Source organism: Camelus dromedarius, chromosome X (genome assembly GCF_036321535.1).
Source record: "Camelus dromedarius isolate mCamDro1 chromosome X, mCamDro1.pat, whole genome shotgun sequence".
NCBI lineage: Eukaryota > Metazoa > Chordata > Mammalia > Artiodactyla > Camelidae > Camelus > Camelus dromedarius.
This window is the reverse complement of record NC_087472.1, coordinates 18,192,392-18,479,726: the sequence shown is the minus strand read 5'-3', so window position 1 is coordinate 18,479,726 and position 287,335 is coordinate 18,192,392. Positions and strand designations below refer to the sequence as shown.

At 43.5% G+C, this 287,335-nt stretch overlaps 6 protein-coding genes and 2 long non-coding RNA genes across 27 annotated transcripts; 4 read left to right on the top strand and 4 right to left on the bottom strand.

The window, feature by feature from the left end:
• Positions 1 to 7,413: 7,413 nt before the first annotated feature.
• LOC116150756 (uncharacterized) lies at positions 7,414 to 8,618 on the bottom strand. Its single transcript, XR_004134499.2, has 3 exons — positions 8,512 to 8,618; positions 8,116 to 8,196; positions 7,414 to 7,641 (listed from the first exon to the last, which is right to left on the bottom strand). It is a non-coding gene; the product is annotated as an uncharacterized LOC116150756 (long non-coding RNA).
• An 838-nt stretch (positions 8,619 to 9,456) lies between these two features.
• On the top strand, positions 9,457 to 68,974 carry BCORL1 (BCL6 corepressor like 1). Of its 9 annotated transcripts, none has more exons than XM_064482728.1 (15): positions 9,467 to 9,588; positions 10,874 to 10,953; positions 27,950 to 28,079; positions 32,723 to 32,813; positions 33,091 to 36,363; positions 40,934 to 41,099; positions 42,178 to 42,258; positions 44,209 to 44,598; positions 48,001 to 48,224; positions 52,303 to 52,524; positions 54,635 to 54,801; positions 55,645 to 55,790; positions 62,513 to 62,590; positions 63,636 to 63,789; positions 66,987 to 68,974. In XM_064482728.1, the coding sequence occupies exons 3-15, from the start codon at positions 27,994 to 27,996 to the stop codon at positions 67,267 to 67,269; spliced, it is 5,361 nt and encodes a 1,786-aa protein (XP_064338798.1). In that variant the 5' UTR covers positions 9,467 to 9,588; positions 10,874 to 10,953; positions 27,950 to 27,993; the 3' UTR covers positions 67,270 to 68,974. The 9 variants fall into 9 exon arrangements, 8 of the variants coding, with proteins under 8 accessions (XP_031301366.1, XP_064338798.1, XP_031301364.1 ...); XM_031445504.2 differs by lacking the exon at positions 9,467 to 9,588 and adding an exon at positions 10,161 to 10,312; XM_064482729.1 differs by lacking the exon at positions 9,467 to 9,588 and adding an exon at positions 10,161 to 10,312 and having other exon boundaries at positions 10,874 to 10,985.
• Positions 68,975 to 72,823: 3,849 nt separating this feature from the next.
• ELF4 (E74 like ETS transcription factor 4) lies at positions 72,824 to 119,034 on the bottom strand. Of its 3 annotated transcripts, none has more exons than XM_064482727.1 (9): positions 118,990 to 119,034; positions 86,552 to 86,832; positions 82,890 to 83,061; positions 82,380 to 82,472; positions 80,689 to 80,880; positions 79,767 to 79,850; positions 79,497 to 79,689; positions 78,448 to 78,825; positions 72,824 to 77,572 (listed from the first exon to the last, which is right to left on the bottom strand). In XM_064482727.1, the coding sequence occupies exons 2-9, from the start codon at positions 86,621 to 86,623 to the stop codon at positions 76,768 to 76,770; spliced, it is 1,989 nt and encodes a 662-aa protein (XP_064338797.1). In that variant the 5' UTR covers positions 86,624 to 86,832; positions 118,990 to 119,034; the 3' UTR covers positions 72,824 to 76,767. The 3 variants fall into 3 exon arrangements, with proteins under 3 accessions (XP_064338797.1, XP_031302436.1, XP_031302437.1); XM_031446576.2 differs by lacking the exon at positions 118,990 to 119,034 and adding an exon at positions 111,459 to 111,634; XM_031446577.2 differs by lacking the exon at positions 118,990 to 119,034 and adding an exon at positions 111,165 to 111,318.
• Positions 114,892 to 127,700, top strand: LOC105098817 (uncharacterized). Of its 3 annotated transcripts, none has more exons than XR_010379331.1 (5): positions 114,892 to 119,171; positions 119,520 to 119,608; positions 120,835 to 121,037; positions 121,424 to 121,589; positions 123,970 to 126,155. It is a non-coding gene; the product is annotated as an uncharacterized LOC105098817 (long non-coding RNA). The 3 variants fall into 3 exon arrangements; XR_010379332.1 differs by lacking the exon at positions 114,892 to 119,171 and adding an exon at positions 127,403 to 127,700 and having other exon boundaries at positions 119,218 to 119,608; positions 123,970 to 124,238; XR_010379330.1 differs by lacking the exon at positions 114,892 to 119,171 and having other exon boundaries at positions 119,221 to 119,608.
• On the bottom strand, positions 125,407 to 153,501 carry AIFM1 (apoptosis inducing factor mitochondria associated 1). 2 transcript variants are annotated; one of them, XM_031446579.2, is made up of 16 exons: positions 153,210 to 153,501; positions 145,340 to 145,470; positions 142,481 to 142,580; positions 141,407 to 141,531; positions 141,149 to 141,279; positions 139,818 to 139,908; positions 135,626 to 135,710; positions 134,914 to 134,990; positions 133,889 to 133,997; positions 133,028 to 133,135; positions 132,598 to 132,686; positions 131,997 to 132,137; positions 130,261 to 130,403; positions 127,700 to 127,824; positions 126,000 to 126,196; positions 125,407 to 125,665 (listed from the first exon to the last, which is right to left on the bottom strand). In XM_031446579.2, exons 1-16 carry the CDS (start codon positions 153,313 to 153,315, stop codon positions 125,594 to 125,596), a joined length of 1,830 nt encoding a protein of 609 aa, XP_031302439.1. In that variant the 5' UTR covers positions 153,316 to 153,501; the 3' UTR covers positions 125,407 to 125,593. The 2 variants fall into 2 exon arrangements, with proteins under 2 accessions (XP_031302439.1, XP_010989866.1); XM_010991564.3 differs by lacking the exon at positions 145,340 to 145,470 and adding an exon at positions 146,669 to 146,811 and having other exon boundaries at positions 153,210 to 153,500.
• Positions 153,502 to 157,306: 3,805 nt separating this feature from the next.
• On the top strand, positions 157,307 to 167,313 carry RAB33A (RAB33A, member RAS oncogene family). Of its 2 annotated transcripts, none has more exons than XM_010991568.3 (2): positions 157,307 to 158,211; positions 166,719 to 167,313. In XM_010991568.3, exons 1-2 carry the CDS (start codon positions 157,954 to 157,956, stop codon positions 167,172 to 167,174), a joined length of 714 nt encoding a protein of 237 aa, XP_010989870.1. In that variant the 5' UTR covers positions 157,307 to 157,953; the 3' UTR covers positions 167,175 to 167,313. The 2 variants fall into 2 exon arrangements, with proteins under 2 accessions (XP_010989870.1, XP_064338795.1); XM_064482725.1 differs by having other exon boundaries at positions 157,500 to 158,223.
• Positions 167,314 to 177,668: 10,355 nt separating this feature from the next.
• ZNF280C (zinc finger protein 280C) lies at positions 177,669 to 223,997 on the bottom strand. Of its 4 annotated transcripts, none has more exons than XM_010991562.3 (20): positions 223,852 to 223,997; positions 215,923 to 215,968; positions 215,755 to 215,801; positions 211,716 to 211,862; positions 209,219 to 209,284; positions 208,982 to 209,118; positions 204,103 to 204,217; positions 201,058 to 201,228; positions 200,809 to 200,918; positions 198,852 to 199,072; positions 195,012 to 195,169; positions 194,220 to 194,320; positions 193,295 to 193,441; positions 189,494 to 189,625; positions 185,759 to 186,069; positions 185,160 to 185,300; positions 183,153 to 183,215; positions 179,657 to 179,775; positions 179,478 to 179,514; positions 177,669 to 179,351 (listed from the first exon to the last, which is right to left on the bottom strand). In XM_010991562.3, the coding sequence occupies exons 3-20, from the start codon at positions 215,783 to 215,785 to the stop codon at positions 179,336 to 179,338; spliced, it is 2,223 nt and encodes a 740-aa protein (XP_010989864.1). In that variant the 5' UTR covers positions 215,786 to 215,801; positions 215,923 to 215,968; positions 223,852 to 223,997; the 3' UTR covers positions 177,669 to 179,335. The 4 variants fall into 4 exon arrangements, with proteins under 4 accessions (XP_010989864.1, XP_031302125.1, XP_010989865.1 ...); XM_031446265.2 differs by lacking the exon at positions 223,852 to 223,997 and adding an exon at positions 223,737 to 223,784; XM_010991563.3 differs by lacking the exon at positions 223,852 to 223,997 and adding an exon at positions 222,554 to 223,728.
• Positions 223,998 to 255,426: 31,429 nt separating this feature from the next.
• SLC25A14 (solute carrier family 25 member 14) lies at positions 255,427 to 283,027 on the top strand. 3 transcript variants are annotated; one of them, XM_031446364.2, is made up of 11 exons: positions 255,736 to 255,790; positions 255,921 to 256,170; positions 261,838 to 261,931; positions 263,203 to 263,350; positions 265,578 to 265,672; positions 267,099 to 267,184; positions 269,960 to 270,055; positions 274,677 to 274,801; positions 275,583 to 275,718; positions 281,549 to 281,629; positions 282,571 to 283,027. In XM_031446364.2, exons 2-11 carry the CDS (start codon positions 256,096 to 256,098, stop codon positions 282,610 to 282,612), a joined length of 978 nt encoding a protein of 325 aa, XP_031302224.1. In that variant the 5' UTR covers positions 255,736 to 255,790; positions 255,921 to 256,095; the 3' UTR covers positions 282,613 to 283,027. The 3 variants fall into 3 exon arrangements, with proteins under 3 accessions (XP_031302225.1, XP_010989862.2, XP_031302224.1); XM_010991560.3 differs by lacking the exon at positions 255,921 to 256,170 and having other exon boundaries at positions 255,429 to 255,790; XM_031446365.2 differs by lacking the exons at positions 255,921 to 256,170; positions 281,549 to 281,629; positions 282,571 to 283,027 and adding an exon at positions 278,362 to 281,537 and having other exon boundaries at positions 255,427 to 255,790.
• The last annotated feature ends 4,308 nt before the right edge of the window (positions 283,028 to 287,335 follow it).

Sequence of the window (287,335 nt, the reverse complement as noted above, 5' to 3'; positions counted from 1 at the left end):
AAAAAAGAAAAGAAAAAGAAAAAGAAAAAGGTCGCACAAAGACAAACCAGGGGGCAAGTTTGTTACCTGGGGGGCAGGAGGGATTCTTCGCCCTGCCTTAGTCTTGCTTGACTCGCAGATGGAGATCACAATCAGAAGACTGTCTCTGAATATGAGAGATGATGACAGGACACACGGTCAAATAAAGGAATAAGGATGGAGGTGTTTTGTAAACCAGTAAGTTCTATACAGATGTGAGAGATTACTATTATTATTAGAATGCATTACAAATTTTCATTTTGCTCCATTGGATCTGGTATATTCGATACTCTCCTTAATAGAGGAACATGACACAGCCAGGTTAGCCTTGAGGCTTTTGAGGCCCTGAGTGAAACAGGGTGTGTATGTGTGAGAGAGAGTCAGAGAGGGAGGGAAATGGCAGGGAGTCATTGGATGGAACCCCTTCCTTCAACATTTGCCCCTGGAAAAATGGGGTTATACTGAACAAAGCTCGATTTGAAGGGAAAAGACCTCACAAATCATATAGCCAGAGAGATCTAGGAGTCAAGTCTTATTTGTCTCTGTACCCTCAACACCCAGAAGCTCCTTCTGAACTCAAGCACCCAATGTCTATCCGCTGAATGACTGATGGAAGGAAGTGAGCGACGGGGGCTCCAACCCCTCTGTCTCCTCCACTGCCCTGGTCCTGTTTGTGTGCAGATGAGTCTCAGCTCCTTTCAGCTGCAGGAATCACGTCCTAGCAGCCCAGTCCCCCAAGTGCTGGTGTGTCCCTGCAAGTCTGTGACAGTCACCGTACTCTTGATGTCTCTGCCACAACAAGGGGCCTGGGGTTCAGAGGCCTTGCGCACAGCCAAAGCCACTTGCACCACACATGTCATTGCTCTTTGATGCTTCACAAGACCCTCCCGGCTCTTGCAAAGCCTCAGGACCATTCTGAACATCAATCAGAGAACAAATGGGGTCATGGATGGAGAAGCACTTTGTGACCTGCAAAGCCCCATACAAATGTAAGGGATTATTGCATTGTATCGCAAAAAGAGCATTCCGATTCTCCGAGGGTTGCGGTTATTTGGATTTTGGCAAACAGGAGTTTACAGCATTATAAAATGTGTATGTGTGTGTGTGTGTGTGTCAGGGAGGTTGTCTGCACACGTGCATGTTCAGTGATAAGGCCGGAGATAGGAACCTACCTGACCAAATAGCACAAAGAGTCATTTAGACTATGCAGAGCCATATTGGTAAGTTAACAAGAATTCCCTGGCCCTCTATCTTTTTCAATATGCTTCTATATAGGTGCTCTCATCAGATTCTCCCCACAACACTATGCCACTGTTAAGTCCCTCTGACTTGAGTTCAGTAAAATAAAGCACACAGTGAACTCAGAGGAATCTAGTTTTGAGACTTGCAGGCTCAGAGAACTTTGCCTGGGAGGAATTTTCAGGCAGAAAAAAACATGGTCTGTGTAGGTTCTGGCAGGGCACTCCAGACCCATGCCAACTTCCCTCCATTCTCTGTCCCCATAGAGCAATTCTACAATGCCTCCATAACGACCTCCAGACCAAGAAGAAGGCTCTCTTTCAGTCAGTCATTCAATCAGCAAACATGTTTTGAGTGCTTTCCCATCAGTGCCAGGCCTTCTGCTTGGCCCTGGGGCTACAAAAATGAAGAAGCCTTCTTTGCTCACCATTCACCTCTCAGCAATCAAGCGACATATTTTGTAGCATCTTTTCCCCTTCAAGGCTTTCCTTGATGTCCATTTCATTCTGCTGAGGGAAGGCAGGACTAACGGTTTTGAATCCAGCCTGGTTGTTCAGTCTCTGATTGGGCAACAAGGGGCCCCTGTGGAGAAGGCAGTGCTTAGAACATCAAATGGGGCTCTCAGACACAGGACGCAGGTATCACAAACCTCCAGAGGAGATGCAAGCCTGATTCATTCTTCCTTCCTTCCTTCCTTCCTTCCTCCCTCCCTCCCTCTCTCTCTCCCTTCCTTCCTTCCCTTTTCCTTCCTTCCTTCCTCCCTTCCTTCCTTTCTTCCTCTCTCTCTCTCTTTCTTTTTCTCCACACCCTTGAAAAGTCAGGAGAAAAATCATGTGATCAGCATTGTGTTGGAATAGCATTCTCACCTCGGGTTCTGTCAAAGCAGATGCTTTTGGCCTGGAAGGGCTCTCTGGTAAGTCCAGCTTAAGCTGTGACCTTTTTGGGGAGCAGTTAAAGGATTGTTTTATTGGTCCCCAGGACACGGCCATGTGCTTCCTTGGTGGGGAAACTCTAGTTAGTTAACCAGAACATTCAAGCAGAATGACTTCTTGAATTTTGGAATTTTCCAATTTACTGAAGACTAACCTCCAACTCCTTCCTTGTTTAGCTCCTTGGTATGGAAAACCTTTTGTATATGCATGAGCCCACTTTCTAGATTGTCAGTACAGTTTACTGAGCAACTCAGTGGAACCTCTTTGTTGACTGGGTGTCTTACAGGGACTTGCAATCAGTGGATCCCAAAGAGGGGTCCCCGAATCCATAAAAGCTTGTGAGAGGATCTATGAATTATGTTAGTATTTCATGAAGTCTACTGAAGTGTAGCAGTATGAGGCTGCAGAGGTCAACTACAAGGTCACATGTTTTTGGCTTTGGATGGAATTAAATGATCTCAGTGTGGCTGTCTTGGGCTGATCAGAAGTTCTGGCCCAGTTTTATACATATTTGATCCATTATTAAATGGCAAATTATTACTTGAAAATATGTCCTGATATATCCTGTTTAAGTAGATAAATATTTTGAATACAGAGAGTTAAGAACACCGACTCTGGCATCAGACTGCCTGGATTCATATCCTGACTTCAAAACTTCTTAGTTGGGAATGGATAAACAAATTATGGTACATCCATGGAATGGAATATTATTCGGCCATAAAAAGTAATGAAAATACATGCTACAATGCAGAGGAACCTCAAAAACATGATGCTAAGTGAGAGAATCCAGAAACAAAAAAGCCACATATTATATGATTTCACTTAAATGAAGTATTCTGAATAGGTAAATCCATAGAAACAGAAAGCAGATAGGAGGTTTCCAGAGGCTAGGGGGAGGGTGAAAGGGGAGCAACTGCTTAACAGGTACGGAGTTTCATTTTGGGCTGATGAGAATGTTTTGGAACTAGGTAGAGGTGGTGGTTGCACAACGTTGGGAATGTACTAAACGCCAGTGAATTGTACACTTTAAAATTGTCAACTTATGTTATGTGAATTTGACCATAAGTTAAAAAAACTTATGGAGGGGAGGGTATAGCTCAGTGGTAGAGTGTGTGCTTAGCATGCACGAGGTCTTGGGTTCAATCCCCAGTACCTCCATTAAAAACAAACAAACAAACAGACAGACAAACAAACCTAATTACCTCCTCCCTTAAAAGAAAAAAAACATACCCCAAACAAAAAAAATCTTACTAGCTGGGTAACTTTGGGCAAATCACTGACCCTGAATGCACTCTAATTTCTTCATCTGTAAAAGGGGAAAATAATACTATTTACCTTATGACGTTGTTAGGAGTATTAAATGAGTAACTATTTGTAAAACCCTTAGAACAGTGTCTGGCCCACAGTAAGTGTCATACAACTGTGTGTTAAAAATGGGGTCCCTGAGGGGAAAGAAATAATAAAGCCCTTGGTAGTGAAAAGTTTGGGGACCCCTGGTGAAGATGGAAATAGAAAAAGTGCTTAACGTCTTTCAAAGTGTCGTGCAAGAATCCTGTGGTTCCGATTGATTTCCTGGTAGCGATTGTTGGAAGTTCAGAGTATGAGGCACCACCCCAGACCTATTCATTAAGACCCTGGGTGGGAGGGTGCCTTGGAATCTGAACTTTGACAAGCTTCTCCTCCACCCTACCCCCAAGTGATTCTTGTGTAGATTAAATTTGAGAAATTTTAGCGTGAGCATTTAAACTGAGTATGTACTGAAGGCAGAACATGGCTTCCTGGATTTTTAAAAAATCTAAATATCAGGTCTCAACTTGTTTTTTTAATCATCTTGTGACTTTCTTCCCAAAATGGACAATTCTTCCTCTGGAGCCCCTTGAAGCTTAATGAGCAAGAACAGACACACAAGAATACATATAAACACAGGCCCGAAATAAGCATGGTATCTTTACCAAGTTATCTATAGCAGCCAAACCATGTGCTTTAGTCTGTTCATGTCAGAAGTGCTATGCTGGGCTGTGTGGAGGACACAGTAAAACATGGCCCTTGCCCTCTGGATACTTACAAATTCTAAGAGAAAAGATGGCTACTGAAAAGGCTGGGGCGTCCTGGGAGTGGTTGATTTGAGAAGTGTGGTGTGGGGGACAGGGGTTGGGAGACCATAGGGTGGGTGGGACCGGAAGAGGCCCATGTCCTCCACTGAACATCTACTGTCAAACAATCTCAGAGTATTCATGGTGTGCTTTCTCCTGAAACGCTACCAGGTATGGTGGCAGATGCACCTTCTATAACAAGGTGCCCGCCCTCAGATGGGGAGGTAGAACTAAGGCACAGAGCACAGAAAGGGACTAAGTGCTAAGCAGTACTTACCTATGGGGCCAAGAGTTCAGAGGCAAAAACATTCAGAGAAAGCTTTGTGGAGGTGGGGCTTGAAGGATTCAGCACCTCCATTCTGTGCGAGCATCCCTAAGCCTGCACAGAATCACCACCACAGCCAGAGGACTGCACCGCCCCAGGAACTGGAATTTGGTGAGTATGCACTGAATGTGGGCCACTGGACTGAGTGCTATTCTCAATCTTCTTTACCTTCTTTAGAGGAAGAGGTAATAGTTTGGCTGGCTGAAAGATCTTGCAAAATTTTATTCCATTCTCCTCTTCAAAAATACACCTCTCTTTTCCTTTATGTTCAGGTTGTGGCTTTTATTCCCAGGCTTGAATTAAGCATGTGCTCCCAAGTTCTGAACTCTTTAAAAATGCCTCATGTTAAAAAAAATCTACTATGGGGTGTCCACTAGGGGCCAGGCACTGTTCTGAGTGCTTAACATACAAGAACTCATTTGATCCTGGAAACATTTTCAGGAGGTATTTATTAGGCTCCATTTTATAAATGAGGAAACTGAAGTTCAGAGAGAAGTCAAGTGTCCAAGTAATATCGCTAGGAAGGGGCAGAGCCAGGATTCAAACCACGTCTGTCTAACTTCAGAAACTGTGTGTGAAACTAGTAAATGGGAAGACAAAGACTAAAAGGGATCAAGATTGAAAGCTGAGTCTTTAATAACTGGCAAGAAGGGAAGCTAGTTCTGGTTCTCAGTTTCCCCACTATAAAATAAGGAGGTTGGATTAGATCATCCATTCATTCATTCACTTAACAAACATTTGTAGAGGGCCTCTGCTGTGCCAGGGTGGGGGATGTTCGGAGGAGTGGAAGGAGGCTGTGATACACAGATGAGAAATACTGGGTTCCTTCATCCAAGGAAGGGAAAATTTGGTTGGAGAGATAGATAGGCAGAGCGTAGAAGAGCTAAATAAAGGGGCAAGCTCAGTACTGTGGTGGTACTGCTAAGGAGGGAGTAGGGGTCAGGGATGATGGCAGGAAAGAGCGGCTTGAGTAATGGTTGAGTGGGATTTTAATAAGCTGAGAAGGACATAGAAAAAGTAGAGGGAACAGTCAAGAAAGTGCTCATCTTGTCCAGGGAATGGCAAGAGGGCGGATTTGTGAGAACAGAGGCTTTGTGAGGGACATGGAAGGAAAGGTGGCTGGTACCAGATCACGGAGGGCCCTGAAAGCTACATGAAGGCTTGTGGACTTGATTGCGTTGGCAGTGGGCATCCACAGCCAGTTTTACAGGAGGGCAGATGATTTCTTAGAGTTCCTTCCACCTCTCACACTGTGTGTTTGATTAAGAACCTTGTTAAGTGCCGAGAAGTCTTAGGGAAGGGGGGAGGCTTGACTTGGAGAGGCCTCTGGGGTGATTTTAGCCCCCTTCCTCATTTCCACCCCCCTTTGGCTATAAAATCCAGAAAGGTTGTTGGTTGTTTACAGAGTTAAGTTTAACCAGACATACTGTCTCCCCATCTAGACCTGGGGCTCTGAGAGGGCAGAGACCAGGCCTTCCTCAGCTGCAGAGAGCCGCTGGAATGCATCTCCAAGAAGCAACCTGCTGCAATAGGGTTTGTGCATTTGAGATTTACGCGAGTAGGGGCAATGAATTTTCCCCTGTGGCCCCTCCCAGAGCATAAAGCGAAACACTTGTGAGCACATAGTGTCTGTAACTCGTGGTCAACCTTACTGATCTAGTACCAGCCCCACTCTTTTCCTACGTTTGCAAAGCTCTTTTCGTACCCTGATCTCCCCTGGTCTGCTTTCATCTGGGGTGATTTAGAATGAGCCCTCTGGCAGTCCTGAGGCCCTGAGCTCCAAACCTGACTTCACCTTCAACTAGCTGGGGTGCAGGGGATGAAGGGACAACCCAAAGCTGCTTCATTCCGACACTCTAAAGATGTAAACCACTGGGATTTCGTTGTTGTCATAGGGCTCGGCTGTTTTACTGGAGAGACAAGGCCTGTGATTGCAGAACAAAGCAAAGAATTGAAGCAATTACCCTGCGAATTTAGCCAGGGGTTGGTATGGGGCCTAAATTACCCTGCCCCTCCCCATACCCTGTTTTGTCTGCTAAACTTCAGGAGGGCAGGGCCTAGGCCAGTGTCACCCCTAGGTCTCTGTGCTACATCTAGGGAGGCTGGTGATGCCGATGCTGATAATAATAACTTGCATAAGTCTAGTAGTTTACAGTGCACAAAATTCTTTCTCATCCACTATCTCATTTGATGCTCAGGGGTGTCCCTCTGAGGGAGGTAGGATAGATACATTGATTTCCATAGTTTAGAGCTGGAGGAAGACCCAAAACACAGTACCTGGCCTCAGGCTGGCACTACTTAAATGTTAGGGCTTGTCTGAGGTCCCACTGCTAGCTATGGACACAACAAGACTAGGATTCTGGTTCTTAGAACTCTCCAAATAATCCGCTTTCCGTTATACCAAGATGCCTCTCTGAGTCCAGCTGTTATTGATGGGAGAAACAATTAGAAAAAAATCTGCCTGAAAAAGGAATTTTTTGGCATGAAATGGAGGCACTATACCATATTAAAAAGAGCTCTGGATGTGGAGACAGGACTACTGGAGTTGAGACCCAGCTCAGGAACTGAAGCCACGTGACCTTGAGCAAGTCACTCACAGCCACTCATGGACTCAGTTTCTTCAATTACAAAATCAAGAGTTGTAGTGAGAAACAAATGAAATAACACAAGTGAAAGGACTTTGTAAACTCTGATGTTGTACAAAGGTAAGGTATTATTATGATGATGCTGTGGTTCTAGCCTCAAATAAAATTATCATTAATATCTACATTCTTTACAAGGTTTCCCACAGCTCTCCTCACCCTGCTCCTTGGTTTCCCATCATCTCCTGTAGGGCAGGAAGTGTGGCCCCCAACAGGAAAGGGCTCAGAAAAGCTAGAGCTTCAGCCAGGAAATAACCATCTTGCCCCAACCTTCATTTCGTCAGATAAATGATGCAGCCAAATGGTGAGACACAGACGAGTGGGAACGGAGGTGTCCAGAATCCGTTTCAGCCTCAAACCAAGGAGCAAAGTAGCCCTAAGGCCCCGAAAGCCTTAAGAGACATGGAGATTTAGTAATTACCAGATTAATTAAAATCAGCGAAGACAGCCAACTTAAATCAATGCAGAATTGGTAGGGCCTGCATCATCAGACCCAATAGAGGCAATTTCCCCCTTTAATAATGCATTTTGAATTCATACGTTGATTAGCTTAAAGAAATCATTTCCAAATTTTCACTTTCCCTTGGCGTAACTTCAGCCAAACACTTTTTAAGATGTGTGTGAGGGGTGCGTGGCAGGGTGGGAGTGGTCAAGGAAAACAGCTAGTGAAGAGGTTCCCAAAGCAAAGTAAAATGGCAAGCCGTATGTCCACACTGCTGGCAATAGATTTTGAGGTTGGTGAGGACAAGCAAGAGGGGTCATAGAACACCAGGCCTCAGACAACAGCAAAGCCATTGCAGCCTGAGTGGCTTGCTCTCCTCCACAATACTCACACACATTCTTCAAACCAGGTGAGGGAGACATACCTGGTAAGTCTCAACTGCCATCTCTAAAGTCCTTCCAAAGGAGAGAAGACACCCCATAGCTTCTAGATGGAACCTCTGGGCCTAGGACAAAGGAGGGGGGCGGGGAGGAGGAGGAGGAAGACATTAATCCTGCAGGGCTTCCTTCTAGTCCAAATCACCCTCTGGCTTCCTTAGTATTAATAAATATTAATAAATAATATCAATATATCTGCACATAAAGATTTTTTTCCCAAATTCCTGCTATTCATTTCACATTCCGTTTACAAAGCCCTGCACCCTCCAGGAACTGCTGGGCACCTCCCCTAATACCCTCTAGGTTGAGGCGATGTTTCTGAAGTCCCCACCACAGATTCAGGGTTGGAGCTGCTAAGAAACACCCTAAGACTGAAAGCAAACCTGCCGGCAGCTTCAGCTCCACCGCAAGCTGCTCTCCTCCTCAGAGTTAATGTAAAGTCATCCGAGTTCCACTGTGGACCCAGGCTTCTCAGCCCTTCAGTCCCGGGGATAGCCTGGGATGTAAACACATACAAGGATTTATTCCTTTGGCCAGGCGAGGAGTCGTTAGGGTAAAGGGTAAGGGTCGAGGGGTTCAGTTTGGTGGCTGCGGAACCCAGGGAAAGCAGGCAGAAGCTGAGTCCTCTTCAAGCCAGGTTTTTGGCCCGAGTCGTGCAGGCTTCCCCCTTTACAGACCTTTCGTCCCTCTCCTTCCTCCCTCCGCCTCTCGCTCATGCCCCCCCCAACTCCTGCCAGATGCCTCCGCGCCCAGGCCGGGGGCTGCCCTTTGAGGTCTGCCCAAGGGGTCTACAGACCGGGAGGTTGCCACGAAGGGTTGGCCCCCAGGGTGGGCCCCCCAGAGACGCGAAGCGAGGCAGCGAGCCCCGGCATTTTCCCTTCCCCAGCACCTGTCCCACTTCGGCGCCGGGGCTGGGGCTGCGCCCGCGGTTAGCCTGGGTGCCTGAGCGCTGGAGCCACGCACCGAGGTCGCCTGGGTTAGGGAAGTGGGGGGCCGGGGGAGGGGCGGGGCGTCTGGCGGGGGCGCCCCCCCCGGCATGCAAGACCCTACCCCCCCACCCCGCCATACACTGAGGCTAAACGGAGAGAGAGAGTCACACATAAAGCTCAAGCGAAAACGCTCGCTCTCCGACCCCGAGCGGCGTTGCTCGCCCCCCCTCCTTCCTGGAGCCAGGGACTGGCCGGGGAAGGTGGCTCCGTTCTTCCCCCGTGGCCAGTGCGGGGTCTGCGGCTGCCCGGCGAGGTTCCGGCTTCCCCGGGGCTGGCAGGGGGAGCCCCGAGAACTGCAGGCCCGCCCCCCCTTCCTCCTCCTCCTTCCCCTCCTCCCCCACGTGTCCTCCCGGAGCCCAGCGGCCTGATCCCAGCACCCCCCGCCACCTCCCTCCTCCTCCCGCTTCGCCCGCTTCCCCGGCAGCGTGGAGAAGAGCAAAGTTGCGACAGCGGCCGAGGGGCTCTGCCCAGGTGAAGGGGGCGCCGTGGGTGGGGGGGAGACGGCGCGGCCCTGCGGCGGGGGCGGAGGGAAGATAAAGAAACTTGCTTTCGGCGGCCCCCACCCCATGCGGGTTCGGATTTTGCGTGGACCGAGCCCTCGTGGCGAGACGCGGCAACGCCGCCGGGACCGAGACCGGCACCGGGACCCGGACCCGGACCGCGCGCCTGGGTCGGCTCGGCGGGCGCAGGCAGCGGGCCAGGCCGGCACCCAAGCAAGGGCGGGGTGGGTGGCCGTACACCGGACCGAACCGGGGACTCCGGTGGCCTGCACGCGGGCCGAACCCGGACCGGGCCGAGTTGGGTGGCGAAGTAGGACGTGGATTCGGGGGCGGGGCGCGGCGGGAGGTGGAAACGAGGCCCGGCCGGACTGGCCTGGGCGTGGGGGCGGGGGGCGAGTTCGGGGCACTTGCTGGGCTCGGGACCGAGCGGTAGGGCGGGGCGGCGCTAGGGGTTGGGCCGGACCCGCGGGGAGAGGGCGAGGGGAGGGGGAACCGGGGGTGGAGTAGGGGCGTGGAGTTGCGAGCGGGGTCTGGCCTCGGCCGGGGGCGAAGGTAGATCCGCGGGGCCGCCAGCGGAGGGAGGGAGGCCCGCGGCAGCGCGGCGGCGGCGAAGGCCAGCTTCCGCGGAGTTTGTGCCCGGGCTTCCCGGGCTCCAGCCGCCTCAACGCGCACAAATGGGGCTAGGGGATTGACTGGTAAGCAACTACGAGCGTTAGACGGTGTTCGGCGGCGATTCCGGGAAAAGCAAGGAGAGACACCGTCTGCAATTATGCCGCCCCCCCCACCTCTTTAGCATCTGGATTCTGCTCTCAAGGGGCCGCGGACCCTCCCCGTCACAACCCTTTCACCCTCCAGCACTCCCACTGCCTCCCCCCCTCTTCCTCAGCCATCTGACTCTCCTAGGGGTGTGTGTTTGGGGGTGGACGACGACGGGGGGATGTATACTTTTCCTCTCGCGGCAGCAGCCTAGTTCATATCTTATTCCTACATGTAGCGTCGCTTCGAGTCGCATGGACATTGGGATTTAGATAATCTACCCCCCAACTAACCCCCTTCCCAAGCGATTTGATGGCTTTTAAGGAAAGCGATGAATCCCTGGATTTCCACGCCAGGGATGAGGTTTGAGGATTGGGCTTCACCCCTCAGCTCACTTCCACCACCAACCCCTCTTTCCTAGTGAGCCATTTCCACGGGGATCCGAACTTGATGGGGGGGGGGGGACGGGAGTATTAATGTGCTTCTCTGTCTCTACACAGGGTCGGTGTGGCCGAGGACGGCTAGTCTCAGAGGGAAAGTAGCCACCAGTCCAACCCGGGTCGCCCCCACTATTACTTCGGTGAGGGGGGCAACGCTAAGAAGGGGATACTGGTGGGTAAGGGCCCAGTATAAGGGAGGGGGCTGGGTAGTCGCCCCCGAGGGACTCCGTTTCTTGGCAGGGAGGTAGACGACGCGAGCCCCGGCTTCAGGGGAGGGGTTCCGGGGAGGGAGATGGGGGTGGCGACGAAGGGGGGGCGGGAAGAAGGGGGGAGTCACGCCCTGCCAGCAAGGGGAGCCTCCCTCAGGCCCCTGGGAGAAGGGGACTGAATGCGTCTGCTCTGTGCTGCCAGGCAGAGGAGATCTGGGGTCTCCGGATTTGCACACTGGATCCAGCACCGGTGGCCTGAGAAAGTCAGGTCGGGGCATAAGGTGGAAAGCGTTAGAAGAAAGAGAGAAACCCCTGGCCGTGGTGCACTGATCTTTTCCCTTCCTCAACCTCTCCCTTCGTGGGGCGTACGGCGCGGGGGGGGGGGCGTAGGGCTCTTGCAACCCCTCGGATTGAGCGCCTCCGCCTCTCCTGGGAGTCTAGCTTTTTGCCCGGCTTGCTGCAGCCACCGCTGCCTCCCTCTCCGGAATCCTCTCGGTCCTCGCAGCGATCCCCTCCTCCTCCCCTCCCCTCCCAGTGTCACCGGGGCTGCTTGGCTCTGCCCCCTTCGCCGCCGCTTGCTCCCTGCTTTCGTCCCTCCCTCTCTTGCTCGCTCCCTCCCTTCGCCTCCTCCTCCCCATTCCTCCCCCCCGGTAGGCGGCATTCTGGGAGTTGTAGTCCCTCGGAACCGGGGCTGGCGCCGCCCGCGGACCCGACCGGACTCCACTTCCCGTCGAGCCCTGCGACCGGCACCCACTCCACCAGGCTTCGCTCGCACACACAGACACACACACACCGCTCTCCCCCTCACTCTTTCGCTCGCCGCGGCTGCTGCCAGTGTGTGGCTCTGTCTCTCCTCCGCTTTGCTGAGCCCTCCCTTCTTCCTCTCAGTTCCTAGAGTCCGACCGCCGCCGCCGCGGAGAGAGAGGAGAAGGAGGTCGGTGGCGATAAGGGGCGGAGGGGGCATCAGATCGGGGCAGTATTAGGCTCGTGGTGGCTCAGAGGGGGTAAGAGGGAGTCCGGGTGGCGGCCTGAGCCTCCCCGCGGAGCCGACTCGGGAACAGGTGCGTCTTTTTTTCCTCTCCCCCAACCCCTCCACCCCTTTTGACTCCCCGGCTTTCTCGTATCCCCCACCCGCTTCTTTCTGTCTCAAGCCTTTCCCCAACCCTGTCTCTTCTTCGCCCCGCGGCCGCTTGGCTTGCCCCCCGGGGGCGCCGTCCTCTTCGTGTCCCCGGACATAGCGCTCCCTGGAGCTCGCTCTGTCCTCGCCCCTCCCTTCGGGACAGCTCCCCTCCACTTCCCACCTTCGTACCCCATCCCTGCCCTACCCTACCCCCTCCTCACCCCTTCTTCCTTAGCCAGGTGAGACTTGTTCGCCACCATCCGAGAGTCTTCTTCCCGGCTGGGCGGGGGTCTCCATGGAAACGGGGGTCGGGTTGATCCTGGGGGGGAAACCATTGGAATTACCCCACTCCTCGGAAAGGGAGGTGGAGGCTGCGGTCTTGCTAACTACCTGGCCCCAACCCCCAGATCTAAGGATCCGACGATCCGAAGGGAGGCTGGCCAGCAGGGCAGGGCGAGAAAGGGCTTGTTTTTTTGGTGGGGGGTGCTGTCCGTGATGAAGTCTTGAAGAGACCAGGAGAAAATACCCTCCAACCTCAGAGGGGAGGTGTGACGGGTGCTTTTCAGAGCTGCTTTCTCCCTGGTGTTAGGGTGCGGGAACCGTAGGGTAAGGGGTACCCCTAGGTGGCGGCGGGGCCTGGGTTCGGGAGTGGGAGTGCTGTGATGGGGGCAGGGGCAATTATCCGAGTCCCTGGAAAAAAGGCGGGGGATGACTTAGGAGCGCCCTGGCTCCGCTGCCCTGGCTTTAGGGGCGGGGGCCGTTCGGCCAGGCGCGGCGGGGAAGGGGCTTAAATTGAAGGAGGATGAGATCGGGGGCAATTCATACTAGCCCCGGCAAGCCATGGGGGAGATCCAGCGTGCAAGCTCTCCACCCGCTTCGCGCCAGGCCTGGAGGCAAGGGGTCTGAGAGCGAAGCCGAAGGCTGCAAGGAGGGAGGCTCCGGTTACGGGGCCGGGTTTCGGGATCAGGGGCAATCCCCCCAGCCCTTGAGAAGGAAGGAGAGGGATGGCTGCGAACCCCAGGGCTCCCCCACCCCAGGTCTTAAGGGGCATGAGGAACGGACAGCAGGCCCTGCGGAGCTGGATTCGAACGGATCGCGGCTGGGGAGTGGGGGGGCCTTAGTGGTGGGCTTCGGGGGGAGCAGTCCGGCGGCGGGGCGGGCGGGCGGGGCGTGGGGCTCTGGCGGGCGGCGGGGCGGGGCCGGGGCGGCGCTGCTGCCGCCGCCGCCGCCGCTGCCGCCGCCGCTGCTGCTCCTGCTGGGGCCGCCGCAGCCGTTGCCGCTGCCGCCGCCGCCGCTTCTGGGCGGGGAACGGAGGCCAAAGAGAGTCCCGTGCCGGGGCAGAGGGCGCCGGCTGCGCGCGGTGGGGAGGGGGCCGTCCTGGGGGCGGGGGCAGGCGGGGGGTGGAGCCCCCGACGGGGGGCGGTACGAGCCGGGACGACGACGACGAGGAGCCCCGGGGGCCGGGTGCATGGAGGACGAGGTGCTGGGAGGAGGAAGCGGGGGGGGGTGGGTCCCGCGACGGGCCTCGTGGGCTTGGCTCCTCGAGGTTCTGCTTCGGGACAGAGCCCTGCGGGGGTGCCCAGAGGCCCGGGAAAGGACCAGGAGGTGAACTGGACGGTGGAGGGGGCCCTCCTCGCTGGGGTCCCACTGAGAGGAAGGCTGGGCCAGAGGGACGTCCGGGGCAAGGCTGGGAGGAGCCGGCCGCACCTCAGCTGGGGATTTCGCGTTAGGGAGGTGCGGGAGATTGTCGTAGGGAACGACGTGGTCGAGGGGAAAGGCGGGAGGGGAGCACACTGCAGACCCAGGAGGCCAGTGGGGTTACCCTTCTATTCCCCCTCCCCCTCCCCCCAGTGGAAGCACTGTTTTTGTTTTATTGTTTTGAAATTTCTAATGTTGGCTGTACGATGTGGTGATACTTAATCTTTATGTCTCCTAGAGTAGACAGTAAGGACAGGCGTCCCTAGGTGAGGACGCCTCTAGCCCAGGGTTTAGGGGCTCTTTATGCGTGTGTGGGAAGGGGCCCACTAACTTCTGCGACAGCTGAATACTCTCAAGGCAGTTTGGAGGCGGTCCCCGTGGCACAGAGGTGGAGTACAATTGCAAAAATTTTTGGTGAGACTTCTGGGGGTGCAACTTTGCATTACCCCCATTAGCCCATGGTTCTTTCAACTTAGAAGGCTATTTCTCAAAGTCACGCTGCTGAAACGTTTTGGGGGGAAATGGATGGGGGATGCACTTGGGGTTGGGAGTGGATTAAGTTGATAATAGAATTCCAAGGTTGGAAGAGACTTTAAAGGTCATCTAGTTCTCTGTTTACCTGTCCTGTCCTCAAATTTTGGGAGAGAGGGAATTTATTTTGGGAGAGGTGGTAGGCAGCACTATGGAGCAGAGTTTAGGGGTAGTTAAATTGGATGGTGATGTCACCATGTAGTACTGAAGAGGACAGCATGTAGGAAAGAAATCTGGAGGATTCCACTGGGGATTAAATGGGTTAACCTAATCACAAGAATCATCCAGAGGCTCCAAATAGAAGTAAAATGTGGGGGGAGGAGCCTGTAAAATTTTGATGGAGAAGCAAAGTTAGTAGGAAAGATTGGGGGAGCCAGGAAGAGCAGGAGGCTTGGTGGCACAAGTTAAGAGAATCTAAAGGCTGATAGAGTTGAGGAGGGGCATGGCCATCTTGACTAAGCTATGTGAATATGGCTAGGCAGACTCATCCTTTGATATGGCATCTGAGGCAACTGCCCTTGGGGTGTATGTAGGGGACAAGAGACACAGGCCATGGGGCACGGAGCCTTACTCAAATTGACATTAAGAGGGCTGACCCTGTTTCTAGCTTTGCAGCAAAGGTAGGTAGGTTTTCTGGCTCTGAGAAGTCACTGCTAGAGAAAGAGGAGGGTACTTCTGATGTCTAGGTTGAGGAGGACCAGTTCTTTAAGCCACAAGGAAGAGATGCAAGTTGTTGGGATAGGGCAGAGGAAAGCTAAGTCCCTGGTAAGCTCTGCTGTTGAAGTCTGGATTGGACAGAATGGAGGGGAGTTCCAGAAGAAATGGTGGCTGTACCAAGGGCACTTGTAGTTCTGGCTATTTTGATTCACCAAGAGAGGACAGGAAAGGGAGGAGGGTCTCTTTCTTTCTCAGTGTAGACTTTCTTGGGAAGCTAAAGGGTTTCTTCAGAGGTCTCTTTGCTTTATTTGTGCTACAGTTCACTACATAGGAAAAAAAAGTTTAATATAGGTGGCAGAGTATCTCAGCATGATAAATCTGGATTATGAGGTTTAGGGAGGGGCTTCTTTTGGGGGAACAGAATTATGGGAGAAAAGGACTTGAATACTAGAAAGAAAGAAGGCAAAAAGAGAAGCCAGAAGAGGGTTGGTTGGGCAGTGAAGAGGGAAGAAAGATGATAATCACTGGTCCCATTTTAGGGCCAACTAAGGGAAAAGTGGAACCTTGAAATCTCCAGGATAATGTTTTCCAAAATAAAATTTGAAGAACCTTTAAGGCTCTTTACGCTTTCATGCTAGAATCAGTAAGTTTTGGGCAAGAGAAAAGGACGATCTTGGGTAAAAATAGGGTTGGGGAGCAACTGATATGTAGGAAGAAATAGAAATATATTTACCCATAAAGAAATAGGGAGTTTAGAGATAGTGTACAGCCTGAAAAATGCAGAATAGAGAAAGAAGCTAGGATAACGAGCCAAAGGAGGGGAAAGTGTTTACTCAGGTGTCATCTGGAGCTGGTGTGGAGAAGGTGAAAACTTGCCTTTGATAGCCGCTGCTCCAAGAAGGCCCAGGAAGTAGAGGTTAGCTGGGATCCAGGGCTTGCAAGTCTAAGCATTAATTAGAAAATCTAGACTAAAGTAAGGATACTGAATAGGGGAAGGAATTCACCCTCCTAAATAGAATGGCCTTGAAAGAAGGAGCAAGTGGGAACACACCAGTTTTTCCAGTCTGCAAGTGGGAGGAATCCTAGATATAGGGAGGTGAATGATGGAAATTCCAGAATGAATCAGGATAAAGAATAGTGACCTGAGAGCCTTGGGCCAGAATTGGTGGGTTGGGTGGGGGCATGGAGGAGAGGCGCAAATAAGGGGTTGGACATCTGGAGTGGCTCACTGATTCTAGGCTGAGCTAAGTTTGAGATGGAATAGAAGGGCCACAGAGGATAGGGAGCTGTTTTCCAGGGTCAACTGGCATCTGAGATTGAGAGAGGAGGGGTTCGTGGTTGAGTTGGGTGGGAAAGTGAACACTAGAGTGGAACAGAGAAAGTGCTGGGGAAAGTGGAGATTATTGAGATGAAGTAGACGGGAAAAGGGAGAAGCCACTAATGATTCCATGAAGGGGGAAGAAAGGCCCTAGACCTTGAGTTTTCAGAAAGAAAGAAAATTCCTTAATGCTGGAGTTCCAGTTGGGTGTGAGTCTGCTTGCCGGGAGGTTTAGTATTAGAACCGCCAAAGAGGGAGGTAATAAGTAATCTACCTTTTGACCACTAGGATGCTAGTACAGTATTTTATATAATCTCACATACAAGGCTTTATTAATGCCAGTTCTTGAATGGTCATCCTTAAAATAATGTAGAAACTGTTCTCTAAATCATACCCATTCCCACTGTTCATAACTTAAAAGCACTCTTCTATGATGAAAACTTTCTTTGGTGAACTGAAGTTGAATTCTGGTCAAGAGTAAAATTTAACTCTGTTTTCTATCTCGATAATTCAAATATGCTGTTCTGGTTCCCTCTTTTTTTTTTTTTTAAAGCAGAAACCACTCTTTCCCCATAAAACATTAAAAAGTGGATCATTGCTTAAAAAGTGGCTGCAGGCTGCATGTCAAGGTCATATTCTCCCTGGTCAATGAATTGTGATGAATTTGAAGAGAGATGATTTATTGTTTGTAAAATGGAATCATTTTCAGCTTTATTCGTGAGAGTCTGCGAGGCAGAATACGTCTTCATTTGGTTTTAAGAAGACCTTAAGCTAAGTATCTGTGAAGAATCGAGAGTAGTGAGGGGCAGGCAAAGCTTTGTGTTTTGGGCTTCTTTGACTGTCTGCTAAGAAACAAAATTTGGTTACCTCATTGCTAAGGTATGCCTAGAAATCTTAGTGTTAGTGCCATTTAAGGGTACAGTTGAGTTTTGTTATAATGCTAGTGTCCAGGGACAAGGAGGTTTTCATTTTTCCAAGTTCTATAGAGACATGCACCACATGTGGCTCTGAGCCTGGGAATGAGTGGATGCACTCTATACCTGGATCCACGCACTGATTGGATACCTTACTGTAACGAGGCTTTACGTTGATTGTATCATGCACAGGCTAATGTGGTCCAGTGGTTCTCAAACTTTAGCCTGCTCAGAATTACCTGGAGGCCTTTGAAGGCATACAGCCTTAGGCTACTCAGTCTTCGTTCTTCCACTTCCTAGTGGCAGGAAGTGAGTCACTTAACTTTCTTGAGCCTCAGTTTTTTCATCTCTAAAATGGAGATGATGATCCTCATCTCACAAGGCTGTAAGGATTACACAATATGATGTATATATAGCACCAGGGCCATAGCAGGTGCCCAATACATGGCATCTATTATTATATTACAATCTAGTTTTTCTTATTCAGTTGTATCCTATGACATTACCTTTTTATATTATGCTATGGAAACATGGTAGCTGAAAGCTATCGATATCTCCTGAGTGCTTCCCTTGTATCTTGATTCTCTGCTTTTTCGCCATATTCCTGTTGTATTAGTACATATTTAGCATTTACGATGTGGTAGGAAGAAGTAGCTTGGCTCATCACTGCATTATAGCGCCCACCTTTGAGGTAGAAGTGGCAGCTTCTTTTTAACAGCTGTGCTCAGTATTTCAGAGCAGGAACTGAAGGGTGTATATCCAGTTGAAACTTCAGGGGACATTTTGGTCCATGCTTTAAAAATGACCCAAACCTAGTTTACTAGGGTGACATTTTAAAAAGCTATTGCTTTCTGAAAAGGGCTGCTGTGTTTAATTATGACTGGTTGGGCTTCCCAGCTGTCTCTGACATCTGGAAGTTCTACAAGAGCTGGTAGATAGAGCCCGGGTCTGGTATGGCCCTATGATAAGGGTGTATTCATCAGCAATTGGATAGGAGAGAATAACATCGCAAGTAGCTCAGGTATCCCGAAACCAAACTTGTGGGCAGAGGAAAACGATGGACTGTAAAATATAGTCCCTCTCTGCAGCCAAAGTGGACTTTGATGCCAACAATAAGCTATGCCAATATAGGGAGAGTGTGACAGCAGGCCAATTTAAAACAGTAGATCAGTTAACAAATTAATAATTTTTGTTTGACTTTGGAAATGCATTATTATTCTCTACCTGTCCCCCTCCCCAGCAGATTTACCTTCCTATTTATATTCTGCTTAAGCAAATATTAAAATGAGTTGTTCCCCGAGCACACATCTACTGTAAGTGGCAGAAGGCAGTCCATAAGTTGGCTAGGTTTAAAAATGAGCTGTGGCTAAGCCACACTCAGATAATTGGAAGTTGACTTTATTGTTTTGTCCCAGCCCAGTTTTATTTTATTTCTGCGATTGTCTTTATCGTGGAAGTAAGGAAAAGAAAAAAGACAAAGTTTATAAGAGAGCATGAGAAATAAAAGGAATCCATAGACCCAATGCTTTTTACATAGGGTTCTTGGTTTCTGTTTGCCATAGAGGGGATTTCAGTGTTTCCCTGTAGTTTAGCAAGTATTTATTGAGTACATATTGTGTGCCTTGTTTCATGCTAGACACTCTTCGGAGGGGCTACTAAAAGAAGTAGAAATATACTTTCTTCCTTGAGAAACCTATAGACTGGTAGCAGGTGGAGCCAATATTGAGAGTTTTAAATTCTGTGAGTTAATTGTGTGTGTGTGTGTGTGTGTGTGTGTGTGTACCTTTGAATGAGTAATATATATAAAAAGAGTTGAGCCCATAGTCTGGAGTGAGAGAATAGAAAAAATAGGCTGGTATGGCCTCTCCAAATATTTGTGTAAGAGGTCCAGGACACTTTTTTTTAAAGGCCACATTTTGATGAGAGGGAATCCCCTTTAGGTGAAAAATTCCATATCATGAATGAAGTATACTTGAAATGGAGACACCTAAGGACCACTGTCACAGTTTATGGCAAGGAGGACACAGAAGCCTCATAAAAGGGATTCAAGTCTCAGATTACAATGATTCACCTTTGGAGTGTGAAAGACACAAAATAATCACATGGTCCTGCTGAAGACCAAATTGAAGAAAGCCAACTTTTTTTTTTTGGTCTAGTAGAAATGAGAAGTGCTCAAAAGATGACCCTCTTAGGGTGACATTTTGAGAGGGCTTTGCATTTTGAAAAGGACTGATTAATTTTATGATGAGTACTTAGGTTTTCTAGATATCTGTGACATGTAGAAGTTGTACAAAATCTTGTTTCTAGAGCCTAGGTCTGCTATAGAGCCATAATAAGGTGTTTTCCTTAAATGGAGTAAGTAATTTCCTTGCAGCAGGAAATGGAAGTGAGTACTTTTTGAATAATAGGAAAAAGTATCTTGGCAGTGGGGGCAAAAGTGAAAATGATCTGGTGGCAAGAAAATGTACATGAGAGATTAAAACTTGTTTTTGTCTACTTCATTGCTGGAATCAATTACCTTTGGTCCGTTTGAGTGATTTTGGGTTATTCTCAATTTTTACAGATGGCATAGTAGCTGGACATAGTGAGGTGTGTGAGATGGTTGAGAAGTAGGGGCTGAAAATGCCCTCCAAGTTCGTCCCCCTCCCCAGTTTAGGCTGTGAGCACTAGAATATAGTCATCCGGCAGTATCCGCGGGGTGTTGGTTCCAGGAAGCCTGTGGATATCAAAATGGATACCCAAATCCACCGATGCTCAAGTCCCTGATATAAAATGGCAGAGTAGAAAGAATACAGATGGCCTTCCGCATCCGCGTGCAAGTTTCATATCCCTGGATTCAGCCAACCGCGGATGTGAAACCCAGGGTTATGGAGGGCTGACTGTATATCACTCTTCAAGGGTGTTGCTGCTGTGTGATTAGATGATTCTGAATGGGTTTTGGCAGTTTTAAAACATCAAAATGACTGAATGGTTGGGATTCAGTGGTGAGGAGATTGAAAAGGGTGTGTGGTTTGGATGGAGGGGTTTGGATGGTAATGCTCACCACAAAAGCTCCAGAGAGATCACAAGCCTTGGTCACTCTTTTGAGATGAATGTCTAGCCTCCCAAGGTGACTGCTTTGGAGGTAACAGCGACGTTCATTTGAATGAGTAAGCTCTCATTGCATTTAGCAGATAGTTAACATTCCTTTGTACCCAAGTCTCATAAATGTTTATAGGCAAGGTTTTCAAACATGGAGGTACCCAAGGAGTCTGTGAAGGTGGCTATGTTAGAGCTGTGTGCAGGCAACTCCTTAGCCTTTTCAGTAAATACAGGAATGAATGTATCTGGAAACAGGATGCAATGTCCCTTATAAGACTGATCCCTGGGGGTAGAACTAGTGGAAATATTTGGATAGAAAAAAAAATAAACCCTCAAGGGAGCTAGGAAGTGCTAGACTAGATTTAGTCAGGCAAAAGGTAGGGATGAACAGTGCAAAGGGACTCTTCTTCCTTTCGGTTGCCCAGCAGATTATTTCCATTTGCTTGTGTGTGTGTGTGTGTGAGTGATGTGGCGGTACAGGAACCTGTTTTGCATGAAAGGAAGCAAAGTAGAGTGTCTGGGGCATGTATGTGGGACTCTTGAGTTTCAAGGAATGGTATTTGGTTAATGATAGGGAAAGATGAGGAGATATAGATACTGGGGGGAAAGCCTGAGGAGAATATTAGAATATCGTTATATGGGAAATCATTAAATTAGAACAATTTAAGTTGGAAGAACTCTCTCATTAGGGGATAAGCTTTGTGATATGTGATTAAGTAGGGAAAATAAGAATGCTAGTTCTACACGTGGAAGAAGGCAGAGGGCCAAGGAGGGTAAGATCTGTGGTTGGGGTTCCATATCTAAAGCCAGATAATGTTATCCTTGTTGGGTATGTGTAAACGTTCCTTTTGAAAACAATGACTTTGAGACATTTTCACATCTCTCTAAAGGTACTCTGGTGACTGGGTGGAAGTCATGGCCTTTTCACTTTCCCAAGGATCTCAATGCCAATGGTCTCTTGGATCTCCTTGAGGGTGTCTTAGATGCTGCTTTTTGCAAAGTGGGGTAATGAGGTGGCCTCTCCTTTGCTTCTGTGAAATCTGAATGCAAATACCTCTGTCTTATAGGAGCTTTCCTCAGAGTTCTGGATTTCTATTGGAGCAGTAGGTCCCAAAGTTGGTTTTCTTTACTTATTAGTCATCACTGACCCAACCCTCCTTCTTTCACTGTCTACTGGCCACGCCTATCCTCTTGAGGACATATTCAGGGCCAGGCTTCAAGATGAATATTTTCCGGCTCTTTCATTTTTTTAAAGTCATAATTGCTTCCAGGTCACAAGGCAGTGTGAACCAAAAGAGGCCTGGAGGAGGAGTACCAGATTTAGTTTATTAACTGTGGCCTTCTTAATCTTGAGTTTCTAATTTACTGTCTTGATGGTAGAGTCCAACTGGGAGTAAATGGCCAGCTTCATGCTGTTGCGTAGGGGCCCTAGTTGTGTCCCATGCGTTGCCAGCGCCAATTGCTCTGCACGTAAGGGGTCTTCGGTCACAAATGGAGCTACATGATTCTGGGGAACTTGTCCACTGGACTAACAAACACCCTCTCTGGTCTATTTCAAGGGTAAAAACTAAAAAAGTTTAACAATGCCTACCTTTGTTTAAAAGAATTGTCAGATAGATGCTCAGTTACCTCTTGTCATGTCCTTCTCCTCCTCACACGCACAACGACCGTGCTTTGGCTTGTAGTTGTTGTGAAATCTGCTTGTTTTGGCATCCTCCCTTCAAAACAAAACCAAAAAAGTCTACCTAATCTGTACAGTCTCCTTTGAGATTTTAGTGCTGGCCACCCCCTATTACCAGCTCCTCCTGGCCCTAACTTGGGCTATACTTGGATGTTCTTCCCTTTTTGAGAATGTATTTTCTCTAAACTTTTCTAAAATGTCTGTCTTCAGTGCTTCCTCACAGTGTTTCAGTTTGGCCCATGATGGTGAAATATTTCAGGTTCCCCTATTTCATTTTTTCTTTTTGCTTGTTATATGCTATGGGCGTCTCTTATGCCTTTCACACCTGCGCTTGTCTTCTAGTGTTTTTTAATTTCCTTTTGGGTTTTTTTGGGGGAAAGATTTCTACTAAATTATGGTTTTTCTTCAACTACCTGCTCGCTCTCAGCTTAGCTGCTATTTTCACCATTTTAAGGTTATTGCTCTCCTATTAGCCCATTTTCCTTTTGGTTTCCCCTGTTTTATAGTGTGCTGATGATGCCTGGCTGCCACTGTCTGCTGCCTGCTGGTTGGATTCATCTCTTCGGATCTTGATCAGTCCTCCTACTTACATGTACATGTGCCTCCTAAATCGAGAAGTTTTATTTATTTATTTTTCAGCCATGCTGATCACTTTGGGGTGGTGGAGCATGTCTTCTCCTTTGTTCTCACCATGAGTTGGATGTGTTTTTTGAGTTTTCCCCCACAAAGTGGAAACAGCTCCCAGTGGCCCTACTGCCTTCCAGACCAGCATTTGATTCTGGGGCCATGCAGCTGTTCATTTCTTAACAATTACATGGTTGTGACATCTGGGAAAATCCTCTGAGATATTATTTCCTATCCTTGGGCCTGTGCTTCCTGGGTCACTTGGGATTACCAGGTTTCTTCCAAGTTCCTTGCAGGAACTTTGCCTTTTGCCTTTGATGTGATGGTTCCTCTCAGACAAGGGAATGATAGAGATTGAGACTTGCACACCACACCTGACTGTGGGCGCTACGAGTGAAAGCAAGCTGGTGCCCAAATGTGAACACCAGCAGCTCCTACCAAGTGTGGCGTGTCTGTAAGATTTTCCCTTTCTGCTCACCTCTCCTGAGTAGTAGTGTACAGTTGAGTGGTTATTGGTTTGATAGGACATAATAAATAACAAAACAAAACCCTAGGCCTACTGGATCAGAATCCCCAGGGCTGGGACCTATGAATCTGTATTTTGAACCAGTGCCTCAGTGATTCTGACTTGGAAATTATCGGTGTGTGTTGTCCACCTTGACTCCTCCCATCCTATGTGGGCATTGACGCCATTGGTGCCTCTTCAGAAGTTCTCTTTGCTTACTCTCGGGCTCAAGAGAACTGGTCTTGCCTTCTTGTGGAGACACTTGGCTAGGTTCTCTCCTGACTGTGCTTTCTACCCCTCCCCTCCTCTGCAAAGGCTACTGTTAATTAGCAGAGGGCTTCAAGTAGGAAGGGGTATTGCTCTGACAAAATCCTAAAGAATAGTGGGAGGCCAGGATTTAAGCAGGTGCTCTATCTTCAGGGTCTTGTGAAAATGGGGGTGCCTAGCATCAAGTTTGCTCTCTGGATAGTCAGAAAATGTATATTGTGTGGTAGTTGTTTTGGTTTTTACTTGGTTTTCTTTTTGTTGTTGTTATTTGGGGATTGTGCCCAGGGGTGGGTGTAAAAACTCCCTTACCTAGGTAATTTTACATGTTGTTCTGTTTCCAAATGCCAGGATTCCCTCTTCTGGTTTCTGTCCCAGACCCTATAAACTACTAATCCCCTCTAACAGAACAAAAATAAACCAAAGAGTGAAAAAGCCATGGTGACTGACTTATGTCTGCTGCCTACAAATATTCAGATAGCTACTAAAACTTGTGTTAAAATTCATGTTAAAATTTTGTCCTACAGCAAGAGCAGCCCCTTCCATTGCCTGAGTCTTCTAATGCTTCATAGAGAGAGAGAAAAAAAGTACCTGGTATATCAGCCAACAGGTTGAGCTGTTGTTTCCTAAGCTGGGACATTCTGAGACATTCTAAGAAACAGTCAAAACTTGATTAACCAGGATGTTTAGGGAGTGGGATCCTACTGAACTGATGTGAAGCAGTCAATCCATTTGTCTTACCCCTTGTTGAAATCTTTCTGAAATTATGTGTGAACCCACATAACTGTTTTAGGAATGTTAAAGATACTTTTCAGGAAAATCATGAGTCTCATACAGATACAAAAAACGAACACTTGTGATTTTATTTTACTCATTAATCAACAAGGGAACCAGACAGATGTTATAGCCGGCTCAAAGAAAAAGTCCAAAAGCACAAATTTATATGGAGTAAAGGAATTGAATTGCAAATGGAGGCAAAACTGGTTTTTCCACAGTGGGGAGGGAAGTCAATCCAAACTCCATGGGACAAGACAGAGTTTGCATATCCATCAGTTACCTGCAATTTACAGAGGTGCAAAATAGCTCAAAGACAATGAACTGGGCTAGAATCAGGCAGCTCGGAAGGGCATGCTATAGATAATGCATAGCTTTCTTGTTGAAGTACAACATTCTTTTTATAGTAAGTAAGGATGGTAGATACTTCTGGGGGGGTATTTTCCTTCTTGTAATTTCTCAAGAGTGACTGCCTCAATTCCCATCCAGGATTGACTTCATGTAACACTCACGCACTGAGTACTTAGTGTATGTAAGACATTGCAGAGGAACCAGAGGCTGAAGAGACAATGTTTCTTACCTTAAGTAGCTGATTGTCTAGTGGGAGAGACGGACATGCCACGCCCCCAACTAACCACATTGCAGGGGGACTAAGATTCTGTGCTGTGGCCGAGATAGGGATGAAATGTTTAAAGAGTACCAGAGAGGGAGGAGTTAACTGATCTGGGGCTGGGGCTGCGGAGATGACACGATAACATTTAAGCTAGAGTTTGAGGGGGACAGAGAGAGGAGGAGGGGGCACAGGAGAAGCCATTTCAGGATGAGGAACCAGCCTGAAACTGAATAGTCTGTTCAGGGAAGGGTCAGGAGTCGGGGTGACAAGGGCACAGGGAGATCACAGGATGTGGCCACAGAGGAGACTAGAGGGGAGCTTTGAGGCCAGGTCGTGGAAGGCCCTGAATGCTGTGCTAAGAAATGCGGGCTTGATTCTGAAGACAGAAGAAAGCTGTTGAAATCTTTGAAGGAGAGGGGTGGTGATGTGATCGAACTGGTGCTTTAGAAGATGAATTGATTGTAGAACCAAGAGATTTGGAGGCAGAGGGACCAGTTAAGAGGCTATTGTAATATTCTAGTGAGAGATGATAAGGGTCTGCATCAGGGTCATGGCGAGAGGGGTAGAAGGAGAGGATGGAGATGGCATTATTAAGGCTTATCTCCTGATTGAATGGGGATGGGGGTGGGGGGAAAAGGAGTTGAACTCTGAAATTTCCAGGCTAGGGAATAGTGGTGCTATTAACTAAGATAGGAAACATGCTGGGTGTGGGGAGTAAGGAGCAGGTTTCTGGTAACAGATTGAGTTTGAGGGGCTTGGTAGACATCCAGTTAACAGCAAATTGCTGGCAGCTGGAAATTCTGGTCTGAGTCTAAGGAGGGAGGTCAGGGCCAGAGATACAGATTTGGGAGTCATCAGTGCTCCCAGAGATACAGATTTGGGAGTCATCAGGAGCAAGGTGAAACTTTGTGAGCTCTTGAGCTGAGAGAAAAGGAGGAGCAGGGCACACACACACACACACACACACACACACACACACACACACACACGGAGAGGGGCCGGGGTGGGGGACAGCCAGACTGAGCTGCAGAGATAGCAAGAGACTGAGAAGGAGAGATAGAGGGAGACAGAAGGACAGGAGAGGGAGACTGAAGGCTGAGGACTAAGAGTGGACGGGAAGGGGAGGCCTGAGGAGGGAGAAAGAGGAGGAGAGAATGGAGCCTGAGGGAAAATAAGGAAAGTGAGATAAAGGAGGGAAAGGACTGGGGCAGGAGAGGTGGGAAAGGGGAGAAAGCTGGAGCGGGGGCCTGATGTAGGGGGAGATAAGGAGAAGAGAAGCAGAGGGGAGGAGAGGGAGAACAGTAGGGGGAAGGAGAGTGCTGAGGAGGAACAGAGGGAAATGGAAAAGAGATTGAAAGAGGAGAGGGAAGGCCAGAGGCTGAGAAATGAGTCGGGTAGGAAGAGAAAGAGGGAGGGAAGGGGAAGGGATGGAAGAGGGTGACAGAGGTGAGGAGACTGAGCAAGATGAGGGCCAGGTTTCTGGGGTGGGTGGCGGGAGGGGAGGGTCCAAATAGGCCAGTGGGTGCTGGGCCCAGAAAGCCAGGAGAGGGGCAGGCACAGAGGAAGGGGCGAAGGCAGCGGGATCATGTGTGACAGACAGGAGTAGGGTGAGAACAAGAGGAGAATGGGGGGATGCGGCCCTGCTCTGCTCTCATTGACTGTCGCTTGTCCCTTCCCTCTGCGCCGGCCACGTTGGCCTCCTGTCTCTTTTCTGATCTTAGCAGGCACCCCGTGCCTTGGAACCTTTGCCAGTTTGTTCCCTCTGCCTGGAGTGCTCTTCCCCCAGACATCCACATGGCTCACCCCTTCGCTTCCTTCAGGCTGTTTAAATGTCTCCCTCTCAGCAAGGCCTACCCCGACCACCCATTTTCTGACTGTAGCCCATTCTGCTCCCTGCCCCGGCCCCGCCGTGCCCCTTAGCCTGTGTTATACCGACTTCTAACATCCTATAACATACAGTCATTTAACGTGTTTATTGTCCGTCTCACCCCACTAGAATATAAACTCCATGAAGGCAGGGATTTCTGGTCTTTTTAAATTGTTGAATCTCCAGTTCTTAGGACAGTGCTGGCACATAGTAGGTGCTCAATAAATATTTGTTGAATGAATAAATGATACTGTGTTGAATGTGGACAATCTCTGAAAATTGTATAAAGGATAAGTAGAACAGATCCCTGACATGTCTGTATTTTACTGTGATTTACTTCTTTGGAAAGTGGAGAATAGCATAAAATTCTGATCACTGTAGGGTTTTGTTCATCTGAGCTTTGATGAATAAGCCTTTTAGCTGATAAGTTAACTGGAATTTAAGTATCTCAAGACGAGCTCGTTGGATAAACCACCTTTTCTTGATGCCTGATTTTCTCTGTAAGGTGAATTGGCTGTACAGTGGTTGTCAACAGCGAGAGCTCAACATTGGCCAGTGAAGAGGGTGGTAGGTCATGGGGATGACAGGCTGATAGGGACAGGGACAGAAATGTGTGATTCTTGATGAACATTGTTTTTTTGTTCGTTTGCTTGTTTGTGGTCAGAGTACAAGGAGTATTGTGTCTAATTTGAAGGGAGCTTTAAGCCAGGTTGGATACATACATTGTATCTATATAACTCCTAACTTGAAAGGAGAATAGATTATTTTTGAAGGGCTCATAAAGAAAGCATGTCCTTCCTCTAGAGAGCTTATATTGGGTACGTCACTCAAATACTTCAGTACTTGTGGATTAGAGACTTGACGAGAAAAAGATCCTCAGTAGTCTTTCAATGCACTGTGCATATATGGGAATGACCCTCTAATTGTAGTTGGTTGGGCTAAATGTGTGTAGAAAAATATACTGTCATCTCACTTGTCTGAAATAGATTGAATTTCCTCGAGCACTCATACATATCTGTCTTTAAGATAATTTGAAAATCACTCTAGGTGATTAACAGCGTCCCTGTCTCCATCCTGAAGCCTATGGATTCCTGGAAAGCTGGTGCTCCCTTACCTTCATTTGGGCCTTCATTTTCCATAGCAGGCTGGCTCGTGAGAGAGACTGCTTTCACAATTTGGTGCTAGAATTACCTTGATATATTTAAATGTGTCCGGGTAAAGGTGGTTAAAGCAGCTGTCCGTGTTACAAGTTTTGATTTTTGGGGGTTCTTTTTCCCCAGGGGGAGTGGCCACAGCAGGTCCTATCTGGTGCTGAGTGGCTGTCATGATCTCTACAGCACCGCTCTACAGCGGCGTGCACAACTGGACCAGTTCTGACCGGATTCGCATGTGTGGCATCAACGAGGAGAGGTGAGGAGGCTGGGAAGGTGGCTGTCGCCGGCTTCCAGTGAGCGGTAGCTGCTCACCAGTAGGGTAGCTGCAGCAGGGCCTGAGGAGGGAGCCTGGGGAGGAGGCTGTTGGTTGTTTCTAATTTTGCTGAGATGGGCTGGGGCTGGGGCGTGTGAGTAGCTGGTTTGGCCATACTGTCCCTGTTTAGATGAAGGTGAAGAGGCCAACAGATGACCTTTGGCCAACTAGTATTTGTCTACTCATTAAGAACTGTCAGACTGTGGAGTAGAGGGAAGCTCAGGCGATTGCAATTTTTATTTGCTGCATCCATGTTCTGTGCTCAAGGATACGTGTAAGATATTTTTGGTCCTTGATCTAAGCCTGGAAGAAAGGCGGTTTTATCATTCAGCTTTATACTGGGAGCTGTTAGTGGGGATTCTGGGGATCAGCACTTTCCTGCCTCACGAGGCTAACGATGATTCGCAGTGAGATCCTTATGAAGTATCAAAGGAAGGTCAAACTGCTTAATGTTGTTTTCAAACAAAATTGAGAGTTGGTGATGCCTGCCCGATCTATGTGTGTTTTCAGTTTTCTGTTCACCAGAATATGGGGTTGACCAAGCTATACCATTTCCTGTTCATGCCTTGTATGAAGAGCACTCAAAATGGCCTTCAGATTCTACCTTTGACTTTCATAGCCCTTGGCCAAAGAGCTGTATGTGATGGTTGCCATGCCTCTCCCAGTTTTAGAGAAGGCATGACTCCCCGCTGCTTGCTGGTATTTAGCTGTTGTTTCAATATTTCGTCTGTTGAAATCTAGATACATCAGATCAATCATGTAGAATGCAGAATGATATGGCTTTTCCTGGGATTCAAGATCTGGCATTTCGTAGGGGTACATCTTGGAAGTGTATGCATGGCTGTGTGTGCATGTGGAGGAGTGTTGGCAATTGTGAAAGGAAAAGGAATGGATGTCTGTGTGTATCTACTTTCTTCTTCTGTTCTTAACTGGAAAAGTATGTACTTGTCTGAGGTTCGGGTGAGGAGAATAGACCTTTTAATTTTTTTTTAAGAAGCCATTAGTGCCTGATAGTTTAATGTTCTCTGTACTGAGGAACAAGTTAGAGATGGACTTAGAAGGAATTTGATCTTAGAATATAAAAGTCAAGACAAAATACTTCTCAGGTCTTCACAAGAAAGATATTTTCTTTTGCATATGAGGTATGTCCTTAAAAGATAACTGAGATGATGTGGAGGAAGGCAGGGGGGGTGGTATTGATTATGTGAGTATTCATCGGCAACTAGTTACAAGTAGTTGAGACTTTGAGGTGGAGATCTGGACAGGAGCCTTCAAATAAATCAATGGACAAGTTACCTTGGTTTACTGTCCATCCTAAATCCCTGCTGAAAAAGGAGCAGGAGGTGGGCCTGAACCTGATTTTTCCCTCTTTCTGGACCTTTCTTGGGATGTTAGATTACCAAATATGCCTGATAGTTAAAATGACCTTTTAAGTTTTGTCACCTCTGATCTTCTACCCTTTATTGTCACCTTCCCACTACAGTCTAGGTCATACTATAGCTGATTTCCAAAATGTGATGTCACCTTATTTAAAAACCATCTTTCTCAGCCGTTTACAACTTGCAGAACTTAGTCATTTGGGTGTAAAGCTGCATCTGGGGATTAACTCAAAGTTGTGTTTGAGAAACCTGCCCAGCTTCATCAGATGGAGTTGAGGACTGTAGAAATAGGGGACAGGGGCTTTCTGCTGGCCCCAGGTGGCTGACTCTAGTCACTTGCTTGCTTCCTTTCTCATACGCATTCATTCCTTCATTCAACAAACACTTATTAAACCTAATGAGAGTGAACCAGTAGTCATGGGGCATCGGTGGTAAGTGCTGTAGAGTGGCATGTACAGGTCCCATGGGAGTCTAGAGGCAAGAATGAGAAACTTCCTGGGGGTGTAAGGGAAGGCTTCTCAGTGGCGGCAACATTTGAGCTGCAGCTTGGGGGATGAGTAGGAGTTTCAGGTGACGGCTGGAATTTCTCTCACGGTGTGTTTGGGGAAGACCCTGGTGGGGATAAAGGCGGTCTTGGGTTGCTGTGGGGCTTGAGGCACAGAGAGTCTACAGGGGCTGCAATCTAAGAAGCGAGATGTATGCCATGTAGTTAGGGCCCAACAGGAACTGAAAAAGGTCTGGTTTGACAGTGGTGCTAGCCCTTAATAATTAGGAAAACAGCCCTGAAAGGTTATGGCTGTTTCTGGTTTAAGTTCAACAAAGCCTTGAGCATAACAGTCCAGGGTCATGTCTGTTGGGAAGAAACAGCGGGATTGATTTTCAGTCCTGACTGAAGCCTGCTTTGACCCCTGCTCCCTTCTCCCCGCCACCGCACCCTCCTCATCTTGCAGGGTTGACCCAGGTCTCCCCATGCACCCCTCCCCTGCGAGCTCTTCCTGTCCCGGGCTCTTCTCTCAATGGAGTAATTTAATGTTTGCTTGGCTTTACACAGCCCTCTCCTCAGAGGGTTGGAAACGTGGCTGCAGGACATCTTCCCAGAGCCCAGGGGCTGGCACTTGGGCGTGGGTGTGGCTGGAGTAGCCAGGACTGCCGCTGCCACCACCAGAGCCACTGGGCCCGCTGGCTCTGCCACTCTCTGGTGGCTGCCTTCACAGGCAGGGCTTCTGCTTTCAGGGTGGTTTTATGCGGGATGGGAGCTGAGCACAGGGCCAAGTATGCAGCTGGCTCCCCTTTGTATGATCAGGAGGGGGAAAATGGAAATAGCATCTCCCCTCTACTGTCCCTCATGAAGGGCGCCCTGCTGCTCCTTTTCCCTCCCCACCATCCTCCCCCCAAAACCACCCCTGGCCAGTCTAATTGGAACACGCTTCTCCCCTGGCCCAAAGCAGGGTATTGTGCTTGCTTTTCTGGTCTCTCAGGAGTTGATGTCAAAGTGTGTTTTCCCTTTCCCTCAGGCTCCCCCTTCCTCCCCTTCCTTGAGACCCACCCCAACCCCCGACTGCATCTTCAGCCCTCACCTCTCTTTACCAACATTTCTCTTTGTGGCCAACAGTCATTGCCAGCAGTGGAACCCTCCCAATTCTGCCAGCCTAGCTGCCTTTTGAAGGGAACAAGCCTTTCCCCCTGGTTGGCCCCTCCTGATGACCTGAAAAGATGGGGAGAGGCCCTTGGTGACCCCCTTGTCTTTTTTGCTTCTCTTGCCCTAGGGACAATTTTGGGGTCTAGCAATGGTGCCCTGTTCCAGTGGGAGGGAAGGGGTAGCAGGGCCTTCTCCTTCCTCTTGGGGGTTGGCTGCGGGCACCCTGACTGCCCCTGCTTAGGGTGGCTTCTGAGGTGGGTGCTGGCTTCTTCCCCGGCTATCACGGAGCTCAGGGCAAGGCTCTGAAGAAGAGGAGGTGAGGCCCATGGCAGTCTACCTCCCCAGTGGCGCACAGAGCATTCCTATGCCTTGCTCCCTAGGAGCCGCTGCGCATCGCTTTTGCCAGAGCTTTATTCTTACGCTTAAACCTTCCACTCGGCCACTCACACCAGGGCTCCATTCCCACCCGTGTCTTCCCTAAGACAGCAGTGGTACAGTCTTGCTGTGCTCAAAATACCAAACTCCCAGTGGGTATTTGTCCTCTCTCCAACTTTACCCTCCCAGTCTGACTTTTTTTTTTCAGTCAAGATATACCATTTTCTGATTCTTACCCAAATTTTGGAGAGGACTTTTTGAGTGTTGGGGATACAGTTGAGTTTTCCTCCTTTGGGACCCAGATTTCTGGCCTTAAGCCTTTCCCGCTGCAATACACCAACTTGAATTTGGGGTTTATGTCCTTGAATGCTTCCCTTTGGGTTGGGAGAAAATTCAGTGGTACTGGGAGGCCAAGGGGAGGGTGGCGAGCTGGCAGGGGTTAGGATGCAACCCAGAGTAGAAAAGTAGGAAGGAGGGTGCTGGCTGGAGCTTGCTGGTCCTCTAGAAAAGGGGAAGAGGTACCCTAGAGGGAAAGAAGTTGTGCCCTTGCAATGCCCCTGAGCACCCTGACCTGGTGGCCTTGAATCAGTATCGTTACACGTGGTAATAGACGTGTGTCTGCTCTAGGCAGGCCTGTCAGATAAACAGGTAATGATTCCAATTTAGAACAGGAAACACAATGGGGGGGTTATTTGTTTTAGAAAAGGGTTACACTTATGGTATCTGCAGCCAGCTTCCCTTATAGACTTAAAATAAGACTGCATTCATGAGAAAAGCTGTTTGTATGCCTTTTGAGATCATCTGTGATTTACCTCTCCCCCTTTGGCAATATCCAGTACCTCCTGGGCACTCACCTTGACAGATAAACTCTAGGGGGCAAGGAAGGGTTCTGGGGTGTCCTCCACACTCCCTTGTGAGAGCCCTAGAAAACAGGGCACATGGCCCAGAGAGGGGAGTCTGGTCAGATTGGGCTCCTTTGCAGGAACTTGAAAAACTGGGCACCAAGGCTTCAGTTTGCAACCTGGACCCCTCTCCCCAACCCCAGTTCCTTGTGGTTTTCCCCAAGCCACCAAGTGAAGTGAGGCAGGAAGGTTTTATGAGAACACAGGTAGGCAGGGGGTGTTCTGGGGAAGGTGGCGGTGGCCTGAAGACTAGGCCTCATGTCCCTTTTCTGATTGTGTCTCCCATGCTAGAAGAGCACCTCTTTCTGATGAGGAGTCCACGACAGGTGACTGCCAGCACTTTGGATCTCAGGAGTTTTGTGTCAGCAGCAGTTTTTCCAAGGTAAGGGGCCACGCGGAGCCACGTGCCACCTGCCAAAGGGTGGAGCTCAACTGCCTGGGCCCAGCCTGCCATCCCAAGAAGGGGGCCAGTAAGGCACAGGGTATTTCCGAGGAGTTGCTGTATATGAGACAGAAATTGGCCAGCTGCTCTTTGCTTCTGCTGAGACCCGGTTGGTCGAGTTGCAAAGAGGACCAGCAATCGCCCCTCCTGGGCCCCAGGCCACTTGCACCATCTACAGAGAGCTAGCTAAGACGGGCACGCTGCTCTATCGTTGCAGGTGGAGCTCACGGCAGTTGGAAGTGGCAGCAATGCCCGGGGGGCAGACCCAGATGGCAGTGCAACAGAAAAACTTGGGCACAAGTCAGAAGACAAGCCTGACGATGCCCAGCCCAAAATGGACTATGCTGGGCATGTGGCAGAGGCGGGGGGCCCCTTGGTCCCACTGAGCAGCCCTGGAGACGGGCTCAAGCTTCCAGCTTCCGACGGCCCCGAGGCCGGCAACGGCACGGCCGACTGCTCCTGGACTCCCCTCAGCACCCAAATGAGCAAACAGGTGGACTGCTCGCCAGCCGGGGCGAAGGCTTTGGACTCTCGGCACAGCGTTGGGGAGAAGAATACTTTCATTTTGGCAACTCTGGGAACTGGCGTCCCCGTGGAGGGCACCCTGCCTCTGGTCACCACTAACTTCAGTCCACTGCCAGCTCCCATCTGCCCCCCGGCTCCCAGTTCGGCCTCCGTTCCCCCGTCTGTTCCGGATCCATTCCAGGTTCCCCTCTCTGTCCCCACCCCAGTGCCCCATTCCGGGCTTGTTCCTGTCCAGGTTGCCACTTCAGTTCCGGCTCCTTCCCCTCCCTTAGCACCAGTCCCGGCCCTGGCTCCAGCACCACCATCAGTGCCCACACTCCTCTCCGACTCAAACCCCCTTTCGGTTTCAGCTTCGGTCTTGGTGCCCGTGCCAGCTTCTGCTCCCCCATCAGGCCCTGTGCCCCTTTCGGCTCCGGCCCCTACCCCCCTCTCAGTCCCAGTTTCAGCTCCTCCCTTGGCTCTGATCCAGGCTCCTGTGCCCCCTTCCGCTCCGACGCTGGTCCTCGCACCTGTCCCCACTCCAGTCCTGGCTCCCATGCCGGCGTCCACGCCCCCAGCAGCTCCTGCCCCTCCGTCAGTGCCGATGCCCACCCCGACCCCATCCTCTGGCCCGCCTTCTACTCCCACCCTCATCCCTGCCTTTGCTCCTACACCGGTGCCTGCACCCACCCCAGCCCCAATCTTTACTCCAGCCCCCACACCCATGCCGGCTGCCACACCAACTGCCATTCCCACCTCTGCACCCATCCCGGCCTCCTTTAGTTTGAGTCGAGTGTGTTTTCCTGCAGCTCAGGCACCAGCTATGCAAAAAGTCCCCCTGTCCTTTCAGCCAGGGACAGTACTGACCCCGAGCCAGCCGCTGGTATACATCCCGCCTCCGAGCTGTGGGCAGCCACTCAGCGTGGCCACACTGCCAACAACCCTGGGGGTCTCCTCCACTCTTACACTCCCTGTCCTGCCATCCTACCTGCAGGACAGGTGTCTCTCTGGCGTGCTGGCCTCCCCAGAGCTACGGTCTTACCCATATGCATTTTCTGTGGCCCGACCTCTGACTTCAGATTCCAAGCTGGTCTCTCTGGAGGTGAACAGGCTCCCCTGCGCTTCCCCATCAGGCAGCACCAGCACCCAGCCTGCTCCCGATGGGGTCCCCGGGCCTTTGGCAGATACTTCCCTCTCCACTGCTTCTGCCAAGGTGCTTCCACCTCCACAGCCTCTGCTGCCAGCCCCCAGCGTGAGCTCAGCCCCACAGCACCCTGCCAAGATGCCAGGTGGCACCGAGCAGCAAACTGAAGGGACTTCCGTCACCTTCTCACCCCTCAAGTCACCTCCACAGCTGGAGCGAGAGATGGCCTCTCCGCCTGAGTGCAGTGAGATGCCCCTCGACCTCTCGTCCAAGTCCAACCGCCAGAAACTCCCGTTGCCGAACCAACGCAAGACACCTCCCATGCCCGTGTTGACCCCAGTGCACACCAGCAGCAAGGCCCTCCTCTCCACAGTCCTGTCTAGGTCTCAGCGCACTACCCAGGCTGCCGGCAGCAATGTCACTTCATGCCTGGGCTCTACTTCCTCACCCTTCGTCATCTTTCCTGAGATCGTGAGGAATGGGGACCCGAGCACTTGGGTGAAGAACTCCACTGCGCTGATCAGCACTATTCCTGGCACCTACGTGGGAGTGGCTAACCCAGTGCCTGCGTCCCTCCTACTGAACAAAGACCCCAACCTGGGCCTCAACCGAGACCCCCGCCACCTCCCCAAGCAGGAGCCCATCTCCATCATCGATCAAGGAGAGCCCAAGAGCACTGGTGCCCCCTGTGGCAAGAAGGGTACCCAGGCTGGGACTGAGGGACAGCCAAGCACAGTCAAACGTTACACCCCAGCCCGCATCGCCCCTGGGCTACCAGGCTGTCAAACCAAGGAGCTCTCTCTGTGGAAGCCCACGGGGCCAGCAAATATTTACCCACGTTGTTCAGTCAACGGGAAACCCACCAGCACCCAGGTCCTGCCTGTTGGCTGGTCACCCTACCACCAGGCATCTCTGCTTTCCATCGGCATTTCCAGTGCCGGGCAGCTGACCCCCAGCCAGGGGGTGCCCATCAGGCCCACCAGCATCGTCTCTGAGTTTTCTGGTGTGCCGTCTCTTGGACCCAGTGAGGCTGTGCATGGACTTCCAGAGGGACAGCCACGGCCCGGGGGCCCCTTTGCTCCAGAGCAGGACACTGGCACAAAGAACAAAACTTGCCGGATTGCTGCCAAGCCTTACGAAGAACAAGTCAATCCTGTCCTCCTGACGCTCAGCCCTCAGACGGGGACCCTGGCGCTGTCTGTTCAGCCTAGCAGTGGGGACCTGAGAGTGAATCAGGGGCCTGAGGAATCAGAGAGCCACCTCTGCCCCGACAGCACCCCTAAGCTGGAAGGCCCCCAGGGGGCTTGTGGCCTGAAGCTGGCAGGAGACACGAAGCCTAAGAACCAAGTGCTGGCTACCTACATGTCCCACGAGCTGGTCCTGGCCACCCCCCAGAACCTGCACAAGATGCCCGAGCTGCCTTTGCTACCTCATGACAGCCGCCCTAAGGAACTCATCTTGGACGTGGTCCAGAGTGGCAAGAGGGCCTCCAGCACAGAGCTTTCGCAGCTTGGAAGCCAGGTGGACCTGGGGCGGGTGAAAATGGAGAAGGTGGATGGTGATGTGGTCTTCAATTTAGCCACCTGCTTCCGGGCCGATGGCCTCCCAGCAGCTCCCCAGAGGAGCCAAGCCGAAGTGCGGAGTAAGGCCGGGCAGGCTCGAGTGAAACAGGAAAGCATAGGCATCTTTGCTTGCAAGAACAAGTGGCAGCCAGACGCAGCAGTGACCGATGGGGTGACCGAATGTCTACCGCCCAAGAAAATGAAGTGTGGGAAAGAGAAGGACGGTGAGGAGCAGCAGCCACAAGCCAAGGTCATGGTCCGGAGTTCCCATGGACCCAAGGTGAGTGCTGGGCTGAGGTTGAGGGCAGGGCTGAGACACCGGTGGTCTGCTTTGTCCTGCACGGATCAGCCTTGGTCCACTTTGTCCTGTAGGCATTAACCTTGTGCAGTGTTCTTGAGTAGAGTAGCTTTGTGAACTGAACTGATTGGCTTGTGTAAAGTGAATCCTGACCCTTACTAAGTCACATTCTCCATATATGGTGTTTTAGCGTACGGAGGGGTAGTCTCGTGTGGGAAATGATTTGTTCCCTGAGGCTAGGGAAGCCATTGTCCCAGATGAGGTTGCAAAGCAAAGAAGGTATGGGGAGGGAAATCAATGCATGACAGGCCCTTTCCTGGGGAGCTATTCTTCCTTTTCCTTTTCTAAGACGACTGCTGCCCTTGAGAACTTAGGGCCCAGGGAGGGAAGGGGCCTTTGACAGGGTTATTTTCTGCACCATCCAGGTAGCCTGCTCAGGATTTGCTTGGAGTTTTGTGAAGCTAGAGTAGTTCAGCTTCTGGGCTGACCCACCAGTTTCCTCTTCCCCTAATGCTTGGGGCGGCAGCTTTGGGTTTCGGGCCATTGGGAATGTGGTATGCAAGGCAGACAGGCATCTGAGTCTGGGTTCTTAATAGGCTAAGGATGGTGGCAGGGTTCTAGGCAAAAAAGTGGACCAAGAGGACTTGACTTGAATTCAGTGTTCCTCCAAAGAGGATCTGAAGGCCACTGGTGATCCAAGGAGATTCTTGAAGCAGTTGAGGATACGGCTTATTCAGAATTTGGAGCAATTTGAGGTTATGTTAACAAGCCTTCAAATTAGATGTTGAGATACACTAATGAATAGACTTCTAGCCAGGGCACCATGAATTTGTTTGTGGCAGAAGCTCTCAGTCTTTTTTGGACCATAGAACACTTTGAGAGGCTGATGAGAGCTGTGGACCCTGTCCCCAGAAACATGGTCTCAGAATTTTGCCAATAATTTCACAGGGTCATGGACCCAACCCCCTCTCCAAAGCCCACCCATGGATTCCAGGTTAAGAACACCAGGGATAGAGTTTAGGTGGGTTTTTCTCCGTGATCCCATGACCACCTCAGTATGGTAAGAGACATGCCAAGTAGCTACGTAGGTCATGACATAGAAGAGCACATATCTAGCATTTGCTCAGGTAACCAAGATCTGCCCTTGGTGGTAACAATAATAATAATTCATGTCCTTAGAGTTGTTACCATTTGTTGAACAACCAAGTGCTTCCAGATACATTATAACTTAATCCTTAAAATAACCTCATGAGGTAAACACCTCACCCAATGTACAGATAAGAAAATTAAGAAAACAGACTGAGTAGGTGAGTTACACAAATTCACACAGCTACTAAATGGCAAAAGTGGAACTCAAACTCTGGCCTCATTGGCTCTAAAGTTCACGTTCATCTTCAGCTATGCTATACCGTCTTCCACTCTCCTTCTGTCTAGCTGTTTCACTGACCATTTAACAAGTGTTTGTTGAGCGGCTGCTACACGTGGGTCCTTCCCAGGCAGTGGGAATACATTGCCAACAGGGCAGTACAGCGCTTTGGTGAGCAGGATGCTCTCTGGAGCCAGGCACACTGCCTGAGTTTGAATCTTGGTTCTACTTCTCCCTAGCTCTGTGATATCAGTCAAGCTACTTCATCTCTCTGGCCCTCAGTTTTCTCATCTATGCAATGAGACAGTAATAGTACCTATTCATAGAGTGGTGTAAAGAGTAAATGACATGATGTTGTGAAATGTCCAGAATAGGCGGACTGATAGAGACAGAAAGTAGATTAGTGGTTGCCTAAGGCTGGAGGGAATGAGGAATTGGAGAGTGATGGCTTAATGGGTACAGGCTTTCCATTTGGGGTGATGAAAAATTTCCGGAACTAGATAGTGATGGTGATGCTTGCACGTTTCTGTGACTGTACTAAAACAATTGAATTATAAACATAAATAAGTAAATTGTGTGATATAGCTCACTAAATTATATGTCTAAAAAGCTGTTGTTTAAAAATGATTAAATGAGGTGATATACATAAATGCTTAGAGCAGCGCCTGGCACGTAGTGAGTGCTCAGGGAGTGCTAGCGGCTGCCGATATTATTGCTAGTATTCCTCGCCAGGTAGACGTGGTCCCTGCCCTCATGGAGCTTATGTCTTCAGGTGACTCGATGACAGGCAGGCACTGCCCCTTCCTTTATTAGATGAGCAGTTCACCAGGCCCACTGACAGAGGCAGAGGGCAGAGAATAAAGTTACAGGATCAGGGGCCTTGAAGCAGCCATTGGTGACTGCCTGTAATGAGTTAGTAAATGTCCATTTTTTGGGACAGCAACTGACTTAGATCTTTCTTTTCTTATGTTCCATTTTCCTAAGAAAGAAACTGTTGCTAAACAAATTAAAATAAGGGGTTAATTCAAAACAGCCCCTTTCAAGGTATGGCCAAGGATCAAAATAGTCTCAGTAGTGTATGCAGAAGTAGAAATATAATGTTATGTACATGAAACATATGTTATAAACCAATGTCACTCAATAAAAAATTAAATAAAAACATTTTTAAAAAAAAGAATCAGAATAGTCTCCTGTCTCCTCCTATACCACCTGCCCCAAGGCCTCGTGGAATCCTGAAGGGCCTTCTGAATCATCAGCAAAGAAAGTTCTGCTTCATCTGGTGCTGGGTGTATTTTATTCTCTTTTCATCCTTTGGAAAATTCTTTGGAAAACTCTTCAAAACGCTGTTAACCAGGACGTTCATCTTGCATGGTCTCCTCATCATCCCAACTTTTTGCCTAAGTCTGAGTCGCTATATATTTCAACTCTCAGTGTTGCCCTTGCAGAACATACAGACAGAAATCCTTTCTAGATGTTCTGTTTTACTTGTTTTTATCTACCTTAGGAAGTAAAAGTTAATGATCTGTACTTGAAAGAGCCAGCTAAAAATGATATTCAGAAATAAATAGGACATGTTCAAATTGATGTGCATTGAACTTTATTCCCCCTGACTTGAAGTAGTTGTTCTCTGGCCATACCTGAAGGTCACACTTTAAGCAGCCATTCCGCATCTTCCTCTTTCCTCCCCATTTCTTTTTTTCTCCTAACACTTTGGTTTGTAGGAACTGGAAATAAGTAAAGGGAGAAACTGAACTTGAATTTTCAGCTCGGCCCTCTGCTGAATAAGAAGCAGGAAGAGTTCCTGGGATCGCAGGAGTGCTTGGAATTTGATGGGGAATGGTGACTCCAGGAGACACACTCTCCCAGCCCCCGCCAGAAAATGTTCCATCTGTAAGATGTCTGCCATCCCCTTGGCCGGAGCTAGACAGTGATAACCTTCTAGAAGGTGGTATGCGGATCTGCTTAGGAGGAAAACAGCTCTTCCTTTCTTCCTTGGGCATGCTGCCATTGTTAAAACGTTTTGCTTATTCTCTACTCCCTGGATACTACAATACTGGAAACTCCTACCTTGCCCTATTTCTTGTTGGGTGGCATGGAGAGACCTCAAAGCTTGTGAGACTATGTGACCGTTAGGCTGAGAGCATCCCTGCGGTGTGTAAGCACAACCATGGTGCCTGACGGAAGGTGGGAGTGGTGCTGAGCAAAACCATGGAGGACACCAGTAGAGAAGGAGAGGAGTGAGAGCTGAGGCTGAGGGGCCCAGGCTGGGCGCCGGGAACCCTGGGTCTTAGTCCCAGCTCAGCCGCTTTCTCACTGCAAGCACAGACCAGCTAACTGTTTGCCTGGCCTCTGGTGGCCCCTGAGTGAGTGGACGCCTTGGGCTGTGTGTTGCCCTGGACAAGTCATTTAAAACTCTTAATTTGGAGGCTCAGTTTCCTTGTCTGTTCAATGAGGATGATATTAGCTTTTTCTCTCAGGTTTGTTGGGAAGAACAAATCCAATAGTAGAGAGGAGAACATTTGGAAAAGGTGAAAGGGCTGCAGAACGTAAAGGGGCGTTATTAAAAACGCCTGGGCCATACTCGCTTCGGCAGCACATATACTAAAAACGCCTGGGCCTTCCCAGGGTCTTTCATATGTACGGGGGGATTAGAATTGCTCCCATGGCAGAATTTTCTTCTTGCCTTAGTTGAATCTTTTTTGTAGTCTTAATTTACACATGAAAATAGATAATTTTTCTGGAGTTGGCCCGTATGAGAATTATTTTCAGTTGCTGGTGTCAATACCATTCACAGTGAAGTCATTTGAACAATGTAGTCACCCAACTTGCAGAAGAGGCATTTTTGTTTTCTAGCCATCTCTCTGTTGCTGTTCGGATATAGAGAATATGGGGCCTGACTTTGCACCTTTTCAAATGACTTTGGGTGTTTATTCGGCTAGTGAATGCAGACTCTGTAGACCTGTTTAAAATGATGAGGTGTGGATGTCTATGGGGATTAGCTAGGGCACTGAATTCAGTCCAAAAAGCCTCTGTAGCCCACTGTGGAAGGCAGTGGGTGGCCCCTTTCCCCAGCCCCCACCTGGGCAGTTTGTGTCCGTGTGTCAGAATCAGGGCACAGGGCTCAACATTAAGAGAGCTTTCTTAAGGATCGAAACTGATCTCATACCTGTCTCTACCTCTCCACAGTGCCGGAAGCCGCCTAGCGACCCCCAGGAACCCCCCAAGAAAAGCCCCAGAGGGGCTTCAGATTCAGGAAAAGAGCACAATGGAGTCAGGGTAAAGCACAAGCACCGGAAGCCAACAAAGCCAGAGTCCCAGTCTCCAGGAAAACGAGCTGATGGCCACGAGGAAGGTAGGCCCCTGGGGTCCTGGCTTTCACTGGGCTGCAGGAGGATCCCTATGGTGGGTCATGGGGAGGAGCTCTGAAACTGACCAGAAAAGGGAGACCTCCTTACTATGGGAGGAAGATAAAATTGACACCTCTGAAATCAGAGCGAAGGAGAAGGGAGACAGGCGTAGGGGCTTATGCTGCTCACCTTGGTTGCTAGAATAAGGCACACTCTGAAGGCTGAAGGAGGAGGTTTTCAGACAGGCAAGAGTCAGTCCTGCAGCAGAATAGCCAGCCTATTACCCTGCAGTGGGTGTAGGCTCAGAGAAGCACCGTATTTAATGAGGATTGAGACCAAAACAGAACAGGGGTTATTTACACTGTTTTCTCTACCTTTGGTATACTTGAAAACTCCCATTATAAAAGTTAAAAGTTAATAGCTAACTAGCTAAAAGGGTTTAGAGAAATCCTCAAGCCTCATTATTTAGGGACACACAGGATGTTTGGGGTGGGGAGCTGTGTACGTAACCCCTGTGCTTTGCGACTAATTGTTCCTTGGTGCCCTCTTCAGAGAGAAGCCTGGATATCCCTGCCCAGAGGAGTCTGTGTTCATGGCCTTGCCTGTCTGACGTGACCTGCCTCTTTCTAGTCTGTTCTTGAATACAGCAGTTTTCCTCTGTCTGCCGCTCCCTGCTCCCATCTTCCTGCCTCGTTCAATCCTCTAAGCTTTGGGAGGCTGCCCTTCTCTGGGACCTGCTGCAGCTCGGTCATAACTTTGTGGAGGTGCAGCAGCCTCACAGTTGTGCAGGCATCCGGACCTTCTACTTTGTGGCGTGCTGGCGAATCGATGCCATGCACAGCCTTTCTGGTGTCAGCAAAAATGACCCAACTCCCAGTTTTCAAAAACCACCGAGAAAAGCTCCTTCTCTAACAGAGATACGTAGGTGATGGCAGCATATGGGGGCTGATGACTGTAATGCAGGGAGAACACAAACCTTCCCTTGAGTTTTCCATTTGAGCCTCTTGAGGAGGGGCTCTCCCGTCCTGAGTCTCTGATCGTGATGTTTCTGCCCTTCTGCCCTGAAACCACACACCACTCCAGGTTCCTTGGAGAAGAAAGCAAAGAGCAGTTTCCGTGACTTCATACCCGTGGTCCTGAGCACCCGGACGCGCAGTCAGTCTGGTGAGTGAGTCTGAGGCTGAGGCGCATCTTGGCACTTCTGCGCAAAGAGGTAGAAATCTGGCTGAGCGACTTTGCCATTGGCCCAGGTGGAGATTTGATTCACTGTGCCAAGACACTGAGCTCCTTGCAGGGACGAGAGAGCCCAGGGTAGGAGCCAGGTCATTGCCCATGATTTTAGGACAATTTGCTTAGCTTTTCAGAACAGAAATTTATCTCTTATTGGCAGCCAGTGGTGGAAAGAGGGAAAGGCCTGCACCACTCAGGAAAACCAGTTCTACTTTGGAATCTCATGATTATCAGGGCCAGTCTCAGGCACAGACATTTAACATTTAGGCCTCCGTCCTCTTGCCCTGTGTGACAGGCATTGTCAAAACTGGAAGTGGTCATTGAGTCGTCAGAGCGAGCAGAATCACATTTGGTTCCCTGAATTTGTATTGGTCAACCCCCAGCGTCTAAAAAAGGATCACTCTTTCCAGCCACGACTTGTCTGCTAGCCTCTGTGTTAGTACTTAGCACTAGAAATGGTTGCCCCAGTTCACCCAGATTTCCATGCAAAGTGGATGGAATGGGGAAGCAGGAGGGCACAGTGTAAACTCAGTTATCTGACATTCTATTAACGGGCATCTCAGCCCATGGAGAGAGCAGTGGTAATTGGGGCTCGAAATGACGGCCTGGAGGCATCAAAAAATCCTGAAGTGTCCTCTGAATCATCAAAGAGCGATTACATTATAGTCATTCCCATTTTAGTGTTAAGCACATTGTAGTGTATTTGATTCTCTGGAAATTGGTGATCCCTGTGTGAGCTCTATGGTGATTCTGTGTTAACCAGAATATTAAATTAACCAGAACACTTTGTCCCCTGCCTGGTCTGTATAATGGAAGGTTTGCTAGATGTTGACTGTCTTTAAGTGGTCTGACTGACTTGAAGCTTTGGTCAAGGGCCACTCTGTTTGCCTCCAACCATTTCTGTCTTCTGCTGACCTCGCTTGGATTTGGGGATTGTCAAGTTCATAGCCGGGCCTTGAGAGAAAGATGGTGGTGTCTCAGCCACTTTTGAGGAAGAAGTCAGATCCCCTGTGGTGCTACACCAGCCCAATTTAGGTTTGCACTTTTGTTAGCAGAGCTGAAGGAAGGAGTGCGGAGGAGAATGGCCTCTTGGCCAGGTGGCAGAGGAGGAAAGGAAAGGTCCCACTGTCCTGGGGTGTTGGGGAGAGGAGGGGGAAGTGCCTGCCCAGCGGTGAGGAACAGCTGCAGCGGGTGGGGGTGGTGCCAGGGAGAAAGCTCCACCCTTGGACTCTCGCCCGCTCAGTGGGAGGTGGGGTCAATGTAAGGGAAGAGGGCCTGGCCGAGGAGCATTTGGGCGGGACTAAGCCAGGCTGTCTTGCAGGAAAGGGGCTCCTCCTTGCTTCACTTTTCCTGACACTCTTTGGTGACAACTCTGCTTGCCCAGGGTGGCTCTCTCCTCAAGATTGGGGGTCATGTAGTGGGCCGGGGTGGGGGCGCCATGTCAGTCTGCCCTCCTTTACCCTCTGCTAAACCCTGTGGCCCTTTCTGCTCCTCACACAATGCTTGGCATCTTGTGAGCACTAAGTAAGAGTTTGTGGAATGAATGAAAGTGGCACGGCAGTGCGGGTGAGGAAGGGTGTGTGGTTTGGATACATGATGGTTGTGTAATATATTGGGCTCTGTAAAGCACTTATGGGTGAATTATCTCATATGAGCCTCAAAACAGTCCTGTGAGGTTGGTCCGTAAGGCAGAGAATAGTATTCTCGCTTTATAGATGAGGAAACTGAAGTGAAGGAACTTTCCCAGAGCATACAGCCAATAACTGGCAGAGCCTGGACTTGAACCCAGACCTTCAAACTCCTAATCCAGGGCACTTGCTTCGACACCGTACTCTTTGTCCTTTGAAGAGGTACCTGACCGTCCTCTGTACATCCCGTCCACAGGAAGCATCTGTAGCTCCTTTGCTGGTATGGCAGACAGTGACATGGGAAGCCAGGAAGTCTTCCCCACAGAGGAGGAAGAGGAGGTGACCCCGACCCCAGCTAAGCGTCGAAAGGTGAGAAAGACCCAACGGGATACCCAGTATCGCAGCCACCATGCCCAGGACAAGACTCTGCTGAGCCAGGGCCGCAGGCACCTGTGGCGCGCCCGAGAGATGCCCTGGAGGACAGAGGCTGCCCGGCAAATGTGGGACACCAACGAGGAGGAAGAGGAAGATGAGGAGGAGGGCCTGGTCAAGAGGAAGAAACGGAGACGGCAGAAGAGCCGAAAATACCAGACTGGGGAGTATCTGACCGAGCAGGAAGAAGAGCAGCGGCGGAAAGGGAGAGCAGGTAAGGCCGGCCAGGGGCTGCTGCCCCAAGGAGCTGCTGTCACTCGTCCCCAGACCACAGTGACTCTGGCTTCTGGGGACCCTCGGGCACCTTGGGTGTTCCCACTTCTGCCTTCTCTACATCAGCCAAAGGCCTCTGCACCCAGAGAAACATGGTGCTATGAGCTCCAGCTGCCAGAGGGGGTCACTCAACTCCAGTCCCAAGGTTTTGGCTTGGGGTTGAGATTGAATGAGTTCGGACTGACCTCTCGGTGAGGGGAGGACATGAAGGTCCGAGCCCTCCAATTTCTTATGAAAGTCTGAACCTGTGGGCAAGGCCATAGTGCTGTCCTTGGCATGGGACAACTCGATACCAGGGAGTTCTCTGGTTGGCTTGAGGGAATTGGGTCTTTTGGGAGGTCAGGTTTTTGCTCCTGGAATCCGGAGTTCAAGAAGAAAGAGGGCCTTGGCTGCCTTTCCTGGGATGCCTCCAGCCCGTAAACTCAAAAGAAGTACAATGGTTTCCTCAACCCAACAGAAGAACTTCAAGTAGAAGCGGGCACAACTTGGCTTTCTTGGTTAAAGCCACAGAGGTTGTTAAGAGGCAGAGTGAAGCTTTAAGGGGACCTGAGGTGGCGTCATTTTGTTGGACTTGAGTTGGAAAAGCAAGCAGCCCAAGAAGAAAACCAGGCTTGCTTTGGCCACGTAAGATGCTCTAAGATGTAATCCTGGAGGCACAGCCCATCACCGAGGCTAATGTCAATATGTTCTGCTAAGCGCTCTTTAGGCCCATTCCTATAGTGGGTTTCTCGATGAGCAAGAAGCACATCTTTGGGTTAGTGAGAACACCCCTGTCTCTCACTCTCTCCGACCTTCGCCCTTGAAGCAACAATTGATTGTCTCCTATAATGTATTCATCCTGAGCTGCCAGTAAATATCTGTAGTCTCCTTATTAATGAAAACTGAATAACCACATACTGAGTGGATAGTAAATTCTGGGTTTGCTATAATGCAAAGAAGGCTAAACCTCATTTCCGGCTCTGGTTTAGTAGGGATATATACGATACCTAGCTCTACACTTAAGAGAGTAATGGAACTAATTTTCATCAACTGTGGGAGAGAGTGGGGATAGTTTTCCCTTTTTACTGCCAGAGCCATAATGGATCTGTCATGAATGAGGTGTCAAGCAGTTGGCCTCAGCACTTGTATTTGGATAAAGAGGAGCTTTTGTGTCACGCAGTCTTCTCTAATGAGGACTGGTTTCCTAGAAGCTTGGACGCTTCTTACAAAACTTATCAGCTTTTGGAACCAGAAGGACCTTTGAGGTTACCTGGTCCAGTTTTCCACCCAATGTAGAGATCTCCACGGCACTCTTGACAGGTAGCCTCGACTTCAACACCTCCAGGAACATGGAGACCACAACTCAGCAAGGCATCCTGTTTGATGTGAGGGCGGCTCCAGTTGTTAGGAGGTCATTCCCCTTCTATGGGTGTGTCTAAGGGTTTTGAGTTGAGGCTATTGGCTTTGGTTTGTGGTCCGGTTACCTTCCTCCATATCTGATGGTGACATCTTCATGAAGGAATTGCCTGACAAACATCTCTCTTCTCAGAAAGCTTTGATCCCTCCTATTACCACCCTCTTTCAGGTTGACATCAGAGAGTTAGTTAGGCAGAGACCATACCAGGCAGGTCACCTTACTCCTGTCTGAATCTCATGAACTTTTCTTTTGTCCTGGGGCTTGGGTCTCTCCCTTCTTGATCTGTGGAGGGGATAGGAAGAGCCACTTCCACTCACACCTACTACCTCCATTCCCTGTTCCTTTCTGTGCTGCTACGAGGCCCTGCTCCACCACAGTTCAAGAAACTCCAGAGCCTGCCTTGCCCTGGGTAAACGGAGTAGGGGCTGCTGCTTTTCCTGTGGCACTGAATGCTGTAATATGGCTTCCCCATGTTTCCTGAGGTCCTCACAAGGCATGGTTCCATTCCTTCCTCTTTTGTCTCAGCCCAAACTTATTGCATCAAAAGGCTTGGTTGAGAATGTGCTGGCTGGAAGTGCCATTAGAAGCCATCTAGCATGAAAATAGTTCTTGGACATATTTGGGGACCCACTAGTGTGTTGGGGCCAGTTGGGAGAAAGGGGTGGGATGACAGCTGGCCTTCTAAGAGCTGTGCATAACCTGCAGAGAGTTCCTCATACTGTAATGATGGCTCCTACGTCTGGATCTGCCCTTGGTGATGTCACACGTAAGAGCACGTGTCAAGGTCGGGAGGGGAGCTGAGAACTCTTGGATTTTGCTCAACCCCCTTGTTTCACAATTTGGAGAAAATAAGGCTGCAGTTACTCACTTCACAGACATACAAATCTTTTGTCATGTTCTCAGCATGGTGGCCAGTCCTGTGGAAGAGACAAAGAACACATAGGCACGGCCCTACCTAGAGAGCTTACACTTAAATAATACAGTGATGATACATTACTCTTTATAACACTTTATAAAGGAGTTTTGCATATATTACCTCACTTAATTCTCATACTAGTCCTGTGATGTGGGTTATATTCTCCCCATTTTACTGACATGGAAACTGAGGCTCAGGGAGATTATGACTTGCCCTCAGCAATCACACAACTAGTGGCCAAGCCATGTAGCACTAATGTTAAGAGATAAGAATGAACTCAATCTATCCCCCTACCCATGGGGTTTAGGACTGACCCTGTGGGATGAGGCTCTTGGTAATGGAGTTCCCAGCAGGCCTTTTGGAAATTAGAATGTGCTTTGTTCACCGAACTGTGGGTAGAATTAGAGATGTTGTCCAGTATGTCCCCAAGCAGGGATGGCAGCAGGTTTCCGTGATTGCCCACCAGTCAAGTCGGCCCATGGCACCTTCTGGTTTCCGGGAGTCTCTGTGGCTTTGATCTTTGTGTGCTTGGAGAGAGACCAACAGGGCAGTCAGATGGGTAGAGCTGAGGCTATGAAGGAAGCCTTCTACTGTTTACTCTTCACCCCAGTATACCTCATATTTCACTTCAGCTGATCTGCTAAATTTGTTTTCATATTGGAGTGGAGAAACAGACAAGTTGGAGGTGGGTGTGGACTGAAAAGAAAGTTCTGAGCTGCTCTGAGCTATGGGGAAATCCTTTAAAAATTACCCTCATCTTAGGGATAGCCAGATGGGCCATCCCCTGCTGGCAGGGCTGGAAGTCGTCTCCTGCTTGTAGAGGAGGGACTTTGATGTCGAAGCATAGTGTCCAGTGTTGAGAAGTGTTAAGTGGAATTGTCAGCACCGCACTAGGTACTGGTAGTGAATAGTTACACAACTTTGTGCTGAGATTCTAATCCCCAAAGTCCTCTAATTCAGCTTAGAGGAAGGCGTTGCTTTTCTGTATTCCATTTCCCTGATATCCATTCTTTCCTGTTTCTTGCCTTCAGATTTAAAGGCCCGTAAGCAGAAGACTTCCTCCCAAAGTTCAGAGCACCGCCTCAGGAACAGAAACCTTCTCTTGCCCAACAAAGCCCAGGGGATCTCGGATTCACCAAATGGTTTCCTCCCAAATAACCTGGAGGAGCCAGCTTGCCTTGAAAATTCAGAAAAGCCATCAGGAAAACGAAAGTGCAAGACCAAGCATATGGCAACGGTCTCAGAAGAGGCAAAGGTACGGTGCTGGCCAGGGGAGCTGTGGGGGAGGGAGTTGTGAGGGAGGAAGGTATGTAGAGGGGTAGTGGGCTAGGGCAGCAGATTTTCCACAGGCTTCTTGGTCAACAGTCTTCTCAGTAAGTAAGTGAGTGAGTGTGTGCATGGGGAGGATCAAATTAACCCATGTTTATTAAAGTGTTTTAAATTAGTTATGGAAGGCTTGGGGTGTAGATTTGAAGAATGGGAACTAAAGTTAGAGCTAACAATAAGAATTTGCAAACTATAGGGTTAGCCCCTGATGGCGTCTCCTCCACAATCCTTGGATCTCCTTTGAGTTAGGGAAGAGTTAAAGAATATGGCAGGATGTTAGCCTGAATAGCTTGTTAACATCCAATCAAGAAGCTTTTGTCTGGGCTTAACTCAGTGCAAACCAATCAGGGAGCTTTCTGAGTCAATCAAGGTAGGAAACAAGTTGTAGAAGCAAGGATGTTGATGTCCAGACAAAGGTTGCTTGAGGGTGGGGCTGAAGGAATTCCACTTGGGCCAGGTTATAGCTGTACATCCCTAACCCCACTCCTTAGTTCCTTTGCTTCTCATGGAAGCAGAGGAACAAGTAAGTGGGCCCTCATCAATCAGTAGCCAGGCAAGTGTTCTAGAACCCCTGCTTTGGGTCTGATGTTCATGGCATTGGTGTTGAGTTCCACATTGTACAATTCAAAAAAATCACAGTTCTCATTCCTGTGTGAGCTGTACGTTTGAGAAGTAAAGGTTCAGGTTCAAATGTATACCTGTAATATGTATGAGTCTTGACAATCAAAAAAAAAGGTGGGGTTCATATTGGACTTGTTTTGGTGGCTGTGATTCTTATGGCTCCTTCCAGCTCCAGAGCAGAGACCCCTGAGAGGCTCTGGCAAAAAGTGGGAGACCAGGTACTCAAGCTTCCCCTTCTTTCCCCTGTCTCATTTGGAATCTGGTTCCAGCTCAAGGTACTCAAGCCTATTTCCTCATCTTTAAACATGGAGATGATACTCCATGTCCTTTCCATCTCACAAGGGTGCTTGGGGGAGCAAAGGAGGCAGGGGATGTGAAAGGCTTTGAAAGGATGTGAAGTGCTCTCTCTGAGGTTGGTGTACATTCTCCAGCTTCTGGCCGAGACAAGAATGAGGGGACAGAGGCCCAGAGTGTCAAGGTAGCTGTGCAGTTCCCTCAGACCCCCAGAGGTGGCCAGGGTGGGAGTAGGGAAGTCCGGTCTGTGCTGGTACTCTGCTCATAGTATGGCCCTTGATTCCCACAGCAGCTGTCAGATGTAGGCGCTATTGTCCCTGTTTTGTGGTGAGGAAACTGAGATTTGGGGAGGTTGAGGGTTAAGTTTACTCAAGGTTACTCAGTGGTCCTGAGTGACAGATTTGGGATGTGAAACAGACCTGGCTACCCCTGGCGCATCCCCACCACTCTTTCCATAGGCCTCCACCCTGTGAATGGGTGGTTTCTGTCTGTATCTGGAAGACCCTGGGGGAGGGGGCAGCTGGGCAGGGAGAGGCTCAACCCTGAGCAGCTCTGGAGGAAGGTGGGCATCCCCCTCCTCTGCTTCTCCCCAGACACTCATGGCCCCATCCCACACAAAGGTGACCAGCCCCCTGATATTCAGCAGCACACGCTGATGCTTCTGTCTGGGTATTCTGCGTGGCAGTGTGTCTGCTGAAATGTTCTTCCTGGAGAGATTTTGTCCCTTTACAGGGCCTACTTTCTCCTTCCCACCTTCCTTTCTCTCCCAATCGCCACCACCTGCTCCAATTGCCCCCGTGGCATGGTGCTTTGTAGTGGGAAGCAAGGCAAGGGGGAGGGTGGGGGATGCGCCTGTAACACTGAAGCTGGGGCATTGGCCAAAGACTTCTTCCCATAGGGGCTCTGAGCCAGTGGGGAACAGGGAGAAGAGGTGGCCTCTATTTGCTTCTGCTCCCCCCACTTTGAAGCAGCCTCCCTTATCTCTGGCAGCTGTGGCCCCTAGAAGGAGAGTCACCCTTTGGCTCCTGGCTTGGCTTAGGAAAAACCTGGACACTTTACCCAGCATCATCCAGTATTGCCATTATACACCTCTATCCTCCCGGCAGTAAAGCAGCATTCTACACTCATAGCTGGTGCCTTGCTGCTAGCTATTGTGCCACTCTGCCCTTTTGGGATATGGATGGATAGCAGCTCTTGTTGCCTTGTGATTTACCAGTGGAAACAAATGCCCTGAGCCCTTGTCTTTTCCTTGCTGCCATTCCTCTCCTGGCTTCATGTCTTTCTAGGCAACTTTTCTGGCTTCTCAGAGCTCTACATACAGCTGGCTTGAATCAAGTCAACAAATATCAGTTACAATGATATGCCCAACCCTGAATTAAGTGCTGTAAGGAACAAGAGAGAAGATGACAATATGAACTCTGCCCCCAGGGAGCTTAAAACCTAGCAGTGGAGGCCAGATTTGCCCGTGAAACAACTGAAGGAAATTAAGACAGTCAGGCATCAGGAATTGGATTATGTGATTCAGACTAGGTGTTCTGGGTATGCAGAGAAAGAGGGCAGTGGGGACCAGAGTGTTGTAGAGTGTTGTAGAGAGAAGACCCAGGATTTAAGAGGGATTTGAATAAGTGGGATATATTAGTTATCTATTGCAATGTAACAAACTACCCTTCGATTTAGCAGCTTAACCCAACCATAAACAGGTATTACCTCACACAGTGTCTGGGGTAAGGAATTTGGGAGCAGCTTCACTGCATGTGGCTGGGGGTCTCCCATGCATGAGGTTGCAGTCAGGTGTCAGCCAGGGCTTCATTCATCTGAAGGCTTGACTGGGGCTGGAGGATCTGCGACTAGGGTAGCTCCCTCACATGGATATAAGTTGATGCTTGTTGGCAGGAGGCCTCCTTTCCTTGCCCCGGGGGCCTCTCTAAAGGACTCCTTGAGTGTCCTCATGACCTGGTAGCTGGCTTCCTCCGGAACAGATGATCCAGAAGAGAGCAAAGCAGAAGCCACATTGTCTTTCAGCCTTGGAAGTCACACCCCGTCATGTCTGCTCTCTCCTGTTGGCTACACAGTTCAGCCCTATCCAGTGCAGAAGGGAGGCTACCCAAGAGCTTGAATACCAGGAGTGGGGGGTCAGCAGGGGCCAGCTTAGAGTCTGATGAGAGCACAGTCTGTCTTCTGGCCCCTCAAAGATTCATGTCTCTTTCACATATCCCCCAAAGTCTCTTCCAATTATGGAACCAGCTCCAAGTTTAAAATCTCATCTAACTTGGTCTAACATCATCTAACTTAACCCATCATCTAGCAGATGAGGCTCACTGGGTCTGGTTTCTTGGATACAGCTCCTTGAAGGCAGTTCCTCCCCATCTGAAGTCTCCTGAACTAAAGAGACAAGTCACCTGCCCCTACAGACCCAGTAAACCGTGATAGGGCAGGCATGGGAACTTGCTCTAGACATTCCTGTTCAAAGTGGGAGGAGAACGGAGACACACGGGGCATTCACGAGGAAAGGGCTGTAACATTTTGTGAGTACCCACCTTGTACATTGTTCTGGAGCCTTTCTAGTTCATTATCTCAAAAACCCTGCAAGGGAGAAAGTGAGACTCAGAGAGGTTGGGTCTTGCTGCAGGTCTTATAGCTAGTGGATGGCAGAGGCAGGATTCAAAACCCGATCTGTCTGACTCCCGAGCCTTAGTGTTCTCCAGCCCTCCAGGGGGGCATGAGTGTGATCTGGGGACACGGCGTGGTTGTTGTGGAAGATGGGAAAAGCCTGCTGAGGGTTGATGTCAGGGGAAGGTTTTGGCAACAAAAGCGAAGGCGTCCACACTTGTGTCCACCCCTCCTTACTTTGAGTTTGTGTCTATTTATTTATTGAGATAACTTGTAAAAACCTCAGTAAACGGGGATTGAGGCAGGTAAAGAAGACATGCAGAGTGCCTGAGAGAAGCTGGGATGTCCCTCCATCTCTGCTCTCCAGTCCTTTTGTCACTCCTTGGTTTCGTGGTTGAGGACATGAGCCCGTTAGCATCTGCTGGCTGGGTAGAAATGGATGGGCACCTGTGCTGATCCAGGACAGTGTTTCTACTTTCCAGGGCAAAGGGCGTTGGAGCCAGCAGAAGACACGATCTCCCAAATCTCCCACCCCAGTGAAACCCACGGAACCATGCACACCCTCTAAGTCCCGAAGTGCCGGCCCAGAGGAGGCCTTGGAGTCACCTACAGCCCGGCAGATCCCCCCAGAGGCTCGTCGGCTCATAGTGAACAAAAACGCTGGCGAAACCCTCCTGCAGCGGGCCGCCCGTCTTGGCTATAAGGTGAGGCTCCCCTCCGGCTGCAGGATACCGTTGCCCGAGCATCTGTGGAAAGCTTCTCCCCATTGGCTCTTCAGTGGCCGGGGCCGGGCTTGGTTTCGGGCTTGAGCCCAGGCTGGCCTCCTTCTGCTGCGCAGATGGCCTCTGAGGCAGCCTGTCCCCTGGCATGGTGTGTGGGAATGCAGGCTCATCTGAATGGCAGTTTAGGATGAACATAATTGAGATGGTGGTAACACAATATCATCCAGTATATTCCTGGGCCAGAAATGGGATTTGGGGTTTTTTATGTTTTATGTCTTGAATTTCCCTGTGTAGTGGCTCCCCGACTCAAAGAGGAACAGAGATGATCACTGCTCCCTCTTCATGTCACCCTCCAGCTAGCCCTCCTTTGGGCTTTCAGTAGTAGAGATGTCAGGAGTATGTTGTGGGGGCAGGGCTGAGCTCACCCCACCTTCTGCTGCTCCCCTATCGATTTGGAAAGAGAACAGGAAAGGAAGCAGGTGTTTATTGAGCACCTTTTTTTGTCATGTTAAGAACTCTGATTACTTCACATCATTTCATCTTCACCATAAGCCTGTGGAGGAAGGTTTTATTAACCCCATTTTACAGGTGAGAAAAGAATAGCTTAGCAGTGTTAAGTGGTGTGTCCAAGATCACTATATGTATGTGAGTCTGAATTCACACCAAAGCCTTTTTGATTCCCAAGTGCCAGGATAGGGGCAGAAGCCTAATTCACCATCATTCAGTCACGTTGTTGGGCGTTTTGGTTGATGTGAACTCCTTGACCATGTATCTTTGCCCACCACACCAATTATTTCCTCAGGATTTGCTCTCAAGTGTGGAGCTCCTGGGTTATAGAGTAGGCCTTTTATTTTTTAAGGCTCCCAATATCCACAACTGACCCATTTAAAGACAGCCACACTCCCAGCCAGGCTGGTTGGTACAGGGGAGCCGCCTGGACAGCGTCTCACTGGCCAGCCACCTATCTTTCTTGAGCACCTAGTGTGGGAGCCTGGATAGCTGCTGCGGGAGATCTAAAGAAAAACGATGACCAACCCTTGTCCTTTAGGTTGATGTTCTTTTACCTGGGGCCAAACCAGCGAGCAGAAAACCATGGGCGAACCAATCAGGACAGGGCAAGAGCAGGTTGGACAGCTTGTCCTGAGAGGGAGGGAGAGGGCGGGGTGGGGGAGGAGTCTGGGCCTGGGGGAAGAGGCAGCATCTGCATTGGTGAGGAGGGTAGGGGGCCTTGTGATCCCCTGGGTAGAGGCAGCATGACAGTTCTTGTATCCAGGAGGCAGCATCCCCACACAGGCGTGCTCACTAGCTCTAGCCAGCCAGCCGGTGAGCTAGCTGTCAATCAGGATGGCTGAGTCCCATCTCTCCAGGGCCTGAAGAGCTGATGAGAGGCCCCTGGTAGCTGCTACCAGTCTCTTTCTTTCAGTAGAGGGGCTGCCTCTCCCCTCTCCTTCAGGTTACTCACCAGCTTCATCCCAGACTAGCTAGGCTGCTTCTAGGTCTGTAGTCCTGCTTCTGGTCCCGTCGTCGCAGCCTGGGGAAGCTAATGATTACTATGGATGAATGACTACACCAGATTCTACATGAAGCAATCTTGATTTGAGGGGAGGGCTGGAACTGACTGCCCTGGGATAAACTTCCAGGGATAGTACAGAAACCAGTTCTTTCTTCCCTGTTCTCAAATTACTGCCAGAGGCTGTGCTTGCCACCACATGCCTGATTTCTCTCGTCTGGGGCCGTCTGGCAGAGCCCCAGAGTAGTGAGCCAGTGCTCAGACAGCTGAGGCCTGAGGGTTTGAGCCTTGGGTGGGCAGGTGAGCCTCTCTGAGGGCCTCACCACAACAATCCACACCCAGATGAGTATTCTTGGTCATGAGAAATGGCTCCCTGTTGCTGGGGACACAGCCCAAAGCTGAGCCCCTGGTGCTGGCAGCTCAGGACTGATGTTGACAAAAGGTTCTGAGATTTGCCTGTCAGTCCCTGGGCTAAAGAGCAGATTCTGAGATTCTTCGGATATTTGGAGAGCTGCGAACCTAACTGGGTGGTGTCCAGAGTCCGGCCTCTCTTAGCTCATGGAGCTCTTCCTGTCGCCACAGGACGTTGTGCTCTACTGCCTCCAGAAAGACAGCGAAGACGTGAATCACCGCGACAATGCCGGCTACACGGCCCTGCACGAGGCCTGCTCCCGGGGCTGGACCGACATTCTGAACATCCTGCTGGAACACGGGGCCAACGTGAACTGCAGTGCACAAGACGGCACAAGGCAAGAGAGCTGCTCCCCTACCCCCGGCTCAGCCGCTCCCTGAAGAGAACCTGCCTCAGTTTAACCCGGTTTGGGGCAAGGCTGGATGAGTTCCTGGCTGGCCAGTCCCCAGTGGTTACTGAGGGGAGGCCAGGCTTGTCTAGGGATCATCCCGTCAGGTGCAGCTTCTCCGGGAAGCCCACTCAGGCACCCCACGATCGGCCTGGTGGTACACCTTCTCAGGCAGAATCTGGGCTTCAGGAGTTGGGAGACTGACCTCAGGATGACTCTTGATTTGAAATTTATACAGTTGAAAGAAAAGACACCTGCTGTCTTAAGGAAATTGCACCCATTCTCCTGTGCTTTCCCCGAGGGCCTACTTCCTGGGCAAAATTGAGACATGAGGTGCATACTGAGTGGGGGACTTGGGTCAGAGGCGCAGGCTCTGCTTGGCTGCCTCCTGATGTGTGGGGCCTGGTCTGCTCAGCCCTGCTCCTGGGCAGTCATCTGGGTTTTTCCATTCACATCCCCCACCCCCAGCATCTGCTGTAAGTTTATCCTCAGCCAGGGGCCCATCCTCTCCTGAGCTCCAGAGCTACCAGTAGAGCTCTGTTGTGCCGAGAGATGGTCCCATCATGTGGGGGGGAACATAAGAGAGAAATGGGAGGGGGCAGAAAGAGGGGCAGAGGGGAGAAGGAGATGGGGTGATAGGGGAGTGCAGGCCAGAGGTGGTTCCCCTGCCCTACGTCTTACCTACCTGACATTGGGGTCACTCATTTTACTTTCCCTGATGAGGTGGCCTCAGGCCTAGACCCCCAGGTTCCCACTTGGGCCCTGTTCTCCTCACCCTGTATCACCTCACAGGCCGGTTCACGATGCCGTGGTCAACGACAACCTGGAGACCATCTGGCTCTTGCTGTCCTATGGGGCCGACCCCACACTGGCCACCTACTCGGGACAGACGGCCGTGAAGCTGGCCAGCAGCGACACCATGAAGCGTTTTCTCAGTGGTGAGTACAGCCCAGATTCGAAGCCTCGTTCTTGGGGCTGGCCTCTGATTCCCGAGCCCCTGAGGGGAGGCTCTTCATCTCCCCCATCTCAGGCCATCCCCGTGAGGGGTGTCACACAGTCTTCACAGGCTTTCCTTCCGGTGGCTCAGAAACCTCTATGCACTTTAAAAAGCCAGAAGGTCACTTCCTCTTGTCCTCATGCTGTGAGTGTCCACATCGCATGCATCCTCTTTAGGGCCCTGGTAGCCCGCAGGGATCCATTTTTCCACTCCGTATGTGGGGTGGGCCTCCTTGTGGAACAGCAGCCCCACAAATAGATTTAGTTGCGGGCAAAATGTGTTGACTTGTGCTTTGAGTGGGACGTCAGTTGCAAAGAGGTGACGTTTAACGTTTTGCTTTTGTTTTTGCACTTTCTCCTTGTTGTTGATCAAAGTTGAACCCATGAGACCCCTCCCAGTGCTTTATTCCTCATACCTCTGGCCTGTGGTAACTGTGATGTCCCCTCTGCATCTCCGTGTTCCTTTCTCTTCCTCCCTCACCTACCCCCTCTGGAAAGTGGTATTGAGGCCCATGGCAAGGGCCACAAGCCAACTTGCATTTATTTTCTCATTAGTGGATGACAGCTGTTTGTCTGCAGTTAGATCACTCTACTGAGTTGGGCAGCGAGAAGGAGGGAAGGAGTGAAGTCTACCTTGCGCATGCTCAGTGGGAATCTCCCCAGACTGTACCTCCGGATAAAGGGACCCCGCCTCCTTCATGACATCACAGCTTGGCCTTGCTCTAGCAGTGACTTGTTCAGGCTGCCTAGGCAGCAGTCGGATGGAACAGCTGAGAGTTATGTCACGGATCCTCCTTAGAGGCTTCAGTGTCCATTGTAGCGCTCCCCCCACTGGAAGCCCACAGGAGCAGGGATTTGCCGGAGGCTGCTCCCTCTCACCTGGGCTGTAGCCTCAGCTAGTCCTGAACACCCCCCCACCCCAAGAGATACAGTCCTGGGCTCCCAACCAGGGGTGCATTTGTTTATTGAACAAAGGTTAACTAGGTAGCTGATGATGGAGGAAGAAACAAAGGAACCTGAACTAAAGGTCCCTGTGGAGGGAGGACCAGGTGGGAAGCGCCATCTACATACTCATAAAAGCTGGAGGGGTGGCAAGGAAAGGAGACCGCTCAGGGAGGCCTTGACTCCTGCTCATCAGTCCCCAGTCAAGCTGAATAATCCCTGCCGTTGCCGGTGCAGGCCTCCCGCCCCACAGCAGGATCTAGCCCCTCTGGCTAGGGCCAGGAGCTCTGCCTTTTCCTTCTGCCAGCTCTGGGGTCCCAGGCCCCTGTCCTTGAGGGGCGGAGTCGCTTGGGGATGGTCCTTCAGTCATTTGTCCTGGGCCCGTGAAGTGTCTCATTCACTTCAGTTGAGCCATTGCTGGGCTCAGGGCAAGCCACCCTTCGTGGTCTCTCCCCAAACCACATGCGCCACACGCACTCCCTCCTGCACAAGCACACGCACACGTGGTGGTGTCTGCATCCCACTCCATTCCTAGGAGAAGCTGGCACACGTGACTGTCCAGAGCATTTCAACATGACAGAAGCACCACATGAAGCTCCATCTCTGATCCGCAGGTCTCATCCAGTGTTCTCTCTGGGCGGGACACTGCCCTCCTGAGGGCTTGGGGTCCCAATAAAGCTATCTCTGGCCACCTAAGTACACAGAGTTGTCTTCCCCAGCCCCTTCTCCAAAATCCCCAAGGAGTTAAATGTTGAAACCATTTTCAGTAGTTAAAAAATTAGAAATAAACACGTTTTTCTCTCTTCTTATTTCTGTTAACTAATCCCAACTACTAGAAAGCCTTTTGATGCCTCCTTAAACTAACTCCAATGCTTGTCTGGGTTGCAGAACCAAAAGAAGACTTTTCTTAATTCTGGCACTTCCTAGTCTGCCCAGGCTGAACACCTTCATTCGAATCTTGACATTGTTTCTCAGCTTTACGGGCACGAAACTATACTTATAATGGGGGCCAGGAGCTGAAAGGAGTGTTAAAACTGGGGCACCTCTTTTCCATGCAAGTATCGAGTGACACTAAAGGCAGAGCTCTGTTTGACTGGCTGGTAGGGAAAGTGCTAGCAAGTGGGCTAGGGCCTGGGCCTGACACCCCAGGGAGGCAGGCAGCGGCAGGAGTCAGCAGGCTCAGGCTCCGGGAGGAGAGATTTGAGTCCAAAGGCAGTTTTGTGGGGGATGAGAAGTTAATACTCAGGATCTACCTTTTTTTCAAATTGAGGGGAAATTCACCTAACAGGACCATTTTGAAGTGAACAATTCAGTGGCATTTAGCACATTCACAATGTTGTGCAACCGTCACTAGGAGCTTTTTTGATTCCTTGAACCGAGTATTTCTCTTTTTACATTCATGTACCCCTCCCCCCCCCGTCCCAAATTGCAAGGAACCAGTGGTAAAGCGGCTTGCAGGAAGCACCCTGAGGTTGGAGGCTGCTGAGCGGTTCCCTCCACTGCCCCACCTCCCCAACCCCTACACCTGGTTGCAAGTGTGTGGACTTCTGAATGTTTTCTTTTACCTTGCCTGTCTGGCTGAAGTATTCAAAAAGCTTTTTGCTTTTCATTCCCAAGCATTTGCCTGACCAAACTCTCCATAGATCATCTTCTTCCTCCCCTAGTGGAGATTCCACTGGGCAGAAAATGAAGGTGAATCCCTGTCAGGTGCAAAGGGCTCCGTTTTCTGCAGGCGGGAAAACGTGAGCCAGGGCATCAGGGTTATGCCTCGTGTAGAACTTCTTTCGTTTTGTGCAAGTCTCCTGTTCTGGAAAGGTCTGGGAATCAAATCGTCGCTTAAATACACAAAGGAATGTCAGTATTTACAGGTATTCTGGAATAAATTCTTTTGTAAAGCAGAACATGCTGGTAATTTGTGTGGATTGAAAATGTGGATGTCCTTAGATTGGGTTGGCTTAATGTGAGGCCTATTTCTCCTGAAGGGAGAGCAGTACTCTTTGTGGTCATTCACCCCTGCATTGATAGGGCACCTGTTAGGTTTCAAGTACAGTTCTGGGTACTGGAGGCTAGATAGTGACTCCTTTCTCTCTCTCATCCTTGGGCTTGGAGCATGCAGCCATCCAAACCCTCCAAGAGGCCTTTCCTTGGGCCAGATCACAGGCAGACATGTAACTGATTTGCCTTTGACCCTATGAAGAAAAGAATAATAACCAAGCTAGCCAAGGGAAAACAGATTCGTTTTTCGTCCTCTGTCGGAAAGAATGTCTGAGCTGGGGGAGCTACAGTTTGGTTTGGGGCATCGGAGGAAGTATCAGGACCGCTTTTCCTTCCACTGATGAAAAGGTTAGCAATTTACCACTTGAGGTCATTGAATCACAGCTTTTTGTTTTTCCTGCCAGAGACCTCAGCCGTATGACCCCATGTCGAAGACTGCTTGTTTTTTTGTTTTTCTCTCCTTTCATGTCCCTCAGCTGGTGATTTGGTAGAGATGGGGAGGGGTATGAATGGGACCCTGAGAATTTGAGAAACTTTGATTGCTAGGGTCACTGCTCACACTGAGTACTTAAAATTTTTTTTAATCGAGGTGAAATTCACACAACATGAAATTAACCATTTAAAAGTGAACAATTCAGTGCTGTTTAGTGTGTTTACAATGTTGTACAACCACTACCTCCATCTAGCTCCAAAACATTTTCAAGGGGAAGTGTTGGTGGTATAGTGGTGAGCATAGCTGCCTTCTAAAACATTTTCATCGCCCCAGAATGAAACCCCGTACCCATTAAGCAGTTGCTCTCCATCACCCCCACTCCCCTTGGCAACTACTTTGTCTCTGTGGATGTGCCCATTCGGGACATTTCATCTAAATGGAATCATACAATATGGGGCCTTTTGTGTCTGACTTTGTTCACACAGCATCATGTTTTCAAGGTCTGTCCATGTATTAGCATGTTTTTAAGGCTGAATAATATGCCTTCATATGGATAGACTACACTTTTTTTTTATCCATTCATCAGTTGGTGGACATTTGGGTTGTGTCCACCTCTTGGCAACTATGACTAGTGCTTCTACAAACATTCATTGTACAAGTATTTGAGTACGTGTTTTCAGTTCTTCAGGGATAGACACCTAGGAGTGGGATGGCTGGGCTGAGGATAGTTTTTGAAGGCAAGGATAAGAGAAAAGAACTGAAAGTTAAGACAGGGCAAAGGGAGAATCAAAGAAAAGGGAAGTCACTCTTCATCCTAATTGTACATGAAGACCTATGAGGAAGCGTGCCTCGAAGCTGCCCCTTCCAGCAGACCTTGACAGTTCCTCTTGTGTGCCACCCATGGGCCTATTCTGACTTTTGCATCTTTGCTCATGCCAGTTAATTGTTAGCTGTCTCAAAAAGGCAAATTGATGTGCAAATGACAAAGATTCGTTGTTAGTGAGGAGAATTAGAGGAATGTGCCAGGGACTCTGAAGGCAGCTCCAGGAGAGGAGCCCCAGCAGTGTGGTGAGTGAGGGCTGCTCCAGTTGAGTCCTTGTGTGACCTCTGTGCGGACAGCAGCCATTCGAGTGCATATGTTCCGGCACATTGGTTAACAAGCATATGACTTTATAGTCCCACCTTGTGCTAATTTCTCCCACCCTCCCTTCCTTTCTTCCCCATATATTTATTATGCTCTTACTGTGTGCCAGGCACTGAGCTTAGTTACTAGGGAGACAGTGATGAACAAGACAAACGTGGTCCCTGCCTTTTGGGAACTTACGGTCTCATTCCTCTGTCTCTCAGGACATCTAGCATGGGGCCAGGCACAGAATAGACACTTCCCTAACTGACAGATTTCTTTTGGAAGAAGCTACTTCCAACTCTTAAATGGCACGGGGTACAGAAGAGCAAAGAGGCTGGCAGCTGCAACCTCAGAGTTTCTTCATGGAATGCACAAAAGATCTAATGGATGTGACGATAGGTCTTCCATTCTGGCTGCTCAGCCATTACTTTGAAAGCTTCTCCCTGACTGCCTTTTCCTCCTGGAAGAAGCCCTTCATCTCCTAGAAGGTTGCTAAAAAACTTTCAGTAGCTCATAACAGCTGATAGGCATTTGTGCTGATAGACTGTGTAACTCGAAGGGAAGGTATATTGGAGTGTGGTGGTGCATTCCTTCAGGAGCTTAGCTCTGCTCCTTTAAGAGTGGCTGCTCACTTCCTCCTGGGATCTGGTTTTCAGGGGGCACCCTCGCCTCACCTGAGCCCTTTGAACTCTTCTGTCCTGTTGCCCAGGTGTCACTTGAGGGCTGGCGGCAACCATTCACAGCTATGTCAGCTTTCCAACTGTACTACATGGCATATTGGCAACTGCTGGGCCATGTGCCCACAGACGACAAGTTGAATTTGTCGTGGAAACCTGATTTTTGTCCACATGGGGCTGAGAGGTGAAACAATTCTACTACGTGATGCTTGGCTAGGAAAGAAGGAGACTAAGGGGTGACCTGATGTCTGTTCTCAGATCAAGTAAGCAAAAGGTAGTTGAAAATGGTTTTCATTGTGGTAAAACACATAAAATTTACTGTTTTAACCATTTTAAAGTGTACAATTGAGTGACATTAAGCGCATTCACAGTGTTGTGCAGCTATTACCACTATCAAGTTTCAGAACTTTCTCATCGCCCCAAAAGGAAACCCTGTGCCCATTAGGCAGTCCCTCTCTGTTCCCTGGCGACTGCCAGTCTGCTTTCTGTCTCTATACGTTTGCCTGTTCTAGAAGTTTCATATACATGGAGTTGTGTCATATGTGTCCTTTTGTGTCTGGCTTCATCTACTTAGTAGAATGTTCTCAAGTTTCATCCATGTTGTAGTGTGTATCTTACTTCATTCCTCCCAATAGCTGAATAATATTCCATTGTCTACACATACCACATTTTGTTTATCCCTTCATCAGCTGAATGACATGTGGGTTGTTTCCACTTTTTGGAGGTTGTGAATAGAGCTGCTATGGAATATTCATGTATAAGTTTTTGTTTGAATACCTGTTTTTAATTCTTTGGGGGTACATACCTAGAAGTAGAAGCAAAAGGTTTTTATGAGGATAAACTTGGCCATTTCCCCCCAAGTTTTCGAAGACAAAACAGGATCCTTCCTTATCTTACTTTTAAATTGGTGAGATCATGATTGGATACATGAATGTTGTGACCAGCAGGGCATTAAAATCCTGGGCCAGGTCTAGGGTTCTGCTTGCGGAGTAATTCCTACCTCATTGTAAACAGGGGTCCTAGGCCTAAGTGCCTTCAGGCTGCTCATGTTAGAGAGCAGCATGGACTAGGTGGGGCCTGCTGAATTGGAGAATGCACATGTCACCTCTCCCTCCAGCCAACGGTTGACATGCAGGAATGTGGATGCAGTGTTGCCAGATCTTCTGATTTCTTTTCCTGGAGAAAAGCTGGAAATCTAAATTTTTAAGTACAATCTCCCAATTTAAAAATGTTACAAGTTAATTAACTTGGGGGGGTTTCAAACACTGGGCCACAACCCAGGTGGTCAGTGGGCTAGATTTGGCTCCTGGCTGCTGGTTTGTCACCTCTGAGTGACAACAGGAAGCGGGTCTCTCTTGGGTCGCTCCCAGTCCCTCTAGTGGTCCTTCCTTTCCTTCTCCCATTCTTCTACCCACAAATGGATGGACTTTGCGTTTAGGCTCCTTCTCCAGCCTGCCCTCCTGTTTTCACCGCCTTCTCTTCTTTCATTAGATCACCTCTCGGACCTCCAGGGCCGGGCAGAGGGTGATCCTGGCGTGTCCTGGGACTTTTACAGCAGTTCTGTGTTGGGTAAGCTTTAAGTGGGATTCTTTCCACCCTTGTCTGTGGCTCGGAGGTGTGGGATCTGCTTTGGTCTCACTGATTCTTCTCAAAGATAGGAGTGACCCTGTGGAGGTAGCCTTCTTCACCTGTTAGTAGCTTACAGACACTTTCAGCCCAGGCCTGCCCCAGAGTCTGAATTCATTGGCCTAAACCAAAGATGCCACTGATTTGGACAAAGCCATTCGTCATTAGCCCCCTACCACTCCCCACCCTGGTTATTTAAAAGATTTCCTCTCTTCCAAAGTCCCCTTCTCTTCCCTTGCTTTGTCCTAACCCTGCCAGAAGCCCCTCTGTGCACTGTCACCTCTTAGTGTAGTGTTGCTCATCTGGCAGCTCCCATTCCCTCCCTCCCCTGCCCCCAAGATGTACACAGAGTTTCTGAGATAGCTGCTGTCTCCCAAGCCCTTCGCCTTCTGGCTGGGGCTTTCCTCTGTTGGAAGAGCGGTGAGCCTTTACCTGTGGCCATCATCCAGCATTCATGCATTGGGCCAGAGGCTGCAGATTGTAGGAGGTGCCCACTCCCAAGTTTGGGGGAGGCTGGAGCAGGAGAAGGTTGGGCTGGAATGAAACAGGCCACACCCAAACACACAGCTGGGGAAGGAGACAGGCTGAGCCCCCTCCAGGCTTCGGTGGACCCCAGCAGGCAGTTGGGCACCTTGGGAAAGCTGCGGTGTGAAGGGCAAGTGTTTTCCCTTGCCTTTGACTGCTGATGGTCTTTGCATGCTCCCATCCCCAACGGTTGGGCAGCACATCCTTCACACCACCTTGCTTTTTTCCAGTTGAAAGGTAGAGTGGAATGGGTCTGTGGCCCCAAAGGTACTGCCTTTTGGGGCTAGAACTTTCTCATGCCTTCCCAAGTCCCATGTGAGCCATGGGATCAGAGACACTTGGCCCGACCAGGGGTCTAGTTGTTTGTACCCACCGTCACATCCCCTTATCTTGTTGGAGTATTTCTTTTCTTCAGTTTTGTGCATGTAGCTAAGTCCTAATTCCCTGTATGATGTCTTTACAGAGGAAAAAGATGGGTTTGCCTGTGACCTCCTACATAATCCTCCTGGGAGCTCTGATCAAGAAGGAGATGATGTGGAAGAGGATGATTTTATGTTTGAGCTCTCAGACAAGCCTCTGCTCCCTTGCTACAACCTCCAAGTGTCAGTGTCCCGCGGGTAAGTGCCAGAGATCTCAGAGATCTCAGAGACCTATGGGGACCCAGCGCTGGGATCCTGGCAACCCTGGCCCGCCTCCCTGGGAAGGGTGGAGTTCTCCAGAAGGAAGCTGAGACCTGGAGGACAAATGCTAGAGCATAGGAAAGATAATATCGGACCAAGTCCAGCCTGACTTTCCAGCCCAGATTAGTTATGTTCAGAACAGAGGCTGTAAGCTCTAGGTACACCGACTGTGTGTATTTTCCAAAACCGAAATCCACATTCACTCTCTGAGAGATTTTTGTGCTGTTCCTGGGTGTAAGAGATGATCTGGGAGATATTTGGGCTGGTGAACTATTAGAATCTCTGGAATATTTTTGTGGTTTCTGGGGACAACCAGACAGAATATTTGAAATTGAGATTCTCAGAAAAGCCGGGACATATGGTTGCCATAGCTATGGGGCCACTGGGGTCCTTAAGTAATCCACAGGCTGGTTTCTCATTGCCTTAATGTTGGTGAGATGATGGCATTGGTGCTGTCCTCTCAGATTACCTTGCATATTGTAACAAAGATCACCCATTTTTGGAGACTAGAATGTACTTGATACTGAACATTAGACTGAACCCAATTTAACCTTTATTTGATGATTCAGAAGGGAGTTCAGCAGCCCACATGGCCATGGCTGTGCTGGTTAGGGTGATGCAGGATACACTGTCCTTTTGTTCTTAGCCTCCATCATTAAATGTCATGTTCTCGGTGTTTTCACATATTTCAAATACCTTTGCAAACACTTTTAAGGATACTTTTTCTTTGATATCTATTTTTAAAATATCAGACCCTATATTTTTTAAGTGAAAGCACATGAAGTGCTCATGATAGAGGGCTGGACAACGGATTAGGGACCCTTTGCATGAGCCCCTCAGTTGAGGACTCTAACCACTCAACCAGTTTCTTTTCATCCCTTCCCCCCCACCCTCAGCCTGATAAGAATAAAAATAGCCTATATGATGACGCTAGTAGGGATCAAGTTTCAGGGGCTTTGGGTCTTATTCTTCTGGGCAAAAGCTGATCCCTGAGGGTGGGGCTGGGCCTCTGGGATATAATATTGCACAATTAATTAATTCCTCCAAAGTATTCAGCACCTCCTTCTCTGAAACAGGATCTTGGGCCCCAGGCAGTAAAAGGACCAGGGTAGTGTGCTTTAAGTGCAGACAGAACACAGGGCAACCAAAGGCTGCACAACACTCAGCAAGCTGGGTGGCAAGCGGGTTTTGGTTGAGCACTGGGTCTGCAAAGCTGGTTTTCCTGATATCACATCCTCCAGTGCCTCTTCTTAATCTGCCCTTCCCCATGGCTGCAGCACGATGTGAAACTTTATGTTCTTCAAGAAGTGGAGGAGGATGTAGAATGCTGACTCTGAGGCCCTGTGGGATTCAGAAGTACCTTCTGAATCATCAAAGCAAGACTGAATTCTGATCACCAGTGGTAATGTTCTGAGGGGCTTTTTCCTCCATTTTTTGAAAGTGATGTCCAAGTAGCTGGTATCCATTTATTGTCCCTTTCTCTTAACCCAGAACGTCCCATTCTCTGATTGTGAGAGATTATTGTCATTCAGAAGAAATGTTGCATTTTAGGGCTGGGGATTGTGGGTCTGGGTAGAAGTTTTAGGTGCCATACAGAAACATGTCTTAAGCATTTGCACCAGGTCAAACCCTGAGGGCTGGAATACAGCTCTGGCCTTCAAAGAATCTCCAGTCTAGTGGAAGAGACAGACAGGTATACAGTTAACTCTAATAAAAGACTAAATGTCCTCAGCAGATTTATTATTGTAAAAAACTCAAACAGTTCAGAAGGGTGTCAAGTGAAAAATAAAAGTTACAGTCCACCCCAAGTCCCCATTCCTGTGCTACAGAGAGAACCACAGTTTACATTTCTTTTATATTCTTTCCGAAGTGGGCTCTGTCATAAGTATAGTAGGGATATAAATACAGCACCACGGGACCAGGGAAGACAGGACGAGCAACCAGTTACATCAGGGGTGATAGGGAGTCTGCGCTGGGCCAGAGAGGAGAGGAGGATGGAGAGTGTGGCATGAGCAAAGGCACTGAGACATTCAAGTTGAGAAAATTCAGAAAACAGAGCTAGTCCTTCATCAGATGGCTGGCACTTGGTGGAATGGGGGTTACAGGAGGTGTGTGTGTGTGAGATTGGGTGGAGATTAGGCTGAAGGGGTTGAGTGGGGTCATGTTTGGAAGGTTTTGCAAAATATCACACTAAAGAGTTTGAAGGGTTGAAGTTTTTTGCTGTAGGTACTGGGGATCCATTGAAAGTGGTTTAGGGAATGAGTGAAAAGGTCTGATTTTCTTGTTAGAAAACAAAGAGTAACAGAGGCTCCAGTGAGGGTGGGCGGGGGGTGCAGAAGAGCGACTCTTGGCAGCGGGAAACCAGTTAGGAGGCTGATGCAATACAGTCCAGGCTAAAAGTGGCAAAGGCTGAAAGTGGGACAGGGGAGTGGTGAGGAGGGACAGCCCTGGAAACAGGGACCACTAACACGGGGATGCAGCAGTTCTTCCTGGTTCAGGCAGAACAAGTGTTTGGCCTGTGCCCGGCCTTGCAGCCCCCCTCCCAGCTGTCCCCAGGCTGCTGCCCAGCCGGGTGTGCTCAGCAAAGTCAGACTGGCTGTAGCTGTAACGTGAGCTCCGGCCCTGCAGAAATGATGGTGCTGCCACTGGAGAAAAAACTCGTCTAATGCATTCCAGAGCCAAAGAGAAATGCCTTTTGGATTACCCGCAGTTTAGGCCTTTCTCCACGGCTCCCCCTCTGCTGGGGAAGATCTTGGAGAACCAGGAGGCATGGGAAGCAGGAGTGAGAACAGGAGAGGGAAACCAGACAGGCTGACAGGGGTCGCTCAGGGCAGAACTGGTCCCAGCAGATGGTAAATGCCAGGTCACGGGTGCGGGTCAGGCCAGCTCAGGGTTGTAGGTTCTGAAGGGCCCGTTTCCCTCCCACTGCCACTTTTTGGAAGAGGTCAGTCGGGTTGAGTGCTCACCATTTAGCTGAAAGCTGGGCCTGCCAGTGTAGGGGACAGGAGAAAACTGTCACCACCACCACGCCCAGGGAGCTTGTGGCTTCGGAGAGGACAGCCAGCCCATGTGCTCCCAGCGCCCCTGCCGGCCCCTCTGCCCCTTCCCTCACTCCCATTCTTGCCTTTTTCCAGGCCCTGCAACTGGTTTCTCTTTACCGACGTCCTGAAGAGGCTGAAGCTTTCCTCGAGGATCTTTCAGGCTCGGTTCCCGCACTTTGAAATCGCCACCCTGCCCAAGGCCGAGTTCTACCGGCAGGTGGCCTCCAGTCAGCTGCTGACCCCTGCCGAGAGGCCTGGAGGCCTGGACGCCACCTCCGCCCCGGGCTCCTCTGAGACTGTGGAGCTGGTGCGGTACGAGGCCGAGCTGCTTCGGCTCCTGGGGTCCGACGTGGAGTTCCAGCCTTGGAACAGTTGACCGAGAAAATGGCCCCTCCCTTTTCTTCTTTCTTCTCCCAGGTTCACCCCTCCCCCACCTCCCATGTTCCCCCCCAACCGAGCACCAGACTGCAGAATGAGGCAATAATACGGACCAACAAGAAGCCGCCTTATCAATGCCAGCATTAGTGACTGGATTTTTTTTTTTGGTTACAGTTAGTTCTCATCTCCCTGTCATCATCATTGTTGTCGTGGTTGGTGATGGGGGTAGAAAGTTGAACTCCACATCTGAGGACAAGAGGTCCGGGGGTGGTGGGAGGTGGCGCCAGGGTTGCTTGGACTGGCCTCCTTGTGTGTGACCAAGACCAAACCTGGGCCCTGGGTGGCCGCGGCCTGTCTGGAGGAGAAATGAGAAAAGCCCAAATCTCTGAGCGCCCCCTCTGTTCCCCTGTGTTCTTCTGTCTTCCATAGTATTTATTTTATTAGTATTTAATTTGTATTGTTTCATTGGTTTCTGATAAGTCTGTATCACTGTGACGATTTGAGACAACTTGTTGTATTGAGGGACTTTCTTCACCTCTTTTCTTTGTCTTTCTTGATAAGCTCTGGAGCTGTTCCCTCCCTCTGACAAAGTTACTCCCAGGTTTTTTTCCCCTACTAAGGAGGGGGCAGGGAGGGGTGGGGGGTGCCATCGACTTGTGACTAATGAAGGTGGCTGGTGCTGGCCCAGGCTGGGGGGTTGGGGGTAAATCCTGAGGCTTTGGTGCTCACCCCTCCCCCAGTTTTTTCTCGTTTCACCCCCCTGCCCTTTGCAGCAGCCCTGCTGTCTTGAGATTAGTGTTTACTGGGGAGGGGAGGATTGGGGGAGTAAGGGGTTAATGAGTTACTCTAATGGAGGAGAGTTGAGTATGGCCTGAAGGCTAAGGTTGCCCCCTCCTCGCTGTCCTCACTGCTCTCCTCAGAGTGCACAGTATAGGTTTGTTCCTGCAGCTTTCCCCCCTGCACCCCCGGCCACCCCACCCCACCCCATCCTGACCTGACCCTCCCTGATACTAAGCCTCTCAGTTCCCCACCCCCATCTCTCCCCCTCCCTGGACTCCCAGCACCCCTTTCCTCTCTCCTCTCTCTCCTCCCTCCTTCTCCCTCTGCCCCCAGTCCGCCTTTGGAATCTGCAGAGGGCTCTGGGATTGACTGGCTGCCAGGTGTGAACCCCAGGCCTCAGCTGTTTCCTAGGTGAGGGGAAGAGACTGGTCTCCGGCCAGCCGGGCTCTGCTCCTGCCTGGGGACCCGGGGCTGAGTGCCGCCCCACCAGGCCTCCCAGTGCCAGGCAGGCTTGTTCCCAGAGAGAGAGGGGCTCGGGTTGCTTCCCCATCCCAGACCCCTCCGTGGCGTTGTCTTTCCCACTCGTTCTTATTTTTCTAACAATTGCTATTTTTCCGAACAATCCTTGTAGAGAGTATGTGCCATCCACAGGCGGGAAGGCCTCCCTATGGCCGGCTCTGGTTGGAGATGGTACAGTTTTATTGTACAGGTGCTAAAACAACAACAACAAAAGAAGAATACTGGGGAAAAAAGACAAAAAAAGGCAAAAAAAAAGCCAGTTTGAGGATGGGACAATCTGTTCTCTGGAGACTCCTGACCCTTGCAGGAGCAGTGGTGGTTATTTTCTTTGTATTGTGTTTGTTCTTTGTTCCCAGGGGGAAGTTCTAGGCCCCCTTCTGTAGGACTGCTCCCCACCCCCACCATACTGCCCAGTTGGTTTTGAACAGTTGTTCTCCCTTTTTAAAAAAAAAAAAAATATATATATATATATATAACGTTGAGGGTTTTTTTGGGTTTTAATTTTTGGGTTTGTTGGGGTTCATGGTATTGTGTGGTTTATTTTATGTTTGCCTTTACTTTTTTGCATTCGGGTATGTATTCTGGCTGCCCTTTATGTTTCATTTTAAGCAGCTGGCTGTGGAGTCAAAAACACTTGCATACTGAAAAACCCGTGTCAGGGCTTCTGTCTTCTGTCTCTTTTCTCTCCTCCTCGCCTGTATTGGCCTTTCTTTGGTTAAAGAAGATGGGTGGCCCCACGGAGTCAGCGGGGAAACCCCCATCCTGCTTTGCAGTTTGGGATTCTTCTTATGGGTACAGGGAATGAGGACAGGGTGGAGTGGCCAAGGAACATGCAGGGCAAGATTTAGAAAGATAAGTCAGGGACAAATCCTGGGAGTGAGCCAGTGGGGAGAATTGAGTACCTGCCTCGGTTGGGGTAGGGAGGGTGCTGTGCACACGTTCCCCCTCCGCCACAGGAGGAGCAGGGCTGAAGGGAGGAGCACTTCTTTTAAGTGGCTGTGAGGGATGATCCTAAGTCCAGGGAATCACCTGCTAGCCGGCTCTCTTTCCTGCCCTGGGCCCTCCTATGTCAGCCACTGACTTCATGGTCTTGTCACTGCCCTCACTGCCATGCCAGTGTCCTCCCTGCCTACCTACATCGTGCAGGCCTTCATGGTTCTGGTTTCCTAAGAGCCAGCTACTATGGAGGCCAGATGCCCATCCTGGATTTTACAACTTTTTTCCCCACTTCCAAAAAACACTGGTAGAAGCTATGATTCCTTCTGACTGCTAGCTCCAGGATGAGCCTGTTTTACTGGTTGAGGGGAAGGAGATGTTGGGCAGGCCTGGAATGAGGCCCTTTTAAACTATATTCTTAGAGCCTCTCACTGTGGCTACAGTCTCTGAAGAGCCCTGTCACAACACAGGCTGGAGGCGGTGGTCTGTATGTCCGGCCAGGGGGAGTCCAACCAGCCAGCCCCAGGACAACTGTGAGCTGCTTTCTTGGCTCAAGCCCCAGGAGTGGGCCTTGACCCCAGGTCTTTCTGCCGGACAGGAGAGCAGCATCCCCTTTGAGCCACAGCATTAATCCTCCCCATTGGCCTTCACTTCCCTACGTTCTGATCCTGAGGCCTTCGCTTCCCAAACAACACCTAAGGCCATGGGGTGACTGCAAGGATTCAGCTAGGCTCAGGATGCTGTGGGAGCTCAGAGGGATGGGCAAAGGCATGGGGGTGGTCAGAGGGGGTGGGAGAGGTGATGCCTAGTTGACAAGTAGAAAAATAGGAATTAGGAGTGGCAGGGATCTTTGAACTAAGGGGACATCTGAGCACAGGATTGGAGACAAAGAATACGGTAGTATCTGTAGGAGACTACAACCCACTTCAGTGTTACATCAGCTGGAAGGGACAGATGAGGAGGGAGGGTGTAGAAGCCTGTCATGCCAAGGAGCATAGCTTGGATTTTTGTCTTAGGTGATGGGGAACCATGGGCGCTCCTTAAACTGGGTAGTGACAGAAGATTTTTGGTTTTGTTTGAACACATTGGTAAAAATGTACTGAAGGTAGGACAGGCAGAAGGAGGGAAAGAAAGGCAATTGAGATACTAGAGAAAGAATGAAGGGAGAGTGGTGGGGGTACTATAAGGAGTTCCATTTAAGGCAGAAGGGAGATGCTGTGGGCAAAGTCAGAATGACCCCAGAGGAATAGGCAAAGGTCCTTCAGGGACCTGTGGACAGCCATGGGCATTTAGTTTGGGTGCACACATCCCTTTATTTCCCTGGAGAAAGGCGAGTTAAAAGTGGAACCAAAGAGCAGTTTCTTGTTTTCTTGCTTGTGAGTTCCTTTCCCCACACTTTCCCTAGAGTCCTCTCACTGTCTTTCTGCCAGAATGGGAAGATCAAAGCAATAGGTATGGACTGTGAATCCCATAAAGCAGGAAGTAAATCCCTAGTCTGGATTGGGGTGAGGAAGATGGCCTCTTAATTTAATCCTTTCAGCGCAGCCTAGGGGAAAGAGCCAGCTGTTACAACCTAGGCTGACCTTGGGTGAGACAGAACCTAATCTTTCCAGCCTCCATTGCAACATCTGCCAAATGGGGCTCAATTTACCGACGACGGAAGAGAATCATACGAAGTAACTATGGCTGTTCAGATGAAGTTAGTTCTTCCTACATGCTGAGGTCACGAGCCTACAATTAATGATGGTCTTACCAGAGTGTTCCTCTTTGGGGTGCAGGGTTGAAAGTGCGGCCCTGTTCAAGTTCCTGTACTCCCTGAGAAAGACCGTCTGCTCTCTCTGGATCCCTATTTGGGTTGGGAGGCGGGGTGCGAATTGAGTGGTAAACTCCTGCCCCCTCCATACTCTAGCCTATGACAGAGAAGCTTGTTGGGTGTTTTATCGTGTCCCGCCCCTACAAAGACAAGTGCATGTGTGTTTTAGGGAGGATGGAGTCCGCGGCCCAAGGGCGGCCTGCTTAGCAGCCAGGGACAGGCGCCAAGTGCTCGGGCCTTATGGACCCCGCAGCGGGGCGGGCCGGGCCGGGCTCCACGTGTTCCCGTAGACTACAGGTTTCCACGGCGAGGGGGGCTGGCAAGCCACAGCGTTGAGCCGCCGGGCTCGGACGCCTCCCTGGCCCCCTAGGGACCTGGGCTCTCGCCGCGGGCGGTTGGGGCCCTCCGCGGGCAAACGAGTGTCGCTGAAGCCCCGATCGCTCTCCAATTTCACGGTTGAAAGCGGCGCTCCGTGAAAGTGTAGCTGAAGGCCCGCCGCGATGGGGAGGCGGGCCAAGCAGGGTGCCCTGCGGCTGGGGGCTGCGGCCGGGGCTTACTCCCACCGCCCAGAACAGAGGGGCGGCGGACGCGGGAGGCCAGGCCCACCGCGTGCTCACCTGCTGGTCCTGGAGGCTGGGGGGTTGGGAGCAGACGGGGGCGGGGCCAGGGCGCGACCGGCCAATAGGGAGAGGGCATTCAATCGATTGCCAAATTCCCCCTGGAAAGTGGATGGGGCGGGGGGAAAGTTACAAGCTCCGGAGCGATGGATGGCCTTGGTGGGTGCCAGAGCCGCCAGAGGACAGTTGGGGGCGCAGGGTTAGGAGAGAGAGACGCGAAGATGCCGGCCGAGGCCGCCTCCGCCAGGAGGGACAGACTCCGCCCCGCCCGCCTCTCCCTTCCCGGGCTCTGCTGGGCCACCCGCCCGCCTTTGCCGGCTCTACGGCGCCACCTGCTGGACGCTGGTCCCACGCCTGGCATGCCAAGGCAGAGGCTCTCACAGGCTGCGAATGCCTTGGCCTCCCAGGCCTGGGAGCGGCCAGCAGGGAAATGAGCTCACTCACCTCGGATCCAGCGGCTTTGGAGCCAGAGGCAACTGCCTCCTTTAAAATACGTGATAGGGTCAGAAAGACCTAGATCGTGAGAATAAACTCTTGTCCCGCCCCTGACACCGGGCCGGACATTTCTACCACTCAGTCCCACCCAGGGATGAGGAAATAGCGATGAGTCTCTCCTAGGAAGGGGGCAGCAGCAAAGGGCTGGAGTTCAGGAGTCTCCCCAGGCACCTGGGGACAGCAAGGAGCTGCTGGAAGCAGCCTTGGGCTCCTTGTGGACCCTGTTGTCCTGGGGTGGCCATAGAAATGGGTAAAGGAGGCAGCGGCCTGCAGTACTGTATGAGGGGTCAGAAGCTGTGGTAGCCCCCAGGTATGCGTTGTCCTTCTCCCTTCCCTCTTGTCTGCCATGGTATCAGGCTGACATCTCCATGATTAGAAACAGGACTCGTTCATTCTTTCAACAAACATTTATTGAGCACCTACTGTGTGCCAGGCACTGTGCTAGGCGCTGGGGATGTCAGTGACTAACACACAGTCCCTGTCCTTGAGGAGCTCACAGTCTATTGGAGAGAAACATACATAAACACATAGCTAAGGAGCTACCATGTGCTAAGTGCTACAATGAGAGGTATATACAAAGTGCTGTGGGAGCCCAGAGGAGGAAGTAATGCATCAGCTGCTGGGGGTGAGGAGCAAGTCTCAACTCCATTAAACCATTGCAAAGGCAGGGGTGTTATTGCCACTCGACCCTGGTTGAAATGAACTGTCTCCTCTAGCCCTCTCCCATTACTATATCAGCACAGGTTAGTTTATCAGATTAGCTAATTTAACACTTCGAGTAGGAAAGAAACTGGACAGGGAAGTTTCTTTAAGGGCAGAGGATGTTCAAAGTAGTAACAACTTTTGGGTGCTAAGGGTGGGGCGGGGATGCGGGTACCATGAAGGCACTGAGCCAGGGAGGGCAGGCCCTGGGCAGTGGAGCACCTGGGGTGAGTGCCTGTGCAAAGGGAAGGTCAGAGGTCAACTACCTCAAACTTTGGTCCTCACTTCTCCCCAGCTCAATCAGTAACCGTTAACTGATGCTCACTAGATGCTTTGTACTATGCCCTGCTCTTTGGGTGAAACAGTCCCCCACCCCTCAGAAGGTAACACACTAATTAGGGACACTAAATAGGGACAGGTCATTGAGGATTTAAGTAACAGTTTGTGATCATTACAGAGATGTCACAGGCTGTTTACAATCGGTTGCCAAAAAAGTGGCAATTGCAACAAATTTAAATTGAACTCACTTAAGGATAGGCTGGTCTGGGGAGGCAGCTTCCATGAATTGAGCCTTGAAGGATGGGTACAGTTTAACTGGTACTGGTGGGGTGGGAAGAACATTCTGATTGAGCAGAACCAAGTAAAGCAGAAACACAGAGGTGGGAATCTCCGACAGAGGCATGTTCAAAGGCCAGCAAATCCACCTGTTTGATTGGAGCAGTCCTCAGTTGGGGGGGGGGCAATGTGAGAGAAGACTGAGGAAGTTGGTTAGGATCTGATGGTGAAGGGCCTCGTCGGAAGGTCAAAGACTTGGGACGTTATCCAAAGACAGAGCTGATGCTAAACTCAAAAATACTTCTGGAAGAACTGCCCTGAGCCCTCAAATGCTCCCCTAACCCTCATCCAAGTCCCCTGGACTGCCTCGTGATTCAGAAAACAAAAGGTTAATGCCCAGCTGCCAAGAACGGACTGGAGGTTAAGTATGTTGAGTATCACCCCTACCTGTAGGCAGTGAGGAGCCCCTGGAGGCTTTTTGGCAGAGGAAGAACCTAACTGGTGTCCCGGCAGATTGGAGAGGGTGAGACCTCCAATCCTGGGGGCTGCTGATGTGTCCAGGGAGGGGGATAAGTGAGTGTGAGCTGGGCAGGAGGCTCTGGGCATGTGGAAGAAAGGCCAGATTTGAGAGACATGGCAGACAGTGCTAGCCCTCAGGAGACGGGGAGGGGACAGGGTCAAAATGAAGGTAGCCACCAGACGGCTCTGAAATATTGAGCTTAGAAGGTCAAGAAAATGGTGGCAACATTCACAGAAACAGGCAAATCATGACAGCTTTTTGTTTGTCCAGAAAGGTTTTGTGTGTGTGGAAAGACTTTCAAAACCCATTTTGGATAGAGGGACTGACAGACATCTGGGTAGAAATATCCAGCAGACCGAATAGAAATGTGAGCCAGAAGCTAAGAAGAAAAGTGGGTCTGGAGCTCTACATTTCAGACGCATCCCCAAAGAGCCTCACCGGAGCCAGGAGGATGGATGAGACCCTTAGGGGCACTGACATTTAAAGTGGTAGCTGTGGAGCTGGTGTGGGCCCAGAGAGAGGGGGACAGAGGAAGCAGTTGAGTTCAGCTGGTGCAGGAGGGTATAGAAGTAGTGTCACGTGCCCCTGTGACGGCTCACAGGGGCCAAGAACTGGGAAGAAGACATTCACTGTCATTTGTGAGGGTATCAATGACCTTCAGATGATGAGTTCTATGGAGCTGGGGTGTGGTGGCCAGGGCCACCCCTAACCCATGTGGCATCTTTGTGCAAAAAATTTTTAAAGCTGACTATTTCTCAAGATGCTTTAATTTCCACCACCAGGAAATCATCATAGTAAACTGATTTTATTTGAAAAAGGCACGTGAATGCCAAGTGCTGAAGACGTGTAATAAACACACCTGTACAACCATCTATGGTTCCCTCCTGGGGGAGAAGAGGGAGAACAAGAAGAAGTAAGAGAGGATGATCATGGATTTGGCAGTGACCACCAGGAGAGAGAGAAGAGCAACCAGGGGAGGTAGTCAGGTCAAGTGGCTGGGTTTGTACCGAGGACATAGCAGAGGTCCTGAGACACTGCTTCACATTAACCAAATTCACTAGATCACATCACTGTTTCTGAGGCTGACGGGTCAGAGCTCTTAGCTTTGCTCCCAAACTTGGCAGGAGAGAGGAAAGCGAATTCACAGAAGGGGGGTGGGGGATGGAGGCCTGAGGCCGAGGGGTTGACTTTAAGAGAGAATTGGCTGACCCCGTCCTCAGCAAGAGGAAAGATGGAAGGAAGGAGCCCTGGAGAGTGAGGAGGGACAGGGAGATCACATCTGCTGGCTCCCGTCTTCTTCGTGGAGGAGGAATCGGGGTGAGATGCGAAAGCTGGAGATCAGGGGCAATGGCCCCCTGGAGGAGGTCTGCTGCAGCCATCATGGGAGTGGGTGGGTGGGCAGACCTGTGAGAGGAGTAGAAAGCGGGCTGAGCAGCAAGTAGGCACGAGCAGGAACAGAGGCGAGCCCAAGGCACTTTGCAACCCGACCATCCCCGGCACCACCTGACAACAGGGAAATAGCAGAGGCGAGAAATTAATCAAGAGGGAAGCAGGGGTCTGGGGTGCAGGCCAGGGTGCCTGTGAAGGCTGGTATTACAGCCCCAGCCCTCGACGCCAACATTCAACTAATTTAGCCACCTCCCACCCCAGGACTTTGTGGCTGGGTCTGACCCTGGAGGGGCACGTCTGCAAAGCTCTCTGGGGAGATCAAGTTTCCAGCCTGCTGGCAAATGACTGGTGGGCGATGAGGCTGACTCCAGGAAGAGGACCTCAGTCCAGCCTGGGGTGCTGCTCCCCAGAGCTGAATTCCTTTCCTCTCTTTGTGGTTTTATCCCACATGGCCCTCTCTTTGTCCCTTTTAACTGCATCTTCCCCAACACACACATGCCCATTGACGCTCTCCTCCCCTGGACCTGCTCCAGCTCTGTGACATCTCTCCGGATTTGGGGGCTCCAAACCATACCCCATAGTCTCAGAACAACCAAGTCTTGGTTTGTACAAAGGGAACGAGAAAAAGCTTTCCCTTAAAAACGAAAATTCCCCATCTCTGTGGCTCAGCCACAGAGAGGCACACACACCCTTGAAAACCTCACAGCTACACCCCTGTCCTCACCAAAGAAACAGAGATACAGACCCACGAGTACACACAAATACATACAGAGATATTCACATACGGGATAGTAAATACTCTGTGGAGGGAACGAAGATGGTGAAATACAGCTGGAAGAAAAGACTTCTCAAGAAACCCCTACCCCAGCACTGGTCACAAATGTCTCAGGGGGTTCTCCCTCCATCACCAAGTCAGCCCAGTACCCCGACAAGCTCATATCCCCTAGTGCTCTTGAAAGCCATGGTCTGATGCCAGGGATGCTCCAGCTGGGCCTGTCTTGGCTATGGTGACAGCAGGCAGGGGTGGGGGACGGAGGGTCTGGTGCATTGACACCTCACTGAAATGTAAGGGCAGGTGCGCTACTTAAGTCAGTCCATGTTAGAGGAAGTCTGAATACAAAGGCTGCTCAACCTTGCCTGGTGGACCACACCTTCCCCCGCCCCCTCCATTTAGATTTCGTGGGGCTCCATCTTAATGAGAGAAGTGGGGTTGAATGGGGAGAAGGGGGTTGGAGTTGGGGATCTGGTCAGCAGGCTCCCAGATGTGGTCACGCTAGGCTCAGCCATAAATAGGGACCCTGAGCCTGAGGAGAGCTCAAGTTCAGCCACCGGGGTCAGCCCAACAGTGGGGCGGCTAGGAGAAGAGAAAGTCTGGTTTCCCAGAAGGCTCGGATTGTGCGAACCCCTGGAAGCTACCTGGGTTGGAAGTGGCTGAAGGTGAGCCTGATCCCTCAGGAGCTCCCTCAGGGTCTCTTCAGGAACCAGCAGCCCCTCCATGGGGGCCCCAGTCATCATGCCCTGCACATAAGAGGAGGGCCTCAGTGGCCCCTCCTTGACCCCAGGGGCTGCCGTGGCACCGGAAGTCCTGATGAAGGCCGCAATGACAGTCCCGGGGGGCTGAGAGCTGGGCCCTGCTGGGCCAGCCCCTGTGACTGAGGGTGGTGCTGGATTGGTCGGACGGTTGGCCCCAGCCAGAAGTTGGGGGAGGCCACTGAGAATCAATGGAGCCCCGGGTGTGGCCACCTGGTTCTCCTGGAAACTGGCATTCAGGGGGAAGGAGGCCTGCAAAGTGAAGGTGTCCTTGAAGGTCGAAGCAGGTGGAACACTCTGGAGGACGAGCTGGGTTGAAGCAGTAGTACTGGCAGGAGGCCCGTTGGTCAGCACTGTGGTCAGCGGGATCGTCTGCAGGGTCAAGGCCGAACCTGACCCGACGGGGGCCACGCCTAGATGGATATTGCCCGGCACTGAAGGAGTACTGAGGAAAAAGAGAAAAGAGATTTGGTTCAGGCAGGAGGCTTGGAAGGAGGGAACAGGGGAAATGGAACTGAAGGGCTTTTGTTTCTCTGTCGTCGTTCCGGCTACCATTTAGTATAGGTCACTTAGTATAGATCAGGGGTTATTCTAAATGGCTGGCATGCGGGATTTCACTCAATCTTCCAATCAGCCCATTAACAATCTGACTTTACTGGGTGACGAAACAGGCACAGAGAGGTTAGATAACTTGCCCTAGACCACACAGCTAGTACCAGGGACACATCCAGGCTTTCTGACTCCAGAGCTCATGTTGGTCACTGCTCCGCTTTCCTGACCTCCCTCCTCAGAAGAGCATTCCAGTGACCCACGCTGAGTACTGACGGGCACATACATATAACCCAGACAAAGCCCAAACGTTTCAGGGAGAATTGGAGACAACTTAGTGTGGACAAGAAGCGAGAGCTTTCCCAATGGGCTTGGAGGGCCTGAGGAAGGCAGAATGGGCGTTTCTGTAACATTCTCTGTTGCCTCTTTTCTGAAGTAGAGGAGGGAGGCTTGGGAGGATGGGCCCGGAGGTGGAGGGTGGCTGCTTGGGGAGCAGTCTAGGGTAACAGGAACAGCCCCAGTTGGCAACAGAAGAAAGCTCTTTCAAGGTCAAGTGCTTTTCTTTCAAGTGCTGGCTTGGCTGTTACTTTGGTGTGTGACCTCAGGCAAGTCGCTTTTCCTCTTTTAACCAACAAGTGTCCCCTTGCCTTCCCAGGAATGCTGTGAGGATGGCAGGAGACCGGAGACACAGCAGGGCTTTGCAAGAAGTTGAAAACTGCCCCTCAACATGAGGTACTCTGGGAATATTCAGAACAACTGTGGAGCCCTTACCTCACAGCTTTGGTGAGTTGGGCCTGGCTCTCTGGTGGAGAGACAAGCACGGCAGAGGTAGTTGGGGGCTCCTCGTCTAGAGATAGTCCCAATTCCAGACTCGCAGATGGCTGGAGACCAACGTGCTGAACCTTTGGCTTCTCCCAGGAAGAGCCACCCTTGCCCTGCGGCGCAGCTCTGGATGAGACCCTGGAGCTGGCTCTCCGGGAGGTGCCAGTGGAGGAGGTGGAGGGAATGGAGGCCGGAGGGGATGAGGCGGTGACTTCGCTTTTCTCATCCTCATCTTCAATCACCACCAGGTCCTTGGGCATCTCCTTAAACTGGTACACCAGCCTCTGCCCTTCCACTTTGGCCAGGATGCCTCTTTGGTAGTAATATCTGCGGGACGTGGGGTGGAGAGTGGGGAGTCAGCCCAGGACATACCACCCTCCAGGGCAGGGCATGCAGGGGGCCGCCGAGGCTGGCCAGGGAGCCAGACAGGAGACCACAGGCAAAGGGTAGGGCCAACTCTTAGACTTGGAAGACTTTTTGATAACTCAAAGGGTCCACAAAAAGGGATTTCAAATACCAACCCCCATCCTGCTTTGGGGTAGAGGATGGGGGGCGGGAGAGTGAAGGATGAGAGGGGTGATGATGGGGGGGTTCGGCAGCCCCCCAGCCTGAGATACCAACAGGGGGTAAGTCAGACCTGTCTTCCTGGGTCCCTGACTTGCAGAATGTGAAGGAAGCCCTTCCTGGGGATGGGAGGCCCTAAAATTCTCTTTCCATTCTGAAATGAGAAAAGGCTAGGACAGAAATGCCAGGGGAAGGGGACTGTTCCTCCCTAGTAGGACCTGGGAAATGGGCTGGAGAGCCAGCAGATGGGAGAGTGCCAGGACTTCCCTCCTCAGAAGAGCATCTCAGTGACCTGTCCCAGAGGACCGTAACCCAGACAAAGCCCAATCTTTTCTGGGAAAACTGGAGGCCCCTTAGGGACAGGGACTCCTTGGAGAGAAGGAAGAGCATGGCGACTCCACAGGGCAGGGACTCTGTGGTGTGGCCGCTCCTACCTTAGCGCCCGCCCCATCGTCTCGTAGTTCATGTCAGGTTTGTTCTTCTGCTTCCCCCACAGCTTGGACACTGCTTTGGAATCCACCAGCTTGAAGATGCCTTTCTCTCGCTGGGTCCACTTGATGTACTTGGGGCAGGTGTTCCTGTCTTGCAGAAGGGCGAGGAGGAACTCCCACAGGTAGATGGTGCTGCCTGCAGAGTGGCAGGAGGTGAGGGGGATGCCCAGGGCCTCTGGCTCCCTTCCCTCCTAACCTGCCTCCCAGCCATACCTTTGCCGTCCTTTGATTTCTTCCGGATGGGGATGCTGGGGTCAGTGACAGGTGAGGTACTGCGGTTGCCCTTGGTCTTCCGGACTGTGAGGGGAAGGTGAGAGCAGGATGAGGCTGAGCCCAGGGTAAGTGCTGTAGGGCAGGCTCCCCAGTGGGAGGGCCTGAGACCTCACCAAGTTGGGTGCAACAAGGCAGACAAGGAAGAGTCAGGTCGCTGGGGCTGGAGCCCCAGGATCACTCCCCATAGGCACAGCCTTCAGGCACCCATGCCTGCCCAACGGCCCGCCCTCATTTCCATTCCCCAAAGGTAGAGGAGAACACCGCTATGATGTGGGGCAATGGAGCGCTTGCCAATCAGCCACCTTAAGAACAGAATCCACCCTGTCTAATTTTTGAAGCAAAACGGCAGCCTAAAGGCGTGACTCTTGTGTAGATCAGTGTGGCACTGGGCTTGGGTGGCTACACTTACGCAGCACAATTGGCCAGCCATTGCCTGAGTAAATCAATAACACTGGGGCTTGGGAAAGCCCAAAGTCCTTTCCCATATATGGTCTCGGCTCTGCAAGCTCTGAGGAGGAAAATAAGCACATGGTACAAAGCAGAGGTGCCCTGAGGGCCAGGGACTGGCCAGGGGGCCAAGCCTGGTGTCCGAAAACCCAGCGCAGGATTCAACCCACTGGGCTCCTGGGCATTTCTGGAAGAGATTACATATCTGCTGGGCAGGCCGGAGTGGCCTGGGAAATGGCAGGCACTGGGCAGGCCAACTGATGGAGCCAGGCTTTCCCAAAGGAAGGACTTTCTGTCCATCCCTGCCCCACCAAACAGCTGAACTCTTCATATGTCTGTGAGCCTCACCCCCACCTTTATGGTCTCCCTGAGCACTCCCTCCTGCCCACCCCCTTGAAGAAACTCTCTCTCTTACTTCTCTTCTTTGATTTTCCAGTCTTCTTGCCACTTTCTTCTCTAGGGACCTTCTCCTCCAGACAATGCTCCTCCTGGTCACCAGTGTCACCAGCCCTGTTCAGGGCATCAGGCTCAGAGACAGGAAACAGGTAGTTGGGCAGAGTGATGGCTGGAGCCGGATCTGGGTCTGGAAGCATTTCGGAGGTGCTGACTGCAAGGAGAGAGGCCTGAGGAGTCTGGGGCCTGGCGCACGGTGGGGGCCTGGTCTCCCAGTGCCAGAGAGAATGATGGGCTCCTGAGGAGAGCGAGGCGCCATTCCCCACAGCCCCAGACACAGGATACACCTGAAAACGCCCCATGTGTCCCACACCATGAGGAGAGGAAACATCTGCAGAGCTGTGGGCACGGACTAGCTCCAATCACGGCAGCCACACGTAGAGCCCACTGCTGCTAGTGGGGAAGTTCCAGGCGACACTCAGGGAAGAGGGCCACCTTGATTTAGTCATTCACTCATTTTACAGGTGGGAAGGGCCTTAGACATCATTTGGCCCGATTCTTCTGCTTTACTTGTGAAGAAGCTGAGACCCAGAGATGGCAGGGCACATGCCCAAGGTCACACAGCCAGTTGGTGCCAGGTACATGTAGGCACTCAGTGAACAGCTGTTGAATCCTGAATATTAGTGACAGAGCTGGGATTAGGGATGCCAGGATTCTGCACTTGTGGCTTCAGGGCTTTCTTTCCCCCACTGTATCCTAGCGCTGCACCCCCTTGGAAAGGGGCAGTTGGGGCCAGGAGTCCTCCTGTGGAGCCACGGCAAATGCCTGAGGGGGTGCAGGGGGGAGGAGCCTGCTTCGAGGGCATAGGAGGACGTAGGGGCCAACCTCCAAGACCAGGGAAGGGATGAGGAGGCGCCAAGCCTGGTACATTTCTCAATAAGCCACACCCTGCACAGTCTTCCTAGGAGCTCAGCAAGAGAGCAGAGGGGCCTGAAAGGTTACCCTGGCCAATATTATTCACCCTTAAAAAGAAAGGAAATTCTAGTGGGGGATGGTAGAGCGCCTGCTTAGCATGCAGGAGGTCCTGGGTTCAATCCCCAGTACCTCCATTAAGATAAATAAATAAACAAACCTAATTACCTCCCCAAAAGTTAAAAAAAAACATTTAAAAAAAGAAGGAAATTAAATGAAGTAAGCCAGTCCCCCGCAAACAAGTACTGTATAATCCTACTTATCTGAGGTCCCTAGAGGAGTCAAAGTCATTGGGACAGAAAGTAGAATGGTGGCTGCCAGGGGCTGAGAGGAGGGGGAATAGGGGGTTAGTGTTTAATGGGGCAGAGTTTCAGTTTTGCAAGATGTAAAGAGTCCTGGAGATGGAGAGTGGTGATGGGTGCACAACATAACAAATGTACTTAACACCACAGAACTGTACACTGAAAAACGGTTAAGGTGGTCAATTTTGTGTTATATGTATTTTACTGAAATTTAAAAATTGGAAAAAAAGTCACCCTGGCTATCTTTTCCTTGTCTCCAGTGCCCACCTTCCCTCTCCCATTCCAGCCACAGCTCAAGAGCACATTTACATGTACACCTGGATAGGTGTAGGTACGTAAACCTGCGCACATGTGTCCCTGAGAATCCAGTATACCGATGTGATGTTTAAAAATGGAATTTTGTGTTGCCTCGAGTTAAGGAACTGGGGTTCAAACTTACAGATCTGCTTCTCATCCAGGATGTCGTTGGGAGACTCAACATTGAGCAAGACTTCAGTGGTTGACATGGTTTGCGAGTTTGCTTCATTGTCATCTGATGCCAGGTTCCATGGCGGGGAGAAAAGAAAAGTTCCCTCAGGGCATAGGGCAGCGGGTGCAGCTACATCCAGGGCCAGCCCAGAGAACAGTGCTAAGGAGCCCTGGGACAGCTGGGAAGGGACCAGTGCACCTCCCACCCTGATTCTCAACCTTTTCTCTTCGCCCACGCCAGCTGGTCTCCTTTCCTCCTTGCCCCACTCCATCTTGGAAGAGCACGCATCCATCTAGAGGGTTTCCTTCTCTGTGGAGTGGTACTACCTTCTGCTTATCCTAATCACCCCATCTAATTTCCCACCATTGGTGGCCTTGCCCTTGGCTTTGTGGAGTCACTAGAAGCCATTGTGGGCAACTGTTCCCTGAAGACAGAACCCCTTTCTCCTCCACACCTTCTCTGCCCAGGAAGGAAACGGACCTGCCAGCAAAAAACTGCCTTCCAGGATCTGATCCTGCGTCATGCACAAGGTCCCGTCCGTTATGATGCCATTGTGAACGTCATCCAGCTCCAGGCCCGAGTACAGATGCAGTAATTCGGGGTATGGCACCTGCTCCACGATCACAGCTGGGAACACCGAGGGGTCTTCCAGCTGTGGAGAAGACAGATACTTGTTTCAATCCCACCCGCTTCCACCAGGAAGCCCTCCCCAACACAATCTGGCCCTTCTTGCAATTCCTAATTCTTGGAGCCCTCAAAGGCTGTCCTTTGCATGGCACAACATTGCTCTGGGTCCAGCCTCACTAGGAGATGCTTTGAGTGGGTTCTTGATTAATAGAGGTGAGTTAGCTCTGTACCACCTGCACTCAACCAAGGGCAGACAGTTTTAACTGGTTGGAGTTATGAGTTAATCCATGGCCAGGGTTAGTGCTCAGACTATGAGAAGGGCTGGGCTCATTCTGAGGCCAGTGGGAAAGGATATGTCAACAGCAAGGGTGAGGGACTCAGCCCACACTCAGGGTTGGGTACCAGGGTTAGGGGCTCAGATTATGAACAGCTTAGGACTCAATCTGTGGCAATGAAGACAGAAGAACAGAGGCAGTAGAGAGGTAGAAAGTTAAGGGCCTAGTGCCTGCCTGGATGGGGGAGAGGGTTCCAATTTCTGGCTTGATTCAGTGGGTGTGGTGGGACACTGTTCTTGCTAAGGGGGACGCCAAGAGGAGGAGGAGCAGACTTTTGGAGAAGGATAAGGGAGACAGTGTCTGGATATGGTGAATTTGAGTTAGCTTTGAGATATTTAAAACATAGATACCTATCAGGGAGTCAAAAATATGTGTCCAAGAGCTTATCCCTTGGAGTGGATAAAATTATCAGGATGAGAATTTGACCTCCAGAGGACATAGTTGTTCTAAAACCAAACAAAGCTAAAATTTAAAAGAAATGAGTGTGATTTTTTGCAACTGTTTTTGAAAAAATCTTGCATAGTAGGAAACATACCAGAATGTTCATAATAATTACATTTTGGTTGTGGGGCTTTGGGTGATTTTCTTCCCTTTCTACTTCTCTATATTTTCCAAATATTCTTTCATGGGCCTGTTAATTCTTTCTTCATGAGAAAACAATGAGAATGCTCAGTTCTACCTAATGTTCCTGAAGAGTCTAGAAGAATAAAATTCGATTAAACTGCCTTTGGGTTTGGCTGCTGGGCAGTCACCAAGGCCGGGGCAGTTCCAGGGGAGTACTAGTGTCCCAAGACCCATTACAACAGATCTCAGAGAGGACGGACCGAGGCAGGTAGGCAGGTGGGTGTCATGAATAAGGCCACAGAGTCTAGAGCCAACTGTCCAATACTGTAACCATGAGCACTGGTGACTGTTTAAATGTAAATGGAGGGGGAGGGTACACCTCAGTGGTAGAGTGCTCACCTAGCATCCATGAGGTCCTGGGTTCAATTCCCAGTACTTCCACTAAAAAATTTTTTAATGTAAATGTAAGTTTTTTCAAAATTAAAAATTCAGCTCTTCAGTTGCACTAGCCATAGTTCAAGTGCTCCATAGCCACATGGCCCCCATACTGGACAGCGCACATAAAGAACACTTCTAGCATCTCGGAAAATTCTATCGGACTGCACTGGTCTAGAGCCAGACCACCTGGGTTTGAAAACAAGCATTGCTATTTACTAGCAGTGTGACCTTGGACAAGTTATCTAACCTTTCTGTGCATCAGTTTCCTCATTTATACAATTAGAGTGATCATATCATTGACCCCACAGGGTTGTTTAAATGGATCAATGCACATAAAGCACTTAGGACACGGCCTGGCATAGAGTGGGGTCTCATTGCATGTTTTAGTATCAGGGGCTCCTAGAGACTGGGAATGTTTTATTTCTTAATCTGGGTGGCAAGTTCATGGGTGTTCATTTTATAGTCATTCTTTTAAAAATTATATAAAGTGTATGCACTGTTTTGTATTTATGATGCATTTTGCAACAAAAATTGTTTCCTAAAAAGAGTGAGAAAAGAGGTGAGAAAGTAAACACAGAGGGTGGAGGCCATGCTGTGGAGAAGAAAAGAGCTAAGAAGGTGGTCATATTGAAGGCGGTGGGCAGAAAGGAGCAAAGGTTTTCTCTTAGGGTTGGGGAGAAATGAAGATGTTCTAGGTTGAGGGAACAGTGCTGGGAGGTCTGAAAGATACGAGAGAGAGGAAGTGATGGATGGTTTGAGGTCTGGAAGGTGGCAAGGGAGAAGAGAGTAAGCACTGGGGTAGGAGTTACCCTTGGAAGGAAGAGCAATGCTTCTTTCTTCAAGGCTGGCGGGAAGGAAATAAGAACAGGTGATGTTACTGCTAGGGGGAGAAGGGAGGGGAACCGAGGGTTCCCTTGGCCTGAGATTCTCTGTGAATTGGAGGAGAGGCTCTCTGTTGAGGGTGGGGGGAGGGGCAGGTGTGGGGTTGGGAGGTATGAACAGCTTTTATGAAGAGCAGCCTTTATATAGAACAGAAATAATTGCTGAGTGGACTAGAAACAAGTAAAAAATTACCAGTAGCTTTGAGAACCCAGGTAAGGTTTGATTTTTTTTCCTTCCTTCCACAAGGTGCTGGATAAAACTGAGCCACTTTAGGTAAGAACTAGCTGGACAGAAAGTATCATTTGCTCCAAGCCCACTAGGGGGCAGCCTTTGGCAGGCCACTGGAGATGGGACAAAGTTTCCCAACCTCACAGGGATTTGGGATAGACAGCATCAGAATAAGTCTGGGGTGTCCTTAGAGATAATCCACCTGGCTCTCCTCTTGGTGAAGATGGGGAGATGGCAGCCAGATAGGACAGGGGACAGTACTTGCCCAAGTGACACTGTGGCCCAGGGCTCTGGACTCTGAATCTTCCATTCCTTCTACCGTACCTGGCTGCCTCTTCTTCTCCAGTTTGTGGAAGGAGGGTAGTGGAGGGTAGGCACAAATGTGCCAGGACACCATCCAATAGGTACATCCAAGTACCTCAGCGCAGGACAAGATATGGAGAAGTGAGGACCTGAGTGCCAGAACTCTGTCCTATTGTCCAATTTCCTCCCACCAGAAGATCCTATTTCCAGTTTATCCTGAATCTTCAGATCATGGCCAAAAACATGGTTATGGAAGGGCCCATCAACTGGGCTAGAGATATGAGTCTGAAGATGCTGGGTGTTGGACTTCACTCTGTGGGGCCAGCTGGCGGTGCTCAGTCTTGCTATATGGTTGTCCCAGCACCTTTCTCCCTGTGACATTGGGGGTGAAGCCAAGTTCCCAAAAATGCACATGAAGGTCAGTTAGCCTGTGCATTCAGCCCCCGCTGCTGCCTGACTGTGAGCTCAGTGGGTGTACTGAGCAGCCACTGGGCTGGCTCAGGGCCTGCACATGCCCTCTAATCGCACATGGGCAAAACCAGCTCCCTAAATGACTGCCCAGTGACTACAGACTGGCTGCAGGAAACTAGCTGGTGCACAATCTGGCTGGCAAGCAGGCCGAGTGGCCTGAACCTAGTAGGCACTTGATCGATATTTGCTGACTGGCTAGTGGGCCAGCCGGCTGACTCACTGGCTGTCTGCCTGCCTGTCTGTGTCTATCTGATCGTCCGTGCTGGTGGACCAGGCTGTCCTCTGGGGCCATACCTGGTGGATGTCATCCATCCCGTTGCTTGCAAACTCAAAGATCAGGTCACTGGGCTGCAGGGTAACAGCCATGCTGTCTTCTCAGAGAGCTGACTGCGGGATCCGCAGGGCCCTCTGGAGCTGCAGGGTTTCCCTGATGAAGAGATGCTGTTCAGGTACCCTGGAGCCTAGAGCCTACACCCCGAGCCACAGTAAAATGGGGGATGTAGAGAGCTGGAGTAGGAGGTGGCCTAAGCCAGGTTCAAGGCTGCATGCTGGGCTGGGCTAAGCACAGGAGCAACCTAGGGAGAAGGGAGAGATGAGTAAGTCACCTTCCTTGAGCTCTGTTCCCAGGACAGATAGCCAGAAGAGGGACCGGCCAAAAGGAGAGGACAATGGGAGCAGAAGGGGGAGGGAGAAGAAAAGAGGCAGGTAAAGAAAGGAGGAGGAGGAGAAAGTTAACTGCCTCCAGTGGGCAGTGGCTGAGCCTCAGTGCCAGTCTGGGTCTCCAGCATCTGCACCTCAGTGCCCTGAACATACGCAGCCTCCCTCCCTTCTCCGCACTCCTCTGGAGAAGGAGAGAGATAGAGGGACTTTGGGTTCCCTCCACCCTGAAGATTAATCCCCAGAGGAAGGCCACAGGGGAAACCAGGGCATCCCGTCTGGCCTCATGGATGGAGCAGCAGCATGAAGAATCCTACAATTCCCTTGGCTGGGGGAAGAATCTGTGTGAGGGGGTTGATGTGGGGACATCTAGGTGCCCAGGATGCTCTTCCAGACTCTATCTGGCTCAGTTTCCTTGGGAGTCGGGGCCACTTAGTTCTGAAGGGCAGAGACTAGAGAGGAAGAAATGGCTCACTGCGGGAATGGTCGAAGCCATTGACAGCCTGACCCTGCTGGCGGGGATGGGACTCTCAGACTCAGCCACGCCTCCAGAGAGCCTGGAGACGGAGGGACAGGCGGGTCACAGGCCCTGTGCTCTCGTCACCACCCAGCCACCACTGCCGCCCACTGGAGGACGATGGCCCCTGTGCCGTGTGTGGTTTGTGCTCTTGATTCAGCTTTGCTTTCAGTTTCAGGACTGAACTGTCACCCTGGGAACTTGCGAGGAGAGCCCCAGCTGGGGGAGGGGCTCACGGAAACTTCCCCATCCTCCAGGGCCAGCTCTGGGCCCCCCTTTTCCAGGAAATCTGTCTGCTGCAGCCCACACGTCGTGGTCTCTCCTCTCCCTGAGGCCTCTGGTGCTCACATGGCACCCGAGCCTCCAATTGTTTCCCGTGCTTGCTGCCCTTCTCACGTTGTCTGTGCTGCACCTGGCCTGCCTCCCAAAGCCCTAGCTCCCTGCCCACGTCCCTCCTACCAGCCCGCTCAGCATCTCCACCCCAACACTGAGGCTTCTTCTCCTCCAGGTACCATGGGTTTGGCTCTGAGAGTTCTGCTTGGCGTGCTATCCGTGTGTGTAGGGGTGCTGGGTGCGCCTGGAGAGCTGGCTCCATGCACCATAGAAGGAGCCACACACTTGACCCCTACATCCTCGACACTCCTTGGGCAGTGCTGGGATGGCAAAACCTTCTCCAAGCCCAGAAAGAAATGAGGAACTTCAGAGAGGGGCAAAGGGGAGAAGAGGGAGGGGGACCATGGGTGACCTCCCTGATGACCGCTCTCCCCCACAGGAGACACCCAGGCCTCTCCCACTTCCTTTCCGTTAGCCCACAGGGCTGGCTCCACCCTCTCCCCACCCCCACCCTCACCCCTACACCTTTCCACCCACCCCCAACCAAAAACTTTGAGAAGTCGCTCAACTCAACCTGGCAGGTCTAAGTTTCCCTTTGGGTGAATGAGAGGCTGAGCCCTGCTAGGCCGGACAGGAGGCAGTGAAGAAACCACAGCCCTGGCCTGGCCTGCGTTCCACCACCCCTACTCTGCCCCACCCCCACCCGACCCAACACGTGACCTGGTCCCCTGTGGCCTCCCAGGGAAGCCTCCCAGGGCCATTTATGCTTGGAAGGTCTGTCTCCCCCAGCCAAAGCGCCCCAAGGCCCGCATTCCGCAGTTCCTGCCCTCCCAGCCCCTGGCCATCTGCCCCTAGGAAGCGTTCTCGTACTAATCAAATGAAGGGCGATCACTTTCACCTAATCCCACTTTGTCTAAACATGAAACTCCTGTGTCTGCCCCTCTCCCCTCCAAGGTCATTCCGCCATGGCCCTTCCCTCCAGGTTTGCTCATCTCTTTGGCTTCCCTTCACAGATCAGTATGTCGCGTTTGCAGCCAGTGCTCTCTGCCTGGAGAACTTCTGTGCACCCCCTTCACCTCCCCTATTAGACCGTGCTTCACTGAGGGTAGTGAAGACTGTGTAGGTCATTGATGAAACTTTAGCACCCACCTTGCACCATGCTTGGCATGTGACAGACACTCAATTTGTGTCTGTGGAACAAACGCATGAATGAATGAATGAATGGTTGGTCCTGGCCAGTCAGTAACAGTGAGGTGTGTTTTCTGGCCAGTAAGTATACCCATGTGTACAGTGGGTGTGGGGTGAGTGTCACGTGCCCTAGCTTACAGGAGAGAGAAGTGCGTGTGCTCTGTGCGTGCTCCATCTGTGTATTTTTGCCTTGTAATTGACAACGGGGAGTGGGAGTTCGGGAGGCAGTTCGCTGTGGGTATGCAAACACATGGTAGATACACATATGTTCAGGGTGTGTCCTTGTGTCCCAAGTGTGGGGACATGTGCGTGAGAGTGTCTGTGTGTTAAAGGGCTGCCCTGGTCAGGCCAGCAGAGCCACAAGCTCAGTCGTCGGTTCCTCCTCCTCCAGGCCTGCCTTCGTGAGAGTGAGGATGACAAACCCGAGCTCACGCCAGCTGCAAGAGGCTGTGGTAAAATGTGCTGGGGTGGGGCCCCGGGTTCTGCTGGTGACAGGGCTGCCCTGCTGCCCAGCCCACCACCCCAAACATTCAAACTCCTAATTCTTCCCAGGAAGAGGATGGCAGCAGCAGGATAGGTATGTGGCCCATGGTCCTTGGGATGAGGACCCCTCAGCCCAAGGTCCACTCTGAAGGCAGCCCTGAGCTGTATCGGATGGAACCCTTGGCCATCATAGCAAAGAGGAGAGGTTTGAAATAAAAGAGACAAATCCAATTGCCTTCTTTAGGTGTCAGCATGTCTAGGTGTGTAAATTCAGGACCTGGTTGGTGCAGGTTCCACTGGCTCCAGATTCAGAGTATTGTGAGGCTGCACCCAGCACCCATGGCTGAGCCTGGTTTCTCGTTCTGCCCGAGATCGAGCCTGAAGCTAAGAAGAGGTGTGTGTTTTGGCTGTCCTACTCTCTTGGCCAAAGCAAAGTAAACTCTCCCCTCCCCTCCATGGAACCTTCCAGTCCAGAAAGTTTCACCCTTCCCCCTTCAGATGTTTGAGGATTTGAAAGTGAGAGGTGGGGAGAGGCTCATTTGCATGCTCAGTCACTCTCCCCCAAGTCCCTCAAAATAACCTCCCTCTCCCAGGAACCTGAAACCAAAGAAGCCACCAGCACCGAAGGCCCGCCCTGCTGGAGGCCAGAGGCCCGCACCAGGGGCTCCCCTCCCTGGCTTTCTTACAGATGCCCTGGGACACATATTCAGCAGCCTAGAGCCCTAGACATTGCCTTACGGGTGAGTAGGGAGCCAGGGGAGGTCCACACAGACACTTGGCTCAAGGAATCAGGCACCTGGGAACCATGGTAACCGGTGCTGAATTCCCTCCACCCCGCCCCATCACTGCAGAGATCACAGCTGGCTCCAGTCAAAGTCCACTCCCAGGGTGGCAAGAGCTCCACTCCCTTTGAGGCCACTTCAGTATCCCTGGCTCCCCGGGCCTGTCTTACTTGGGCTGAAAGCAACACCTCTGTGAGAGCATATGGCCCTGGCCACAGTGCGTGAGTGTGTGTGTGCGCGTGTGTGCTGGCGCACCGCAAGAGGGAGTGAGCAAGCGAGGGCGCACACACCCCTGGCCTGCAAATGCACACCTCTGGTTCTCTGTGGTTGTGACTGCATTTCAAAACCAAAATAGCAAAATAGAAGCGGTTTGGGCTGTTCCTGCATCATCACAGCTGGGCCCCCTTCAGACCGACAGACCCTTTCTGGGGCTGTCATTGGAACACGTCAAGCGGTGACCAGCAGCCACCCATCTGGGCCTCCTCTACAGGAAACAGCCCCTATGTGAAAGCCACGTCCACAGTCTTCGTGGAGCAACTTTAAATCTACAGCCGTTCAGCTGAGTCAATGGCTCTCACAGAAATGCTAATAACACCCGTGGCATTTTCACACACGCCAGGAAACATGGGGGCCAGATGGTCAGCCAGGCCCACAAAGCAGAGTTCTCCAGCTCCTCGTCCCTGCAGAGCCAGTTCTTGCTCCTGAAATACCCCGTCCTCCCTGAAACCTTTCTGGAATTCTCTGGAAAGGAAGTGACAATTTCCTTCATGCCATTTCCCACTCCCTCAACACCCCCTCCCCCACAACCACAAACAAAATGGAAACTACCCCAGGAACAGCTGTACCCTCTACTTAAAAACAGCCCCTCCTCCAGCTAATAGTCATCAAGCAGCAAACTTGTATGCTGCACCACGTGATCAGTGGGGTGTATTTAAGGGACAGACTCAGGGATCCAGAAGTAACCTGTCTGAGGGGTTCCCCTGCCACCTTGGCCCAGTGAGGGCTGGACTCCAATCAACCAGCTGATTCCCCCTCCTTGAGCAAATGCCCAGAAAAGGGGCCCTGGCCACAGCTATTTTGTCAGCCTCTTCTCCTCTATTCCTGCCTTTCCACCACCCCCTCTGTTTGAGATGAAATCAGGAAGAGGGAGGGAAAAAAATAAAGGTTTTGCAAGCTCGGTTGGTTGGGGTTTCTTTGTGCTTATTTACAAGAAACCCAGTTTCCTTCCTTGGCCCTCGGTCACTGCCTGATTCCACAGTAGGGTTTGTCACAACTCTGATGCTGAGGCAGCCCAGAAGTCTTCTCCAACTGCCACTGCCTTTCTCAGCTCCAGTCTTGCCCCTACCTTCCCAGGCCTGAAGCTGGCCCAGTGGAGGGGCAGTTAGGGCTGCAGGAGATGGCAGGCTGCAGGCATAGAGATGTCCCCTCCTCTTTCTCCAGGAGACCCATCAGCCCACCCATGGTGTACGCCGCGCGGGGAGGTGGGGGGGGGCGTTGGAGGAGGGAATCCTTCTCCTGGCTGCATCCCAACAAGAGGTGTGACCCCGGAAAAGTCAGCCATCTTTCTGGGCCGTGGTTTCTGTCATCCTTAAGGTGGGTGAGGGCTGAGGGTAATCCAGGCCTAGCAGATGCTCACCAGGGAGTCTCGGGTGAATGGAGATGGTGGTGGGAAAGTGCTTTGAAAATTAAAAAGCACTCATTCAGATGATGAGTTCCAGGTGACCTCCCAGAGAGCAAGGGGGCCTGGAGACCCCATTAAGCCTCCAGAAGTCCCCCATGGCTCAAGAACACAGGGGCTGCAGGCTTCCAGCTGTCGGCTTGGAAGGGACTGGCTCCTCTCCTGGTTTGGGGGCCCTGCAGGAAGGGGCAGGCTGCTGTGGTTGGAGGAGTGCTCCCAGTACCCTGTCCTCACCACCTTCACCCCGCCCCAGCCCTTGGGGTTGTGGTTATGTGGCAAGAAGAGCACTACAGAAGCCCCGATAGGGGATGGGTGGAGGGGGAGGGTTATGACAAAGGGAAGCTATTTCCCCAGCTGCCTTGACTTCCAGGGGCCTTGCCTGAGAAAGCCAAAAGAGCGCCCCCTGGAGGTGCCTACCAGCACCACACCCTCAGGTCTAGTTCTCCAGAGACCAGGAGGCAGAGAGGCATTGAGCTCTTCTAGGGAGTGAAGAACAACTCCGTGATGGGGAGAACATGCTGCAGGAAAGGGGACAAAGCCAAGCCCGGGGTAGCTACTGAACCCCAGCGTGGTGGGCTGCCAGCTCCAGTCTAGGAGAAGAGCCCAGAAGGGGGCTTCCCAGCGAGAAGACCCAGCTTTGCCTTGGGGCTTAGGCAGACGACCTTCTTCCTCCGTGAAAGGAGGACAACCTCCCTAGCTCAAATCATTGTCGTGAAAGGCCAGTGAGTTCATGTAGGTGAAAGCTCTCTGTTATGTCTCCAGTGTGTTTTTAAATTTCCTGGTCGGATTTGTGTCTTTTTGGCAGAGATCACTCATTAAGCATTCAGCAGATCTTTACCTAGATGGACAGGAACAAAGGGAAATGGATGTGGTGGGATGAAATGGAGGCTGAATGGGGACATAACCAAGAATGATCAAACTTATGGTAGAGAGAAGAAAGCGGCTTGACTGTGGGGAGGGGGTGGGGCTGGCGGCGGAGGCAGGGAAATCAGTGGGATAAGTGCAGAGGCCAGGTGGTGGAATTTGAACTTAATATGGAAAGCAACTGGGAGTTACTGTTGATTCTTGAGTAAGGGAGGGGCATAAAGCAAGCAGTTCTTTTAAGATGGGTTTGGTATGAATGTATGAGTAGACGAGATGGAAGGGGACCAGGTGGGGCAGCTGGAACCAAGGAGGTGACTCCCAGAGCCACTCTGAAGGAATAAAATGACAGAGTATGGGGGCCATACAGTAGTTGTAGAGACCGTAAGATTGCAGTCTGTTCTTGCTGTGAGAATGCTAAAAGAGAGAAAATGACTGGGGCAGGAAATGTGGCAAGAAGATGTGTTCAGCTTGGACATTTTGAAGTTGGGACTATCTTGAAAAATCCAGGAGTAATGGTTAAAAAAGAGGGCCCAGAGACTCGTTTTGCTAAATACGCGTGCACACACACATAACACACATGCACACACCCTGGCAGGAGCGGTCTTGACAGGCCTTCAGTGGCCAAAGAAGCAGGCCCGGCCTGGTGAGGATGGCATTCCAGATGCGATTCTGTGGCAGAAAACTTCACGTGCTGAATGAAAGATGCTTCCAACGGCACACACCCCACCCCCGCACCCAGGAAGGCCTGCCCTCTTCCACTGGGGGGAGGGGGAGGGAACAGATACACTGACCAGAGACTAATTAAATTCATTAGTGGGTCTTTTAGAAGCTAGGGCAATCTGTGACTGGGCACCAACAGGATATTAAGTCAGATAACTTTTATTGAAGGGACAGTGTTCTTTGTCGAGGGCCCTGCTAGCACATGTCCTAGAAACGAATGCAGAGGCTTCCTGCTCGGATCTCGCCCCCCCCCCCTCCGCGGAAGGGGCTGTGCCAGGTTTGAGGCCTGCTCAGCTCTTGGGGCCCCTTCCAAATCACCCCTTTCCCTACTGGCCACTTCCCAGGCAAGCAAAAGCAAGGTGCCGCTGAGTGTCCCCTGCATAGAGGGCTGAGTGCAAGAAAGGATGAGGTGGAAAGAGCCTACAGGGCAGAGATGGGCAGATGGGGAGGGCAGCTTCAGCCCCAATGTCACCAAGAGCCCGCGGAGCTCCTCCATCCCCTTCCCAGCAAGGCTGGAAGCCTCTCCTTAACTCAGACTGAGGATGTCAAAGTTAAAAGGGACCTAAGAGATCATCACATCTATCCTACCTGTCATCCAGCTGCAGACACCAAGGAAGAAATGACTTGCTTAAGGTCACACAGCTAATCACCATGACTCCCAGGTGACCTTTCTTCCTACCCTCCTCATTGTATCTCAGCATCCTCAAAAAAGGCAACCCTTTCCTCTGCTGAGAACAGACAGCAGCCAGAGACCCAGGGCAGGCAAAAAACAATGAGGCCACACATGTGCAGAACACATTTAACTTCCCCAATGACTTCCCCACCTCTGTGCTTTTGTTCATGCTAGCCCCTAGGGCTGAGGTGGCCTTCCCCAATTTCTTTCTCCAATTCTCACACGGGCACTCAAGATCTGAAACAAATGTCACCTCCTTCTGAAAGCCTTACCTGCTTCCTCCCCACCTGATAGATTCCCTCCTCCTCCTCTTCCTCTTTTAACACCTTAGCTTGAGTTGTTAGATTAAAGCAGGGGGTCTGTAGACTATGGCCCACGTGCCAAATCCAGCCCGCTGTCTGTTTTTGTATGGCCAGTGAGCTAAGAATGGTTTTTACATTTTTAAGTAATTGGGAAGAAGATCAAAATAATAATATTTCATGCCACATGAAAGTTATACGAAGTTCCAGTTTCAGTGTCCACAAACAAAGTTTTATAGGAACACAGCTATGTTCATTCGTCTATGTCTTGTCTGTGGTGGTTTTGCATCATGAGTCATTGGGACAGAGTTCATACTGGCTGCAAAGCCTAAAATGTTTACTATTTGGTCCCGTGCAGGCAAACTTTGCTGACTCCTGGACTAAAGGCTTCACTCCCCTTCAGAGTGAATAGATTCATCAAGTTCCTTTTGGAGAAGAATGTCACAGAGACTCAGAGATGCCTGGAGGGAGGCATGGAACATCAAATACAAACTTGGCAGATTTTCATCAGACAAAAAGTTCTGGCCCTGGCTCTGTCCATGGTGTGACCTTGAGCAAGTCACTTCTGCCTTGTGGTCCTCAGTTTCCTCAGCTGCACAACAAGGGGGTTGGCCTGGATGGCCTCAGGCCCTTTCTGGCCCTCTGATTTAGAGACTCAGTAATCTACTGCATTTCCAACTCACACCATTTTGAGCAGACATCGTCCTGATCATTTGCTCTCAGAATGTTCTAAGACCTTACAGAAGGTTCCCCTGCCCAGCTGTGGTTTTCCGCTACCATTGCGGGCCCCCTCACTCCATGTTCACCTGCCCCACCCCACCCTTCCCTGCTGCTGACCTGTCTGCCCTTCTCTCTGAATCCCTCTCCCTGCAAGACGAAGAGGGCCTCCTCAGAGGAAGCATCCCTCCACCCGCTGGGCCAGGAGCCTCCATTTTCAGTCAGGGTGGAGGCAGGGAAAGAAGGGCTCTCAGCTCCCCTCGGCCTCCCAGGACCCAGAGCAGACAGGCAGTCGAGCAGCAGCAGATAGGGCCAACTCTCCCCGCACCCCTGCTCTGCCAGAGGAAGCAGCCCCTCTCTGCCACTTCCTGTCCCAGGGGTTTCAGCAGTTTCCCCTTCTGGGCCTGCTGGCCCTCCCAGCCCCGCCCCTGCCCCACACAGGTCAGAGAGTGCAGAGAGGGGAGGGGCCCTGCAGCAGAATGGGGAGGATCCCTCACAGGAAGGCTGAGCAGACAGCTGTCTACACCAGGGGACGCCCCAGCAGCTCCTCTGCCAGCCTGCTGGGGCTGGGGGAGCCGGGATCTGGGACAGAGGTGGGGCTGTCTCTCCACAAACCCTCTCCTGTTGGCAGATGAGTAGAAGTGAGCTCATCACCTTACCTAGCTCTCACCTTGGGGAGCAGAGTCAGCTGGCTGGGTACAAGATAGGGCTGTATGCTGAGGTCAATGCCCACCTGGGCTGAGGACCAGCCCTGGGTGGCTTCAGATGGAGCAATGGGTTGAAACAAAAGAGCATGGGGAAACCAGGCCAATCATGGGGGTCACCTCGGAGCAGCAGGTGACACTGAAATCAATGGCACGTCATAACTTTGCATGATTTTGTCCCTAGAGCTGGTAGACAGAAGCAACAATGGAGAGCAAAGTATTCTATTACATGCGGGTCAAGGGTAGTGGTATTTTCTGGGTGATGGAACAGGAAGCTATCACATTCCATCACCACTGCTGATTCGGTGTGGTGACTTCTACTTGTAAATACCTCCTAGTTGCCCTTCAAGGTGGTGCTCCTAGCAGTGGGGCTGTGTGCCCGTGAGAGACCCAGGCAGGTGACCAGCTCTGCCTGGCTTTCCTAAGGCAATGGGTCAGAGGAACAGTAGCGGCCTGAGGCTCTGGACCTCTGCCCAGTTGTCAGTCCTCCTGAGGACAGGTTAGAAGTACATGATGATGCTTCTAGATGCCCTGATGCCTGGGGTGGGGGCCTAGTAGTGGATAGACACATCCACCTCAGCCCCCTGTGCAAATGTTGTTCCATGGGTTTCCAGCAGCCCTGAGGGAAGCTAAGGAGACCCCTAGAAATGATGCTTCTCAATGGGATGATGGCCTTGATACCTCTCTCAGCTCTGAGAGGTCATCGTCTTGGGCTTTTGGCCAACAGCCCTGCCCAGCCAGGCCTCCTGTCAATAGAACAGTCCCTCTTTGCTGTCTCCCCTCTCCCCTCATGCGCCAGGGCCAAAAAGACTCAGTGCCCCGGTGGGTGATAGGGCCCCAATGTCCCCAAGGGGAATGCCTGCTCCACTAGGCAAGTCAGAGTAAATATTGCTTCACAGCTGGTATGGAAGACGCCAAGGAAGCCTCAGAGACAACATCTGGATGTGCACCTGGGCTCCTGCCAGCCCCTCCCTACATCTGCAGTACAAACCCAGGGCCCGGGTTTGGTTACGAGCCCGACTCAAAGCTGGTGGCACGTGTTTGGAAAGCACATCTGACTGGGTGGAGGGGGTGGAAGCACTGGAGATCAGTGCCAGCTCTGGGTAAGTGCTTGCGGGGTTGGCACCGATCTGAGCCAGTGCTGGGCCCAGGATGGCGGGCGTGGCCACTGTAACCTCAGCCACAGGCCTGTTGGGGGAGGGGCAGAGGGGCATGGGTACTTGTTTAAAGTGGGCAAGAGTTTCTTTTGGCCTTCTGATAACACTCTAGGCTGTTCCCTCTGCTGCTGGGGAAGGGGACCAAGCGGTAAAAATTACAGGGTGATGGGGTGGATTACAGGGAAGGCGGCACAGATTTACAATTTATTGGATACGAGCTGTGGGGTTGGTATCACGCCAGGCACTCTCCACAGGCTATCTCCTTTAATTCTTACATCATCCCTAACAAAGTAGCTAGTCAGTGGCAGAGCCAGGGTTTGAACCCAGGTTTATTTCTAACTACTGTGCTCTTTGAACTTGGTTTTCAGTTAAATCTCTTTAGGTAATAATCCTGTTTTAATAGTTCCATTTTAAAAACAGCAGAAGTGAGGCTCAGAAAAGATTAGGTAACATGACCAAGGTCACTCTGTCGAGAATGGAGGCAGAACTCAAACCCAGGCTGGTGTGATCGCCACGTCCATGCTTCTCCCACTACTCTGGGCTGGTGACTACCTGCACCAATTCTTAACTCAGGAATTGCTCACAACACCCAACCTGAAAGGCTCAGAGCCCCTGTGATGCCTTTCAACAAAAGCCTCCCAGGCAGTGTCCCAGCCTCCTCGGGGACTCGATCTCAACCAAAGCTCCATCTGATAAGTGAATCCTAATGAACTGGGCCATGTCTGTACCAAAATGGTGACAAGTTGAGCCTCTGTGGTCAGCTGTAGAGGAAAGGAATTGTGGAGTAGGAAGGAGGCTTCTGGCCCTGTTCATGAAGGAGGCTGACTCTGTTCTTGTACCCCAGGAGCCTACTGTTTCCAGAGAGTTCCTGGCTCCAGACCTGGAGTGGCCCAGGCATGGTCTCTGCCCCATAAATATACACTTGCTCTCAGCTTACACATAATTTAAGTCTGAATTCTTATCTCAGGGTGTTGGTTCACATTCAAATATTTATGGAAAGTCAGCCCTGAACAATCTCAGGTGCCGGGTCTACGGCCAGGGGCCTGTTGCTGGGCCCACCCTACTCTTCTCCGTGGTGGGGTCTCTTCGCATCTAAGTTCCCAGTAAGCTGGGTGAGCCCATCTGCCTAAACAACATTGCTGGGAGTTTTCCTCCCCCAAACACTTCTATAGCAAGTGTCTGTTCAAAACTGAGGCCCAGAGGTTGAGGGAAAATGGGGAGTGACTGCTAATGGGTATGGAGTTTCTTTATGGGGTGATGAAAATATTCCAAAATGGATTGTGGTGATGGATATACAACTCTGTGAGTATACTAAAAGTCACTCAATTGTATACTTTCATTGGATGAATTGTATGGTATTGAACTATATCTAATAAAAAAACCTTTTAAAAAAAAAACGGCCCAGAGAGGGTTCACTCAAGGCCACATGCAAGTTGACAGAGCAGCTTAAGCCAGACTCCAGGTCTTCTGTTTTCTGACTCTGAAGCTTCTTCCTCCCATCAGTGCTCCCCATAACCCTCAGCAATGATAACTGCTGAGGTTCGGAGAGTGCGCGAGGCTGGGCCAGCTCCCTGCATGGGGGTTGGCAGCTAGACCCAGAGCAACAGGGTAGGAGTAGAAAATGCTCCAGAGCAAGGGCTTTAACTTAGGCCTCCAGGAGCGTGGCCAAGTCCCTGCCCCTCTCTGCGTCCCAGCGTCCCCATCTGTTAAATGAAGTGGGTGAGTTTGGTGGTCCTTTGCAAAAGGTTTCACCAGCTCTGACCCTTTGAGGTCCTAACGAGAAAGCACTGGAGGATGGAAGAGAATAGTGTGTCAGATATGTGGTTCTTCCTGGAGTCTACGGGAGGCCCTGGACACAATTTGGTGTTCCAATTGATGCTCCTCATGGATGGTGATGACCAGGACTGGCCCGTGAGAATCAGACGCCCTCAGATGGTTCCACTGCTGAATTTCTCCATGGTGGGTAGCTTGGTCCTGATTTTGTGCTACCCCACAACCTCCCTGCCCCCTGCAGTGCTAGGTGGTAGAATATAGAGACCCATGATAGAGACCCACTGATCACGTCCTTGGGAGATGTCAGGAACCAGGTTCTTGGCCTGGCGCCCAGGCAGCCCCACCTTATGCTGAGCTTGCCTCCATGGTGGAGGGAGTGATTGCTGACGGCCACCAGTCTAGTCCCCGCTGGACAGGATGTTTCCACATCAAGCCCCACTTCCTGCAGCTAGGCTTGGGCTCCGGTTTCCCCCTTCTCCTGCCATCTGGTCGCCTGCCCTCTGCCCCCCTCCCCTTGCTGGGTGTTTACAGGCTGCCTTATCAGCCTGGGGAATCTGGGCCTCACCCAGCCGGCTGCCCCGCCCAACACAGACAGCCTGCCCAGGGCCCTACCTGCTGTGGTTTCGTCACTACAGGCAGCCACCCCTACACCCCTGGCAGGCTGGTGGGGGGGGGCGGTGGTGTGGATGAAGGCTTGCTGCCTGCTGGAGGGGGACCTGAATATTCATAGCGCATTGTCAACCTTGTTCAAGCTGGGGTAGGGCATGTGTTCTTTCTACATTTCACCTTCTCTGTCTGTAGGCTGTGGGGACAGAAATGAGGCCGTTGGGCTGCTGAGGGGGCTAACTGGCCTGGAGAACCTCGATGGCTCCTCTCTTCGCAGCCACCATGAGATAAGCAGTGGCAGCACTAGGCTAGAAGGCTCTGAGAATATAGGCAGGTTGGTTGGTTTGTTTGTTTAAACTGCAGAGTACTAGAAACACTCCTAGCTAAAGGTGGGGCGGAATGAGGGGCTGCAGACTGAGCATGGTGGAGGCAGGAAGGCTGGGGGATCTGGAAGCAGAGCCTCGACCAACCCACGCCCAGATTCAGAACCTCATGGTTTCCACACTGCCTCCATCTCATCCTGGGATCTGCTCGCCCACCCAAAGGCTGGGATAGGGCCAGAGGTAACCACCGAGCAAGCCCGACGACTTCCCCTCACAACACAACAGCTTAGATTTCTCCGTTGAATGAGTCTGAATCAAGGAGGGGGACAGGGATGGGGACAGCGGGCAAGTGAACATGCAGGAGGGGATGGATTTCCTTTCTGGCACTTTGGGCTAAAACCTGAAAGTTCACGTTCTGACCTGTGCCTAGGCAGGTCCCAAGGGGACACGGCCTGCTCGCTAAAGCTGCCCAAGCCCCAGAGCAGAAATCAAAGCCATAGTCCAAACCCAGCTCTTCTTCCAGGGGCTTCCATTTTGGTCACTGAGAAATCAATTAAAATATGTTGAGGATGTGGATTGTAGCATTCACACTTAAGATAAAAATGCCACACTTTAGAGAAATTTTATGAGACAGTGTTTTTCTAGGCCTCTAAAATACAATTCAATAGTTGGGGGTGCTTGGGTGGGAAAGTTCGGAAAAACTCTGCTCAGGCAATTTTGCCATGAATGGGCTATGTAACCACAGGCATGCCATATCACATGGTTCTCACAGCCTCAGGCCTCCCCCACCCCCCTTCCACCATAAATTTCATGCTACCCAGAGCTTCTCACAAGCTTACTGACCCCAGTAGCGGTCAGGGCTCCACAGGCCATCCCATCTCCCCAGGAACAATTTCCCCACCACTCAGAAAAATCATAAACCATTTAGTGTTAATGGGTTAATGGGTGATATTGGGTTAATGTATCACCTCTCCCCTTAACACATTTTCATTTTAAAAGGCCATCTGGAGCTACCCTGCTTTAACCTAAAGAGTAGCTCCAGGGCAATAGGGGGGCGGACCAGTGGGCAGGTGAGCCAGGGGGCGTTTCTTGCTGATTCTGCCTCTCATCACACCATTAGCCCTGGAGCGACCTGGCCTTCACCATCTGCGCCCCAGGCCTGTGCTTTCTGTTGGGAAGCTGCACAGAGGGGATGTGAGATTCTTTGAAAGGCTAAGCAGGCCTGGTGCAGCAGAAAGCCCACTTGACTGGGCATGAGGAAGAGTAAGTTCCAGTCATGGCCCTGCCTCTGCCTAGCTCCTCCCCCAGCCTCTGAGCTGGCGCCAACTCCTACTCCAGGGCACACATTTAGATCTATGGCTGTGGACACACCGGTGGTCCTCGGCAGGGCTTTACAGTCCAAACTCATCTGCTTGGTTTCCAAAGGTCTTTCACAGTCTGACCCCACCCTACCTACTCAGCCTTGTTTCCCATGATTTCCCAACTCAAGCCTGGGCTTCAAGCCCAGTGGTCTCCTCATGGTCCCCTGAGGGAACATTCCAGGCTCATTCACGGAGTTTCTCAGGCCTGCCAGGCCCTTGCTGCTCTGTTTTGGTTAATCCAATAGTGCCCATCCAGCAAAGTCCTAACCAAGTTCCCCAAACCCACAGAGCTGGTTGTGCCCTGATAACTAGCGTCCACACCCAAGGAGCCCCCTTCGCTAAACTCACATAGCCCTTAAATTCGACCACAAGACCTCTTAATCCCACACAATCTTGAATTGCTCTTTAATTATTTCATGTGTATATCTTGTTTCCCCAACAGGTGGTAAAATCCATGGGATTGAGTCCTATTTCATCTTCTCCTGAATCTAACTCAGGTCTGGGCATTCATGGACTAAGTCCATGCAAATTCTCAGCTCCACTGAGCTCTCAGGAAAAGAGACCCTCGAGTCCTGACAGATCTGAGGGCTACAGTCTAGGGGTGAGGATAAGGATAGAACTGGAGGCAAAGGTCCCCAGGCTCAAACATTACTTGTCTTCTCTTGCTCCAGGCTTCTACTAAGGGAAAACACGTACCAGCTAGAGTCATTTATCCCACACAGCATCAAGAAGGTGGTTGATGATCAATCAGGTCATCCTCAAAGCATTCTCTCTTTGTACAAAACCACAGTGTTTCCACCCTGTGAATATTGGGTGCTGGTCTTATCTGGATCCTTGGGAAAGACTTCATGATACTGGATCAGTTCTAAGAGCTAAAATGATTCAAGAGAATGAGGTGTGAGGATAACTTCTTTTTGAAGAGGCCTTTTGTTGTCTAGACAGACAAGGTTGAAAAGGGATATGACTGGCATCTAGAAAATGATGTATGGAGCAGATAATCATGGACCCCTGCACCAAAAATGGGTTATAAATGAAGGGCAAATAATAAATAGTCCTATTCTGCAAACGCATAGTAGGATTAAGGAACTCTTTGGCTGAAGAATATCAGTGAAAAGATTGAGCATCTTCTAAAATGACAGTAACATCAGGGTCATCCATGATTATAAAATAAGATCACAAAAGCACAACCAAACATATTTGTTATAACAGTTAATGTAAACAGAATAAGTTCAAATATTAAAAGAAGATGCTATTATAAATAAGCTACAAGGATATATTGTACAGGGAATATATCTAGTATTTTATCATAACTATACATGGAGTATAGTCTTTAAAAATTATGAATCGCTATGTTGTACACCTGAAACTTACATAATATTTAAATCAACTATACCTCAATTTAAAAAATGATATTGACAATCTAATTCTAAAATTCATATGGAATTGCAAATGACTTAAAATAGGCAAAAATAATTTTGATAAAGAACAAAGTTGGACAGCTAAGACCATCTGATTTCAAAAATGATTATAAAGCTACAGTAATCAGAACAATCGGTATTGGCATGAAGATAAACAAACACACCAACAACTGGAACAGAATACAGAGTTCAGATATAAGCCCACATATATAAGGACAACTGCAATGGAGTAATGATAGCTTTTTTCAACAAATGGTGCTGGAATAATTGGCTATCCATATGTAAAAAGAAAAAAAAGAATTTGGATTTGTATCACTCACTATAGAGAAAAATTAACTCAAAATGGATCAAAGACCAAAATGTAAAACCTAAAACTATAAAACTTCTAAAAGAAGACATAAGACAAAATATTTGTGACCTAGGGCTAGGAGAAGAGTTCTTAGATACAACACCAAAAGCATGATCCATAATAGTAAAAACTGATTGGTTGGACTTCATCAAAATTAAAAACTTCTGTTCTTCAAAAGACACAGTGCAGAAAAAAAGACACAGTGAAGAGAATGAAAAGACAAGGCAGAAAATTTTGGAGAAAATCTTTGCAAAGCATGTACCTGATAAAGGTCTTGTATGTAGAATGTTTAAAGAACTCTCAAAACTCAACTACAAGAAAACAAACAGGTCATTTTAAAAATGGGCAAAGGCAGCCCAGTTAGCTCAGCTGGTAGAGCATGAGACTCATAAAAATGGGCAAAAGATTTGAACAGATACCTCACCACAGTAGATATATGGGTGACAAGTAATTACATGAACAGATGCTCAGCATCATCAGTCATTAGGGAAATACAAATTAAAACCACAATGAGATACCACTGCACACCTATTAGAATGGCTAAAATTAAAAAGACTGCCCACACCAAGTGCTGGGCCAAGATGGGAAGCAACTGGAACTCTAATACACAGCTGGTGGGACTGTAAAATGGCACAACCACTTTGGAAAACAGTTTGATGGTTTCTTTAAAAGTTGAACCTACAACGACTATATGATCCAACCATTCCACTTCTAGATCTTTAACTGAGAGAAAAAGACATATATAGCCATAATGATTTGTACCAAGATGTTCACTGCAGCTTTGTTTGTAATAGCCAAAAATTGGGGAGAACCACCAAAACAATCACCAAATGTCCATCAACAGATGAACAGATCAACAATGTATGTTATACCCATACCATGGAATTCTACTTAGCAAAAAGAAGGAATGAAATACTGATGTAGATAACAACATGGATGGATCTTAAGTATGCTGAATGAAAGAAGTCATACAAAAAGAGAGTACATACTATATGATTCCATTTATACAAAACTCTAGAAAATGCAAACTATTACAATGAGTAGTAAACAAGCCCTAGAACTCAAATGCACAGTATAGCAAATGTAGACAATATTATAATCATCAAACTTGCTGAGACCAGAACTTAATTATTCTAATCATTAAAAAGAAAGGGTAATTATGCAGTATGATAGAGCTGCTAATTATCACTACAATGGCAATCATAATATATAAACATATCAAATTACCATATTGTGCAGCTTAACTTTACAGAATGTTACATGTCAAATAGATGGTCCCTAACTTCATGGTGGTTCAACTTAGGATTTTTTTCCTTTACCATGGTGTGAAAGTGATACACATTCAGTAGAAACCATACTTCAAAATTTGAATTTTGATCTTTTCCGAGGCTAGCGCTATGTGGTCCGATACTCTCTCTAGTGATGTTGGGAACCAGCAGCCACCACAGCTCCCAGGCAGCCACACAATCACAAACAACTGATAGACTTACAACCATCTGTACCCACACAACCATTCTGTTTTTCACTTTCAATACAGTATTCAATAAGTTACATGGGATAGTCAACGCTTTATTATAAAATGGCTTTTTGTCAGCTGATTTTGCCCAACTGTAGGCTAATATAAGTGTTCTGAGCACAATCAACGTAGGCTAGGCTAAGCTATGGTTCTCGACAGGTTAGGTGTTTTAAATGCATTTTCAACTGACAATGGGTTTATCGGAACGTAACCTCATCGTAAGTCAAGAAAGATCTGTATATTTCAATTAAAAATGCATAATCGAGAGTCACAGAAAGCAGGTAAGTAGTTGCTCAGGATGAGATGGAGAGATTGCAAAGGTGCACGTGGAAACTTTCGGGGGTGACAGTTTCACGAGTATATATATATATATATATGTGTCAAATATTATCAAGTCGTATATTTTAAATATGTGCAGCATATTGCATGTCAATATTGCCTCAATAAAACAGTTAAATAAATAAAGAGAAAGAAAAAGTTCCCCAGACTGCATGAAATAACAACAGCAGCATTTACTATGTGATTTTGCTAAGTAATATTACAGTGTAATTTAACTAGGCAATAATGTCACTGACAGCAGTGAAGACGAAAGAAGCATGAACACCCATGCTCTCCCGGAAAACACATTTCTTGGTGTCGCCAGTGGAGATGAATTCTGACCCTTGGAACTTACTGAGTGTGCTGATTCGAATGCCTTTGTGTTGTTTTACCTTTTGTCCACTCCCATGCCAACGTGATTATCCCATCGAGCCCAGAATGCCCCTATAGCACAGCCAACGCTCTCTTTCCTCTTTTGAAAGGCCATCTGCCCTCTCACCTGCAGAAAGCCTTCCCCAATTAAGGTGAGGAGGGAGAAGAATAATCTTCCTCTAGGTAAGCCCTAGACCCTACCATCACCCAAACTATACCTTAAGTGCCACAGGCTGGTTGGCACTTCAGCTCCTGCCCACCACGGGGCTAGGTGCATGTGTATTACTAGAACTCTAGAACTGGGTTTAGAGCCTTCAGAGCAGGTGGCTGGGCCTGCTGTGGGTTTTGGGTTTTGTTTTTGTTGTTGTTGTTTTGTTTTTTTTAGGATCAGGGTGGCGCCAAGAAAGTGGTCACCGAATGAGACAGGTGCTTTTTATGCAGGGATTCTCATAAAATCAGCAGAGCTAAACTAGCCTCTCTTATCCTCTGGGGGCATTATGGGAAAAAGATTATCTCCTAAACCTGTCTTAAGTACCTCCTTGTTATCAGGTCATCAAGAATTTGGGGAGGTTAAGACTAATTGCCCATTCTCCCATCCCCCAAGGTCTAGGGGCGGGGACCAAGGGACTGAGTGAAGTGGCTCAGTGGTGGTCCCAGGGTGGACCCGTTTATCCTGGGCCTCCTGCCCCTGTGGGTGGCCATAGGCTCCTCAAGCAAACATAATGCATTTGCTAGCAGATGGAACCTCCAAGGTCCTTTCTGGGAGGCCTTTGGAATGGGAATGGCCCCCAGGCCACAGGAACTCTTCTGGGCAAAGGCAGTGCCCCAGCCCCAACCCAAGGCCTCTGGGCATTGGCCCAGAATGGACCCAGCATCATCTGTTCTAGCAAAACGTGGGAGAAAGTGAGCAGCGGTTGGCCAGTCAGCTCCCAGAATTCTACACTCAGTAGGGTAATAAACACACAGATGATTGCTAAATACTTGCCAGGGGTGTAACACGAGGCCTTCTCTCCAAGGAACTAACTCACTCTTTCTTATTCCTACAGTGAAGGAACCTCAAGATGAAAGTGGTGAAAAGATAAAGAGGGCAATGTTAATAAAAATGTTAAAAGACTTGATTTTTGCTCTTCACTATGGCACTGACTGCCATTCAGAAAGACGTTACTATCCACACGAACATAAACACACACACACACACACACCCCTTCCACATCCCCTCCTTATCCTGTGTGACGGCAGAGTTAACAAAAAGTTATCAGAAAGGAAAGATCTGGGAAGTCTCCTTCTTGGTTTTATGAATGGGCATGGTGTGCCCTCCCAGCACTGCCAGAGAAGCAGTTGGTCCCTGGAGACTGGCAAAGTCAAGGGTGTGGGAAGAGGAAACGATAACAACAACAAGGATGACAGTAATAGCCACAGAATACTACCGGCTGACACTTAGCGGGTGGTTACCATGTGCCAGGCACCATGCTGTTTGCTTTACAGGCATTATCTCATGTAATCTGTACTCCAACCTGGGGAGGTGGGCACTGAGGCTCAGAGTGGTTACGTGAGTAGCCCAGAGTCACACAGCCAGGAAGTGCTAGGCCTGAGATATGAACGCAGAGAGCCTGTGCTCTTCCCCCTCTGACAATATGCTTCTCTTCTCAGGAAGAATACTGGGTTAGCCTGGAAGAAGAAGGGTAGGTGACATGAGAAGGAGTAAGTGCCAGCCCTGGGACAAGAAAATGGTCCATCAAGAAGGTGGGAACTTAGGGCAAAACTTTCTCAATCTGAGCAAGCTGTTTAACCTCTTGCTTCTTGTTGGTCTGGCTAAGAAATGTTCTGGCACTTTCCCTGGCCGACCCTCCTGCATGAACTGGCCCCTCCTCCCCTGCATGACCCTCCACATCACCCTGGGAGCAGGCAGGGGTCTCTTTGCCAGTAAACTCACTTTAGGACACAATTTCCCAGCCAAGAAGTCAGGGCACTCCGGTGTGTCCCTGCAGTTTTGAAACATGCTGGGGAGGGAGCAGGGCAAGAGGGAGTGAGAGAGGAAAACTGATGCATGGGGGATATGTGTGTGTCCAGGTGTTTTTATCCAATTAAATCCTACAAGGGCAGGTCCCCCTCTATGGCCAGCCACAGGAGATGCAAAAAGTCGCAGAACAAATGTATGGCTAGTCCTTGTCCTTGCCCAGGGGGGTCTGAACAGAAACGTGTGGGACTCTCTAGACTCTTCAGTTCCCAGCTGATTTTGAAAATGAAAATCTCCATCCTCCACCTGAACCTCTTGTGGAAAAGATTCAGAGAAATCCCTGGACCCTGGGGAAAAATGGGACCCAACAAGCCCACGCCTGCCATCAACACCTGTGGTGGGGCAGTTTTCCAGTCCCTTTGCTCCCTCTGCCTCTCTTCTCTCCTCTCTCCCCTCCAGGGCCTGGGGTTGGGGGAGGTGGCGGAGGAGTTCAAAATGAAATCCCCTCCGCATGGGAGGCAGGGAGCCTGGCCACCCTTTGTGTCTTATCAATCCACATGTCGGGCTCCCTGCTCCCCGTCTGGGCCATCCACTTTGTATCTCCCAGAGTGGAGATCGGGGCTTGCCCTGAGCCACCCACACTGGCTGACCTGGTCTTTTATGTGACATGCATTTGCCACACAATTATCGAGGCTTCGAAGGTCAGTCTGTGGCCAGGGAAGAGAGAGAAAGGCATCTTTTCTCCCCTTTCTGCTGAGCCCAATCTCCCCCGCGCTGCCCCCTTCAAGGTCTAGCTCAGAGCCTCGGCCCTCACAAAGCCTTCCCTCCCTCCTCCAGCTGCTGCTGACCTCAGAGCCCTGGCCCCTGCTCCAAGGAGCACAATTAGCACCTAACCAGCTGCTGGCCTGGCTGTTTGTCCTCGCTTCTGATTGTTTCAGTGTCTTAGTGATCTCTCCTCACCCCACCACCCCCCTTCGCTGGTCTCCCCTACAGCGCCTAGCACAGGTTGGGCACACAGTAGGTGTTAATAAATGTCTGTTGAATTGAAACTCGGCGGCTCCTGTGAGGTCAGAACCCTCATAAGCACCTCGACCAGCAGTTCCTTGGCAACCAGTGCTGGGGTCCTAGCTATAGGGCTTTAGCTGCGTGGCCGCTATTACAGGCCACGCAAGACTCAGCGGCCAGAGATTTGCAGGCAGGTTGGTGTTGATAAGAAAAGCCCCTGACCCCTAGGAAAGCGCCCATGGGATTCTGGGTACCTGGATGAGTTTCCTTCCTCCCCTGCAGAACTAGTTTTCAGTCTGAGAACCGCAAAGAGAATAAATTGGCGGTGAAGCCAGAAACCTCTTCGCAGCTTAGAAATCCTGGAGAGATAACCAAGCCCAGGTTGGGGTCGGGCCCAAGCCTGAGGGGAGAAGGCTGCCCAAGGACCTCCGGGAGGTACAGGGGCCCTGCCACCTCAGGGGGGCTAGAGGGGTGTCAAGGACGGCCCTAAGTAATGCCATCCTGCCCTGGACCTCAACAAATCACACCACTGCATGCTTGCCACCTGCAGCCCAAATGGGAACCTGGTCTCCCTGTCCCTCTCATTCACCCAAATCCCAAGGCAGGCCTCTGTCCAGGGCCAGTGTCCTAACCAGAGCCCAGCCAGGGTCTCTACACAAGCAGAAGCCTCCAAGTCTGGGGTACCTGGCTCCCCGCACTGGCTTTGAATTATGGTTATTTATATGGATGACCTAGCCACCCTCTCTGGCCCCCTCCCACATCCCCTGCCCTGACCCACATCAAAAGGTACACAGAATCCCAGAAGCTGAGCAGTGTCTTCTTCACCTCTGTGTTTTCCTCACTGCCCCTTCCTGATGCCTGGTACTGGGACTGGTTCTCAGCAAATGTTTGCTGAGTTGAATCTGAGTTGCAGGCACTGTATTAGGCAATATCATAAGGCTAGCTTGTGCTTACTATGTGCCACGTACTGCCCTAATAAAGAACTTATTTGCATTGATGTATTTGATCCTTAGCATAACATTATGAGGTAGGTCTCATTTGACAGATGAGGAAACTGAGGCATACAACTGACTGGGTTCACACAGCTAGTAAATAATAGAGCTGGGATTTAGACCTAGACAGTCTGGCTCTAGGGATTGGAAGGGAAATGAAAAAGTTGAGGGGTGAGGGGTGGGGTTAGCAAGGACGAAGGCCAAGCTTCGGCACAGGGATTTCCCTGGGAAAGCAATCCCCTCAGCCTGTGTCTGGCTGGGCCTCTCAGGGAGGCCCTGAATTTTGCAGGCTGGGAAATTTTGGACATCCTACCAATGGGGCCCATGAATGACAGACCACAGCACCCTGACTTTTAGACCCAAGATAGGACAGAAGAGACAGAAGCCACTGTACCACCACTTAACACCACGCAGGGGGAGGGTTGATTTCAGGCCTCCAGCTCGTCCAGGGGTGGGCGCCAGTTCCTGAGCAACCACCGAGCAAACAGTGCAGCAGTAGGAGGAATGCCAGACATAGTTGCAAACAAGCCACTCCTTCGGCTCACAGCTAGAGGCTGGGTGAGGGTGGCAACGTGGAGCCTGCTCAACGCCCCCCCCCTCGCCCAACGCCACACACATCCCAGGCTTTGAACCCAGCCCTAGAGACAACCACATGCAAGGCAGCCTCTTCCCCACACTGGCCCACTGGCCAGAATAAGAAGTCCTCCAGGATAGTCAAGTCCTTCACTTAACTCAAGATAGCTCCCCGTTAGGCTGTTACTGCTGTGGGGCCACTGAATTAATGGTTGAGAATCTGCCTTATAACCAGTAAGACCCTGTGTAACTAAATTCGAGGAGGAATTTGCATTCTTGCTGGGCAAATGTGACCCCGGGCATTTTCAGTGCCTTAAGTGTCCTGTCTCCCCAAGGGGGAAAGCTAGATCTGATCCCTTCACCACCCCCTCCAACCTGGCACTCAGGCCAGGGGTCAGCTCGCAGGGGGTGAGTCCCTGATGGGCGTGCCCACCAGCTGTTGGGGCCGAGCAGCGGTGGCTCAGGCCCTGGGGTGGTGACCTCACTTCCGCTCCTACCTCCCCAGCACTCCTCCCATATGAGGCCCCACCAGGCCAAAATCGAGAAGTCCAAGGTTAACTGTTCCTCCTCACTTTAAGAGCTAATTAAAATGATTAGCCACAATGAATTGTCAAACATTAACCAGAAGAAGCTGCAGGACCAGACAGGCCTCTATCTCGGGCAGAGGGATGAGGGGCAGGAATCAAATGGCCATCAAATCCCGTAGCTGGGGTGTGGTGGGGGGTGGGGTGGAGGCGCCAGGGAGAACCTGGCTGAGGCATGGAGCCAAGGGGTCAAGAGGTGACTCTGGTCAGGAAGGTGGTGTCCTGGCGTATAGCCGTGAGGAAAGGGCGGCAGAGTTAGGGTACGATGGAGGGACCAGAAATTCATAAAGCCGCTGCCTCAGCAGTCTCCCAAAGCAAGGCGCTGTCGGCCGGGGACCTCGAGCTGTGCGGCTGCTCGGCCCCGGTGCCGGCAGCAAAGGAGGGAACAGAGAGGCGGGAGAACCCGGGAAAGCGGGAAAGCGGGAGCGGGAAGGCTGGCGTCTGGCTCCCACGGAAACTCCGGCCCCTGCCAAGAGGTCTCTGTTTTGGCGATCCAATTATCTAAGTCATAGGTGTGTGTGTGTAGGAGAGAGAGAGAGAGATACAGAGAGACAGAGAGAGTGTGTGTGTATGAGACCGTGTGTTACCCTAAGGCGCCTGGTCCCAGAAGCCCTAGAGGCCGCCAGCCAGATCAATCTAGCAGCCCCGCCACAGTGAGGCCCGACCTCCTGCCCTCAGGCACCGAGCTTTTGGGGGCCGTCTGTCACGATCCGCCTTGTCATGGACCCCGGGCGCCGGGGTGCGGGCAAACCAGCCCCCAACCTCACTCGGAAAATCGATTCCGCTTCTAACCTAGGATCAGGAGTCCCGGTTCCCTAACGCACACGCGGTGAGGCGAGGCAAGGGCGGGACGCAACACGCTGCGGCTCTCCCACCCTTCCCTGGGCCCCCAGCTCCTACGCCCCGGGGCCGCGGCGTCCCCGATCCCGCCCTCAGGCAAACTTTTCCAGGTCCCCGAAGGCTCGGAGAACCGGCGCCATCGACGTACCTGAGGCCGAGCGGGCTCGGTCGCCGGGCCGGGGTCGGTCGCCGTGGTCCCCTCCCCGCTCCGAGGGCCCAGACGCAGGTCCCCAGCCCGGCCAGCCCGCCTTCTCCCCTCGGAAGCCGGGCCGGGTAAGTGGCGCCGGGACCGCGGCGCCGGCGAAAGGAGAAGTGGAAGTTGAGCACGGCGCTCGGTCGGTTCCCGCGGCCGCCGGGGCCACCGTCCCCCTCGCTCCCTCCCTCCCTCCCTCCTCTCTCCTCCCTGCCCGCCTGCCCCCGCGGCCCCGCGCCCGTGACTCACCTCGGCGCCGGGGCAGGCTGGTCCGGGCGGGCGAGGCGCAGGGCTCTCCCACACGTCGCGCCGCCAATGGCAAGTTGGAGGGCGAGATGCAAATACCAGGTGAGCCGGCGGCGCCCCTGATAAAACGACCCCGGGGGGCGGGGGGAGTCGAGTAGACGCCAGGGAGGGCCAGGCCGAGGGGGGGGGCGGCGGGGGCGCCCGGGGAGGGGGCGCGAGCCGGCGGAGACCTGCACTGAGACAACCGAGCGAAAGGGGAAATTGCACTAGAGACACACACGTCCCCGCAGGCGGCGGCTGGGGCGGGCGCGAAGGAGGCAGGGCGGGAGGGAGGGAAGAGCCGGAGGGAGGGACCGACGGGAGGGACCACGAGCGGGCGGGGTGGGGGAGGGCGCGAGGGAGGAACGAGGCGTCTTGGTGGAAACAGCGCCCCTCCACCCCCGGCCCGCCGCGGTCGCCAGCACGGCAGGGGGAGCCGTGCCAGGGGCCCGCGCGGCCTCTCCTTCCCCTCCCGGCTCGCTCACCCCCGAGGGACCACGAGAGCCCGCCCCCCACTCCAGGGCCCAGGTCGCGCGCCCGGCGCCCCGCGCTCAGCTCCCACGCGGCGCGTCCCGGGGCCACCGCAGCTCCCAGCGGGAAGCCTCCACACAATGCCTCACAGAGAAAGCCACTCCATTCCCCGGGGGAATCTGGAGGGCTATGTCCGGCCTGCGCACTCCACTCGCTTGACGCCTTTGGCCCCGGCCCTGTGCTCCAGATGATTATGGAGCGCCTGCTGTGTGGCGGACCTGGCGTGAAGGCGGGCCAAGCGGGTGGGCGAGGCCAGGAGATGCCCAGAGTACACAATTCGGGAACGATATGCCAAACATCGCGGAATTCGGGGCCAAATGCGTCGTGCACTTGGCGTGAATGGACAGTCTGGGGGATTTCTGAGGGAAGTCGAGCCTAGCGCTCCTGGTGGAGGAGGCCAGGAGAGTGTGAATCAGGGGAAGGGTTGGGGGGAGACGGGTTGGTGCAGCAGGTGCAAAGGTAGCCAGGGTTGGGGTGCTGGGGAAAAGCTTATGTCCTCCTCCTGTCCAAAGCCAGCTGTGCTTGGGGTCTCCACTTGAACCCCAGTCTCTCATTCTACTTCCCCCTTACCCTCTCCTCAGACCTGCCTCAGCATCCACACCAGCTCTCCTTGCCCCCCTCCCCACAACCTGGTCCTAAAGCTAGGAGGCTCTAGGAAGGAGTTGGCTGGGAATTGCCACTTATGGCTCCACATGGTCTGGGGGAGGGGCCCAGCCAGGCCTCAGCCCTGCCACCTCCTTGGCAGAAAGCAGTAAAGCGGAAGGGGCCCCAGGGGAGGAGGGCTCTCTGAGGGGTGGGGGCGGCCCAAGGGCCTGAGGTTCAGCGACCTGCTCAGCCACCCGCATCTGTCTTTCCCCAGCCTTGGGAAAGTCTACTCCCTGGCACAGGACTAGGGAGCAGGAGTGGTGGTGGATAATAGCCCGTGAAGGCAGCTGCAGATTACTGGTTTCCAGGGAAAGACCTAGACGCTGGACTGGGGCATGAGGGCACCTTGAAACCTCTTGGCTACCTAAAGTTGAGTCCCTGAAATAAGAGCCAAGGGTAGATTTCCACTTTTTTATCTTGTAAGTGGGCACACTTTCCCCGGGGGACTCCGGATTCTGAAGACACACGATTTTCTGTTGTCCTCTAGCCCATGAGGCTCCCCTCTCAAAATTGTGGTAGGTCTCAGCCATCCCTAAGCCCCCTTTACCTTGATTTTCTCTCCCTCCCTCCCTCTCCCTCTCTTTCTCTCTCAGACACACGCACACACACGCACACACACACACACACACACTCCCATTTTGCTAAGAGTTCAGTGGTCTCTAACATCAGACAGACCTGGGTTCCTATTGCGGCTGCACTGTTTACCCGCTGTGTGCCTTTGGGCGAGTCACTTAAACTCTCAGAGCTTCACTCTCCTTATTTTTAAATTGGGGATTATAAGAATCTACCTCTCAAGGCTGTCGTGAGGCGTGAATGATACAGCCTGCGTCTCTGGCGTTGCCTCGTGCTTAGTGAGACCTCACTAAATGTTAGCTGCCTTCAGCATCATCTCTGTCTTAGATCGTTTTTCTCAACCCGGCTCTCGGGAAAAAGTCTGCCAGGGCCCGAAACTACTGAGGACTAATGGTGGATGCCTCCTATGAGTTGTGGTTTAAACTAACATTGAATCCTCAAGGCATGGAATTACCAGAGGAGAGGTCTCCCTCTTGGGAAGGGCAGGGAGAGAGGGTGACAATGTGCAGACCAGATCACGGTTACAGACCCTAATGCCTGCCAGTGACCTGGAACCCATGGCCTGTGGGAATCCCATAAGTTCCCACCATCCCCCACCACTGGGAACTTAACCACAGCCCCATGACCTGGGAGTTGCAGCGACAGCAAACCCCACCCCCTTGATGAAAATCTGGTGCTGACCTCGCCTTAGGGAGCTGTAGGCCACCTGAACGACCTTCCTGACTCCATTGCTCCAGGTCAGCTGGGCTGCCCTTCCTGATGACCTTGCTGCTCCCCAGCCCTTCCCCCAGCTGGCTGCCCGCTCTTTCACTTACCCGTTGGGTGAGCCCCAGCCAGGTGGGGCCAGCCTGCTGAGATCACCACTCCTGACGACAGCCACGATGTCTCTGCCAATGGCTCACTCCCTGACTTGGCAGGAATTCCCCTTCTCCAGTTGCCCATGGATGCCCAGCCTGTGCCATCCAGTGCACACTCTTGGCCTCTCTCCTTCCAGACCTGTTTCCCCCGCTGCTATCCAACCCCAACTTGGTCCCCTCAGTCCTCAGAGCCAGGGTCCTTCTGGGAGCCTCCTGGCTGCCCACAGCCTGTGGAGGGCTATCTCCCTGCTTCTGTGCTCTACTTGCCTTTCCACCTTGGCCACTTTCTCAGACCCTCTTTGTCCTCTCTCTTAAGCAGTGCCTGATAGCCTATGTTCTGCAAATCACTCCAGGTTCTCCGGAGGCCAAGTGGCTGTTTGCTTCCTTCCTCCCTTAACCCCTTAGCTTCAACAAATTCTGTTCAAACCTGTGACCAGAAGAAAACACCACAGTGCCACAGCTTCTGTGGTCATGGCCCTTACTTTCCACCACAGACACATGCTAGAAGAGTTGCCTATCAGTCAGACTTTCAGAATGAGAAGCATATGCACAAGCCAGGAGAAAAGTTATGGTTTAAAAGGAATCTCCCACCCCCCATAAAGCTAAGTCCCCTCTAATCCTTTCTATACAGCTGGCAACCATTCCTCTGTTGATACGTTCAGTAACTCCAGATTGGCCTCTGTTGGCTTGACATGAGGAGGCCTTAGGTAGCTCCAAAGGACGGACAAAAATCTCTAAGTCCCAGATTGTGGCTGGGCATCATAAGGAGTTTTTGTTCTAAAAAGATTGTTGAGTAGCTGAAAAATAGAAGGATTCCTTGGGATAGGTTATACCTTCCTGGGAGACATCTGTTGTCTGGCCCATATTGGGGGGGTAACGGGGAGTAGGGTGCCCAGGCCAAAGCACAGGCATGCCAGTGGGAGGATGTAGTTGGGAGCAACTTCTCAGATCATGACTTTCATCTGGCAAACCACCTTCCTTGGCTGGGGCTCTTGGAAAGCCATTTGGTTCCCCCCGGCCACCCTGCTCTCATTAAAATGGAGAGTTTTACATTTCTCCTCCAGGCCTTTACTGGGACAGGCCCTGGCATCCTGAGAGCCCCTACAAAACTTCAGAGGAGCACTGGGTTTCACTTCTTGGAGGGGCTGTCCTGGCCTGTGCAGCCTGCCTGGAGGGAAATGACGGCCAGATATAGGAGGTGCCCGGAGTCAGTGCTCTGCATGTCCACCCTGGGCTCAGCGGCTGCTGGGAGGTGCTGTCCCCATTGCACGCACAGCCAGGGGAGCAGGCCTTGTGTTTGGGAAACAGATTCAATGCCCTCTGGGTTGATGTAGGGGGTTGGCATAGGGAGAGGGACCCAATCCTGAGGTTCATTTGCAAAAAATAAGGAAGAATTGGCTTTAGGCAGTGTTCAGTAAATGAGGGCAAGCCCTCTGGAGTCTCTGATCCCACTGGTCCCTAGCTTCTATCTTGGGGCCAAGGCTTAGCCTGGAAGATTCCCTTGGACCAGGGCCGAGGGCAGGCGCCTGCTCTGGGGCACCTATCAGAGGCAGCACAGCATCTTGAGTTTGGGGGCCACTGTCCAGTGGAGCCAAAGTTAACCCCTCAACCTCTGAGATCGGCTGGCCCATCACCCATCTTGTGTGGAGGGGCAGGCTCACTGGGCCCCACAGCCCTGTGGAGATTTCAAATGACACTCCAAAGGTGCCTCCCCTCAAGGCTGCAGGAAATCAAGGGGACTTAAGGAGGCCTTGGCCCAAGGAGCTGTTGCTGGGGGCAGGAGTCAGTATTGGGGTACAGAGGGATGCCAACACAAGGAGGCCTTGTTGGAGGAGAGCACCAAGTGATTTCTGTGGCCCCTGAGTGTGCTAGAGGACAGGGACACAAGCAGCCATCGAGCTGGGCATTCCCTCCTCAGATGGAGAGGAGGCTCAGGAGAGCAGAGGGGGCTCCAGTCACATTGCACGGAGTGCTACACATTCTATATGGTGAATGGCACCCCCTGGAGTTGTGCAGGGAGGGGGAGGTAAGGACAGACCCAGGAGAGCCGAGGAGGGGCTCTTGAATGGAAAGGAGAGAAAAGGAAGGACTCAGACTGGAACACCATGGTAGGCCTCTGGGCCTGACTCCAGGCCCTCGGGACTGGGGAGGACGCGCGGTAATTGGGAGACGCTGTGAAGGGGTCTTAGCTCCCAGTTGCACTCACTTCACATCCTACCGGAGGGCGGTTCAGGGGTGAGATTTGCACCGGGAGGCAGAGGATTCTGCTCTTGCAGGATTGCCCCATCCCACAGGGACGCGAGGACAGGCCTGAGCCATGCTAGACAGAGGCCCAGCAGGAGAGCAGGCGCTCCCCAGTTTCCCCACCCTGCCCCCACCACGGGGGTCGAGGGGAGTTGTTGTTGTTGTTGTTGAATCCAGAAAAACACAACATTTAACATCTATAAAGGTGCAGTATGAGTCATTTCACGGAATGTCTAGGCCCCTTTGCTGGCAGCAAACAAACTTTCCAGCCCTCTTTTGAGGAAGCCTTCCAACTGGGCTGCTGCCGCTGGTTTGTGTGTGAGAGTGTGTGAGTGTGTGTGGATCTGTGTGTGGGATGGGTCTCTGGAGGACCTTGCCTGCCTATGTGTGAGTCCGTGTGGGTCCCTCAGATGTGAGTGAGAGTGTAACCGTGGCTGGGGTGTGTGTGTGTGTGTCTGCACACACACATGCACGCACATGGGCTCGACTCTTGGATGCGAGTGTCAAGTCCCCCCATGCGTGCGCGTGTGTTTGTGGAGGGCGTGTGCATGTGTGTGTCTGCAAGGCGGTGTGGTATGTGAGCCTGTGCCTCACAGGGTGTCTACGTGTACATTTTTTTTTCCACATCGCTGCCAAATTATCTTCCCATCTCTCCCCTCACGAAGTGAAGGGCTAGCTGAGGGAAGCTAGCGGTCTAAGTGGGGGGGCAGCTGCGGAGTGGAGGGGGTTGGAGGGAAACCAAAGCAATTCCACTCGTCGGAGGAAAGTGTCAGCCAAGGATGAAACTGAAACCGAGGCAGCAGCTCTAAGGCACCAGCACCCTGGGATCGTCCCGGGGCTTAGGTTCCTCCCACTCCCCCGCCTCCTCCAGCCAGCTATGGAGATTAGTCAGCCTGAAATTCCCATCCCTGCAGCCTCGACTTGGGGTTGAAGCAATGAGGCTGGTCTAGAAATTGGCCCATGGTTAGCACGTGACCCCATTAGCGCCCATTATCACATTAACACAAATTAGTATATCAGATCCTCTCCCAGTCACCTAGTGGAGCGCAGGGCCAGGCTGGAGGGAGAGGTCCAGCTCTGGGAGGAGAAGCCAGCATGTGAGCATCAAGGGAGGGGGCAGGCTGAGGACTGTGGCGGGTCAGGTTGGGGACAGAAGGAGGGCACAAGGGACATCAAGCTTTGACAATAGGATTCTTTGCCTAGGTTGTGCTCTGGGAGGAGACACCTTGAGGAGGGGGTTAGTAGAAAGGAGGGGGTTTCCAGGAACAGCTGGGCACCGCCCTGTAGGAAGGAGGCCCGGGCTCTGAGGTCTGGGCGGGAGACAGACGGTATTTCTCCTGGCACACAGGGAAACCTGGGAACGTTTAGGATCCTTTGGGTTTTTTTTTCCCCTTTCCTCTTCTTTATGGAAAATCCTTAGATAACTTTCTCAGATGGCTCTGGGCATCCTGCAAGCAGGGGAGCTGGACTGACTGACAGAGAAGAGGTATCCAGAACACTAGTACAGGGCAAAGCTTTTATATCTTGGCACAGATAAGGGTGACACACTCTACCTATGTATTTATATGTAAAGTTGTATCAGGGGAATAACCAGACACTGGAGACTCTGGAAAGGGTGAGACTGGAGCCCCCGCCACTTTTTTTTTCAGCTTAAAGGTGTCTGACCACAGGTTATTTTTGTGCCCTGATATTCTCAATATGTTAACTATAAACAGCCACCACATAACCATGAACCAACACGGGAAGGTCAGCTGCATCATGACTTCTGGAGCTCAGGGCCTGCACCGAGGCAGGGCACAAAGCTCTATCAACCGAGACCAAGGTTGCAAGTTTGAGCCCTAAATGGGCCTCTTCGCTTTTTTTTTTTTCTCACATAGCTGCTCGATCGACAAGCACGAAATCCCTAACCATCGCCCAAGGCTGAGTCCCTACCCCTCATCTAGTCCAAACTCTGGTCCCAGACCGCGCTCCAACCCAGGCCACAGTCTATCCCTGGGCAGGAGATGCAGTTTTGGTCTCAAGGGAGCCAGGCTGGAGAGTGGCTGTTCAGGGAAACCCACCCCTAATGCCCGAGACGCGACTCAAAGTTTCCATTCTACTGCCCGCGGGTCGAGGGCGCCATCCCCGGAGAGGAAACGTTGACCCTGAACCGCAATCCTTTAGTTGGAGGTGAGCCGCCCCGAGCTCTGCGAGGGCCCGGGAGGTGGCCCGAGGGACCCTGAAGAAGCGCTCACCAGGCAGCCCCACTTCTGGACGCTAGCGCAGCAGGTCGGCTCTGGGGACTCTGCCGCCACTCGAGTGGAAGCGCCGGGTCCGGGCGGCAGTGGGGATTGTGGCGGCCCCTCCTGCCTTCCTCTCGCCGCCCCCTTGCTGGGCGCGCGCGCCCTGCATGGGCGGGATCCCCGCGGGTGCTGAGTTTCCCCTCCCGACCCCCAGCAGCGAGCCCAGGGCGCCTCTGCAGCGCCACCTGCAGGCCGAACGCGCGCAGCGCCGCATCTCGGGCCGAGGCGGGAACTGGCTACAGAGAGGGCGGAGGAGATGGGGAGAGGTCGACTCCGCGGCTACGAGCGGTCCACGCTCGCCAGCGGCCTCCTGGCCCCGCCCGGGTCCCGCGCCCCGTCCAGTGCCCCGCCCGGCTCTCCGACCTTCTACTCCTGCTGCTGCACGCGGAGCGGCCTCCTGCCGCGAGCGCCTCTTCTCGGGAAGCGGTGAAGCCACACTGAGCCCGATCTGCTGACTCATGAGAATCCTCCCCGTCTCCGGCACACCCCTCGAAACTTCCCCTCAATCCCTTCTTTCCTGCCCCCACTTCCTCGAGCCCCAGCAGGTGGGTAGGAGTGGCTTCGGACTCCCGGGGAAGGACCTGGCGGGGCAGCTGGGAGGGGAGGGGTGGGCGGGAGTCCCCCTGGAGACCTCGGCGGCCGGTCCCGGCCCCACCACGCCGCGCTGTTCTGGAGCGCACGGGGTATGCCCGGGAGGGAACTGTATGTTTGCGACTTTGTGTAAAACCCCCATTGAGGTATCCTTTGGCAAGTCTCCACCTCGCACAGTGAGTGCCTGTGGAGGGGATGGCGTCTGGGAACCTCCTTCCGTCCTCCTCCTCGGGACTTGAGGACTGGCCCGGGAGTTCACTTAGAAGCTGAGATCTTTGGGAGCCTCCTTTTCCAATGAGCAGGCCAGGACAAGGGCTGGCGCCACCAAGGGGACAAATGTGGAGTGCTCTGAGCCTTGAGCTGCCCTCGACTCCTACTAAAAGTCCAACTGGTAAGTCGCTGAAGAGGTCACTGTGGCCTTCCTCCTAGAATTTGGTACTGGTCCAGGCCAGGTTGAGGTGGGGGTGACTTTGAAGCCACAGGTTCCCTGTTTTCACCGCCACTCTGGCCCCTACACTGTGCCATTAGTTTGAGGATTCCCACGGGAGTGGGAGACCAAAATTCCACTCAGGTTGCTTGGGATATTGGTCTCAGTAAAGGTGGCTGAAGGTCTCAGGCTCGGGCTATGGAAGGCTTCAAGCTGGAGGGGCTCTACTGGCCTCTGAAACACCTAAAGCTCCCCTTTCCCTCTGGAGGAACAATGATTCTTAAGCATCCTCTTCCACCCTGTATGCAGTTGCCTTCATCTCTATAGTAAGAGCTGGGAGGTGAAGCTTGCAAGCTTCCTGGCTCACTTGTCTCTGCACTTGGGGGCAGGGCTCTGCCAAGGCCATGGCCTGTGTGGAAATGGCCATGGACTAAGAGCAAAGCAGGTATCAGGCTAGTCTCAGAACTTGAGGCTTATATGGAATGAGGGAGCTTTTTCTGAGCTAATTATCTCAGCATCAAGTTGAAAGCTGCCTGGGTTATGGTGGCTGTATACCAGCCAGCTCTGCAGGGTGTGTTTGTTGGGGCTTGGGAGACACTGAACAGTTGGGTAGGAATGTATGTGCTAGGATCATGGCTGAGAATAGTCTCACCATAAAGCCTTGCTGGGGAAATTCCAGGCTTGAGGCCAGTCTTTTTTAGGGACTAAAGGATGCCACCTTCCATGGAGCCCAGTTTTGAGGCTGTCAGACTCTCCATGGAGAGCAAATCAGGCAAGGAGAAATTTCTAGGGGCCTAGGTCTAGATATAACTTGCTAGGTCAAAGACTCCTAAACCTCAAACTAAAACAAACAATCAAAAAGGACCTGTAAATCTAGTTGAGCCAAAATGACAGCAGAGGCAATGTGGGGAGACGGTTGTTATGGTCTTTGGGTCCCACTAGCATCTGCTTTAGACCTTAGAGATGAAAGACAACTGAGTCCGTGGAGAAATGAAGAAAGTCCTTGCAAGCACCCGGGAGACTTTTCCATACACAGGAGGTTAGAGCTGAGGGCGGAGGGATGATCTAGTCTGTCGCTGTCAGATAAGGCTGCCGAGATCTAGGAAGGTAACTGCTCTGGGTCATCCAGGAATGGATGGCCGGGCTGAGACTCAAATCCCGAAGAGCACTCTTTCCGCTGTGCTCCACAGCTTCGAGAGGAAGAAACGCGGGCAGGGAGCACTTCCTGGAATCTGAAGAAGCAGCCATGGGAGAAGAGAAACAAGGAGCAGAGGAAGGAGGGGAGATAAAGGCGCTAAGGAAAAGTGAAGAGGAAGCGAGAGGGGCTACTGATCTCTTTGGACAAGGAGACTATCAGCTGCATTCTCTGGTCTCAGCGTATTACACATGTGCAGTTAAGTAAACATATTCATGTTCTGTTCTTAGTGATGACAGAGAATGTGCAACCAAAGAATGGAGGAAGGACCATGGTTTGGTCAGTGAGGGAAAAGCCTGGACAAGGCTGAAGCGTAACAGTAAAGCAACCAACCTGAGGAGTACCAAAGTTCCAGTTGAGCTCACACATCGTACTCCCTGCACTTCTGTTGCGCTGGTAGTTCCTGTTGACCTGTCTGTGTCACCACTAGGTTAAAAAGCCATCGAGGGCAGGGCCTGTAATATTACTCATCTTCTTATCACCAGGGCCGATCGGCCCATGGCATACGGTGGTTGCACAGTATATTTGCTAGCTGGCCAATAAAACCATTTATGAACGTGTGTATGTATTTATAAATTCAACAGCCGTGTTGGGTGCTCCTCCAGAAGCACCTCTGTGTTGTGCTGCAAATATCAAGACATCACAGTCGGGACCCGGCCTGGGAAGCCAGTCACCTCTGTCCAGACACCAAATGGGACTCCTGTGCGTCTCCAACTCAGACACAGACCTTGGAGGCTCCACTGGGACTTGGTAAGGTCTTCAAGAAAGTACAAGCCTAGGCAAAACTCAAAGGGGTCTCTGCCTGGTGGCGGGCCTCTGGAAGGTATTTTGGCTCTTTGTCTCCAAACTGTCAGTGCCCATCAGCCAAAGACCACCAGGGCACTCTGTGCCTGGACAAGTCGGGTTTATTGCTCACTGCAGCGAAGGCAAATGCACACCATGGAGAAGTGCTGGGAAGGACTCATTATAGGATTTGGGCCAGGCTAGGTGATCTGGGGAAGGGTTTAAGGAAGCCAGGCTTTGCTCTGGACTGGGTGCTGTCAGGAAGCAGGGATAATTCGACGACTAAGTGTCTCATTAAATAAATGGTATCCAGTAGGAGGGCAGACTAGAATGAGGCTCCATCTGTAATTGGCCAGGAAGCTGCAGTCACTTGGATTAGCCACGATGGGGGGTGGGGTTTGCTCATCTCTGTGGTTTGGGCACTGTTCATATTTTTGCCTGTGTTCACACGTGATTATGGAGTGGTCTTGTTTTTGACTCTATCCACCATGGTCAGGATGGCCTTGTATGAGGCTAATGTGTTGTGAATCTGTTTCTGTTCAACGCAACACCCAAGCCTAGTGGGGAGTACTAAGCCAGTTTTTAGCAACACCAAGGCCTTGCTGACAGTCCCAGCCAGCTTCCAGATGTCAGGGGCTATGTTTCTCTTTCTCAAAATGTTCATTTTGAGATGATCCCTGTTTTCCAACCAGGGCTTGGCAGTCCAGTATTTAAATACTCAGACCCTCCCTGTACTCTGACCCAGTCACACCCATCTGTAGAACCAGCCAGGCAGGGGAACGTCATCACTGGCCTGAGCTGTGTGTCTCTGTGTGTGGTTTTGTGTACGTGTGTCTGTGCCACCAGAAATTCCCTGATAAGATGGGAAAGAGGCCAGAAGCAGTCTTCTTTCACCTCCAGGCCCAGCAGGACTTTCCTTCTGACCAGAGAGCAAGGCACTGGGATCGAGTCCCAACAACTGCTAGGGCGGCAAGGGTGGCCAGCTTTAGGTGGAGTCAGGGAAGGACAGAGGGGATACTGCGGCAGCCAAGCTTGAGAGGAGCGGGAAAGGGAAGGGGTAGTGGTGGAAGGGAGGGGAGGGTTCTTTTGTACAAACGGGTCTCTAGAGAAGCTGCTGGTTTTCCTTCAAGGAAGCAGCCTGCAGTAGGTCACTGTGGGTTCCCCACCCCCATCCCTTTCTGCTTTAAGCCTCTTGTCTCCGAAACAGGCTCTGTTGATTAGAACAACAAAGTCACATATGTTGACCTCATCCTCCACTAAGAGGCTTACTCTGACCCCTTTCCAATCAAACACACTTCCTTCCCTCAGGTCCATCTCTCTAGCCAAAGTATGAGGACGTCTCTTGCCATGCCTTACCAATGGCTAGGGGCCAGTACCGTCATGGCATGGTACCGAGGTGCCATCAGGTATCGGTTGTAAAATGGCAAAGAAAAGCGAAGTTGAAGTCAAATGGGTGGGCTCCAAATGCTGGATATTTTGGCAGAGCCCCAGCTTTGCAGGGCGTTACTAGCCCTGCACTGTGCTGTGGCCGAATCACAGGCCGGCTATCGAGGGCCAAAGCTCAGCTGGCACTGCTCATCTGAACAGTTAGAAATTGTTCCTTGTGATCCTTGGGGACCCAGACAGATTAAATGCATCCTGGGTTAAGTGGCAAGTCGCGGCTGTGAGGGAAGTGATGGGGGTCTGATAACCTGGATGAGAGAGAACAGAGGCTGCAAGGCAGAGGCTCATTTCTACAGTAAGCATCGCCCCACCAAGCAACCACGGACTTGGTCAGCACTTTGCTAGGGTTTTGAGGGGAGGGGCACGTTGCCCCATCCTGAGGAAAAAAGCCTCTGATCTGGGAGAGCTTACAATTAACTTAGGGAGCAAACACTAATAATGCAGAGAATTACTTAAAGAACAATCAAGTTCAAAGGCATTAAGTGTAATTGGAGTTCAGAGGTGAAATCATGCTCAGGCACTAGTCCAACTGGTACCACGTCACCACGGTGGGATTTCATTCGGGCCTTGAAAGATGAGCAGGATTTGGATCTGTAGAAGGGAATAGCGATGGTGTTCTAGATGTGAAGAGCACAAACAAGTTTATAGGTGGCAATAAACCACATGTGTATGTGCAGATGCACACATGCATGTGACATCACAGGAAAGGAGGCCCACAGGGCACAGGGGGTTGAGGTCAGGAACACTATGGAAGGCTTTGGACTTGATGTGGCTGTTGACAGCGAGTCCATGTACGTTCTTCAACAGGGGGTGAGGTGGAGGGACATGGACCGAGTGATGCTTTCAGAAGTGGTCGACTAAGGATGGGCGCGCTGGTTAATCTCCATTCTTGGTGTATCCGCAGTGCTTTGTGTGTCTTCCTATGGAAATATCCGACTGTATCATACTTCTGCGCTCACATGTCTCCTTTCCTCACTGGCACCAGGAGCTCCTTAGAAGAAGTGGCCATGTTTTCTCCATCTTCCTATTCTGCCATCTACCTGGCTCATAGTAAGCACTCAATGAATACTGATTAGATGAAGAGATCATTTCATTTTAATTCACTGAATTATTAACAACATTCCATACAGAATGACAGCCGTCAAAGAATTAGACTAAATTGCACATAACAAGGTGAGTCATAATTTGATCTTTTTAGAAATTTGTGAAACGCTTCAGGATCTTGTGGTGTATTACTGTATAAGTCCCATTTCACATGCTACTAGATGAGCTTTCTACCTAAAGATTGAGATATGCCAGGCATCAGATCCTATTTCACTAAACCTGTATACATTTAGTAAGAACCTGTTCTGGTGCAGCTAGTTCTTAAAGTGGACATCTGTCCTGTTCTAGTGTTCAGAAGAGATTTCATTGTAGCTGCAACTCCCTTTAAACAAACTCAAGATTGAAAACAAAATCCAGCCTGGTAATAATTTTCTCTTTACAAAAAGATTCATAATGGACACTTGAAAGTAGGAAAAATTTCCTCTTAATTGAAATAAGATTTGATTTTTAAAAGATAAGTAATCTGAAATTCAAAAAGTGAGTTGATTTATGAAACCGGCTTCTATTCCCAGGAAATCATCTATAAAGTGAGGCATGCCTATAAGCCTATTTGAGATGAAAGGGGTTAGGAGAGGACAGATTTCTAGTCTGGGGACAGTGGGCAAAGGAGTTGAGAGACAGACCATGATCTCTCAAAGAGTCAGGCTCCAGGTTTAGCCATGAAGCACCAGGTCTTTGATCCTTTGTTTCTGTTTGCAATAAATGTCTTTTCTGCCCTCCCCTCCCACGACCAACTCAGTTTGGGGCCAGAGGGTACATACAGGAGTTGTTCCAGGTAGAGCAGAGTCTAGTCCACAGGTTTATGTGTTCACTCATTCAACGATTTACTAAGTACCAACTATGAGCCAGACCCTGTGCTAAGCTCTGGAGAGCGAGCCCTAAGCAAGACAGTAAAGCCAGAGTTCCGGCTTCCAGGAAGCTGCAGAGCAGCAGGGAGACACGGAAACAAGGAACAGGCTTGGAAAGGTCGGGAAAGTCTTCATAGAGACCAGGACCTTCCCCAGAGGAGGGGAGAGGCATCAAGTGCTATGGGCAAGGGCAACAACAGGCCAATACAGAAAGGTCTGGAGGGGCGAGGGAGAAGTTCAGGGAACCAAAAAAAGTTTCGAGTGAAGCAGGGAAAGCAAGGCTGAGGAAGATCATGCACTTGGTAGGAGCTCCAACTGGCTTGCTCTCTAATATGCAGAGCTTTCCTCCCTTCACCCACTCGCTCCCTTTCAAAGAGAACAGAAATTAATTTAGAAGAAGCAGGTTTTATTTAGTGATGTGAACGTTAAGAATTGCCTACATGGTTGAAATATTCACAAAGGACTTGATCATTCACACTCATACATCCAGAGGACGTCTGCTGAATAAAAAATGCTCCTTTACCCATCCAAGTTGCTGTCAGGGACAGTGAAGTGCCTGCCTATTCCACGGAGGCCTCAGTCTTCATGAATGTTGAAGAGTTTGGCTACTTCATTGAGATCTTCATGTTGCTCACCGTCCTTAATGATCTAAGGGAGATGGTAACAATCAGTATAACTCACTCCGTGTGCATTTGGGCCACACTTTATGACAGGGCAGCCTGGGCCAGTCCCCACTTCACACTGGGAGGGACGTGTGGGAACGGCTTTCTACCCAGGCCAAGTGAGCATGTGCCAACGGCCAGGCCACCCAGCCAAGTCCGGAGTAGAAAAGAAACAGTCCTGAGCCAAGGCTAGACCTTTGTTCTGCTCGGGCACAGTCTGACCTGGGTGGACAATGCATGGCAGGGCACCCGATGAAGTCACAGGAGGGTTTCCGGCCCACACTTCCCATCTCCTTCTTAGAGCTCTGCCAGGCACCTACCTTCCTTGCTATCGGCATTCGGTTGAAGATGTTCCACAGCACGATCCCCACCACCACTTTGTCCCTGAGGTAGAAGATGACACCTTTGCCGTAGTCCTCCCCTTGAGTGGGGGCCTGGGGAACTGCAGGGTTGCTGGGAGGAAGAGTGATTTCTGAGGCTTCGGACTCTGTCTCACTCTCTGATCGGATACCAGTCCCTGTGGCCAACCCCCAAAAGAAACAAGCAAAGTCAAAACAAAACAAAGTCAGTTATTATGAGCTTGGAAATTCTAGAAGGCAAAGTATCTTTCGACACCTGCTTCAAGCTGCTTCTAGATGACTTGTTTTTCTATGCCACCTCAGTAAACACTGGCCTTCTCCATCGACAAAGCCAACAAAAGTTCTTCCTTGCCAGCTCCTGGGCACCGGGTCAGTCTGACCCAAAACTTCCTATCGCATTTTAAATTTACAGTATGGATATTTCCTGGTATCTTTTTTCAAACTACAGATGACTTGCTCTTGTCCTCTGAGGAACATTTTAGAGCTACATGGTCAGTACAATAGCCACTAGCCACATACAGCTATCCTAATTAAAATTAATTCAAAATTAAAGTTTATTTTAATTAAATTAAATTAAATGTAAAATTCAGTTCCTCATTTGCACTAGCCACATTTCAAGTGCTAAAGAGCCATGTGACTAGTGGCTAATGTATCGGACAGAGCAGAGGCAGAACACTGCCATCACAGCAGAATGTTCTTTTGGACGGCACTCCGAGAGAGACACTGGCTGAATCAGGAGAAGGCACTTCCATGTGGAAAAACCATAGTGCAAGTGTTTCCTCCTGGGCGAGGTGGTGGTGGCAGCATGAGAGAGGGCACGTTGTCCTCTGAGAACAACCGGACTTCATGTAATACTGCTCAGTGGATGGACTTGTGCCCTGGAATTTCTAAGTCCCTGGGTCCCTCTCCTGAATCCACTCCCAGGAGAGGTCAGAATCAAGGCGTGCATTTATGGAATCCACTTAGCTTACACAGGAAAAGGACCTCATATCCACATCATGTCTGCTTTCTCCCTCTTAAAGAGCAACTTGTCCTTGGAACGCCTCTAACAAGAGGACACAGAGGTTAAATAACTTCAGCCAAGGTCACGAAGGGAGAGAGAGGAGGCCTAGGAGTTAATGAAAGAGATGTATGTGGGAGAGAAGTTCATTCTGAGAGAGGTGCCTCCCGTTTAAAGAAAACTTAGCATTAAGATCTGACACATGGAATTGGAGGCAGCTCAAGAGCCACTCAGCCCAGTTCTTCAGTGCCCAGGGCCCGAGGAGGGTAGCAGGTCCTGAACTAACATTCTTAGGCCTAATTCTTGGGATTAGCAGGAAGAAAAAAATACCATTGAAAACGTTCAGGTTTTCTTCATCATGCAGATCCTCCTAGTCCCTCAAAACAAACCTGACTACAGAGTTACTGAGCTGGCCGCCGCCCAGAGCCTAGGATGGACACCCACAGTATCTCAAGTCTATGCTTTGACCAGGATCCCTGATTTCACCAGCTCTCAGACCACTAAAGAACGAGGACTTTGGGTTTGGTTTATTTTAAAGCATGACATGAAGAGAGGCTTTCACTGACAGTTCCCTCCAGCCAATACAGGAGACCCTTGTTCAGGAGGATCTGGACCACGGCTTCTCAACACTCTTCCAAGAGAAGTGCTTGGGCTTCCTTACCTGACTGCTCTGTGGCAGATTTCGGGTTGTCTTGTGCAGTAGCTTTTGCAAAAACACCAACTGTGGGCAAACTACTGTCAACGAGACCAATAGCTTCATACCCAACATCAGGGCCCAAATCACTCCTACAGAAGGAAAGAGAAGCAGGTGTTCTGTCAGAGGTGTTGTGAAGAATGACACAGCAGTGCATTTTCTCCAGGACACTGCACTTTCATGCCAACCACAGAACCTGGTATGTGTGACAGCCAGAGAAACGCCAAACTGATTTGTCGCCTGCTAAGGCACGTGGGGACAATCATGAGAAAGCATGATTATCCCAAACAGCTTTTAACTTAACAAGCCACTATACATATCATGTGTCCATACAGTGATCTACACTGTCCAAAACTGAATCATGTGTTTACCCCCGACCACATGTGGGGAGTGATGGGTTCCCCACGTTGACTTATTCACTACCTTCCTTTATCTCGTTCTAAAACTGCCTTTTAAAAACTTTATTCAACCTCAGCAGCTTCAGAAACTGCCCCTGATTTGTAAGGGATAAATAAAATCAGATTTGAGGATAAGGAGCATGAGGCCGGCATGGGAGGAAGCAGGCAGAGGTGGGACCGACACTTCAGTTTCTGTGGCACAGGATTATTCTTGTTACAAAGTATGAGTAGTGACCAGCCTTTTCTCCACCTCCTTCTCCCTCAGTTAATTGGAACTCAGTCAGGTGATTATTTGTACAGCACTGAAATGAAATCAAAGATGTAAAAGCACTGATTGTATTAAAAGATTGAAGCATGCTCATACTTTGTAAGCACTTTGAGGGAGGGGGGTGGGTGGGCACTTGGGCCTTGTGGGTGCATTCATGTAATCTGAGACCCTTGAACTTTATGATGGAGTCTTCAATATTTTGCTGTATATGAAGCTTTTGTTAATACATTGTATACTGTATTGGCTGTGTGAAGTAAACTAAAACTCTGGCGAGCACTTTGGAGTCCACGTTAGTGTAGGAGATCAAAGTGGGAAGGGCTTTAGGGCACTGATAAAGGCCCTAAGTGTACTGTTCAATCCTGTATAATATTTAATTCTTGCAACTGAATCAAAACAGTGTTAAATTATGGCAATATTTGCACTTTGGGAATGAGTACATAACTATGATCACACTCTGCAAATGTCATTTTTTTAAAGCTGTTAATAGACTTTGTACCTTTTCTTTGACAAGGATGTGTCATATTTAAATTTTTACATTCATCATGGCTACAGGTAGAACTGGGGAGGGGGAAATGTACTTTTTATGGGAATTTTGATATGAAAAGAAACTAGTCATTTATTTATATAATAGGCTTGGCTCAAAAAGTTTTTTTCAGACTCTGTATTCCTAATGTGAGATGTGACTTTATTTTATTTTTAGTAGCAAATTTGGATGTAGCCTGATAGACACAGCTGAATGTCTTAATAAATTTAAATTTGAAGATGAAAAAAACTTGAAAGAGTGCTCCATGTTTATGGAATTCAGAATCTGAGATATTTTGTGGTTTTTATTAACTGACAATATTTCCTCTTAGCCTTCATTTCTCAAGGCTGAAATGCTTTCTATAAAGAGGCACCATCATCCACTTGATCATTTTATTTAAATTGTTCTTCTTGGAAACTTTTCCTGTTATCATCATGCTGTTCCTAATATGCTAGGAACTTCACAGAATACTTGTGGCACAGGCACACCATGGTTTTGTAATCATCTAAGCTACTTGAGCTGTTTTGTTTCTGGTGCTCTACATTTTGTTATCTTCTTGGCCACAGAAGCTCATTGGACTGGTGTCTTCAGAGAACAGTCTACAATGACTTCTTGGATTCTGTTTCTGGGACCTGACTGATAATTGTAGAGCTATGAACTACTTTTTTCCTTACTGCATTATCTTACATGTGTTGACCCTGAAACCCGTCTATTATGTTTTTTGCTGCCCACTCATGAAACAGTGTGTGATCGTCCTAAAGTGTACTCCCATCAGCTGAGAATTTCCCCAACAGAAGCTGCTTACAGGCTTCTGGAATCTTGAAGTTTTTTATGTACCCCATCTTTCAAATCAACAAGATGACAGCAGGCCAAATGGGCCCAGCTCCAGTACTCAGGAATTTCCATTGCTAACTTTTCGCTCTCCAGAGAGCTGCCTATATATGTTTGACTCTGCATTGCTGGCCTTAAGGGTTACATATGAGTGGTCTGCCTCTTTTCTCAGTAGGTTGGGCTCATTAGAGTTAGCAGCAAAGAGCAAGTAAAATATACTGCCCCCCGCGTCTAAGAGCATAGCTGTGTACTACCTACCGTAGCTGGAGCTCTGCACTATTTCAGCAGAAGTACTGATGCCATCTCCATTCATTCATTTCGTCTAACTTGTGCCAACTGGAACCCTTTCACCAGAAGGTGGCTTGGGAGTAGAATGCATGGATACGAGATGGAATTTTCCCCACTGTGTATGAAGCTAACTGACCCACAAGGAAACCACATGACATAACTCTGGTTCCATTAATTTTGTGTTCTAACCAGTTGAGTCCTCAAGGCACAAATCTATTACCAGAACATTGATTGATGCCAGTACGGCTTAGCAGCTCCAGTCATATTTTCTCCAGCCAATCTTCCGCTCACAACAGCGTGATCGTGGTGCTCTACCCGCCTCCTACCCAACTTGATATCGTAGAAACATGCGGCATCTCCTGCCTTTGGATACAAATACATTACATGAGCACATGATAAAAAAGCAAGTTAAGGACAGAATGTAAACTTCTGGGGCTCAAAAAATGCTGGCAATGTTCATGTTTTCCATCCACAGGCCAGAATCCTACCTACACTATCAAAAATAGTCGAGGTTCCGTTTTTAAAAAGACATTCTATGCTTCCGTAAAGGTAACTGAAATCTTCAAGGCTTCAGCTTACACCTATTTCTTCTCATTCTGCCCTCAGCAGAAATAAGATATTTAATAACCATGATTTGCAGAATATTTCTTCCTGTGTGGAAACCAGTTTTTAGGTCTAACTGCCTCTTAACGTAGAAATCTTTTGCAAGATAAGATTTTTTTGGTCATTCAATATTCCTTCATTCATTCAACAAGTACTTATGGAGAATTTGCTCTGTACAAAGCATTATACTGTCTGGGCTGCAGAGACAGACCTGACACAGACTCTGCCCACGAGGAGTGTGTAAGCAAGTTGAGGAAGGTGCGGCACTGTTCCTCACTACAGTGTGCCACGTGAGAGAAGCGAGCTCAGTGTTTCAAGCAGAGAGAACCCCAGGCTAGAGGTGAACAAGGCCAGCTGCACAAAGGATGTGGTATGTGAGCTCTCTCACCCTTTGTTCATCTTTGTGGCTATTCAGACACCCCCAAAGCAACCTAAAAATCCAACATGTGAGCAACGGCGAGATACACTCTGAAATCCAGCTAATGGAATATTATATAGACATTAAACTGTTTCCAGAATCTGAAGCAACGAGGAAAAAACTTACATTCAAATGTTAAGTGAAAAAGAAAAGAATACAAATGTTTACATATAGTATGCTCATTGTGAGTGTCTACAACAAAGGGAAAAAACCCTGTGCGCAAGACAACAAAGAGAAGGAAATACACCAAAATATCAGTGGTTGCTGCAGGTGACTGTCCTTTTCTCCTTTTGGCCTAGGTCTTCCATATTAAGCGTGTATTGCTTTTATAACAAGTTTAAAAATCCAGTACACTTTACCTTAAAAAAAGAAAGCTTTAAGGGAAAAACACCCTTCAAAGTTCCTAGGTTTTCAGTTGCAGAGTCCATAATCAAACACAATACAGTTGTAATGATCTAACAATAGGGAAATTACCTCATGGTTCCTACATACCATAGTCTTGTTTGTGTCATAACACATTTTTAAAAACAGCTAAAAATAGTCTTCAAGGAAAATGAAAATGGAGTAATTTTCCTTTCTAGAGAATGTTATAAAACTCCCTCATCTCCATTCTCTAGACCCATGTTCAGGCAAAGGGAACAGCAGATCAGTCTGAAAGCTGAGCACGTGCGCACCAGGGTGATGCCGATGGCTTCGCCAACAGCAGAACCAGGAGAGCCCTAATGCTGTGGGCATGTGTGCCATTCATTTCCTTTTCCATAAGCCTGCAGCCTGAGGCCAGACCTGATCGGCAAGCCAAGCAGTTCACGTGTTTCTGCTCTCCACTCTTGGCCTCCAAACACGCTGACCCTATGTGGGTGAGCTGCTGCTAAGCTGTCACACACCACCAGGCAGACCTGCTCTCAGGCTTGGTCAGGCCATCATTGCACACTTACCACCCAGATGTTCGAGCGGGCCTGGAGCTCTGCATTTACCCGGAAGCCACCAAAATCAGAGTCTATCTCTAGCCCGCCAGTCTTGGCCAATTCAACATTGGGCTCCAGGCCCACAGCTGCCACTATGTGGTCAGTTTCCACCTGAGGACAAAATGAAATAATTTAGTCAGTTATCACAGTTTCCACATATACCTGTGGACAGAGCAACTGTACATCATGTCATCAAGAATTGGGGCTTTATGAAAAAATCATTGGTTAACTCTGGTAAACAGAACACATTTTAAGTTTCATTTTATAAAGTGCCACCCCCTCTGCACAGACATATTCCCTGTCATCTGAATAGAAATCTGCCACCCCAGTAAGGTCTCAAAAATCTGTGATACAGATAGAAGGGAGCAATGGGAAATGGTTCCTGTGTGTCTGGTCTGGCTCTCATCATTTTTATTTTAGTGGAGGACAGACAGTTCATTCAGAAAATTATGACAGGTTAATGGCAGCTGCCAAGAAAACTAATCTACCAGTATCAAATGAAGGAGTAAGAATGAGGAAAGGGGAGGGCAGGGTTGGAAGGTCTTCTGGCAGCCTGTCTTCCCCTCCTTACCTTCCGGCCATCTTTCAGCTTGATGAGTAACTTGCCACCGCTGACTCCAACTGATTGCACAATAGCATTGGGCAGCACCTCAACCCCCTCTGTAAAGGCAAACAAGACCTGAGGCTGAGCCTGTGGGCCTACCACCTTCATGACGAGAGCAGCTGACGAGAGGCATCCCCCGTCATAAAACCAGTAATGATCAGTACGCAGGCAGCCTTGGAGAGCCACGAGCACCTACACCCACAGTTCACTTCTAGCGCTTCCAGGAATCTGGTGTATCAGACTCAGAACACCTACAAGAAGCTGGCTGACTGGAGAATGATGGAAACATTTCATCTGCTGGCTGCTATGCCTTATGTCAAGGGGGTTCCCAAAGAAGCAAACTTTGCCTTAGTCCTAACTCAAGGCAAGAGTGGGAGCATGTGCAAAGAGTGTCTACCTCGTCTGACTTTTTCCATGGTCCAGTTGCTGAGGTATTCGGGGAGGATCTTTCCCATATTTCCTTTCTCAGGGAAGAGCTGAATCACTTCTGTGCCTGAGGCTCGAGCTGGGAAGAAGAAAGAGAGTAGGTATAGCAAGAGGCAAAAGCCAATCCTAGGAAGACAGGAAGAGAGGTAAAGGAGCCGCAGGCAGCAATTTATTGCACACAGGGCGATGCCACGACCCAGGCCAGCGCTCCCATTTGTGGGGCACTAGGGCACAAGGGCACAAGGGCATCCAGAAGGCAAATACGACAGGTGCCAGAACTTGCCCCTGGATTCAACTACATACTGTGAACTCAGTGCACTTACACCGAGACTTACACACGTGCCTTGCAAACTCTGAATAGTAAGCGCCCTCCCGAGAAGATGCCCTGACTTCACACAGCTGAAAAATAACATTAAGAAAAATAGTTGCCACAGAACATTCATACTGAAACTCACAGATCTGTCAAGCTGGAATCATCGTGTGTCTGAAGGAAGTCTCTGACTTTTACAGGGAGCAGCAGTTCAAAGATACATACACTTCTGTAGTCTATATTGCCCTTACCATCTTAATAACTAACTTTCCTTAATGTTTTATTTCTAAGGAGTCCTGGCCTAGAGGTGAGAGGGAAGGAAAGAAAACAGTGCTGCTCAGCCACTCAAATGACAGCTTTTCGGTCACTAAGGCATCCCTCATTAGAACTAAGCTCAGTGATTAGTTTTTCAGCGTATAAACCTTAATCAAACTCTTTCTACTGATCCTGGCAAGTGCATCTCTGAAAAGCATGTGACATCAGACCAGAGAAAGAAAATCAAGGTCACTCCCCAATACTCACCCTTTCTGCCAAGAGCACAGGCCAGTTCGCTACCAAGGAAGCCCCCACCGATTATCGTAATCGACTTGACTTCCCGGGAAATCTTCTCTAAGGTTCTAAAGTCTCCAATCTGCAGGATCACACCAGTTTAGTCCATTGATTTCCCAAAGGGGCACAGGGTAATAATATCAGGAAATATTTTCTGCTAAATCTTTGACAACATTAATTTACATATAATATCTTCTTATAATCAACTGGCTTAATTACAGCCTCTATTTTATTGATGTAAATTTCTTTCTCCAATGTAACACTCTTTCTAGTAACTGTGGTTCCCAACTAGGGGCCAATATGCCCTCTCTCCCTCAGGAGACATCTGGCAATGTCTGGAGACATTTTTGGCTGTCACAACTGGGGCGGGAGGGGACTATACTTGCAGCTAACGGGTAGAGTCCAGGGACACTGCTAAACACCCTACGACACACAGGATAGCCCCTCACAACAAACAGTTATCCAGTCCAAAATGTCAATGGTGCTGAGGGTGACAAACCTTGTTGCATTAAGAACTTAAAGGATAGTACAAATCTTTTCAAATACCCATAGCAGCGGCTGAAAACTTTCTGCAGTTTTCATATGTAAAGCATGGTGTTAAGAAGCAAAACCCCCTTTCCTTTTTCACTTAGATACTCTTTTCCCCCCTAAAGTCTCCACAATAGCACTTGCAATGAAAAATGCCAAGAGGCTATATGGAGTTCCAATGACTCAAACGCATCAGGAAAAAACAGCTATGGAAGGGCGATCAGAAGGAACTATACAAAGCAATAAAGAAAAAAAAACACTAAATGTTTTTTTCTCCTAGGAGCTTAAAACCCTCGAGTGAGGTATTTGAGGTGCAGAGAGAGGAAGTGACTTGCTCAAGGCCAGATAACAAGTCTGCCGAAGAGCCATAAATAGAACTTGGATCTCCCAATTCCTGGGTGGGTACTTGGGGACCACAAGATTATGTTACCTCTTCAAAGCCAACACAACGAAAGCATTAAAGCAATTACCTTTCTGAAAAGTGTCGTTCTACTCCTCACCTCCGCCCCAGCCCTATCAATGGCAGACAGACTTCTTGGAGTGCCTCCTGGAAACAAGAGAAAAACTCTTTAGCCCAACAGGCCGGAGCTAGCCCAGACGATCCCCCGACAAAGGTGGTGCTGTGGTGTGTACAGCAGTTATCAACAGGATATGAGGCTTTGTTTTCCTTCAGCTCGCCCCACAGTGGGCTTTATCAATTTCCTTTGAGAAGCAGATTTGAGAGTCTCTCTTCAAAGGGCCCACCTTCCTCATAGATGGCCAGAAGGCCTCACTTTTTGCTTCCCCTTCTCTTTGAGTTTCTCATGAGGATTCATCAGACAGGACAGCTACATTTGTTTAAGCAACAGCTTCAGTTTCTTCTCTTGATTTCTGACTGGAACTGGCAGTGAAGCCATGAGGCTATCTCACTTTCAGGGCAGAGGGCCAGGGTTAAGGGCTAAGCAAGGAGACAAAAAAACAAGGCAATCCTCTTCAATATCCATCCATGCCTTTGCCAGAAGGAACAGTAAGGCTAATGCAGAGGGGCTGTTGATCAGGTGCTTGCAGTCAGCCCAGCTTTGCACCAAAAGACACCCACTTCAGAGAGTTTGGGTTTTGATTTTCTTAAGATTGAGTAGTGCCTTTATACTAAAATTTGAGGGAGCTGTATCAGGGAAGAAAGTCACCTCCAGAAATACTCACCTGTTGCAATCAAGCACTTTTCATAGGTTATTTGAGAGCCATCGTTAAGTTTCGCCGTGTTGCCTCTCACATCCAGCTGTACTACCTGGTAGTCACACACATATGCACAGAAAGATACAGGGATAAATTTAGCTAAAAATTTTAAAAACTGATATATAATCCCCATTACATAAAATTCACCATATTGAAACATACAATTCAGTGGTCTTTAGTATATTCACAAGGTTGTGCAACCGTCACCACTATATAATTCTGGACCATTTCCATCACCCCCAAAAGGAACCCTGTACCTATCAGCCGTCAGCACAATGAGAAGAGTTAGTTCTTGACCAAAGGTGATCCTTAAGAAACCATTTGTAAGTAATCACTGGCACTACAGTTTCTGGTACCCAGTTCCTCTAAGTGGTCATAATTTCCTAAGCAGCCAACATCAGAGCAAATCCCCACTGTCTCAAAGTTCCTGCCCAATTTGTGGAAATGGAGAACAGGGACAGAATTTTCTGCCTGGCTCTTTGGGACTCTTGCTTCTTTGTAAACAATTCTCCCACATCCTCAACATTTTTGAGGGATGCTTTCTCCAACTTCTAGCTTTCACTAAAACTGAGCTCCCCACCCTCCCAGACAGCTCATACGTAGAGACTGCTCACTCACCCACACTCCTCCCCGTCACAAGGCCAGGAGACGGTGCTGGCTGCTGCTGGCTGCAGGTTACTCTTGTACCCTCTCATCCCCTCTAAGAGACATCAACCTATATCTCTATCAATCAGTGTCATCCAGCCTCCTTCTGGTCACGCCTCATCCACTGAAGTCCTTGGCACCTGGATCATACTCTTCCCCTGAGTCACATGCAGAATTCTATCTCAGACTTGTACTTCCACCTTATATATCTCACTCTGTCACCATTTTCCATCCTTCCAGTTTTCTCTCAGTCTCACTGTCACCTATACTTGCTTTTGATTTTCTCTATTTACCCAGCGGGCTGTTTCATTCCTAGTAATCTGGGCCTACAGTAGACCATTCACACTGCTTCTGCCAGCACCCCGAAGTCCGTTGCACCTTGCTCCTTCTTATGGTGAAGAGCTTGAGCTTTGGAGTCAGAGACGGGTTTTTGTCTCTGCTCCACTCCTTACTAGCAATGAGACCATTCATTCGAGGCATATTTATTAAGCACCTAGTGTGTGCTGGGCACTGTGTTACATGCTGGGGACATAATGTTTAGAAAAAGATACCTTTCTGCCTTCAGAGTGTAGTAGCCAAGACAGACAATTTAACAAGCACGACAATCAAGAGTGAGAAATCCTCTGGTAAGGGCAGTGCAGACTGCACTAGAAACATATGACAGGTGCACCTAATCAAGCTTTCCAGGGGCAATGACATAAACTGAGTCTGGATGGGTGAGTAGCTTCTTTAGCCGCCTTTGATTTGTCCTGGGTAAGTGCCCTCTTCAATCCAACCCTCGACTCAACTGTCAAGCCGCTCACTCTCAGATAACCAACTGGTATCCTAGTTTATTGAAAAAATAAGCAAAGCCATTAATGTGATTTTCCTCAGCTTCCCGTAACAGTTCCCACCTCCTAACCCCTGAACAAAAACTTGACTTCCTTTCTTGTAGCTTCTGGGATGAGGTGGCCTTTCTGTTCTGTTTCTATGCCTGACCCCCAACCCTTCTTTTCACTCCCAGAACATTCCCGTATTAGTCACTCACTCACTCCCCACCTCTCTCTCCTGACATCTTAGACCTCAGCCCATTAACATGTTTAAGTCTGTACCATCCTAAATGCCCCACCTTTGATTCTCTGTCCTCCTCAAGTTTCTGTCCAATGCCATCTCCGTTTTCTCATGTAAACTTCCTGAAAGAGTAGTTTATCCTCTTCTCTAACTCCACGATGATATTTGAACAGCTAAACATAATGGGTCATTTTACAATTCTTTTCTTAGCAGCTTCTTTTGCTGCAGTAATACTATGAATCACATCCTACTTCTTGAAACTCTCTCCAAGCTTGGCCCCTGCCTTGGGCTCCTGACATACTGCCCTTTCAAATTTTTCCTAGTCTCCTTTGTGGACACTTTTTCTTAAGCCTGTTTCCTAAAAGTTGGGTTCCCCAGGGTTCTATCCTTGCCTCACTCTTCTTCGGACGACTTCAGTTCTCTGCGGGAGGCCTCACCTGCTCTCATGGTTTCAGCTCCTACACATATGCAGATGATTCCCAAATCTCTACTGAGCCCAGACCCCTCCTCTGCACATTTAGTCATGTACCCAACTGCCCTCAGGACATCTCCACACAGATTTCCACTTCATACTTAACAGTTGCAAACTAAATTTTATCTCCCCCTTAAACTAGGTCTTCCTCTTGCCATGTCTCTCTCAGGTGGGGGTGTACCACCATCTACCACAAGCTGGAAATTAGAAAGTCACTTTTGCATCCCCCACCCTCCTTGTGTTCCACCTTCAGTCAGTCACCATGCCCTGCCAAGTTGGCCTCCTAAGCATGCCTCCAGTCTGCTCCCCACTCTCCACCACCTTTCTGTTGGGAAGCTATACAATGTTGTTATTAAGAGCTTGGGTTCTGGAATCAGAATTCTCCAATCAGAAAGATCTGGGCTCAAATTCTATCTCCACCACTTATCAGCTATGTGATCTTGAGCAAGTTGCTTGACCTCTTTTTAATCTCACTTTCTCTATAAAATGGAAATAATGATAGTACGTACCTTGTAAGATTACTGTGAGGACAACATGATGTAATACACGTAAAGCATTTTAAAGCTGTGCTTATTACCCCTTTATCATCATCCTCATCCTCACTACTACACTACTACATCATCACTACTACAGCCCTCATTTGGGCTCCTATCACCGCTCGTCTGGATGGTTATAATAGTCTTCAAAATGGTCTATCTCTAGTCTTGTCCCCCTGAGATCCATCTTCCTCACAGCCAACAGAGTGATTACTTATAATTCAACTCAACTGTTTCATATCCTTGCCTAAAACTCAACAGATCCTTGGTGACGATGGGATAAAACTCAAGCTCTTTCACACGACAGAGCTCTCCACAATCAGGTCCCTGTATAACTTCTTGGTTTCACCTCCTGCCACTCCTTAACTTGTACTTTCTGCTGTATCAGTACCTCGCTGCTTGTGTTTCCCTGCACCAAACATGCTTTTTTCATACCCTTGTGCTTTTGCTTATGCTATTTGTTTTTACCTGAATGCTCTTCATTTTCCTCTAATCTGGTGAATGCCTCTTCATTCCATAAGTTTTCTCATTTTATAAGACTGCCTTCTCCAGGAAGCCTTCCATGAAACCATCATTGTACTGGGCACACTTCCCAGTAATTCCCACAATGTACTGAATTTCTTTCTTACTCAAAATCTATGTGTTGTGATTATTTGTTCATGTTTCTGTTAGTCCCTAGAGGGCAGGGCCTGTGTGTTATTTACACATAGGGAATACTTAATACATAATGTCTTCTTACCAGCTTTTCCACAAACTCATATCGATCTTCTCTGCCTAACATTCCCTTATAGAAGTAGGCCCATCCCTATCAAAGGTCAATGCCTCCCTCCACTTGTGCTCTGGATCCCATCTGCTCTGGGCTTTGCTCCTTCTGATAATCCTTCCCTCTCTCTCCTGGAACACTGCCATTAGTTTACAAGCACACTCTAGACCTCCTATTAACAAAAACAAAACAATACAACAAAACAAAACCCTCCCTAGACCCTAAATGCCCTCCAGGAACTGCCCCCAATACTTAGGCACTCACCTTTGTAAAGTCTAATAATATTTTCCATGCTGATGTTATGCCTGAACTATTTTACTATCCTGAATAATATACATTTGTCAGTCCCCTATCATCAATAATCCCAAAGAAATAGTAGAGGGGAAAAACAGGAAGAAGAAGGGCAGAGGAGCAAATCAGGAGAAGGAACAGCTTCAGAGTCACGGTCTTCAATGATCTGACTTCCCTGGGAAAGTTTAGCTGGCGTGCTACTCTAGGCTTATGAGTAGTGCTTCCTCCAGGAAGACACACTAATTAGTGTAGACTGGTAGTGTTAAACCTAAAGTGATTCGATCCTTCTTTAATGAACGACAATGGCAGGACATCAATGGTAGTGGGAATACAAGTCACCATACTCGCTGCCCACATGGGCACATATGTGGAGCCCGACAAAGGAAGCAGCCTATAGCTCACCTTCTTCCCAGTGAGGACAGCCACACCACCATTCTCAATGTGAGGCAGGTCCTGAGCAGAGACATAGAAGGAAGGTGGCTGGAAATATATGCTGTACAGAGAAAAGGGAGAAAGCGTTTTAAGTTCCTGGAACTGCTATTACCGTCCACTGGAGCTTTAGTAAAATTGTTTCTGTCATGAAAATCTTTTAGGACCATTTTCCAAAGTAAGTCTCCAAGGCCACTAAATCTTGGCCATGACTTACTTATACAGAGGTATTTTAGACCAGTGAGTCTAAACCTTGGGGCAGTTTTGCCTCCCAGGGACATCTGACAATGTCTGGAGACATTTTTGGCTGGAACAGCTTTGTGGGAGGGATGCTTCTGCTGTCTAGTAGGTAGTGGCCAGGGATGCTGTTAAACATCCTATAATGCACAGTCCAGCCTCCACAACAATTATCCAACCCTAAATGTCAGTAGTGCTGAGGTTGAGAAACCCTGCTCTGGATTTAGGTTCATTTCAAAGTTAGAACAAGAGGAGTGTCCAAGGAGCTGGTATTCACACATCCACCCAAATGAGCTGTCCAGAATGGCACTGGTCAATGGACAACTAGGTCTAGCCTCTGAGATGACTTTGCTTCAAACAGTAGACATTAAGTATGAAGTATTAATTAAGGGATGGGTAACATCAGTGGAAGTATGCATCTTGATTGGGAAGAGAACATGATAATGGAGGTAAGGGAGGCAGGCAGATTTGTAAAATTTAGTCCAGTGTCAAAGGAATCCACTAATGAGAAAAAAATTGATACCCAAAGAACATGGTACTGGAACCAGGAGATCCAAGGAGTTTTTTTTTTTTTAAAGGAAAAGGCTTCTGGACCTCTATTTCCAAGTCTCTCAAGCAAACATTTTAATAAAGAAGTTCTCCATTCTAGTGGTCCCTGCAATTCTGAATGCCTGCTAGGGCGTCAAAAAAAAGTCCCATAGAACAGTGTCCTTTCTTTTTTCATTTGTTTTTGCTTTTATGGGACATGACTAGGCAAGTATAAAGAAGTGACAACACAGGCCGAGCTGCTCTTCACTGAAGTCTAACATAAAGGTCCTGGAAACAGGAGCATTAGTACTTTGGAGGCCAACATTACATCTTCACTTGTTGGTAGATCCGATTAACAGAATCCAGGACCACTATAGCCTGTTGCATCTGAGCTGTACCAAGTGTGTACTGCAGTGGACTCCAGTGTGCAGCCAAATCATCTATCCCATGCACTGAACGTGGTTCATGCAAAATCCGGACCCACTCCCTGTGCTTAGTTGAAGTTGCTAGTCGGGCCCATTTTACATAAGTGAACGAACCTTCTTTCTTTTCCATTCCATTGTTTGAATCGCAGTGTCTTTGTGACATTTGGATCATCTGAAAACCACAGTTCTTTTGAAAGAGGAGGTCGCATGTATGGCAGCTCAGGATCTTCAGATACAATCAGTACCTTCAGACACAAAATAATGATACTGACCACAGTCCAGCCATTTAACAGGCAAATGTCTAAGTGTTCACACTGGCTAAATACTTGCAGAATGCACCCTCCGTGCCAAGCGGGACAATGTGTGCCTTACCCTGGCCCCAGGATCCCGAGCCCGGATGGATCTGGCTGCAGCAAAAGCAGCAGTGCCTCCACCGATGAGTAGGAACGGAACATGACTTGGTACCTTGACTTGAGGAACTGGCTCTCCTTCTGGAGCTGTAAGCAAAAGACCAGACAGGGTGACTTTTTTAAAAGTCTCAGATGACTCCTTGCCACTATCAAAACAAAACAAAACAAAACAAAACAAAAAAACCACCTTGCACTTGACTCAATCCTTTACATAAAAAGCTAGTAAACACTGCAGCTACATGAATCTTATCAAATTTCACAGCATTCAGATAGGACAGGAAAAGCAAGCATTCCTTTCATTTCACAAGTGAAAAATATCCAAAATAGAGGTGAATGATTTCGCCAATATCATTCATTAAGTCTCTCAGAACTAGAACCGATTAAATGTTTAGCTATTTCTAAAGTATATTAGAAAGTATACATTATAAAGCTTCCATCCTTCCCATTAATTTCTTAATGACCAACAGGAAAATATCAAGTTCAGTTTCACCTTTTGTCAGCAGATGAAGTGGGGATTATTAAACAATGTTCAAGAATAAGAAGATGTTATGGAAGAAAGCAATGGAAATCACCCACCCAGAGTTGTGAGGCTTACGAAAGGATTAGAACATTCCTCTCTGAAAAGTCAAGTGGTGTGGAATGGAAGTGACGGCTAGCACTATATGCTTTAGGAAAACAAATATATCTTTAATAACTCGAAACTCCAAGAATTCAAAAGGAGAACAGAACAGACCAGAAGAACGCCCTCACTGAAAAAAAAAAGTCCTTCATCTCTTTTCCAATAATTTCCCTTGCCAGGCTTGCCTTTTTTATTTTAAGCTTGCCTTTTAAGAGTCTAACAGAAAGAAAAACAACCAATCATAACTACCACTAATTTTATTCTCAAACCCAAATTCCAGTCAAACACTGTAACAAACTGCTTCCATGTCTGGGATAATACCATAGTTTCTGGACGCTCACAATTTTATAGCGTCATCGTGTCTACAAGACTGTTGATGACTTTCCCTTTACTTATTGAGTCTGAAATCATACTCACCAGATGATGTGGCCCTTTTCTGTTTCTCTTCTGGTGTCAACCCTAATCCTGAAATTCTTTCATTGTATCTTTTCTTGTCATCTTTTATTGTCTTGTAGGCCTGTAGACCCAAAGATAGAGAAAATTTATTTCATCATACACCTAGCTAGCTCATACAATAAGTAACATTCATTATCGTTCAATTAAATGAGAAGCTTTTGTCTACATGAGATAAATTCTTCTATGTTAGAATCACTAAGGTACAATTATTTTCTTAAGAAATAAAAAATACTGAGTGTGTACACACTTGGTGTGGAAAGAATACAGGTAAGCAGATGAAAGTGTTCCAGTTTCAGATTTCCTTAGGCTCTACGTGAAGAATTTTCCTCATAGTTAATTCTGAAGGTACAGCTAAAGAAAAAAGAAAAACATTTTTATACTAGAAGAATAAAGTGCTAGGAAGAGCTAAACTTTATAAAAGGGGTTTTGGACGATGCTGGATACTAGCTGTGAAACCAATCTATATGGTCCTAGGTAGGAAGCTGGGACATAAGTTTTCCTGGTAGATGTCCCAAGTTTTGCTGCGTACTCAGATAATGCCCTGAAGCATGACCGCCGATGTCCTAGAGAAACAGAGTAACTGTCTTTCCCTCGATGGCCTACCCTTTCATGACACTCCGATATTTATTAAAGGTCACGCATGTCACTTAAACACCTATTGTATTTCAAATATACTATTTTCTCTATCCTTTCAAATTGAAGGGTACCTTACCATTGACTAGTTTTTTTTAAAAATACAGCATCAGAATTTATTGAAGATTTAAAAAAAAAGCAGTAGGCAAGAATGACTTGTTTTAATTAAAGTTTTGCTCTTTTGTACCCCATAGGGTCAACAAGACAGGAATTCATTTAAGCGACTGTATGTCAGTTGAAATCCCAGATTATTAACTAATTGGAGGAAAAGGTAAGGACAATCAGAGGCATAAAAACATGTTCTAAGAATCTTCTATAAGTCCCTTACAGAGTAGCCCACTAGGCAATGTGCTGCAATAAGGAACCTGGACCCTCAGACCTGAGCCTGACATTTATCAGCCTGGAAACATCTAACATATGATAAAAATGGACTGGAAAACTAAGTACTGTATGTTAAAAGACAATGGTTATTCTGTTAATTTAGTAGTAAATTAATCAAATCCTTGAATTCAACTAACATTAATTTCAGGAAGAAAGTTTTTATCTTGGCATCAGATGCTATACACAAGTCCAGCATTTATGCATTCCTTAAAAAATATTTATTTTAAGAAAGGGACTTTTACCTCAAAAGATGGCTTAAGCTGGTCAACATGAGTGAACAGAGAAATAAGCTGGGGTCAGTGTCACACTGAGAGGGATATCCAAAATTAGCCTAGGCCCTCTCACACCTCCTAATGGCTTTGCACACAAGGGGAAGAGCAGACCAATAAATATCTTGAGGTTTAGTGGGGAAAGAACAAGAGGTTTGTCATATATATATATATATATATATTTATATATTTAGCTTTAAGTTAATGTCCTGATATAAAAATAAGTTTAAACAAACATACTAAATAAAAATTTACCTTTCCCCCACGTGTCTCTGTCTTCCCAGTTTGCAGATTTCCAGTTAGTGACATGAATACATGTCAGGTTAAGAAAAACTACAAATTTATGACATATGTTAGCAGGTAGCTTTTCTAAAGGCCACTATGGCTCTGCTCACTGACAAATCTCAGCCACCTCAGAGGATGTCTTAAATGATTCAAAACCTAATATAAAACAACACAAAATAGTTTGATAACAGTTATAGGTAGACAAAAGCTTATCATTTAACCTAAAACCACTATAATATAGCAGCTTTATTATTACCAGTGTTGGATAAACACAGAGGTAAATGAGGCATTTAACTGAATGGCTTGAGAGGAACTTGTGCTTCGCAGACATTTCTAAGGCAGGAGAAAGCAACAGTGACTGGCCCTGTCTCGTGGCCTGGCATCAAGAGCTTCACCTGGCCAGATCTGCAGAGGCCATCCAACTCTGGTACAGCAATATAAACCAGAGGTTTAAGAGGTTTCAATTGTTACAAACATATCAAATGCAAACACTTCAAATCTATTTCTGAATGAATGGGGTGGAACTGATGGGAAAAACTGAGGGAGTTATGAAACGGAAAAGTTAAGGTTTAGAGGGTAGTATCTGAATTATGAATGAGAGGAATTTAAGAAAGCAATCTACACGAATGCGTTAGCTTGTACCACTTCAGCCACTAGTTTGACCAAATTACAGATTACAAAAGGGACACTGCCAAATGAATTTACTTGAAATAGAGGCTGGGGGTGAGTGGGGAGAACACTGCAATTTCTATGGCTTTTTGGACCTCCTCAGAAGCATTCAGTAAAATGCCTTTTCATGATAAAAGTAGGGTTAATTTATTGTTTCCCACAAAAACACAAAAATTACATTTTACCTAAAATAATTCAAAATGGATGGTGTTCAAGTTACCTTTACTTGCTTATTCAATGTTTACTCTTTGAGACTGTCTTGTTAGGTATGCAGCACTAAAGCACAATATAACGTAGCATCATAAAAAAGAAGTATGAAGTTGGCAAAAGTTTCAAAGAAAGGGTTGATGATGAGGATTTATAATAATCATTAAATGTATGGCTTTAGATATATCCGGTAAGAATTCAACAGTTTGAAGAATGAGATTTGAGGACTCCTTAGTGACTGACAATGTCCCTTTAATAAATACCTAGAAAGCACATGCTGTGAATATTTCATCATATTCTAATGGATCAAGTTTTTATTAGTGCCATGGTCTCACCCACCCTACCCCAAAATATATTTTAGTGTTAAGTATCTTACATAATAAACTCCTGCCCCAGTGATTGTTGCTCCTACAATTAAGAAGTATACTAGGCTGCTGCCATCTTTCCCAGAAGCACCTGTAGACGCTAGTGATCTAGAAGGGGATCCTAGGTGATGACACTGCACAACTGTAGGTAAAGATAAGGCCAAGAAAGAAACAAAGGGAAATAGAAAAAGCACTAAGTATTAATGAAGAAACATTCAACACAAAGGCAGGGAACATTTTTGGTTACCCTGTGCTCAGAAAGAAAAAAATGTTGCTCCAGGATTGGAGGAGAATATATATTTTTCAAAGTCTGTTACCAGACAGAGCTTACCTATTTCTTACTCTGATTTGACTCACAACTGGCAAGAGTTGTTTACTTTTCTTGTGCATTTGGGAGTTAGGTCAGGGAATGATGATCTAGGTAACTTCAAATAATTTTCATGTCCCCCCCTACTCCACTTTTTTAAGCCTAGTGATCAAGGAACAAAGAAAAGGTCATTATCTTACCAACGTAGAGAGAACTAAAATTGTAATGTCGTCCAACCACTTGCTCTCAATAAGTAAAACAAACAGCTTTCTTCAATCAAGGGTGTTACTAGGTGTTATCTAAGTTGGTTCACTCAACCTTACATGATCCAACTTCAGCCTGATCTGCTTAGTCACAGTAAACCTTGCCAAGTTAAAAAAAACTCCCACAGAATAATTCCTCTGTGACCAACTAAACTGATCAGAGTTCATTTAAGGAGATATTATTGTATTAATACCATATAGCAGTTAAAACCATGTTTTTCACCTCACACAAACTCCATCCTACAATTAGAGATACTAGGCCTACTTCTATAATTTAGTCTTTGGGTGAGATTCAGGGGTAGTTTTCTTTTCAGGAATGCTTAATATTTTGGATTGAAGGTTGTTGTTTTAAAATGTTTATTAGCCCAAGCTAAGGAAAAATAAAATATCTGACAAATGGGTCAAAATCAAATATTGTGCTAAGGGGCTGCAATGAATTTTGACCTTATTCACAGGTTAGTGTGTCACATCCAATGGAAAGGGTACAATTTTGTGGATTAGTCAAATCTAAGAAAATGCAGTGGCTTTCAAGTAAAGAGCAAAAAGACAAGTGAAAAGAGCAAAGATAATCAACGTGAGATTAAATTTCAGTCATTCTCAAATTAGCTCTCATAGGATATTTGACAGTAGGCACTTTAAGGAAGGCTTTTTGGAAATTCTTCCAAAAGGAGAAAGGGGAATTAGTTGTAAAAGTCTTAAGCAGAGTAGTACTGAGTCTATTAGTGGGAGCTGTTTGGCAGCTTCTTTACACAAGCTGCTTTTCTACTTACATATGCACCAGCTCCTATTGTTGATAAGCCCACAATAAGGACTAACACAGAATTATCGATTTTGCCCCCTGATGCACCAGAGCTAGCCATTTGTCTTGTCATCTGGAGTTCTAGAGGAACATGCCATCGCTGGAACAAGTTGCCTAAGGAACACAATTTATTAAGACACACACACATACAGAAATAAAATAGTTAATACATGTTTATGACTAAACGTTAACGCATTGTACAAGTAAAGACTTAACTCCCCATTGGGCTGCGTGATACTCACTGTTAAATGACCAAGAAAAAAAATCATCAAAACTGTTCACACAAATACAACAGATATCAGAATGTACACTCTTTTAAGTTGTTAGAATGTTTTTAAGAGTACAATTTAATGCTGTCCAGGGAGGAATTTATAGCTTCCAGGAAAGATAATGAAAACCATATGGGCAGTTCATCAAATACTTCTCTCTTCACATCTTCACCGTAAATGAAGTAAACACGGAGAGGTGACCGAATAGATAGATATAACAAGTTAACTACAGGCTACCTGGGACACTCTAATGACCACTTAAGGAGTAATCTAAATGGCTGGCTCAAACTTTGCATAAAATAATAAACTCCTGCAACACAATCTAACTAGTTCTGTCTTGTGTGAAAGGCAATACATCCTGGAAGACAGAAATGGTAAAGCTCAGAAGAAAATCAGAAAAAAAAATTTAGGTGAATTTATCTTCCCCAAAGACCTGAAGATTGTGAAATATTTTTTAAATGACAAAATTTAAAATATCCACCAACTACTTGGCTCTTAGTCCTCCCAAATAATACACAGATCATGCTGATGTAAAAACTCTGTACAGCTATATAACGATCTGATGAGTATAACAATGCTCACACACAGAAATGTAAGCGTTTCACAGACTTTCATCCTGGAGGATACTGGCATTTTCGGATAAACGAAGGTTTCAGTACCTTCTCTGCTTGTGATATTCCTCATGTTTACTACTGACCTAGAACAGGGGTTTGCAAACCTTTTCTGTAAGGAATCAGATAGCAAATACTTTCAGCTTTGCAGGTCAGTCTCTGCTGCAACTGCTTAATTCTGCTGATGATGCAAAAAAACAGCCACAACATATAAATGAATGGGCGTGACTGTGTCCCAATAAAACTTTACTAATAGACACTGAAATGTGAATTTTAAATAATTTTCATGTGTCAAAAAACAGTCTATTAAAATTTTTTTTTCTCAGCCATCTAAAAAATGTAAAAACCAATTTTAGCTTGAGGGGCATACAAAAGCATATGGGTTTGGCCTGTGGGCTGTAGCTTGCCAATCCTGATCTAGAACAGTGGTCCTCAAACCTGAGTATGCATGAGGATCCCCTGGAGGGTTTGTTAAAACACGATGGCCAGACCTACCCCCAGAGTTTCTTAATCAGAGGATCTGGGATGGGGCTCCAGAATATGAATTCCTACCAAGCTTCCAGGTGATGCTGAGGCTGCCAATCTGCACTTTGAGAACCGCTGATCTACAGGCAAGTAGATATGTTCCTGGTCTGACCAAGTTTTAAAACAAACAGAATGGTGTTGCTAAGCCATTCCATATGTACCTGCAGAGATTAGAAACAGGGAGCTTTCCCCCTTGCTTTCACAATTACAGGGCACAGAGGGGTAAAAACATATCCAATACAGGCCTGCAGTCTCTTACCTGAAATCCTTGGGAACACGTGGATTCCAGAACTTAGAATTGTTAGGGTTTAAGTATATAGTGCATAAACCATATAGTAAGTAACACCCAGCACAGTAATGAGCAGCTACCCAGTCACACACATTGTTTCTATGACCAATCACATTCAGTGGAATAAACAAAAGAGTCTAAATAGCTCCTCTCCAGCTCAGGTCTGGTTTTACTAGCAAATGAGTTACAAAAACTTGATTTTTAGTCCTATTCTGATTTCTGAATTATAGATAAGAGACTATGGACCCATACTCTTAGAACTGAAAATGTATTTTTTTCCTACTGTTTTTAATTTCTTACCTGCTTTAGAATCCTTCCTCACCACATGAAATAAAATGGTTTATATGTGGAAATAACAAATCATGAAAATAAAAACATGTGCAAGAGTGGAGAAGCTCATCTCAATCTGGGCAAGCTTTCGATTTTTAGAAGTCCATAAAAATGATGAAGCATCAGAAACAGAACCTGACAACTTGCAGAGCTTAGAAAATGAAACTGGGTAGAAAAAGTTCCACATGGTTAAATTTAGTACGGCAAATTTAGTTTTGTCCTGTACCTCCACCCCAAGTTTGTTCACTGAAAATAAATGCTTTTTAAATTCTGTTTATCCCTCTAAAAGATCCTAAATCGAGAAATCATAACAACTTTGTTTTAATATAATAATTTAATATAATATTCTGCTTTTGCTTGCCTTCCACAAACTAATAAAACTAAAGTGTAAATCTGGGTTAGTTCTACAGTTTTTGCCTCAATTTGCAAAAGAAAAAGGACATTTAGAAGTACATTGATTTTTTTAAAAGGTAAACTGGTTCATATTTAAACTATTGCTTGAAAATAAATATACTACAATACTATCATTAACAAACTAACTTTTTACATACCTACATAGTGAATTTAATTTGTAAAAGGTGGTAAGTATTGTATGGATGTTTATATTTTCTCTTCAATTTTCTTTTACCTACAAAATTATTCCCACATCTTTCCCCTCATAGCTTCAAAATTTTTGCAAATTTTACATTATGACTGAAACATGCCTTTTCACTTGTTTTACTAACATGGGAAAGCCAACTTACTCCTTGACTTTTCCTTGTACAATCTACTTGTTTTAGATTTTCTGCAGTCAGACCACACATACAGCAGTGCTTTCTTCCTCACATTTAAGATTCAATTCTTTTTTAAAAATGTTAATACATTTATATACAATAAGACTGCCATTTTAGTGATAATTAGAACCTCTATCATGTCATATAATTGTCATTTGTTTTCAGTGGTTGGAATAATTAAGATGTAGTCTCTTAGCAAGTCTGATATTATAATACAATATTGTTATCCATATTCATTATACTGTCCAAAGATTCAATTCTTGTAGGTGTTTGCTCAATAAATATTTCTTGAATTAATGAATAAAATAAGGAAATACAAATTCTTCCCAGTTCTACTGATAAGGGCTGAACATTTTGAAGAATTTTTTGCAAAGAAGTTTTAGCCAGATCCCGTTTATTACAGGTTGCTTAATAATAAATTAGTAACCTCCACTACCAGACTAGCATTAGAATAGTACCTAAATCAGCAAATTCATTTCTGTAGATTTCATAATGTTTTTCCACACTCCCAGAAGGCCTTTTCCAGAAATACATCCACACAATTGAGGCACTGAGGAATCTCAAATGGTTAAGAGGTCTATATGCTCTTGAGTCATGTTTTCTGAATGTCAAACTGATTTTTCTGACATGGATAAAACACAAGATGGGACAAGCCTGCGTGATCTGTCCATTGTAGTTAGGTGCCTCTTGTGTGAACTACTCTGAAGAAAGGCACCAGAAGAAAAATGATTTCAATGACAGAAAAATCTAACTCTATTCTGCAAAGTTAAGCCCTTCAGAGTACTAGGATTCAGTCACTGAGAATTTACCATGTACCAGAGACTATACAGAATGCTTAAGACACAAAAAATAAATAGGACATAACCCCTGTCCTTGGGTAGTGTGTAGTTTAGGAGGGGAGAATGGCTGCTATTATTCTGAATATCAGAAAATGGGCTTGATATAAATCACCAGATTCAAGGTTGCTCAGTTTGTTTTTTTAATCCTTAGGTCAGTGGAACAGAGGGAAAAGTCATTATTCATTCAGAACAGTAGTTTCCAAACTTGTGTGATTATATGAATTACATCAAAAGGCTTGTTAAATATAAATAAAAATTCCCAAGGCTCTCTCCTGGAGATTCTCATTCAGTAAATTTGGGGTTGGCCATCCACTCAATTTATATGACCAGGCAGGTTTTGGAAACATGATCTAGAAGAAAGTTACAGTATGTAGCAACTCCCCTAATCCATTAGAAAATGTCTAGAAAATACAAAGTATTAATTGGTTACAGAAAAGGCTGACTTGCTAAAATTTTCTTCTGGAAAGCTTTACCTCAGCAGAAAGAGTAGGTAAAGGCTCATCTTCTACGCTTCAAAAAAAAAAAAGTGTTACTTGGCTGTGTCCAGGAAGTCTGGATCCCTGCCCACAAGGAGTCCAGTTTCCTTTTTAAGGAGGTGAGAAGGATTCTGAACAGAGAAAAATATTCAAACATTTGACTCTCAGGTCAGGGGTCAGTGATCAGTTTGATCACATGGGCAGCACAATGTTTGGTAACCAAATAAAATATTACAGAACAAAAAATATCTATTACCTAACCAATCTGCTCCTCAGTGCTGAATGCAGACATAAAGTGGTGAATATTAATTACCTTCAATCATTTCTGGAAAGAGGCAGGGCATCTAAATAAAGTAGATAAACAAATAGTAGCAATTATGGCTTTAAGGCAAAAGGCAATGTACAATAGAAACGAACTTGACAATGGTAACAGATGTGGAGGAGATCATTTCAAGGTAGGTTTAAAGTTTGCTATAATCCTGGCAAATAACTAGTGGGGAGGAAGGGAAAAAAGGAGGGGGAAATGGCATATCAACAAACAGTGCCTCTTCCTGACCTATGCATGTTACTATGTAAAAAAGAAATCAGATTAAAAGCAATTAGTAATCAAGCCACAAAACAGGGTTAATTCCAAAAATGACAGTCATTTCTTTTTGAAAGTGTAACCCTACCCCCACCCATTTCTAAAAGTAATGATGTTATACTCTGGTGCTTGGCCAAAGGACAAGGAATAAGTGTATACAAAAAGATGGATGTCAAAAACTCAGAATATAGTCTACAGCAGACTGCCTTCAAACAGTCATGCAATGGAAAAGAACATTTTGAGTCAGTATCTTTCAGTAGTTCTAATATCACCAACCACCTTCAAATGTCTGATGAATCAATTTACCTTTGCAAATCCATATTTAATCAGTGAGAACTTTTAGCCAGACTTCAGAATGCTGGCAAAAGTTGTGAGTTTAAGCAAAATAAGTACACAAAGTTTGAAAGGCCAGCGTGGATGAAAATCTTCAGCTTACCTAACTTTCTGTGTAAATTTCTGTGCAATGCACATAGAGCATCCTCATTTCAATTCACAAAACCCATATCAATGACATCATAGGCAGCGTATTAGTTTAAAACCTAACAGAGGTTAAGTTCCAAGAGCAATATGTCTTAGGACATACCTCAAGTACACCCATCAGGAAACATTTTGGGGCACCGCAACTGGAAAAACTAATCACACGCACATTTCCAAAGACTCTAACAATCTAAGGAAAACATTTTCCACTTAAAAAAAAAAGCACCCAGAAGGCAGTCCATGTTGAAAAGGCATCAAGTATAACTTCTGACATTGCAAATATGAATATCCTCCAGTGGCCAAAGATTATCTATTTTTAAAACAACAACAAGGACAACAACAAAACAGCACCTCCTACGGGTGGATAACTCTTTACCCCCATGAAATTGTGCAGGTTGAAGATGAGCAGGCTAAGACCTGTTTAGATAAATTTAAGGCTGTCTAATGCACACTGGGTTAAATGTGAACCAGATTCATTCTTAACCTTTTGAGGTCAAGCTTTACAAAGCAGTGTGGAGTTGGGGCAAGGGGATTAGGGACCTAGAGACTGGCAAACTATCCTTTGCGCTGCCTATTAATTAGGTATGTGACCTTGGGCAAGTAATTCCACCTCTCTGTGTCCCGGTTTATTATCTATAAAATGAGTAGGTTGAACTTTACCACGAAATCCCTTCCAGCTCTAAAATTTGATGAAATGACTTCATGGAAGGCAAAGACAGTGCGTTCTGCAAATTGTTTCTTTGAATCATTAAAGACCACTAAGAATTACACTGACTAGATATCTCAAATTAACTCTGGGCCAACTCCTCCTGGTGTCTGGCACAGAGCCCATGACTCCTTACTTGCACTGCACTGTTTCTGTTTCACTGGGCACTCAAACTTATGAATTTCCTCAAGGGTTTGGAAGGTAGGCAGGTAATACGCTTATTTACAGAAGGAACTGAGGCGTAGGGCTTAAACGTCCTGCTTCAAATCTTACAGTCGATAAACGACAAAGTCTACTTGACCTCATTACTCTAAAAAAGGCGGACTAGGGTGGCCGGGAGGTGGCACTGGACAATACGAAACAACCAGCTGTTCTGTTATCCCTGAACTGCAAACCCTTCCAGGAAAGGCCTCAAGCCGACTACTGGGCTCAAATCCCTTGAAGGTCAGGTCGGCATGGCTTGCGAAACTCACGGTTGGATCCCGCCAATTCGGAATACAAGCGATTGTGAGTGTTTAGTTTTTTCCCGGGGTGGGGGTGGGGTGGAGGAAGGCCTGAGAGTCATGGGGAGCCTGTGGAGGCCAGGCCCTTGGTCTTAGAGGTGGGGGTTGCCTGGGATGGGTCAGTCAGTCACCTGGGAGCCGGTTCCTCTGCCTCGGGCCTCGGACGCACACTGTCCGTACCAAGGGCGCCAGCTTCTGCTTCAGAGCACCCGCCGCTAGGCCTCCACACCTGAACATTTCGGCAGCCGCTACTCTGGACTCCTCCTCCTTTCCTTTCTTCTTGCGCACGGACGGAAGGGTCAAACACCGTGGGCCCCGGCCGGCTCCCCCTGCTCCTTTCACACGCACTCTACGCAGACTCCTCCTCCCAGCTCCGGGTGGGCATTGGACAGCTAAGCCGGCCTGCTAGAGCAGGGGAAGGGGAAGCTGGACAGGAGGCGTACTGCGCAGGCGTAGTGCTCAGCGCCGCCTTGCGATTGGCCCTCACGGTGAGAAGCTGTGCGCATGCGCCTGGCTGCCCTCACTCTTGCAAAGACCGCAGCCCGAGTTGCTTGCAAGTTTCCGCGGGTAGTTGGCAACGCGTTCCGCCAAGCGGGTTCAGAAAGCTGTCCAAGGAGGGACCCGTGGGGCCGCTTTACCTAGCGGTTGTGGCCGGTGTTACTGCTGTGTCGATGGCATGAACCTGTTATTATTTTGTGAGGCAGCATCTCACAAAACGTGGCCCCAGCACCGGTTTGTTCTTCTGTTTTAGTTCGCTAATTACTAGGTACTAAGCCTTCCGGATTTTCTGGCTGTAGTCCACTTCCAGTCTTTCCATAGGTCCAGTCGGAGCACCTGGCTTCCCCGATTTGGAGTGGACTTCCGTCTTTTACCGGTTGCTGGCGCTTTCCCACCCAACCCCTGTTTCCGGGACAAGTAATCATTCGGCGCTCCCCATCCCGCCATATCGCTTTTATATTGTGCAATTCTGTGTCCTAGATGCTGTACCAGGCCTGCGGATAGACACCTGCTATCACGGCTTCTGTGCTTGAGAGCAGGACCCTGGCAGTAGAGTTCGTGCTTCACAGACATTGAGAGAAATCCTTAACAGGATTTTAAGAATTGTGGGAGGAGTAGGGTGAGGGGCTGAGTGTAAATAGGTGTTTTGACTTTACCAAACGTAGGCAGAATTGGAAATACATTTTTTGGCTGTGTGCAAAACATGCCTTTTTCAAAGTTTTGAGTTACATGTTCATTTAACAAGTATTTATTGAGCACTTGCCACTTGGGCTGTGCTATGAAAGGAGCTCTGGGGGATACAGGAAGTATAGGAAGAGGTCACTGTCTAGTTGGGGAGATGACATATTGGCCATTTAAATAAAAATATCTAATGTAGTGTCAGAGCAAAAGAAAAGAATATGGAATGGAGTAGCTAAGGAATAGCAATAACACTTCTTGTATGAGCTGTGTCTTGAAGGATGAGTAGTCAAATTCAAATAAACAGTGGAGAAGGAATGATATTTCAGATAGTGAATACATTGGGACCAAGAGTTATATTTTCAGTGGTTAAGTACCATTGGCTTTGAATCCAGTCTGCCCCAGGTTGAATCCTGGCTCTGCCACCTGGGCAAGTCACTTGTGCCTCATTTTTCTCATCTACCAATCTCATAGGATTGTTTTGAAGGTTAAATGAGCTAATATTTGTAAAGTGTCTTAGAGGAAGCACCATGCTGTTTAAAAGGCTTGGAGGTAGAAAACAAACAAAACCCAGCACATTTTCAGGGAACAATGGCAGAGTGTACATAGTAAGAAGTAAATAAGGACAGCTGAATATGGTGAGGCCAGATTTGAACTGGCAAAATAGTTTGGCCCTAATCTTGTAGTTGATGAAGTTATGAAGTGGAATAAGATAGGGAATGAAATTACAAAGGCATTGTTTTAGGAAGTTTAACCCAGGGAGTAGTATTTATTGGGTGAAAATGATCTACGGTTCCCTTACTAAGAATAGATCAATGTTCAGAAGTGCAGACAATGCATGACTTTTAACCTAGGGCTGTTTGGTGGGGGTTAAGTACTGAAAACATCAATTCCACAATAAGGTAAAAAAATTATTTATATTTATTTCATATTTTAAAGGCCTTACAGACAATCATATTCATTGCTGTTCCTAAAAGCCACTAGTAAACATGGATTGATTAAACACAAAGTTAATCATATCTGCTGGTGAAAGAGGCTTTGGAAAACAATGTCACAATCATGACCATCAGGTACCTACGAAAACAACTAGGTGTATTTAAAAGACAGTCATTTAATGATGCACAATTAACACAAAGAAAAGGCATTGTATGGCACATTTACTTTTGCAATATGTGCAGTGAGGTAGTTTTCTTGTCCTCTTAATTAAAAATTGTATTTTCTCATTTTGGAGGGCAAAAGCAATTTATACATATTGAATCACTCTAAAAATATTAAGTGAAAGTTCCCTAAAATCCCACTCCACAGGGTTCTTATTAGGGCATGGGGCCCATTTTCACATACCATATTTCCAAGAATCAATGCTTCTACCTTACAAATAAAATGTGAACTTTCAGACTCAGTGGCAAGTTTTTATTGGAAGCATATATCTTAACAATCTTATGTGGATGTAATCTTTTTTATATCTCTCAGAAAGTCAGTGTTAATTATAGCTATGAATTAGGAAAGCTTTTTTCCACTCTTACCTACTGGATATGCCTGATTAATAGGTACCTTTTTAAAAATAGCTATTCTTCTGTAGATAATGATCACCAGGAGCATTGACTTCAAATACAGAGGAGAATGATTTGGCAAACTATTATCTAGACATCAACCAATCAAAAAACCAAAATACTGTTCAATGAGGATTGCTATTCATACTGTACAATGATAATTGATATTCATAATGATGACCGTGGATTAGCCAACTAAGATTAAATCCTTCTCAAGATGGCTTTTATATTGAATAGTATAATCTGGAGTTTCAGAAAGGGGTGAACCACATACATGCTAAAAGAGTTAGTTATAAATATACTGCTAACTCAGCTTAAATAGCTCATTAACTAGAAGACCCCATTTTCCCAGCCATTTTAAGTAACTTGGACTTGGCTGAGCAGTCACATTCCAGTTTGCTTACAGATCTGTCACTGATGCACTGAAGTGTTTTCCCCATAGTGGGAATGGATTTAGTCGTGTTTGTCTCTTCTGCAGCTCAGCTTCACACACAAATAAGATGGCAGCTCATGTGTGCTTCTGGAATCCCTGACCTTGATGGCATTAGCAAATAACTTGTATGTCGGTGCTATTGGCATATGTCGGTATTACCTTAGTCTATGAAATATGTGGGAGGAGGGATAAAGTCTTAAAAGCAAACATTAACGGGTGCATTTTATTGTATGCAAAATTGTACCTTAGTAAAGTAGGTTTCAAACAAACAAATTCTGAACCTGCAAATCACTTTCTGGAGAGGGAATACTGGTCTTGACCAGACGTGTGATCTTATGAAGCCTTGGGAAGCTGCCCCCTAACACCGTAAGAAAGTTCTCTTCATTTATCATCTTCCAAGCATAATCTAGGTTTCTGGCAAATTAGACCCAACCACTTTGTTCTACATTCAGTTGAAGAGGGGTGAACCCTCCTAAGGGTTTCCAATTCCTTTTGCAACTCCACCGTTCTGGAAGAATTTATGATTATATGGAGGACTAGGGAATGCAAGACACTGTGAGGTTCATGCCATGTTCCAAGATCAATCCACCTGGACCTGTAATGGTTAGCCCCGGAAACAAAGTCCCCTTTTGCTGAAGCTGCCACAACTAGCTTCCCCCCTTCTCCTACCTCATGTATGGCCCTCTCCCCCGGCGGGCCTTCCCCATTGGCCCGCCAAACACAACCGACCGCGGCAGCCAATGAGAGCCGCTCTCCTGAACATTCAGAGGATGGATGCTCGTGGTGTGATGAGGGGAGGTTGGCGCCTGGCACGCGCCCCCCTACATCTGGCAAGTCTGTGACAGAAACAGTAACTCCCCCTACACACGCACACCCGTGCCCCTGCCTTCCTCCTCTCAGCTGCTCGGGCCCCCACAACCCACGGCGTGTCTTGGCAGGGCCCTCCCCGGCTCCTTGCGGCGCGCGAGCGCACCTGCTTTCTCAATAAGACAGAGCATCCCTTTATCCCAAGGCTTGGGAGGGGGCCGCGGAGGAGCGGCGCAGCTGCCCGCCGCTGGCGAGGTGAAAGAGGTATCTCCGCCCCGCACCCCACCCCTGCAGGGTAATGTCGCTCCGAGGCCGAAGTACTCCAGAGATGCCTGGGTGCAGCTCTCTTTGTCCTCCCCAGCTGTGCTCCCTGCCCGCTGACCCTGTGAGCTCCGAGAAAGTGGGGGGTGGGGAGCCCAAAACCTATAAAATAAATGGCGAGGAGAAAGGAAGACCATCCCGAGATGGTATGCGCGGCTCTCCCCACTTCCCCGTTCCTCCTTAGGCTTCCTCCCTCCGGTGTGTCCCTGGGGTCTAGGCAAAGGCGCCACGGCAGCGTGGGGAGAGCGGTAGGATCGCACCGCCGAGCGTCCCGTCCGAGGGCACAGGCGCAAAGAGAAGGCTTGCCCACTCTCCATCTCTCCTCCCCTCCCTGGCTTTTGTGTCGGTGCCTGGGAGCTGCTAGGAGGGTGCGCTGGAGGAGGAGGGGGGGCCTGGGGTGAGAGGAACCCCTTCACGCGCGCGCGCGCACACGTTGCCGGCGCACGCACACACGCGCGGACACAGACTCACAGACACGCACACACACACACACGCACAAAGCTCGCTCGCCTCGAGCGCACTAACGTGGCCGTTTTCTTTGTGTGGAGCCCTCGAGGGGGGTTGGGGCCCCGGTCCGGTCCGGGGGAGATGGCGCAGCCCATCCTGGGCCATGGGAACCTGCAGCCCGCCTCGGCCGCTGGCCTGGCATCCCTGGAGCTCGACTCGTCGCTGGACCAGTACGTGCAGATTCGCATCTTCAAAATCATCGTGATTGGGGACTCCAACGTGGGCAAGACCTGCCTGACCTTCCGCTTCTGCGGAGGGACCTTCCCGGACAAGACTGAGGCCACCATCGGCGTGGACTTCAGGGAGAAGACTGTGGAAATCGAGGGCGAGAAGATCAAGGTGATCCAGACGGTCAGGTCCAGGAAGGGAGGGAACTGGGAGGGGGCCTCGCCGGAGGCATCACTCTAGTGGTTGTAAATGTCCAGTGCGTGCCTGTGTCGCCGCTTGCTGAGCCCAAGACCCTCGGCACGTCCTCATCCCCTTTCGCCTCTCTCTCAGTGGCCCAGTTCTCACCTCACCCGTTTTTTGAGGGCAGGCGGGAGTGGCTGCATTCATGCCCTTTGCCCCTGCCTGACAGCTCCCGCCAGGAAAAGCCTGTTTGATCCCATCCTTGACCCTGAGCCGGGAGCAGCGGCACCTGTGGGCAGAGGGAGGTAGGAGGGATCTCCATCCTGGTCTGTGCGATGGATCCCAAAGCACTTTACACATCTTGAGGTTTCTTCTACCTCGTGGGTGCCAATAGGTTGCAACATACCTGCTTTGGCTAAGCCCCGAGGCAGTAGAGGGGAGGAAAGATGGAAACCCATAGAGAACGAAAGCTGCTTTATTTTAAATTACAATTTATTGTTAAGATTATGGTTATGATTTGCAATAGGAGTGGTGTGGGGGTGGTTCTAGCACAAAGCCATAAGACCTTTTAAGGAAATTGAGACAGGGTCATCTGGTAGCTCTTTATAATAGACAAAATTTGTTCTTTTGGGACAGTACCCCTCAAATCCTTAAATGATATCTTCTTTATTTGTCTGGGGTACCTAATGCACATTACTCATCCTGTTGGCATTGTCTCCAGCAGGTCTTTGTAAAAATGCAGAGCAACTTATCTGAGGGCCAAGGGAAGTGTCTTCGTCCCCCACCCCCATTAGTTTGTCAAGTAGGCTAAGTATAGATATTCTTGTCTGACCATTTGTGCTCACTTCCAGTTCAGAAAAGGTAGAAACTCGAGAGGACAGGAATATTTCAATGTGCAGAGGGTGGAGTGGGGAGGACACGGCAAGGGCAGCTTCATGTGTCAGGGGAGCAGAGAGGGGCAGGGTTATAGGCAAGAAAATCACCTCAAAAGACACCGGGCACTAAAGAGGGACTCCTCCAGACCCACAGCAGGCCTTCTCTTGAGCCTATGGTGGGACCCTGTTGGGTGAAGGTAACCCTCCCTCCTGCTGGGCAAACAGCCCAAATGACCACAGGGCTCCTCTTCTGAGTGATGTGGAGAGAAGGGCTGAGTAGGGGAGAATGATGAAACACTCTCAACTGTGCAAGATTCCTGACTTGCTTCATTATTAAAATGAACGTGTTTTAAAATGGCTTCAGAGGCCGGGCTGTCGGGAGGATGGGCTGATAGGGGAGAGCTCATGAAAACAACTGAGCCCCAGAGTCAGGAAGATAGGGCACTGTTTTGAAATAGTGATATTTTTAGCTTTTCGAGTTTTGGGGGGAACTGCTACATTTCCTTTTTAAAGTAAAGTAGGTATCTGTCTCTGTCCTTTCCTAGGGCTCTTATGTCGATGTCTGCTTGCCTAGGACTTTCTCTAGTGCGTCTAGCTTCTTTAATGTAGGGTTTGTAAGACTCTGGAATTTCTAAAACATGCCTCTTAAATTCAAAATAGAAATAAGGATGTGCTCTTAAAACTCTCAAAACCCTTCAAATTTAATGCTATCACTGGTTTTAAATAAAGTGTCACATTGAGCCAAAGAGTCCTCTGGATGTAAGAGAAGGGAAATAAGTCCACTCGAAATTTAGATGGAGGGAAAAAGAAATATTTGGGAGTCGAGGGAAGAAGAACAGGGGGAGAGGAGAGGAGGAGGCCAGAAAGTGGGAAATGGGAGGTGAAAACCAGAGGAAGAGGGTCACTGCTCAATGGCCTTGGGGAAATTTTGCAAAGATTCCTTCCTTTCTAACACCCAGTACTTAGCCAAACTGGATTTTACAGTCTCTTGCAAAGATTCTGGACTTTTTCCCAGAGGGCAGAGCCTGTGACAGTGTGACTCACTTAGAAACAGAGCCCAGCACAGCACCACGTGCAGATAAGTGCTTAATACAGGCTTTTTTTGGGAAGATGATATTTTCAAGAGGGCAAAACCTTGTGACACTGCTTATGTTGGAGCCCTCTGAATACAGATTCTGAAGGAGCTCAGGGTTGGGTGTGGGAGCAGCAGGATGGGGACCCTGCCTTTGACAAAGCTGCTGCAACCTCAGGGCTAAAGCTGGAGGCAAGACCAGTATATCCTTGGGAAGATGGCAGAGCATGGCAGCTAGCACATGATCTACATAGGAGAAAATTTTGCCTCATGTTCCAGCTGGCCTGAAGTTTCTCAAGGACAAGTGCCAAACCACGCTAGGAGGTGACTCCCCTTTAGAGGAGACAGTAAAGTCCAGTGGAGGCTGAGGTGGCCCTAGACCACAGCCAGCAGTAGAAGGCTGGCAGGCTCTGCAATGCCAATGCTCGCAGGAGAGTGGCAGGGAGGTCTCTGGCAGCTCTGCTCTCAGTCCAAGTAGGGTGTGGCTTCTTCTGGGCTGCCTCCCCATGTCCCAGGGTAGCACACACCGCTATCCTCTGCAGAGGGACGACTCATTTAGCATATCTGGGGCTACTTTCTTAATTACCAGGGCCATCCCTAGGGCTTTGAAGCCCCATTTGGTATCTCCAATCAACATATCGCCCACCCCCTCACATTTGTAGTCCAGTGTTTCCTGGTTAACATGCACATTAAGAAAAGTTTCCAGGTAGAGGGTAATAATAGCTCAATGCTAGAGCGCATGCTTAGCATGCACGAGGTCCTGGGTTCCATCCCCAGTACCTCCATTAAAGAAAAGAATCACAGAAAGAGAAACTTCCAATGAGTAGACAATAGTAATAATAATAACAACAACAGCAGCAGCAGCAGTTTCTATTTACTGAATAGACAAAGAGCCCAGGCCAGGCACTTTCCGTACACTATCTTACTAGATCTTCTCAGCAGCCCTATGAAATTAGGACTACTATTATCGTTCCTATTTTATAGATAAGGAGACTAAAGTTAGAGAGATTAAATAACTTTCCCAAAGGCACGTGGATCTGAGCTGCAGTCTTTGACTCTTGAGCCCACACACTTCACATCTCACTATCCTGCCTTCCCTGTGACACGGCCTAGACTCAGAGCACATGTTCTTTACCACCGCTCTCTAGCAGGGCAGTATCTGGCTCGAGGGGGGCGTGCACAAGGGGAGCGGCACGCCAAGCAGCCATCCTTATGATCTCTTCTAGGCCAGGGGCCCAGGGTTACAGCCCCCAGACCCAGGAGCCTTCAAGATGTCACTTTCAACTGCACCCCAGACATTGAGCCGTGTACCTAGGCTGGGTTTTACTTTTTGCACCTCGACTGTCTCAGCTTGGATGTGAGAATCAGAGGATGTTCAGAGATGGAAGAGACCTTAGAGAATCTCTAATCTGACTTCCTTGTTTTACAAATAGGAACTGAGGCTCAGAGAGGGAGTGACTTAAGATCACACAGAGCCAGGCCTACAGCTCTGGTCTCCTAATTTTCTTTTTGGTGCTCTTTCCACAAACCATGCTGCCTGGCTTAGAAAGAAAGCACATACATCCCCACTCTGGGCTAGCCCCATGGTCCGTCCAACCCACAAAAGCTGTGACGGGGACATGGTGGGACATTATATGGGAAAGCTGACAGTCCTTCCTGACATCAGCCTAGGAAAGATGGAGGCATCCCCCAACCCCTAAAGGAAGGGTGGAGCTTCCCTCAGTGACCGTTATGTGTCTGTCATCTTACAGGTTTAGCTAAATCATATTGTGCCTCTCTCAGTCTGAAAGCATTGGAAAATGCCAATTATGGGTGTGTGTTTAGGGGTGGGGCATTAGGGAGGCTCAGTTCTGATTTTTGAGCCATTTTTGGTAAATTTTCATGGAAGCATCCCCTCCAGTCCAGTTTGATTTCTCCCACAGACTGGGCACCCCCTCTGCCTCAGCCCTCCAGACCAGGCACACTGCAGGTCAGCCGAGACTGTGGGCAGTTGCCTCTCAGGACTGCGGATTGGTCTTCCTCCACTGATGACTTGGAAAAACACCTTTGTGTGTTACATTGCTGCATGGATGGAGGCTGAGCTAAGTGTTTCCTTGGAAGCTGCCCGCAGTCAGAATGACATCATGCCTTCCTTAGGGCTTCTGAACGTCCATCTTCTGCCAGTTAGCTTAATAGTTAATTATCCATCAGTGTGGTTGTTTCTCTGTCTCCCTTGCTGCCTCTCTTGCTGTGTGTGAGTTTCTATTTGTCTCTGTCCTTCTTTGCCATTCTCAGTGTCAGCCTTGTGTGCGAACGTGGGCGTATCTTAGACACAGATAGGACAGTCCAGCTAGCTGAAGAAAGATTTGTTTTAAACTTTTCCCATCATCCACTCGGGCATCCTCCAAATGTTACAGATGTATTTTCTCCTTTTTCCACTTCTACCCTCCCCCACCAGCCTGCAACAAAAGGACATTTATGCCTCATCTCTAGAAAGATGCCAGATATATTCCCTAGGGAAAAGAAATACGCGCCCCCATCAGCTAGGAGCACGTGCAGGGGGTGAGGGACTTGCTGAAGCTTGCTCCGGCAGCAATAGCCCCAGGAAAATGGTTCACGAGGCTAGATTTATCTTGGGAAGCTCCCCACCCTGGACCCCTCCACTTTCCTCCAGCTTCCCTGTCACTTTGGGCTTGCCCCCCAGCCAACTGTGGCACGTTGCTGGCATTCCTCTCACCTCCCCCTCCCCACTGACTGCTTTTGCCTTGGCTCTATCTCATCATTAAGAGGCCAAGCTTTCTGTACTTTCCAGGATGAGAACCAACAGATCCAAGGAGCAGTGCTACCAGGACAGGGCTCATGGGCCTTCTGAGAGAATGGAAACAATTAATATTTGCAGAACACTTTATATTTTGCAAAAGCCCTTTCTCACGTGTTATTTCATTTGCCTAGTCATTGACTCAGCTAGGAAGCAGAGGGGCTGGAACGCGGGTCTCTCAATTCGACATCTACTGCTGCATTTCCAAGAGCGCTTGCTCACTTAGCTGTCTGGTCAGACTTGGTGGAGGAGGTTTCGGGCCGGGGAGGAAGGGGGAGTGTGTACTAGGCACTGTGTCCCGTACTTACAAGGAATGCTAATCTTCACAGCATCCCTGCAAGATTGCTGTGTTTGTCCTTAGTTTCCAGAGGAGGACACTGAAGATAAAGTAACTTGCCTGAGGACACCTAACTAGTAGGACCTGGTTGGGCTGAGATTTGCACCCTCATTGGTTTGACTCCACTGTACCCTACTGGCCCTTGGAGAGAAAATAGGGTCCTGGGGACATGTATGTGGCTAAGGGGCAGGTGTCACTTCTGGCCACCATGTGGATGTGGTACCCACAAGAAGGGAGAACTGGGTGAGAGAGTGCCGGCTGCAACAGGGTGAGGGGATGCTTTCACTGTCCGATGGGGGCCAGGCTTTCTGAGGATGCTGAGAATGACAGGGACGGCAAACCTAGAAACGAAATGCGGTCACTTGTGTTCCAGCAAGACTGATTGTCGTGCCCTCCCTTTGTGATGGCTCTGAGGCCACAGCATAAGTTCTGATTTTCTGCTGGGAGCAGCCTGCTTCCTGGCTTCCCTCTGACCACAGACAGGGATGGAAAGACCTGGGAGGGGGACTTATAAAGAGTTGGAATGGGAGCAGTGCCTATGGTTGAAGTTCTGAGCCTCCAGATAAAAGCTTCAAGGGTCCCAAAGGCACTGGACAGGCAAAGGAGGTCTCCAGCCAAGAGGGTCCCCTGCAGTTCTGGCAGCTTGGGTGGTGTACACAGTTCTGAAGCCAAAGAAAAGCCAAACAGCCAACCTACTCAGCCCCAAACACCTCACACACTCCCACCCGTGTTCCTGCTAGTGGCAGGTATTTTTAGACTCCTGAGCTCATGGTGTTAAAGCATCTGCTGCGTGCCTGACGGCTGTAGGGATTCTGCCTTACTCAGAGGCAAGAGTTCTGACTACCCAAGGGTGGGGGTGGGGAAAGCAGGAGCCAAGTGTGACACTTGCCCTCTTCCCACTGACCTCCCTCCCTTTCCCGGCCTGCTCTCCCACTTCTTCCTGCTCAGAGCACCAGAGAGGTAGAAGAAAGGAAAATCTCTTCTGTCTCTGCTTGTTGAAGCAAATCAGCCTTTGAGGACTTAAGTGTTTCTGGGTAACCAAAGTCGAATGTTGTCTCTGAAATTGCCTTGGTGGATACCTAGAATGCCAGATCAACTGTAGTTTTGGTGGCTCAGGCCACTATTTTTTTTTTTGATAATGACGATGATGGTGATGATGGCATGATGATGAGTGACCTGATTTGATGCTTACAGTCTAGCTGGAAGGTTGCCAAGAACACAGATGAAATGACTAGAGAACAAATATATTCTAAAGGGTGTGGTACAGACACAAAGTGTGATAGAAATTCCTAAGAAAAGAGAATTGAAGAGAAGTCGGAGAAGGTTTTAGGAAGAAGGTGGAGGTATGAGCCAAGCCTTGAAGAATGGGTAGGATTTGGATAGAGCAACGAGGGGTGGCGCTGGGGAAACCAGGTCTGTTGGGGAAGGTGGACCAGCAGGACCAAAGGTACAGAGGAGGGAATGAACCAGGTGGAGCTGAGTAGTTGGAAACCAGGTTGGGTGGGGTTCAATTATGGCAGACAGAAATCTTGCCATTTTGCTGCCACATGCAGTAGAGGGTTATCAGAATTTGCTGAAGAAGGAGATGACATGCTGATATCAAGCAGGGATTTAGAAAGGCTAGTTTGAAAGCAGTATGCAAGAGGCCCTGGAGTGGAAACATCCCAAATCCAAAAGACTTTGCTGTAGTCCAGGAGTTAGGAGAGGAAAGTCTGACCAAGAGACATAGAAATCTAAATAGAAGAAGGGGGTGAATTCGAAGGCCACGTCCATAGAGGAGATGAAGGGAAGCCTGGACAATGAAAGCTGATGTTCAGAATAATGACTCTGGGGTCCTGTAAGATCTCCTTCAGCAAAGAGATTTAATTATATTTACTAGATTATACTTACATACTGCTAACTCCAAATAATTTTAAGAACCATAGTAGTCACTTAGTAATCATAATCACATTTTTTTCATAACTGAAAATTGCATAGGGCCTAGGCATGAGCATGAATACTCTTGTCCAAGACTTTGGATATGTAAGGAAATAGATTGGGCTGAATGTGTGTAGACTTCAGAGTATCCCCTGGGAGTTGTATCTTTATATATGTTACTGATTAGTCCAAAAGCTGATATGCAGAATTAGAATCCAGTGAGCTTAATTACCTTCTACACAACAAAGAAATGAACTTAAAATAAATTGAGCCACAAGGTGAGATTTTAACACTAACTTTGTTTTGTTTAAAAAGTTATGCCAAAAAAACCCCACAAAATCCAAAGCGATTTTGTTTGCAGTAGAAAATTTGGAAAATACAAAAAAAGAGGAGAAAATAAATATCAGCTAAAGTCCCACTGTTCGTAACTAACCAGTAATGTTCTGGTGTATACATTTCCAGTCTTTCCTATGCATATTTCTATATTTAATTTTTTGAAAATTAGGACCAAAGCATATGAAAAATTTTGTGTCCTACTTTTTTCACTTATATTTTGTGAGCATTTCCTCCACCATTTGTTCTTTGAAAAGGTTATTTTTAATGGCTGCATAATAGCATATATATATAATAGATACATATATTTAGATATACATAAGATGTATATCTATCTACACACACACACACACACACACACACACACACATTTTAGCTATTCATCTCCTAGTGAACATTTAGGTTGTTTCTTGTTTTTTAAAAAGTATAAATAACACTGTGATGAAGATCTTTGTACAAATTTTTAACCACATATCTCTTCTTTCTTTTTTTTTTTTTTTTGCTTTCCCCTCAGTTTTATTGAGATGTAATTGACACATATCACTGTGTAAGGTTCAGGTGTGTAGCATCATGGTTTGACTTACACATATTGTGAAATGATGGCTGCAGTGAGTTTAGTGAACATCCAACCCCTTACACAGATAGAATAAAAAGAAAAAGCAAAATGAAAACTTTTTTCCTTGTGATGAGAATTTACCCTCTTAACAACTTTCATATATATCATACACCTGTGGTAACTGTGGTCATCATGCTGTATAGTACATCCTGAGGACTTATTTATCTTATTTGCTATTTCTTTTGTATAGATTTCTGGAAGTGGGATTATAGGCTCTAAGAGTTTTGTACATTTTTAAAGTTTTTGATCATATTGCCAAATTACCCTCCAAGAAAGTTGACCAATTTGCATTCCAGTTTTTCAACTAAAAGCCTTAAGCTTTTCAACTCCGACTTTCAACTAAAAATCTTAAGTCTTAATAAACCTTGGAAGAAACTTCTCTCTATACTTTGATCAGTTCATTCTGCCAGTTCCTGTGTCAGAGCTTGTCACCTCAAGCTTCCTGTGTCAGAGCTTGTCACCTCATTTTCATAATGCCACAGAACCATGTTTTCTCTTTTCTGTTCATGTTTCCTTTTTTGACTCCAAATACGGGTTTCTGTATCTTCCAGGTTCAAGTGTGGGACACGGCGGGTCAGGAACGCTTCCGCAAAAGCATGGTGGAACATTACTATCGCAACGTGCATGCCGTGGTCTTTGTCTATGACGTCACCAAGATGACATCCTTCACCAACCTCAAAATGTGGATCCAAGAATGCAATGGGCATGCCGTGCCTCCACTCGTCCCGAAAGTGCTTGTGGGCAACAAGTGTGACTTGAGGGAACAGATCCAGGTACCCTCCAACTTAGCCCTGAAATTCGCCGATGCTCACAACATGCTCTTGTTTGAGACATCGGCCAAGGACCCTAAAGAGAGCCAGAACGTGGAGTCAATTTTCATGTGCCTGGCTTGCCGATTGAAGGCTCAGAAGTCCCTGCTCTATCGTGATGCTGAGAGGCAGCAGGGGAAGGTGCAGAAACTGGAGTTCCCACAGGAAGCTAACAGTAAAACTTCCTGTCCCTGTTGAAACCAAATGGTGTAAATACAAGACCAATTATCACTGGAGTTTTTTTTTCTTTCCCTTTTTTTTTTTTCCATGCCTGCATAACACTGATACCTGCTTGTTTCCATACAAATTGATATTAAAATAAAATTTGTATAGATTATCACATGCCTTCACGTCTTGCTTTCCTCCAAGAAGACATTTCTGGTTGTGATGAATAGGAGAGGCATCTTGCCCTACTAGAAAAGTATACCAGTGCCAAGGCTCACTCCCTACCAGCCTTCTACGCCACCTGAAATGCTCCTCATTTGAGTCACTTCTTCAGGACTATTTCCTGCTCTCACATGATGTCATCAGTGGGCAGAAATACCCAGAGGAAGTGGAATACAGGCCAGATACGTTTTTCTAGACAGCCAGTGCAGGCAGAGGGATAAAGTTTTGAAATGAGACATTGACTCACCATTTCCTCAGTTCCCTGGATGTTGAGAGTAGGCTGCTCTCTTCTAATGTCCCAAAATTTAAAAATAAAAAGTAGAGGTTACCCAACAAGCCCAGTTGCTTCCAAAGTAGTTAGATCCTGCGTCCCCATTTTCCACCAAGCCACCTTGATACCAAAATTGTTTCTTTCCCCCGTCCTTTCTTGGAGAGGGTAGAGTTCAAACTAACAAATATCTATGATGCCCCCAGATCTTTGCTGGGTGCTCCAGAAGATACACAACAAGAGGAAGATTTATCCCTTCTGTTCCAAGACCCTCTGATCTAGTTGTGAGGACAATGTATATACTGGAACTACTTGGGGACGAAGATTAGACAATAATATTACCAAGTGTGAGACTTTGCTATGAGAATTGAGAGCATTTTGTACCCAACATCAGGGAGGGGGTCACCAAAAATAACTGGGCTTATTTTGGATGTTGAATAAAGTGTAACATTTGGATTGGTAAAAAGGAAGGGAGTAGGCAAAAGTAGGGAGGCAGGAATGACCCTGGGGATTGAGCCAAAGGAGTCCCTAAGATGTCCTTGCCTTGGACAATAGCTGGGAGCCACACAATCAGCTGGACTCTGCAGCTCTGCCTTTGGGGCTGTAGGATCTTGTCGTTGGGCCCCCCAGAACTACCCTTCCCCTAGTATCTGAGTATTTGCTCAGGCCCCCAATTCAGCCTGAGGACTTGCTCAGGCTGAGCTCAGTGTGGCTGAGAACTATCTCAGCAGGATCCTTCCCTCGGAAAACAAGACCAGATGCTGCTCTGGGCACCACCACCTAGAGCAGTGCTGGGGAGGGGTACTCAGCCCAGAATAGCTGGAGAAGCGTGGCCCCCAAGTGTAGCTGACTGCAGCCCACCCTGAGTGTGTGGGGGGCGGGATGGAGGGCTTGGTGTTGTGCTGAGAGCTCCCTGGAAAGCAAGGCTCAGCTTCTCCTGCAACTTTGAGTGGGAGATGCAGAGAGAGGTCAGTCATCGTTCTCTTACAACATCTGAGGGGACAGAGTTGCTGCCCCAACTTGTAAAGCCCTCCCCCCGCCACCATCCCTCATCTCCTCAATGGGAGGGGCCTTGCTCCCTCTAGAAGGACTGGCCAAGACTCCACCTGTTTCACATCTTGTTCTGACTCTACGTCCCCTTGACTGTCTATGTCCCTAATGGTTGGTGCTGCAGCAGCAGGACTGAGATGGGGTCCCAGAGATTCCCCTAGATTAGAAGTTCCCAAGTGCTAGTTCACAGCTGACTACATGAAATCAGTTGGCAACTTGTTAAAGTATAGATTCTTGGGGCACTAGCCTCGGACACTCTGATCTACTAGCTCTGGGGCAAGGCCCAGGAATTTTTCTTTTTTAATATCCATAATTGATTCTGATGTGCCTCCAGGCCCTCCCCGCCTGCTGGTCTCTGTCTCTATCTCTGTCTCTCTCTCTCTCTCTCCACAGGCTTCCAGACAAACTCAAAAATCTGAAACTACCTTTCCTCAGTCAGGCCTTCAAAACCAATAATCTAGGTAACCATGGAATCCAGCCTGGGGAGGTGCATCCTTTCTTAGGAGAAATGAAACTGTTGCAGTCATATCAAATGTCCTTGAGCTGTTCGTCTGAAACTAGTAGGCAAGAGCCTCTTAACCACGAAAGGCAAATGAACCAACCCAGAGTATAAACAGCTCTACACTGAGGACCACTTTGGAGGCAAAATTGATAATTTAATAGAGATTGCATGTCTGCTGTGCGCCCTCTCCTGGTAAAATTAGTGAAGGCTGGAAAGTGTTTACCAGCAGTTTTTCTGTCGAGGGATGATCCTGGGATGGAAACCCATACAGAAGGAGCTAATCCTGGTCTCTGTCTGGGCTCCTAGATGCCTGGAACTAGAAAGGTTACCAATTTTTAAAGGAGATTTATTGTGGTAAAATTGATAAATAAAAAACTGAACATACTGAATTTATATCATTTGATGGGTTTGGACATATGCACACACCTGTGAAACGATTCACAATCAAGGTAATAAACATATCCATCACCCCCAAGTTTCTTTGTAGCCTCCCCCCTTTTTTGTGGCAATAACACTTAAAATTTGTTGAGAGGGTAGATCTCATGTTAAGGGTTACTCTTATAAGTAAGCTACATTTACTAAATCACAGGGGCTTAACTCTCCTATGGGAAATCTATGACCACTGGTGAGAACCACTAGCCTGGCAGCAGAGAGGAAGAGGAGACATTGAGAAGTACCTCACCTGTCCAAGGAGACAGATTTTGAAGCTGGGTAGGCAAGTAGCCCTGGGAGATCCCTGGGGTCATAGAGAGTTTCCCCTAAGCCATTACACAGTTGAAATAAACTGAGACATGGACCTCATGACCTGAGCTGGCTCTGGTTGGTACTTAATCTCTTCCCAGCAATAAATTAAATACTGTGACCCGCTGCATTTAATCTTAAAGTACTGGAGAAAGCATCAGGTAAAACATGGATAAGAACCCTGGCTAATCTGATCCCAACCCACCAATCCCAGGTGGAAACCCCAATGCTTCAGATAAAGGGGAAGTAGCTGACATCCTGTGGTCCTGCCTATCCTTCCAGGGAGATGTGAGGGTGGTATCAGATCTAGCTTAATTTTCCACCTCTATACCTCCAACTGAAATAATGACAATTATTAATGGCAGATAACCTTTACTGTTTGCTCTGCACTGCCAAGTACCCTGTTACGTGCTTAACATGGACTATCATGCTTAATCATCACAATAACTTCCGAGGCACAGACTGAGAAAGCAGCCTGCCCAGAGTCACACCGCTGCCCAGTGTCAGAGCAGGGGCTCCCCACTCCCCGGTTTGAGCAGCTGCAGAGCCAGAACTACAATGCTCACTCCTCTGATATCTCTATTTCTTTCAAGCTGAAAGGAAGATGTGCTCCTGGGCTTGAGATTAAGGGCTCCCCTTCTGCTGCACTGAGGACTAAGTAGTAGATTAGTTGCGAGCTGATGCTAGATGCCAGGGCTTGATCTGGTGAAATCACGCTTAGCTCAGGGGTAGGCCCAGAACATGGGAGGGAGGGGCTGAGTAGGCATCTGAGGATCAAACTGTCCTCCTAGGAGGAGAGGGCAGGGCAGGGTGATGGGAAGCCTAGGAACAAGCTAGCTCTAACAGCTGGAACTTTAAAAAAGAGGTATTTCAGAAGAGCTTCTTGCACTGTTTGAGAGATGGGGAGAAATGACCTTTAAGAAACTTTCCAGTTCTTGATTCCTATGAACAACAAGAACACTGTGATTTTTTTTTTTTTTGATGGCCACATGCATTTTAAGCCAGCTATGAAGATAATGAAGTTTTAGGCTTCTGGATAAGGATTGCTTCCTTGTCTGCAGATCGGAAGTCAGCTTGGAAATTGTGCAGATATTCCATTTAAGAAAATGCTCAAATCTGACTAAAGCTGGGGCAGGAAGGATGGTGCTTCTGTAACGTAAACAAGTCAGCAATTCCTGATGCCATTTAATTTTCAGGATGACAAGTGACCTCAGTTTGCTCCTCTGTAAAATGGGATTGCAAATCATCTCTATGGGTTTTTTTTTTGGACAACTTAAAAGATAATGTGTGTGAAATGTAGTTTATGTATAAACATTTTGTATATTATACTTTATTCAATTCACCTAATCACCAGAAATTGACACATTATAAACTGATAATAACTCAATAAAAAAACAAACAAAACAAAAACTAAACAGATCTACATAAAACAAAGTGTTTATTTAACAACTAGATAAAAAAAGCCAATTCCCCTAATCTAAAGGGCACTAGGAAGAAATGAAAATGAAAGGCTATTCAGGTTTTTTCAGATCACTTAGTTTTAAAAATAAAGCTGCATTGAGTATATTCTTCTTTCTTATTTTTTAAATTGAAGTATAGTTGATTTATAATGTTGTGTTAATTCCTGGTGTACAGCATAGTAATTCAGCTATATATATACATATATATATTTCATTTCATATTCTTTTTCATTATAGGTTACTACAAGGTATTGAATATAGTTAGTTCCCTGTGCTATACAGTAGGATCTTGTTGTTTATCTATTTTATAGAGTATATATTTTTTAATTATTCAGAACTGAGGTAATCTGATCACAAAGCCACATGGAAGTCACTAAGAGAACTAAATCAACTTTGAAAAATCACTTCAAATTGTACTCATTGGGACATTTGAGCCAATCAATTAATAGACAACTGGTTAGCCTAGTTTTCTAAGCTTGAGATATTTACTGATTCACCCAAGGATTCTTATGTTCCGAGGGCTACAGATTTGCTAGATAGCAATACCCCATTCTATTCTCAACATTTTATCAAGAAAAAGAAACTTGTACAACTTCAAATGTTCCTTCTGTTCTATGTTATAATTAATCTATTCAGGCAGATATACTGGAGAAGATGGAGGACAGGGAAAGAGATTAGGGGAAAACATAGCAATTCCAAGACCAAGTGACAATATCCTTAACTTCTGACAAAGGCAGGTACTTTTTTAATCACTTCAAAGTCCTACTAAAGAAAAGGACACTTTTCTGCTGATATTTACGATTATACTTTTTCATAAAATTACTGGTATTAGATAATAGCCGAGATTCCCGGAAATGAATTCCTGGTAATGATCATTTAAAAGTTTCCTGTAAAGATGGGATACTTTCAGCACAAAAGGAATGTTTTCTTCCAAAGCAGATTGGATTCTGTGCTCATTTTTAACAAGGCAGTGTCTTTTCATAGTCTTGACAGGAAAAGCCAGAACTACACTCATTTCTGACGTTAGAGAAGCACTATGATAAGATGCCATCCACCTTGCAGCTTGAAGGAAGGTATGGCAAGATCTGGGAACTATAAGCCAAAGTTACGGGTAACCAGAGTGCTGGCGGACTGCCTTTAAAGTTGTCAGTGAGAGGATTCCACTGATGTGTAGTTCTCTGGGTCTCCTTCGAGCAGTAGTAATAGAAGCAACAGCAATGAGAGCAACACGGCAGGAGCAACAGCAGGAATGGCATTAACATTAGCGGTACTGGGGTAAACAGCAGCATTTAGTGAGCACCTACTTTTGGCCAGGCCACTGCTGTATACACTATTCACTGGTTTAATTCCCTCATCTCTATGAGTAGGTGCTGTTGTTTCCCTTTTACAAATGAGGAAACTGAAGCCCAGAGCCCAAAGTTGTTGGCCAGGCAGGAACTTCGACCTTGGCAGTCTGCTGCAGAGCCTGGGCTCTCAGCCACCCCACCAAACTGCCCCTGTAAGGTACAGGGAGGCTTTACTGTGAGTTGGAGATCATAGCTTGCAATCTTAGTATCAAGGAAAATCTCTTGAAACTGTTTAAGCAGGAAGTAAACCTTACAGAGTAAGAAACGCCTTAACAGATAAAAATAGGCTGAAAATAGTAATAGTTTCAGGAAAAGTAGGCAAGTGGGTAGATTTGATAAGCTAAGCCTGAGTTACAGTGAGAAGCCAGACATAATTATGAGTCTGAAGCTTCTTGAATTTGAAACAATGTAAAGTGACCATACCCTCCAACACAAATTACTGGTCTGTTCCAGTTACATAGCTATTTTACAAACGCAATCATGAGCATACAATTTTTACTGATATAATTTCTAAAAATATGAAAATGGATATTGCTAGCCTCCAGTTTTGTAGTCCACCTTACAAATGATTTATGAATGTGAATGAAATGTCTAGTTCACCTTAGTCAACACTCTCATCCAACTTTTTTATTTCCCAAATCAGAAAATCTGAGTAAGGATTATTCCAGGTCAGCATTCTCCACACTACATCTTATGGAGATTAATGTTTAAAAGTTATTAAGTATTGGTGGAGAAATTCTGGGGTCAAATAAAGTGCCCGCTAAATTTTTTCTTAGAGAACCAAAGACTGCATGTAGCATGAAAAAATCCGCAATAAAGAACTATTTAACTGTCACCCCTCATAACCTAAATTTATTTGACCATGGCACCTTTATTTTGCAGAGCATTTACAAATCAGCTCTAGACCTAGATTCTTCTTTTGCAGAAAGGGAAGAATATTACTTTTACAAGAGTACATGTAGAATTAACCATGTCTAGGAGTAATTGCAGTATTTCACTTTCTCAATGTCGAAAAATTCCCCATTTCTGCTGTTGAGGATACAAGTATGTGGCATTCTGAATTCATTTTTTTCAAAGAACGAATTATAAGTGATGTTTAGGTATAACCAAAATAGAATCATAGACTCCAAAAACCCCAGAACAAGTTAATACCCACCTTTTACAATAGGACATTTGAGGTCAAGGACACTGCTGCCCCTCTGGCGTTCTGCTCACATCACTAGCCACTCCCCAGCTTCCTCTGCTGATTTCCTTCTCATCTCTCTAACTGCTTATTGTTGAGATGCCTCAGAGCTTCAGCTGTAGACCCTGTCCTTTCTCTACCTCTATAGCCTTTGGTGATCTCATAGTATTGTGATTTTACAAAATTTAAATGTCCCTGACAGCCTGGATCTCTTCCCTAAACTCCAAGCTCACACATCAGAATGTCCATGACATCCCCACTTGGATACCTAAAAGGCATCTCAAATTTATACATGTACAAAATCAAAGTCGTCATCTTCTCTCCCACCTTTGCTCCTCCTTTAGTCTTCTCCATCTTAGTTAATATCAACATCATCTTTCCAGTTGTTTAGGCTAATGACCATGCTATCCTCCACAACAGTTTTTCTCTCACACCTCACATCCAAACCATCAACAGATTCTGTTGGTGCAAACGTCATGCTATACCCCCAATTGAGCCACTTATAAACCTACACTCCTACCATCCTAATCCAAACCTCTGTTATCTCCCATCTGGACTGTTACAATAGCATCCTAACTGATCTCCCTGATTCTTGCCTTTGGTCCCCTGCACTTATTCTCAACACAGCAGCTAGAGTGATTTTGTTCAGAATGTACTTAAGAATTTTTGTTTTACATTGAGGTATAAAACACTTCTGTATTCAAGATCCACTAATGACTTCCTGTCCCAGAATAAAAGCCAAATCTTTACAATTGCCTGTAAGGCCCTGCACTACATGGCCCACAGCACCTCCTTGGCCCCATCTCCTACTACTCTCCCCCTTCCCTCCAGCTCTAGTGCAACCTCATCATTTTGTTGCTGTTCCTTGAGCCAGGCATGATCCAACTTCAGGACCTTTAAACAACTCCTTTCATCATTATGTTAGCTGAAGATTTTTAACTTACATTAAGGTTTCCTTCATTTTCTTAGCTTGCTAATGTTGTCAGTGGTGTTGGTTTCTTTCTCTTTTCTTCTTTTGGTAGAAGATTCACATATAATAAAATTAACCATTCTAAAGTGAACAATTCAGTCGTATTTAGTACATTCACAATGCGGTCTCCTAAACACAGTCATCACCCTGAAAAGAAAACCCTGTACCCCTTAAGCAGTTGTTTCCTATTCCCTCCTTCCCACAGCCCCTGGCAAACACCAACCTGCTTTCTGTCTCTGTGGATTTGCTTATTCTGTCTATTACATATACATGTAATTACATAGTTTGTGACTTTCTATGATTTTTGTTTCACTTAGCATCATGTTTTTGAGGTCCATCCACATTGTAGCATGTATCATTACTTCATTCCTTTTTATGGCTAGATAATATTCCACTGCATGAATATACTACAATTTATTTATCCCTTCATCTTTTGTTGACATTTGGGCTGTTTCTACCTTTTAGCTATTGTGAATAGTGCTATTATGCATATACAAGTATCTGATTCCCTGCTTTCAATTCTTTTGGATACATACCTAGGAGTAGAATTGCTGGGTCCTTGATACTAAGGTGAGAATGGTGATTCTATGTTTAACTTTTTGAGGACCTGTCAGACTGCTTTGCACAGTGGCTGAACCATTTTACATTACCATCGGCAATGTATGAGGATTCCAATTTCCAATTTCCCCTTTGGGGCTTTTGTCTTTGCTGTTGTCTCTCTGAGTGCTCTTCTGATAGATACTCAAGTGGCTCACTTCCTCACCTCCAGGTCTTTAACTCAATTATCTTCTCATGGAGGCCTACCAGGATCTCCAAATTTAAAATGGCAACCTCCCAGCTCCCAACCCATACTCACTATCCTCCCTCCCTACTTAATTTTCTCCATAGTATTGATCATCATCTGACATACTATATAATTTTCTCATTTTCTGTCTTCTACCACCGAAAAGTACACTCCGCAAGGGCAGAGAATTCAGTCTGTTTTACCAGCATGTAGAATAGTATCAGGCATATAGTAAGTGCTCAATATTTTCTAAACAAATAAATGAGACCCAAAGAGGTATTTTGGCAGAGTCTGACAAAATAGAGCAAGAAACTAAATCTTTGTAGTTCAGAGATTATTTTTCTAGTAATAGTGATGGATTGAAACTGAGCCAATCACACCTTTTATTTGGCTGTAACTAAAAAGCACATATTCATGAAATGGCTATTTTTGAGTCAGGTGAAATAAGTATTTAGAATATCTTGAAAGTAAAGGGATACTATTGTCAAGCTAAAACTCATTAACACCAATTAAAACTCAACTAACTGCCTATAATAAGCAAGCTTAAGTCTGACTGTCTGACATGTTTTATTTAAAAATGAATTTTAAAAAGATGCTATAAGACACAGAACTTTAAGAGTATTATAATTTAAGAAAATGTACCTAATATATACTGTAAGAAATAGAATCCTATGGAAGAACACAGAGGTGCACCCCTGCCTAAAATATTGCCATAGCAAGAATGTGGTTTACCATATTTGTGAACTATGACAGAGGCAGAGAAAATATCTGTATATAAAAAGAGAACCTATGTTAAAACCACAAAGAAGTTATTTCTGGGCAAAAGTTAAAAACTTGGGGTAATTAATGCTGATGAATCATCCATTTGAAATGGTTAAAACAGTAAATTTTACATTATATATTTTACCACAATTTTTGAAAAGCAAAACAAAAATGGGTAGAAAGATGGTGAATGAGAAAACATCTTAGAGATAGATATGGAAATAAAGATTAGAATATCACCAAGTCCACTACCGAGAAACAAGCAACTTTTGGAAATTTTGGAAAGTTACTTACAGCAGAAATCAGCCTAGAAAATTAAAACTAACGAATTCAACTCTTTTGACTATAAGTTACAAGGAGTAGAATACATAACAAGTGGTCTTTGAAAATGGCTTTTGGAGTTCAGGTGTTTTGAGCACTGGCTACCCTGGACTCCTTGTCTGGCTCCCTGCAATAAATGATGCACTTTCCTTCACCACAAAGAAGGAAAAAAAAAAAAAAAAGAAAATGGCTTTCAATATGTTTCTGCCATAGGCTGAATATTTGTCTTTCCCCACCTGCTCCACCAAATTCATATGTTGAAACTTAATCCCCAATATGATGGTATTTGGAGGTGGGGCCTTATTAGGTGAACAGGTCATGAGGGTGGGGCCCACATGAGAGAGATTAATGCCCTTGTAAAATAGACCCCAGAGAACTCTCTTGCCCTTTCCACCATGTGAGAACACAGCAGGAAGATGACGGTCTATGAACCAGGAAGTGGGTTCTCAACAGACACTGAATCTGCCAGCATTTTGATCATAGATTTTGCAGCCACTAGAACAACAGAAATAAATTTCTATCGTTTATGAGCCACCCAGTCTATGGTATTCTGTTATAGCTGCACAGACAGATTAAGATGGTTTCAAAGTACAATTCAAGAAGTTCTAATGTTAAGAAGAAAAAACACCTCTCATGATTGAGTCAAACAACTTCCAAGCCTGCACACCTTCATGGTTATTAAGATTACAAAGGGACTCTTACCAGCCTTTAAAGTTCTAGAAATTAGTAAAGTATAAACAGCGAGCTTTTAACTGTATTGAAGGAAAAACTGCAAGATGGATTCAACAGCTAGAGCTCTCAGTCTGTATACCAAGTCATCAAGCTTCCATGTAAGAAGCAAAGTAAAGCTCCTAATAATGTGACAAAATCTACAGCTTTTATTCTAAGTTATTCATTAGAAAATAATTCCACAGGCACTTTCACAATACAAATTTTATTAAAAAAATAATAACATCAAAACTGTTCAGCAAATCTATATTCAATGTAACCAAAATAAACAAACACCAAATTAAAAAAAATATACATCTATATATATATGGGCAAGAAACAAGTGCATTTTTTGGTCCCAATATTCTCTGAATATATTATCTTTATCCAAAGGAATTACATTAATGGCTAAGAAGATATTATGTATTAGATGTACAGAAATGTAACTTTAAAACTTGTTTTAAGGTCTGTAGGAAGTGTTTTTTGCCAATTCTTTATGTGTCTGAACTCACAATCACTAAGATAATGTCAATGATAGTCCCAAGATAGACAGAGGATGTAATAATGTCTAATGGTCTGAACAATTACCAAATTAGGAAGCTACCAATAGGTAGCTACATGAACTCTAGAGAATTTCAAGGAATTTTTTGGAGTTATTAACAAAACAAAACAAACACAAAACAAGTTTTAAAAAGAAACAAAAGAGGACATAACAAAACAGACATTAATAAATTTGGTGAAGACAACATAAAACCAAAATAACAAAATTAAATTAGGTTTTAAAAAAATAAAAAAAATTGAATATTAGTATTGCTGAAAATTCCTAGGATTTAATACTGGATAAAACTTTAAATGACAGTAAAAATAACTATAATTTTGGAACTGCAATTTCAAAAACTTGTGTTCCAAGAATATGAAAGTAACCTTGGTTCCCTATGCAACCAGTTTTTATATTCCTTGGACTGCATGCATGCTAGAGGAAGATTAAAGGGCAGCAGCCAAAATGATTAAACTTCAACTTGGATGTTGAAGCATTGATTTGATGGGCTTTTCTTGGTTAGAATAGACCCATAAGCTTAAGATCAAGAACCAAAGCCCCCAGTGGGAAGTTGTGCTCAATTTGGTGGGCCTTGAGGTCATCTCTGGCCAAATTAGTATCAGTCTTATGGGAGGCCAGTCATGAAGGAAGGGACTCTCCCCAAGATCTGATTTCTTAAGGCCACAACCTACAGGAGGTCTCACAGTCAAATAATTCACATTCCTTGGAAAGAGAGAACAGGCATCAGTTGTGTCCATCGAAGGGGGACACTGACCAGGGGTACCCTGGACATTTTTTGAAATTTCTGTGTTGCTTCTGCATCTGAAAAATATGAAAAATAGAACAATGACAGACGAGGAATGAGGAAAAAGACAGCTATCTGACCTAAAAATGTCAGACTTATAAGAAATTAACTAAGAGACCAGACAGAACAGACAAAAAAGATGAACAGTCACATCGTTTGGAATGCAATATTCTGAAGGCAAGGATATCAGAGAAAAACACAGATTATTTTAAGCAAAGCAAGAGAAGACCATAGCAACAAAAGTCATTTTTGAAGAAAGCCAACTGGAGAAAAAAAGCATGTGTTAAGGTATGTTAACCTGACACAAAGATAAGGTGGAATACGAATCTAGTGCCATCTGAAAGCTGAAAAGAGCTGCATAATGAGAGCTAGTGTCATGAACTCGGCTCTTTAATCGCCTTCGTGTGAGAAAACACTTCAGAACTTTGAGAACTTAGGAAACTGCTTTTGTGTAAGAAAACACTTCAGAACTTTGAACTTAGGAAATTCCAACTTGTCTTGCACCAGGTTGCACGAGCTCCATAGAGCAGGAATCTATTTCAACAAGCGGCTTTAAAAACAAAAACAAAAACAAATACTTTAATATTTTTTCATTTCTATTAATGATACACATTAAAAAATGCAACAGTGCTAAAATCCATCAAAGAAAAATGCACTGAATGAAAATTAAACTTACTCAGAAGTGGGTTCAGAAGTAGAGGTACTTTCGGGAACTGAAATTAGAAGAAGAGTTTTACACTTAGAATATATGAGAAGCAAGCTTAACAATTTAATAAGTAAGAGCCCGTATTGTGGCTGATCAAAAATAGTGTAATAAATATCAGAAATCCAAAGTAACACAATATATATACATACCTTTCTCTATTATCACTTGGCAAGTATGAGTTTTACGTTGACTTAAGTGTTTAGCCATACGATCCAAACCAGAAGAATCAGTTAGGAAATCACATTTAAGGCACACTAGAGTAATGCCCCTATGGAAAAAAGAAGACAGAAAGAAAAGGCTTTTGTCTTTTATGAAACTCCATATACAAGTTCAATCATGATTTTTCCATGTAATAACTCCACTTGCTTTTTAAGTGTCACGACCACCATTTTCCAATTTTGTTATATGAGCCTGATATATCTGAAATGGCATAGCTGTATCTAAATTATGCTAACATTTAGTGTTCTAGAAACTGTTTCCTCTCACACTGGTTTCTGAAAGATATGACTGAAGAGACCTAAAGCTCAGTCGTGGCTCCACTAATTACTTGTATAACTTGTGCAAGGCATGATTGTTCCATGCCTTTGCCCATCTGCAAAGCAGGGCTATACTATTCATTCATTCAGTGTATATTTGCTGAGAACCTTCTTTACATACTCAGTACTACTAGGTGTTACAAATACAAGAGGGAACAAAATAGGGTACACTCTGTGGAGCCTACAATCTAATGTCTTATTTAAGTGATGATAACATCAGATAAGAAATGAGAAGGCTTAAAAAATAAATCATGTATAAATAAATAAAGTGATGTAATTATCGTTATCAGCTTATTAACAAAGCATAAATATACTCTGGCAGTTAACTTTGAATTTAAATGCTTTACATTTAAATATTTCACCTGTATAGGAATAAAAACCAGTATGCTACTGGTTACAGTTGGACTGACTTCTCCCCTGCAGCTCTACTCTTAACAGCCTGTTGTGTATTTACACCTAGCTGTCACACTGGCACATCAAAAATGATCTTCATAAAACTAAAGTTGTGTGCTTTCCTCCTGACTCCTAAAAAATCACTCCTCCTGATTGTTCTCGCTTATGATGCGATGCCCCTGACACAAAGGCCCCAAACTGTAGTTATTTCTGACCCCTTTTCCTTAAAACAGTCAATATTTCAAAAATTTTATCATATTAACAATTTATTGAGCACTTATTCTGTATTAGGCTGAGCGTTTTAGACATATCATCTAATCTATTCCTTATAACGACCCAAAGACCTAGGTGCTATAAGTTGAAATTTTTTAAAAATAGAGGACAGGTTCAGGTTTAGTAGCCTACCAAGGCCAGGACCAGGTCTGAAACTGAGCCCTTGATTCCAGAGCCCATGTTCTTAAACATGATGTGACACCACCTCACCACCGTTAACCTTGGTTATCTTATTAAATCAGTCCTAACTACCGCAAGAGTCTTAACTAGTCTATGTGCCTTGCACAGCTACAACTCACTTTGTATACCCCTCCAAATTGATCTTCCTTCAGTCCCCTTGATTCTAATGGAACACTAATGGTTTTCCCAATGTCCTCAAATTACAATTAAGTCCAAATTCCCTAGCCTTTTTCAAGGATTCCATAATCTGGATCTAATCTCAAAACTATTCTCCCAGACTTTGAACTTAATACTATGTTATATGAACTTCATGTTCCATCCAAACTGTCTACTTGTCATTCACTGTGTATGCCATCTGCTTTTTTCCTTTCTGCACTTTTATTCATGCTATTTCTTCAACCTAAAATGCTCCTGTGCCTCTTCTTATAAGTAGAAACCTCTCTTTCTTTTGAAATCAGTAACTCTCACTGCACTTATTACAAACCTCCTTGTATTAATTTCTGTAGTTATTTATGTTCACACTTTATCATAATTGTACATTCCTTGAAGGTTGGTATCAAGCCTTCTTCATCACCATCATCTTTACAAGACCTGCTACATTGTGTGACACATGACAGACGCACAATACATAGCTAAGAATGAATGCTGCCTTTTAACAAAATAGTAATTACAAAATTTATTGTTCTGTAAAATTATAAATATGCTAACTCCCATACATAGAAAATAACCAATTTTCTATTTAAATTTGAGACTCACCCAAGGTGAGAAAAAAGTGTGTCACATCTTTAAAATTATAGAATTATTTTTTTGTTTGTTTTTGGTTTTTTTGGAGAGGGTAAGTGATTAGATTTATTTATTTATTTGATGGAGATATTGGACATTGAACCCGGGACCTTGTGCATACTAAGCACACACTCTACTACTGAGCTATACACTTCCCTCTAAAATCACAGAATTTAAGAACCAAGCCACACAATTGAGTTTGACAACAGAGGTAAAAATCAAATTAAGGTCTCTATAGAATTAATAAATTCTTTTCATTCTTATAAAACTTTTCAGTAAATGTAACATCTAATACAGTTTTATTAGAATCTTTTCTAATTTCTTGAATTTAGTAGCCTTTTAAAAATAGCACTAATGTATTTTTTAAATGAAACCAAACTTTCTTCTGCCTATGAGCTATTGGTCTATCATCCACATATTCCACATATGTCATTTTCAATATTAATTTACTCAGCAAATATTTATGGAATGCCTATCATGTGTCAGGCACTATTCAATGTCCAGCAAATGCCTAGCATAGCCAAATATCTGAACCACGCATATTCTAGTGAGAAGACATAGATAATAAACAAAAGGGTGAAATATAGAATATAATGGACAGTAAAAAGCTGCCATAAAGTAAAAACAAAGCAAGAAAGGGAGATAGGGCGTGCTGGGGGTGGGATCAAGGGGAAAGGATGCTATTTTAAATGGAGTGATCAAGGAAAGAGTCACTCATCAGAATAGAGACCTAAAGGAGGTGAGGGAGCTAGCTAGCCATGCAGATATCTGGGGAAGAGCAAATGAGGCAGAAGGAATAATAAATACAAAGATACTGAGATATAGCATCCCCTCTTCCACTTTTCCACTAACCTAAAGCATCAAAACAAGTATTGGCCAAACTTAAGTCTATGTCTTAGCCTGGTGCTACAAAGATCCTGACACTGATTATTTCAAATAGCAATGACAACATGAAAAATAATTAAACAAATGAAGATGAAGTCAAAAGGAATCAGAAGAATGTGAAAAAATGGTCCTTAGTGGATTCTGAGCTCAATGTGTGTGGTATAACCAAAATTAATTATCAATGTCTTTAGAAATGTTCACAATTCCTCTGTAAACAGATTGTGCACTTTTATTTATTTCAAAAATAAAAGACCCCAAGAATTATGAAGGCCATATATTGATCAAAACCAAAGTAGTGTTAGTCACTTTACTAAGTATCTTAAATGTCTTTTAGATATTCCAATATTATTGGAGAGCTTTATTTTTAAACTTTATAATACAAATCCATGGAAGTTTCATCTTAATGCCTAACATCACTGAAACGAAGTTTAGCCTGAGAATATAGGCTATCCCCACTTTGACCTAATGATATAATGAACAGAACTGTTATGCCCAGTAGCAATCATTTCATTTTCCAAACTAGGCACTCCAGCATCAGGTTGAAAAGCTAATACAATTTTTCAATAGAGAGATTGGAAAAAGATCAATCAGTTACCTGAGAGTTCCAGAATGCTTCTTAAAAATATAAAACCGTTTAGTTGGATGGTTGCTATGAGAGCTGTAGAGACAAGAGACAAATGAGATTTTATTATACAATAAGTCATTAATTAATTTTATGATTATATTTCAAGCCTATGCTTAGGTTCTTAGTTTTTAATAAAAGATCATGATCTAATTTATAAAATTCTATTAGAATCTGTTTAATTCAAGATTTTTATCTTACATTTCATTTTACCTGTGTATTTTCTAACATTTCCCTAAGAATAATCTTAAATGATCATACCTCACCATTATACAAAAAAGACCCCTCAGAGTTAAAAATGCAAAGAGCATCAAATTAAATTTTTTCAACTATTAAGAGTTGAGAAAAATTTTAAAGGTATTTGCTAATAATGTATTTTGCTGTAATAGAAATTGTTACAAATAATAATTATTTATGACATTCTAATCTTAATATACTTAGTGAGGGGTTGAATCTGAATAATCTTTGAAGTAAATGTTTCTTAGGCTAAAATACATTATTTACCATAAGTAAAATGAAACATTTAAAGAATCTTTTACAATTTCTAGGAGAGCTTTTAAGGAAAGTGAATCAAAGGAACCAGAGAACATGAGTTAAAACAATACTTCCTCTAAGCACAGAACAGAAAACCACTAACCAAATCTTTCAGCCAAGGCTAATAGTTTTTATACCCTCTTTTAAACTGATAAGGAAAGCTTTCCTGTACTAGAAAGCCATGTAGAATTAGCCAGGATTAGCACAGCACAGTATCACTCAAAGTGTGGTCCACAGACCAGCAGCATCTATATCACCTTGGAGCTTATTAGAAATAGAAATTCTCAGCTCCCACTCCAGACCCACTGAATTAATCTCTAGCAGTGGAGCCCAGAAATCAGTGTCAACAAGGTTTTCAGATCATTCTTATGCAAGCTGAAGTTTGAGAAGCACTAGCCCTAGTTTCCACTGACAGACCCAAATCAGACAATACAGCAAGTCAATGGTTACCCTCAGACACAAGCATACCACGTATACATGCGAAAAGATTCTGAATAGCTATAATCTATATCCTCAGAATAGGTGCCATGATTAATTTCAAAGAAGTGTTCTCTCAAGTAGGTAAGACAGATACATATTTAATATGAGGCAGAAAAGCTGAGTGGTATAGAACTCAAATGATTGATTCCTGTGAGTGACTATGGTGATCAGATACTTCATAGAAGGTAAATTGAGAGGGAAGGAGACAGGCATTCAAAATAACCAAGAATAAGGAAAAGCCACTTTACATATTGCATATGGAACAAACTATATATTGAGGAAGATTAATTAATTGGGGGGGCTTGACTTCTGGTTACAGAGTTGGTATGGGCTGAGAATAAAGGTACTCAACCTCTGAGAAAATAAAGCTTCTGTACGTACAGAGGTCAATCCTCTGACAAAAGTCCACACTGGGTAGGAGTGAGGGTATCCAGTCAAGGGAGAGGTACTTGAGGCAACAAAGGAAGTAAGGTACCAATGAAGTAGGGGAAACACAAAGAGACCTACAAGGCCCTTAGAAGAGCAGAAGTGGAAGCTTTCAGTTCTATATGAGGCTAATGAGCATGTGAGCACCGACGATGTTCCTAGCATCTCTGACAAACATGAAGTCTCTCAAAGTGACTGCTTTGAAGTGGATATTACTCATGTGTTTACATGTATTTATTTGATAAATATTTTGGAAACATTTAAAATTTTATGGGAAACTTTTGAAAGACTCAGAAGAATAATTTCCCTGACAAATCTATTCTAATTTCATTAGTCCAACTGTTCTTAACATTTTTGTTCCAGTAATTTCATGTGTTATTATGCTGGGAAACAGTATTGGGTAATATCCCACAGTTCCCTGTTGCTAGATTCTTTTAGGTCCTTGATGTGACAAACTGGCTACTAATATGACAACTTTGTTTTCAAAAACCAAGTATCTTGAATGGCAGTTTTTGGTTGTAGTGTACATGTTTAACTCACCTCACCATATGATTTATAAAGGCTTTGTTACAGTTAGTGTTGTATTTGCAAAAATTACAGTGGATATATATTGAAAAGTGGCTTGCAAAATCTTTTATTTTGGAATGACACTCAATGCACTTGTGAACTCCCCGACGACACCTATGGAGACAGAAAAAAATGATAAAAATACATTGTAAAACAAAGAAATAAGGTAAAGCCTTATTGTTTTATTAATTGAAGCCAAGGTATTTCAATTAAATCTTTAAAGAGACTTATAATATTGAAATTTGCTTTGAAACAACAAGCTAGAATAAGTGTAAAAAAGTCACCAGTTAATGTTTCCTTGGAATAAAAAGGATCACATTAACCAATTCAATGATCACAAAATATAAGCTCAAAATGTAAGATTAGTGTAAAAGACAATTATACAATAAACACAGTAATTCAAGTTCTATTCAGCAGCTGTAAAAAGTACCTTTTGATTATCTTCTTGGCCTTTATACTAGATAAGTGATTATTATGTAAATGTGCAGGAGAGTTCTAGTGATATGGTAAGCTACATTAAAATAACCTTTAATATTTAATTAGCATTGTATACCAGGAATAAAACATATTACCTTAAATTCTTCAAAGCTATGCTGATTTTATTCTTTCTGTTGCGCTGTTTCTTTTGCTTGTAAGAGGTTTTTGCTTTGTATTTAGGTATAGCTCTACCTTGCTTACTTGGATTAGCCTTATTCGCAGTGGATGTAGTTGCACAAAGCTTTCCTGTCTTAGATTTACTTGCATTAGATTTTGTAGGACTTTTAGCAGTTGTACTTTTGGACTTTGGAGGTGAGACCTGAAGAAAAGAAGTGCTTGGAGTACTCCTGGGAGATGTAGTTGATGGCCTTGAATGAAGAGGTCCAATTGAAGCTCGAATAGTAACCTATAAAAATGAAGGAAACGTATCATTTTAGAAAATCAATCATCACCCTAATATTTAAAAAAAATCACACATTATGCAAGTCATAACTGGTTTTTGACAAGGATGCCCAAACAATTCAGTGAAGGAAACAACAGTTTTATAGTTTTATCAACAAATGATGCTGGGACATTTGGATATCTACATGCAAAAGGATGAATTTGACCCCTATCTCATACTAGATACAAAAATTAACTCAAAACGTATCAAAGACCAGATTGTAAGAGCTAAAATTATATAAAACTCTTAGAAGAAAACATAGGAGTAAATTTTCATGACCTTGGGTTAGGCAATGATTGCTTAAAGATGATACTGAAAGCACAAGCAACCAAAGAAAGAATAAATGGACTTCATAAAAATTAAAACTTTTATGAAGAAGAATATACATATATAAGTGAAACACAATATTGCAAATCAACTGTACTTCAATAAAAAAAATTAAAACTTTTGTGCCTCAAAGGACACTATTAAGAAAGTGAAAAGGAAACCACAGATTGAAAGAAAATATTTGCAAATTATATCTCTAATAAGGGACTTGTATACAGAATATTCTTATAACTCAATAAAAAGACAAATAACCCAATTAACAAATGGGCAAATGATCCTAATAGGCATTTCCTCAAAGATATACAAATGGCCAATAAGCACATGAAAAGATGTTCAACATCAGTAGTCATTAAGGAAATGCAAATCAAGACTACAATAAGATATTACTTCAGACCAGCTAGAATGGCTATAATAAGAGACAGTAGCATGTGCTGACAGGATATGGAGAAATTGCAGCCTTCATATATTGCTGGTGGGGATGTACAATGGTGCAGTAGCTTTGGAAAACAGTCTGGCAGTTCTTCAAAATGTTAAACATAAGAGTTATCATATAACCCTAGGTGTTCCACTCTTAATGACTCCACTCAAGAGAAATGTCCACACAAAAACTTGTACATGAATTTTCATGAAAGTATTATTCACAATAGACAAAAAGTGGAAAACAACCCAAATGCTCATCAAGTGTTGGATAAATAAAATATTGTATATCCATACAACAGAATAATATTCAGCCATAAAAAAGAATAAAGTACTAATACATAAGCACTGATACAGCCTTAAAAAGGAATGAAGTACCGACACAAGCTATGACGTGGATGAACCTCAAAACATTACACTAAGTGAAAGAAACCATTCATAAAACCACATACTGCATGACTCCATTTATATAAAATGTCCAGAACAGGAAAATCTGTAGGGTCAGAAAGTAGATTAAAATTTGCCTGTCGCTGGTAGAGGGGAAATTAGCAGTGACTGTCAATGGATGTGGGGTTTCTTTAGGGGGTGATAAAATGTTCTAAAATAGATTATAGTGATGTTGTCACAGCTCCATGAATATGCTAAAAACCATTGCATATTTGTATTGTCTATTTTAAAGTCCTTATTTATTTATTATTGTATTTATTTACTGTATTTAAAGTATTGCATACTTTAAATGGGTGAATTGTATGATATGAATTATATCTCAATAAAGCTGTTACCAAAAAATGTACTGCAATCCAAAAAGTTAAACATCAAAGTATAAACTAAAATGTCTCCCATTTATTCTAAATGGTTGTACCAATTAAATGAAATTCATCTCAATATTCACTTACTTTTGTAATATTAGTTTTGTATTGATAGTATTTATATGTTAACACAGATATTAATGGATAATTAGAAATTAGTGCAAATTTTGTGGTATCAAAAGAGCACATTCCACAGCTATTTTATGCTCTGATACAACTAAATAGCTTTTGCAAATATAGAGGTTAAAATTTAAATCTCAAATCCTGAAATAACTCTGGAAAGGCCTGCATCACTCCTTGGTAACTCTAAAACAGATCTCCAGAATCACTATGTTCTATACCTGAAACTTATAAAATATTGCACATCAACTATATACCCAATTAACAGCCCCCCTACCAAAGGCAGATCTCCAGTAAATGTGACCTGCTCTCTCTGGGGTTTCATTGGGTAGGATATATGGTTCCAAAGGCTATTATGGAGGTTTTATCAACTCATCATACTGCATGGAGAGTTTAATAACACTCAGAATTTTCTTAAAGGGAGCGAATGTAAAAATTATCACTTAGTATTCAGAAAAAGAAAATGTTCGCTTATAGTCATGGTTAATAATGAAAAGCACAGTTGCTGAACATTTAAAAAAAATCATTTCACTACCGTCATTAGCTTAAGGAGCAGCCAAGGAGAAAGTCCTGTGAAATACACGTGGTTTGATATCATACAAAAAGCACTGAATTAGGAGTCAAAAGACCTGAGGTTAAATTTCAATACTATCACTTCCTAGCCATGTGACCTTGAGTAAGTAACATCCTCTCAGCCTCTTCATCTGTAATATGGGAATAATACCTGCTTTGTCTACCTCATTGATTTGCTACAGGGATTAAATAATAGAATGTATGAAAAAGTACACTGAAAGCTTAATTCTAAACTGCTAACAAGACACTTAATATTATTTATTAATAATATTATGATAATGTAATATACTAATTATTACTATTATTATTAATAAGAGAAGATATGACAGAGGATTGCACTGCTTTATGAGTATTCTGCATGTCTTGTTCCAGCATGGAATGAATGGATTACAGAAAAGGATAAGGATGTTGGATAGTTCTCTTGCTCTAGAGCTTCAGAGCATCGCTTTATATTATTTTAAATAGCTCAAACAGCTTTAATTAACTCACATTCAAGGTAAGTACTCAAAGCCAAATATAAATGTTTGGGAATTAATTCACTTTGGATTATGCATCCCTCCACTGGAGCAGATAGTCAAAAGCTGACTTTACATACAGAAGTTAGAGAAAACAGATGTACATAAGGTAAACAGGGAAAATGAAATTTGTAGTCAGATGTGTGTTTGCTCACTTAACATAGCAATGCTAATCAGGAGAACTTGCTTCCCTCTAAGAGTACTCAGTAATACCAACTTCAACAAACTATGGCATTCATGGTATTATGAAAGATGCTGGGGACACAAAAATAAATTAAACATGATTCCTGACGTTATAGTTTAGCAGCTAAAGCAGACATATATGCTGCCAACTGGAATAGCTCACAGACAAAAGAACATTCAAACAACCCATTGACTCAGTCTACAGTTAATCTAGTTGCACTCACTACAAAGGAACATGCTCCAATATAACACATGTCAATCAACTCAAAAAACAATGGATAGAAAAATTTCTTTCCTTTTGTTTATAAGAATGATAAAACCTAAAATTAAAATTTTAATGACAACCAGAGGCCAATTTTTAATGTTATATTGAGCAGATAAAACCAGGCAGGGATTTATTTCTATTATCATACAACATTAAAATACAACATATTTAAAACTCACTTTTGTACCAGGAGGCAATCCTTCTAACTCTTTAGGCTTTATAAATGTCCGATGCTGGGTCTTATGATCCAGTTTCTCTTTGCAGGTCAAAAACTGTAGTCTGCATTTTGTACAACGATGAACCCCTTTTTTCTGTTTCAAAAAATATTAGAAGTAATATTAGAAATAATAATTTCTACAACCACATATCCTGGGACCTAAAATTGCTCTTAATTCTAATAGCTTAATAATTTTAAAACCAAAATGTTACCATATCCTATCATAAATAATAGCAAAAGATTTCATTTTAAAAGCACTTCTTGCATTATATTTGGATTTCAAAAGTATTTGTTATTATACAGGCAATCAATATGAAAATTATACCAATTAGATTCCAATGGGATAAGTCCTATACCATTTCTACTGTGAAAGTTTTTTAATTATAAATTTGAAGTATAAACTATTCAAAATACATGATACTGTGAAAATGAGCTATTTTCATCCTTGGAAAGATCAAATTCTTTTCATTTTTTATTATGTCCATTTGTTTCACAAGTTGGTAAAATAAGTTGAACTTTCTAATACCAAACAAATTTAACCAGACACTCCCAAGAAAGTTATGCTATAGAAATTGTTGTATAAAGCAGTGTTTGTCTAACAGAAATTTAAACAGTGATGATAATGTTCTATAGCTGCAGTATCCAATATAGTATCCACTAGCCACATGTGGTTATTGAGCACTTGAAATGTGGCAAATGCAACAGCAAAATTGATTTTTTTAATTTTAATTTTAATTAGTTTAAATTTAAATAGACAAATGTGGCTAGTGACTATGATATTTGACAGCATGTTATAGAAATATAAATAAGAACTGATTCCCCCCCCCCAAAAGAACTGATCCCAATCAACTGTTTGAGAACCCCTTAAATATGTTTCTTCTCAAACTCGGTCCTATTATTATTTTACCAATAGGAAACAGGACCCAAGAGAGATCTAAGTAACTTCCTCATAGCTAGTTAGTGTTCTTTCTACTACATATTAGCAGTTGCATATGTCTATGCCCTCATCAAATAAAAGAAATATTTTACATTTATATATCAATTTAGAACAACATACAGATACCAAAAAAAAAGAATGTTTTCTCTAAAGCTGTGTCTCTACAGGTTCATCATTATTTCCATTTAAAACACAAATAACCATTTAGGAAAATCAAATGAGGTAACGCATATGAAGGTACCTAGCCATTACTGGTGCACAGCAGGGATTTGATAAATAAAAATTCTTTACAAAGTTCAAATCAATATATAAATATAATGTATTTGTATTGCTATTTTAGTTTCATCTTAAGGCTATTTTAGAAGTATGGTGCATTGGATCATATCGTAGGTACAGGCAACATAAACAGATTCATCTATATATACTCGAGATGTAAAGGGGAAAAAAAAATCTCAGTCAAGAAACAGCAAGATTAACATGACAGAAAGTTCCTCAGATATAATTTACAGAAAACTTTTCTCTACCTGTACCTATATCCCATCCAGTTTCATGATTTTAAATAGCTTTCATCTAACTGCCTGTGTCAGTAGTCTCAAGACTACTCCCTGGTTTAATGATTCAGTAGAAGGACTTACAGGGCTAAAACGTTGTTAGACTCACAGCTATGATTTATTACAGTGACAGGATACAGAAGAGGATTAATAAAAGAGAAAAGTGCATTGGGTGAAGTCCGGAGGATGCCCGCATCAGTTTCCAAGTGCCATCTCTCAATGGAATTGCATAGGACATGTTTATCAATTCCCCCAGTGACTAACTGCAGCAATATATATGAAGTTTTTTTGCTTTGTTTTGTTTTTTGCCAAGGAAGCTCTCTTGAGTCTAAGAGCCCAGTTTTTCTTTTATGGAGTTCAGTCACCAAATCTTCAGACTCCCAGAAGTTCACCATAATCATATTTTTGTCCAAATGATCTAGAAAAGCTGGTACAACATGGCTCACGGTTCCACGCATGTAAAACACTCATTAGTTAGTAACAAAGGCTCAGTTTCCAGGAGTTAGCCAAGGGCTATTATGCACGTAGATTCTTCTGACAATGTGCATGATTTGAGCAACTCAGACCTGCTAGGTTAATGCCTTCCTATATATGTGGCAAGTTAAGACACAACTCAGGGTATGAAGTGTGACTACAGATCAGATAAACCACTTAAGAGACACAGTCCACATAGCAAGCCTATCTGTCTCTTTCTTACTTTTCTAAGCATCTATTACTCCCTTCATATTTACAACTCACTTTGGAGCTTAGTAAAGCACAAGAAAAAGAATTATGTTAATAGTGTCATAATAAAATTGACAGAGCTACTACTTTATATCTCATTCTTTCTTTCAAGACCAAAGGTCAAAAGATGAAATACAGAGCTCCAAGACCAGTGTTTCACAAACTCTATTCTTCAAAAAATATTAATATTTATTGTGCAAGTAAAGGATTCAATGGTCAAATAAGTTTTGGGAACAATATATACAATATCTCTTGTTTGGAGATTTATGATCTTTTAAGCATTTATTTTAGCATGTTAAAAGCTCTGAAAAGTCCTATTTTGAAAACAAACAAAAAAACTATTCATTTTGTAAGTCTAGCCATTCACTGAATTTCTTTTTCCAGGAACAATTTTAGAGCAGAACATCTATTTAACATCTGATGAAACACTGTTGGGGAAACCCTAGAACAGAAGGATTTTGATAGAGGTTCTTCAGGATGAGGTAGCATTCTAGGATAAAAAAACAAGTATGTTGGTACCGTTTCACCCCCATCCATGGGTGATGCTGAATGTATCTAGATATTCTTACTTTTATGATTTTTTCCAATTAACAACTATAAGCTGATTTCATGATTATCTAACGACTGAACTGAAAGCAATGATAGCACAAGTGCTGAATAAATTGGATGATAATTCATTCAATAACAAGAAAATGTAATGAATGGGCTGATGAGTGAGGAGACAAAACTTGATTACATAATCAGATTCAGTAAATTACTTGACTTCTGATTTTGGCAAAGGCATTGCTCTTTCGAACACTCAAGAATAGGTTTCTTGTTTTGTCAAACTTTTCAGCTCAAATAAAGGATGATCTAATTGTGCAGAAAAAGAATCAGCAAGCACAATATGAAAATTCAAGGGAAAAGTCCAAGCACTAATATTGACATCCCAGAAATTACATAGCAGAACTGGCAAAAGTCATCCAGGAAACAATTTATAACGTAAATACAGTTCTCTAGCTTAGTTCACACATCTAGAAATATGTGTCATTGCTGTTTCCTTTGTCACTGGCTGCTACAAGAGACCATCCTGGGTTACTGATGACAATCACATGTCTTCTTATAATAAAAAGTGGGCTAGAAAGTGTAAATCATGTTTGAAGAGAAAGAGAAAAACAGAAGATTGTGAATCCTCAATCTTATCTTCCTCAGTTCAAACTTACCCTTTTCTCTGCTCTTGATTTTAAGATCATTCCCATTCTCACCACTCTTAGATCCCTGAAATAGCTAATGTAAATATTCCACTCATCTTTCTTTTTTCCCACCACTCTAGGCTTCCTATTTCTACCTGTCTTTCAAAATTTTCACTATTCATGAGCCTCATTATCACCAGGAAGTAGACAAGAGAAAGAAGTGGAAGTTTCACAAGTACTTCAGCATAAATTATAAATTAAATGTGTCATTTGGAACGACTATGCTTTTCTTCTAGAACAAATCTAACCAAAGTTCTAAGTTTTATATATATACTTTTTCAATAAAACAAAATGAACAAGTAAGAACTGCTAAATCTCACCTGATGCTTCATGTAATGATTCATGTAGGGGGTTGCCATTTTACTAACTTTGAGGCAAAATGGACATAGCAAGTTCTTAGTATTTTCATGGGATGCTCTGAAGTGAGCTTCTACATCAGAAAATATGGATGATCTAAACTGGCAAACCTAGAAATATAAAGAAGATTTAGTTTATCTTGAAAATTTATAACAGACGTCCAATTACATCCCAGTAGTAATGATGAGTCATTTGTTTAGAGGAACATTACATACTCATTCAGCTTCACTGCCTATACAACTAAAGATCCTATTCATGCAAGTAAAAAATAATCTTTGAAACAGCAAAGTTGTCTTTTAGAGTTTAGGGATCTATTCCTAAACATAAGTGGATTCCTTTCTTCTTTTCAGATCTACTACCCCCCATCTTGGCTTGAATTTCCAAACTCTGACACCTCTTGACCTGTAAAGTTTTTCTCACTACATAAAATGGATTATTCCCTTCTTTGGATTTTAAATAGCATCCAGGCTATAACAGAGGCAATTTTTCTTTATCTTGCTATCTTACTGGGAACCACTTCAAATTCTGGAAAAAATATCACCTCCAAAGCCTTTAGCTGAGCTCCCCATAACTAACAGTATTTCCTATTTCACTGGCATGCTTCTATTCCTCCCTACATGGTAAGAAAATCCATGTTTGTTTGCCTTTATCCAAGAGGGCTTTTTGTTTGTCTAGTACAGAGTTCAGCAATCTATGGCCCATAGGCCAAATCCAATCCACCACCCCTACATACTCCAGTTAAACCAAGGGAGTTTCCACTATTGAAGAGGGTCTTTATTTTAGTAATTTGTTTTTATTTAAATGGTTAAAAAAGCAAAAGAACAATACTATTTCATGGCACATGAAAATTAAAAAAACACCAGAATAAGCAATAAAATGTGCATGTACCTGGCAAATATATGGCATTTCTCCGGGTTTATGAGTGTCCTTCATGTGTTGTAAAAGAGTATGCTCTGTTTCAAATGATAGCTCACAGATTTTACAAATAGCTGAAAATGGAAAAAAAACCACATTACACTATTTTAAGGATGTATATAAATCAAAGATTCAACTTGTACATCCATAACAACAGCAACAAGAAATAATAATAATAAAGCAGTAGTGATGGTGGGTCCAACAACTCTATAGTTGTTAACTTTGTAATGCTGTTCTAAGGACTTTACTTACATTAGCTTGTTTCATTCTCATACTATCACTGAGAGTGGTACTGCTAATTTTATCCCCATTTTTCAGATGAGGAACCTGAGACACAGTAAGATTAAGTAACTTGCATGACATCTCATAACTGTATTAAAAGAGGCAGAGCTGGGATTTGAATATAAGCTGTCTGACTCCAGAGTCTGTGATTTTAACTATCATTGCAGTTACTTTTCTTGAGTGTAAAACAAGACCACTGAATTCATATTTGCAAATCAGGGAATTCGAGTTTTCTAATTTATCCCCCTACATATGATACATGAGTTATGCCAAGGAAGTTTTGATTTACAAGAGAGACTTCAATTTTAGAAAGTAACTTTATTGAAAAGTTAATACAAGTTAAAACATGTTTTTCAGTTTTGCCCCCAAATTACAAAGTCTATTTCTTATTCTTATTTTTTTTATCAGATTTCTTAAAAATCCCTTCTAGTTTAGATAATCAAAATCACTAATATTCAGGACTTTAATAAAGTTGTGACTTACTAGAAAACTCATGGGGGGTGTGTGTACTCTCAATGTGGCACTGCAGCTGGAACGGTGTGGGATACTGACGGTAGCAGTGCTGGCAGGTGGTGTGGCTTTCCCAGCTCTCACTGTTCTGCTTCTCAAGTTCCAAATGGTGCTTCATGTGGTTCATGAACCTATAAATGATTGTTAACAGGTGCGAATATTCAGATTTATAACCAAAGACAAATCTCACAAATAAGTATCTGAACTTAAATGTTAAAAATGCAGCTGTGTTACTCAAAACAACACCTCCAAAGCCTCTGGAATAACTCCTCTGGAAAAATGTGCACTTCAAATAATCACTCTCATTAAGTGGCTCAGTAAACACTTTTTTCTGCACCTTTGTTTCACAATATTCCATTAAAATAGTTAATATGAAATACCACTAAGTTGCTTCTTCACCATTATATTAGATTAAATTTTTTTTTTTGTAAAAACAGCGGGCTTCTTTTCCATAAACAAAATACTATTTACATTTTAAAACAAGATACTTAAAGGAAGGCAATTCTACCAACAAAAGTAGCTACAGAATCATGAGAAATCTTTTGATGGTCTTGAAGTTATACAATATGTTTCAGCTGCTTAAGAGACAAATTATTTGTATTTTTAGTTATGTCTCGGTTTCTAAGTGCATGTAATAGCAATTTTAATACCCATAATCACAAGAATCTTTTATCTAATGATAGGAGTTTTCTGTTAGCACAAACGGTTCATTTTAACTCCCACACTGTGCCTTTTGTAGCAGCATCCATTTTTTTCAGTTCTACATTCTGCTATGTTAGAGTCCCTAAAAGGCTTCTTATGAGAAGGAACTATGACCTTCAATGGCAGAGAGTACAATATAAACAGGCATATCGATTTCACAGGGCTTACTGAAATGTTTTACTGAATTTCAAAGTAGTTATTTAATCAAAACAACAAATTTAAGACTGAGTCCAATATTAACAGCTATTCAGTATGAGTCCCTCAAGGAAATAACCTTGAAATGGAGCAATAATGACAGCAATCATTATGGAGGTTTTAACATTTATTGTCTCACATCTCTAAAGCACTACTACTCTTTAGAGCTGCTTATGGTACACTTTGAAATATCTTTTCCCTCCTTTCATTTTAACATCATATCTTTAAAATCTATGTAAGAATCCTAGTCTTGCCTAAATATTTACATATAAAGGTCATGAGCCATTAACCTTTCAGCTCATAACTTTAATAAAATCTATTTATATAAAATAATCTGTTAACTAACTACCTATCTCTCAAATATTACCCGGTCCCCATAAGCAGCTCACACTTCTCAAACCAGTAGATGGAAATGGGGGAAAAGGAAAACCCCTCACAAGGCTACTCTCAGAATGAAATAGCCCTAACTGGTTTTGGTGACACTCACTGTAGGAAAAAAAAAATCCTATAATATGTTGACAGAGCAGAGAGGAGAAATCTTGAGTTATTAGCTTCCACTATCCTTTAAAGCCATCAATTTGCCATCCTAGATTTTACCATTCCGGTAAAATATTATTTAACACACATAACAGCTTTAACGAAAGCTGTTCAGTGTTTACTGTTCTGGTTTCATTTACTAAATATTATGTCCAAAATGCTACAAATTCCTCGGTATTATAAAATAAGGTTAGTTAAAATTTCTAGATATTCTGATAATCTAGAAATATGTAATCAGTCTTTTGAAATGAAAACAAAAAACAAAGAACAAAAAAATTTCATGTTTAATATTAAATGGGCTCATCTTAAAGAAAAAGCCAAAAAGCCAATGCTGGAAGAACTTCTAACATCATATGCATAATGTTTAAGTATAACAAGGAATTTAACCAGTGAACCACTTTTCTATGTATTTTACCAAATTTTAACATTATTTTCTGATATATTTTACTGTAAGAATGATAAAAATATGGAAGGAGGTCACAGAGTTCCATTGTAACTTTGTTTCAGTGTTACATCTCAAAGCATAATTTCTCTTCTGTTAAGACACTGGTAACATTAGCAATTGACAGCTGTTAGGGCTTGATAAAAGGAGGTAAATAAGTGTGAAAACTCATATGAATAATATACATGAAAGATCTTTGAAAACTATAAACCACTACCATAAGTGTAGCATTCATAATGTTTTAGGCTTAGAGTGTATTTCAGTGTTTTTCTATGTACTTCATTTTTGACCCAAGAATTCACCAGAAAATAAAATAAATGCTGGGTTTAGAAATGACCTACCTATAGGATGTTTAAGAATGCTAGTTACAAATAATGGTTATCAAGGGTAAATATTTTTTAAAGTTTGTATGTGCATGTGTGTCACAATATAGGTACAGACATACATATTTTATATATATCTATCTATCTATCTATCTATCTATATCTATCTATCTATCTATCTATCTATCTATCTATCTATCTATATATATATATATCTCTATCTCACCTAAGGGAAGTGCACTGATGTCTGCAATTTACTCTGAAAAGTATCAAAATATCAGATGGGTCTATGGATGAACAGATATGTGGTAATTCAAGTATAGTAAAATGTTAAAGGTAGAATTGAGGTAGTAAATACATAGAGACGTTCACCGTAAAAATTTTCAACTTTGCTGAATATTTGAACATTTTTATAATAAAATGTTGGAAAAACAATTTCAGGCTATATAGCCAATTAAAAAATACTAATCAGTATGTCTTGTTACTTTTTCTTGTTATCTCACTTAGGATGATAGATATGCAATATACCACATAATTCAAAGACTGCAAAGTACAAGTTCCTAAAATTTAAAGAATAAATTCCATTGCCAATTAAATAAATCTTCAAAATTCCATTGCCAATTAAATCTCTATTTTTAACATTTGTTACATTGTAAAATCAAAGCAGACGTGTTTCATAGAACTGGTACTTCTCTAAATGATCAAAAAGATCACTTTCTACACAAGGTAACTGTACCAAAAATTATAAGTATGAATGGAAAAGTTAGAGCATTAAATACAACAAGTATGGAGGAGGTCAAATTGGATAAAGTGGTTCTTCCTGTGACAGGAAAAGTAAGATTCATAAGCAGCTAAAAAATAAAAAAGAATAAAATAATGCCATTTTCAGCAACATGGATGGACCTGGAGATTGTCATTCTAAGTGAAGTGGGCTGGAAAGAGAAAGAAAAATGCTGTATGGTATCACTTATATGTGGAATCTAAAAAAAAAGGACACAAATGAACTACTTATTATTTATAACTTAGATGACTGATTTCTTGAATATGTGTAAGCACACTTGACTATCCTTTATGACTGGATTACTGCATTCTGTTAATTCTTATTTTGTGGTTGGCTTTATTCCTTTGATAACTACATAAGTTTAAAAACCTAAAGCTCTAAACTATTCTCAGAAACAATGATCAGTACATATAAGTAAACTAAAAAAAATGTGCAGTATATTGTATATATGTATTTACATGCAATATATTGTATATGTGCAGTCAAATTGTAACAATTCTACCTAATAAAACTGAAAACTGGAAAAAAAAGAAAAAATATCTCATAGAAAATTCCTAGTTCATTGATAAATATAGAGAAAAGAATAACTTTCCCCTAGGTTAAAATAAATTTTGTCTTTTCTTAAGCTATCTGAAAGAAATGCGACTAAGTGGATCCAAGTGTCAAACTTCTAAAAATACAAGAAAGGACAAAAGCTTTTCAACATGAAAATCTACCTTTATTCTTAGCAGAAAGTGTTAAAATCGCTTATCTAGGATGGCATAAAAAAGTACAATATTTACATCTGTTGCATTCCTATTTTCAAACAGAAATAGAAATAAGTATTTACATACCTAATATTATTTTTAAGGACTTTCAAGCAGCTGAAGCATTTAAAGGTTGTGTAAGTCTTCTGTTCATCATCAACAGCTCCTTCATGTCTTCCATAGTAAAAGTCACTGACTAACATAATCAATTTCCCTTTCTCTGCACCAGTCTTGTTTCTATTTTCATGACTTGAAAGTTCTACTTTAATCATGTCCAAAAATGTATTTACCATGTCTGGACAACAACGCTGAAAGATAAAAATATATATAAATCTTACTATATTTCCTTGAAAAATTAGATACCAAAAAAATTCTGTGTTTATAACTAGGGCCAGCTCACATGGAAAGATAGTCTCTCAGAGTTTTAATCACAAACAGTTCTATAATAAATAAAAGTTACATTTTAGAAAATGTTTGCCACTTTCTCCAGGTGCAGAAGTGTATATAATATGCTATTATTTGTGCATAATAGATGGAAAATAAGACCATTCATGTGTGCCTGTATATGCAGAAAGTCAAAGAGGATACAAAACAAAATTAATAAAAAAAATTTCCTTTGTGAGTCATACTGGGAATTAGGCAAATAGGAGACGGGGTGTGATTTTTCATATATTTGTTCTTGTACTTTTTGAATCATCTGACTATATTACCCAGCCCCCAAATTAAATAAGCCAAAGATAGCTAAAAACCTCAGCCGTTTCTTTCCTCTCTCCATTTTTGATGCAAAACATAGAAACATCATGTATCTCTACACAATATTACATAAATAGGAAACCTGAAAGCACTTGCAGAAGTTACTTCTCACTTTTAAAACCAAACCCCAAAGTCCAGTTAACAGAAGTCACACTCAGAGAGGTGAAAATAGTGATAGATCAAATACAATTTTGCCCAAGAATGAAGAGACTATTTGGACTTTTAGGATGCTCCTTTTCTATGTTTTTTTTTTTTGTAAAATGCTGAATTTCAGTGAAAACATTGACAATCTTTGGAATAGTGAGCAATAACTTTTCCCAAATTGCTTCCTTTGCCTTGCATTCTTCTCATCCATTCTTTCCTGTATATAATCTACATTGCCTTTTTTCTTGCCTCCTTTCCTGCCATTTATATTGGGCAAAGAGAATACAGACTATCTTTCCACAGATGCACAGGACACTGTAATATCTACTAAAATATTTTCATTAGTACTTTGAAAATCTCCTAAAACTTAATTTCAAGAGCTTCTTACACCAATATAAAGCTAGAATTAATCTATAATAACGACACAAACTATATTCTGGATTTAGTTAAAACTATCAATTCATATTAAATGCCCCACCTATAGGAGTTTATGTCTGAGCGCTGAAAATTAAAATGCAAGCCTAACATTTTCATTGAGTAATGTGACATGCATATGTCACCATGGACAAAAAAATGAAGCCAAAAAAAGGAATTAAGTGGGGAGGGGACAGCTCAGTGGTAGAATGAGTGTTTAGCATGCACGAGGTCCTGGGTTCAATTCTCAGTATCTTCCTTAAAAAAAAAATTTATTTTTAATAAAAGAATTATTTAATTATTACTAATTACTGCCCCCACCAAAAAACCAACAAAAAAACCAACAAAAAAAGTTTAAAAAAAGGAATTAAGTTACATGAAAGATTAAGCACCCAATAAAATGCCTGCTTCACAAGAAGTTTGAAGAATGGCATGTCCTAGTCAATAAAATATTCTGATTAATACATGATTTTCCTTAAAAATTAAAATATAACATGCATATACTATAGTGTATGTAAACTTAATTTTAAAAATTTAATGACTGGAAGGATTTTTAAATCTTGTATAAAGATAATCATTATGAATATCAGTTTTTATTTAAGTTAAATGAAAATACCAATGAGAAGATTTCTTTTCTAAATATCTGGACAAACTAGCATTTACTAAATATCAATCCTTAATATTTTCAGAGATTTGTGAATATTTTCAAAAGTCAAATATTGAAAAATTTTACCTTCATGTGATACTTCAAAGGATCCAAAAGATTGAACTGAACATTGCACTTTGGACAGGATCTCAGAAAAGGCATTCCAGTTTTATGAGAAATTGGTGAGGTATTGGTACCTAAAATAAAACTTTAATGATTAAAATTCTTCTTTTTTTAACCTTAAATACAGCCAGTAATAATTATTTCAAAATTCATCATAATTTCTGAAATTTATGTATACATAATTTCTTTTTTGTATGCCAGTTTCATATTTACCTTTTGATATCATAACATGGGAGGATGCCACTGAAGGAGAGTTAATTAAAGACAATGAAGAACAAGGATTTATTTCAGAAACACTTTCGCCGGTCTTTGGCTTTTTTGGATTAACACTTTTTACTTTAGAAGCAGTAGAACGTTTTTTTATAGGCAGAGTTTCACCTAGACCTACAGTGATTTAAATAGTGGGAAAGATATTTGAAATTGCTTTAGTATAGAATATTGCTTACAAATGCTATTAAAATGGCCTTACATTTAAAACTAAGTAAAAAATACTTTGGAGATAAAGGTGATATAATTGAATTATCATATCATACAACTGACAATAAAGAATTTATATAATCAACATATAGAAATTGCACAGCTATTATGGACTACACAGTTTGAAAAATTCATGAAATAAACTTTTTATGCAAGAATATTCTAAAGATGTTTTCAAATAAAGAAATATAAATAAGTATCATTTAGGAAGTCAAACCAAAAAAATCCAAGCCAAAAAAAAAAAAAAAAAAGCAGCACAGAGAATACTCTAAGTTCAGTTCCAAAAACTGAATTTCTCTTTAGATGCTTAAATGCATTTGAGCTTATAAACAAAAATAATTTACATTCTAATCTAAAAATTTAGAGAAACTTCTTGAGATACTTTAAAAAAATATCCTAAGATGTCTAATGGAAAATCAAGTTAGTTCTTTTTCCAGTTAACAAACTGATAGGTAGTTTAAATTATCTATTTAATTCCTAGGTGCAAAGTAGAGACAAGTAATCTTGAATATTTTGAATGACAATACCTCACTCATTTATATGAAAAAGTTTGGAGTTATGATGGCTTGTAAATTATGTCCCCCTGATCCTAATGATGATGTCTTAGGGAATTCAATGGGCATCTCAGATAGAGCAATTCTCCTTTTATCTTTTTTTAAAAAAATTAGACTTTTACACAGATTTTGTTTGAACAGAGATTTCATTGCTAAAAGTAGTTTTGACTTTGAAAACCATCACCTTAAAGGCTAAAAGGATTATGTAATTTAGGGCATTCACAAGAGAAGTGGGGCTATTTAGGCTATAACCAGACCCAGAAAAAGTCCTTTTGAAAATAACAGACAACTGTATTTTGTGATAAAGATTCTAAAACTGCACATATTTCAGTGCTCCCAACTGTACACTAATAGGAAAAGCAGAACAGATATATGCCAGGAAAATAAAAATATTACATTAGTGGGCTCCTCTATCAAATCTGTGTTTCATTCTCTGAGGTAACACAGAAGTGATTTTTTTTTTCATCTTCAAGCTAAGCACATGATTACTGACAGCTATATTGCAGGCACTTAGGACTGATTTCAGTGTATTCACACTAACATTCTTTTCAGATGCTTAGGTTAAGTGAACAACCAATGAGTGCTGATATTTTGGATTAAGCAACTGGTTATCTAGTAGGTTATTTTATATATAATTTTTAAGCATGCATAAATCTCCAAGTTAAATAAAATCTCTCTGAGCTCAATAGGTTTAAATTCTGATTCTTTAACTCATTTTTCTCTGTTTCCTTTGGCTTGTGCCATTCACTAACCTCAACAGTGCCAATAAAAATCCTATTCTTACTCTTCAAAATCAAGTTCGAATCCAGCCTTCTCCAAGAGCCTATGATCATCCTAGACAGGAGTCCATTAATCATGTTTCTGAACACATAGTACTATTCTCATTCATAATTATTATTCTAAGAATGTTTATTGTCAAGTCCTTTACAGCTTTGGTGCATTTTTTACTTCTTAATTATCTCATTTGAGCTTCAAAAAAAGCCCTGAGATAAGCAGAGCAAGAATCAAAATTATATAGCTAAGTGGCTGATTTCAGGACTGGAGAATGAAGTGCATTATATGAGGAAAATAAAACTATCTATCTTAATAAGTGAAAACTGAAGTATAAAGAGGTTAAGTGAATTAATAAAGGCCAGAAAAATATTTAGAATAGAGGCTCAAGTCTGTATTTTCCTAATTAACTATAACCCTTTTTACCATCAGGGCAAAATTCTACTTCCTGCAGTATAATAACTTAGAGAGACAGTAGAAGCTTCAAGAATTCAGATTTTTTTCTCTGAATAAAGACTGTGTGCTTTATAAAATCAAATTTTAGACATCTATTTTATCTCTTTATTTATTTTGGTTCTTGGCTATTTTACTAACTAGATAAGTGACAAAGTGACACCTAGATAAGTGAATATCAAACCAAGTATTATCAAGGGGAAATATTTTTGGCACACATAATACTATAAATTTCTTTCTATTTTGCTTTGGTAAATATACCCCAATCTGTTAGTAAACAATTTAAACATTCACAAAAATTCTTGTGTACCTTTCTCCATTTAATGAAATACATCAAATTTGCTAATATGGAAATAGTAATTGCTTTGATTATAAGGAATTGTTCCACAAGATAAAATTCCTTTGTGGCATACTAATTTATTTCAGGTTAATGAAGAACTTTGTTATGATATATAATCAAAGAACTATAATTCTTCAATTGGAGACTTTCATTATTCCTTCAATGGATATTTGCTGAGTACTTACTATGTGGAAATCACTTATTTTTTTAGTACTGCCATTTTATACTACTACTCTATAGTCAAATTTAACTATCCACATCTACATCATTAACTTGGATAGAAAGACACTAGCCTATTAGGAAATCAACTATAACCATTCACTTTTTCTCAAATAATTCCAAATAAACCATGGTACTAGGGTATCAGGGGCCTTCCCTGACTCACAGGAATTATATTAAGATTTTTCAGTGCATGGCTGGTTCCAAGTGAGAATGAGCTCAAAGAATATATGTTAGCCAACTTAATAAAAAGAAATAAAATATTCTATCATAAAATACAATTTGATATAAAATCACTCAAAAAAGGCATTCAGGAATTATTAGCTTTCATTTTACAATATATAAAAAAATTAACATGAAGATATGAACTTCAAAATAGAAATTCACTGTATATGTATATTAATCATCTCTTTTTATTATATTATAAAAAGTACTAAACCAAACCTTCTACATAAACTGTTGATCCATCTTGGGACAGTGGTATTGTATCCTGGGTCAAATCAAACAGTAAATCTGAAGAATCATCCGATTCATCCTGTGATGAATTCTTTGTAAAATCCTGTAAAAAATTATAATTACCCAGCTTTATAAAGTTTTATAAAGGTAAATTTAACTGTATGTCAATACTATAAAGATAACCTTAATGATTCAATTACTAATAAGTTAGAAAACACAAAGAGAATTATTACTTGCTGTCAAAACTAGCATCTACTGGGTAAAGGGTATATGAAAACTCCCTGGACAATTTTTGTAATTTTTCTGGAAATCTAAAACTAGTTTTAAATTAGAAGTTAAAGTTCAGCAAAGTAGAGGTTATATTTTGGTACAATGTTGCTGCAAGAAAATTTTGGCAATCTCTATCAAGGGCTTTAAAAAGTTCCTATCTTTTGATCCAATTATTCGAAATATTTCATTTCCAAGAATTCATGTAAAGGAAATGAAAATATTTAATGGATAATCATTTATAACAGCAAAAATCAAAACCCTGTATGTCCTGCAATGGCAGAATGGTTAAATGAATGAAATGATAGACTAATCATGCAACATTATGGTTTTGAAAAATATCCAATGACAAAAAGAAATGTTCCAATATAAAGTTTGGTGAAAAAAAGAGGAATAGATATCTGTGCATAAAATAAAGTCCTGATTCATATACTTTATATAACACACTAACCATCTGCAGAAAAAATTCTTTTCTGTTTCTTTTCAACCCCGCCTCCCCCAACCAAATCCCATACATTTTACCTTTATCATGGGAATATAAGGATCTTGCTTGCGTGTTTTGTGCTTACAGGTTGAGAGACAATCAGGTATTAAGAATTTTACTTTGCTACTAAGTTTTCTGTTGACATAGATTTATTAAGAGGTTATGGAGACAGATATCGAGGTGACACAAACCATTCTACTCCTAGAATTTGAGGCGTAACAGGCAGATTTCTGCATTTGAGCCTTAATATGTATTATATAAAATCAATAATAGCTAGATGACTTAATTGTAACCAAGCATAATCTTACTGCAAGGTAATTATTTTCTCCAAATATTTGCACTTAAAAATGGAAAATATTCATTAGTATTTTCCAAAATAGTTCTTTATCAGAAGTTCCTCCAAATAAAGTTTATACTTTAAATCCTTTCCTAGGTGATAACTCTGGTCAATTAAGTACCACCATTTCAGAGAGCAAACACATTATTAAACATGTAGCTTGTTAAAATAATTTTCCAACTGGGATTTTTTAATATCTCATAAAATATTTCAGAAAGATACCAAATACAATGGTAAGGTACAGGAGGTGATAGATTGGGACTCAGAAGACCTTTCATTTTACTATGGAACCTTGGGCAAGTCACTTCTGAGATTCAAGTTATTCACCTTTCCAACTGAAATAATAGCCACCAATTATTGTCTATTTAAAATGTACTTGCCTCTTTCATAGTACAGACAGTCCCAGACTTGCGATGGTTCAACTTACAATTTTCCACATTACGATGATGTGAAAGTGATATGCATTCAGTAGAGACCGTACTTCAAATTTTCATCTTTTCTCAGGCTAGCAATATGTGGTACAATATTCTTGTGGTGCTGGGCAGTGGCAGCGAGCCGCAGCTCCCAGTCAGCCACGTGGTCACGAGGATAAACAACCAATACACTTAGAACCATTCTGTTCTTCACTTTCAGTACAGTATTCAATAAAACACATGAGATATTCAACACTTTAATATAAAATAAGCTTTGTATTAGATGATTTTGCCCTACCATAGGCTAATGTACAAGTGTTCTGAGTACATTTAACATAGGCTAGGCTAAGCTACGATGTTTGGTTGGTTAGGTGTATTAAGTGCATTTTCAATTTATAGTATTTTCAACTTACTATGGGTGTATCAAGACATAATCCCATCGTAAGTCAAGGAAGATCTATACTACATGTACTTATTCTATTAAGCAGTCATCACAACAGTACTAATGAAGACCTAATATGATCTCCCATGTTTTAAATAGGTAAACCAAAGTTAAGTATGGTTAAATCAGGTGCCCAGGACAACCCAGCTTGTTATTGATGATGAAACTGGAATTAGATCCCAGGTCAGCCTTTTTATAAAGCCTACGCCTTAAGCTACATCACACTTACTTTAAAAGGGATAATAATAATTATCTCCTTGCCTGCCCAAAAGAGTTATTAAGGTTACAGAGAATGAAAAAGTTTAAAAATTTAAGAGAAAATTCCCTTATATAGGATTCTCAATTCCTTTGAGAATATATATCTGACAATCTCAACCTTGGCTGCACATTAGAATCACCTGGAGAGTTTTTTGTTTTTAAATCTCTTATGCCCAGGTCCCAGACCAACTGATAAAAATCTCTATTTTTAAAAAGCTCCCTAGGATTGGGAACCTGATTGAGGAACTTTGATTAGACAATCATGGCCACAGAAATAAAAAAAAATTCTGAGTCTGGATAAGCTCCAGTTTCTAACTTTTCTAACAAGAAAGACACCCCCTCCCCACTTATTATTCTTTCTCCCTGGGTCCAAATAGGAATGATTTTCATCTATCTGCATTTAAATAATGATGTTTCCTCTATTGTTTTTTTCCCTAAATGCCAAACAGCTTATTATAGTATGAGAAAACCACCAAATTAATCTGATTCCAGCTAAAATTAAATAATTTTTGCATTTCTGATAGCCTGCCACCTTCAGGTGCACCTATTAAGTTTTTAAAAATATTAAAAACAGCCCGTGGATGCTTAGAGGATCCAAGTTTGAGAGCCAGTGGTTTGCGTAAATGCTCTCATTTTGGAAATGAAGAAATGAGACCCATAGAGGTTGTGACAATGTTCTACTTACAACAAAGACAGAATCAGCATTCAAGTCTCTCATTTTCAATTCAGGTTTCTTGGACTATGAGTCGAGGGCTCAAACCATTGATAATAGTTTCAGAGTGCAGATACAAGTTTTCCAAAATTCAAATTTTTGCTTGAAAGCTCAAATTTTATCATTGGCAAGAATACTATCAGTTTTCTTCCATGACAGGCACACTTTGTATATTTCTGAGTACTGCAAAACTGCACGTGGCAGACAGACTCTAAAGGTAGCCCCTATGATTTTCTCCTGATATTTACACTTGTACACTTGTATAATCTCCTGGTGAGTGTGGGCGGGACCTGTGATTGCTTCTGACCCACAGAATATGGCAAAAGTGATGGGATGTACATGACTATGCTACATTGCCCATTTTGCTGAGGACTTTCCTTCCCTTGCTGGCTTAGAGGAAGCAACCAAGTCATATTAGGAAGGCCTACATAGCAAGGAACTGAGGATGGTCTCCAGCTGAAAGCAGCAAGAAACTGATGCCTTTATCTGACAATCCACAAAGAGCTGGATATTGCCAACAACTATGTGAGCTTGGAAGCAGTGTAACTGATACTGCAGTTCTGGCCAACACCTTGATTGCAGCCTGGTGAGATCTTGAAACAGAGGACCTGGTTAAGTCATACCCCGACTTCTGACTCCCAGAAACCAAGAAATAATAAGTGTATAAGTGCTTTAAGCTGCTAAGTTTGTGGTACTATTGTTCTGCAGCAATAAATAATTACTCCATGATGCTCTGTCAGTCATCCTTTCAAGTAAAAATGGCATTCCATTTTTAAAATACCAGCCTGTTCAGCTTGCAATTCAATCTCACTAGTGCTTTTCCTCAAGAAAAACTTCATACTTTAAAACTAGACACAGAAATGCTTTATGCATACTACCCATTTCATCACACAGAATATTTAAAAAAAGTATATTCAAGGGTTGAGAGTTAATTAGAAGCAATTTATTACTTATTCAAGGATATTCTTAAGTGAAAGTGAAATTTTTCTACTGTGAGTGCTTGGTGGTCATCAATACAAAAACTACTAGTACAGTTTGGTGCCATTGCCTTGATTCCTATTAAGGCATCAGCAGTTTCACCCTCCATTGTCTTTGCTCCACTAGCATAAATGTTGAGAAGAGTTAAAAGGGCAAAGGTCTTAGTGCTATTACGACAACAGTTTTGACTTCATAGACCCTTAAAAGAGTCTCAGGGAACCCCAGTGGTCTGCGGAATATACCACTGCTCTAACACAATGCTTTTATTTTTAAAAGTATATACTTAAATATATGGATGGATGTGCATATTTTAAAAACTCTTGGCTAACTTGGATCAAAATCCCAGATCCATCATTTACCAGCTGTGTGGTCTTGAGTGAATTATTCAGACTCTCTGAGCCTCAGTTTCCTCAACTATAAAATGGAAGAAATAATCGTGCTTACCTCATAGGGAAGTCATAAGAATTAAAAGAGATTAACTTGTATATAGCATTTAGAACTAAGACTTATCCATATGACAGACTAACAAATGTTAAATATTACCATTATCTATTACTTCTGTTAAAAGTTTTTAAAAACTAGACTATGAAAGTATGTTTTCAGAATAAATAGCAACAATGACCTCAGAAAAATCTTCCCAATTAAGAATACTTGGTTCAGTTTACTATCTTAAGAATTTTGCCATCATGCAATATTCATTACTGATTATACTTTTTTACTTACCTTTAGATAGCAGTTTTCAATATTATACCTATTTAATTTAAGCATATTACCTAATTTATTAACAGGTTGGATAGTTAGTTCTTGCAGCTATTATTTTGGGTATTGGCTGAGCTATCATAAAGATGGTGACATTTTCTGATAGTGATTATGCTTCTCCTGAGATGGTAACAAGCTAAGACAGTCCACAATTCTAACTGAGTATTATAATATCCAATGTGTCCCTGAGCTAATGTGTAGTTTCAGAAACACTTACAGGTTTAGACACGTTCTGAACAATATCAGAGCTTTGTGAAGATTTAGATTCAGGACGAAATCTAGGCAAGGCAACCACTGGATATGCTGTTGGGTCTTTGTAGTGTTGACTTGTGGGCTTGAACGCATCAGTAACACCTGTATTTTAAAATTATACAATACATTGAATATTTTTCTACACAACCAATTTTGTAAAAATATTTCACTTTAAAATTAAAATAATACAATAATACTATACCTGGACTGACTGTCTCATTCTTTATTCCCTTTGAAGATGAGCTGGGGTTACCTCTGTTTAAAATATCTATAAAAAATTACATTTATTTTAAAATTTCTTATTTGAATGAAATGTATGTTAAGATAATAGAAAAACTTTCCAAAAATATATCCATATATAGCCAATAATTGAAGTATACTTCTTTCTCTTAATGGTGACAAGGTTATATATTAGACTTGGGTTACATGACTCGAAAAATCAAGCCCTTGCCCAATCCCCATGCCATGTTCACACCCCTAAAAGCCTAAAAGTTTCATTATGGGCAAGTACTATTACTCTTGACTTCTGAAGAAGATACTATCAGAGACTGCAGACTAAATTGAATGTAGAGTTTACAAAAGTTATCGCACATTTACTACTACACCAAAAGTCAATTTGAGCCTGATATGACCGTCTGGATCAGATTTAGATTGCTCACTCTTGTACCCATGTGAACCCATAATTTCCAGATTATTAAGGAATCAAATGAAAATTTGGAAGAGTAGAGGTCTACCTAAAATTGTAATTCGGAGAATGTACAAAGAAGGAAAAAAAAATCCCACAAAACATCCAAAAGTTTCCTTTTCTCCTCCTAGTATAAAGGAACCAGATCTCATAAAAAATTCTATAAAGTAAAAGGTCACACAAAAGTAGGATTGTTTCATAATATGCAGTACTCTGTGGCTAAGCACTACAGAAGTCTTTTAGGATAAAAATCCACCCATTCAAACAATCTGATATTACTTTCATTCAGAAATTCAAGATAAGTATTGTGACAATGAATATATGTATGTTCATGTATAACTGAAAAATTGTGCTCTACACTGGAAATTGACACAACATTGTAAACTGACTATAACTCAATAAAAAAACATTAAAAATTAAAAATAAATAAAATATATTATCTCTGGTAAAAAAAAAAAGTATTGACTCAAGCCATTAAAGAGCTATTCCTATAGTACTTTTTGGTGACTGCAGTCTATCAAACACAAGTTTTTATCTCTCTCTCCTTACAGTGGCTCTTTATAAATATTTAGCTCATGTTTCGTATGTTAAAATATTTTATGGCTCACACATAAAAACATCACTTAAATTCCGAGTTAATTTAGAAAAGAAATTTCACTGTGGTCAATTTTCTTTTTGATAGAATCACTTAAAACTAATATACATTATTCTAGTTGAGTCGTAGTCATCTATAATTGATATAAATCCAACATGAACTGTCATGCCTTCAATAAGATGATTTGAATAATTTTTAAATACGGTAATATTTCAGTATAAAAATAATCACAGTGACTAGGAAACAATAATTAAGAAACTATAATATTCTGTTCCTCTATCAGCAGCAAATATGCCAACATGGGTACTTCATTGAAGTGGCACTCTACTTAGCATCTCTCAATTTGCTGCAGGAAATGATACTGAGAATTAAACTAAATTAAATTATTCTACCATTGATAAAATTGAATAGAAGTGCTGTTCCAAGGTTAGAGTCAAGAGAAGCAAGAACTAGGCTTTCAGAAAATTAAAAGCTTTTCTTTTAACCACACTATTTGCACTACCATAGTAAGTAAGAAAACACTGGTATACTGGCTACATTCTTTGGTAAATTCTCCTGGATTTACAAAAGTAAATGTAATGAGAAAGAATCTGTTTCTTCATTTTCTGCTGAAACTCAGTATGTTGTTCCTCTGCATTTTACACATTTCTGACTGGACATTGTAACAAGTATCATCAATATCTTCACTTTAACATTATAACAATGTCAAGTCTAATTACTCTAACAGAAATCCACAGAGATGCTGGACATGTTCTGCTAGAAAGCCATGAGGATTAAGTGTGCTGACTGCCTAAATCATCCCAGTACAGTGGCTAAAGACCAGGCCATTGTGTATTCTTCATGAACATAATCAGGAGTTGCTGGAAGATGGGTGTAGTCAGAAGCTACAGCCCATGTTGGTACACAGACCAGCACCTATTTCGTAGCCATGAATCAAGATGACACTGATGAGGCAGTTGCCTGGATGTGAGAAGCACCATCAGAGACTAACACAAACTTATTTAGTAGTCTGATATTTTAAGCAAAGCATTCCAACACTTCCTTTTCTAGGCACATTTGGGCTTAAGGGAGAAAAAGAAAGATTAACAAATAAATGGGTAAACAGGCTACCTGGCTCCAATAAAATTACGATTTCCAATCTCAAAAGGCCTACAATGCTATTAGGTAACCTTAACCTTTAGCTAGTTAACTTTTTCCTTTTCTCTCATATGATATTTTAATCTTTCACATCTCCTTAGTCAAGACCCCAACCACATCCTTCCTTTGATTCTCACAAATTCTTACTGATCTCTATGCTCCCTCTCTCTCACCTCCAGCTCTTTAGACTACAAGGCTACAAGGACATATAAGACAGCCCCAGGTTTTTCCATTAGAAACAACATCTTATAAAACTTTGCTTCACTGAAAGTAAATGCTTACTTGAAATGGCTGGTTTTGAACTTGATATCTCTCCAACAAAGATCAGTTCATCATCATCTTCATCCTGAATTTCTTCTACTTTTTTCTGCCATGGTTCCAGCTCTTCTTCTTCACATTCCATGAACAGTTCTGCCATTTTGGAATTACCTAATTTTCACAATGAGGGAAACAAATCTTATTTTTTAATACATTTTTTGCAATACATAGTATGATATTTAAAGATGTACTTTAACAATTCTAATAGCAATTACTGAACTGGTATTTGTAGTCAGTACATGGTAACAAAAGTGTGAAACTCAGAACTCAATCTCTAAAGCCTTAACTAGTAAAATTAAGCTAGTTAGACAGCAGATGACAGCAGTTATTTACAGTGACCAATAAATTTTAGGAACAATCAAATCCAATCAAAGTTTCAGTTTTACGACTAGAATGATTATATCCATGAAAAAAGATTGTATCTCATTATTATCTGAAAAAAACTCTACAAACTTCTATATTAAGAAAAAGGAGATAAACTGAGAATAAGAAGCAACAGGTGAGAGATATACTAGAAAAACTGAAGCAGATTCAGGGATACCAGGCACAGGGCAAAGCAGGGATGAGGTACTGGAATGAAAATAGGGTAATTAAGTGAGGCTTATTCCATCCCAGAGCAGATTAAACATTTCTCACCTGAAGAAACTAAGTAAAGAACATACTGTGGATACTACCAGCCTACAAGTACTGACCAATCACACAGAGCTACGAGGAAGCATTTTAGTGCCTCATTCTTAAATCTGGATAGACAACCAATGAACACCAGAAATATGACTAAAATCTCCAATGTGAAAGACCAAAGCAATAAAACAGATCAAAAGATATTAAAGAAAACAGAGATAATACAGAGGATAGGAGAAAATATTAGAGAATGTAATTAGCATCTTTAAGAGATAAGAAAAGAATGTTATAAAAAGTAATATTCAGAAACAAAAAGATTAAAAATAAACTAGCCAAAATTCAGTAAAGAAAAATCAAAAGCCAAAATTGAGTAAATGTCTCACAAGTGGGACTCAAAGACAATAAATACACACATACTAAATAGAGAAGACAAGTTTGTTAGAAAATCAATTTCAAAGGTACAACACACATAATAAAAGTCTGAGAAAAAGGACAGGGGATATAATCAAAGAAAAAATACAAGAAAAATTCCTAGTTCTAAAGGACACAAATCTCCATATTGTTAAGGGCCCACCAGCACCTAGCACAATGATCAAGAAAAAAACCTACAATAGAAGGACATATCATGAAATTTCAGAATGCTGGAGATAAAGAGAATATTCCAAAATCTTGAGAGATAGAAGAAAGTTTGAATAATGCTTTCAAAAGTCTTAGTAAAAATAATTTTCAATTTAGAATTCTATACCCAGTCAAGATTTTTGTCAAGCATGAAGTTACATAATCTTTCATCAAGAATAAAGACCAGCAACATGACACAAAATTTACCTCCCATTCATTCCTTCTTTCTTAGGAAGAATCCACCAAAATATGAGACTTAAGGAGAAAGACACAGAATGCAGAAAACATGACATTCAACACAATATAAAGACAAAGGAAAGTCCCAGGACAATTGCTGTTCAACAGGTCCAGAGAGCAATCAGCCAGAGTGGAGCAGAACATTACTCCCAGGAGGAATGTCTCCAAGAAACCACACACACACACACACACACACACACACACACAAAAGATTAAAAATTAAATTGTTAGGTTATCTGGCAAGTTCTACCATGTAGAAAATAAAGTTAAAAGGCTACAGCAGGGTGTGAGAAGACTTGGCTACAGATTTTAATTAAGTTTAAAAAACCAAAAAATTTAAATTGTTGGATATATTAAAAAAAGAGAAAAAGGAAATGTATCCATAACATATTATTATCATCTTACTATGCTCATCAGCAAAGAATGTTTATTATGGTCATTGTCATAAAAACATGAAATACGATTTACCAAAAAACTGAGATATAACTATATTGGGAGATGCTTGGGGGGGAGTAGTAAGTGTAAGAAAACTAAAATCTTCCTATTTCTTGATGGAAAAATCATTAGATAATGGCAAAATACTGATGATTAAAGAGACAGCAGTATGTGTTTTAAAAATTTAGAAACATGAAAGTCATCAGCAAAACAGCGAAACCATTGAAAGTGGATGCCTTGAAAAAACAGGGAGTACCTAAGCCCCAAACACATGCACACCCCTCTCACTTGTTCTCTCACTCTTCAAGAATCTGTGGTTATACAACTTACAACTTTCTGATTCCTTGTCTTTTTAAAATTATGCATGTATTATTTCTAAAAAGCACCCAAATTAAAATAATAGCAATCAGGATGGATACAAGTGGCATTAGATATATGGAGTGAGATGTGGATGGGGGAACAACTTAAAAAAAATAAAAACAAAACAAAATATAACTGTAGGGTTCTGGCTTAGACAATGATATCTTTTTTATTAGACAATGGTATTTAAAAGTTATCTTTTAAATGAAGTAATTGCAAAAGGTAATTTTACTAGATTAAAACAATGTCATTTCTACTTTTAACTCAAAATTAAAAGGTGCTATGTGAAAACAGTGATTTGAGGATGGTACACAAATGAAACACCTTGTCAAATTGGTATTATTCTCTAATACATTTTTAAAATTTAATTTCCCCTTCCATACAGGTATGCCAAATTATTTCTTGGCATAATGTTGTTTAATGCTTAGTAGTTCACCTACCATAAAACAAAACAAAAAACCTTCCCACCCTGCCAAATGTAACCAATTTTATGAACTTACCCCTTTCTTTTATAAACCTTACTTTAAAAAGTATATACAGAATGCTCTAAGTGAAATAATTAAGAGTGTAATTCATAGTTTAGCATTTGTATTTGCATATTCTTGAAAATGCCATCTTCATTGTGTCCCTCAGAGCCCTTATTTGTACCACTTCCATCTAAAATACTCTTTCTTCTTACCTTATATTGTCCATATAACTCAAGTATAGTAGAAAGAGCATGAATTTGACATCAAATTGAATAGTTCAAATCTTCACTGCACCATTTCTAATCATGTGACTCTGGAGAAATGACTTCAATCTGTTTTCTCACCTTTAACATGAGTATAATATCTACCTAACAGAAGTAGTAATGTACATTTAGGGAAAAGCTATATGAAGTGTCTAACTTCAAGCAATAGTCAACAAAATATTCTCTGCTCTTTCCCAACTCTTGGTACAATTAAAACTTCCTCAGTAAACCATCAGACTCTGTTTTTCTTCCACCTCTTACTACACTGATAGCCTATGCCAGGCAATTCAAGATACATTATGTATGATCTCAAACTGCTCATTATTTCTTAATGTGTCTTAACTGTACATGTCTAACTCCAACGTAGGCTCCTTGAGAGTAAAGAACATATTTTCTTCTTTCCTTGCATTTCCTCCTACACACAGTAGTCTACTGGATGTGGAGTAGGCACTTAACATGGTAATCTAAGAGCTAAGAAACTAGGCAAAGTCAGGTAATGCCAAATTTTTAAAAATGAGACAGACTCATGTATACTGATAATTTAAAAAAACTTTATATCTAGGTTAATACCACATTCTTGGTACCATGTTGACACATAGGTCTTCCTCATTCTTCTTAACTAGGTACTGACACTGTCAATATATTCAAGATAGATTGTTGACTAAAAAATTTTAAAAGGCACATATAGCATATAGTATGATCTTATTTAGAAATAGTTTTTTTTTTTGTCTCTGCATAGAAAAAAGTTTGTGATTATGTATACCAAACCAATAACAGTAGTTATTTCTGGAGATGAAGAAGAAACACTTCATTTCTACTTTACTGACATTTTTATTGTATGTATTTCTTTTTTACTATGAGCATGTATTACTTTAATAAATTTAAGTATTTCTGTGTGTTTTTTAATGTGCCCACTTCTGTCTCTCTCATCTTTTCTCAAGAAGCAAGCTTATCAGTAAAAGAGCCACGCATACTAGTATCACTTGCAGCAGCAATACTTACTTTTTGGTTGAAAAGGGTTGTCGTCGTCCATCAAGTTGCAGAGTCACCTAGGCATTAACACATGGCATCAATCAATTTTATGAGTCACTCTAAGTAACATCAAATATTGAAACATGATACTTGGAATTCAGAAATCTTTGGGTCTAATTTCGACCTCCAGAAACTCACCATGTGACTCCAGACAAGGTAGCAAGTTAGGTTTTAGTTTTCTACCCTATAAAATAAAGATACTTAGTATTAGGATGGATTTGTTAAAGTAAATGTATACACATTAAATATTTTTCTCTACAAAAAGCTTATCTTTCGAGTTTGTTATGTTTGATATACACATGCTACCCACTTTCCATAATTGTTTCACTCCTGAATGAATGGAAATTTGATAAATAAAATGCTGAATGTATTATTTACTTGAAGAAATCTGATGAATTATTAAATTACAAATAATTTTTAAAAGGCACCCTTTTGTAAAAAATGAGTAATCACCCTGAAATATATGCTTTAGCAAATCTGAATTTTGAAATGCTAAGTAACATTAATCTTTAACTGTTATTCTTCATATTTCAGAAATAATATAAAAAACACACTCAAAGAAATTTTTAGGGTTTTTTTTTTTTGGTTTCTTATCAATGCTAACTGAAAGGAACACAAAATTAGTTGGATACATTTTATAATAGATTAATTCATTAAAAAATTACTCATTGACTTCTGTGTTTAATGTAATGTGTTCAGTTTTGGGAAAAAAGATGACTAAGTCATAGTTCTTATCTTTATAAGTTTACAATCTAATGTCTATGTTTCTTTGGGCTTTTTAAAAAGTTGTTACATTAAATATTTCCCCCCCAAAATTTAAATTGCTTTTTTTAAAACAGGAATTTCTGTTCTGAATTCTCATGCACATACCGTATTCTTTACATAAAAGATAAACATGCTTAAAAAACTATTTCAGCTATTTAAAAAAGTTAAAACTTAGACATCAATAATCTAAAGTATTAAGATAAACAGCTCTGAGTCTCCACATTTGTCTTTATCCTCAGACTGGCACAAGCTATCTTGCTTTTTCCAATTTCAAATCATTTAGACTGAGTTAGACCAAAGGAAAAAAAACTACTCTAACTGCAGAAAAAAATTATTGTTATAAATGTTTGAATTACTATTACAAGAATCTCTAGTGAATTCTGTACTTAAGTAAATTTCCCTAGTTCTGAGATTTGGCTATTGAAACCTCTGCACTCAACTATTTAAATAGTTATTGCTTGTCCCTAAATTAGAATTAAGGTAATGCATATGTCAGGTAGATAAATACATGACAATTCTTGCTCAGCATTAAGGACCTACTATTCCCAAGAATACAGAACTTTTTCAAGAGTCACAACTGGACAGACTATGAGACTCATATAGAACACTTGCATTAAATGATCATATAAAATATCTATTGGTACAAATACCCTAAATTAATACTAAATGTACAAATAGTCTATATAAACAAGTCATATCCACTGCCCATGGCTACAGAGATAGCTTTTGAGGTTGACAGCAGCCACCAAGATGCCTCAATTGGTACATCCATAAATACTCTATGCCATTAGAACCATAACTTCAGTCTAAAGGTGTACTATCCAATAAGGTGGTTGAGCACCTCAAAACTACCTCAGAGTTTTGGTGGCAAGGCAAGGAATTCTATGGGAAATTAAGTCATCTGTCAGAAAAATGGAATATCTAGCAAACTATGCAGGAGTATCTTTGAGTTCCTCTAATAGCAATTCCAAAGGGTTTCTAGGTTCTGCAACTTGGAATTGGCACCAAAATAAGCAGAAAAGAAAAGAACTATTAACTTAGGTAGACACACTATGCCCATATTTAGACATAGACACTGGTCCTATGGGGAAAAATGAATTCTGAGTGAGTAATGAAAGGCCTCTTGGAGCACAACCCATTCAGTTTTTAGAGACTACATGAATAATTATAATTACCATTTATATATTTTTTTATTTAAGCTTTTATACAAATAAAATTGAACTACCTTTTAAGAGTTAATTCTACAGATTTTTAGAAAATTGTGGATTATAATAGTTAAAATGGTAAATTTTACATTATGTATATTTTACCACAAGATAAAATATTGTTAAAATTAATAGATGTCATTTCATACCCAATAAGATGGTTTTAACTAAAAAGACAGATAATAACAAGCGTCAGCAATTATATGGAGAAATTGGAACCCCTCATACACTGCTGGTAGGAATATAAGATGGAGCAGTTACTGCAGAAAACACTTTGGCAGTTCTTCACTAAATTAGACATAAAGTTACCATATGACCCAGCAATTCTACTCCTAAGCAAGAGGGAATTGAAAACATATATCCACACAAAAACTTGTAAATGAATGTTCATAGCAGTATTATTGATAATAGCAAAAAAGAAGCAAACAACTCAAATGCCTGATTGATTAAAAAGAAATGTCATATACCTATAAAATGGAATAATATTATCATAACAAGGAATGGAGTACACATACATACTACAAAATGGATGGATGGACCTTGAGAACATTATACTAAGTGAAAGAAGCCAGTCAAAAAAGCCATGTCATTTATACAAAATGTCCAGAAATGGCAAATCCATAAAGGCACAAAGCAGAGTAGTGATTGCTTAGGACTGGGAGGGTTGGGGGAAAATGGGGAGTGACTCCTTATGGCTATGGGGTTTCTTTTTGGGGTGATAAAATGTTTTAAAATTGATAGTGGTGATGGTTGTACAAGACTGTGAATGTACTAAAATTACTGAATTGTACACTTCAAATGGGTGAATTGTATGTTATGTGAATTACAGCTCAATAAAGCTGTTAAGCATATAATAAGCTGGTAAGAAATAAGCCTGGCAGTGATGGAAATCACTATGTGGAGAAAGATGACCTAAGAAAGAAGCCAACAAAGAGAACAGCAAAGCCATAAGATTCTGGGGTAGAGAAAAAGAGGGTAAGATAGGGAGACATTTAAGTTCTGATGATACCATTTAAACTCCTAAAGCTAGCCATGCTTGAAGCAAATTAACTACTAAAACTTTTCAGTTAAGAGAGGGAATAACTGTTCATTTCTGGTTAAACTACTATGAGTTAGGTTTCTGGTACTTACATTTAAGAGTAATAATACACTTTCTTATGGCTTACACTAACATTTTTTAAATTAACAGACCTCTGGGAAAATAGTTATATTCCAGATGGTACAAGAAAGCTCTAAAACAATATATTGTTTTGCTGTCTACCTAAAAAATTAACATAAGCATACTCTGAGGATCATCTGAATGACTATCTTATAACTAAATTCAGTCGCATAATTTCAGTACTCATGTTTTTTAAAAATTGAGATATAACTGACATATAACATATTAGTTTCAGGTGTACAACATAAATGATTTAATATATGTATATACTGCAAAATGATCACTACAGTAAATCTAGCTAACATCCATCACCACATATAGTTACAATTTTTTCTTGTGATGAGAACTTTTAAGATTTATTCTCTTTGCAACTTTCAAATATACAATATAATCTTTTTCTCATTCTTATTTTTATTGAAATGTAGTCGATTTACAGTGTTAGTTTCAGGTATACAGCAAAGTAATTCAGTCATACATATTATAATATAGTCTTATTAACTGTAGTCACCACTCTGTATACATACACAGGACTTATGTATTTTATAACTGGAAGTTTGTACCTTTTGACCACCTTCACCCAATTCACCATCCACCCCCTCACAACCAGCAATCTGTTCTCTGTATCTATGCATAGTCTGGTTTTTTTTTTTTTAAAGATCACATACAAGTGAGGTCATATGATCTTTGTCTTTCTCTGTTTTAGCATAATGCCCCAAAGATCCATCCATGTTGTCACAAATGGCAGGATTTCCTTCTTATTTTATGGCTGAATAATATTCTACATTTTCTTTATTTGTTCATCAAACAATGGACGCTTAAGTGGAATTGTTAGATCATATCAGTACTCATGTTTTTGCCTGTATTTACTATTGTATCATCATTAAATACTATCACTTTCACTCTTGCAGGCTAATAGTAAGAGAACAGAGGGTGATAATGTCTAAATGATGCATCTGCACTAAATAAAAGGGAAATGACAGTATATATGGTTAGCTATAGAAATGAAAGTATTGTAAAGGTTCAAATAGAAAAATCTTGCTAGTTTTGATAGGTATGAATCATAGGTATGAAAAACTCAAGAAAAGTACTCAGTAACTTTGTTTCACCAAAATATATTATTCAATGTATTAAAGTTGATTCAAATAACATTGATGGTACAGTTTTAATTATTTTGTTTTATGATTGCATAAGAATTCTAAGAATATTTCAACATTTTAAGTAAGAGGCTGTCTGTGAAAATGTTTTTCTTACAATAGGAATTAATTGGTACAGTATTCAAATCCTTGGTTTCTTAGACAATTTCACTGGCACCTAAACAATTCAAACTCTCTAACCAGGTTTTGGGAACAAATTACATATAATTTAGAAGGAAAATATAGGCTCATCATCTTTTCTTTGTCCAAGAAGTTTTTATATTGTGGGAATTATTTTTTGAAATCCTGAACACATGAAGTCCAGGTACATTCTGAGCAGATATTTCTTTAATAACTTTACTATTCCCCCTTAATTTACTTGGGTTTTCAACTTTTGTCTCTGTTAACTTTCATACTTCATCTATTTATAGAAAATAGCTAGTTGACATTTAGATTAAAAATTCATTAGCATATACTTTGCAAAGACTGTCTATATATTTAAAACACTTTAAAGTGAGTTTTTGGGAGGGACCACCATTATAATAAAATTTGCTTTCTGCAAAGTAATTTTTATATTCAGAGTAAAGACTTTATCTATAAGAAGATGATTTTATTGTAATTCATATGTAAAATATATAACCTGGAGAAAATACTAATGCATAACTGGCCTTTCAAAGCCAAACTATATAATAAATATTTTATATAAGTTTCATAAGATATTCCATAATCACTAATTCCTGAAGTTACCTCAAGAAAAATGTATTATTAATTAATTCACATTTTATAGGAGTAAAGCTCATCCACTAGGGAAAATATCAAGTGAAAATGTGGAGCCCAATTATGGGAACACTGGACATAGGGGCTGAGTAACTGAGTCAGAATTTGGAGCCTACCACCTTCTGGTTGCCAAACCTATAGGATGTTTACTTCACCTCTTTGAACTTAGTCTTTCTATCTGTAAAATGAAAACAGTAATACCTTCCTTGCAGCAGTACTGGAGGATTAAATAAAGCACATGAAAAATTACTGTACAGTACTTTGTATTATTTTGCTCAACTTTTCTTCTTTACTGAAAGTCATACTACAAGTTGATGAATATAAGCACTAAAAAGAAAATAAAATTCTAGTCTGTGCATAGAACTGTTAAAAATATTGCCACAAATAAAGTACACCAGATCAGTAGTTCTCAAACTCTCTGGTCTCAGAATCACTTTTCATTCTTAAAACTTATTGAGGAAGTCAGTGAGCTTTTTGTGTATGTGAATTATAGCTATTGATATTTACCATATTAAAAATTGAAATTTAGAAAAATTAAATATATATTAACTTATTTAAAGTAATAATAAGCCCATTATATGCTCATATAAATATATTTTTTAAAAAAATAACTATTTTTAAAACCAAAAGTTTAATGAAAAGAGTGGCACTGATTTACATTTTTGCAATGTCTTTAAAATCTGTCTTAATAAAAGACAATTGGATTCTTTTATCAGCTTCTGAAATGTATTTTTTGTTTTTCTAAGTATATACAAAGAAGTAGATCATATCTAAATCCTTAAATATCTAATAAATAAAATTGGTTTCACTATTTCTTTATTCTTATGTAAATTATTTCTCCTTAAAAGAAAACTGCTTTGCAAGAAATGAATTACAAAAGTCTAGACACATTTTTGATACAAATTACTGAGTAAACCAAGTCTTCTTCAGTCATTATTTAAAACAACCCAACTGAAAATCAAGTATTTTTAAGCCCTTCTCTAAAGCAGAAAGGAAGAAAACATATTCAGGGTTATATATTTAACCAGCTAATATGTCATAAATATTTCTGATCTTTGAAAAGTTACTTTTGAAATAACAAAATATATCTTCAATATAAATTTCCAATATTCTGTCACTAAAACTATGGATTACTTTATATTTACAAAAATTGCTATTCATTTAGGTATCTCCCCTGTCCAATTAGTATAACAAGAGCAACAACAAAAAAATTAGGGATGGCTCCACATCCTCTTGAATAAAGAAAACAAACTGCAGAGACAAAGAGGTACAGAATTATTTATCCCTTTCCCTTTATTCTCCTCTTCTGCTAAAAAAGTTGATGCTAAGACATAAATTTCAGCTGGGCTGAAGAAATCAGAGTGGACTAGAAAACATAATTGGGGAAAATGGGTTGAATAAGGGAAGCTGAAATTTGGAGTGTTTCAACATAGAACTTTTTTCATCTTTTCAACATGCTTGGAAAAAATAACAATATTATTTAAATACTAAAAAAATGAAAAGATATTAAGTCTTAAAATTTTTAAATATAAAGGAAAAGAAAATTGAAAAATATTTCTTATATATTTTAGGTGAGTCTCTTGCTTACTCTCCTTGACAATCCCACTCTCATAGAACATGGAGCATAATACAGTGAACTGAGCATTTGGTGAGGAGTCACAAGACCTAGGTTCAAGAATTGATTCTATCACTCTTAGCCACAAGTTTTCTCCTTAAGGATGTTTCCTCACCTTCTAAACAGTTCTGTCAACACTCCACCGCCCACCTTAAAACAGGTAGATAGCAATGAAATATACAAAATAAAAGATAACAACTGCAGTGGGATTTGCACCAACGTTAAAACATCTAGGGCACATAGCCTTAATTTTTATAAGCAAATTAATGTCTTCATAAGCTCAGTAAAGTTTCTGCTTATGGAGACAGTTTGAGTTTTCACTGTAGCAGCGCCCCGCCCCCCCCCGCCGCCCCCCCAAAGCAGGATACATCACAAATGCTAAGACGAGAGTTTTGTAGTTTAAAACTCTACTTCTTGGTTTTAATCTTATGTTTAATGGCACCAGAAGACATTAGAAATCACAGTTTAAACCTGAAAATAATAAAGGCAAATTTTAAGTTCACAGATTTTTTTTAAAAAAAACTAAAAAATCTTTCCAAACAAAGAGAACTCCTTCTATGAAGATCTCCTGTGCTTGCAGAAGCTAGTTCACTTGACATTTTCTTCTCTCATTTCTCCTTTCAAAAAAGCATTAAAACTTTAGATAAGTCAAGAGGAACTCCCCCGGTGTCTAGAGAAGGATAAAACCTCAGAATGAGATATTTTTTTCCGTCTCGTTAAGTAAAACCCGCAAAGATCAATGTCAAAAAATTGTGTCTCTTAACTCCACATTTCTCCTCAGGGCTCTTCTCTAAACAATAACGGAATGGAGCACGGCTTCTATGACGGAGGAGCGAAGTCCCTTTGGCAAGAACAAGGGTGTGAGCATTGAATGGCCAGTAACCTGGGTGGGGGACCTGGATAGAAAGGAGGCCCCTGAGGCCAGAAAGTTCGGGACCCTCTCTGGTCTCTATTCCCCTGACTGAAGAGACTTAGGGGTGGGCGGGTCTCCTCAAATATCGGCATCGTATGTACAAAAGACCAAAGGGAGTTGCCTCCAGAAAAAAAAGCCGAAACCAGACTGGGACAGACAGACACATAGGCCCCGGAAGGTGAGGGGGTAGCCGCGGCTCTCGCGCGGCCCCCGGGGGCCTAAAGACGGCGGCCTGGCCAAACCGCCAAGCAGCTACCTTCGGAGATGCCTCCCCCGCCGGGCTAGCGCAAGATGGTGGCCCACCCGCCACCGCGCCGCCAAGTCCGTCCCCTCCCCCGCGCTCGGGGCCATCCCGGCGACCCACGCCACCATCCAGACCCTCGACCTGCACTCCTCAGGGCCGCGGCACCTCAGCTGCCCTCAGAGCAAGGCGGCCACCGCCTCCCGGGAGAGGCCCTACACGCTTCCGCGCGGCGCAGGCGGGGGCGGGGGACACTTACCGCGAGCGGAGCAGGTCGGCCTGACTGGGACTCGGAGGAGGAGGAGAAAGAGGAGGAGGAAAGGGAGGAGCGCGAAAACATTAAGCGGAGGCCACAGGCGTAGCGACCGCCTGGGCGACTCTCCGCGCGGAATGAGCGCCTCAGAACACGGCAGAAGTATATATCTACGCGCGATGCCTCATGGGTAGACGCCAGCTTCTCCTCCCGCCCCCCCCCAAACATCCGGGTTTCTTTTCTAACTGACTCGGGAGGGCGGGCGCGGACATGTGCGCGGACTTACATATTCTCGAAGGCAACGGCACTTTGGCCGTGGGTGTTGGTTTGTGGGCCACTTGCGGCTGGCCAGGGCGAGGGCTCGGCGGTGATGCCAGTCTTAGCGAGCCCACTGTCGAACCCTGGTTGCAGTCCCGACATCAGGGATGCGTATAATATCTGAGTACAGGGAAACGTGAATTCTGGGTCCTCCCAGTATGTAATGGCTAGAGGCACCAATTTAAAAAAAACTACCGGAGAGGTGAAGACACAAACCGATGAGTAAAAGAAATAAAAGTCAGGGTATTTAAATATTTAGTTAATTTCACTAAATTTGTTGTAAGAGTATGATTTCGTTCGCATCTGTTATTCCTGTCATATAGATGTCCGTAATAGTTATTAAAATGTTAAGAAAAAAATACATTTACAGGAAAAACATTTGCCACGAAACTGCTTGCAAAAACAGTTTCTAAACAATGTGTTCTAAACAGTATAGAAAATCTCCTCTCCAAATTTTCCTCACGAGATCTGTGGTACTAGTGGTCCTCCTCTCAAGAGTTACCGAGACTTAAAATCTTGCCTCAATAGTTCCTTAACACACACGTAAGTTCAGTCACTGAACTGTATCAATTCTTCTATCTGAGCTAGCTGCTTCTTTCTCACCTATACCGCTCTTTGCTACTGGCCCTGAAAATAAACTTTACAAGAACAGCCAGAGAATAATCAAAATTACAAACATAGAAAGTTTAAAATTTCAAAATCTTTATTCATAGATTGTCCCCCACTTCCGGGCAGGCTGATAAGAAAGCCCAGCGCTCTCTCCTTTGCTGTCAGTGGGAAATTTAAAATTAGCTAATTAAAGTCCTGGCGCCTTTGCCCTCGGCGCAGGTAGGAAATTTCAACTGGCAGTTCTCCAGCCCGCCTGTTCCTTTGGCGCAGGGGGGAAATTTAAAATTTGCGACTCTACAGTCAATGAGGGGACTCCCTCATCCTCTCTTTCAAGCCAGCCCTGACCATATTGTTCCCCCTGCTCTCCCTAGGGGTCCCTCGAGTAATACAATTTCTCTCAAATTCTATGTATAGTGTCATGAGCTTGCACATCTGAACTAAAATTAGGAGGAAAGAGTCAACCTGCCTCAGAGGGATAACCAGAAATCGTTTATAAATCAACCCAAAATTCCAATTCAATTTATTATTTTTTCATTAAAAATATAATGGCCAAGAAGACCAGAAAACTCTGGTCAGCAAATTTTCTCTCAAAAGGAAATGTACACTAGAAGCCAAATTATAGTAAAAAGGATGCCTTGTGAGAATGGAATCAGCACGTGGGAAATTGTTTGGATGATTTTGACCACTCTATCCTTAAAACTTCTCAAGCTTTTGAAAAATCACCTTCTTAGTTCTCTTAACTAACTGTCCACGTGTCCCCCCACTCTCACCCCAGGACTGCCATTAATCAAGATTTACTACTGTACAGCCTTTTTTGGGGCATTTTTAAAAATTGAGATAAATTAACATAAAAATTCACCATTTTAAAGTGTGCAATACAGTGATTTCTAACATATTCACAGTGTTGTATAACTATCTCCACTGCCTAATTAGAGCATTTTCATCATCCCTAAAAAGAAGCCCCATACTTGTTAATAGGCATGCCCAACTCCTTCCTATCCACATCACCAAGCAATCTTTAATCAATTTTGTGTCTGTACAAATATGCCTATTCTGGACATTGCACATAAATGAGATCACAATATGTAGCTTATTGTATCTAGCTTTTTTCATGTAGCATTTTATTTAAATTTAATTTTTATTTATTTTTTAATGGAGGCACTGGGTATCAAACCCATGACCCCATGCATGCTAAGCCAGAACTGTACCACTGAGCTATACCCTCCCTGCTCACTTAGAGTGTTTTTGAGGTAAGTTCATCCATGTAGTAACATGTATCAGTAATTTTTTATGGCTACTTAATATTTTATTGTATAGATACACCACTTTTTGTTTATCCATTATTCAGCTGATTGTTATCTAGGTTGTTTCCACTTTTTGGATATTATAAATAATGCAGTTATGAATATTGGTGTACAAGGTTTTTTAAAAAACAGCTTTATTGAGATATAGTTCACATATCATACAATTTATCTATTTAAAGTATACAAGTCAATATTTTTAGTGTAATCCCAGATATGCATGACCACAGTCAATTTAGAATATTTTCATCACCCCTAAAAGAAACCCCATGTATATTAACTAGCATGCCCTTACCCACCAACCCCCAGCTATCTCTCCAGTCCTAGGCTGCCACTAGTCTACTTTGTGTCTCTATAGAGTTCCCTGTTCTTGACATTTGAAATAAATGGAATCATATAATATGTCATCTTTTGTGACTGGATTCTTTCCTTTTGCATAATGTTTTCAAGGTTCATTCATGTTGTAGCATGTACTTCATTCCTCTGTATGGTCAGATAATATTCCAGTACATGTATATACCACATTTTGTTTATCCATTTGTCAGTTGATGGGCATTTAGGTTGTTTCCACCTTTTGCCTATTATGAACAGTGCTGCTGTGAACATTCATATACACAGTTCTTTGTGAAAATGTGCTTTCAGTTCTCTTGGTGTATACCTTAAAGTGTAAAATGCAGGGCCATATGATAACTCTATGATTAACTCTTTGATGAGCTGCCAAAATTTTTCACAGTGGCTGCATCATTTTTTGTTTCCATTAGAGTTACTAGGATTCCAATTTCTCCAGACCCTCACCAATACTTTTCAGTTTGTTTATTTGTTGTGTGTCTGTGTGTGTACATGTGTGTGGCTTTTTGGTGCGGTTTTTCATTTGTTTGTTTTTGGTTTTGGGGTTTTATTTTATTATAGCTATCCCAGTGTTGATATATGTTCCTAATGTCCCTAATACAATTCCTTAATCCATAATATTTCATGTATTTATTGGTCATTTGTACATCTTCTCTGGATGAGTGTCTACTCAAATCCTTTGCTCATTTTTACTTGGGCTATTTATCTTTTTATTGTTGAGTTGTAAGAGTTCTTTAAACATTCTGGTTACTAGATTGTTATAGATATATGGTTGGCAATTATTTTCTCCCATTCTCTGGCTTGTTTTCTCACTTACTTAATAGTGTCCTTTGATGTGTAAAAGTTCAATTTTGATGAAATCCAATCTATCTTTTTTTCTTATTCATGTTTAGGTACCGTATCTAAGAAACTGTAGCCTAATCCAAGGTTGCAAAAATTTACTTATGTTTTATTCTAAGGGTTTCATAGTTTTAGATTTCACATTTAGGTTTGTTATCCATTCTGAGTTAATTTTTGTTTATAGTGTGACTTAGTGGGCCAACTTCATTCTTTTGCATGTGGATATCCAGTTGTTCCATCACCATTCTTTAAAAAGACTATTCTTTCTCCCACTGAATGATCTTGGTATTCTTGTGAAAAATCAGTTGACTGTAAATATTTATTTAGGGGCTCCCAATTCTATTCCATTGATTATATGTTTATTCTTATGCCAGTACCACACCATCTTGATTACTTTAGCTTTGTACTAAGTTTTGAAATCAAAAAGTGTGAGTCCTTCACTGTCCTTTTTCAAGATTGTTTTGGCTCTTGAGGGTCTCTTGTATTTCTGCATGAATTTTAGGATAAACTTGTCCGTTATGACAAAAACAGTTGGAATTTTGATAGAAATTACGTTTAATCTGTAGATTAGTCTGGGTAGTATTGCCACTTTAACAATATAACAAGTCTTCTAACTTATGAAACTGGATTTTCTATTTCTTCTTGCATTAATTTCCATAGTTTATGTCTTTCTAGGGATTTGTCCATTTCATCCAGGTTATCTAACTTGTTGACATACAATTGTTCATATTATTCCCTTATACTCCATGTATGGTGGTAATTGAAGTTTGAACCATGTTATTTTGGACAGGCATTTTTTAAACCAAATTCTGCTATATGTAATGTGTGCATACCAGAATCACACAAAAGGAGAACATATCCATCGCTCAAGGTTGGGGGGCAAAATTTAACTGTGCCTATTTTCTCTCCTTTTCATACCTCTTCCTTCTCCCCACTTTTTAGTAATTTTATTTCTACTAATATTGCTTCCAGAGAGTAGCAAGAGGAATATGCAATACAACCTAAGCCAGTCAGTTTTGCTACTGATGGTTTCAGTCAAATATATTGGCAAAAATGGGGGGAGGGTTTAAGATTATTATCAGTCACATATTTTACATTATGTTCCTATGTTTTACTATCATGAAGTACTGACTTAGCATTGCTTTGATAATGTTCTTCCACAAAGGATTTTTACTATAATAAATACTCTGTTATCTAACATCCTATTAACTGTAATCATCTGTTGATTCACTGAGTCAATAAATATGGTTCTGGTACTAGGTGCTTGGAATATATTGTATCAGTGAACAAAACTGGCAATGATTCTTGCTTCTGTGGTTCTTATATTTTATGTGGAGGTAAAGGGGATGGTGGGGGGGGTGCATAAGTCAATAATAATGAATCCCACTACAATATTTAAGACAGTGTTGCCAAGGTGTAAGGAGAAACTTACAGATATTTAAGTGCACACACACACACGAAAAAAACAGCAGTTTTGACCAGATGATTAAAATTAGTATCATTAGTGAGGTACAGATGAAATATCACTTACCTCCAGATGTGATGCCCTGAGAAGGACACAAAAACTCAGCATCACTTATGTGTTCTGGCTAGATACATAAAACTTTTTGTTTTTATCGAAGTATAGTCTGTTTACAATGTGTCAATTTCTGGTGTACCGCATAATATTTCAGTCATACATATATATACATATATTACTTTTCATATTCTTTTTCACTATAGGTTACTAGAAGATACTGAATATAGTTCCCTGTGCTATACAGTAGAAATTTGTTGTTTATCTATTTTATATATAGTAGTCAGTATCTGCAAATCTCGAACTCCCAGTTTATCCCTTCCCATCCCATTTCTCCCCTGGTAACCATAAGTTTGTTTCCTATATCTGTGAATCTGTTTCTATTTTGTGAATAAGTTCATCAGAGTCTTTTTCTTTTAGATTCCACATACAAGTGGTATCATAAGGTATTTTTCTTTCTTTTTCTGGATGACTTCACTTAGAATGACGATGTCCAGGTCCATCTATGTTGCTGCAAATGGTGCGCTCCCTGGTGGTCTACTGGTTAGTATTCAGCGCTCTCTCATGTTGCTGCAAATGGCACTATTTTGTTCTTTTTATGGCCAAGTAATATTCCATTAATAAAACTTAAATCTAATCAGGAGAAACATCAGACAAGCCCAAAATGGTGAATGTTCTATAAAAATGATTGCATTATTTTGAAATGTCAATGTCATAAAAGACAAAGAAAGGCTATAAATTTTTCCAGATTAAAGGGGAGTAAATTAAATGTAATACCTGATCCTAGACTGTGTCACAAACTGAAGGGTAAATGTTTTAAAAAGGTATTATTGGACTTATTGACAAATGGAAATACAGATGTTAGATTATTATATTATAACAACATTAAATTTACTGAAATTTGGTGCATATGTAAGAGGATATTCTTAGTCTTAGGAAATATATACTGAAGTATTCACGGGTAAAGGAAGTACATATCCAAGTATTTATAGGTAAAAGGTCATGATACATTCAGCTTATTCTCAAATGTTTCAGAAAAATGTAACATACGTATATGTGTGTGTGTGTATGTGTTTGTGTGTGTCAATAGATAGGTAAATAGATAGTGTCTTATTCATTTTGGGTTGCTGTAACAAAAATACCATAGACTGTGTGGCTTAAACAACAAGTGTTTATTTCTTATAGTTCTGGAGGCTGGGGAGTACAGGATCAAGAAATTGGCAGATTGAGCTCTGGTGAGGGCCCATTTCATTGTTCATAGACTGAAGTCTTTTTGCTGTGTTCTTACATAGTGAAAGGGACCTGAGAGTTCTTTGAGGTATCATCTATAGGGACACTAATCCCATTCATGATCCACCCTAATGACCTAATTACCTCCCAAAGTCCTACCACCTAATACCATCATATTGGGAGTTAGGATTTCAATATATGAATTTAGAGGGAACACAAACATTCAGTCCACCACAGATGAATAGATAGATCAAATGACAAAGCAAATGGGATAAATTGCTACATATATACATATATATACACATACATACATACATAAAATGTTTTTTGTTGATTGAGATTACATAGTATTATTTTGGAGTTTTTAATTGATTTCTTTTTTTAGAAGTTTACTTAAAAGTTTTTTTTTCAAATGGAAGTACTGAGGATTGAACCCAGGACCTCATGCATGCTATGCACGCACTCTACCACTAAACTATACCCCTACCCCTTTAAATTGATTTGTTAATATATTTTTGATTATTAAAGAAATACAGTTTCCTTATAGAAAATTGAGTGTATAAGAAAGTTTACAGAAAAACCAAATGCATAATGCCACCTCCCAGAGGCAACTGTTAATTTTTATTTCCTTCAATTATTTTTTTCTATTTTTACAAAATTAAGATTAGATTGCATATACAAATCTGTATTTTGCCTTTTCTGGTTAATGTTATAAGCATTTAAATGCTCGTTTTAAAAATCATAATTCTTCAGGCTCTTTTTTTGCCAAGAATTCTTAGTTTTCCAAGTGATTCACATTCCTGTATGACAGCAAATGTCTTACCCTGGGCTAAGAAAACAGAGGTCTAGAAAAACAGAGCCTGAGCAAACTTGAGGACCAGCACTTTATTGTGAGGTGAAATATCAGGACACTGAGAGTGTGGGAATGGAGAAATCAGGCCAAAGGAGCAATGCTTAAGTGCTAATTCTTTTTAATTTATTTACTGCAATCAATGACTTTATTGAGTACCTGCTGCCTCAGTATTAGAAGACTACTGAGAGTTGATGCCAAAATCACCTAATCCACAACCTCATGGACATCTTTACACCTTGCATTGAGTTTGTCTACAGAGAAGTCCTTTCAAACTCAAATTACCCTCTTTCCTCTACTAAGAAAGGTCAGTGACCAGTTGAGGTTCTGTTTCTATATAGGAGAGGCTTACCTAACACGATTAGTTGGAAGTAGGTTTTAGATCTTGCACTCTACATAAGAATGAGAAACGGTAGGTTGTCCATACCAATAGAGGGGTGGTGGCTAATAGGTGGGTTGATGGAGATTATGGAAAAATTAAATATCATCCCATCTTAAGTTATCTTTTGGTCACTGAAATTGCGAGGGAAGCCCATATATCATGTTGAGAAAGCATGGTCCCACGAAAACAGGGAGCAGAGTTGCAGCAAGTAGTTGAATAGAAAAGCAGGATAAGAAAACTAGTTTCTCAACATTTCCTGAGTCATGTCGTATTTACTTTGAAGAGTACTCCTACAGATGTATATTCAGATGAAAATTAAAAATAATTCCAAACTCAAGTAGAAAAGCATATGAGTGTTACATGTTTTGGGAGATATCCTTGATTCCCTTCCCTTCACTGGTTAAAAAAACCTTTTCCAAGCAGAATGATGACATTGTGAAAGAAGTTTGTCTGGTACTTCTTTCCCTTCTTCACTTTCCATGCCTCCTCCTCTACTGCCAACACAGACAAGTACTCTGGAAGCTCATGACACCCACCTGAGCTTGCCTTCTCCAGAGAGTGGCTTGTTATGTCTTTTAGTTCTTACCTCTTGCCCTAATTTTTCTCTGAAAACTTACCTACCCCTAGCATAAGTTATCTCAGGGACTTGTTCTTCGCTAGGTAGCTATTACAACTAACTGACCTGGGGTAATGAACTAGAGTTGATCTTAAAGAGTGGTTGTGCACAGAAGGTTCTCTCATAGGAAGATAAGAATGGAGTACTGTCATGGCTGCTACATGATCCTACTCCTATAGTATTTGCCCATGCTACTGTCTCTATCACTCTGTCCACACCCTTTTTGATTGGTTGACTCCTACCAGTAATTTAAGCTCAGCTGTAACTTCCTCCAGAAAGCCTTCCCTGACACACCCAAGCTGAGTCAGGAGCCCACTTAGAGCATACCTCTATTATAACACTTTCATGCTTATGAACCATTTCTACCACTTGAATATAAGCACCTTGAAAGCAAGAACTGGGTCCCATTTATCACAGTATTCCCAAGACCTATCATTGTGCTCAATAAGTATTTTCTCCATGAGTGAATGAGTAAATGAATAAGTACCCAAACTCAGCTCCCTTACCTCTGATACACAATATCTGCTCAAATCAAACTGGTCCATTGATAGTCATAGGAAGATTATTTTTATTTGTTTCCTTGTTTCCTTTCCTTCATGTCTTTCCTCTTACCTCAAATGCCTCTTCTTTGCCTTATTAAGTTGTGTTCATCCTTCAAGACCCTATTTAGTCTAAACTCAGCTTAAGACCAGGCTTTCCACATTTATTTCCATCTTCTCTAATTTTCCATTTCTCTGAATTCTCACTGCACTTAACAGTCTGAATCACATATTTGATTATAAGTGTTCTTGCGTTACTCACTAATCATTTCTGGGGTGTTGAGCCTAGCTTGCCAATCAAATGTTAAAGTCATAAAGGAAGGGTCTATGTTGTATGCTTCCTTGTGCTCCCCTTTAATATATTGCAATTATGCAAAGTACTGATTACAAAATTTTAAAACTCTCAACTTTGAAGGGCTAAGTCAATATCTATATACAGTTGTCAGAGATGAGTGAAAATTCTTTTCCTAGAAATTATACACGTGAACTGATCATTCTTGAGACTTGTTCAAGAGCCCTCTACTGCTAATTGGTTTAATCAGAAATGTGAGGGACATATAAAGGCTTAACTGGCATCTTAGAGGCCTAGGAGATTCAACATGTTTTTTTCCACCAAAGTTTATGACAAGTGACTTTTTCTTAATAAGACATTTATTCTACTTGCTCTATTGCACTTATTCTACACCAAGGCAGCATTGTTCAATATCCCCTGTAATTTGATATGTTCCTAAGAATCTCTGATCCTAGTATCTCATACTATCTATTCATTCATTCATTCATTCAACACATATTTATTGAACATCTGAAAAGAAAAGATAGTATAATGGCTAAGATTACAGATTCTAGAGCCAGAATGTCTGGGTTCAAATCCTGACTTTATCACTTTATAGTTGTGTGACTGCAAACAAAGTACTTTCCATCTCTGCGCCATCTGTAAATGGGGATGATAAAAAGAGTACTTTCCTGATAGAGTTGTTGTATTGAATAATTAATATTTATAAAGTACTGAGAACAGTGCTTGTCACACAATAAGTGCTATATAATTTTTAGTTACAATTGTAATCATTACTGTATACCCAATGTTTCCACTGCTGCCTCTCCTTTCTTTCCTGCACTCAATTTCTTCCATTCACTAGTGTTCTGAAGGGGGTATTTTCTCTAGAAATCCCCACTCATAATAAATATCCATTACCAGGAACCAAAAATCAATTAATGTAATTCACCATATTAACAGGATAAAGGATAAAATCTATACAATCATTTCAGTAGATGTAGAAAGAGCACATGACAAAATCCAATGTCCATTCTTGATTAAAATTTTCAGAAAATTAGAAATTGTAAAGAATGTCCTCAAATAAATAAAAGGCATCTACAAAACACTTATAACTGGCATCCATAATTAATGGTGAAAGATTGAACTGTTCTTTCTTAATATAGGAACAAGGCAAGGATGCCACTATCATCACGTCTATTCACCATTGTACTGGAGGTCATAGCCATTGCAAAAAGGAAGAAAAAGAAATAGAAGGCATTAAGATTTTTTTAAAAAATCCCTATTTGTAGAGGATATGATTATTAATATAAAAAACTCTAGACAACCTAGAAAACAAATATTAAAACCAATAAGCGAATTTAGCAAGGTCACAGGATAGAGGGCTAATGTAGAAAATCAATTGCATCCTTATTTACCAACAGCAAACAATTGGAAAATAAAACTCAAAAAAGAAGTCTATTTATAATAACATTAAAATATCAAGTATTTATAAATAAATCTAATTAAATTTCTCTACATGGAAATTATAAAACAAAGCTGAGAGAAATTAAAGAATACCTAAATAGAGAAATATACCTGATCATAACTCATTATTGTTAATGTGATAATTCTCCCCAAATGATCTATAGGTATAACACAAACACAAACTAAACTCCAGCAAGCTTTTTATTAATGTCTAAAAACACCATTGGGAAAAAGAAAAGGCAAGCGAGATACTGGCAAAGAGTATTCACAACACATATGTCAAACAAAAAACTTATATCCATCATACACATACACACACTCAGTAATAAGAAGACAAAACAATAATGGGCAAAAGATTTGAACATACACTTGGTGAAAAGAAGATATATATATAAATGGCCAATAAGGTCATGAAAAAATACTTGATGTCATTAGTCGTCTGCTAAAGGTCTCCTGAGAGGGCTTTCCTTCCTTTGGAGAAAGAGAAAGAGAGAGAGAGAGGAAATGAATACATCATAGGTACAGGAGGCAACATCCCTCTTCTTTGCTGGATGCCCCCATTTGCATCTGACATCCCTGGTGTAGCTTTGCCAGGAGGTGACAGGAGATATTACTATCATGCTGAGGATGGCAGAGCAGAAAGAAGAAATCCACCTGGGTCTTTGATGACATACTGGAGCAACTCAATTAACCAATATTGGCACCATCTTCTCCAAAACTTATTTTATGAGATAATAAATTTCTTATTAAAATAAGTCACTTCTGGTCAGGTATCCTGTTGCACTTGTGTTGATGCCTTGATCCTTTCGAGTAGAGTAAGAAGTGAGAGCATGTGTGATAAAAATGAAGCGTGGAATTTGAAAAGTTTGGAACAGGTAATTTAGCTTTCACCTGTAGCCCTCTCCCTCTTTGTCCCCCTCACCCCATCCCTACCCCACCTCCCACTGGACTCAGACAAGGGCTAGGAGACACAGAACTGGACTCGGAGGATCTCTCCCTCCTGATGACCTGGTCTTTGTTTTTGGCACAAGGTTATGGTGCTTGACTCCTTCTTCCTTGAGGACACATCCTCTGTCAGGAGACTCCTCAGTCACTGGAGTCATTGGACATGTCTGAGCCCCAAGTTACAGCTTAGGCTCAAGTGGGGGCCCTAACTTCAGCATCATTTTGTGCATGTATCTAGAATGGTCTGCTGCCTTTGCGCATACATAGAGAATGGAAATGGCCCAGACTCAGGGTTGGGAAGTGGCATGGGCATGGGAGAAGGTCAGAGTATGCAGGAGTTAACATTGCTCCATTAGATTATAAATCCTATGAAGGCCACATAGCACACAGCTCAAATGCTGCATATACAGAGTTAGTGCTCAACAGATGTGTGTTGAGTGTATTTGAAGTGACTGGTTTCTAAACTGAAGGTCAAATGGCTTCCTTCTACTGAATCTTCCATTCAGAGAGTACCTTCCACCTGCCACTTCCTTCTCTCCCCCAAAAAGAAACCTTCAACATTTTCACATCAATTATCTGTTTATTTTTATGACATACATAGGGAATAAGAAGAGGTTCATTTAATCTACCAGGAAGAGGTGAAGACACAGAGTTGACCTAACTTGGCCAAGGTCCCAGAAGGTGTCTGTAGCAGAGCTGGGATGGCCCACTAAGTCCTCAGGCTCTAAAGCCATTGTTCTGATGTCCCTGTATGTACTTGCTTTGATAGCACTTTCTTGGTTCTCTGTTATTAGCCTGCTAATTCCCCATGCCAATCATATTCAGGAACGCCACAGTTCCAGGACAATGTAACGCAAGTGAATAAACAAGGCACAATTTAGTATCTTTCTCCTTCAAAAGTGTGTATCAATTGCCTCATAAATCTGAAAATGTGTGCAGGAGCGTGTGCTGCTGGTTTTTTTTCCTTCAGATATAAAAATATAGCAAGTGCTCTGAATGAACCGTAGCTAAAAACCAAGTGAGAAATTCACCAGTTTAAGATTCTCTTAAAAGAGAACACTAACGAATATTCAAAGAGTTCTCCAAGGAGTCTCTAAAGAATCAGGAGGGATGTACTCTTTCTCCTCACGGAGAAGTCTCCATGGCATCTCTACGTGCCGTCTGTTAAGAAAGCCTGGACGGTGGTAGAATGTTTAGCATAAACCTTGAAAACATGCTAAATTACTACTCTAACAAACACTCTTTTTCTTCATTCACTTTCACTTTAGAGAGAAGCATAAAGGTGTTCAGAAGACAGGGAACAGAACCTTAAAGTTTTAAAGGAGAAGCGCTGGAGAAGCAAGAAAGAGAGAAAAAAAGAGAAAGAAAAAAAAGCAAGCAAGCAAGCGGGTAGGAAAGGCAGTGTGCGTGGGGGTTGAGGCTGCTGGTGTGAAGTGATTCTGGATTAGCCCCAGGCTAATCTCCTGCCACTCATCCGAGCAGACAACTGCGCTGGGGCCGCAGTCCGTCGGACCTCCCTCTGCGCGGGACCAAGCGGAAGGATAAATAGTTCCTCCTTTAGGGGCTGCTCTCCTGCCCAGAGGCTGGCGCGAAGGGAGGCAAGTGGTCTGAACCGCAGCTCTTCTCCCAGGGCCACACGGGTGGATTGCACTCCCCTAGGAAAAGCATTCATTCCTCTACGGTTAAGTATGATGCTCTCTCATTGTTAAACATAATGTTAGCTGTAGGCTTTTGTAGATGTTCTTTACCAAGTTGAGAAAGTTCCCCTCTTTTCCTTTTTATATGAATGGAGGTTGAATTTTGCCGAATGCTTTTCAGTGTCATAGGATTTTTCTTTAGCCTGTCGTTATGGTTAGTTACACTGAATGATTTTTAAATGTTGAACCAGCCTTTCGTACATGGAATAAATCCCACATGGTTGTGGTTTATAATTCTTTTTATATATTGTTAGGCAATTTGTTGAGGATTTTTCTAAGTTCATGGGAGATATGTCTGTAGTTCTTTGTGTTTGTACTTTGTCTGGTTTTAGTATCAAGGTGATACTGGCTTCATAATAACTTGGGAAGTGTTTCCTCCTATTCTCTTTTCTGGAGGAGGTTGGGTAGAATAGGTATTATTTCTGTTTAAATGTTTGGTATAATTATTCAGTGAAACTATCTCAGCGTGGAAATTTCTTTCTGAGAAGGTTTTAAATTATAAATGAACACTCTTTAATAGTTATAGAAGTATTCAGAGTAACCGCTTTGTCTTTAGTGAGTTTTGTTTGTGGTTTTCAAGTAATTGGTCTACTTCATCTCAATTCTAAAATATATGAGTGTAGAATTATGTGTAATATTTTCTTTCTATCCTTTTAATGTCTGTAGGATCTGTAGTGATATTACCTGCTTCATTCCTGATATTGGTAATTGTGTCTTTTTTTTTCCCCTTTGTCAGACTTGCCAGAGGTTTGTCAATTTTACTGATCTTTTAAAAGATCAAGCTCTTTGTTTTTTGGATTTTGTTCATTGTTTTTCTGTTTTCAGTTGCACTAATTTCTGCTCTTAGACACAGGCTTTTGGGGAAAAAAGCTTGTGTAACAAATAATTATGATTGTATGATCCTGTTTATTTGAAATGACTAGGAAAAGCAAATCTATGGAGAGAGAAAGAAAATTAGTGGTTTCCCAGGCCTGAGGGTGGATATGGGGATGAACTAACTGTAAATAGGCCTAAGTGATCTTAGTGGGGAGATGAAATGTTCTAAAGCTGGATTATGGTGATGGCTGCACAGCTTGGTAAATTTACTAAAAGTCATTAAATTGTACATTTGAAATGGGTGAATTTTAGAATGTGCAGTTTTTACCTCAAAAAAGTTGTAAATAGTAATTGTAAAATAATGTGAATACATGCAATAGTAAAATCATGTAGTCTTGTCCCCCTTTAAAAGCCAAGGAAGTAGAGACTTAAGTGATTGGCCCCAAATCACATAACTAGTTAGTGTTAAGGTTAGCATATGAATCTAGTCCTATTAAACCAAGACCAGTCATCACTAGAGGTACTAATAAAAGAAGGGATATAGAGGTACTTGTTAGGAAACAGGTACCCTTCCCACAAGTGGAGGTTGCCCCTTTCTCAGAATGGTCCTCACCCTGTGAAACAAAGATCACACCGGGTGGTGACCTACATGGCATCTCACACATATGCTGCCAGCTGATGGGGCTGTGCAAGCCAGCTACCCACTGGCAGACCCTTTGGCTTGATCAGAGAGCTTAGTTTCAAGCAACAGATATCAGTTCTGAGTGATTAGGGTAGGAAAGGCATTGAGCAGTTCACAGAATCATTATGAGGACTGAGAACCAGACCCAAGGCTGTGCAGCTAGGAACAATGCCTAAAATCACGCTGCAGATTCAGCCTAGTGAGAAAACTGCTGTTCTTGATGCTCCCAGGCATGCTGGTCTCTGCCCCTTCCCTCCACCACCGCTACTGCCCTGGGAATGCAATTTAGCCACAACTGCAGCTGTTGCAAAAGAGAGAAAACTCACTGCCATCAAAGTTCATATGTGTTACTAGTTCTTAACTCAAATTCCTATGCAGGTGCTTCTGATTGGCCCAGTGTAGATCATCGAGCTAAATCCAGGCTGAAAGGCAGACTGGTAAAATGAGTATTTGACACCTTTCTTCTTCCATAGTGAGAGCCAGGCTCTGCTTTCCTCCAAGAATCATACATTGGTGAATTCCCTATGCACAGAAAGCAAGTTCAGATGCTGGGCAGCCAAAACAAATACACACACAAACACACACACACTCAAATTTCCACTACAGCCATACTCAAACTGTGCTCCCAAAACCAGCGTTATTGGCATCAACCATTAGAAATGCAGAACCTCTGGTCTTGCTCCAGAGCCTCAGAATCAGAATCTGTTTTTTAACGACCACTCCAGATTATTCATTTGTACAAAATATTAAAGTTTAGAATTGCTGCTCTACATTATACAATAGAGAGTCCTTTTTAATTTCCAAAGGTTAGTCACTGTTACTTTCTACTCATCCATAGCGGTATCAGATTTAACAAATAAAAATACAGGGCTTCCAGTTAAATTTGAATTTCAAGATAAACAGTGAATGCTTTTTTTAGTATAAGTATGTCCTGTGTTCTATCTGACAACTCTACTCTCTCTACAATTAAGAAAATCAACAAAAAGAAAAAGTAACCTAATAGCCTAGAGGAATGCATGTACATCAGATTTCTGTTTTGACACAGTAGATTATAAATAACATGACAGCAGAACATGTAAACTCCATGCAGTTTCAAGCATACTGAGTTCCGTATAAGCATTCCATGCCTGAGGTCTTTGTAATTTGAAGGGTGAGTGGCTTATCTATTAACTGTTCCATAGAATAAAAAAATTTTTTTCAAATACACCTATGAATTGCAACTACTTTTGCTTAATGAACTTGACCAACAACACCTTTATCCTATAGAACCTGACTCATATTTCTTTCAAACTATAGATAAAATGAGGCTTAAAGTAAATAAAGAAAACAGCGTGGTAAAAAAAATTGAAAGCATGTGCTGGCTTCCCTCTGGAGAATTTTCCCTAAAAGAGAGAGTTGTTGCCCATGTCCAGGAGTCTTAGAAAAATAGTTTTCAAACATTCTGTCTGAGAAAGAGACAGACTGTATGATGTATCAATTGGAATTAGAAGCATCATGTTAAAAAATTAAAGAAAACTTTTAGTACTCCAAAATATATACCAGTTGTTTTGGTATATACACCAAGTATAAAATGGTTTAACTCACTCTAATATTTCAGACACTACACCCATTGCCAAGCAACCAGATAGAGAATTTTGCATGATTGGGAGAGTGCTTTCTGTTTATAACTCTTAGGAATAAAGGATAAGTTTTCTAGATAAAAGCTTCTTGCACAGGTGAACAAGAAGTTAGCCACCTCCAATGAAGGCTAGCAACAAACACCTCTCAGTTATCATATTCTCACCAAGTATTATCCTCTTGGCTAGTGATGAAGTGTCCAGGGACTGTCAGAGGGATTATAATTCTAGGAAGCAGAGTATCCTTAAGGGCTAGTGAGTATTAGGGACTAAAAATACATACTTTTCCCTCCAGAGGTTTTATTTCGTGTTTGCTGCCACCTTTTATTTTCTTAATTTTTTTTTTTTTTTGCTGCCCCCTTTTAATTCATTACTTGCAAGCCACCCTCTAGAAACAGATGTCTGTAATAGGTGAATGATGCATACTAGTTTATGGGTCAGGCCATAAATGGGTCAACTAACTAGGCTTTTTGTTAAATATTAAATAATAAAGAAAACATAAGCTCACCATCAGTCAATTATATACATTTATTTCTATAAAATATCTCAGTGTTTAATTTATAATAAAGAATAGTTAGAAACTTCCTAAAGCTCTTTCCCTCCAAATAGTGGACTGGTTAAATAAGTATTCGTACATCCATAAGGTGCAGCCATTAAAATCATTTTTTCCAGGTCTCCTTGGAGATATAGCTGACTCTAGGATTGGAACAGGAAATTACAAGATGATCCTGGAACATCTTGTCATATCAATAGTTAAGTATCACAAACCACCGGGTCATGGTAAAAAGGACTCAGGAGCCAACTTCAAGATCCTCCTGCTGCTCAAAGAGAAGAGAAATTTGAGTATCAATGAGAATAATAACTGTAATGGATTGAAACATATCAAATCTATTTCAGTATGTTAGGTCAGGTTGATACTCTAAACAACAATAGGGAACCAACTCATTTTAAAAACTAGAAAATAAAAGAGAATGAAGGATGTATTTATCCTACTTTTGATATGCATATTGTTCCTCAGGATAACCACAGAGTTAATAAGGGGATATTTCTCTTTACAAACATATTCCAGCTAATAAATGGAGAAGAAATGATAAAGGTCGTCATTTTATTATCTTTAATGAAATAATACAGCTAGGAAAGGATCTTAAGTGGCTGTTAACTTCATAAAAACAGAGACAAGTAGACATTGTTCGCCTCCTGATGACATGTATACAACACCACATATGAAATATTCTTGTGAAAAATCAAACTAAAACTTAACTAAGCCTCTAAGTCTAAATAATAATTTATGGAAAATACAGAGGATAAATAACACATGAAATGACAGAGTCAGAAAACCCAGATTATGGAAAACTTCTGTAGGACAGACAACCCAATATTGCTTCAAGCATTGAAAGAGAAGGAGAGAGATGCTCTAGATTAAAAGATATTTAAGATATATCAAACAATTGTAGTGTGTAGAACTTACTTGGATCCAAGTTGGAGCAAAAGAACTGTAACAAAAATATTCATGATACAATTGGGGGAAATCTGATCACTGACTGAAAGGTTGATGTTATTAAAATTATTATAAAAATTATAAATATAACATTGATATTATGGTAATGTTTTTAAGAAGTATCCTTATCTTTTAAATATGTATGCCGATATATTTATGGATATAATGGACTGATATCTGGGATTTGTTTCAAATTAGTCAAGAAATAAGGATGAAGCAGGATTGGCCATGAGTTGAATATTTGTTGACTCAGATGGTAGATTCAGGGGTTTGTTATACTGTTCTATCCATTTTATAAGAGTATGAATTTTTCATAAAATATAATTAGGTTATAAAGTTGTATTTAGAAGGAGATATTACTTTTAATTTTGAAATATATATTATATATGTTTGTACACATACATAGATTAGAAGGAAAAGAAAATGTACCACAAAGTCCTTATTGGCTATCTGTTTGGTGAGATTAGAAGTGAAATATAATTTTTATTTGTTTCTGTATTGTTCATTTATAGAAAATATACTATTAAATGAGTTGTAGTTTGCATACCATAAAATTAACCTTATTAAAGTGTACAATTCAATGGTTTTTAGTATATTCAAAATAATGTGCAGCTATCAGCAATATAATGCCAGCACATCTTTATCACTCTGTAAAGCAAACCCATATCCATTAAGCAGACAGTCACTAACCTCCTTTTCTACCTCAGCCATAAACAACCACCATTCTACTTGATGTCTCTATAGATTGGCCTATTCTGAAAATTTCATATAAATGGAATCACACAATATATAGCCTTTTGTGTCTGGCTTATTGACAAAGCATAAGGTTTTCCAGGTTCATCCATGTGGCACCATGCAGTGGTACTTCATTCTTTTTTATGACTGTATAATATTGTATTGTTAAATTGTAGTGGTATCACATTGTGGTTGTGATGTGTGTTTCCCTAATGACTAATGATGTTGAGCATCTTTTCATATGCATATTGGCCATTCACATGTCTTTACCATAGTTGATTATAGTATATTTTCATCACTTCAAGAAGAAACTCCTTGTACTTTAATTATCATCACCCTCACCCCATGTTCTTTCAGCCCTAATTAAACACAAGCTACTTGCTGTCTCTATAAATTTTTCTATTCTGGATATTTCATACAAATGTAATCATACAATATATGGCCCTTTGGGTCTGGCTTCTTTCCCTTAGCAAAATGTATCCAGGGTACCTCCATGTGGTAGCACAGAGCAGTAGTTAATTTCCTTTTATGGCTGTATACTATTTTATTTTATGAGTTTATCTCACTTGCTTATCCATTCGTCAGCTGATGGATATCTGTGTTGCATCTACTTTTTCTGTATTAAGAATAATGCTGCTATGATCATGCTATGATCATTCATAGATAAGTTATTGTGTAAATATATATTTTTAATTCTTTGGGGTATATACCTCGAAGTGGGTTGTTTGGTCAAATGGTAACTCTATAACTTTATGAGGAACTGCCAAACGTCTTCCACAGGTACTGTTCCATTTTATATTCCCACCCACAGTATATATGATGGTTCCAATTTCTCTACATTTTTGCCAACACTTATTCTTGAGGGAAATGAAAACATATCCAAACAAAAACTTGTACATGAGTAATGTTTGTAGCAGCAGTATTCACAATAGCAATAGTCATAATATCAAAAAGGTGGAATATTCATAATAGCCAAAAGGTGGAAACAACGCAGAAGTCCATCAATGGATGAAAGGCTAAACAAAATATGGTGTAATCATAAAATGGAAAATTATTCAGCCCTAAAAAGGAATGGAGTACTGATGCATGCTATAACATTGATGAAACTTGAAAACATAATGATGTACGTGAAAGAAGCCAGACACAAAAGGTCACATATTGTATGACTTGTTAAATATGAAATATCAGAACAGTCAAATGCATAAAGATAGATAGCAGATTAGTGGTTGTCAAGGCATGGGTGGAGGGGAAAATGGGGAGTGATTACTTACTGGATATGGAGTGTTCTTCTGGGATAATGAAAGGATCTGAAACTGGATGGAGGTGATGGTTGCACAACATTGTGAATGTACTAGATGCCACTGAACTGAACACTTTAAAATGGCTAATTGTATGTGATGTGAATTTTACCTTAATAAAAAACAAGAATGCCAGCAAGTTTCAGAGAAACCTTTGTATCTACCAATGTTCAGAGAGTAAATGTAAATAAAGATTTTCTTGCTGGCTGATAGAGGAGAAGAGCTGGAATGAACTGTTGATAAATGCTGAAACCTGGCTTATGATAAACTAGATTTAAATCTTGGATTTTAGTTCAATAATAATTGACATGTGGTGAACTGAAGGGTTTGATTGTTATTAAACTAATTTTTTTCATATTGTTTCCCCTAGTCCCAAGTGGACAGAACTATTATAGGAAATTCACTGGTGAGAATAACAAAATGTGTCATTAAAAGTCATTAAAAATGACACACACAAATACTATATTACAGCATAAATTATTTTCTGTTATAATGTCAAATGATTGACAGATTTCACTCCAGCCCCCATTTTTCGAGGGTCTACTTTGTTGTATGTTGTAGAAAGGTGCCTGGCAGCTCCAACCCTCATGGAATTTGCAGTCTAGCGAGGAAAAGAAAGTACAAAATAAAACATCATGGGCCATAATAGATACGAAAAATTCTACCAGTCAGTTCCCCCACAGGAGGCACCATGACTGAGAATTTGGGCAGATAGCTATTTCTCCCTCTAAATCAGTTGTTATTCGAAGGGTGAAAAGTTGGATTCTGGTGGGAGGAAATGATTGTCGACGTGAAGGGTTCAGTGAGTGTAGTGTTGGGAAACCTGAAGCCCACACTGCTTTCTAGAGTCTCAGGGAGGTTTTGCCCTTTATTCTACATTAAGCTCCGCACCGACTTTGACCAACCTAAATCTACTCCAAGTGTGGGCCAAGGTACCCTGGCCTCCCTTTGCTCACGCGCCCATCTTCAGCGCCAAGCGCAGCGCAGCCTCCCCAGGCCTGTGTCGCCAGCATCCAGCGCGTCTGGCTAGGGGACGGCAGCCATCAATGGCCTGAGCAGCGTATCCAGATGCGTCCGCAGCAGCATCTCCTGGCTCCAATCAGGGCGGAGGAAGGAGCGAGAAGAGCGGAAGGCAGGAGGCGCCACGGTGCCTTTGGCCCTGCGCTCCCCAGGGAGCCTGCATTCCTCTCCGTCTGCCCGGCCTTCCCCCACTGAGAGCTTTGTCCTCCCGCTGCGCAGTGTCCCCCTCACCCAGATTCCCGCCTGCTCTTTGGCGCCCCCCGCCTCTCAGCCACCCGCGGGCCCCGCCTTCCTCCGCACAGGTGGCGCCTGCGAGCCAGGGACTAAGGGGTTAATTAGGGGCTCTTCGAGGCATAGGGGGCGCGCCAGAGCTGGAGCTGGGGCCAAGCCAGTGCTGACACCACCCCAAAGAAAAAATGTCTGTCAGAGGCGATCCCCCAAGTCTATTCTGGGGGACGGCCACCTCGTCCCGGGAGGAAGGGGCGGCCAGGACCGAGAGCCGCTTCCCACGCCGGGACCCAGAGCCCGTGCGGGGCAAAGTGAACCGAGACGCTCTCCCCACCAAAGGAACTTGAATCCCGTGGGGCGGTCGGCAATTTCGGGCGGGCGGCGGGGAGAGGAGTACCCTTGGCTCGCGCCCCAACTCCTGCACTCCTCGGTAGCGCGCCGAGCCCTTAGTCCGCTCTACACTGGGGAGCCGAGCGGGGCGCGAGTCCCGGATCGCGAGCCCGCGGGAGGCTCGCTGGGCTGGGGCGGGCGCCTGGGCTCCGGGGCACGTGGGAGAGCGCGCGGCTTTTACCCAGCGAATCTCACAGTCTCCGCTGGTCCGGGGCTGGTCGGCTGCGGGCTGGACCGCAAAAGTGGTAGGAGGTCAAGCCAAGGGAGGAGGATGCCAGACGACAGCGAGACTTTTTTTTTTTTTTTTTTTTAAACAGCGCTCCTTGGACCTGCTTTCCCACCCCAGGATTCTACTGGGGACATCTGGCGGGCGCTCGGACCCGGCGCTGCCAGAGGCGCGTTCCCTGCAGCTTGTCAAATCTGTCTTTGCGGGGCGAGCCTGTCACTTCACATCTCTCCTCGCTGCAGCCGCCGCCCTGCTGGCGGGATGCCGAATTGACCCTGGGCTCTCCCGCCTCCTGCCCGCACCACTTTGGGAACCAGTATGGGACACTGGAAGTCAGCCCGGCGCCCCCAAACTTCTTCCTCCTTCCCAACACCCCTGTCCTATCTGCCCACTCCCCAGTTTGGCTTCGGTGGTCTCTCATCCGAGCCTCTTTCCCCAGTCTTAGGACCTGCTGGAAGTGGTCCTAAGATGAATCCCAGCAACAGTGCTATAGGGACCAATAAAGAGCTGAGCGACCTGCTGGACTTGTGTGCGGTTTGAGAACTTGCCGCAGCATCTTGGAGTGCTGCCGAGGTTTACAAAAAAAGAAAGGAAAGACAAAGAAAAAGGCGATGTGGAGATTAGGCAGTTTGACCTCTCTGTTTTGTGCACTAGTTCTCGGGGCTGGAGTCCAGCTTCCTCGACTTGGACATCTGAATTTTGATGTAATGTCTAGACTTGCAGATTTAAAACTTGAATGCCAAAGGGATCATTTGATTTAACCAGTTAAAAGGAGAACAGTGTAGTCGTGAATCACTCTCTGACCCTGATGTTTATTAGGAATTTAGGTATTTGGGATCTTATATGAAAAAAGTTACATTAATTTTTCTTCAAAATAGCCCTTTCCATTTTCTTCTCTAGAATCAGATTAATGTAGTTTATGACACCTGAAAGATGTCAGTTATAAGAAAGCCAGTAGAAGGCTAGAATCTCCAGCCGTTTGAACTGGGCACCTTTATTTTAAGGCTGTTTTGGCTTTTTTTTTTTTTTTTTGACATGGGGACTAATTTAAGAACTTTAAAAAAAATCAGCTGAAACTAAAGGGCCACAGCCCTTTTAACGGGTTGAATTTTGTTGTTAACTGCTGGGTAGGAGGCAGGACCAACACCTGTTCTATGGAACTGTGATGTACCGTTTGTGGTAGTGTCATTGGACACACTTTTAACTGCATGTGTGTGAATGTAGAGTAAATGTAGTGAGATTCACTTCGTTCCAAAATGATGATCAGAGACAAAAATGTACAATTTAAACTTAATAATCTTAAAATCTCTCATGTAAGTGACTGGTGTTTCAAAACAACATAACCAACATTTCCAAATAGTGTTCAGAAATAGCATCATGCAATGTATTTGCCATATATTTGTGGACTACTATTTAAAGTGTTAATGAAACAAATGCTATAAATGAATAGAAGTTTAGATTTAAAGTTAAATGAGTTCTTATTCCTACAGTAGTGCTCTCTTTAAGTTTACTTTCTGTGTATGTATAACTTATCTCCATTACTAAACACTTATCCAATTTATGTACTTTGTTTTTCTAAGTTTTAAAACTCATGATTTAATAAACATTCCAGAAGCAAGGTCCGTTTTATCTCATAAGGAGGGTGTGAGAATTACTTAGAGGAAACTTCATAAATTGTTTTAGCACAATATCTGAAATTTATTAAGCACTCTATAAGCATTCATTCCTCTTTTTACTTCTGTTCCCATGAAAAGTTGCAAATTGATTTTGCTACCAAACCATGTTAGGAACTCTTACAAGTCTTGGATGCTCCTTAGAGAGGCAGCTGTTTAGAATTCCTACAGTTTGTCCTGAGCAGGATGATAGACCTGTTACTGTTGTTAAATGCTCAACAAGAGGTTCTGTAAGTCAGGAAAATTAAATTCTGTTTATAAAATTGGAGTCATTGGAGAAACTCATTACATTAAAAAAAATCTTTGGTTTTGGAAATAATTGGGAAGAAGACTCGGGCAACCCAGATTTTTATGACAATGGAGATTCTTAGAGGAGAGGATGATTCAGTTTCTCAAATCTTTTAAAAAGGAACAGAAAATATTTACCTCATAGGATAGTTATGAGACCTAAATGGTGTATGTATGTTGAGCTTGTCATGCTCAATAAATTCTAGTTCCTTTTGTGACGTACCTTTGTTTTCATATATTCTAATATTTTTAATGTTGAGAGTAACAAGCTTGAAGTGATTTCCCTCAACTGAACTGATATATTGAACTGATATTTATGATATATATCCAATGTTAATATAACTGTAAGAATTATTTTAGTGAGGTTATGTCATAATGTGCAAATTTTTTGCATGGAGTAGAGCATTTTCTTGGTGTTTAGGATAGCTAGTTTTTTAGAGATTATGCAGTAATGTACCAGCTTTTCTGAACCAAATATCTTCTCTGCATTGGTGATACTACTATATCTCATTGGGTCTTCTTTTCTGATTCCTTGCTGTGCAAATACTGTTCTTAATTTCCCACCAATCCTGTCTCCCTCCCTTAGATTACTTTTCCTGAGTATCTTTCTTCCCACTTTAGAGTCTTGTACTCTTCTCTTGGATGTCTGTACTCTGGTTCCTGGAAATCCACCCTCACTACTCATTTCATTCATGAGATGTTTATTGAGATTCTGCTGTATTCTAGTCACTGGAACTAACTAGGCAAAACAAAAATGATTAGTCCATATTCCCTGGACAGAAGGAGTGCTCAGTCTCGTGGGGAAGACAGGTTATTGCACTGTATGATAATGAGTGCTATAATACGGACAGCCCATGGAGTAGTGGAAACACAGAAATAGAAGCAACACTTGTGTATGAAACCTTCAAGGCATCTACCATACCAAATGAAAATAACAATCTGTTGTGTAATATAAAGAGCAGAGGATTTATGCCTGGAGACATCTCTCATTAGACAAATGGTCTTGGTCAAGTGAGTTACTCTCTCTGAAATCAGATTCCTCACGTGTAAAGTAAAAATTTTGAACAAGATCATGATTTCCAAAGTGTGTTTCATAGAATATTATTAATGTGCAAATAAAGAGCTTCATGGTCATATACATTTGAGTATTACTGAGTTGAACAAAATTAAACAGATCTGTTTGTTGTTGAATTTCTCAGCTTTTAACTGGTTATTGTAAATTCTAAATCTTTAAGAAAGGAATATAATTATTCACTTTTTTTTACACCATAGATTCCTTCTGTATCAGTTAGAAACTAACTGTTACATAACAGTTTCAAGAAATATTTTGACACTTACCTTTAGATCTATGATTCATTGCGAGTTTATTTTTATAAATGGCATGAAATAAGAGTCAAACTTGATTTTTTTTTGCATAAGGTTATCCAATTTTGACAGCATCATTTGTTGAAAATATTATCCTTGTCACCTTGGTCGAAAATCAGTTGACCATATATGTATGGGTGAACTTCTGTTCCATTGATCTGCGTGTATATCCTTCTGGCAATACTATTGTGTCTTGCTTAGTGTACCTTTGTGATAAATCTTGAAATCAGGTAGTGTCAGTCTTTTAACTTTGACATTCTTTTTGAAAACTGTTTTCTCTATTCTAGGTTTGCATATCAATTATGAATTTTAGAATCAGCTTGACGTTTGTATATATTGTAAAATGTTCACCACATTAAGTCTAGTTATCTGTGTTTTCATTTTCATTCAGTTCAAAGTGCCTTTTGATGTCTTTCTTGACCCATGTGTTATTTAGAAGTGTGTTATTCGGGTTCCAAATATTTGGGGGATTTTCCAGAAATCTTTCTTTTATTGATGTAACTTAAACTAATGAAGTAAAATCTTATTTAGTTTTATTGTGTTCAGAGAACATACTTTGTGTAATTTTAATACTCTTAAATGTGTTCTGAGTTGTTTTATGGCCCAGAAAATGGTCTATTTTGGTAAATGTTCCATGGCCATGAAAAGAATGTATATTCTGTTGTTGGTTGGAGTGTTTTATAAAAGCCAATTAGGTCAAGTTGACATATAGTGTTAAGTCTTCTATAGCCTTACTGACTTTCTGTCCACTTACACTGTCAATTATTGACAGGTGTGTTGAAATCGCTGTGCATTTTTATTTATTTTTCATTTCAATTCTATCAGTTTTTGCTTCATGTCTTTTGAAGTTCTGTTACTAGATGTTTAGTATTATATGTCCTCTTGTAAAATTCATCCCCCTTTTTATAATCACATAATGTCCCTGGTAATACACACTTTTTAATTGGATATATTAAATTTTGTTGAATTGTGAGTGTTCTTTTTCTAGATACTAACCTGTTATCAGATATATGATTTGCAGGTATTTTCTCTCTCCCTCTTTTTAAAACAATTTTTGGTAGTGTCCTCTGAGGCACAATTTTAAAAAATTCTGATGACGTTCAGTTTATCTAAATTTTTTTTTATTGTTTGCTGCTCCTAATAGTTCCTTATTATTGTTTTGCTGTCTGGAGGATCTGTGGTAATATCCCCTCTCTCATTTCTGACATTGGTAGTTTATGGCTTCTCTTTTTTTTTTCTGATCAGACTGGATACAGGTTTATATGTATTATTGATCTTCTCAAAGAACCAGCTTTTGGTTCATTGATTTTTCTCTATTTTTTCCTGTTTTCTTTTTCACTGATTTCTGCCGTTACCTTTATTATTTCCCTTCTGCTTATTCTGCATTTAATTTGTTCTTATTTTTCTAGGTCCCTAAGATCAAAGCTAGGGTCATTGGTTTGAGGCCTTTCCTCCTTTCGTATATAGAGATTTCGTGCTATAAATTCCCTTCTGAGTACTGCTTGAGCTTTAGTTATGTTGTGTTTTCGCTTTTCATTTAGTTCAAAATATTTTCTATTTTCCCTTTTGATTTCTTGTATCAGTGAACTCCAGGGCCATGTGTGGAATATCTATGCCCAGTAAAGCCCATTTTGAGTCTCAGGGTCTTAGGCACAGATGGGAGGGCTGGTCACATATGCACATCTTGTTAACAACTGGCCATGACCAGAAAACTCAGGACCCCAACATTCTTGTTGACTCCAACAATGAAAACAGGTTCACATCATCAATCTTGATATTTGTACAAAGCAACCCTAACAAGATAGTACAACAATGTGTGTTACTCCAGGTGTACACAACAAAATCATCAATCCATTGATGATAAAAAGAATACTGTGACAGACACATTCTTAAGGGCTGGCTAAGGGTCAGTCATAGTTCTCTTGGACACATGCAAGGAGTAAGTCACCGAGCCTGCTGTGTGAACTCTTTCCTCATAACACCCAAACATGAGATTTCCCTATTGCTGTCTCCTGCCAACTTGAGGTACAGGTCTCAGTGATGGAGCAGTGAAGGATGGTTAGGGATTAGGCACCATTTGGCCTATAATCACATATAACCAGGAGCCATCTATTTTGATGGAAATTACTCTCTTTTTCATTTAAAAATGTGAATAGATACCCCTGCTTTTCATAGGCTTGCTTTTTCCAGATTATGTCAGCTTTCCCAGACTCTTAGAATAAAATACAAAGTCTTTACCATGATATTACAGCCCTACCTGATCTCCCCAACCCTCGCTACCTTTCTGACCTCATCTCCAACTGCTGTCCCCCTTCATCCCTCTGCTCCAGCCACCCTGCCTTTGCTGTTGCTGCTCTCTTTGCCTGGAATGTTCTCAGAGATCCCTCTGACTCACTCCCTCACCTCTTTAATGTTTCTCTCAAGTATCACCTCATGAAGGAGGCCTTCCTGACCCTTTAATCTGAAACAGCAACTGCTGCCATTCTCTCTCCTTTTCCTGCTTCATTCTTATTCACATTTGACAATATGTCATCAACCTGAATATGTCTTCCTTTTTGCCTGCCCCTCCCCTATCCAGACTGTGTGCTCCGTGGGGGCCTGGACTGTCTCTAGCTCACTGCTGTCTCTAGTAGCACGGTGCCTGGCACACGATGGGTGCTCCATAGGGGCCTATCAGTGAATGAATGAATGACCATGATCTAGATACAGACACCTATACATACATAGATAGATGTGTGTGTGTATGTGTGTGTGTGTGTGTGTGTGTGTGTGTGTGTGTGTATATATATATATATATATATATATATATATACACACACACATATGTGTGTGTAGATAGATAAATAGATAGAGACAGATATAGAGAAGGAAGGTTTTTGGGAACACTGTAAGATTCTTTCATCTCAGCTCCAGACTGTAGAGGAAAAATGCTCAACTAAATTCTTAATTTTTCTTTCAGGATTGAAGTATGCAAATGTATCTAATATCATAACATTTCTTTTATAAATTTTATAGATGATTTTGGTTTCTTTCTTTCTTTGCTGATTAGAATGAACACTTCTGTAAAAGAAACTGAACAACGCAGAAAGGACTACAGTAGAACGTGAAAGCCCTCTGGACTGGAGGCGAGGGAGAGGGAGGGGAGCGAGGCGGGGAGAGCATCCTGGGCTCTGTGTCGGGGTGGGCCGGGGAAGCCGGGGAACCGCGGCTGCATTAGAGCAGCTGAGTCCACAGGCTTATCAAAATGTCCCCACAGATAAACTGGCCACATCAGACTGTCTTGCTTTGCTGTTTATATCTTTTGCCTGTTTTTCTAGGAAAATACCTTTAAGTGTTTGTATTTTTTAAGTTACGAAGCTCGTTGTGTATTAAAGAGCCTTTTGCCTGTTAACTTTGTTACAATTTTACCCCCAAACTGACGTGAGGCCACCCTGCAGGAACATGTGACAGGAATATGCAAATCACAGGAATGCTAGGGTAAGCATATGTGTATGCATAGAAAGATGCCTAGTCCAGGATGAGGTGCTCCACACTGTTAAGAGTGGTAGTTTTTGGATGATTGTATTTTGGGTAATTTTTACCTTCTTCTTTCCACTTTTGTGTATGCTTTAAATGTCTTATAATGACTATGAAGTTTTTTTTATAGCCAGAAAAAAGAATCTATTGTATTTTTGAAAAATAAGTATAGTTTTCATCACAGAAAATAATAATCCCACTACATTCTGTGTTGATAAAACCACACCTTAGCCTCTTGTCTCCTGCCCCGGAAGAAGCAAGTGGCCACATTGTGAACTGCCTATGGAGAGGACCACATCTCGGGAAACTGGGGACAGCTTCAGAGGCTGAGAGTGGCCTCTGGCCAACAGCCAGCGAGACACTGAAGCCTTTGTGGTACAGCTACATGGAAGTGAATTCTGCAACACCTTGAGTGAGGTTGGAAGTGAATTCTTCTCTAGTCAAGCCTCAAGATAAAAACACAATCTGGCTGACACATTGATTGCAGCCTTGTGAGACCCAGAGCCCAGGACCCATTTTAAGTCATGCCTGGACTCCTGACCTGCAGAAACTGGGAGGCAGTAAATGTGTGGTGTTTTAAGCTGCAAATGTGTGGCAATGTTTCTTATGCAGTGTTAGAAAACTAATACATCCTTCCACCAGCTGTGTATGAGAATTTGAGATACTCTCCACCAAACCCCTTGTATTGACAGTCCTTTTTACTTTGGCCATGCTGGTGGGTATGTGTTGTGATTCTAATTTTAATTTTTTAGATGACAAATAATTTTGAGCACTTTTTCATATGCTTATTGGTCATTTGGATATACTTTTTCGTGAAGTGCCTTTCAAGTATTTTTCCCATTAAAAAATGAGTTGCCTATCTTTTTGACTGCTGAATGTAGGAATTCTTTCTTTATACTGGATATGAGATTTTTGTAGGATACGTGGATTAAAAATCTCCTCTCCCACCCTGGAACTTGCATTTTCACTCTCTTAATTGTGTCTTTTAATGAAAATAAAAATGTTCTCAGTTTTATTTTTTTATTTATTTGTCCCCCCCCCAGTTTTATTGAGATATATTTGACATAATGTTGTATTAGTGACGTGAACTTCACCTTAATAAAAAAGGCCTTCTGACTCTAAATACAATGATCTTTTCATTCTCTAAGACCAGATGTTTCTCTTGGGAGAGTAGAAAGAGGAAAGAACATTTTAGTTCAACATAAGTGAGAATTTTCTAACAGAGTTATCAAATAGTGTAATGGGCTGACTTGTGATCTATACTTATACTGGAAGGATTTTAGCAGAGATTAGACAAATGTCTGTAATGAGTATTATAGAAGGGACCTCTAAATCTCCTTCCAGCTTGAAGATTCAAGGACTCTATTCTCTTGAATACGTTATCTTTTGGAGAGATCAGAATTTGAGCATAACAAAAGACAGAGTATAATCAAATACAGGTCTGTGTGGTAGAGACTACAAATAGAAGGTGATTGAAAAGTAAAATGGTTGAATATATATGTGTATAACTGAATCATTATGCTGTACACCAGAAATTAACACATCATTGTAAATCAACTATACTTTATTTAAAAAAATAAAAGTAAAATGGCCAATCTTGATAAACTAGATTTTTTTATCTTATAGTTTTAGAACAATGTTGGAAACAAACTAAGCAAACTGTAAATATGTTAAATAACACGTGCTATGTGTTTTTAATGTTTTTTCTACAAATTATATTTTAAAATTCATCTATTGTAGAACTTGCAAAATAAGTCATTTGAAAGCAAAGCTCCTTTCAACAAAGTCTACCTAGGTGGTTGGTGAGATTAGCTTGTGGTGGCAGTGGCTTAGGAGGCAAAATTGCAGTGCACTCTTGTAGAAATTTTAAGATAGTGATTTGCTCACATAGAAGGCCATAATTCTACAAGGTTTGGCAATCTGGATGTGAGGGACAGTCCCAGGCCACAGCCACAGCTGGACATACAGTTTATGTCACTGGAGAGAGTGTAGTCCTTCCAAATAAGCAAGACTCTAAGCTACAACCCCCTTAGTCTGGCTGGAAGGGAGTACTTTGCTGAGCTGTAAATTGAAGGGTATTCACATTTTGGAATGCATGTACAGGTTTCTCACATTATCTCTGTTTTTGGTACGGAAGTTTCTGAAGGTAACAATATAGTATTGTGGTTAAATGTCTGGGCTCTGAAGTCAGAGCTGAACTTGAATCCCAGTTTTGCCACTTACCAAGTTACTCTCTTAACTTCTTAAGACCTCAGTTTTCTCATATGTCAAAAAGGGGAAATACAAGATTTGCAGGTACTGACTACTATATATAAAATAGATAAACAATGCATTTATACTGTATAGCACAGGGAACTATGTAGCAGCCTATAATGAAAATGAATGTATGTATGACTGAAACATGCTGTACACCAGAAATTGACACAACATTGTAAACTTCAAAAAAAAAAAACCAAAAACAAAAACAAAACAGTGCTACAGCGCCTGTCTCATAGAGTAGTTGTGCGCACATGAAGCTCCGGACACCCTTGGTAAGTATTCCATAACGTCAGCTAACATTATTTGTGCCGCCTGAAGAAATTTTTTAATGGGGGAAAAAACTAAGATGTGAACTAACATGGGAAAGATCCTTTCGGAACAAAGGTATTCCGAGCATTAATTCATTTAACGAATAATCATTTAGGGCCGTATGCTTTGCATTGAGTTACTTTTACTTATACTCAACATATAAACCATAATAGTCTGTATTCTTGCGTGATTACGGAAACTTCACGCGAGAGGCTTAAAAATTACGCGTAGCCCATTGGCTAAAGTAATCACCCAGGGTGCTTTTCAGTTATCCTTTCCGGCTCTCCGCTCTCGGGGGCTAGAGCTGGAAGCCGGGCACCGGGCCCTCTCGTCATTTGCTGGCTGATTGTGAGGTACAGATTAACTCAGACCCCCTAGTTGGTATTTCTACTCTTCAGATTGTTTATCTGCAACTTTCTATGGTCCCCTTTTCTGTTTCCAACTTGGTTTTTCTCAACCGTGTGCTTTCAGCGTCTGGCGCCCAGGAGGGGCTGAGGTTTATTTGCTTACAATCAAAGATCAGTCTTTTTTTTTTACCCCCTTGAGCTCAGACACCTCTGGAAATACTACTGCTCACCGTCTTTCCCTCATTTTCCCACTTTTAAGTCCTTTGGCACCCCCCCCCCACTTTCCCTCCCTTTTGGTGCTTATCGCGCACGCGCCCCGCTCCGCCCCTTCACTCCGCTGGCCCCGCCCCTCTCCCCCGCCCCCTCCTTACCCTAGCCGTGGTACGCGTGAGATGGGGTTGACGCGGTGACGGGGCGACATCTCTGCGCCCGCGTTAGCTGCAGAAGCGGCCAGATTCTCACACCTTAGCTCCCTCTCCCTGCCCTCCCTAAAGTCAGGTTGCCCCCTCTGGGCCTTTGAGCCTGCAGCCCGCCTGACTCCCGTGTTAGGACCCCCATTGTTTCCGCCTCTTATTTCGCGCCTTCTTTTTTAGGCTTGAAGGGGGCGGGGTTGGAATGTCTGCGCCACCACCGTTGCCGAGGCGACGACTTGGTTACTTCCGTTGGTCTCAATGCTTCCGGGTTGGCGCTGCGGTGTTGTTTCCGAAAGTGGGAGCCTCGGCTTCCCAGTCGTCCGATGAGCCTGAGCAGGTGAGGGGGAGCTCCTGGACTTCCAGGCTGGGGAGCGGGGCTGGGCCGCGCCAGGCCGCGCGGGGCCGGGCTGGCCTGGTTCCCGGCCTGGGAGGGGCTTAACGGTCCTTTGGTCTCTCTCTCCCCTCAGCTGAGTCCCTTCCCTGTCTTTCACTCTTCTGGCATCGGTGGTTTTACTTCTTCTTCGATTGAACCCTGCTTCCTCGACCCCCCTGGGAGGCCGCCTCCTTCAGGCGCCTCCCTTCTCTCCACGAACTCGCTCTGACAGCTGAGGAACTGGCAAGATCCTGCTACCCAGAGGGTGAATGGGTATCTTTCCCGGAATAATCCTAATTTTTCTAAGGGTGAAGTTTGCAACGGCGGCCGTGATTGTAAGCGGAGTAAGCAAACACCTCCATTGTATTAGTGTGAGGGATGCTGTTGAAAGATGCTCCCCATTCAGTTTCTAGCCCCTGCCACTCCTTGAGGTCAAGGCCTTGAAGGCATCTATTAAAATGCAGTTCAGCTAACTAATTGGGATGACAGCCATTATCAACATGAATTAGTTTATCAGACAAGGTAACAGAGGGGACATTTGTAGTTTTCTGTCAGTGTTTCCTCTTTTTTTTTTCTCAGGTTAGGGATTCTTAGAGTCATCATGAACTCTTCCTTCGCCTTCACTCCCTACATCATCAAGTTCCTTTGTATCTCCATTTTAGAAGTTTATCTCTAATCTCGCTGCCAACAAACATCTTGTCTGCTTTACTTCACATCATCCTAAGCTACTTTCCCTGCCTCTCCCTATTGTAATTCACTGCTGCTGCAGATCTAGCAAGTTAACTAAATGTGGTGGATTTCCCCAAGTCACTTTCCTATTGAGAAATTTACAGTATCCCTCCCACCCTGCCACACACACTTTGGTTTCAAGCTTTTCAACTTAACGTGTTCCATGTCATACTTCTTGTCTGATATTATTTCGACCAGATACGATAATTCTCTGTTCCAGTTAGGTTGCATATTCTGTCTCAGAACAAACCACACTAACGCTTGCATCCACATGCTGTGCTTTCCCCTACATTTGTGTCTGTCCATCCTATTTTCCTCGTACCCTCTCCCTTACCTACACCTGTCCAGAGTCTACCTGCCCTCTGTCAAGTCCCACTCTAAGTTCTCTCACCTCCATAAATCTTTTCAGATTATTCCAGCCTATGTGGATTGTCTCCTTTTCCATGCTTCTCCTGCTCTTATAGTTTGTACTATATAATTTAGCACTTATTTTTTTCTAAATGAACTAGTTTGACTACTTCTACCAGATTATAAGCTCTTGAAAGGCAAATACTGTATTTCATACAACTTGTATCCCCACACCCATCTCCTAGATTATCCAGGAAATACAAATATTGTCATGGTGTTAGAGCATATGTTATGTGTGTGGTTTTTTTTGACGTGACATTTATACCCATAGCACATTACAGATTTGGGCATTTAGTGCCTTCGATAAACATTTGTTTGAGTCTCCATTATTACCTTCTGAATCTGAGAATCTCTAATGTGTACTCTTTCTTAAAGGAGAAAGCAAGAAAGGCACCTAGATTTTTCTGACCAGATCTTTGGAGTAGTGTAACAGGGTTATGTAACTTGTATTCTGGGACGTTCTTCTCGCTGTTTAGGCTATCAGATTTTCCCTAGTCAGACTTCAAAATACATGCCTGCATTTTGAAGACATTTTTCATTGGCTTCTTTATACAATAAAAATATTTAAGGTACTGTATTTCTATTTTAACTCAGATATGACTTCTCTTCTTTTACCCATATCTGGGGATAGCCCCAACAAATCATAAATCATTTTTAGGGTGCTTGGGGTATTTTACACAAGTAATTTTCTGCAATAGAAGCCAGGGAAGAGAATTAGTATGGAGAGAACCTCTGAGAATCAGCGAAGTGTTATGTACAGAGTGTCTAGCACTGGTCAGGTCCATCAAGTTAACTGTCTGATTTTCCCTGTAACCTTTTACATACAGGCTGTATACATAGATAAAAGACATCAAACTGGAACCAACCAGGCATTTAGTGGATGTGAACCCAATTCTGCAAAATATGCTAGGAGTTATAAAAAGTACTGTGAGGCATAGTGTCTGCCTTCAGGGATCTTACCTAGTTAAGAGAGATAACATGGAGGCAATGAGAAGATAAACCTCATGCTAGCCATTATTTGTATGCCTGAGATTTAAGGTATAGAAGACATAAATAAAGGCTAAAAGACCATTACACAGCTGTAGAATAGGTATGACATAACATGCATGTGTATATACAGCCTTATGTAAAAGACTTGCAGATATTAGCTGACATTTTAAAGATTCAGTAGTGTGAGATGGCCCCCACAAAAGAAACTGCAGTTTTCAGTTGTAGTAATTGAAGTATAATACAGAGAATGACAAAAATGAACATAAATATTTAACTTAAAGAAGATAAGATGTAGGAGAACGTGATAGCTGTCTTTAAATATTTGATGGAGTCCCTTAGGGAAAGAGAATAAATTGTTCAATATTACCTTCAAAATATGGGTGAGAACTAGAGGAAGGCATACTTTTTGGTTCAGTATGAGGTAGGAATATCTAAAATCAGACTTAATCAAAGATGATACAGGACTTCATAACAAACAAGATTCTTTCCTAACATTAGAGGGAAAGGGATTTTACTGTTAGATGGAAATAGGGGTTGAACTCAGCCAGTGGTCCCCAGACTTCTAGATTTCATGGGCCGATAAAATTTAAGTGAAAGTGTGGGGACAGGGCACAAATTAGGGTAGCCAATCTTATTTTGCCAAATAAGAACACTGAACAGAATCAACTATCAACTACTATTATCATTCCATACAAGAAAGGTGATTTTTAAAAAATGCTCCAAGAGTAGGAAGAACATGATCTTCTAATGGTTCTTTAAATTAAATACATCTAGCTGAGAAAAAGGTACTAGGTACCCTTATTTTCTTCATTTCAACTCAGAATTGTGAAAATTTCATTAAGGAACTACTGGGCTAACTGATCTAAGATTGTGACTGATCTTTCTGCTCCCTACTGTGGCTTTGCCCCCTGCCTTTAACTGCTTATTATTGCTCCCTGAACCCTGAGCACATCTTTATTAAAAGCCTGGTTAGCACGTAGGAAAGTCAGGCTTCTGTACTGAAAGGAGTCGAAAGAAGTTGCAAAGAGAAAGCTTTGGAGAGAAGCATAGCAGCCATTTGAAATGTTTCACTATTTGGGGAATGCTCTAAATTGGTGAATGGAGAGGGCTTTTTTAAAAACTGAAGTATAGTTGATTTACAGTACTGTGTTAGTTTCTGGTGTACAGCATAGTGATTCATTATACATATATATATTCTTTTTCACATTCTTTTTCATTATAGGTTATTACAAGATATTGAATATAGTTCCCTGTGCTATACAGTAGGACCTTGTTGTTTGTCTATTTTATATGTAGTAGTTTATATCTGCTGATCCCAAACTCCTAATTTATCCCTCCCCTCCCCTTTTCCCCTTTGGTAACCGTAAGTTTGTTTTCAATGTCTATGAGTCTGTTTCTGTTTTGTAAATAACTACATTTATCATTTTTTAGCTGCCACATATAAGTGATATCATATGACACTTGTCTTTCTCTGTCTGACTTCACTTAGTATGATAATCTCTAGGTCCATCCATGTTGCTGCAAATGGCATTATTTTATTATTTTTTTTATGGCTGAGTAGTATTTAGTTATATATATTATATATTCCATTTATATATATATATATATATATATATATATATATATATATATATATATGTATGTATATATACCACAGCTTCTTTATCAAGTCATCGTTGATGGACATTTAGGTTGCTTCCATGTCTTGACTATTGTAAATAGTGCTGCTATGAACATTGGGGTGCATGTATCTTTTTGAATTAGAGTTTTCTCTGGATATATGCCCAGGAGTGGGATTACTGGATCATATGGTAACTGTTTTTAGTTTTCAAGGACTCTCCATACTGTTTTCCATAGTGGCTGCACCAAACTTCATTCCCACCAACAGTGTAGGAGGATTCCCTTTTCTCCATACCCATGGAGAGGGCATTTCCCCCCACAAACTTAGAGAAGGGATATGCTGTGGTCCTTGTTTTCCATGCCTACCCTCTCACCGTGTGTGTCATATTTTACTATCAATTGTAATCTTAAAATGAGGGCATAGGTGAAAATGATGATGAGGTAGTATTTATACTCAAGACTCCTATTTCAAGCTGCAGCTGATAATTGAAGTGCTTATTCCTACTTTGCTTTTTAGAATTCTCTTCAACAATTTTCCTCCAAAGGAGCTATCTACTGCAGACTATGTCAGATGGACTGACTGATCACACTATGCTGGAAAGGAAGTTTCCATAATTATTTTTGTGGCCTCTAACTAAAACATTGGTCTGCATGTTTGATGTCCTTTCTGGAAAATTGTTCTCTGCTTAGTTACAGAGAATTCCTTATGTGGAAGCAAAGCAGAATTTTGTCTCCCTTAAAAAGAGACTGATTCAATGATATTAACCTCAGACTGGGCAGTGGGGGAGGTGGGCAGTAAGTATTATCTGTTAAAATGTAAATTTGACTACTTAACTTTTCAAAATATAATAATAGCTATTAGTTGTTGGACTAAGTGCCAGATACTTTTCTAAGTGTTTTACATGTATTATTTAATTTTCACAACAACCCTTAGTATAATATTTATTAACCCATTTTACAGTTCAGAAGACACAGGGACAGTGGTTAAATAACTTGCCCAAGCTCATAGAACTAGTAAGTGGTGGTATCAGGATTTAAACCTAGGCAACCTGACTTTAGAGTCGTCATTCCTGACCATAAACCACTTGAAGTTGCTTTTGAAATTCAATAGTATACATACCATGAAGAACTGAAAAAGGAATATTTAAAAGAAATCTGAGAGTCCATCCTGAGAAAAGAGATTGCTTCCAGCTGGACTAGGATTTAGTAGGCAGTGCTTAGAGCAGTAGTTCTTAAAGTGTGGGTGTTATTATCATTGTTTGCAGATTTGCAAATTCTCAAGTCAGACCCAAACCACCAGTCAGAAACTCTGAGGGAAAGGTCCAGCAATCTATGTTTTAATCTGGCTTCTAGATGATTCTAGTGTACATTAAAATTTGAAAACCACCAACCTTGAGGGCAGAACTGTACAAAAATAAAATCTGAGAGAGAAATAGCTGGGAGTGGCAAGAAAAAAAAGGCTGAAAAGATTGAAAATGACAGGTCTAATGGGGGTGGGATGGGGAAGAAAGAAAGGGGGGCGGGGAGTAGAATACATGGTTAAAGAACCCAATCATCAAAGAAAACATACAAAAAATATTTGTATGTATGTGCTTTAAAAGGCCAGGGAAAAGCAGAGTCAATAGATGGAATGTCAGAGAGAAGAGGGACATCATCCATTTGCTGTCATTTCTCTGGGAACCAGAAGGAAAGTGAAAAGGTGCTTAACTCAGCCTAGGCCTAGTAGGAGGAGGTTGTGTGTAGCTGAAAAGTAGCTAGGTGAAATAAAACCCTAAAGTTTAGTGGAGAGATGAGAAGGCTAAGAATATGAGACGGTAGCAATGTCAATGTATCCTTTGTACCTGATTCAAGCTAGCTGAATACCATGAACTGCTTTTATGAGATGCCTCAGCCTATACAATTTAAACTCTGGGTTCCTTCACTTATAATTGTCTGGTTCAATATCTAAGTTGGGTGTGCTGAATGTACTGAAGCCTTTTCTTTGGGTGGGGATGGGGGTAACATTAAAGAAACTAGAGAAAATGAAGGGCACGGGTTGATCTTTGAGCGAATTGCACAATTACCCCTACAGAGTGGCAGTAAAGAACATGTTCATGATCATCTGTCACATGAAACAGGATACTTCATTTTGTGTCATTCCACTTTGTAGGTTTTTTTCTCTCCATCTGTTTTATTTGCAAATTTTGTTGATATAAATTATGTGATCATACACTAACAAATGCTCCTCACTCTTGTGCCTTGTTCTGATTTGTGTTTATTTTTAGCACCAGAAAAGTGCCACTGTAAGTCATGAGATGTCTGGTCTGAACTGGAAACCCTTTGTATATGGCGGCCTTGCCTCTATCGTTGCTGAGTTTGGTAAGAGTGTCAAAACTGAGAGCTCTGCTCCTTATGGTATAGATGGCAGCATTATTTTTGGTAAAAGAAGCTTGCTCTATTTTTTTTAAAAACTTGTCTCAAAGCCATCAAGTAATATTTTCTGAGAAAGTACCGCTAATGGTATGGCAAGTAAAGTTAAGAAAAGTCAAATTTAGGAAGCTTTTTTGATAGTTTAATGATTTGTTAATTTGCTTGGCATAAGAAATATACATGAAAATATAGAGGGAGTTAGATAAGATAGGGGTTTCTGCTCTATTCCTATACTAATGGTCTTTCCTTTATGCTAAATTGTTTATGAATTTCTTAGTAAGTATCTAGACTTCTTTTTTTTCAAACCTCTTTCCCATTTTAGAAGAAAATTGACTAAAAGGTCAAACTAGATTCTTCTCTATTTAATTTTAATTTTGAAATACTTTTAGATTATGTTTTTATTATCTTCCAAATTTTCTCTTTCCTAAACTATTCATAAGTGACCTGAATCCAGTCAATTTGTTGACTTTATTGGCATATATTCTGGTGGTGTGATTTCAAGGTTGTCAGTGACCAGAGCTGTATAATCACCTTGTTAGTTTTAGACCTTGAAATAGTCCTCGAAACATATATTGTCAATGTAATGACCACTTCTGTGTGTTGATATAATAAATTTGGTTGAAGAAATTTTTCCACCCAACACTGTGCTGCTATTGGTCCTGAATTACCTAAGGAACCAGATAAGTACACCAAATAGGACTTTCCCATTATCTTTCTTAATACTAGGAAACTGTTTCTTACAAACAGATAAAAGAAAGAAAACCCACAAAACTTTGTAATACTATATAAGAGTATGTGGAGCAGCAACCCCATGTTTTCCTATCTTCTTTGTGAAAATTTGCAAAGATTTTTATAAGGGAAATATGGGGAGACTTGAAGTGGCAGGGGACAGAAAGAAGAGACAAAAGCCAGATTGTGTGTTACAGATAAAATTAAAACAACATTTAAATTATCTTGCATTTACAGTATATTAGGACTATCTTAAAGCATTTTATTGTATCACAGTTTCAGTTATACTATGGGTCAAATCCTGCTACCTACAGTGCATTTCACTTTATCACATACAACTCTTGTCCTCTAGTCATGATATTTTAGTAGAGATCTAGGTGCTATAAAAAGGACTTTGTCTTACGTCTTAGAAATTATCATTGCCTTAAATTCAGCCAAAATTTAACTGTGATTCTTTGGAAAAATTTAGAAATGAGTGTATTCCTTCACAGGAACGTTCCCTGTGGACCTGACCAAAACGCGACTTCAAGTTCAAGGCCAAAGCATTGATGTCCGTTTCAAAGAGATAAAATACCGAGGAATGTTTCATGCCTTGTTCCGAATCTATAAAGAAGAAGGCATATTGGCTCTGTATTCAGGGTAAGACTGGATTCTTTCCTTACATCACAAATACAAATACTTTTTCAAGAAGCCATGTATTTCAGGCTGTCGGATGGTTTGTGCCCTTCATAGTCACCATTTTAACTTATAATTCAGTATTGATGTGCCAGTTTATATTTCATTTGCTTGTAGTCTTGAGCTTTGGATTTTGTGTTCATTTGGCTATAAGTGATACAGTTTAAAATGGATATCTCATTGCAGCATTGGCTTTCTCCTGTTTTCCCGAGAGTCATCTATAGCTACCATGAATAGTCATGCCAATTAACAGAATATATTTCTGTGATATTCTTCCTGAGTTGCCAAATACTGACTTCTAAAAGAATTTTCCTCTTTATAGAAATATTATTCTGGTAGTTTAAACAGAAAATGCAGAATAAGGGAGAAGGAGACCCATCTTTTTGGGGGGTCAACTTTTGATTAGCCATAGGTTGGTGGTTTATTGTCCATTTTGTCATTTTACTAGTTCACATCTGCATCTAGTGTACCAGTTTATTGCTTAGAGAATGGACATCATTTTATTATTAACCTATGTTAAACTTAATTTCAAAGATAATTTACTTGGGGAAAGAATCAAGTATTACATCCTGAAGCAAGTAAATCATGGATCATGTTACACCTTGTTCTTACATCAACATGGATAATCACAAGATTTTTTTTCTGATAGCAAGCAATAAACTCAGAAATATGCATGTTTTGTCATCATTTTTTAATCTTAACCATCTGAGCTGCTGCTGTCTTTCTATTTATAACTACTAAAGTATAGTTCTGCTATTTGAAAGAATCTCAAAGGAGGTATGAGTGAGAATGTCTCCAGTTCATAAGCAGAACTTAAATAGGGTAAAATTTTGACTCTGGTACCTCCTTCTTGATAGGATTAAAGATGTAGCAACAATTTCTGGGAAGTAAGGTTGATTTTTTTCTTAAATCTGTGAAGTGGGTTATGATGCATGCTTTTTCTACATTACTGATTCAATTTGCTCATATTTTGTGAAGGATTTTTTCATCTAAGTTCATGAGAGATATTGGCCTATACAGTTAGTTTTCCTTTTTTGTAACTGTTTTTGTCTGGTTTTGTTATCAGAGTAATACTAGCTTTATAAAATGAGTTGATAACTGTTCCCTCTTCTGTTTTCTGGAAGAGATTGTGTAAAACTGGTGTTAATTTATTAAGTATTTGCTAGAATTCCCCAGTGAAATTATCTGGGCCTGAAGAGTTCCTTTTTGGGAACTTTTAAATTATAAATTTAAAAAATTCAGTGGTTATGAGACTACTCAGATTATCTATTTCATCTTTTTAAAAATTTTTAAAAATTAATTAATTTTGATTCATTTATTTCTTTTTGTACTATCTATTTCATCTTAAGTTTTGGCAGTTTGTGGTTTTTAAGTAACTATTCATTTCTTCTAAGTTGTTGAATTTATGAGCATAAAGTTGTTTATAGTATTCCTTTATTATCCTTTTAATGACTGCAGAATTGTAGTGCTAGTCCCTGTTGCATTCCTGATATTAGTGACTTATATCTTCTCTCTTTTTGCTACTATGAGCCTTGCTAGAGTTTTATTAATTTTATTTTTTTCAAAATAGCTGACTTTTTGTTTCATTGGTTTTTCTGTATTTTCCTGTTTTTAATTTTATTAATTTATGCTCTTTATTATTTATTTCCTTCTACTTGCTTTGGGTTCATTTTGCTCATCTTTTTCTAGTTTCTTGAGGTACGAACTTAGATTATTGATTTTGAGACTTTCTCTCTTTTCTAATGTAAGTATTTTGTGCTATAAATTTCCCTCTCAACACTGCTTTGGTTGCATCCCACATATTTTAATGGGTTTAATTTTCATTTTCACTCAGTTCTATGTATCTAAAAAATATTTTGCGACTTCCTGGGAGCTATGGATTGTATAGAAGTGTGTTATTTAATTTCCAAGTGTTTGCAGATTTTCCTTATTGATTTCTAGTTAAAGTCCGTTATGGTCAGAGAAGACACACTATGTGATTTCAATTATTTTAAATTTGTTGAGGTTTGTTTTATGACTCAAATGCACTCTCTCTTGGCAAATGTTCCATAGGTGCTTAAAAAAATGCATATTTTGCTGTTTTTGTGGCGTGAGGTAGGTAATGGAAGGGAGTAGGCTGTCTAGATATGTATAATCTGCAAGTGCATGTTGAGTATAATTGACTTAATTTTTCTTTCTTTTTTTTTTTCAGAATCGCTCCTGCTTTACTAAGACAGGCATCATATGGCACCATTAAAATTGGCATTTACCAAAGCTTGAAGAGATTATTTGTAGAACGTTTAGAAGGTCAGTATCAACTCCTCATTCTCTTTTGGGGTAATACTCAAAGAGATTGTTGAAATCATGCTTAGTGAGAAGTGCTCCTCACAGGGTGCCTAAGAGTGGGTGACAGTCATTGCAAGGGCAAAATGAGCTTATACTGATTTGGGGTTAATCCTTGCAGAGATGATATATAGGTTAGAGGGACCTGCTTTTCAAGTTTGTCCCTTTTACTATCAAACAAACGAAAAAGGCTTCTGGTCATCACAGAGGGAACATGGAACAAGTTTCTTGAGAAAATTAATGCTGTCCTCATCGAGAAGAGGACTTCAATTGTAAGGAATCCTCTAGCTGCCAATTTTGATAAGATTTTGTTAGGTGGTGTAGTTTTAGGTTGTTATAACCTGGATTCTAGTGTACATATGTCCACCTTAACTCATATTCAGCATTATTGTATGTCTCTCTGCTTGTGGCTGCAGCATTTCCAACTGGATAGTGTGCTAAAATTTTACCTCAGGCTTGAGACTACTGCATAGTTAGGGACAGCTGGAGAGCCTTTCGGTTGGAAATGTCTTTTGAATCACTTTATTGTCCTAAATCAACTTTTTCTGGAGCCTCTTCTTTGAGGATCCTGAAGGATTCTCTTCCTAAAATAGTTTCTTTTCACAGATTCTTCACTTGGGTTTACCTGGTTACTATTTGCAGGCTTTTCATGGTGAGGAGGTGTGGTGAAAATTGAGTTTTAGGACAATACATATGCTCTGTGTTTTCTTTGTTTTCTTTTTCCTACCTGAGAGGATTTATTTCCAAATGTCTAGTTTTTCACATTTAACAGTAGAAGTCTTATATAAATAGAGGCTAGTAGATATCAAGGCCAGTTAAATTTAATGCTTAGATAATTTTTTTCTATTAGTGATGAGATTTTATCTTTTAACATTCAGTTCTTGTGTCTTTAGAGTTGATGATTCTCCAGAAAAAGACTTTAAAACTTCTCTTTACATGTTTGAAGTGATTGAAGGGGAAATAGCACATTCTGAATTTATGTGGAGTATTGGCAGTTATATCGAAAAATAAGATATGTTCCAGTGTCTCTTAGAAGTATTTAAAATAATGATTTATGTTTTACAAATTTTATATATTTCAGCACTGATTTGGGATCTTGAAATATTTGAGTTTCTTTATTTTTATAAGCTTTGTAGTTCATTTTTTATTGAGTTACAATCAGTTTACAATCTTGTGTCAATTTCCAGTGTAGAGCACATTTTTTCAGTTATACATGAACATACATATATTCATTGTCACATTCTTTTTCACTGTGATGTAGTTCATTTCTATAGTCATTTTTCTGAACAAGCTTCCTTTCCTCTGATAACTCAGTACCGTGTTCTCAGAAACTGATACCTCATACAAGCAGACCTTTCTTTCTTTCTTTCTTTTTTGTTCCTTTTTACAGATGAAACGCTTTTAATTAATATGATATGTGGGGTAGTGTCAGGGGTGATATCTTCCACTATAGCCAATCCCACCGACGTGCTAAAGGTAAGAGAAATCTGGCAGCGTTGGATATATCCAGTGTGAAGTGAAGAGCTTTGAGTCAGATTTGGGTTCAGATCCCTACTCTGTCACTTGCCAGATGTAAAAACTTGGACAAATCACTTAACTGCTTTAATTCTCAGTTTCCTCATGTATGAAATGAAGATAATTTAGTATTTATCCCATAGGATTGTTAAGGATTAAAGATAATATATGTAAACTGTCTATCATTGTACTTGGTAGGTAGTTGATGTTCAATAAATAGTAAATGTATTAGGATGTGCATTAATCCATTGGTCTTCAAACTAGAGTATGCCAACCTCTTTGTTTCTTCCCAAGTGCTGTACAATGTTAAGGGAATCAATTTCCAGATCCCTTACTTTCATTTGTACTCTCTTCAGAAACAGATCTGAGAATGAACTTGTCTTTATAATAGCCCTTTCCCCACTTTACAAAAGAAAGGTATATTCCCCCACGCATTTCAAATCTTAGTATGGTATATTGACCTGTGGTGTAACTTGAAGTATCAAAGGGGTAAATTGAAATACAGTTTTTGGAGAAGCCTCCTTTAATAACTGATTACGTCTATAATGTCTCTGTCTTTTCCTGTCTTATCCATATTTCTATTAAGAATGAGATTTGGCCTTAAAGTGGTATATTTTAGCCTGCGTTGGAATATTCTGAATTCAAAACCAGAACAATATGGGTTAGTGGTGCTGAGTTTTTAAAATATAATTAGATTTCTTTCAGATTTTATTAAAACACAGAATGAAACAATAATACCAATCTTCAGCTTATTTTATCTCAGAATAGTAAATATTTCCTCCTTATTAATTTATTTAAACTTACGATTAGTTAAAAGCACTAAATATATGATTAAAATGTGTAAGAGGATCCCAAGTTTTTAAAAATTATTTTAGGGGGAATATGACCAAAAAAAGTGAGAGAACATATGCTTTATTTATTGAAACCACAGGTGGCTAGGTTAGTGAAGGGGAGATCTGTTGCAATTAAGAGAGTTTTGAGAACTGAGAGAGTGACTTGAAAAATAACATACGAGAGAAACCAGTGGTGGTTGATGAAGAAAAGATATGAAATGTTATTTCTGGATTAAATTGATAATAACTTAGCTACAGAAATTTTATATCGTTTTAGATTTACAGAAAAAGTATTTATGAAGAGAATTGACTGTATCCTAAAACTCTAAAATATTTTCAGTATAATCACACTTATTAGAATGTGCTTGTCAAGAGAAATAATACTTAACTCCCAAAAACTTCTTTTGTTATCCTGGTGGATCCTAGACTTAATCACCTGGGTGATTTGCTTCACTTTCCCATCCCTCTGACTAGATGATTACAACCATTGACCAATGCTATAATCTACCTTTTCCTTTCTTACACTTAGGTAGGGCTGAGTGATGAGTGGTGTTAGGGAGCCGGGGGTAGTCACAATCTTATGTAGGATTTTTAATCACAATTGGGCTGTTTAATCCTTTTACTTAGCCTTGGATAGCTCTTTCTCTGAACTATGTGCTGCTTCCTTGCCTTTGTGCATATAGTTTTCTTTTTGCCTGCAGTGCCTTTTCCCCCTTCCCTCATGAATTTATTCTTCAAAACTACCCAGGAATAGGACCAGGACTAGGACCCGAGGAATGAGGTATTCCCCCTGGGTGCAAAATGTAAGGGTATAGCAAAAGCTCAGTAATCAAGAGAGAGAACATTTTTATGTAATGTTTTTCAAAAATTAAAATGAATATAAAAAATTCTTGATGAGCAAAATAGTTGTGTTGTTGTACAATCATCTCACTCACCCTAATTCTGCCCTGTTGGATCCTGTCTTCAGTTTCAATTTTGATACTTGGTTCATTGTGGATTTTTATGCATTAATTTTGATTTTAAAAAATTTTGCACTAAGATAATATTTATCTGGATTACTGAGACTTTTTACATTCCCCCTACTACATTTTGTGCCTGAGGAAAGTGCCACACTTGCCTCACAACTTCTTCTTACAAATGACAAAACTCAATTTAAGGTCTCGTAAACAAAAAATTATATTTTAAACATTTTTTTCTTTTTATAATTACATAAGCAATGCATGTTCAATGTAGAAAAATGGAAGGCAGGAAAAAACACAAAAAATAAAAATGCTCACTTGCAGCTTCAGCACTTAGACTTAAGCCACTGGCAACACTTGGGTGTATATGTTCATCCAGTTTCTTTGCTGTGCGTATGATTATTTTTAAGTTTACATATTTTTAATTAAAATGATACACCATACATACTGCTTTGCAACCTGCTTTTTCTATTTAACAATTTAATTGTTGACAATTTCTAATATCCACAGATATTATTCTACAAAAAAATTACATGGCTGCATAGTATTCCCTTAAATGGATGTATCATAATTTATGTAACGAATTCTTTGTTGTTGTTTTGGACATATAGGTTATTTCTAATTTTTCACTACACTAGTCATATTTTAAATGGATTATTTTCTACCCCCACTGATTACTTGTTCTTTCTTTTTCCCAAATTTTCTTCCAACTCCAGAAATGATGGACTTAATATGAGGAATGTGAGGCTGGTGAAAATCACCTTTATAAAATATACTTTGACACAAATTACATTCTTTCTGTATGTAGTTTGTCATTAATTTCATCATAATAGCAGGCTGATTTTTCTGATAATTCCCAAATACTGTTCTTAATTTTAAATGAGTGAAACATCTCATTTTGGTTCTCTCTGTCAAAACAAAATGCTTACCTCTTCCGATTTTAGATTCGAATGCAGGCTCAAGGAAGCTTGTTCCAAGGCAGCATGATTGGCAGCTTCATTGATATATACCAACAAGAAGGTACCAGGGGTCTCTGGAGGGTGAGTATTCTTTTCCTGGTATTGTTCTATACACAGTTCCTAGAATTTGCAAAGAATGCCTTTTGTATAAAGCCATAAAATTGTGAATTGTCATCTTATACTATATAAGATGCTTGATAACCCAAAAAATAAGGTAAGAGGCTCCTTATCACCTATGAAAGGACCAAAATTTATCAGTTGTCTTTATTTCTGCTTAATGTTTGGGGATTGTATGTGTGAGAGACATTATTACATTATTTGAGATAGTCATTTTGGTTTGTTCAAATTCACAGTGAATTTAGTTCTTCAATGTATATTTTTGCCAGTTTTGCACTAACACAGCAGTGTATGTTTATGGTCTCTGTAGTGCTTATGATCAAAAGTTGTTACCTAAAACAACTTTTTAAAATACTATAAAAGGTAAAAGATAGTGTACTGTAAAATATTGGGACAATATATAAAAGAGAAAAACATCCAGTAGTCCACTAGCTAGACATAATCACTGTTAGTCTTCTAGCTATACTTTGGGGGTTTTTTTTGTTCCTATAACTTTTTAATCCTATTTTAATCACTTAAGTTTGTAATATTAAATAAGACTACTAGTAGAGGAGAGTAGAATGGGAACTCCATTAATAGACTCTTAAAAAAGAAAGTTTTGCTTTTCTCCTTTCTTTATAATTTTCCCTAACTACTTACTGTAAAAAAATTTCAAACATACAGAAAGGTTGAAATAACAGAACAACGAACACCTACATACCTGGATTAAATAACTCTTGAAGTTTGGCCATATTTGCTTTACCTATTTATGTGTATATACACACATACACATACATACACACACTGCTTCTTTTCTTTTTTCTGCTAAACTATTTGAAAGGAAGTTGCAGACATCATGGTAACTCTCCTAAGTACTTCATTATGTCTCTCCTAAGAATAAGGACATTCTCCTACGTAACAATTCCATTGTCACACACACCTAAGAAAATTAATAACAAGTCCCTAAGAGCTAACATCTAGTCCATATTCAAATTTCCTTTATTGATGAGCTGAGGTGAGTTTTCTTAAAGAATGTTTCCTTGTATTTCCCCTGTAGTTCCTGTAAGCTGGAAGTTAGGTATGTTAGCTTGATTAGATTCATGTTAAACATTTTTGGTAAGAGAATTTAAAAGATGACACTGTGTGTTTCATATTGCATCACAGGAAGAGGCACAAACTGTTAGGTTGTCCCACAATTAGTGACACCAAGTTTGATTACTTAGTAAGATGATGTCCACCAGATCTTACCGTCATAAAAGATAAGTTTTTTCCCCTTTGCAATTAGCAAGTAATTTTTTTTTAGATTTTATTTATTTATTTTTTAAAACACCTTTATTGTGGTATGGTTCCTGTACAGTCAACTACACATATTTCAGATATACAATTTGATGAATAGTAAGTAAGTTGTAGAGTGATGTTCTTCTAACAACACGCACATATCCTATTAATGACCTTTCACCAAATGGTCTTAGCATCCATTAATGATCCTTGAGGTTTGCTTTTTGATAAAAGGTACTTTGAGGTACACTTTCTTGATTAGTTGAATTTAAAACCAGAAAATGGGACTAACTAGAACTTTTTCACAGACTAATGCTAAGGGAAAGACAAAGACAAAGCGATGTATAGAATTGGAGATTTTGTCAGGGTACTTTATAATAGCTATTTTATTTTTTATTAAAATAATTTTTAAATTGTGGTAAAATACACATAACATAAAATTTACCAGCTTACCTATTTTTAAATGTACAGTTTAGTAGTGTTAAGTGCATTTATGTTGTTGTACAACCAGTCTCCAGAATTCTTCTCATCTTGCAAAACTAGAACTCTGTACCCATTAAACAACAACTTCCCATTTCCTCCTCCCACCAGCCCCTGGCAACCAATATTTTATGTTCTGTCTCTATAAATTTGACAGTTTTAGGTAACTCATATAAGTGGAATCATACAGTATCTTTTTATTACTGGTTTATTTCCCTTAGCATAATGTCCTCAATTCATTCATGCTGTCACATGTGTCAGAATTTCCTTTTTAAGGCTGATAATATTCCATTATATGCATATACCACATTTTGTTAATCCATTCATCCTTTAATGGACAATTAGGTTTTTTCTGTATCTGGGCTCTTGTGAATAATGCTGCTGTGAACATAGATGTGCAGGCATCTCTTCAAGACTGATTTCAGTTCTTTTGTGTATGTACCCAGAAGTGGGATTGCTGGATTGTATGGTAATTCTGTGTTTAATGTTTTGAGGAACTGGACATAGCTACTTTTATGATCCAAGCTATTTACTTCATCTAGACATGTAAGGTAGAGACGTGAAGTACATTGTGTTACATATTCCTTTGACACAGACATGTATTTTTTATATATTAAAATATAGGAATATTTCTTTTATTTCAACAAGGAAATATGTTTGCATTTTTCTTTAAACACGTGGTCCTCTTTCCTGCTTTGATTATAACATGGGTCCTGGAAATATTTCACTTTCTTGCTAACTCCATTGTAAGAAATGGCAGCACGAGTATTGTAGCAGAGAGTAACTGGCACTTAATGTCAGAGTTGGAGAGACAATAGAATGGTGGGGACTGTGGTGAACTGGAGAGCACTTGCCCTGTTCATTGCTGCCATGCACCACATGAGTCCAGTTTGGCCAAATTTTCTGGACGTTTAAGAGAAGCTGAAAATCTGCATCCCTGTGTGAAGTGTCCATTCCTGTGGTTTTTTGTTTGTTTTAGTATGTTGACAGCTAGTTCGGCCTTCTAAGAAACACTGTGTAGGCCACACAAAATATGTCTACGACCTGAATTCAGCCCGTGGGTCCTTACTGTTCACCAAGTTAGTCTTCTGAGGCCATCTTCTAACAGAGTCAAGCAGGTAGAAGGGTCAGAAGGCACTGCTGGGCCAGCCAGCCTGATCAGCAGAATCAAACATTTCCTGATGACAGCACAGGTACATCAGTTCCACTTTATAAACTGAGTTTGGGAATTAAGACATGATCAAACTCTTTATTATAACAGGTATCCCAGAAAGCGGTTGTCCCCATGGTATGTTATTTTCAATTTTAAATGATATTTACACACAATGATAAAAGTAAAACATTGATTATGAATTTTTTAAATAAAAATTTGGCACATGTGTTTATACCTTTTCTCCTAAAGTTAGAATAATACTATATGTAATTTTATGTCTTGCCTTCTTTAATGTTATAGGCATTTTCTTGTGTCATTAATATTCTTCAAAAACATGACTTTTGGTGCTCTAACAGTCCTATGTTGTAACGTGAGCTGGGATAGGACTGTTGTGCTAGTGAGTGAAAAGCTGGTAGTGTTACCCCAGGAGGACTTTGACTTGGCTTTCTCCCTAGCTGCATCATACCTTTGCTGTCATCCTAGTGTGTCCTTCCAGCAAGCACAGCCTAAATTCTGTGAATTAAACTTGACTTTGCTTCATGGGTTTATTTTATTTTTAATAGCATCTTTATTGAGATAATATATATACTATAAAATTTACTGTCTTAAAGTATGCAATTTAATGTTTTTGGATATCCACAGACTTGTGCAGCCATCACCACTTATCTCAGTTTAGAACATTTTCATCACTACAAAAAGAAACCCCATACTCATTAACAGTCACTTCCCGTGATTACTAACCCTCCCAAATCTAGACAATCCCTAATTTACTTTTTGTCTCTATAGATTTACCAATTCTGGCATTTCATGTAAATGGAATTATATAATATGTGGCATCTGTGACTGGCTTCTTTGGTTTAGCATACTGTTTAGTTTCATCTAAATGTTATAGCATTTATCAGTACTTCTTTTCTATTTGTGGCTGAATAATAATTCCATTGTATGTACATATCACATTTTGTTTATCCCTTCATCAGTTAATAAGCATTTGGGTTGTTTGTACTTTTTGGCTGTTATGAATAATGCTGTTATGAGCATTCATGTACAGGTTTTTGCATAAATATGTGTTTATAATTCTCTTGGGTATATATCTAGATGTGAAATCGCTGGGTCATATAGTAATTCTATGTTTAACTTTTTGAGGGACTGCCAGTGTTTATCACAGTGGCTGCCCTATATTACATTCCCACCAGCAGTCTATAAGTATATATCTTCTTTGGGGAAATGTCTATTTAGATTTGCCCATTTTTAAATTTGGTTGTTTGTCTTTTTATTCTTGTGTTGTAAGGTTCTTTATGTATTTTGGATACTAGTCCATATATGATATATGGTATATACTAGTCCAGACATGATTTTGCAAATACTTTCTCTCATTGTGTGGGCTGTCTTTTTACTTTCTTGATGGTACCCTTTGAATCACAAAAATGTTTAATTGTGATGAAGTCCCTTTATCTATTTTTTCTTTTGTTGCTTGTACTTTGGGTGTCATATCAATGATTTTATTTTTAGTGTAGTAAGTGAATTGGGAATTTATAAGTGTTCCAGCATTAGCCATTGATTTGAAGGAGTGACCTCTGTACTTTAAACTTGGATTTTTCTGTGATTTTTAAAACTCTCAGTCTATTTTATTCACTTTTAGACTTATGTCACTACCAGTGTATTTCCTTGGTGTCTAATGTCGCTTATGTTTTACAGGGTGTTGTCCCAACTGCTCAGCGGGCTGCCATTGTTGTGGGTGTAGAGCTACCAGTCTATGATATTACGAAGAAGCACTTAATATTGTCAGGGGTGATGGGAGACACAATCTTGACTCACTTTGTGTAAGTATGATAGGTTGTATTCATTCCATAGTTTTAATACTTAAAGCACAGAAAGCATCTTTCACTGCAGTCCTCATGTAGAATTGATAACAGGTACATATGGCCTAAATACCTTTTTCTCTCTCATCACCAGAACTTCAAGACTTCTGACACATGTATAGAGATTCCAGATACTATGGGCACTTTGGTACTTGGGGGCAGTGTCTAATACAGTAGCCTATCAGATGTCTGCAGGATTTGCATTTGTTCATACACAGCCTCTGTATCTGATAAGCTTGTGTTATTTGCTTTGGTCAATTTTGGATCAGAAAGCAGATTTTCTCAAGGAAAAACAGAAAAAAAAGTTTGAAATTTTAGGGCCTATGAAACGAAACCACAGTTTGGGGCTAAAGACTGTTGCTAGTCTCATTCTGCATTTTCTTCATCTTGCACCTTTTATGATACTTTACTGCTCAAATACATTTGACATATGATGCTGTGGTTTGAAAAACTTACATAACCAATATATAATGTGTAGTACTTCCTGCTTAGGGAACTTACTAGACTTTTAAACTATTTCCTTTAAAAAAAAAAAAGACTGTCTGAGTTTTAGATTGAAAAGTAAAGCGGACAGCTTTTGAATTATGTCTCTTAAGATTTCCTTTCTCTTTAGATTGTAATGAAAGGCCAGGTTTTATCTGATGAGTCTGACTCATTGTACATTTATGTTTAGCCTAATTTCTGTTTAAGTGGGCAGAGGTGGAAGTGGGGCAGACTATCTTCTTAAAGTTTTCACCTGTAGTTCTAGCTTTACCTGTGGCTTGGCTGGGGCTCTGGCTTCCAATCCAGTTGATGTGGTTCGAACTCGCATGATGAACCAAAGGGCAATTGTGGGACATGTGGACCTCTACAAGGGCACTTTGGATGGCATTTTAAAGGTATGCACACTATGAACTTGGATTATATTTTTAATTTTCTTTGATGTCTTAAACCTTCCTGCAGTGCTTATTCTTAGTTGGTACATTTCATTCTGAAGATGGAAGAGTCATTATGTCTATTTTTAGTAATCTCTCAGAGTAATTCCCAGATAGGAGTGCTGTCTCCTTGGCAATCTGCTGGTGCACCATGGTCCTTAAGATTATTATTCCAATTTGAATGCTTAAGACTGTAGGATACTTTTATCAATAGCACCATGTAGAATTACTGATAGAAAGGACTTAGCATATCCCACACTTGCTCATTTCAGACAAGGCAGAGATGTTTTAATAGAAAATCTGGTACTCAATTTCAGTTCAGCATTGTGTTATTGTTCACACTTTGAAAGTTTCTGCTATGTTATGTTTGTTGGAAGCTGAATATCATACATGTATTATGTATTATATAATCACTGGTGATAATACTTCTACAAAAAACAAATTTGAGGCTAAAATATGATAATACCATATGGTTTCTCTGCTGTTATCAGTTTAGTTAACTTATCTATCAGGAACCATTTTAGTAGGTACAGAGAAATTACAGCATACTGCAGATATATAAACAGATAATCAACACATGTTGGTAAGTGATAAACTCAGGGATCTGTGGGAGGAAATTTTAGTCCAATTTGGAAATTTGGGGTAGATTTCCTGGAGATGGAGGCATCTTGAATAATAATAACTCAAATCAGTTGAGTGCTTTATTGTGTATCAGGAACTGTCGTAATGAGACATATGTATTCATTCATTTAATCTTCACTATTAAAACATACTGGAACACTGAGAGATTAACCTTTCCAAGGTTTCACAGCTAGTAAGTGGGAGAGCTGGGATTTCAACTCAGACCATTGGCTTCAAACCAACATTCTTAACTCTACACTATGGTGCCTTCCTCATGTTGGTGGAGGGTTAGTTAGGTTATAAAGGATATTGAATGCTATGCTGAGATGTTTGGACTCTTTTTTTTTTCACTTGATGAGGAGCTATTGAAAGATTTTAATCAGGTCAGATTTGCATTTTAAATAGGTCACTATGGCTTTGTGGAGAATGGATCTAAGACAGTGGTTCTCAATCTTAGGTGCACATTGTAATCACCTGGGGAACTTTCACAGCTTCTGCATCTTCCTTAGACAAATGATCTCAGAACGTCTGAGGTAGGGGCCAGGTTGTCAGTATTTTTAAAACTCCTCAGGTGATTGCAATGTTCACATAAGATTGAAAACCATTAATATAAGGGGATGAGCCTGGAACAATGGTTCTTAAAACTTTAATATGCACCTGAATCACCTGGAGCACTTGTTAAAATCCGGTGGCTAGGCCCATCACCAGATTCTGATTCAATAAGTTTGGAGTAGGACCTGAGAATTTGCATTTCTAATCAGTTCCCAGGTTAGTTTTAGACCACACTTTGAGAACCACTGATATAAAGATAGGGAAACTGATTAGAAGGCTCTTTTTTTTTAATTGAAATATAGTCAGTTTACAATGTTGTGTCAATTTCTGGTGTACAGCATAGTGATTCAGTTATACGTATATATATATTCCTTTTCATACTCTTTGTTATTATAGGCTATTACAAGGTATTGAATATAGTTTCTTGTACTATATTGTATCACCTTGCTGTTTATTTTATATATAGTAGTTAGTAGTTAGAAGGCTCTTACAGTAATCTGAGCAAGAGGTGATAAGAGCCTGAACCTGAGCATGGATAGTGGGGATAGAGTTGAGAGTAATTTCGTTGATAAAGTCAACAGGATCGGTTGACTGGGTGTGGAGAGGTGTGAGAGAAAGGAGGTATCAAAGATAACTTACCAGTTTTTGGTCTTGGTGATTATGTGGTGACATTCATTGATGGAGGCATTACAGGAAGAAGAACAGGCTTTATGGGAGACATCACAGTTTGGGATACTTAGTTTGAGGTGCATGAGGAACACCCAGTGAATATATTTGGATATCTTGGTCTTAACTCAGGGATGAGTTCGGGGGTGTAGATAAGAACCTGGGGAAGCAGTAGAGTACAGGTGTTACATAACTGTGGAGCAGGGGACCAGGGAGAGCAGGTAGAGGTGTTCACAACTTTTTTGCTTTCCTAGCACACTGGAGTATTATAAAGCTCTTTCCATTAATGGTGATTCACAGAAGTGGTGATTCTCATCCTCTGTGGAGAGGAGATGGCAAAAGCACCCTCTTGCTATTTCTGACATGCTAACCCTTCCACTTGACTGGTGTAGAGAGAAGAGTAGACCCAAGGAAAGAACTCTGGGGAAATACCAGTTTTTAAGGACTTGGCAGATAAGGAACCCAGGAAAGACACTAAAAGATAACAGTTCAAAAGATGGGGAAACTTAGATGAGAGAACTTAGGTTCAGAGTAGCTACGTACTTACCCAAGTGTATAGTGGGAGATCTGGGATTTAAACCAGGGTCTGTCTGATTGCAGTTTATGCTCATAGCCACTGTGTTGTGTGATATTGTCAGAAACATATTTTCATGTTGGCAGTAACCTCTTAGTACTTACATTTACTCACTCATTCACTTACTTGCTGTTAAAGTTCTTTAGAACAACTTTGTTCTATATTGTCATTATACTTTATTATTTCATTTTCAGAGTGCCAAAACACTTTGGTGAATGGAATTGTGCATTCATCTCTGACATAGAAATGAAAAGCTGCAAACCCATCCTTTTACCTCCATTTAAAACCCTTGAGTGGCTTCTCATTGACTCAAGGCTCCATATTTGACCCCTTTTTAATTCTACAGCCTTATCTCTGCTACCTTTATTCTACATTCCAAATATACTGAACAATTTCTAGTACTAGATTGTCTTTCATTCCCAAGTTTTCACCTGTGCCATATACTTTGTTAGACACCCCACCCCCAATATCCTTTTCTCTTGGTTCCTACCCATTCTTCAGATCATGTTATTTTTTTCATAAAGGACTTCTTGACTGTTAAACTATGTTATGTATGCATGATTTCGTGTACGTACTCTGTCATAGCATTTATTATACTTTTAAAAACGTCTTTTTTATGACTAATTCATGTATCATAAAATTCACCTAGTCAAAGTGGTTTTTGGTATATTAACAGACATGTGCAACCATTATCACTACAGTCAATTTTAGAACATTTTCATGACCTCAGAAAGAAATCCTATGCTCTTTAAGCTATAACTTCCTTAGCCCCCCAGCCCTAAGAAACCACAAATTTGCTTTTTATCTGTATAGATTTGCCTATTCTGGACATCTCATATAAATGGAATTATACAATATGTGACCTTTTTGACTAGCTCCTTTCACTTACCATAATGTTTCAAGGTTCCTCCATGCTGTGGCGTATATCAGTACAGGCATACCTCGGAGATATTGCAGGTTTGGTTCCAGACCACCACAATAATGCAAATATCACAATAAAGCGAGCCACATGAATTTTTAATTTTCCAGTGCATATAAAAATTATGTTTGCACTATACTGTAGTCTATGAAATGTATAATAGTATTGTCTAAAAAAGCAACGTACAGACCTTGATTAAAAAAATCAAGGTATGATTGCTAAAAATGCTAACCATCATCTGAGCCTTGAGTGAGTCCTAATCTCTTTGCAATAGTAGCATCAAAGATCACTGATCACAGATCACCATAACAAATATAATGGTAATGAAGAAGTTTTAAATATGATGAGAATTACCAAAAGTGACAGAAACAAATGAGCAAATGCTGTTGGGAAAATGGTGCTGATAGACTTGCTCAATGCAGGGTTGCCACAAATCTTCAATTTGTGAAAAACACAGTATCTGCAAAGTGTAATAAGGTGAAGTGCAATTAAATGAGGTATGCCTGTACTTCACTCCTTTTTATGGCTGGATAACATTCTGTTGTATGGCTGTATCAAATTTATTCACATTTGTTACATTTTATTGTACAGTTGACCCTTGAACAATGCAAGTTTGAATGGGTCCACTTATATGCAGATTTTTTTAGTGGTTAATAGTATGGTACTACACAACCTGCAGTTGGTTGAATCTGAGGATGTGGAGGGCCAACATAAGTTATACATAGATTTTGACTGCATGGAGGGTCAGTGTCCCTAACACTCATGTCATTCAAGAGTCAACTGTAATTGCTTTTAATACTTGTATGTCCCAGTAGACTATAAGTTCCATGAAGGCAGGGTCATGATGTGCATCTTGCTTATCACTTTATCCACAGCAAATCATTTATTGAATGAATGTATAACTTCATGAAGTAGCCTGTTATCTCTGTTTATCTATAGAAGTTCCTGTTTGTTTTCACTCAACTGCCTCCAGCCAAAAAGTGTACCTCCCACTTCTAATGTTCTGAAGAAGTTGGTCCCTGTTTTGGAGCTTTATAAGGATTCAGATGGCTCATGAGAGTGTCAGAGACCCTGTGTGTGTGTGTGTGTGTGTGTGTGTGTGTGTGTAAAAGTTTGTGTTCATTTACTCAATAAATATTTATATAGATACTAGTAGAAACTTTACTCTGCTAGACAGTGTTAGGTAGTGGGATATAATGGTGAAGAAGACTAACGTGGTCCCTGCTCTCCTGGAGGTTACATTCTAGTTGAGAGAGACAGGCAAACACAGAGATAATAAACAGTGTAATTTCAGATGGAAGTAAATGCTACATAACACAGCATAATGAGACAGTGGCTTGGTGATGGTGGTGGGGAACTACTTCAGCTAGGATGGCCAGGAAAAGGCTGTGAGGAGGTGACATTTGAGAAGAGGTCTGGATGATGAGAAGGTAGCCACATGAAGATCTAAGAGAAAAACATTTCGGAAAGAGGGAACAGATATAAAGGCCCTGAATTGGGAATGAGCTACACATGTTCAGGGGTTAAAAACAAAGCTGGTGTGGCTGAGTGTGGTGAAAAAGTAGAAGGAAAAAGTAGTAGGAAATGGAACTGGAGAGGGAGGCAGGGGCTAAATCATGTAGGATCCTGTAGATCATGGAGGAAATTTTGCAATTAAAAGGAAATTCACTGGGACCCCATTGGAGAGCTTTAAACAGGAAAGTGACACTATCCAATTTATAATTTTAAAAGATTGCTTTGGCTTCCAGGTGGAGATTGTAGACCTAATTCCTAACCTCATGGGGTAGTAGTCCAGATGTCAGCTAGGGCTGTAATCATCTGAAGACTTGACTGGGGCTGGGGCATCTGCTTCAAAGATCACTCACGTGGTTGTTAGCAGGAAGCCTCTGTTCCTCTCTGACTGTTGGCTGGAGGGCTTAGTTTCTCAACACATGGGCCTCTCTTCATGACATGGCAGCTGGCTTCCTCCAGAGCGAAAGATCCAAGAGAGCATAAGTCAAAGCCTTATTATATACAAAATGTCCTTTATAGCACAGCACTGGAGGTGACATACATTCGCTACTGCCGTACTCTATTGGTGACACAGACTGATCTTGATATGTGTTGGGAGGGGCTACACAAGGGTGTGAGTGGTGGGAGGTGGCTTTCATAGGGGGCCATCTTGGAGGCTGGCTACCGTAGACACTTTGTCTCTCTTGTTTATTATTATTAGTATTATCCCAACATTGAGAAAAGTACCTTACATATTGTAGGTGCATAGTAAATATTTTGAGTTGAATGAGTGGGGTAATGGATTTAGAATACATATGAATTCAAAATGTATGTCTTTAGAAAAAAAGGACCATTCATGGAGCCTAAGTTGTTGGGGAGGGGCATGGAAGATGAGTACTAAGATAAAAGTAATTGTCAGCTGTAAAGTGTAAGAGGAATTCACTCTATTTTTCATTTTATCTTTCCCTTAGATGTGGAAACATGAGGGGTTTTTTGCACTCTATAAAGGATTTTGGCCCAACTGGCTTCGACTTGGACCCTGGAACATCATTGTATCCTTTTAGAACATGAGAATGAAAGCAAATCTCCCAGGTAACTGTAGGCTGTGGGAAGGAAATTTTGATTATTAAAGCCTTTAGGCAGGTAAGAATCTACTCAGGTGTTCTCATGATGACCATAAGAACTAAGTACAGAAATGGCTTTCAGTTGGAGTCTAATACAAACTAAAGGGAGTAGAAAAGATATGCCAACGTTTCTTCTTCAAAACAAAACAGCAACAAACAGCCTAATCTGGAAGGGGCTAGGAAGTTTTTGGAAACCCTGCTGGGAGATGCCCACAGGAAGGTCCATGGTGAGGTGGTCCGTATTTCCCACTCCTGACTATAGGACCAAAATAACTTGGGAAATAATAAGACAGAAAACACTCTTAGGGTAATGGAATCCAGAGCCAAGTAGGGCCATTTCCTCATAGGTGAATCTCTTCCCTTTAGCTGTGTTTGAGAGCCTCCTCTATGGAGAACCATGAGTTGGGTAGCGTGTGGTGGCATTTGTAACCCTGAGTACTGCAGGGTTGAGTAATTCCCTGCCCTTCTGGAGTCTAAAAGTTGAGGGAGATAATATCTCTCTCCCTCTTTGGGATTGCTCTGATCACCTAATGTCTGTAACAGTTACTCTAGCATTGAATTATATGTTGTTGATGTTCTTGGATGTGGGTGTGTGTGTGTGTGTGTGTGCGTGCGTGCGTGCGTGCTCTTTGCCCCTGAAGACTATAAGTATGTTAGAGTTTTAATCTGTTTATATTGCTAAATGCCAGTGATCAAAATGAGTACTCAGTGTGTGATCTGCCAGATATATTTTTAAAAAGATTTTAAGCAAGTGCAACTTAGAATAGCACAGACTAAGTACCTCAGTTTAAGAGAATGCAATGTACAATTTTAGAACTGAATGTGGCTTTCAGTATCAACCCGGTGATCTTCCATGACTTACACCTCAGTTTTTCATTACATACGAGCAGCTCAAGAGGCTTCAAATCTAAGGACTGAATTATATGTGAGCCAAGTTCTTCCAACCTTTCTACTTGTTTCTTTTCCCTTTTTCTGTGTTCTAATGTATTTTGACAAAGTTGTAAGTGTTTACTGAACCACTGGTCTCCCAAGGCCCTCCTGATGAAAGAATGATAGGATGGTTCAAAATTGCTCATGTGTTTGTGTTGCCATGGGAACTTTTCCCTGAGAGGAGGTATTAACATTGAGACTCTGGCCCCAGATTGGTATCTTCTGTGAAGATGGATACTGATGGATGACACTCAAAATGGCCTTCTCTTCAAATGTGGGTTAAATGTAGTTTGTTAGCCCCAGACTTGGGCTAGAGCAGAAGGCATAGGCCAGAGCAGTTACTGATATGTATGTTACAGACATCGGTTCTCATTAAAGTATTTATTGCCAAAATCACTTTGGCTTTGTCTTCATTTACTATTTTCTCATTTGCCAACTCTTTAATTTACGTTATGTTCTCTGGAAAGCAATAGAGAAGGTGACTATGATTTTAGGAGCTTACTGAAGTATTCAATAAGTTTAGCCTGGTAAATGTTTATAAATATATACTTTTCTTGCAAAGTAAAATATTTAATTTGTATCAATTTATTATATTAATTTATTCATTATACAGTATTCTTACAAACTTCATTCAAAAGAGCACGTGAAAATGCCATGTGTGGTTGTTTTGGGTAAATACATTAAAAAAAGGGGGGAATGAAAGAATTAAAGGTATCTGCAAAGGAATATTATCATTTACAATAATTATATTATTTTAAACTTCCATCAATGTTTCTCTTTTGCCTTATTGGTCTGCCTACACTTTGAATGATATTTTGAACAACTACCGTCACTATTTCTTCAATTTTTATCAAATTTATAATAAGTTTTTGCTTTAGATTGAGTTGTTCATTCATTCAACAAATATTTACTGGGAAAAAAGAAGGTGACTATGAAATTGAGTTTGGACTCTTGAAGCACATTTATGGGAATAGACTAAGTACATTGTGCTTTCCCACTGCCATTCGTTGTCACAGTGCCACTTGCTCGTAAACATCAGACAAGTGGTTCTTTCCTAAAGAATGAATAAACAAACTAGGCACATTTGGAAGTTTCCACAGATGAAATGCTGAAAGAGGCTTAAAATAGAATCCTGTGTCCAGGGTTCTAATTGTCTTACAGGCAAAAAGTTCTGGCTACTTTCTTGTACTAGAACAGTGACTACCATATTGTAGGCAAATATTTGTGAAATGAATAGTTTAGTTCTTCATCTTTATCCATTCATTCATTTGTTTGACAAACATTCATTGTGTGTCTATTATAGATGCTGGGGTTATAAAATTAAGACATAGTCTCTGTTTTTAAGGTCACATTATAGTAGGAGAAACAGACATGTAAGTAGGTAATTACAGTCGGTACTAAGTACTATCTGAGGGATGAACTAACTGCTATAGAAACACAGAGGAGGGAACAGCCAGTTACCTAGGGGATTGTCCAGAGGCTTCATAGTGGAGGTGACATTTGTGCTAAAAAGCTAAAAAGCAGATGTTACCATGTAGATAAGGCAGGGAAGGACATTCTAGGCAGGGGAATGGGGGAAAGTTCAGCATGGCTGAAATCTAGGATTTTAGTTTTCAAATACCACGTGAGACAGAATCGCCTGGAGATCTTGTGAAAATGTAGATTCTTGCATCCTGTCACCTGAGATCCTAACATTATTTGGGGCAAAGGCATTTGCTTTTGTCACAGGCACTTGATGCAGGGTGGTCCTTAGATTACACTTTGAGAAGCACTTGTAAAGAAATATGGGCTAGGATGAAGGGAAATTAGAATAGTGTGGCCAAAAGGGTCAAATTGTGAAGCTTCTCTATATACGCTAAGAAAGAATATGGCTTTTATTCTGGAAAGAGGGGGCAGGCAAAGGCAGTTTAATATAGGGAATAATACAACCAGCTTTTATTTTTTAAGAAGATAATCCTTGTATGGAGGATAGCCTGGAAGGGAGCAACCCCAAAAAAGGTTAAGACCCACTGAAATCTATTCCCTTTAAGTACAGGTAGACAAAAAGAGTCCAGAAAAGCTAATAGAATCTAAGTCATATCGCCTGATTGTGGCAGATTTGAAACTAGCTCATCGTTATCAGATTCCTTCTCTGTCCCTTCTGCCACCCCACAGTGCATTCTTAATTGTCAGTTTAAAGTACTGCCTTTTCAAGATAAATTTTAATAGTCTATTTTTAAGAGAAGTTTTAGGTTCACAGCAAAATTGTGTAGAAGGCATAAAGATTTCCCATATACCTCCTACCCCCACAACCATGCAGCTTCCCCCTCATCAAAATTCCTCACCAGGGTGATTCATTTGTTACACTCAGTGAATCTACATTCACACATCATTATCACCTCCCATCCATCATTTATATTAGGGTTCATTCTTGGTGTTACACTTCCTGTGGGTTTTGACAAATGTATAATGACATGCATCCCCCGTTACATATTGTACAGAATAGTTTCACTGTCCTAAAAATGCTCTGTGCTCTGCCTATTCATTCTTCCCTCTCCCTCAAGCCCTTGGAATCCACTGATCCTTTTACTGTCTTTATGGTTTTGCTTTTTCCAGAGTGTCATATAGTTGGAGTCATACCATATGTAGCCTTCTTAGATTGGCTTCTTTCACTTAGTAATATACACTTAAATTTCCTCCATGTCTTTTCATGCCTTTATAGCTCATGTTCTTTTTTTTCCTTCTGTATGTACCACAGTATGTTTATCTATTCATCTACAGAAGGACATCTTGGTTGCTTCCAAGTTTTTGTAATTATGAATAAAGCTGCTATAAATATTCATGTGTAAGCTTTTGTGTGGACACAAGTTTTCAGCTCATTTGGGTAAATACCAAAGAGTGCAACTGCTGGATGGTATAGTAAGAGTATGTTTAGTTTTATAAGAAACTGCCAAACTCTCTTCCAATGTGGCCATATCACTTTGCATTCTCACCAGCAATGAATGAGAGTTCCTGTGGCTCCACATCCCTGCCAGCTTTTGGTGGTGTCAGTGTTTTGGATTTTAGCCATTCTTATAGGTGTGTAGTGATATCTCATTGTTTATTTTTAAGACTACTATGCTAGTCAGATACCCTACTCATTTCCAAATTGGTGAGCAAAAATGAAGCCATTTTTTCACAGTGGTATAGGTTGAAAGATAGTTTCTTGAAGGGTTTATATATATTGGAGTTTCTTGAAGCTTTGATATATATATTGGAATTTGGCTTTCATTCACCTCAGTCTAAATGTTATTCCTTCAGAGAAACTGTCCATTGATTTCCTTTTCCACCAATTTAAATAACTTTCCTCATTATAATTTCTTGTACCATGTATTTCTAACTACATATTATATTTATGTGATTACTTGCTTAATAATATCTGTATCTCCCATCAGCCTGTGAATTCCATAAAAATAGGGATTCTGTTAATTTTGCTTACTGCTATGTTTTTAGTGCCTAGCAGTTATTTATACTCAGTAAATATTTGTTAAATGAATTGATCTGTATCCAAAGACCTGATGAAATGTCTAAAACATAACAAAGGTTCAGCAAATACTGTGAGCTTTAAATGGGATGAAACTAAATTTTGAATTGCTAGAAAATGGTGTGATGGTAGGTTATTGAGGGAAAAATAGAGGTGGTTGGGGAGATGCATGTATTCCTTTTAATGGATTATCCATTCATTCATTCATGCATTTATTCATTCAGCAAATATCCTTGCCTCATGGAGCTTATAGTCTATAGAAGGGAGGCATAATAAAAAGATTAATGAGTAAAATGTATAGTATGTTGGATGGTGATAAATGCTTTATAGATAAATAAAGCAGGGAAGAGGGATGGGGAAATTAGGGGCAGGGTCGTACACTGAGAAGGCCAAATTTGGTTGAAGTCTATAGGAGATAAGAGAAGGAGCCAGTCTAGGGTTAAAGCACATGTAAAGGCCCGCAGGTGAGAGTGTGCCTGGAGTCTAATGTGATGATTCAGGCAAGAAGTAATGGAGGCTTGGATGAGGATAGTAGCAGTGGAGGCTGAGAAAGTGGTTGAAATTTGTATATTTGGAGCAGAGCAAATAGTAACTTGCTAGAGGATAGGGTGTAGGTTGTAAGAGAGAAAGAACAGAGGTAAGGGTTACTCCAAGGCCCGAGCCACTATAAGGGCAGTATTGCCATAGAGATGGAGAAGACTCTGAAAGGTACAGGGTTGGTTTTTTTTTTCTTTTTTGAGGGGAAGAAATGATTTTGTTTTGTAAATGTTAGGTTTGAAGTGCCTATTAGACTTTAATAGAGGTGTGGAGTAGACAGTGAGACATAAGAAGTGTGAAGTTCAGGGGAGAGAGATGGCCTGGGGATGTATACTTGGAAATCAACAGCATATAGGTGGTGATACTGAATGCGATCACCAAGGGACTGAGTGTCAGTAGATATGAGAAGAGGTCCAAGAACTGAGCGTGGGGCAGTCCAACATAAAACAGTTGTCTAAAAAAGGCCAATATTCTGGTGATAGAAAAAGAGTGAAGGGAGCAGGGAGGGTAAATTATTTTCAATATAAAATGCAAGAAGAAAAAGTTTGAAGTTGATGAGATCTTTAGCCAAAATGACAAAGCTTTAGGGATTGCTACCTTTACAATAACCTTAATCATGGGCAGGTACTTCAAATGAAAGAATTTGACTTGTATTTTTATTTTTG

Excerpts from the sequence above, each read along its gene's own strand:
- ZNF280C (XM_010991562.3), bottom strand. The coding sequence starts at position 215,785 with ATGGACGACGACAACCCTTTTCAACCAAAAA. Across the intron at positions 204,218-208,981 it reads TTCAGAACGTGTCTAAACCT|GATTTTACAAAGAATTCATC; the intron begins GTAAGTGTTTCT and ends AATTTTTTACAG. Across the intron at positions 183,216-185,159 it reads TTTATAAATCATATGGTGAG|CTCTCATAGCAACCATCCAA; the intron begins GTGAGTTAAACA and ends TTGTCTCTACAG.
- SLC25A14 (XM_010991560.3), top strand. The coding sequence starts at position 255,656 with ATGTCTGCGCCACCACCGTTGCCGAGGCGACGACTTGGTTACTTCCGT. Across the intron at positions 265,673-267,098 it reads ATTTGTAGAACGTTTAGAAG|ATGAAACGCTTTTAATTAAT; the intron begins GTCAGTATCAAC and ends TCCTTTTTACAG. Across the intron at positions 275,719-281,548 it reads CTTTGGATGGCATTTTAAAG|ATGTGGAAACATGAGGGGTT; the intron begins GTATGCACACTA and ends TCTTTCCCTTAG.
- BCORL1 (XM_031445506.2), top strand. The coding sequence starts at position 27,994 with ATGATCTCTACAGCACCGCTCTACAGCGGCGTGCACAACTGGACCAGT. Across the intron at positions 52,525-54,634 it reads CCGCCCGTCTTGGCTATAAG|GACGTTGTGCTCTACTGCCT; the intron begins GTGAGGCTCCCC and ends CTGTCGCCACAG. Across the intron at positions 54,802-55,644 it reads AGTGCACAAGACGGCACAAG|GCCGGTTCACGATGCCGTGG; the intron begins GCAAGAGAGCTG and ends ATCACCTCACAG.
- AIFM1 (XM_010991564.3), bottom strand. The coding sequence starts at position 153,315 with ATGTTCAGGTGTGGAGGCCTAGCGGCGGGTGCTCTGAAGCAGAAGCTG. Across the intron at positions 146,812-153,209 it reads GCAGAGGAACCGGCTCCCAG|GCAACTTGTTCCAGCGATGG; the intron begins GTGACTGACTGA and ends TGTGTTCCTTAG. Across the intron at positions 141,280-141,406 it reads CTCGGGATCCTGGGGCCAGG|GTACTGATTGTATCTGAAGA; the intron begins GTAAGGCACACA and ends TTGTGTCTGAAG.
- ELF4 (XM_064482727.1), bottom strand. The coding sequence starts at position 86,623 with ATGGCTGTTACCCTGCAGCCCAGTGACCTGATCTTTGAGTTTGCAAGC. Across the intron at positions 83,062-86,551 it reads GGATGGATGACATCCACCAG|CTGGAAGACCCCTCGGTGTT; the intron begins GTATGGCCCCAG and ends TCTTCTCCACAG. Across the intron at positions 82,473-82,889 it reads AGGCAGTTTTTTGCTGGCAG|ATGACAATGAAGCAAACTCG; the intron begins GTCCGTTTCCTT and ends ACCTGGCATCAG.
- RAB33A (XM_064482725.1), top strand. The coding sequence starts at position 157,954 with ATGGCGCAGCCCATCCTGGGCCATGGGAACCTGCAGCCCGCCTCGGCC. Across the intron at positions 158,224-166,718 it reads AGATCAAGGTGATCCAGACG|GTTCAAGTGTGGGACACGGC; the intron begins GTCAGGTCCAGG and ends TGTATCTTCCAG.